Source organism: Dromiciops gliroides, chromosome 6, assembly GCF_019393635.1.
Source record: "Dromiciops gliroides isolate mDroGli1 chromosome 6, mDroGli1.pri, whole genome shotgun sequence".
NCBI lineage: Eukaryota > Metazoa > Chordata > Mammalia > Microbiotheria > Microbiotheriidae > Dromiciops > Dromiciops gliroides.
In genome coordinates, this window is record NC_057866.1 from 23,277,322 (window position 1) to 23,529,882 (window position 252,561).

General features: G+C 46.9%; 5 protein-coding genes across 6 annotated transcripts; 3 read left to right on the forward strand and 2 right to left on the reverse strand.

The window, feature by feature from the left end:
• The first annotated feature begins 7,634 nt into the window (after window positions 1–7,634).
• On the forward strand, window positions 7,635–13,203 carry ACP2 (acid phosphatase 2, lysosomal). The gene is made up of 11 exons (XM_043971050.1): window positions 7,635–7,819; window positions 8,497–8,592; window positions 9,230–9,316; window positions 9,797–9,949; window positions 10,044–10,142; window positions 10,226–10,315; window positions 10,757–10,889; window positions 11,706–11,788; window positions 11,949–12,055; window positions 12,162–12,337; window positions 12,418–13,203. Exons 1-11 carry the CDS (start codon window positions 7,673–7,675, stop codon window positions 12,549–12,551), a joined length of 1,305 nt encoding a protein of 434 aa, XP_043826985.1. The 5' UTR covers window positions 7,635–7,672; the 3' UTR covers window positions 12,552–13,203.
• A 129-nt stretch (window positions 13,204–13,332) lies between these two features.
• DDB2 (damage specific DNA binding protein 2) lies at window positions 13,333–26,776 on the reverse strand. Its single transcript, XM_043971049.1, has 10 exons — window positions 26,518–26,776; window positions 21,091–21,224; window positions 20,457–20,648; window positions 17,028–17,173; window positions 15,937–16,036; window positions 15,673–15,850; window positions 15,292–15,434; window positions 14,016–14,180; window positions 13,837–13,882; window positions 13,333–13,622 (listed from the first exon to the last, which is right to left on the reverse strand). Exons 1-10 carry the CDS (start codon window positions 26,633–26,635, stop codon window positions 13,501–13,503), a joined length of 1,344 nt encoding a protein of 447 aa, XP_043826984.1. The 5' UTR covers window positions 26,636–26,776; the 3' UTR covers window positions 13,333–13,500.
• Window positions 26,777–45,999: 19,223 nt separating this feature from the next.
• PACSIN3 (protein kinase C and casein kinase substrate in neurons 3) lies at window positions 46,000–56,446 on the forward strand. Its single transcript, XM_043972193.1, is given in 14 exon segments — window positions 46,000–46,159; window positions 50,971–51,044; window positions 51,347–51,477; window positions 51,766–51,913; window positions 51,916–51,972; window positions 52,088–52,323; window positions 52,457–52,612; window positions 53,264–53,439; window positions 53,913–54,033; window positions 54,353–54,489; window positions 55,322–55,443; window positions 55,948–55,977; window positions 55,980–56,005; window positions 56,008–56,446. Coding segments are annotated over 12 exon segments (1,620 nt in total). The 5' UTR covers window positions 46,000–46,159; window positions 50,971–51,044; window positions 51,347–51,387; the 3' UTR covers window positions 56,329–56,446.
• Window positions 56,447–60,682: 4,236 nt separating this feature from the next.
• ARFGAP2 (ADP ribosylation factor GTPase activating protein 2) lies at window positions 60,683–68,393 on the forward strand. 2 transcript variants are annotated; one of them, XM_043970901.1, is made up of 17 exons: window positions 60,683–60,840; window positions 61,040–61,158; window positions 61,610–61,682; window positions 61,833–61,964; window positions 62,053–62,133; window positions 62,954–63,038; window positions 63,513–63,569; window positions 64,284–64,325; window positions 64,681–64,733; window positions 64,867–65,003; window positions 65,106–65,237; window positions 65,785–65,913; window positions 65,993–66,127; window positions 66,404–66,530; window positions 66,619–66,712; window positions 66,801–66,919; window positions 67,244–68,393. In XM_043970901.1, exons 1-17 carry the CDS (start codon window positions 60,769–60,771, stop codon window positions 67,262–67,264), a joined length of 1,608 nt encoding a protein of 535 aa, XP_043826836.1. In that variant the 5' UTR covers window positions 60,683–60,768; the 3' UTR covers window positions 67,265–68,393. The 2 variants fall into 2 exon arrangements, with proteins under 2 accessions (XP_043826836.1, XP_043826838.1); XM_043970903.1 differs by lacking the exon at window positions 64,284–64,325.
• Window positions 68,394–69,336: 943 nt separating this feature from the next.
• On the reverse strand, window positions 69,337–238,287 carry C6H11orf49 (chromosome 6 C11orf49 homolog). Its single transcript, XM_043970904.1, is given in 10 exon segments — window positions 69,337–70,089; window positions 70,258–70,321; window positions 73,181–73,290; window positions 74,196–74,391; window positions 75,897–75,982; window positions 88,395–88,427; window positions 88,429–88,477; window positions 144,617–144,747; window positions 194,440–194,542; window positions 238,158–238,287. Coding segments are annotated over 10 exon segments (1,053 nt in total). The 5' UTR covers window positions 238,270–238,287; the 3' UTR covers window positions 69,337–69,920.
• Between the last annotated feature and the right edge of the window lie 14,274 nt (window positions 238,288–252,561).

A 252,561-nucleotide genomic window follows, 5' to 3' on the forward strand; every position in this document is an offset into this window, starting at 1 on the left:
GCCAGCTCTCTATCCATCTCTCCATTTATTGCCCCCTCCCCCATACCTCTCTCCAACCTCTCTCTCCAATCATTTAACATTCCTCCCCTTCACACCCTCTGTGGTAGTTGTTCCCTAACTTGGCTTTCCATCTCCCACCTCTTGGTCCTTGCCCAGTGCCTTCCCTACTCCCCTCCCCCTCTCAGAATCCTTAGCTTCCTCCCAGGCTCTAGGCACACTTCCCCCAAGAAGCCTTTCCCAGTTCCCCTAATTGTTATGTGTATTTGCTTATGGCCTTGGCTTCTGCTGCCCACGTTAGAATGTAAACCAATTCTCCATCGCTCACGTTCTCATCTTTGGATCCCCAATGTCTGCAGGGCAGCCTAAGGGTTAGGGTTACAGGGCTGGGCTGAGACTCCCAGGACCTAGGTTCCCATGTCAACTCTGACACTAGCTGTGGGACCCTGGACAAGTCACCTAACTTTGGTGTGCCTCTGGCAACTCCCTCCTTGTTGGATCTGCATAGTGGAAGGAATTCCCACACTCAGATGCTCCCATGAAATTACTGAATTGTCTGGTTGGGCAGGATAAAAATGAAGGCGCTGCTCTCCAGCTGTCCATGGATTTGGGCCAAAAGGTGACCCGAGAGGGCTTCTGCTTCTGGAACTCCTAGGTAAAGACCCCTGGGGGGGGGCATCTAGGTAGCGCAGTGGATAGAGCACCAGCCCTGGATTCAGGAGGACCTGAATTCAAATCCAGCCTCAGAAACTTAACACTTACTAGCTGTGTGACCCTGGGCAAGTCATATAACCCCAATTGCCCTGGGGGGGAAAAAAAGGGCAGCTAGGTCACACAGTAGATAGAGCACCAGCCCTGGAGTCAGGAGTACCTAAATTCAAATCTGGCCTCAGACACTTAACACTTACTAGCTGTGTGACCCTGGGCAAGTCACTTAACCCCAATTGCCTCACTAAACAAACAAACAAAAAAAGAAAAACCGTCCACCCCGGAGGGCAAACACTCGGTCTTAAAGGATGAGGTGCGCCTAAGGCATTGTGCATTAATAGGCGCTCAGCAAGAGATTTGCTGAATGAATGAATATGGATTAAGTCAGCTGGAAATGGCATTGGATGGAGAACCTAGAAGTCTGGCTCGACCAAGGAGCCTTACAAGCCACTCCCCTCCCTTGGTCTCAGTGTCTTCATCTGTAAAATGAGAGGGTTCCACCCTGTCATCAGTGATTAGAAGGTAATCTCCTGGAGGACAGGCACGTTCCCCTTGGGCCTTTCCATCCCCAAGGCTTAGCCCAGTGCCTGGCACAAGGTGAGCCTCTGCCCTCCTCCACCTCCTTCTTCCTAAGATTCTCAACCCCTTCAAGGCCAAAGGTTCCCTCACCTCCGGCAGGCTCCATTCTATCCTCCCTGCAATCCCAGGCCCAGGCCCACTCTGGAGCTCCATTCACTCATCAGAATGGCCTTATATTTGTGTAGGGCCTCTCACTTGGTTTGGGTTAGGTTTTGGTCCAGACTTATGGGGCTTCAACCATTTACCCAAGGTCATACAGGCAGTAAATGAGGGGGAGAGGAAGAGGGAGAGGGGATACACCAAACTCAGTTCTTCCTGACTCATTTTCCCCACTACATTAAACTGCTTTTCCCCTTTAACTTTCTGAAAGTTACAGACATCAGGGTTTCCCATCACACTTCCTGACCAATCAGCGCACATTTATTAAGGGCCTACTATGCGCCAAGCATTGTGCTAGGCACTGGAAATGCAAGATAGAGTGAAACAGTGCCTGATCTCAATGAGAGTACATTCTCTAAGAGAGAGAACGTGTGCAAATATAAACAAAACGAGCTACTTGCTATTTCCTTACCTTGGCTTTCCATCTCCTGCCTTGGCATGTATGTGAATATAATGTGTCTATACGCACACACCCCATATTTTCCCTTAGAATGTATATACATGTGCATATATACTTTTATTTATGTGTATATGCATATATTTTACATGTATGTACATTTGTGTATGCAATGATCACAAAGTATCATGTACTATGCAGTTTTAACAGATGAGATTAAGGCTCAGAAAAACTCATTTAGTAATAGCCAGAATTAAGATACATGTATGTGCATATATACATATATGTGTTTATATAATTGTCATGTGTACGCATGTGTATACAATGTATGTGCATGTATGAATAGGCGCACATAAATACATTTTGTATGAATGACACATTTATATATGTGTATATACACATATTTGTATATACACAGGCACATGTGTGCAATGTATTTTATGTAGTTGAAACTGTGCGTGTGTGATGCACACACATGCACATGTGCGTGTACACACGTGTGTTTATATCATTGACAAGTGTTTGTTTGATACATGTGTGTATAACTGGCATATACGTGTGTGTGTGCCAATTCCCTCCTCTTAGAGTGCCTGAGGCCCAACTCATGCATCAGCAGACAGGATTTGAACCCAGCCCCACGGGGCTACCAGTAAGGACAGGCCAGTTGAGGAGCAGCAGGGGAGGCTCAGAGGCAGGCAGGATGCTCCTGGACAGCTGTGGGAGAGAGAGCCGGAGGTTACTCATGGCCATTCACCCCTGCCTCCACCCCTCTGCTTACCGCCTTCTTCCTGTTTTGCTGTGAATTCAGTTCCCATGGGTCCCACGATTAAACATGAGCGGGCAGGGGACTGGACACTGGGGCAGAGGGACAGAAAGCAGAAGAGGGTGCCGGGAAGAGGCAAAATTCTGACACGGTGAAAGGGGAGATTTGAAGAAGGGTGGGCGGTTTGGGAAGAAAGAAGGGACAAATGAGGCATAAGGGAAAACAGAAAGGGAAGGGAGGAGGTAAATTGGGAGGGGGAGGGAGGGTGTGGATGGTGATGAGAACAGAGGGAGGAGAGACAGCCCAGAGAGAAGCTGGCCGATGTTACAAAATTTGCCCCCAAAGGAGTTTTCACATGACCAAAAGCCCTTGTGACCCCCTCCCCCCTCCCCAAGGTCCTGCCCACAGGCTTCCGTTCAGCCTTGTGACCAGGGCTCCCATCGGTAGGGGCTCCCCCAGCCTCCGGCTCCCCTGAATCATCAGCCCAAGGTTCCCAATCCTATTTGTCCTGGCCCCCTGATCCCACCACGCCCCAGCTGCTCTAGAAGAAAAAGAAACCAGAAAGACTGTGCTCTAAACCCTGCCGCCACCCCCCCCCCCACCCTTGGGCCCCATCTGGGGCCTCCACCCTTCCCCAAACTTTTCCGGATGCTCCCTGAAACACCCTGAGCCGATTCAGTTCAATTCACTAGACATTTAAATAATAATAATTTTTTAAAAAACCATTTTTATTTAAAGTTTTGAGTTCCAAATGTTATCCCTCTTTCCTTCCCTCCTCTCCCCCCCCCCAAGGTGGTAAGCAATCAGCTATAGGTTATATGTATGCAATTACATAAACCATTACCAAATTAGTCATTTTGTAGGAGAAAACTTGAATAAAAGGAAAAAAAATGAAAGTGAAAAATAGCATGCTCCAGTCTGCGTTCAGTCAATATCAGTTCTCTCTCTGGAGGCTTCATCATTAGTCCTTTGGGATTGTCTTGGATCCTTGTATTGCTGAGAATAGTAAGACCAAAAAAAAAAAAAAAAAAGAACAAAACGCCACGAAAGTCTTTGGGTTTTAACCCCATCCACTTATCTCCCAAGGAATCCTTCCCGCTCCCTCTCCCAGAGTGCCATTCCCCATAAAGAAGACTAAGAAAGAGGGAGAACTTTACTGAAACTGACCTACACCTCCCATCTCTGTAAGAAGAGGGGAAGGTGCCTTCTCGTGTTTCTTCTTTGGGGCCAAGTCAAGAAGGATTTTTAAAAGCATTGTCCTTGGGCATGAACTGTTCTGGGTGCTGGGGGAACAAAGACAAAAAGGAATCCGTCCCTGCCCTCAAGGAGTTTACATTCTACTAGTCTCTTCTCTTCATTTCTTCCTCTGCACGGGGAATTGGAATCTTCTTATTGGCCTAGGATTCTAGCAAGGACTTTCTGTTAGATTGGGGGAGGGGGAGGTCCTTAACCTGGTTTGTGTCAAGGACCCCTTTTACAGTTTAAGCAAAACCTTTTTTTTATTATAAAAGTATTTTATTATTTTCCAGTTACATGTAAAGATAGTTTTCAACATTTGTTTTCATTAGATTTTTATTTCCAAATTTTTCCCTCCCTCCCTCCCTTCCCTCCCCCCCCCCCGTTCCCAAGACAGAAAGCAACCTGACATAGGTTATATATGTACAATCACATTAAACATATTTCTGCATTAGTCATGTTGTGAAAGAAGAATCAGAACAAAAGGAGAAAACCTAAAACAAAAACAAAAAAGCAAAAGTAGAAACAGTATGGTTCAATCTGCATTCAGAATCCACAGTTCTTTTTTTTTGGATAAGGAGAACATTTTCCATCATGAGTTCTTTGGAATTGTCTTGGATCATTGCACTGCTGAGAAGAGCTAAGTCTATCACAGTTGATCATCACACAATGTTGCTGTTATTGTGTACAATGTTCTCCTGGTTCTGCTTATTTCACTCAACATCAGTCCATTTAAGTCTTTCCAGGTTTTTCTGAAATCTGCCTGCTCATCATTTCTTGCAGTACAACAGTATTCCATTACATTTATATACCACAACTTGTTCAGCCATTCCCCAATCGATGAGCATTCCCTTGATTTCCAATTCTTTGCCACCACAAAGAGAGCTGCTAGAAATATTTTTGTACATGTGGGTCCTTTTCTCTTTTCTATGATGTCTTTGGGATACAGACCTAGTAGTGGCATTACTGGGTCAAAGGGTATGCATAGTCCCATAGCCCTTTGAGCATAGTTCCAAATTGAAGCAAAACTTTTTTTAAAGTGTCAAATAAAGCACATGGGATTACAAAAGATATCAATTCGACTGAAATACAGTTATCAAAACAGTTTAAAAAAAGTTTACAGACCCCAGGTTGAACCCTGGGTTAGAGGTTTCAGACATCATCAAACATCTTCCTTTGCCCATTCTGGTCCCCCAGCCCTTTCCCTCACAAGCACTGTGGAACTCAGCAGGCTGGATCCTGTCTACACTGCTAGTGAATATACCACGTGTTCTCCCAGTGAGCAAGCCCCAACAACTTCCAGCCCAGGATCGAGGCCAGAGGCAGCTCTGTTGGGCGAACATCACAGGACAAAAATTTCTCAGTGCCTAGGGAGTCTGCTACAAGGAATTCGCAAACCATCTCAGGATTGTAGCAGAGATGGAGTTAAAGCTGGAAGGGACTTCAGACATCACCTAATCCATGCCCTGTGCCCCCCCCCACCCCATTTTACTGATGAAGAGGGGAAGTGACTTGTCCACAGCAAGTAAGTAGTAGAGCCAAGATGGAACTCCAAGATGGACCTCCTTTCACTGGGCCTCACTACTAGGTGAAAGTCAGCACCCCTAGGCAATGAGCTCTGGCACTCTGATTTCTCCCAGGAGGTGAGCCACAGCTGGAGCCACGAGTCCCAGCTTGCTAGCCCTGGCCCCATGACACACTCCCATCAACCTACAGGTGACACCCGTACACCTTGGGAGGTAATTTTTCTCTTCAACCCAAATAACTAAACATTCTGGAGTTCTTCAAAGTTCAGAAAGACATTTCCTAACATCGAATTTGAATGTCATAACAATCCTGGGAGGCAGTTATAATCCTTATTTTGAAAAAGAGGCGAATGTGCTTCAGAAAGGTTCTGTGATTTACCTAGGATCTCAAGCTACAAAGAGCGGGGCAGCTAGGCGGCTCAGTGGATAGAACACAGGCCCTGAAGTTGGAAGGACCTGAGTCCAAATCTTACCTCAGACAATTACTAGCTATGTGACCCTGGGCAAGTCACTTAACCCCAACTGCCTTAAATCTCTGTGGCCATCTCCAGTCATCCCGATGTACATCTTGCCACTGTACCCACAGGGCTCGGGAGGAGAGTGAGATGACTTTGTGCAGTCTTCCCTCATTTAAATCCAATTCCCTGTCAATCATGCCATCACCATGATGTCATGATCCTCTTCTAGAGCTATTGGAATCCAAGTGTGGTGATTCCACTGACACTGAGGGAGAGAAGACTCCTGTGATAATCTTTGAAAATTTTGCCCCTTTTCTAGTTTGTATTCCTTCTTCTGTTTCTATCCTTGAATTCCCTTGGGAAGACTATGATTAGTCGGTTATCTTGCCATGCTTACTCTTAGGGCAGTCAATCCTGCTTGAGGCTCAGCAGATCACCTCGATCCACTAACCAGTAAGTGGGTAGGAGTCACTAACCATTGGAGGACTGAGCCCCCATTTGCAAAGAAGAGATTCTGAGAAATCACCAGCTTGCAGTCCCCAGGAAGGCTGGTCAGTTTCCCAGAGTATGACCACAAGCAAGAGCAAGGAGGAAGCTTCAGAGGTTTGGGTATTGCTGCTTCCTCCCCTTCAGAACTCTGGAAAAGTCCAAAAAAGTCTGTCAACAGGAACTTATTGAACTTCTGTTTAGTGCTGTATGGAGACACCACAAAACACCAAGGAAAGACTAATTAGATTCAATAAGCATTTTAAGTTCGGGCTAGGAGTCAGATGCTGGTAGTAGACCAGGGAGATGCAAACACAAAGAGCAAACAGCACCTGCCCTGGGGATAAAGAGTAATAGAGACCTTTAAGGTTTTAAAGTGCTTTGCAAACATTAACTCCTTCAATCCTCACAACCTAGTGAGAACCCGGATATTGATCCCTATTTTACAAATGAAGAAACCGAGGCACAGAGAAACTACGAGTTTTGTGCAGTCATCAGCTACTAAGTGACAGTGGATTTTAATTCAGGCCCTCCAAATCAAACCCTGATATCCACTATGCCCCTTAGCTAGCTGCTGGATCAACTCCTCCAGCCTCCGGATTTTTTCCTACGGCCTGGCTCGAGCTCACTCACTCAAACCAGAAAGCAGCTTTTAAGCCACAATTGTGGGCACATCAGTCTCAAAGAGAATCCAAAAGGATCAAAGAACCAAGAGCCTGAAGAAACCACCAACTAGTCCAAGCCCTAGTCCTCTCCTCATATTTTAGAGGCCCAGAGAAGTGAAGTGATTCCCCCAAGGTAACAAAGGCAGGATTCGAACCAGGGATCGGAACTCCCAAAAAACGCCCAAGTGCCTTTTTTTTGTTTTGTTTTGTTTTTTGCAGGGCAATGGGGGTTAAGTGACTTGCCCAGGGTCACACAGCTAGTTAAGTATCAAGTGTCTGAGGCTGGATTTGAACTCAGGTCTTCCTGAATCCAAGGCCAATGCTTTATTCACTGCGCCACCTAGCTGCCCCCAAGCGCCTTTTAATAGACCACGTGGCCGCGGGCCGCGCCCCACCTCCAGAGGGCGCTATCTGCTTCTTCCCTTCCTCTTGAGTGGGTTCTGAGGGACCCGCCTCCTGGCTGGAGGAAGAGAGCAGGGTCTGGCGCCAGAGGCCTCGAGCTCTTTCCCACGCTCTTTCGCCCCGCCCCGATCAGCTCCTGGCCTACTTGCCAATTTCCCTCAAGCTTCCTTCTCCCTTAAGAAAGATGGAGGCGCAGGAGCTTCCTGTGGGTGCTCCGACACGCGCGTCCGGGTGGCTTCGGCGGTGCCATGGGGAGGGTTCCGGGTCCGATGGTCCCTCAGTAGGCGGCGGCGGCGATGGCGGGTGGACGGTCCGGCAGCCGCTGCTGCTGCTGCTGGCGAGCTCCCCTGCCGCTGCTTGTGGGCAGGGCCCTGGGCCTCCTGCTGCTGCTACTGCCGCCAGTGCCACCTGCGCAGGCCCGGAGCCTCCGCTTCGTGATTTTGGTGCTGAAGATGGGGGGAGCAGAGAGACAGGGGTCTACTCAGGGTCAAGGGGCGGGGGTTCGGGTGGGAGGCGGGGTGGGGTGTCAGGCTTCGGGCGGGAAGGGTCTCTGAATGGGAGAGAGGCTTCTAGGAATTGGGGGGTAGAGTCCGGCTTAAAGGGAGGGGTGCTAGGTTCGGGATCTCTGGGGAATCAGAGGTGTCAGGGGGAGGGGGAAGATTCTATGCTGGAGACGTGAGGGGCTGGGGGGGGGCGGGCGCGCAGGTTGTCACTGGGTCAGGGGAGGAGGATGGTCCTGTTTCGGGGGCAGGGGTCTCTGCATCAGGAAGAAGCAACTTTGGAAGAAAGGGAGAGCTCTGCATTCTCATGGGGGGAGGGTCCCTAATCAGGGTCAAGGGCAGAGGTTTTGGAGGGACCTCTTCTTTGAAGTCTGCCTGCAGCAGCTCAGGGTGGTCCCACCCACAACACAATGACCTTTTTCTTTTGGCACCCCCTCTCCTCCCCCTCCCCCCACACTGGGGGCCTCGCACCGACCCTCAGGGTCGGAGACCATTAGGCTCAAAGCTCGCTTAGGTTTTGACATGGGGTGTTAGGGGCTGGGCTTTCTCAAAAGGGGTTGGCGGTGAGGGGCGTATTTCTCATCAGAAACCTCTTGATGTGCCGGCGTTCCCTTCCTCAGCTGTATCGGCACGGAGATCGGTCCCCTGTGAAGGCCTATCCTAAGGACCCCTATCAGGAGGGAGAGTGGCCCCAAGGCTTTGGCCAGCTGACCAAGGTTTGTCCGGCTGCTCTCAGAGGTGGGGTGCGCTCCCTCTCTGATCCTCCGCGGGCTCCAGGCCTTAGAACTTGTTTTATTAATGTTTTGTTAACCATTTTAATGGAATTGATTCTTATGCGTCCAAAAACATTCAGAGAATGGGCCTCTAGGCTTCACCAGACTGCCCCAAGGGGGCATGTCCTTGGCACATAAAAGGTTAATAAGGGCAGCTGCCCCTAGAGCACACTTCTGGACCTGGGGTACCCCCCCCCTTCCAGCCCCAGGGGGCGGGGCACCCCATCCAGTTCTCTCATATCTTTGTTTTGTTTTGTTTTTTCGGGGCAATGAGGGTTAAGTGACTTGCCCAGGGTCACACAGCTAGTAAATGTCAAGTGTCTGAGGCTGGATTTGAACTCAGGTCCTCCTGAATCCAAGGCTGGTGCTTTAACCACTGTGCCACCTAGCTGCCCCCTGATCCAGTTCTCTTGACTATGGCTGTGTATTCCATATCTACCCGGCTAGTGCCACCTGTGGCTGGGCCACCCATTGATTAGGGGAGATGATCCACTCAGCACCAGTCTCTCCCCGGGAAGTATTAGAGGCCAGTGGTGCCTAAGGTTCCTGGGCCTTGCCAACACTTGGGTCTGCCCCACAGGAGGGGATGCTCCAGCACTGGGAGCTAGGCCAGGCTCTAAGGCAGCGCTACCGGGGCTTTCTCAACGCTTCCTACCACCGAGAAGAGGTGAGCCTGGGGATGGGGACAGGGAGGTTCTGGGAGGAGGGGGTGTGTCTCCCTATGCTTGGCATCCACACAGAGGCCCCAGCTCCAGACTGGGATCAGAAGCTGCCAAGCACCATTATCCTTGGAGAAGGAAACCCCTCAGGGCTCGGAAGGGAACCACATTTTCTTGGGTCATGTGCCCTGGGGGATTCCCTATCCCTCCCCGGCCACCGCTGGTGGTTGTGAGCCCACTGCTAGGTAAACCACAAGCCCTCAGGAAATGTGAGTTGTCCCCCCTGAAGTGACTGCAGCTGTTCTCTGGGCTTCTGCCCCAAGTTCTGCGGTGTTGCTCTGTCCTCCCAAGCTCTCCTGTCTTTGCCCTCTTGCTCCTCTCCGCACGCAAGCCCAAGGCCCTGAATGTCTACAGCAGCTGGGAGGCCGGCTGTCCCGCAGGTCAAAGGCCTTTCCCTGATGGAGGCTGCCCACTGCTCTCCCCGGCAGGTTTACGTTCGAAGCACAGACTTTGACCGAACCCTTATGAGTGCCGAGGCCAACCTGGCTGGACTCTTCCCAGTTGAGGGCAAGCAGTCTTTCCATCCAAACATCACATGGCAGCCCATCCCTGTGCACACAGTCCCTGAGGCCCAGGATAAGGTGAGCCCGGCTGACCCTTTTCCCTGGGGAGACTCCCTCCTCCCCTCTCTCCAATTACTGATCCTGGCTTTTCTTTGCTACTTTCTGGCTGCAGCTGCTGAAGTTCCCCCTGGGCCCCTGTCCCCGCTTTGAGCAGCTACAGAACGAGACTCGGCAGAGCCAGGAATACCAGAACGAGACGGCGCGCAATGCGGTGAGGGGGGGTGGGGCGAGCAGGCGGGATGCCGTCAGCTCACGGGCGAGGGGACTGTGACCGCCTCTGGCTTCCCTCCACAGCAATTTCTGGAGATGGTGGCCAACGAGACGGGCGTCACAGACCTGACGATAGAGACGACCTGGAACATCTACGACACGCTCTTCTGTGAGGTGTGCAGACCGCCGGCCACAGCCCTCCTCCCCTGCAGGGGCTTGGGTCACTAAGCACAGGTCTTAGGGCTGGGGAGGGCTGAGGCAGCTTAGGGGAGCAGGCACAGCTTCCCCTCCAGGGCGAAAGGGGAACCTCAGACCCCGAGATGGTTCCCTCCCCATCAGCACTTCCTTCATGACTTCATTTTGCTGAGTCAGGTTGTCTGCACGGAGGCTTCCTCTCCCTGTCCACCCCACCCCGGCCTGATCCCCAGACATGCTGGCCCCGACCGGGCTCCCTGGGCCTCCTCTCCCTCCTTTCCCCTCCTGTGCCTCCCCTCAAGCACGCGCACGCTAGCACACACACACACACACACACACACACACACACGCCCGCGCACCTTTGGGACCTCCGTCGTCCCCAGAGCCCAGCCTGCACTAACCTGCCCTTATGGTGTACAGCAAACCCACGGCCTGCCCTTGCCACCCTGGGCCTCACCCCCAACCATGCAGCGTCTTCGCCGGCTCAAGGATCTCAGCTTCCGGTTCCTTTTTGGGATGTACCAGCCAATGGAGAAGGCCCGGCTTCAGGGGGGTGAGTGACAAGAATGGCGCTCCCCCCCCCCAAAAAAAGGCTCCGTCCGGGGTCTCAGGCTTCAGGAACCAGACCCTATTTGCCAACCCTCAGACATTTTGGCTCCCACTTTGTCAGAGACCCGTGGAAGCGTCTTCCGCAGGAGCCTCCCAGGCCAGCTGCTCATCTCTGAGGAGCTATCTAGATTTGTTTCTGCCCTTTTGCAAACTGGCACACAAATGAACAAAGGAGTTTATGGCCTGTTGTTGCTGTTCAGTCGTTGTCAGTTGTGTCCGACTCTGTGACCCCACTGGGGACTTTCTTGGCAAAGGGACTGGAGAGGTTTGCCATTTTTGTCTCCAGCTCATTTTACAGATGAGGAAGCTGGGTTAAGTGACTTGCCTAGAGTCACCCAGCTAGAAAATGGCTGTGGCCATATTGAACTCAGGCAGATGAGACTGCAGGCCCAGCACCCTGTGCAGGGCACCACCAGTTGCCCTCAGAGAGCCTTAGGTTATCCCAAACAACCTCAGCGAGTTACTGTATTTTGCTACACTTTGGGGTGAGGATGATCCTTTGGCAGGGGTCCTTGGTCCTGATGCCCGTCAGAGGCATCTGAGCCGGTCCTCCTGGGGGGCCGCCTTCTCATGCCCTCCGTTGCTGTGTCAGGTGGTCCCACCTGGAGCCTCGTGCACGTGGGCACTGTGTGAAGGCAGGCACCCTCCTTCTAATAAGGATCGGTAGCTGGGCTCATGTGGTCGGCGTCCAGATGGAGGGACTCTAACGGAGGATGACGGTGCTGACAGCCACCCGACATTTCCCTGTGTCTTCCCTCAGGTGTCCTCCTAGCCGAGATCCGGAAGAACCTGACGTGGGCAGCCTCAGCCTCCCAGCACCCGAAGCTGTTGGTCTACTCCGCGGTGAGCGGGCTCCTACACTCACATGTTCCTGTCCCTAGTCTGCCATAGTCGATCCCTGTTTTCTAGCCCTTCTGCCCCTAGGCTGTTGGCAGGGAATGACCCTCCCTGCCAAGGGGTGAGAGGAAGGGCGAGCAGGGATGAAGCCGCCTTCTTCTTACAGCACGACACCACGCTGGTGGCACTGCAGATGGCTCTGGGCGTCTACAACGGGGAACAGGCTCCCTATGCCTCCTGCCACATGTTTGAACTTTACCAGGAAAACGATGGGTGAGCTGGCCTGGCTTCCTGGGGAATTCCCAGGAGTGGTGGCGGTGGTGGTGGGAAGAGGGGTGGGGGCCCCAGCTTACAGACTCAGCTTTCCTGCTGCCCTCAGGAATTTTTCTGTGGAGATGTACTTCCGGAACGACAGTACCCAGGCCCCGTGGCCCTTGGCGCTGTCCAGCTGCTCCCAGCGCTGCCCCCTCCCAGACTTCTTAGAGCGCACGCAGCCCCTGGTGCCAGAGGACTGGGCAAAGGAGTGCCAGGTGACGAGCAGCCTCGCAGACACAGGTGAGCCCAGGACCATTCTGCCATCTCAGCGTCTCAGGGTTCTCTCACCCTGATGTCGTCGCTTCTCTTTCTGCCCCCAGAGGTGGTCGTGGCCTTGGCCGTGTGCGGCTCTATCCTCTTCCTGCTCATCCTGTTGCTGCTCACGGTCCTCTTCCGTGTGCAGGCCCAGCCTCCGGGTTACCGCCACGTCGCTGATGGGGAAGACCACGCCTGACAACCGCTCGGCCCCCTCCCTCCAGCCTCTCCCCATTCCAGACGGGAGGCCTTTGGCTGGCCTGCCCTCTGATTGTGCCCAGGCTAGGGCAGTGGGGAGGCCAGTCTGATGCAGACCCAAGGCTCTGAGTCCAGGACCCTCCTCACCTGGCCTTTCTGAGCAACGGCGAAGCTTTGTTGTCATCTCCCTCCCAGCCCCGAGAAGCACAACAAAGCAGCACCAGTGATTTCTCACCTAGAGGAAGGGAGGCCTTTGGTCAACCCAAAGGAGTCCTGGCTACTACTTTCTGCCACCGCCTGGAAACGTTGGCAGGTGACTCACAGGGCATCCTCTCTCGTCTCCCACCACCCCCATGCCTAGTCTAGCCGGGCCTATCTTCCTACCCTCAAGGCAGGGGTCACAGGCCCAGTTCTTTGAGGTTGGAAGCCTCAGGGTTAGTTGCTGCTGTTTCCACTCCTCTGAATCCTGAGCTGGCTTGAAGAATGTATATAAAGTGATGGGGGGGGGAAAGGGGGAGGAGGGTAGAGCCACCGACAGGGCACAGAAGATAACCAAGCCCTGGGCTAACGCAGGTCGTGAGCTGGACAGCTCTGGGCTGTAGCCCAGAAGGGATGATGGCAGACCCCAAGGGGAATGAAAGCAGTGAACTCTCTCCTTTGTATCTTGTGTCTTTGTGGGGAGAAAAGGGGCCTGTTCTTTCACCAGGTCATGGCTAGAGAATCCAGAGAGCTTCCCAAGTGGATACAACTTTATTGACTGTTAACAGTGAGGACGACCCAAATTAAACTGGCAGCCTGCTCGTCAGACACAGCTGCCATCCCCCAGCCTTCCAGAGGATAGGCCTTGGCCCCCCGTGAGCCCCTGGATCCTTCCCTTGGGCCATGGTTCTTGCTCACCCTTCTAGGGTCCTTGTTTGTGCTACTCTTTGCTAATTTTGGCCAGGTCTGTTTCAAGGGGAGGGCTGCTGGGCTGACCAGCCCCTGCCCAGTCCTTGTTCACTCATCACCTTGATCAACCCCTCTTGTTTCCTTCTCACAGCCTCCTCTGGGTTCCAGATGAGAATGTTGTAACCTAGGAAAGGGAGAAAGACATCACTGATCTCAGCTTCTCCAGGCACTTTGGGACCGGCCCCTGAGACTCTTGGGTCTCCTGAGGCAAGATGAGGCTGGCTAGAAAGACTGGCTAGCAGTGCCTCCGGTCACTATTTCTGGGCTGACCAAGTGGGAGACCCCAAGTCAGCACCTCTACTCACTAAGCTAGGGCAGGACACCTTTTGTGTACTCACCCATTGCTGAGGCCAGTGTGTCTCCCATGGGATTAAACTTGTTTAGCTGCAAAGATGACAAGAACAGGTGAGTATGATAGAAGAGAAGGATGTCCCAGGGCCTTTTGGTCCAGGTAGGGCACCATATTTGGCCCCTGGGAAGTCTCCAGTCCCCATCCCCACCCTGACCCAGGCCTCACCGAGATGATGCCAGAGCAGTCGGGGTCATAGAGCTGACACATCATCTTCCCTGAGTTCCCATCAAATAAATCAATCGTCCGAAGCTCATGAGGGGTAAAATCTGTGAAATTGGGGTCTGGGTACCGGCCCACCACGATGAGGTCGTAACGAGGGTGCCATGTTGCCTGGGAGAGGAAGACAGGGTGGTCATCAGAGGGCACAGAACCCTGGGCCCTCAAAGGGCATGGCAGTCATGGTCTGTCAGACAGAGAGAAGACAGACAAGCAAGCCTAAGAAGGTGAACGAGAGAGGCAGAACAGAGCGAATTGCAGACACGGTGGATGAGTGTCTAGAATACCTGGGGCCCAGCCATCTCCCTCTTATGTGGGTTGGTGTGTAGTAAAGAGAGACAAATCACTAGGGGAGGGGGGTTGGGGGGGCTGGTAAGCAAACCTGTAGTAAAGGGAAATGTTTGGGATCAATTAGGACAGTGCTGAATCAAGAAGAACCTAGAATCCCAGTATAAGCAAAAACTTGTATACTAAACATGGAAATGCGAAGTCTAGAGTGACTGGAAGAGCAGCCACTAGGTATGGTTAAAGCTGGCTTCAGTCATAGATTTGACAGAGAAAGAAGAAGCGGGTATGCGTAATCCTGGGAGTGAATCACCTGCTCTTGGCAGGTTACTAGCTGAAGTGGTGAGCTCAAGCTGAGATGGAGAAGATCAAGAAAGGACCCAGAGGGTCTTGAGATCCGTCCAAGTAAATTTAGATTTGACCTGAATCGACCAAGACCCCCCCATGGGCTTGAGGGAAAGAGAACAAGACAACCCAAGCCTGCTCCAGGGAGGCTCTGGATGGTCTGAAGAAGTGCCAACCTTAAGTGCCGAGAGCCTGGACTAGGGCTGTGGTCGTGGCAAGCAAAGAGCCAAACAGGTTTCAGAGAAAGATTTGCCAAGGATCAGAGGTGGACCAAGAGGGGTTGCCCAGAACTTCCTTTCACATGGTGCAAAACAGCTGAGAGGAAGCAGGACTGGAGAGCAGAGTCCTCTGCGTCTAGCGCATAAGCCATAAATGAAATCAGGGGAGGGAGCACTTTGAGACAATCCTGAAAGATGCCCATGTTTGAGAAGAAGTTAAGAGGAATTAGCCAGGAGGAAATGAGAAAGTCCAAGATCATGGAAGTCGAGTCGTGGCTACCCAAGGAGAGGGTCCCAGAAGGTTGTCAGATGGCGGATCTGACCAGCTCCTTGGCACTCGATCGTTTCCTGGGCCAGACACCTCTCCCGCTACTCACCTTGATGGGTGTGAGGTGCTGGAAGTGGCGATGTGGGTGGGGAATAAGCTGCTGGGGACATGCCCAATGGGAGGCTGAGTACACCCGGATCTCGCTGTGCTGGTCTGTGGTCAGGAGCTTGGCCCCATCTGGACTGAAATAAGCTGGACAAGCGTAGGAGAAGCCTATCTTCGAGGAGCTCCCTCAGTGCTGGTCTGGACATCCACCCCCTCCCAAGAGCCAGCCCTAGGACCGGTGTGGAAACTTCCCAAGAGCTGATTGGGCCCGGTGCCAAGCTCCCAGAATGCAAGCTGATCTCACGGGCCTGACCCAAGAGCCCTCCAAGGGCTACTTTCCCTGCAGAAGGAGAGTGGGCTCCTGGCTCCCTCCCTCTCCTCACACCTGCATTAACAGCGCGCTCATGAGGCATCCAGTGGATGAAGGAAGACTTCCCTCGGACCTGGCGCAGGTCCCAGATTTTCACTGATTGATCCACTGAGGCTGTGGCCAGCAGCCAGTCACAGAGAGGATTCAGGGCCACATGGCTCACCTTCTTTTTGTGAAGCCTGAGATTCCAGATCTGTGGAGAAGGAGGGCTCGGCTCAGGGCGAGGACGCCACAGATGGAAAAGGGACGAGGCCGAGCTTCTGAGTTCTAGGAACAAACCTCTTTGCCGTCCATGCTCAGCAAGACCACATTGCCCAGACTGTCTCCTGTGACCACCACGTGGCTTTTGGCAGACACATCCACACTGGTGTACCAGTAGCTGGAGGGAGAAATGGGATCATGTTTCTCCCCACACGGCTGAAGTCAGAAACCAAGCCCTGAGCCCCTCCGGGTCACTGGGAGGTGGCAGCCTGGCCGGGACCAAGTCGGTGATGCTGCTGCTGCCGCTATTGCTGCAAGTGGTCAGCGTGGGCCTTAGAGGCAGCTCCCCAGTGCACCCACAGCCCCCTCCCCCCATGGGCAGAATGGAAACCAAGAGGAGGAGCCTCGAACTCAGGGCTAGACTAGGCTTGGTTACAAGTCCTCCCAGAGCTCTGGTGGTATGGGAAGACCGAGGCCCTGGAAGCCCAACCTGCCCCCTGGCTCCTCCACATACCTTGGCCAGGGGCAGGAAAGGAAAGGGGAGATCCTGTCGCCCCCCACAACCTCTGTGCTCAGGCTTCCCAGGAGAACTCGGGGTCTCCACCTCAGCCCTCAGACTCTTAAGGCCAAGCCCCCGATCTAACATAGGTGGGGACCGGGGACATTGGGCCTGTAGTCCTCTGATCTTAGCCCTGCCCCGCCCCTCCCATGACCTGAGAAGTCAGTGAAAGCTGGAAACTGAAGTCACAGACAAGACAGACGTTGTCTTTGTCTGGCTTCTCTGCCCTGGGGAGACTTAAGCGCTCTATGCCCATGACCATCCTCTGGATGGGCTATGACAGGTTAGGACTCCAGCCTCTGGCTCTAGCTCCTGCTCACTGTCTCTCTAGGGGGACAGGGAGTACAGCTAACCTCATCCCCGAATCTTGAGCTCCCCCCACATGGAGAGAAACAGTGATGTCTTCAGGAAGGAGAGAAGCGAGTCTCCAGCCATCTCCTCCAGAGCAACTCAACCTAGCAAGCAGACTGTTCCCTAAAGGAACCCAACACCCTGGAAGAACTAAAGGGAGCCAGAGTAGCTTTGTCTCTACCCCAGAAGAAGGGACAGGAGATCTGGGTGCTTCCTTTGAATCCCAGAAGCCCTTGGCCCGGACAGTTTGGCTGCTTACTCCCAGGTGTTTGTGGCAGCAAAAACTCGAATTGTGTTGCCCAGGAAGTCCTTCAGGCTTGTGGTACCCGCCACTGAGGAAACGAACAGCTGGTTGGTGTTGAGAGGGTTAAACTTCAGCCCTGTGATGCTCCCTCCAGCACCAATCTAAAAGACAAAAAGCTGGGTGACTGGCAGGAACTGCAGAGATCCCTGGGATCTAGCCAACATCAGCAGAGACCAGCAGTTCACGAACCAAGGAAGAACAGCGTCTGGCTTCAGGGGCGATGGGTGGACTAGAGAGATGGTGTAAGAAACACGGTGCCTCGCTTCTTCCACTGAGTATTTCTCCCCCTCTGACCTTCCCCAAGCCGCAAGCTCTATTTCCCTGCTGCTGCCCAGTGTTCCAGCCCAACTCGGCCGGCTCAGAGACGGCTTACCTGGCATGGGCCAGTGCTCCAGGAATCTGCTGCTCCTTTGGGACCAGACAGACTAGGATCCCTCTTGGGGCAGGAGAAGAGAGGCTGGGAGCAGAGCTTAGAGAAGTGGTCTCAAACTCAAATAGAAACAGATCTCAACCAGCAAGAAAACCACAAATTAACATTATCTATGTTGTATTTCTATTTTGTTAAACATTTCCCAAATCCAATGGAATCTGGTTCCGGACATACTTAGGAGTTTTGCTGGCTGGCTGCAAGTTTGATACCTCTTATGTGGACGGGGCATGGCAGGAGCAGAGAGACAGTCTATGCTCAGCCCAGCTACATTAGTCACTAGCGCAGCCTCAGGCTAGAGACAGCGTGAGCCGCTTTCCTCGTCTGTCTAGCCTGGCAGGATGGTTGTGCCAACCAAAGGAGTGAATGGACGTGATTGAAGACTGAAGTTTTACACAAACAAAAGGCATTGTTAGATCCTCGGCCTCTCCTAGTCAGTGACCTGGGTCGATGCGGCCAACTCCCACAGTTCCACACCGCTGAACTGACAGTCTGTTAGGATGGCAAACAACCCTGTGAGACGGGAGCTATTTTTATCTGTTAACTGAGGCAGAGGGAAGTCAGCTGCCATACCTAGTCAGGACGAGAAGTCACACTCAGGCCTACCTAAGTCCAAGCCCAGTACCCCGTCCGATCTGCCAGGCCGCCCCGATGGTACATGACCCCATCGGGGTCCATCCTATAAGCTCTGTTCATACCTGTCCCCTGCTCTGGGGCCTGAAGGATAAAAAGTCACAGGGGCATGGTCAAATCCCTAAACTCGTGATGAAATGGCACTGCTGCTGCTCCTGGGCTAGATTAAAAAAAAACAAAGGGGAGTGCCCCTCAGAAAAGGAGGTCCTTGGTGCTGAGACAAGCTGGGGAAGCCGTGTGCTCACAGGCAGGGAGACATGCTTGGGGCCCCGCACACTGAGTGTGGTGAGGCTTTGGAGAAAGGGAATGAGAAGCAGGGCCCAAGAGAGCAGAGAGAGAGAAGAAATGAAAACCTGGGAATGGTGAGGGAGAGCCCCGGGGTCTGGGATAGGGGAAGGTCCCTGGATGACCAGTGCCTGTGCCTCTAGAAATGGCTCAGAGCAGACTCCAGGGTGGGAAATGTCAGGTGAGACAGGAGATCATTTTCTTCTTGGCTGAGCTGAGATTTTATCTCACTCCCAAAGAGTTCATTTATTCTTGAGTAACTTCCCCTTGTCTGTTTACATAAATGTTTGCATAGATAGATTTACTCTTTGAGGTGTTTGTATACCAAGAATTTAGTGAGACTGAACTCAATTGTAAAGTAAGTTAATTCCCTGTCTCCAGTGTTCAGGGAAAGTGGCATTTATTCTGAACCCCTAAAAGGAGGGGTGGGGGTGGAGGGGTTCAAACTAAACTGAATGATATTTTTTTTTTTGGTAATTTTTTTTTTAAGTGAGGCAATTGGGGCTAAGTGACTTGCCCAGGGTCACACAGCTAGTAAGTGTCAAGTGTCTGAGGTCAGATTTGAACTCAGGTCCTCCTGACTCCAGGGCTGGTGCTCTATCCACTGCGCCACCTAGCTGCCCCTAAACTGAATGATATTTAATGTATGGTACACAGAGTCCTAGACCAATACCCCTCTTGGAGAGAAAAAGTCAAAGAAGTGGCCAACCGACCACCCAGGCTCAGGGTGGGTTGGCTGCATCCTGCCTGACCCACACCAGTTAAACTACTCACTGGCTCTCCTTGGTTGGCCAAGCCCCTTTCTACTTTTCACAAAGGTGGAAATCCTTCTTAGAAATGGGCCAGATCCTTTGTCACATGGAAGCCAAATGGTCCCCATTATCTATCATGTGGAAGCTTGCCTGCAAGAATATTTTCACCCTAATTCCTGGTTGTTTCTCTGTAAAGAATGTTTTCTTTTTCTGCTTTTCTACTAAGCATTGCAGTCTTAGTGGTGGTTTGGAGTTTTGTGGTATTTTTTGCCTTCAGCTTGTCTATCATCTTCTAAAACTCGGTGGTTTAGGAGTGATTTCAATGTGAACTGCCCCGGGCTCCAGTGTCCATCCCAAAGTAGAGGAGGGCTGCACCCTGTAGCCAGGGAGGGGAGGGGCAGACAGGATCCTTCAGTCCCATCTTGGGGCTAGGATTACAAGTGCCTACCATAAGACACTGGCAGTCTAGGGTACGGGTGTCCAACTCAGGCCCAAGCGCTGCCCAGAACTGTCGAGCACAAGTGGAGCAGGAACCAGATTCAAATGTTAGCTAGGTAACATTCAGCAGAATAAATACAAACACAACACAGATAATGTCAGTTTGTGGTTTTCTAAGTTTCATGTGGCCTGCAGGGGTTTGTTGCCATTGGAATTCAATCCCCAGGTTCTAGGGACATGGTGCTTGCTTTTAGGGGGTTCAGGGGGAAAAAAGCCACTTTCCTGATCACTAGGTTAAGTTAGCTTCCTCTCCAGCTTAGAACCCATGCACCTGACCTTGGTACACAAAACAGACATGGAACAGGGATATGGGCTCTTAGCACTCTCTAGGGCCGCAGGTGCTGGGAATCCAAGGACACATTGTGGGGTGAGCTTCTCCATGCTTCTGCTTGGGCAGCAGTGAGGTTACCCTCCTAGGCCCTGTCTTAACTCTCTTCTCCAGTGGCACCCTTCAGCTCGCCCTGTCCAATGCAGTCCTACAAATGCCCTTCCAAGGCCAGCTCCTGTTCCACTGCCTGCCCATCAGCCCCTGCCATGCAGTATCTCTCCTCTGACTCAAGGACCTTTGTCTGTTCCATCTAGTGGGCAGATGCCACAGGTCACCTTTCCCAATGTCATCTCTACCAAGTAAGACAAAGGCTCTCAAACATCTGAATCCTTCTTTGTGTTTCCAGTGCTTAGCAAAGTCTTACCCTGGCTGGAAGCCATCACAGATTTTTAAATACAAGGTCCCCAAGTTAATTATGTCACGCCTCCCCTGGTGCATTCAAAGCTGAGCCCACAACTCACCCCTTTAATGAAGAAGATTTTGTCCAGTACTTCGTAGTCCCAGAGGATGATGTCTCCCCCCTTGGAGCCCACAGCCAGAGTGCTGGGGTAAGTGGGGTGCCATTCCAGACACGTTGTTCTCCGGTCAAAGGGACTGGCCGTGCGGAAAAGTCGGTAAGATTCCAAAGAGTGCAGAAAGGCCTTCTGAAGAGACTGGGAGCAGAGAAGGGAAGCGCAGCTCAGACATTCCCATCTACAGCCACTTCTAAGCACACCCAGCCTGCTGACAACTGACTCTGTGGTGACTGTCCCCCAGCTGCTGAGCTCCCGAGGGTCAATCTCCCCTGCCTCTAGACAGTTAATTACCTGGGGTTGATGGTGACTAGGAAGATACTACCAACCAAGCCACCAGTTTGTCAATAAACCCCTGCTGGAGAGCACGGGACAGAATCCATTACAGGCGGCACAATGACTAAGGCCGCTTACTTGGATTACGGTATTTATCATCACTCACAGTCAGAAAAATCTGACCCTGCCCTCTCCACACAACCACCTCAACCAGTCCATCCCCTAATGTTGGAGGGAAATTTGTCACCACGATGGGAACCGAGGGCTTCCCTCCCTTAGTGCTCCTTATCAAGAGAGAAGGTCTCACCTGCTGGAAGGAGGCCCGAGGAGCTCTGCCCACCTTGTGTTGGCAGAGAGCCGAAACAATGCTACGAGGGCATTCCTGCTGACCAGCCAACCCAGGCTGATGCCAGCCTGAAGCTTCATCCCCTCTGCCCAAGCCTGCCAAGCAGAAGAGATAAGTGTTTTCCCTTCTACCCCAACCTATCACATCGCCCATAAGTAGGGAAAAGGGAGCTGACTTTGCTTCTGTTTTGTTGGGTTTTTGGTTTTTGGTTTTTTGCAGGGCAATGAGGGTTAAGTGACTTGCCCAGGGTCACACAGCTAGTAAGTGTCAAGTGTCTGAGGCCAGATTTGAACTCAGGTACTCCTGAATCCAGGGCCAGTGCTTTATCCACTGCACCATCTAGCTGCCCTGACTTTGCTTCTGAAAGCAGCAAAAAAAGAGGGAAAGGGGTAAGCCCAAGAGATAGGGCCCTGGTTGTAAGACCAGGCCAATATCATTTCTATCCACCTTGACCACACACCGCCAGAGCTCCTCCATATTCCTCTTAACCTTGACCACTAGGTCAATGAGAAATGGACACAGAATAGGAACTACCCTACCTAGGGCAGCAATTCTGAATTAAAACAGAACGATAGGGGGCAGCTAGGTGGCGCAGTGGATAGAGAACCGGCCCTGGATTCAGGAGGACCTGAGTTCAAATCCGGCCTCAGACACTTGACACTTACTAGCTGTGTGACCCTGGGAAAGTCACTTAACCCCAATTGCCTCACCAAACAAAACAAACCAAAACCAAAACAGAAAGATGACCTAATTATGCGGGGCATCTACCATTGTTTTAGGGAAATTCTCTGGGAGGGGATGGTGGGCTTCAGATGACAACCTTTTAATCCAAGAGAGTGCACAAAGTAAAAGCTAAAAAGAGCCACACATCACAAGCAAAGACACCTGGAAGTTGGACCCTGAGGTTCTTAGAATTTCCATTCCAAGAGATCAAGCAAACCCAGGGAGAGTGATCATGACACAAACCAAATTCAGGCAGCTATCAGCCTGGGGGCTACTCCAGTGAGCTGAGTCCACTGTAATCTGCCATTGGAATGGGTCCAAACCGGGCATTGTACCGTCCAGTGGACACAGGAGTGTCTTACGTGTACTAAATGCTTAACACTTGTCCGACTGGATGGAGCTCTAGAAGCAAATGGCTAGAATCTGCTAGTGTGTGCCAGGTCCGAGTCCCAGAAAATCATCTGAAAATGATAGGGAATGGTTCTGCTACTCAGGCACAAGAGAAGAACCTGTCATCCATCATCCCTCCTGGAGGTCCTAAGGAGCTGCAGCAAAATCCCCTTCTATCAAAGAGCTCCTAACGGAAGACTGCTAAGCCACGGCCGCTGACCCATTTGCTTCCAGCAACATTGGATAGGATGAAGATCCTGGCACAAGACATCAGTAAACGCCCTGGAGACTTTTGTAGAGGAAAGTAACCTGTCTCTTGCCTTCATCCAAGACCAAGCTTAGAAGGGGAGCTTGAAAAGAACCGTTCGGACGAGCAGCGGCCTAAGGAACGCGTGCTCTCAGGCTGGTTTTCCTCGTTAGGCCACAAGCCATTGCTGGGACTATGACAAGAGGTCCCCATTTGGAATTGGAGGCTCAGGGTTTGAATCCTACTTAATCCTTGAGACCTGAGAGAACACGAATGTCCCCTCCCCTTCTCCTGTGCAGAATGAGGGAGTTGGCCTAAGTGACCTCTAAATTATTTTCTGACTGATGTTCCAAGTTGTCTTCCACTTCTGATAGGCCATGTCCCTGAGAGTGATTCTGCTTGGTTACTTCCCATCTCCTGCTCTCCCACTGCCCACTTCCCTGTTCTCTCCCACCGTGACCTCAGTCCTATCCCCACACAGGTCCCTGGCTTGCTCTGCCTTGCCCTTCTGGCCATGCTTAATAGAGTTCCCCTCTCACCTCGAGTCCAGCTTGTGAAAACCCAGCTGCCCCCACAAGACCCAGCACCTGTCGGCCTCCTCAAGTCCTCCAAACTCCTGACACACAAGAAGAGGAGACTCGCACCTTGGTCCTTGCCTCCACTTGCAGACTCTGCCTTCCACATTCTCACTCAGCGACACCTCTTGTCCTTTAGGGCTTGTTGTAGCTTTGCTGTCAGCCCTCCCAGGCTCTGATAGAGGAGCTCAGGAATCTGGTCAGAGTCCTCCTCCTCTCCCCAACTCGTGCCCTCATACTTAGGACTTCAATACGTACCCTGCTCTTTCCCCAAGCACCCTGGTCTCTCACCCTCGTTGAATCTCAGCTACACACAGCATTCCTGTCATCACCCCAAACTACCTCCACCACGCACGATTCCAGAATTCACCCTAGATGGCAATTCCTCATCTTTCCATCTCTGCCTCAACTAAACTTACTATTCATCTTTACTGTGGCCCTCCACCCAGCTCTAGCCTTACTCGGGTCTTTAGTCTCAAGCCATAACCAGTTCAACTAGACACGCGCCTCGGATCTCATGTCCCTGTGTGCTCTTCTTGCTCCGAATCTCAGGCTCGTTGCCACCATTTGCCTTCTTTACTCTTGCTCATCTGCTGAACACCACTGGGAGTTGAACAACCATACTGACTGGGTTGGCTACAGACTTTTGGTCTAATCACAACAGGGCACTGGGTGCTGCAAAGCAGCCCCTTTGTTCTTCCCTGTACTAGATGTTACAAACTGGCTCCCTCAATACCACCCCCCCACCCCAGAGGACCTTGACTTCCTTCTTTACTTTAGGGGATGGCAGGGTTCAAGTGGGAGTTAAGTTAGAGGGGAGGATGTCAGAGGGAAAAAGAAGCACTGGGCAAGTCTGCATCCCTTGCAGGAAATGAGTAGGCCAATAAATAGGAAGAGATTGAAGATAGAAGAGGGGAATGATTGGGAAATGATGGGATCAAGTGCATTGGGAGAGGGGTTGGCCATGGCAAGAACGAGAAGACGGGATGATTTCCAAGAGTTATAAGGGAGTTCACAACAGAACTTTCAGCAGGTGTCCTACATTTTCATTTTAACCTGAGCACATCCAAAACTGAACTTCTTCCTCCTCCTGACCTCTAACAACACCCACTAACTTGGGGGGTTGGGGGGGGGGTTAAGGCTCTGTCCTAGGCCCTTCTCTTCTCCCTCTATGCTATCTCACTTGGTAATCTCATCAATTCCCATCCATTCGATTATCATTTCTATATAGATGTACTGCAGATTTATCCAGCCCCAACAACCTTCCTGACTTCCAGTCTCTTATCACCAATTACCTATTGGATAGCTTGATAATGGATGACCCATAGGAATCTCACTCATTATATCCAAAATAGAACGAATTCTCTTTCTTCCCAAACCCTCCCCCCTTCCCAATTATTGTCAGGGGCAACACCTCCAGACTCATATTCTTTGGTTGTTGTTTTGGGTTGGGTTTTTTTTTTTTTTTTGGCATAGAGCAATGAGGGTTAAGTGACTTGCCCAGGGTCACACAGCTAGTGTCAAGTGTCTGAGGCTGGATTTGAACTTAGGTCCTCCTGAATCCAGGACTGGTGCCTTATCCACTGTGCCACCTAGCTGCCCCTCCTTCTGTTATTCTTTGTTTTTTGGGGTTTTTTTGTTTGTTTTTTTGTGAGGCAATTGGGGTTAAGTGACTTGCCCAGGGTCACACAGCCAGTAAGTGTTAAGTGTCTGAGGCCGGATTTGAACTCAGGTACTCCTGACTCCAGGGCCAGTGCTCTATCCACTTCGCCATCTAGCTGCCCCGCCTTCTGTTATTCTTAACACCTCACTCCCACTCATCCGATATATCCAACCTTTGGCAAGTCTTGTTTCCAGCTTCAGGATGTCTCTCATCTATGTCCCCTTCTTTCCATTTCCCCCACTACAGGCCCCCTCCCTCATTGCCTCACACCTAGACAACTTCAGTAGCTTGTTGATTGGTTTCCCTGCCGCCCCCCCCTCCATTCTCCTCTCAGCTGCCAAAGTGATCTGACCACATCAGACCCCCCACTCAAAACCTCCAATAGCTTCCTATTACACCCAGGATCTAATATAAACTCCTATTTGGCTTCTAAAGTCCTTCCCGATCTTGCCCCTTCTTTCCTTATAAATCTTATACCTTCTTCCCCTCTACTTACTTTCCTCACACTAGCCTTTCTCACTATTTCTCTTCAAGGGACTTCTTGTCCCTTTCACTCTCGATATGTGTCTCGTCTCATGACAAATTTAATAACAAATGCTTGCTAACACTGATCTCCTCTAAACTTCCTGATTTCTGCAGAGGGGCCCACCATTCTCTCAACCACCAATGCCTGATTCACCCTCAGTCATCTGTGACTCTTCTGTCCCTCATCAGTTGCAAAGTTCACTTGATTCTCCTTACACATCATCTCTGGCACCTGTTTCCCTCCCCCACCCCCACCCCCCCACCTTACATAGCTATTACCACAGCAGCCGCCTAACTGAATTCTCTGCACCATCTCTCTTGTTCTACACACTTAACTAAAACAACCTTCCTCAAGTACGGCTCTGATCACCTCCTCACTCCTTTCTTCAGGATTCTCCAACGCTTCCCTACTGAATCTAGGACTTAAGACAACTTTTTCAGCTGGCCACTGAAAAGTCCTTCACAACCTGGCTCCAACCTGTTTCCTTTTTTCCCCAATTCCATCTAAAAACAATTTAACATTCTCTTTTAAAAACCGAGTTCTGAATTCTCTCGTTCACTTCCACTCTGCAATTTGATACAGGTTATCCATGTGCAGTCATTTAAAATACTTCTATATGACTCACTCCAACCTATCTTTCTAAAGTTCTTAGCCCACTGTGTTCTAGCCAAATGTGGTTTCACTAATAAGGCTCTCTCCCTCTTACAGGGTTTTGCGAGGCTGTCTTCTCATTCCTGACAACGTGTATTCTCTAGAAAAGGTTTTCAAGCTTTTTGGCCGCAGGACCCCTTTAAACTCGGAAAAAAAAATAAATACCCCCAGCTTCGGTTTTTGTGAATTACATTGATCGTATTAGGAAATAAGTATGATGACAGGACCTTCCCAGGTCCCCAGACCGGACACTCCCGTGACTGGGCAAACCCTTTGTCCTGTCTAGGCCTTGGCTCCTGCATCGCTAAAATGAAGGGGGGTGCACCAGGTTCCCCCCGGTGCTTCGCAGCCGATTCTGGGCCCCCTCGGCGGGCACGCGTAGGAGTCTCCCCTGAGGTCGGGGCTTCTCTCCCACGAGTTACTTTGTCTCCACGCCGGGGTCACGTGGTGCACCCCCCCTCCCCGACTGGAAGCGCGCCGAGGGCAGGGAGGCCTGCCTCGCTTTCAGTCCCGGTTTCTCGCAGGAGAGCCATGGGCTCCCCACGCAGACGCGCCCTTTCAGTTCCCATCCCCCCCGGGGGGTGGGGAGGGAAGGAGGGAGGGTCTGCGATACCCCGGGCTGGCGGCCGGCTCCTGCGGCCGGGAGTCCGCACACACCACCTCTTGGCCGGGGGAGGCTCCGGGGCCAGGGCGCTCCTCTTGCCGAGGCCCGCCGGTCGCTTTGGGGCCATCCTGCCTGAACCCTGAGAGCGAGCGAGGAGGGGAGCGGGGCCCTGGGTAGTGGGCACTGGCCGGGAGGCACCAAGCTACCAGGTCCGACCCTCAATCCCCTTCACTCGCCCACCACCCCGATTCACGCGCGCCGCGCTCAAACTAACTTCCGCCTCTGCTCCCGCCCCCTTCGTCCGGAGGCCCAGCCCCTTCCGGGGTGGGGGGAAGGGAAAGCCAGTGAACCGGAAGAGGCAAATGGCCGGGCGAGAGAGTGTGGATGGTGCCTGCGCACTGTGGAGCTCCGCTGCCAATCTAGACCAGGAATCAAGATGGCCGTCGGCGCGTTTCGTCTGCGAACCTGAAGCCACTTCAGGCACGCCCTTTGCCAGGCCTAAGGAAGACGACAAGATCAGCAACCAATCAGAATATCAATTCCTGTCCTGAGGCTTCTAATTGGTTAAAAAAACCTTCTTCTGCTTGAGGATTGGCTGATACGTCCAGGCGTTGCCGGGGAGGGTGGGTTTAAGGGAGAGCAGTCTCTTCGCTGCCATGGTAACAGCGACCGCGAGCCTCGGTCTCTAACGTTGGTCTGAGCTGGCGGAGCTAGGGGTACAGCATTTCTTCCGAGCTTATACAGCGGCTATCCCGGCTGCCTGTCCGAGCATCGGGGTCCTGGAGGTGGACCCAACAGCCTCAGGCTCCAGTCTAACAGCTAGGGGACCCAGCAGGCAGAGAGGGGGTGCCGCAGGTTCCCTCCATCCACGAACCTGGCCCAGCTTCTGCATCTGGGAGCCCTGGTGGGTTCGGCATCCCTGGGCGAGGTCGCTCCCCCCCCCAAAATTGTAACCTCCCTGAAAACAGGGTGCCTTCTTACCCTATTCACCTGTTCAATTCCTAGACCACCTTAAATTCCATCCAGAGACCCTACTCAACATTCTGGAAGTTTTCTTGTGGCGGCTGCCCCCATCCCAATGATTCTAACCATATGCTAGAGTTTTTATACAGGAGGTCCCCAAAAGATTGTTATAGAGCATATAAAATTTTAAGTAAGTAGGAGGGATTTCCAAACGGAGCCCTGCTCCCGAATACCCTGGCATTTATCACCTTGGTGGTCCTTTTGTACCCATCAGTAACAGGTTTGTTTGTTTAGCACCTCCTCTGTGCCCAGCACCGTGAAGAATATAAACATACACATTTAAAGAGCTACAATTTGGTTGGGAAGAACAAAATTTGATTCAACAAATTTTCGTTTTGTATGCCGAGCATTAGGCTGTGTGCTGAGGGGGACGGGTTCATGCTTCATATAGTTGATCCTGGAAGTAATAAGGAAGGTATTTCAGCTCTTTGTTGGTGGGGTGGTGGGATAGAGAAGGGGATTTGAAGGGGTGATATCTATACTTTAGAAAAATCACTTTAGCAATTGAACAGAAGATGGATTAAATCAGGAAGAGATTTGAGGCAGAAAGACCAACTAGAAGGTTATTGCCATAGTCCAAGCAAGATGTGAGCAAAGGTAAAAGTGACAAGATTTGGCAGTGGACTGGATGTGCTGTTAATTTAGAAATAGAGGAGAGTTTGAGGAGAAAGATAATAAGTTTTGTTTGGGATATTTTGCATTTGAGAAGTCTATGGGGGCAGCTGGTTGGCACGGTGGTAAAGCACCAGCCCTGGATTTAGGAAGACCTGAGTTCAAATCCAGCCTCAGACACTTGACACTTATTAGTTGTGTGACCCTGGACAAGTCACTTACCCCTCATTGCCTGGGGAGGGGGGAGTGATAAGTCTATGGAACAAGAGAGATACCCAAAAGTACAGAACTGTAGCTCTGGAAAAAGACTAGGAGAGCAGCTAGATGGCGCAGTGGTTAAAGCACTGGCCCTGGATTCAGGAGTACCTGAGTTCAAATCCAACCTCGGACACTTGACACTTACTAGCTGTGTGACCCTAGGCAAGTCACTTAACCCCCAGTGCCCCTCCAAAAAAAAAAAAAAAAGAAAGAAAGAAAAAAAAAAGGAAAAGACTAGGACTGGATATATAGATCTGGGAATTCCAGATTCTGGAGAGGAATGAATCAGGCAATGAAAGCAATGACTGAGGAAGGATTCCTGTATGCTGATTCAAAGTAACTCCACAAAGAATCAAAGAATCAAGCAATTGCTTGTCCCACCGAAGGCATTAGGGACACAAGTCACATTTTCATCCCTGTTGCTGTTAGAGGGCAAGAGGTTCAGGAGAGAAAGGCACATTTTGTCTGAAAACAGGATTTGGATTCTTGAATGATGTTTAAATACTGGGAGGATAGGCTTCTGAATAACAGTAAAACATACCTGACTATGGCTAGTAAGAATGTAAAGGCTCACAAATCTAATCTAAAGACTTTAAACTGAAAAAGCAGGGGTTGGGACAAAACTGTATTTGTATATGTACCAAGTTAGATTACAGAGTAGCTACTCTGTAGATAGAAGAATAGTAGCAGATATTCATAGGAGAAAAAAATCCCGGAAAGCAGTGAAACTTGTGGCCTTAGATGACTACATAGAAATGTACAAAGTACAGGTAATAAGGTGAATTACAGATACTAATGCTGGGGGGGGGGTGGGGAATCTGATCTCATGGATTTCACTGACACTTGGGGGGATGAGTCTCATGACTGACTCTGATATAGTGGTGGAAATATTTGTCTTATTCAAAAGAGAGATGCTAGGTAATGTGAGGGAGGGGGGAGAGGACTGGAGTAGCATTGTATATTAAGAATGTACATTGGGGCAGCTAGGTGGCGCAGTGGATAAAGCACCGGCCCTGGATTCAGGAGGACCTGAGTTCAAAGCTGACCTCAGACACTTGACACTTACTAGCTGTGTGACCTTGGGCAAGTCACTTAACCCTCATTGCCCTGCAAAAAACAAAAAACAAACAAAAAGAATGTATATTCATGGGGCAGCTAGGTGGCACAGTGGATGAAGCACCGGCCCTGGATTCAGGAGGACCTGAGTTCAGGTCCGGCCTCAGACACTTGACACTTACTAGTTGTGTGACCCTGGGCAAGTCACTTAACCCCCATTGCCCAGGGGGGGGGGGAAAGAATGTATATTTGTGGGGCAGCTAGGTGACACCAGCCCTGGATTCAGGAGGACCTGAGTTCAAATTCGGCTTCAGACACTTAAAACTTACTAGCTGTGTGACCCTGGGCAAGTCACTTCACTCCAGTTGCCTCACCAAAAAACAAAAACAAAAAAGAATGTATATTCGTGAGGAAATCTAGGAATCATTGTGGTCAATATTTGGATAAAGATCAACAGAAGCAAAGCCAAAATCAATAACTGTCATCAGGATTTATTTCAGACTACCTGGACAGAACAAGAAACTAAATGAGGAGTTTGGGATGGTGATCAGACATTTGTGATGTGATCACATAATAAAATAGTGATGGGGGGGACTTCAATTATCTGGATAGCTGGTAGAACTCTCTCTCTGCCCAAGACAGAGGCGCTCATAACTGATTCACCTCCCTTAATAATAATTCCCTCCTTCAGAAAGTGGAAGAATCAATGAGCAAAACCTCTAGATCTGATGAATCTCCCCAAAAGGAGAAATTGGTTTATGAGCTGGGACTACTGATCCTTGATGGGGAAGTTGGCCGCTCCATCTCAGAACTTGCAATGGAGGAGAAAAAGGCCTGAAGTAGTATGATATATATGCTAGATTTGGGGGAGAGCACATAGCTAATACTTGAGAGGAGGGACATCAGGGACTCCCGTTCTATTATTCTCTGGAAAAAGTCGGTACAGAAGAGGTGGCAAGCTCTTGAGAAGGGAGATTTTGAAGAGACAAAAAGAAACAATTCCGATGAGGAGAGAAAGGGGTGTATCTAAAGAGACATATGGTTGTACAGGGAATTTTTTAAAATCTGAGACCAAAGCAAGAACAGATGACAGGATAAATACCTAAGTATGGCACAATCCAGTAATGTTAAGAGTCAGGATGAGCTAAGGCTGCTGAGGCAAGAGAAACACAAAACAAGGGATTTTTCAATGTGCAATATTAAAGGGAAAAGAGGATACAAGAGATAGCACCACTATTCACTAACTGAACACCAAAGAAAGCAGAGCTGCACCTGTTCCTTGTTTTCTCTGCCAAGGGGAATGAACTTTGGCCTGGAAAAGACAGAATAAAAATAGCCAATGGGGAGTTGCTACCCTAGATAAGCAGGAGATAGCTGGAGAGAATACCTAGTTGTCTTCAGTGAGTTAGTGCAAATCACCCAGACTGGGTTAAGTACATTCTTGGTTACTGAAAGGACTGCAAATGTGATTTGGGGGCCACTGTTGGGGATCTTTGAAAGATCTTGAAGAACATGTCAGATACCACTGGACTGGAGGTCAACAAATGTCCCAATTTTCAAAAAAGGAAAGAAATTGGAATCTGAAAAGTATTGACTTCAATTCCTGGTAAAATTCTAGAACATATTACTAAAGGGATAGTCAATGGACTTGTTGTTTGTCCTTCCTCCCAGAAGAGGACCATGATGTCCTGACTTGCAGGACATTTGTTTTTAAGTGAGGGAGGGCTGTGCAAAGTCACCAACCTTACTCTCCTCCAGAGCCATCTGGGTCCAATGGCAAGGTCTATATGAGGATGACTGGAGATGGCCCTGGATGTTTTAAGGCAATTGAGGTTAAGTGACTTACCCAGGCTCACATAGCTAGTAATTGTTGGAGGTGAGATTTGAACTCAGGTCCTCCCAACTTCAGGGCCAGTGCTCTTCATTGTGTCACCTAGCTGCCCCCAGTGGACTTCTAGAGAAGGAAGAAAAGGGAAAGAATGAGAGTGACTTCATCAAGAATAGATCATTATCGGGGCAGCTAGGTGGATAGAGCACCGGCCCTGGAGTCAAGAGGACCTGAGTTCAAATATGGCCTCAGACACTTGACACTTACTAGCTGTATGACCCCGGGCAAGTCACTTAACCCCAAATGCCTCACCAAAAAAACAAACAAACAAATAAAAACTCTCCCTTTTTTTTTTTTTTGCAAGGCACCTAGCTGCCCCCTCACTGATTAATTTTCATGCTGATAATGATCTATTCTTTGTTTTTTGCTGAAAAAAAAAATGGGAGCAGCTAGGTGGTACAGTGGATAAAGTACCAGCCCTGGATTCAGGAGGACCTGAGTTCAAATTTGGCCTCAGACACTTAACACACTTACTAGCTGTATGACCCTGGGCAAGTCACTTAACCCTCATTACCCTGCTGAAAAGAAAAAGAGAGAAAATTTAATCAATGAGGTTAGCATTTCCTTTTTTTCAGGGTGAGTAGACTAATAGGTGAAGGAAAGGCTATTGATACAGTTGACCTAAATTTTAGCAAAGCATTTGGCTAGTGTTGTGGAAGACATGGAAATGGATGCTGAACTATAATACATTATGTGGTATCAGACCTGTTGAATGGTCAAACCCAAAGAGTGACCATTCAAGGTTCCGTGTCATCTTGGAAGGGGAATCTGTGCCTACTTGGCCCTCTTTTGGATGGAGGCTTCATTGACATGAGGAGGACAAAGCTGGAAGAGAGATGTAATCTTTTGATGTCCAAAGACCTGGAGAAGATCTTGATAGGGTAGAACACGGAGTGAAATCTGATAGGGATAAATGGAAAGTCTCATAGTTGGATTAAAAAGAATCAATTCCATAAGAAGAGAGAGCACATGGCTCTGAAAGATCAGAAGCCCTACACAGAGGAGAGAAAGAAAGACAGGGAGAGAGACACAGAGACAGAGAGAGAGAGACACAGAGACAGAGAGAGACACACACACACACACACAGAGACAGAGAGACACAGAGCGAGAACGAGAGAGACACAGAGACATAGACACAGAGAGACAGAGACAGAGAGAGACACACACACATACACACAGACAGAGAGAGAGAGAGACACAGAGAGAGAGACAGAGCAGCATGGGAGAGGGAAGAGCATGCCAAGAGAGGGAGAGACTCCTCTCCAGGGTTTTTCACCTGTCTCAGGTAGAGGTGGGTCACTCCACCTTGATCCAAGCTAATTGGCCGGTAACATTCAAGTCCATTGATTGACATGACTTGAGGGTGGTCTTAGGTTAGTTAACTTCCTTTAGTTAGTCAGGAAGGTCGATCTACATTTCCTTTGAAATTCTCCTGACTCTGGGCTTGTCCTGCTAAACCAGCCAGAGATCCTGTGTGTGTATATGGGGGGGGGATGTCTCTGAGTCCCCAAAACACCCCATTATTGATAATTTTCTCACACAGTATAGAAGGAGGAGAGAGTCCTGTGGGACACCCATAGTGAGTGTGACCTGGATAAAGACCCAGCAAAGGAGAAAAAGGAGTGGTCAGATAGCTAGGAGGAGAATCAGGAGAGAATGAGGGTGAGGGCAAAGGAATAAGAAGTTACATAGCAGCTTCATGTGCCAGGCACTGTGACAAGTGCTTTTACAAGTATTAGCTCATTCGATCCTCACAAAAACCGTGGGAGGTAGGTCCTATGATTGTCCCTATTTTATAGATGAGGAAACTGAGGTGAATAGAGGTGAAGTGACTTGCTCAGGGTCACACAGCTAGTACCTGTCTGAAGCTGGATTTGAACTCAGGTCTTCTTGACTCCAGGCCCAGCACTCTATCCACCGTACCACCAGCTGCCTCTGTTAATGTCTCAAAAACCCGGGGAGAAGAGAATATCAAGGAAAAGAGAGTCATTATTTCTAAAAGTAATAATCTATCACTTCATGTATTACCACACGTTTAAGCCATTTCCCAATTGATGAGTATGTATTTTGTTTCTAGTTTTTTACTACTTCTTGGCACTCTAAGCCTCGGACCTCAGTGCTAAGAGGGGTAGGGGTAAGGCACTACAGCTGGATGTGGGAAAGCAAGGGATCTGGGCCTTGGCTTTTGCTACTACCATGGATTATTCAGATGCAGTTGGTCTAATGAAGGAGAGGGTACCTCTCCAGTAGCCCCAAATGTGGCTGCCTTCTAGGGAGCTCTAGGCCCACGAGGCTGTATGTCTGAACAGGTGTCTGTAGTTTTGGGGTTCTTCACCATTTTTGTGTCATAGACAACTTGGGTAGTCAGTCTGGTAAAGCCTAAGGACCCCTTCTCAGAACAAATTTCTTAAATGCATAATAAAATAAAATACATGTGATTCTAAAGTAAACTAGTTACAATGAGATTTAGTGATCAAACTATATTTTTTAAAAGTTCACAAACCCCTGGTTAACACCTACTATAGGATGAAAGAGGGACTCACTGGAATGTCGGGTTCCTGGTTAACTAAACCCAAGTTTGTTTCTCTTCCAAGGGAGTCTATACCACAGGGTGGCACCATGAGTCTGGGGACTGACAATCTCTGGGGAAAGAGGAAGTCCCTGGAATGTCAGGGGTCGGCTCCACTGGCAATCTCCAGTTGAGTTACTGTCTGAGAAAGTCCAAATTACAGGGTGGCCATGAGTAGGAAGAACAGGATTTGAAAGAATTATAGTATTTGTTTATGAGCTGTTTTTTAAATGTGTTTTCTGTATTTAATGGGTTCTAGTAAGTCCTAGAAGTCCATGTATGTATGCATGCATATGCAATCACACATCAAGCTAGCAGGATCAGTAGAGAAGTCCAGCTCCCTTGCTTTCTCAGGCCCCAGCAGTAGTCCCTTGCTATTCTTAGCATTGAAATGTGTGTATATATGTATGCATGTATGCATGTGTGTATGTATATACACATGTATGTATATATTTTATATATCCTGAGTGCTTGTTTAGGATTTAGGAACCCCTGTGACCCCGAGGAAATCTAGTTCAAGCCCTTTACTGTATATATAACAAGAGGGAGGTTCAAAAAGCATAGATGACTTGTTCAAAGTCACACAGCCAGCATTAGAGCCAGAAATTGAACCCAAGTCTTCCTGGTTCCACATCTAATCTTTTATGCATGGTGCTAGGTACACTTCCTCTAGGAGTCAGATTGCTCAGAAGAAATATGGGGAAAATATGGGCAAAGAGCAAACCCTGGAATACCCAGGATCAAATCTGCTCCCTGTGAGCACAAAACTCTCTGGGTTACAAGTTAAATAAGCAAAAACCTAACAATTAGACTTATCCAAAAAACAGTCCCCTCACTGCAGGTCCTGGAGAAAAGCTTGGATGGTTCCATGTGGTGCTATCGATGGCATCCTCACACAGATGAGGGTTAGAATAGAATTCAGTGCTTCTTAAACTTGTTCCACCAGTGACCTCTTTTCATCCAAAAGTTTTTACATGACTTTGGGTATATAGGTACACGAAATAGGCATATGTAATGTTTTACTGTTGCCACATTTTTGCGACCCCTCACATTCAGTTACACGAACCCCATGTGGGGTCAAGACCCACAGTTTAAAAAGCTAGGAAATAGATGGCCTCTGAGGCCCCTCCCAACTCTCAGATTCCATGAAGATTCATCTGATAACAGCATTCCAGAGAGGAAAAAGAGTCCCAGGAAAATATAGTATACCAATGAAAATCAGGATCTGATTCAGAAAAACCTGAAAAGACTTATATGAGCTGATTTTGATTGAAGTGAGCAGAACCAGGAGAACACTGTACAAAGTAACAGCAACATTGTGCAATTATCAACTGTGATAGACTTAGCTCTTCACAGCAATACAATGATTCAAGACAATTCCAAAAGGCTCGTGATAGAAAATGTTCTCCACATCCAGAGAAAGAACTATGCAGTCTGAATGCAGATTGAAGCATACTAGTTTCACTGTTTATTTTTTTCTTGTGGTTTTTCCCTTTTTGTTCTGATTCTTCCTTCACAACATGACTAATGTGGACATTTGTTTAATGTGATTGTACATGTATAACCTATATCATCAGATTGCTTTCTGTATTGGGGAGGGAGGAAAAAAGGGAGAAAAGAAAAAAATTTGGAACTCAAAATCTTATAAAAATGTATATTGGGGGGCAGCTAGATGGCACAGTGGTTAAAGCACCGGCCCTGGATTCAGGAGTACCTGAGTTCAAATCCAGCCTCAGACACTTGACGCCTACTAGCTGTGTGACCTTGGGCAAGTCACTTAACCCCCATTGCCTGCAAAAAAAAAATGTGTATTGAAAACTATCTTTACATGTAGTTGAAAAAATACTTTTAAGTAAAAAAAATAAACAAACTCAAAATAAAAAGAAAGAAAGAGAATCAGGATCTGAATATCCAAGGAGTACTTCTCAGCTGATCCTGATAGCCTGACAGCACTATCTCCTGGACAAAGGTGGTTACGGGTTATTTGATGCCCTATGAACTGGGAATGAAGCTGACACTGCTTTGTCGCAACAGTCTAATGCCTGAGGTGTGACTGTACCTCATTATTGGTGTTTCGGTGCTGCCTTTGGGTACTACAAATAAAATGAATGTATCATAAAGACAATTCATTCAGAAGCTGCTGATAATAGCAAATGAGGCTCTCGTGCTCAGAGTCCAATGGGACATCGTGACCCAGGCTCTGTTAGTGTTTGAAAAGATAGGCTCGCTTTGTTGAGATGTTTGGTAGGGAAAGCGTGCCATAGTGACCCCCCCTCAAACAAACAAACCCCAAACCAGCAAACTCTAGCCCCATCTCTTCTATTGACCAGAGATGTTATCATGGGCAAATTACTTCTCTTAGCTGTAGTTTCCTCATCTGTGAAATGATGGGGTTAGCCTGCATGATCTCCAAGGTCCCTTCCAGCTGTAACTTTCGCTGGAATTCTGCAGACTCAGCAGAAGCCTGGCATTGCTTTCCGCCTCGAGCCTACTAGCAAGAGCTTTTGACTGGTGGAGATCTTTTTCCTGGTGCGTGCTGATACACGATTCCACTTTTTCTCAAGCTGACTGTTGACCCGAGGTGCTCTTTGCTGAGTTTGCAAAACCACCCATAAATCCATTTCCATCTTCAAGTGTGTGCTCACAAAGCCGTGGCATTCGGTGGTTTGCAAATGACTATCTGGAGCATTTCTGTGAGCCCTTGCAGGGCATCGAAGTCGAGCAGTCTCCGGCCTCAGGGTCTTTGTTTCCTGGTTCCTGGTTATCATCTGTAAATGATTAAATTTGGCTCTGCTGAGCACCAGAGAGTGTTCATCTCAAATAGACAGCGTCGGTTCCTGTTCTCAAGAAGTTGCTATTCTTGAATATATACATAGACATGGATCTGTAATTTTAGATAGCTTTGGAACCGTTAAACACACAGCTGAGTGTGGGAAATGAGCTTCCATATGCATTAAACCAGTTATCTATTCTTGAAATACCATAGGATACCAGAAACCCTCATTAGCAGAATCCTTGTTGCCTAGTGATATGGAATGTCCTGGTCAGGTTAATAAAAAAAAAGATGGTGAGAGATTCTCTGCCGTTTGAGTGATTTTCACATGTCAGGACAATAAAAATGGCAAGTATGCTAAGTGCTCGGGGGCAGAAATGATGCTGTTTAATCATATACCTAGTGGTGGGTGATTTGCATGCTACTGGGCTTGTGAGATCAGCTCCTCATTCCTTCCAATTCTTTCCTCCCACTCCCCTTTCCACTGCCTTGCTTTGGCTGGGGTCCACAGCATGACATGATGACTCTGGGATCAGGACACAAGATCCAAAGGATTCCTACCCCAGCCCCTGTCTGAAAAAAAAAAAGAAAGCCAGAAAATGTCTTGGCTCAGTAGTTGCAGAGTTCACTTAAAGATGGGCAAGCCAGAGGGGTTTGAGGGGCAGCGATATCTTGAGAAATAATGGAGATAAAGTCTGGATGCTCTGCACATTGAGAATCATTCCTACTGCATGGAACCTCTGCGGGCTTCTCCTAAGGTCCACTGGTCTGGTAACACTTAATAATTACAGGCTGTCAAGCCATGTCGAAAAGTTGGCTGATGCATTAGTCTGTAGGGAGCCATATCAGTGACACTGGATTAAGACTAACATTGAAATCCTGCCACCTCTGAAAAGTTCAGGGCACAATTATACTTTTTTACCAAGTTTTCTATAAATTTTCAGGCACAACAGATGTGGCCACCCACAGTCTTGACTGCAAATCTCTGAATATACTGAGCGTGATGAGAGCTCAGCTTAGTGGGGACATAAAATGGTTTGGGATCTGAAGTCACAGGGCCTTGTTCCCTTCTAAGTCTTGTTCTGTGCTGCCCCTTACTAGCCCCTCAACATTGGCCAAGTCGCTGCATTGCTTAGCCTCTCCTCAGTTTCCTTATATGTAGCATGGCCTACCTCATAATATGAAGATCAACCACTTGCCATCCCCGTATCCTTCTCTGGCCATTGCTCCCCTCTAAGTGTTGTCTCCCCCATAGGTCAATCAGACAAGAAGACAATTAAGCACCTACTATGTGCCAGGCACTGTGCTAAGTGCTGGCAGTACAAAAACGACAAAAACAACAAAACAAGGTCTCTGCCCTCAAAGAGCTCACATTCTAATGGGGGAAATAGCACACAAACAACCATGAACGTCTGAGATCTCTAAAAAGTAAGTGGAAGACACCAGAAGCTAGGGAGGGGGTGGGGGGAGACTGGGAAAGGGATTAGAACTGAGTCCCAAAAGAATCTAAGAATCAACGGTGAGAAGGGAGAGTATCCCAGGCCTGGGGAGGAGCCATTGCCCATTCTACAGAAGCAGGAGCTGGAATGTCTTTCGAGGGGAACAGAAACAGGCCAGGAGAGATGGAGCAAAGGAGACTGAAGCTAAGTGGACTGGAAAAGTAGAGTGGACTTTAAATTCCAGAGGATCATTGGGAACCACTGGAGTTTCTTTAATAGGGCGTATGGTGTGGTCATATTTGGGCTTGAGGAAAATAAGCTTTGGCAGCTGAGGGGATGAGGGAACAGATTTAGGAGGAGACTCGAGGAAGGGAGATTGACCAGAAGCCTATTACAATAGTCTACCAGAGAGTGAATGAGGGCTTTATCTGGGGTTGTGGTTCTGGGAGTGGAGAGGTGTCATAAAGGTGAAAAATGACAAGAGTTGACAAGAGATTGTGTATGGGGGGGTGAGTCTGAGTGAAGGAAGTGAGGATGACACTGAGGGTACCCTGGGTACCTAGGGAGATGATGGTGCCCTTGAAAGTATGAGAAAAGTTGGGAAAAGGGGAAGTTTGGGGGAGAAAGATAAGTTGTTTTGGACAGATTGACTTTAAACTGTCTACAGGACATTCACCTTGAAATGTCCAAGAGGCTGTTGGTGAAGAAGCATTGGAACTCAGGAGAAAGGCTGGGGCTGATCATATAGATGTGGGAGTCATGTGGATGGAGATGATAGTTGAATCTTTGGGAGCTGATGAAGTCACTAATCAAGATAGTGTTAAAGGGATTTTTTTTTTGTTTTGCTATATTTTTATTTATTTTGTTAAATACTTCCCAATTACATTTCTTTTTTAAAATAAAAGCATTTTATTATTTTCCAGTTACATGTAGAGATAGTTTTCAACATTTGTTTTTATAAAATTTCCAATTTCAAATTTTTCTCCCTCCCTCCCCGCCTCCCCTAGACAGCAGGTAATCTGATATAGGTATATATAACACATCAAACATAATGCTGCATTAGTCATGTTATAAGAGAAGAATCAGAGCAAAAAGGAAAAACCTAAAAAAAAAAGAAAAACACCAGCACCAAAAACCAAAAGAAATAGTATGGTTCAATCAGCATCCATACTCCACAGTTCTTTTTTTTTTTTTTTCTGGACTTGGAGTTCCCCTTCCATCATGAATGAGTCCCCTGGAACTCTCCTGTACCATTACATTGGTGAGAAGAATCTAGTTCATCACAGTTGATCAACACACAATGTTGATGATACTGTGTACAATGTTCTCCTGGTTCTGCTCATCTCACTCATCATCAGGTCATGCAAGTCCTTTCAGGTTTCTCTGAACTCCTCCTGCTCATTGTTTCTTACAGCACAATAGAATTCCATTACATTCATATACCACAACTTGTTCAGCCATTCCCCAATTGATGGGCAGCCTCTCAATTTCCAATTCCTTGCCACCACAAAAAAAGAAGCTATAAATATTTTTGTACATGTGGGTCCTTTTCCCTTTTTAATGATCTCTTTGGTAAAAAGACCCAAAAGTGGTATTGCTGGGTCAAAGGGTATGCATAGCTTTATAGCCCTTTGGGCATAATTCCAAATTGCTCTCCAGAATGGTTGGATCAGTTCACACCTCTACCAACAATGCATTAGTGTTCCAATTTTTCCATGGCTTCTTCAACATTTATTATTTTCTTTTTTTGTCATATTAGCCAATCTGATAGGTGTCAGGTGGTTAAAGGGATTTTTAATCTGAATTTGGATCACTGTATTTCAATATGTAGTAAGAAGGTTGCTGTGTGATCCTTGGATAATTCCTTTTTTTTCCCCCTTGGGCAATGGGGGTTAAGTGACTTGCCCAGGGTCACACAACTAGTAAGTGCCAAGTGTCTGAGGCCAGATTTGAACTCAGGTCTTCCTGAATCCAGGGCCGGTGCTCTATCCACTGTGCCACCGAGCTGCCCCCTGGATAATTCTTAAACTCTATTTTGTCATTTGGGGCTCATCTGGCCATTCTGGCTTGTGATGACATTTTAATTTGTTGTGAAACTTTATTAGCTGACTTGCTGAATTCCCCATGCCTTGGCCTCCCCTCTTTGTGTATTCTGATTAGTTGCCATCCTTTATCCTTTTCCTTGGCATGGGGCCATTATCACTGTCAGATGGTCCAAAGTTAGAACACTGGGTTAGTCCCTTGCCTACCCTGCATCTAGAGATAAAACCTACCACCATGTAGATGCTCAGGGGAAATGCCCCATCCTCACTCGAGGGTAGAGAAGGAACATCTCAGAGCCTTAGCCAATGGAGTAATCATTAATAGTCTCTAGACTGCTTGATTCTCTCCCACTCTTGGCTGATGCCCAGAGATCAATTCTTCAATCCCACAGGGTTCACTCAAACCCCTGTACAGGACTCCCCCCTGTGCCAATTTCCTCTGGACCATTGCAGCCTACCTGCTGACTCATATGTGACAATGTGCCGCTGATAAAGCTTCCAGTAAGGATTCTTGAAGTTGTCCCTTCCTGACAGAAGCTACATGAGCCCGCTGGATGGTTAACAAGCCACACCCATGAATATCTTACTTTAGTTCATGAGCCCATGGCCAGAGCTGTAACCAAGATGCCTTCCTGGCAGCTGCATTTCTGTAGACAGAATTGGTCAGGCAGCTCCATGGCCATCCCATCTTCTCCAGAGAAAGCAAGGGCCAGGTCTCTGAATTGCATGCGTCAACACGAGGGAATTCCTCACCTGTATTTCCTCTTAGCTTACAGACTGTTGCTCAGACTTGGGACCACAGAGCCAGGCGGCCACCCTGATATCCTGATGAGTATGGTACCATGATTTAGGATCCAAAGGCAAGGTCTTGACCGAGGAACCTCATGTTTCAATTCGAGAGTTTCCTCTATTCTCTTCCATCCATTAGTGCTGGTACCCACCCCTTCTCAGGAAGGATTTCCTGCCCTCACTGAGCCTCATGCCTCAGCAACAGGGAATCCCTCCTTCTGTTCTATCTCTTCCATTCCCAAACCACTGACCAAGGACAGGAGGGAACCTCAGGTACACAGTATCCCAGTGGGAGGGTACTCCTCTCTTCTTGTGGTCAAAATAAGGCCTCTGTCCTCTAGTGATTTGAGTGGCACAATTGTCAGGATTCTGGAAGTAATGGGAGCAAGAACAAGTTCAGGGTTGGATAGACTAAGGTTAGTGGGGGATTTCTGGGACATCCTCCCAACCATAGAGACAAGGAAAGGGTATTCCTTCTCTGCCTCTCAGGGTAGCATGCTCCCCCGGAACATCTAAATGGTGATAGGTCTTATCTCTGGATACAGGGTAAGTACAAGACTATCCAATGTTCTCACTTTGAACCATCTTGACAGGATGGTAGTTAATCAGAATACACAATGAGGGGAGGGCAAGGCATGGGGAATTCAGCAAGCCAGATAGTAAATTTCCACAGCAAATTAAAGATGCATCACTGGTCAGAGTTGCAAGATGGGCCCCAAAGGGCAAAATGGAGTTTAAGAATCATCAAAAGATCACACACAGCACAATATAATTTAGTTTCCTTTGAAATCCTTTGTCTTTTTGTTTTATGCATTTAAAAACATTATCTTTTTTAATCATAAAAGTATTTTATTATTTTCCAGTTACATGTAAAGATAGTTTTCAACATGTGTTTTTATAAGATTTCTAGTTCCAAATTTTTCTCCCTCCCTCCCTTCCCTTCCCTCCCCCCTCCCCAAGACAGCAAGCAATCTGATATAGGTTATATATGTACAATCATATTAGACATATTTCTGCACTAATCATATTGTGAAAGAAGAATCAGAACACAAAGGAAAAACCTCAAAAAACAAAAACAAAAGTAGAAACAGTAAAACACATTATCTTGAAATGGGGATTATCATTCCATCATCCGCGAGAAGGGGTTTGCTAGATTGTCAAAGGAGTCTAATGAACAAAACAAGTTAAGAACCTTTGGTATAGAAAGAAATGAGAAAAAGGGCCAGTCCAAACCTTGGGGACACCCACAGTGAGTGGGCCTGCCTCGCATGAAGATGAACAATCATTAGATTCTAAACTCCTTGAGGACAGAGACTGTCTATGACAGTATAAAGCTAGGTTCCCAGGAAAGCCAATAATGAATTTCCCTGAAGCAGCGGCCCTTATTCAATTTCACACTGCATATTTCTATTGGGATGGAACCAATTACTGTATTTTAAATAAGAGAGATTATGCGAGGGGGACTTATTATTTAAACTAACAGGGACCTAGCTGTGCTTATATTCCCAGTGTTTGGCACATACCAAGCACTTAATAAATACCTTTTCGTTCATTAATTCATCCATGGTATAATATGAATAAGAAACTTTTTTGAAAGCACTACACAGATGTAAGCTGTTATTTTTTTTTCACCAGTTCAGATGGTCTTTTTTTTTCTTTTCTTTTTGTGAGGCAATTGGTTTTTTTTTTTTTTGCAGGGCAATGAGGGTTAAGTGACTTGCCCAGGGTCACACAGCTAGTGTCAAGTGTCTGAGGCCTGATTTGAACTCAGGACCTCCTGAATCCAGGGCCAGTGTTCTATCCACTGTGCCACCTAGCTGCCCCTTTGTAAGCTGTTATTACGGTCACTGGCTGACCATCTGCGAACATCCCAAACCCCATTTCAGTTTCTAGAGCTCACATTCCCAGGTTTTGGAACATGGGCTGTGGGAAGGTGGCAGCAGGGTGGGCGTGGGCATGGAGAACCCCGGAGACCAGTGCTGACAAATGATTCCAGATGACCGCACTGTGCTTTCTCTGGGGAGCTAATGCACTTCCGGATCACCAAACACGATTTAGTATTCCCATCCCTTCCTAGCTAACAATTCTAAGGAGGCCAGTATTTAGATGTCTTAAATTTACAGGAAACAGCCAAAATGACCCAGAGGCAAGAATTCTGCATTTTATGACTTGCTATGGGTTGGAGCTTCTGCTTGTAACCAGGGAAGGCTTCCTGAACACTCCCTAGGTGCCCATGAAGCTAATACCTGGACTGAACCACAGGCATGTGATGTCGCCAGACTGCAGGGCTTTCTAAATCATTCTCCTTGGACGAATCCCAAACCAGAGACCACTGTCCCAGTAAGCTGGATTCTCAGAACCCTGTTTCACTTCTAATACCCTCCTAGAAATAGGTTCATTTTAATGATTTTCAGACCATTTTTCGTGTCGGGGTGCTTGTGATTTTGCTGAACACAAACACTTCGCTTAATGACCTGTTCTACATGCTGGGAGGGGGTGGGGAGAGGGGGAAGGGAGTCACAGTGAGAAATACTCCACCTTTCTCCCTCAGACAATTAAATCAGGACAGCTGGAGGTTAAGTGACTTGTCCAAAGGAAAGCTGAGTCTGTGGGTATTCTATAAGAGTGGAGGTTTTAACCAATCTGCTATTCAGTACATCAAACAGGCCACAGTTCTAAATAGCTTGAAAGCCTGTCCCCTCAGCACTCATCGCAGTCTGCACTGACCAGTTTGAATTATTAAGATGCATGGTCTCAAGGAACTAACATCCCCTTGTTATTGTTCAGTCATTTTCAGTCATGTCGGACTCTTCATGACCCCATTAGGGACTTCCTAGGCAAAGATACTGGAGTGGTTTGCCATTTCCTTCTCCAGCTCACTTTACACATAAGGAAACTGAGGCAAAGAGTTAAGTGACTTGCCCAGGGTCACATAGCTAGTAAGTGTCTGAGGCTGGATTTGAATTCGGAAAGATGACTCCAGGCCTGGCACTCTATCCACTGCATCACCCAGCTGTCCCAAAGTCTCCCCAGTTTCTGACATTTCCGGAAAGAATAGTGTGCCTGGGGTCACTGGCCTTTGGGAACACAGAACATCTGGGCTATCTAGTCAGCACTAGCTAGGGATTTGCTCTGAAGCAACCTTATTTGCTTTGAGCTCACAGCACCTCAAAGGCAATTAAAATAAGGTGGAATATGCCTCCTTCTAAATTGCCAGATTTGAACCCTAGGGAAATAAAATGTTTTCCACTCAGGAACCTGAGAAATACTTTCCTTTGTGGTCTTCCAGGTAACCCATTTGCTACATACATTTCAAGGGCCTATTTTTGGGTTTAGCATCTCTAAATCTGTAGCGTCCCAGTGGCTTTTTTTTTTAAATGAGGTTTTAATAGGCTACTCATGTAATTAATTTCATTCTTCCCTTTTTTACATTTCCTGTCCAGGTGCCAAAGGCCTCTAGACAACTGGTGAGTTGAGACCAAATTAAAAATACAAAACCAGGTATCCATATTGTGATTTCTACAACACCTCTCAGTGACAATTTGTAGTTGTTTTACAATGTAATTAGCCAAGGCAGATAACCCTCTGATAGGATGATCAGATTACTTATCAAGTTTTATTGGGGTGCAGGGAATGGCTTTACCAAGAGAAGGGATTTATCCAAGGTCCCACAATGAGTGGGTGTTGAAACTGGGATTATAACCCACATTCTGATGGGTACACGCCCTGTATATGAGAGATGAGCCTAGGAGTCATCCAGTCGAGGGATTATTTGCAAAACTCAGGGAGGGTATGAAAGCAGAAACTGGGGGTGGTAGTATGCTTCCTAGGCGTTCTCAGATTAGCACATAAATCATGCCTTAGAATCGCTGCTACTTAAAGTATCTCCCATCTGCCTTAGGTCCCTTTTTAATTTCATGTACACAATCATCGGCATAGCTTTTCATAAAGCATGAGCAGCTCTCTACTCATGCATTCAGAAGCAACATAACTTTGCTATTTTTAAATCTACACGCCCCCCCCCCTTTACTCCACCCCTCATACACGCCATGGGGAGAGAAGAAAAATAAATCGTGTACGTGCAAGAGAGAGAACATTTTGGCCCCTTCTCTCAGGGATCGGTGCTCTCATTCCCCTGGAGGCACACTCTTCTGCGGCGAGATAATAGGGTTCCTGAACTGCAGGTCGAGAATCTTCCCTGGATTCTGAATTTGGAAAGGATGACTAAGGTTGAGAGGTGGGGGATGGCAATGAAGAGTGGCAGGCCCTCACTTACCCATGCCCGTGCATCACACCAATATCGGCAGGACTAAAACCTAGCAGATTCAGGGTAGTCTGGGACTAAGCTCCCTCTCCACCTGGCAGCACGGTCAATGCCAACCAGTTCACTTACTGAAGAGACACACCTCGTCTCTGGAGGGAGCTCAGGAGGGAACAGCCTGGGTCCCGGTGGGGGTGGCTGGGTGTTGAGCAGGTGGGGAACAGCTCAGCGCCTGAACATTCCTGGATCAGTTCAGGGGCTATAAATAGCAGGCCGAGCTATGAAAAACCTCCCTAGGGACCAGAGGCAAGAAGGGGTGCCTGGGAAGGGGGAGATAGAATTGGAGAGGTGCAGGGCTTGAAACCTGCGGACAGGCAAGGGGGCAGCCGGGGCTCCAAAGAACTAATCCAGACACTTCAGCTCAGGGGCTGCCAGCGGCCCGAGCCTCCCGGCCTGACCCGTGCAGTTCGGCCAGGCAAGTAGCCCTGCCGCCCCCAGGCCCGCCTCCGCTGGCACCCCCACGCAGGGTTGTGCCAGGGTCACACCGACTTCCCACCTGACTCCTGTCGGCTATTGGCAATCTCAGCCGGGCAGCCTGGGGCTCTGCTGACTCTGCCCCTGCCCCCCCTCCCTCCCCGGCTCAGGGGCCCCCCAAGCCCTCCCTTCGGCCCTCCCCCTGTCTAGGGGCCGCTGCCCCGGCAGGAGCGACCTCCCGCTCCCCAGCCAAGGTGGGCCTGGCTGCGGGTCCCGCCGGCCCTCGCCGGGTCTGGCTGCGGCGGCGGCGGGGAGGGGGCGGGGCCGGTGGGCTGGGCTTCCCCGGGGGAGGGCCCCGCGCTCCGGGAGGCAGCGGCACCGGCCGGAGCAGGAGCAGGACTCGGGCCCGGCAGCCTCGGCGGACCCCCCCCCGGCCCCAGCCGCCACCCCCCGAGCGCAGGGACACGGTGAGTGGGGGGAGGGCAGCGCGGCGCGGCCGGGCTCGGGTCGGCTCCGGGCACGCTCTGGGTAGGGCTGGGCAGGGCCGGGCAGACTGCGGCGGGCCGGGCCGGGCCGGGCGGGCGGGCGGCGGGAGAAGCCGAGCGGGCCGGGCCGCCCTCCTCCTCTGCCTCCTCCTCCTCCGCCCCCCAGATCCGGCCTCAGAAGTTTGCAGCCCAGTCCAACTCCCGCCCCCGGGAGCCCCCGGCCACCCCGCCCGACGAGGGGGGGCAGGGGGCGGGAGCCGCGGCGGCCGGGCAGCCGAGGGGCGGGAGAGGGGGCCCGAGGCAGAGCGCAGCCCAGGCTGGGGGGAGGGGGCTGCGGTGCCCCCCACGCCCCACCCCGCCGGCGCGCAGGGAGTGGGGGGCCGGCGATCCCCTCTGGGCCTCCAGGTGGAGGAGCCCCCCGCCCCTCCCCCAGGAGCCCCCTCTCAGGTGGGAGCGCTCCTTCCAGGCCCTGCCCCTCCCATCCCCGTGGCCCCCCACCCCCCAACCAAGTTCAGCAAGTTTTGCCAGCGCGGTGGGAGCCTCTCAGCCAGGTCCCGTCCCCATTCCGCGTGGGCTCTGAGGCATGGACGGCGGCCGATGCCGGGGGAGGGGGTGGGCAGAGCAGGGGCCTGGGTATGGGCTGCCCCTCTGGCCTCTCGAGTGCGTCACCGAGCCAGCCTTGCTGGCAGCGGGCAGGTTGGCTTTCCTGAAGCGTCCCTTTGTTTTGCCCCTCCCTGGGCCCTTTCTCCTCCCCTTCCCTCACTCCCCAAAAGTCTTAACGGCCCCCCACCCCCATTCCGTACTGCCACCTCTCCGGGCTCTGTGCGTGCTGGGGCTTGCTCCGTCACCGCCTCACTGGCCTAGGAAGGCAAGCCTGGCTGCGCTGTGGGCCACGTACCCCCTCCCCCAAAGCCTAGAAGGGCAGGGGTGGGCGAGATACCCCTTGAAAGTTGAGAGAGCCTGATCCCAATCATGGACCCCCCCAGACTGGGCAAGCACAACCGCCCTCCCCCCCAACTTAGGAGGAGGAGCCCTCCAGGTCCCGTCTGTGACTCAAGACTGCAGAACGGGCCCAGCATTGCCAGACGGGCCAGGCAGCTGGGGCTGCTCAGGACCAGGGTCCTCAAAGGTCAGAGCCCGCTGGGCTCCAGCTCAGGATCCCTACTGGGCCTCCCATCTCACATAGGGTCCGGCCCTGCCAAGGACTCAAGCGATACCCTGAGCTTTCACGGCTGGGGGCGGGAGTCAGGGAGTTTCATGCCAGCTTCACCCATGCCCCTTGGCTTCCAGCCAGCTGAGTGGTGAGACACTGCCATGTCCTGCTGAGGTTTGTCCAACTGGGGAGCCAGATTGCTAGGGCCTCAGGTCTTTCCTGGCACCCACTGGGAAAGGGAAGAAATCCTTTACTTTCTGGGGCAGGGGGGATTCTTGTCCCCTCAGTTTGTTCAACAGGTGAGCGGGCGGGGCCATTTGCAGACCTGGGGGTCCAGAGGGCGTGTCCAGGGGCCAAAAGAAGCAGGGCCAGGGTGTTTTGGGGGGCAGCTCCCTAGATCAATTGTTTCTATTTTTTGACCATAGGGTAAAAGAGGGGCTTTGTGGCCCTGGCAGTGCCCTGGGCTTTGGGCTGAGTGTTTGTTCTGAGAGGCCAGAGGGAGCTGTGCCAGGTCTTCAGCACACAGCAGGCTCTGTTCTGGGGAGGGGGAGGGGAGCAGAGCCAGGGGTGGCCCCCTTCAGAGGCCTCCTCCTGCACCCTGTCCCAGCGGTAAAGAGCCAGGAACCAGGGCACAGGGGGCAGGGAGTGGGCTTGGGGCAGGATTGGAGCCTCTACCCGTAGCCGAGCAAAGAGATCCTTCCTGCCTCTTGGCTGGGCTGGTCAGAGGCATGAGCTGAGACTGTGGCTCTGCATTAATTTATTCCCACCGGAGAACGTTTATTGATTGTACACCAGGCACTGGGTGAGAAGACAAATTGTCCCTAAGGTATTTGTCCTCAAGGAATTTCTGTTCTATTAGGGGGAGACACCCTGTGCATATAAAAAGGGAGAGAAAAGTGGCCTTTGAGGGGCCTTGCAGGAGGTGATACTGAAGGCAGCTAAGTATTTTAAGATGCAGAGGTGATGCAAGGCAGAGAGGGTAAGTCAGGAGGCACACACAGAACGCCAGGCAAAGCTAACCAAGTGTGAAGGGAGGGCTCATAAAGCAGGAAAGGTAGGTTGAGGGCAGGCTGTGAAAGGCCTTACATGCCAAGCGGAGGAGTTTGTATTGAGACCTCACCGGAAGTCTTCACCTGGTGGCCGGCTGGCTCCTTGTAGACCCCAGCCCTGAGCAGCCCCAGCTGCCTGGCCTGTCTGGCAATGCTGGGCTCTTTCTGCAGTCTTGAGTCACAGACGGGACCTGGAGGGCTTCTCCTCCCTAGTTTGGGGGGAAGGAAGTTGTGCTTGCCCAGTCTGAGTTGGGGGTCCTATGATTGGGATCCCTTTTGGGTTTGGGTAAGACTACATGGCTGCTGAGGTCTCTTCTAAATAAAAACTTTTGTAATTCTATTTCAGCCCAAGGCATTGCATGGACTTAGAGAGAATCCAGTTCACTGCTCCTCTCTGGTTTCTCTTGGCCTGCAGAGTGGGCACTCCTCCCTGGAAATGCCCAGAGGGAGCAGGGGGTGACAGCCCAAGAGTGAGACTGAGGCCCCTCCCTGGGGTCTGCAGACCATCTCAGCCACCTTTGCCTTGTCTTGGGCAGGGTCTTGGCTCTCCCTGATGCCCAACCTGGGTTGGTTTGTAGGCAGAGAATGCTTCCCTCTCCTTTCATTTGGGTAGCCCTGGGCTTGGGGACCTGTGTGGCCAGCCACACTTAAGGAAATCTGTTCCTAGTTCTCCTAAGGCCCTCCCTCCCCTTCTGGCTCTTGGGAGGGTGTGTGCCTGCCCACTCAGGAACTGGGTTTCCCGAAGGCCATCGGCCTTTGCTAAAAGATAAAGAGATGTCACCTTGTCCTGACTCGGAGACAGACAGGTTTCTCTGGTTTTCTGTGACCTTGGTATAGGAAAGATTTTTGGCTCTAGGTCCAAAACCCAGCTCTGCCACTTACCATTGCAAGGTGCGTGACCTCGGGTGAGTCATTTAACCGCCCTCGAGCCTCAGTTTCTTCATCTGTAAAATTAGCAATTTGGACCAGATGGTTTCAGAGGGCCCTTCCAGGTCTAAGGCTCTATTAGTCCCGGATTCCATTCAATGTGAGGTTTCTCTGCAAGCCTCATTTGTTTGCTGGCCACATTCTTGCTGCTTTTGTGGTCTGTGAGTGCCCCAGACTGGAAAAGTTCACTTCCAGGCGGAGCTATGGCTGGGGGAGGCTCGGCATGAGCCGAACATCCCCTCATCCCCAGGCTCTTGCACAGAAAAGAAGCAGTGAACTTTGTCCTGGAGATGGAAGTGACTCAGCACCCTAAGATTTCTGTGGAGGAGCTCGATGAGACTTCAGGGTTTTGGTTGACTTTTTTTTTTTGTATAAAGAATGTTGCTTATCTGGCATGAGGAGTAGGGTACTCATCTTGGAGTGAGGAGGGCATGGGTTCAAATCCTACCTCTTAATAACTGTCTGAGGGGCAGCTAGCTGGCGCAGTGGATAGAGCACTGGCCCTGGATTCAGGAGTACCTGAGTTCAAATCCGGCCTTAGACACTTAACACTTACTAGCTGTGTGACCCTGGGCAAGTCACTTAACCCCAATTGCCCCTCGAAAAAAAAAATAACCGTCTGACCCTGGGCAAGTTACTTAATCTCTCTCGGCCTCAGTTTCCACATCTGCAAAATGGGGAAAACACCATCTACACCCACGGTATCTACCTGACAGACTTGTTGGGAGCCTCCAATGACAAATAGTAAAGAAAAGGTTTTGCAAACTTTGAATCACCCCACACACGTCAGTAGTTAGGGTTATGATTCACTCTATTTCAGACTTTCCCAAAGCATTTTTTTTTACATCCATTTTGTCATTTGATCATCATAATCCTGTGAGCCTCGGTATCCCATTTTACAGATGAAGAATTGAAGCACAGAAAAAAAAGAGCTTAAATGGGTTTAGCGGAGGTCATTAGGCAGGGAAATGCCATAGCGGGTGGGGCCCTGGACTTTGAGTGAAGACCTGAGTTCAAATCCTGCCTCCCACTGTTACTAGCAGTGTGACCCTGGGCAAATCATTCAGTTTCCTCTTTATCTAAATTGGTGATAACAGCACCTAGGTCCCTGGGCTGTTGTGAGGATCAAAAGAGATAACATATGTAAAGAGTAATGGAAACTCTGAATAGCCTTAAGGCTAATTGTTGCTGCTCTTGTTATCATTTTTGGTATTGTTGTTGTTTGTATTATTATCATCAAGCTAGTGATGTAGGCAGGCCTGGACCTCAGGTCTCTCTGCCCTTGGCCCCATCCTATGCCGCCCTATGCTACCGTCCTATTTCCCAGGGAACTTGTAGAGCTGCCATGGGGAAAGATGGTAGCTGTGCCCAGGAGAGTCCTTGGTTGGGCGACTTTGTCTCTCTGTGGGTGTTTGGAGAGGAGCAGGGGCCTCCCCAGGCTTGGGGCAGAGATCCCTCTGTCCAGAGCCCCTTGGCAATGGGGGCGTTGGGCCCGGCTGGTCACGCTCCACCCGGCCATCTAATCCCTGGCCATATCGTGTGACCTGGCTGGCAGTCCCCCCACCCCCCTGGAGTTGGCCACTTTAGACAGCAGCTGCTGTGTCAGGGGAGCCGGCCCCTCCCCTGCCTGACTGCCCCCTCTCTCTCTGACCTGCATTTTTCAGATTAGGAAGGAGAAGACACGGGAGCTTGGAGTGGCAGCCCCCCCAAGGCCCTTGGCTGCCATCTTGAGGCCTAGGTAGGCCAGGTGGTGATTGGGAGCAGGGTGGGGAGTGGGGGAGAAGCTGGAGGGTAGAAGAGTAGGGAAGGTGGTATGTGGAGGGATCCCTGATTTGGAATGGGGAGGTTCTGGGCAAGGAGAAGCCCTCCCCCCCTCCCTGTGCCCGACCATTCCGGTCACTCCCAGCTCCCTGAGCTCTGGGGTTGGGGGAGGGCTGGGGGCTTTTTATATCCCAGAATGTGTGTCTGTGGCCAAACTTGCCCCTCCCTCGGGCAAGGCAGGACCCAGGCTCCCGTGCTGACTGTCCCGGCCCTCTGCAGCTGCCTGGGAATCCGCCACCATTCCGTGCTGTGGTGACTCGATGGCTCCGGAGGACGATGCGGGTGGGGAGATCCCTGGCGGCAGTTTCTGGGAGGTGAGGGACCCCGTGGCCCTGCCAGCGGGGACTTTGGTGGGAGGGGGAGGAAGGTGGTCCAGGGCCCGTCTCCATTCTCACCCTTGGGAATCAGTATGGTAGAAGGAGCCCCCCAGGACCCAGGGCTGAATCTGACCTCTGCCTTTCCACCTCAAGTGACTCCCCTGAGTCTCAGTTTCCTTCACTGTGAAATGAGGGGGTTGGAGCAGCCGGCCACTGAGATCCTGCCCAGTCCTTGACCAGAGGCCTCTGGTTCTTCCCTCTAAACAGTTTCTGGGGCTGATGATGTCTTCAGAGGGTGCTCTTACACCTCGTGATGGCTAGAGAGGAGCGTTTGTGTCTAGTCAAAAAGAAAAGGTCTTTCCACTTTCTCTAGGCTGGGAATATAAACGGACCGTCCAGCGTGTGGAAGACGGCCACCGGCTCTGTGGGGACCTCGTCAACTGTTTTCAGGAGCGAGCCCGGATTGAGAAGCCTATGCCCAGCAGCTGGCTGACTGGGCCCGGAAGTGGAGAGGGGCTGTGGAGAAGGGTAGGCCTGGCTCACAGCAGGCCCCTAATGAATGCTTGTGGGTGGGTCCATGGGCATGGGAGAACATTGCAGGAGCAAGGCGCCTCCCCCTGAGCTGGCATGTCCCCTCCCCCAGGCCCCCAGTACGGTACTCTGGAGAAGGCCTGGCACGCCTTCCTAACCGCAGCGGAGCGACTGAGCGCCTTGCACCTGGAGGTACGGGATAAGCTACATGGGGAGGACAGTGAGCGGGTTCGAGCCTGGCAGCGGGAAGCCTTCCATCGGCCTGTCTTGGGAGGCTTCCGAGAGAGTCGAGCCGCAGAGGATGGCTTCCGAAAAGCCCAGAAGCCCTGGGTGAAGAGGCTGAAGGAGGTGAGGCCCAGGGAGGCCATTGGGAAGTATGGGTCAGACTGGCGGAGACCAGCGCCTTAGGAGAGCTGAGGGGAAGTGGGGGGCAGGTGCGGCGTGGCTGCCAGGCCTGGAGCCTCGTGCCCATCCAATGCAGGTAGAGGCTTCCAAGAAGAGTTACCACTCAGCGCGGAAGGAGGAGAAGACGGCGCAGACCCGGGAGAGCCACGCACGGGCCGATAACGCCGTGTCCCAGGACCAGCTGCGGAAGCTACAGGAGCGGGTGGAGCGCTGTGGCAAGGAGGCGGAGAAGGTACTGGCTGTCAGGGCCGACCCTGGGCCAGTGACCTCCCCAAGGTCATAGGTCTTTCGTTTAGAGCTAGAAGGGACTGCTCAGGGCCAGTGCCACCTTCCCATTTCACTGACAAAGGGGCTGGGCCACGGCCACAGAGCCAGGACGGGGCAAAGCCGGCCCGCCCACTGCCCCCTCTTCCCCTTCTCCCCAGACTCACTAATGGCCTTTACCCTGGGGCATCTGCGGACTTGCTTTGCTCACTAGTGTTTATGTCTTTAAAGAGAACCCTGGGGGCAGCTAGGTGGTGCAGTGGATAAAGCACCGGCCCTGGAATCAGGAGTACCTGAGTTCAAATCCGGCCTCAGACACTTAACACTTACTAGCTGTGTGACCTTGGGCAAGTCACTTAACCCCAATTGCCTCACTAAAAAAAAAAAAATACAAAAAAAGAGAACCCTGAAAAGGCCTGGGAGTTTGGGGGGGGGGAATGATGTTTGTCCACCCAAAGAAATGAAGCTCTAATGATGAAATTGCAGGCACTTGGGTGAAGGAGGGCTGTGGGGAACCTTCCCCCTTGCAGCCCCCCCACCCAAGGGCCCCAAGTGTGGGCTGGGCTGAGGAGGGCCCCGATCCGCTCCCTGACCCCTCCCACTTTCCCGGCCATCCCAGACAAAAGCCCAGTATGAGCAGACATTGGGAGAGCTTCACCGCTATACTCCTCGGTACATGGAGGACATGGAGCAGGTGTTTGAAGGCTGCCAGACGGCGGAACGGCAGCGTCTTCTCTTCTTCAAAGACATGCTGCTCACCTTCCACCAGCATCTCGACCTCTCTGGCAACGACAGGTGTGGCTGCCTGCTGCTCCCGGCTGGCTTTAGAGCAGGGACCCCACCCCCATTTTATAGCTGAGAAACTGAGGCCTAGACAGGGTAAAGAATGTATCTGGTAGGAGGAAGCTAGGTGGCACAGTAGATAAAGCACCGGTCCTGGATTCAGGAGGACCTGAGTTCAAATGCAGCCTCAGACACTTGACCCTACTGTGTGACCCTGGGCAAGTCACTTAACCCTCATTGCCCTGCAAAAAAAAAAAAATGTGTCTGGTACCACGCAGGCAGTGAGAGCACCCGTCTGCCCTTCCCTGCTGGGCCTTTGGCTCTGCTTGTCTCTTCATCCTCCCTCTATCTGCTCAGGGCCTTGCATAGAATAGGTTTGAATGTAATGGAATTGGTGGAGGGAGGGAAGGTGGGGAGACTTTGTGGGACCTGGGACTGGGTCTTGGCATCTTGGCTGTCCTGAGGACTGTGACTTGGCCCTTCAGGTTCCAGCAACTCCACAGCGACCTGCACCAGGGCATCATGGCTGCCAACGATGAGGAAGACCTGCGCTGGTGGCGGAGCACTCACGGGCCCGGCATGGCCATGAACTGGCCGCAGTTTGAGGTGGGCATTCCTCTGACCCCAGGGCCCCAGTATTTTCTTTTATTAAGTTGATTAAAGTGTAATATGGGCTCAAAGATCATCATAATTGGGGGTAGGGCATAGAGATGGAAGGAGAGAAACAGAGGAAGATTGGGAGGGAGAGCAGTGGGAGAGAGAAAGAGAAAGGAGAGAGAGAGATGGAGGGAGAGAGGAAAGAGGATAGTAGAGAGACAGAGATGGGGGGGAGTGAGAGCCGGCAGGGTCCCCAGACCCTCTTTCTCCCTGAGAGGGACCCTCCTTGGCCCAGGCTTAAGAGCCCTCTTCCTGTGCCACCCTGCAGGAGTGGTCTTTGGACACTCAGCGGACAATCAGCCGGAAGGAGAAGGGCAGTCGAAACCCGGATGAGGTGACATTGACCAGCATTGTGCCCACCAGGGATGGCTCTGTGCCCCCCCCACAGTCACCAGGAAGTGCAGGGTGAGAGGGCAGGGAGCCCCTGGGGGTTATTGGGGAGGCTGGTTGGCCTTCTTCACCAGTGCTGGGTCAGTTTCTACTGAGGTTTGATGACTGAACTGAAGGCATGTAGACAATGGCATCATTCCAGCTTTGTGCCAATGGTGAGAGTGGGAAAGACGAGGAGGCTGGGCATGTGTCTTCCTGCCCATGCTGAGATGGCAGAGGAGGCTCAGGGGCTGGGGCTTTTTTTTAAATTTTTTAAAATTTTGCCAACTCCCATAGGGGGTGTGTGTGTGCGCGCGCGTGTCTGTGTCCCTGTGTGTGTCTGTGTCTGTCTGAAGGACCATTTACCTAAAGAGATGAGTTTGTGGCTTCCTGCCTTCTCTCCATTCCCCGTCCTCTCTTTCTTCACACTCTTCCCCACGGCCCTGTCTCCTGGAGGGCAGAGGGAGGGAAATGGGAGCATTTCATACTGAGGAGAGTTTTGCACAAGGGGCATGGGAGAGGTGAGGGCACTTGGGAAGACTCCTGGGCTCCACTCGAGCCTCTGATACCTTCTGGCTTTCTGACCCAGGGCAGCTCGATTCCCTCTCTCAGCTTCTGGTGCCTCAAGGTGCTTGGGCTGAGTGGCCTCTCAGGGCCCCTCCCAATCTCGAGTCCTGTGGTCTCCTAAGTGGCTGCTTGTCCCTGGTCACCCCGACTCCATTCAAGGCTGTAATTCCCGGCCCTTTAGAGGATCTGGCCCAGGTGTAGGGATGACCCGACGTCCCCATCCCTTCATTCCCCCTGGCCCCCAAGCCCAGTATAGTCTAGGGTTTGCCTGATGTGCTCCCTCCGCGCCCCCTCCCCACAGGAATGGGCAGGACGAGGAGTGGTCAGATGACGAGAGTCCCCGGAAGGGGGCCATGGGGGTCCGGGTACGGGCGCTATATGATTACTCCGGCCAGGAAGCTGATGAGCTGAGTTTCAGAGCAGGTATGAGGCTGCCCTCCCGTTTCCCCTGCACCCCTGGGTACCGGCGGAAGGAGGGGAAAGGGAGACCATATTTCTGCATCTCATGGAGCTGTCGGAGGGAGAGTCTCATGTGTTCCTTGGCCCGCTCTGGCCTGTGTTCTTAGCAGACTCCCTTGCTCCCAGCGGGCTCGGCAGGACCCTGGGATGGAGAGGCCAGCAGGGTTCCCTGGCTTCTGGCCATGGTCTTGGGCTAGATCAGGGCTTCTTCCCCTGGAGTCTGTGACTTGTTTTTTTCAAAAGTACACGGATAGTTGTGTTAGTAGCCCTGGTGCCCTTTGTACTCCCTTGTCTTTTATTTGATGCATTTAAAATAATCTTTTGAGAAGGGTTCCGTGGGCTTTAACAGACTGTCCCAGGGTCTATGGCACCAGAAAGGTCAAGAAAGCCCTCTTCTCCAGGACAGTCTCCCTGTGAAACCCAGAGGGTGGGGTGGGGCTGCCCAGTGATGCCCTTACTTCCTTCCAGGTGAGGAGCTGCTGAAGATGAGTGAAGAAGATGACAGGGCTGGTGCCAGGGCCAGCTTACAGAGCCGGGCGCATTGGCCTTTACCCCGCCAACTATGTGGAGTGTGTGGGGCCTGACGGCACTGTGCCATCCTTACCCTCTGTCCACCCTGGGCCAGAGCTCAGCCACCCCCTCCTCTCCCACCATGGCCAACTCGCTCCAAGTAGTCATCTTTCTCCTGCATCAGGCAAGCTGCAAGTCCTGGTGGAAGGGAGGGTGTTCTTGGACTTGGGGCAGGGAAGCTGCCTGGGGAGTGGTGAGACTACTGGAGGGAAGGCAGGACACCTGCCAGGCCCAGCGAGAGCTTCTGTGCCTCCCCCCTGCCCCTTGCAGCTGAGCTGAGATGCCCCTGGACCCAGGGTTCTCTGTGCCAAGGGTGTGTAGGTAGTTCCGGTCTAGTGGCCTTCCTTCCCTTGAACTATGGTTTGTTCCTAATGTGCATTAAACCTGAGAAACCACAGTGGATGTGGCGTCAGTCCTAGGTCCGGTGGGACCCACGTCTTCCTGGACTGACCCTGAGGGGTAGATGGTACCCAGGCTGAGCTAGAGGGAATGGGGAGGGGAGGGAGGGACCGGACAGCCTCCCTGGAAACCTGGAGGAGGATAGAGACATAGAGCAATATGGAAGGGCCTCTGAAGTGTCCAAGTCACTGCAGCAGGACCATGCCTGCTGGGCCACAGACAGATGGAAATGTTGAACAGAATAAATAAAAACATGCAGTCCAACACAGAGGATGTCAACGGAGGGTTTGCTAAGTCAGTCTGCAGTAGCAAGAACCCCTTTCTTGTTGAGTCAGACACGATTGCTCTCAAGTACCCCCACACCCCCTCTTTTTAGGACATGAGAATACATGTCTGGGCTCAGCCTGGGATCTGAGCAGAGCCAGGAGCCAGGCCTCAATCCTTGTACCACATTGCCTCCTAGACACCAGAAGTGGGCCTCATTGGGCAGAGGAGCTCTCGGGTCTCTTCTGGCTTGAAAAGGGTTAATCTCTAATCCACGCCTACAATTAGAATTGGGACAGCCCAGAACACTTAAGGTACAGGAATGCCAAGAGTCAAGATTCGAACTCAGATCACATAGGGTATGGAATCCCAAGAGTCCAGGACTCGAACCCAGATTCTCTGACTATAAATCCAGAGTTCTTCCCACTTGCCCACACTGTTTCCTCATAGAATACTGGAAGCCAAGCAGAGGTTGGCGATCATCTATTCTAACTTGTCTCATCTCAAGGATGAGAACATGACACGTGGAGGAGCAACACATATGTTGGAAAGTGCCTGGGCTGAGGTTAGAGGACCTGGGTTCAGATCCCACACTCCCTTGGGGACCTTGGGAAAGGCACACGACCTTCTCCAGGGCCAGTTTTTCCACCTGTGACATGATGGGGTTGGACGAGACGACCTCTGGAGATGCTTTTGGCCCTAATGCTATGATGCTGTGATCTCTCTAAGAGGAATCTGCCCACAGTTACCCAGCTAGTTTGTGGAAGGTCCGGGGCAAGACACCGGGACTCCTGAAATTGGTCACTGCCTCTGGACTTGGAGAATGGAGCCAGCCTGGGCCTTTCGATTTCTCAGATTCCTAAGAATCCTGGCATTTGGAACAAGGCCCTGCAGATCAGCTAGTCTGATACCTCCCATTTTACAGATGAGAAGACTAAGGGAATCAGCCAGAGTTTTTTCTTTTTTCTTTTTTTTTTAGTGAGGCAATTGGGGTTAAGTGACTTGCCCAGGGTCACACAGCTAGTAAGTGTCAAGTGTCTGAGGCCGGATTTGAACTCAGGTCCTGCTGAATCCAGGGCCAGTGCTCTATCCACTGCGCCCCCTAGCGGCCCGACTAGAGTTTTGTGACCCCAGATCTTGGGCCTTCCCCAGCGTACCAAAGCTGCTTTTACCATAAATCAGGGGGTTGGATGACAAAGCCCCTTTTGGCTCTATAGGCTAGGGGTGAGAGCTGGAGAGCTGGGGATGGAACTCTCCCCTGAAGCCTGGATAGAACCTGGCCCAAAGTCCTGGTCCCTTTCTCTGGGAATCCTTGAGACTTTCGCATTCTCTGTGGAGTGACCCAACTGGAGGGAAGCAGCTAAGTCTCAGGAGAAGTGGGCCCTGGGGCAGCTAGGTGGCGCAGTGGGTAAAGCACCGGCCCCTGGATTCAGGAGTACCTGGGTTCAAATCCGGCCTCAGGACACTTGACACTTAGTAGCTGTGTGACCCTGGGCAAGTCACTTAACCCCCATTCCCCCCCCCCCCCAAAAAAAAGGAGAAGTGGGCCCTGTGTTTTCTCTGACGAAGGTGGATCCCAAGAAGACCACCCTATTCCGCAGACTGGAGGCTCACCTGGAGAATGTGGGGAATGTTTAGCCTGGAGAATGGAAGCTCTGGAGGGGATAAAAGCACCTGCCTCAAGTGTCTGAACAGCTTCAGTGTGAAAAGAATCTGCATTTGCAGTCCGATGACTTGGGTTCAAAAAGTGGCTTGGTGTGACCGGGCAAGTCCTGTAGGCTTGTTTCCTTATCCACCAGTCAATCAATAAACCTGTTTTTGGAGAGGACCATTTGGAATTGGATTTAAGTGAGGCAGAACTGTTCAAAGTCACCAGCCTCACTCTCTCCTCCAGAGGCAGTATCTGATCCAGTGGCAAGATATTCATCAGGACCACTGGAGATGGCCCCCATGTTTAAGGCAATTGGGGTTAAGTGACTTGCCCAGGGTCACACAGCTAGTGGCTGAGGTGAGATTTGAACTCAGGTCCTCCTGACTTCAGGGCTAGTGCTCTATCCACTGGGCCACCTAGCTGCCTGTCTTGTATATGAAGAACACCCAAGAAGCTGGGGTCACTTGATCAAAGAATATGTGTTGGGGAGTAAAGTGTAAGAAGGCTGGGAAGGTAGGAAAGGCCTGGTTATGAAGGACTTTGATGCCAAACAGAACATCTTGTATTTGATCCTAAAAGTGATAGGGAGCTACTGGAGTTGATTGAGTGGGAGAGTTACATGGTCCAACCTGTACTTTTGGAAAACCACTGGTGTCTTAAAGGAGGGTGGACTGGGAGAGGCTGGAGGCAGGCCGATCCATTAGCAGCTATTGCAATAGTCCAGGTGTGAGGTGAGGAGGGCCTTCGGCAGGGTGGGGACAGGGTTAGAGGAGAGAAGTGGGGTCTTCAAGAGGCGATGTAGAGGTGAAATGGATATGGGGGGTGGGGTGCGGAATTAGGAGTCCAGGATGACTCTTGGGTTTCAATCACGAGGACTGGGAAGCCAGGGTTGCCTTCTACAGTAATAGGGAGGGAATGGGGTTTAGGGGAAAAGTTCTGTTTTGGACATACCCAGTACTGGGCGTCCAGTTCAAGATGTCTGAGAGGCAGTTGCAGATGCAAGATTGGAAGCCATTTGGGGGCGGAAAAGGTAGATTTGGAAATTAAATCCTGGGGAACTGAGGAGATCACCAAGTGAAGTAGTGAAGAGGCCACGAAGAATACGTGGGCTCAGAGGATCCAGCAAAGGAGACAGAGGTCTGGTCAGAGAGGGAGGAGTGCCCTGAAACCTTAGGGGGAACAGCGAGGTTGGCAGTGTCGGGGACATTGGCAGAGAGGGCAGAGAGCATGAGGATTCAGAAAAGGTCCCTGGCTTTGGCAGCTGAGACATCTTTGGTAACCGCGGAGAGAGCAGCTTTGGGGGAAAGATGGCGATTCCAAAGCAGAATGTAAGGGGTTAAGAGGAGGAGCAGGGGTGGGCGGAGACGACCTCCGTGGTGCCGTGGGTGGCACACTGGACCTTAGTTGGAAAGAGTCTGGCCTTGTTCTGCTTGGCCTTGGGGGCGGGGGTGGGCAGGGAAGGGAATAAGCGTTTACAAAGCGCCGTGCCTGTGGAAGCTCATTCCGAAAGGAGCAAAGGATCACAGCCGGAGGGGCTGCCCAGGTGTGGGGCGGGGTGTAAAGCCAAGGCTTGCGGATTCACCTCTCACTTCCGATTGTTAAAATCCCTCCACAAGCATTTGCTCCTCGGAAATGTGCAAACACTACTAAAAGCTGGGCTTGATTGGCTGTGCAGATTATCTAGACTTCGGGACGGGTTAGAGAAAGCATCAATAATGCAGATTAAACTTCAACGCGTGTCGAGCATTAATTCCACACCTCGCCCCTCGCCCCCCACCCAACCCCCATTTACCCACACACCCTTGGTTGCAAGGTGGTAACTTTCCCGTTATTGGAGTTATTCAAGTAGCGATGCTAGGCTAGAAGCTGAACCCGAGGTTCCTTCCGGCCCTGGAGGTTGAGCTTCCAGAAGAGTTGGGGGACTGCGTCTCCTCTGGGCTCCGGGGCCTCAGTCCCAAGCTCCGGGGACACTGGCCCGTGGGGACACATTGTTGATCATCTCTGACAACCTGCCTGGCCCCGCCCACCGGCCGCAGAGGCCCCGCCTCCTGGGCGTGCCTTTAGGCTGCAAATCCCTTTTTTTCGTCCACTTCTCTCCGCGGTCGCGGTTTGGGACCAGCTAGGACCCGTCACGCCCGCCCCCATACAGGCCTCGGATTGGCCCGGGGCGAGAGACTCGTCATCCCTGCCATAGGCTGTAGGGTAGCCTCGGAGCCGGCTCGTCGCGGTTGTTGTTTCTTTCAGGCTGTTGATTGGTTCACGAAAACTACGTCATCCCACCCCATGCCTCCCAGCCGGCTGCCGATTGGGCTGGGCGTAACCCCTCCCATGGCCCCGCCTCCCTTTCCTCGGATTGGCTTTTGGTAGGACCCGTCTGTCGCGGTTGTATCTGGGAAGGAGAGAAAATGGCGGCGGAGCCGAGCAAGACCGAGATTCAGACTCTTTTCAAGAGGCTCCGCGCAGTGCCGACCAACAAGGTGCGGCCCCGGGGCAGTCGGGACGCGCGGGGAGGGGGCAGGAGGGCAGGGGGCGTCGGCGTGGCCCCGGGGCCCTCCCCCTGCGGCTCAGGCCCTGCCGGCGACCCCGACCCCGGGCCTCCGCTCCCCTTGTCCCCTGGCCCGTCCTGTCCGCCAACCGTCCCGGGGCCTCCGGCCCGCCTGCTCTCCCTCCCCCCAGGCGTGCTTCGACTGCGGCGCCAAGAACCCGAGCTGGGCCAGCATCACCTACGGCGTCTTCCTGTGCATCGACTGCTCTGGGGTGCACCGCTCCCTGGGCGTCCACCTGAGCTTCATCAGGTGGGCCCGCCCCGCCCCCCGGGCCGGCTTCGACCACCCTTTGGGGGGAGCCGGGCGGCGGGGAGGCGGGCTGGGCTGCGAGCTGCTCCGCCCCCCCCCTTCCGTCAGCCCCCGGGGCCTGGGGGGGATGGAGGGCGGAGGGATGGGGGGGAGGGGACAGGACCAGGGGGCCCGGCCTCCTCCGGCCCCCAGCCCAGGCGGGCAGCATCAGCTACTTCAGCTCCCTGTGGATGGCAGCCGGGGCCTCTTCCCTCCACACCGGGACACCCGGCCTGGCAGAGTCCGGCCTCCCGGCCGTGCCCCCGGACCTCAGCCACCCCAGGCTGCTCTTCAGGGGGCGGGAGGCAGCTGGTGCTGAACGAAGCGCCCAGACTCGGGGTCACTAGCCGGGGAGGGCGGGCAGGAGCCAGGGGGTCCTCGGGCACTCATGCTCCCCTGCTCCTCCGTGCAGGTCCACGGAGCTGGATTCCAACTGGAGCTGGTTCCAGCTGCGGTGTATGCAGGTCGGGGGCAACGCCAACGCGGTAAGGGTCCTGCCAGGAGCGGGGGCGGGACAGCAGGAGGAGGCCCTGCCACCTGCCCTCTCCGGCGGTAGCTGGGGTCTGGGGGGGCACGACCACTTGGATCGGTGAAGAGTGCCTTGACTTGGGGGTGTTTTTCTCCTCTGTCACCAGACGGCTTTTTTCCGCCAGCACGGCTGCACCACGAACGATGCCAACAGCAAGTATAACAGCCGGGCGGCCCAGACGTATCGGGAGAAGATCCGGCAGCTGGGGAGTGCTGCCCTCGCCAAGTACGGCACCGATGTGAGTGCTCCTGGGCAGCAGCCGGAAGGCCCGGGGAGAGGATGGAGCACAAAGGTCTGGGCTCTAACCAGGCTTGGGTTTCTTCTAGCTTTGGATCGAGAGCGTGAACAGTGCTCCTGGCCATTCCCCAGAAAAGAAAGACTCGGATTTCTTCACAGAACATACCCAGGTAAGTACTAGGATGGGGAGGGGAACATTTAAGGCCTTTCCTTTCCCAGACCTGGGGTCTTCACATAGCAGTTGTAACTGCGCCAGCTTCCTTTCCTGCAGGGTTAAGGACAGACTGGGACTTGAGCACTTTGCTTGCTCGGTACTCTTGGGTGCTTTCTCCCTTCTGTGACTGTAGCCTTCAGGATTATTTTCCTGTCCTCAGCCCCTGGAGGGAGACACCCTAAGTATATAGCGGGGTCCTTCCTGCAGCCTGGTCTCTTACAAGGAAGAAGCTGCGGAGAAGATCTGGAAACAGCCTTAGAAACTGTCTAGTCCTAGGCCCGGAGCCATCGAGCCATGGGGGGGCGTGGGGGGGTGGAAAAGGGATTTGAAACCTGGTCTTGTGACCCACGTCAGTGGTCTTTTCCAATGCATCTTCCTCTTGATACTTGCTAAAGTTGCTAAAGTCCTCTGGCCCTACTCTGACCCCACTCCTCACAGAGTCTTTTGGAGTCACCATATGAGTTCAAGTCCCAGCTCTGCCCCAGTGGGTGAGTCTGTTTTACTGCTTCTGGGCCTCAGTCTCCTCATCCATGAAACAAGTGGGTTAAGCTGGCAGGCCTCCAAGGTCTTTCCCAGGATCCTTTCAGGGAAGTGGGCTCTCTGCTCTCAGGAGCCATGAGGGTGGTTGCAAAACAGGTTTTCCTGCCTCCTTCCACAAACTATAATCCTTGGCCTCGTTTTCCTCAAAGACCTTCGATTGAGGCTTTGAAATGTAGAGGGCTTCAGAAGTTATTGCCAGGCCTTGCAGAGCTTGTGTGACTAGGCCTTCCTTTCAGCCTTCAGCCTGGGACGTGCCAGCCTCTGAGCCTCAAGTCCCTGAACAGCCACCATCCCAGCCTGTGGAGAGCAGTGTCCCCACACGTGAGTGTGTCACTGAGGCCCCCAGGGAATGCAGAGGTGCTCCCCCCCCCCAAGTAGGAAAAAGGAGCAGAGGTCAGCAAAGACTGAGGTTGAAGGGGATACTGAGTTAAGGAACGTCTGGTGGGGGGTAGTATCTCCTTGGGTTGGAAGCTCCAGGCCAGTGTTCTCTAGTGATGTGTCTTTAAAAGTCAGGGGGTCGGGGGCAGCTACATGGCGCAGTGGTTAAAGCGCTGGCCCTGGATTCAGGAGTACCTGAGTTCAAATCCGGCCTCAGACACTTGACACTTACTAGCTGTGTGATTCTGGGCAAGTCACTTAACCCCCATTGCCCCGCCAAAAAAACAAAAAAAAAAAGTCATGGGGTCCCTTTCCCTTTACCAGGAACCTCTGAAGTTTGGGACAGGCAGCAGCCCCTCTTTTGCAAGAGGCTGAATGTATGGGGTGGGTGCCTAATTTGTGCCTTTGTGTCCACAGAGCCTAAGGAGGGCCCCACGGCTGACCTGCTTAGCACTTCTCCTAAAACCTCCCTGGGTGAGTGAGCTACCTCCAGGGCCTGGGCACCCACAAGGCTAAGGCTCAGCTTCTCTCTGGTCACACATGGACTGTGGTAGATTGGGCATCTGGGCCCTTCTGAGGGCTGGCTAGAGTGTGACTCGGGCCAAGTGGCAGCCCCTTAGCTACTGTGGACAGAGAAGCACCGGATCCTCTGAGCTGGGCCCTCTTGGTGGGTGTGGGAGGTGGGCATCAGAGAACCATATTCAGAGCCACAACACCCAGGTTTTTTGACTTGAGAGTCTTGGCCACGCTGCCTCTTAACCATGTCTCCCCCACTCTGAGGCCCAGACGCCTGGGCTTTCCCTTCAGATCTCTGGGAATCCCCAGCCAGTTCCTATCGCTAGAGCGTGGTGGTGGATGATAAGTCTTATCTGCAAGGTCCCTTTTCCAGCCCACCCTCCCTTTTGAGGTGCAGGGTCTCCTTAGGGCGACCTGATTGGGGAGGACCCATCTCCTCTGGCACAGAGCTTTCACAAGTCCCAGCACATTGTGCTGACTCTTGGAAGGCCAGGACGCCACAAAGCCAAGCTGCCGGCTGCCGGAATAGCATTCCCACCCCATGTTCTCCACGCGAAGCTGGCCTTGCGGTCTGGCAGGGTCTGCTTGGGGGCACTCTAGTGTACGTCTCTCTTTCCAATTGGGAACAGTGGTGGGGGCCCTGTGCTAGCCTCCCCTCTGTCTCTCCCCTAGAGTCCATGTTTCTGTCCACCCAAGGGTCTGTTCCTGCCAGAGGTAATGGCTTCACGGAAAGCTGTCCCTCTTTCCCCTGCATTCTTAGCTTCCTGCTTCAGGGAGCTGAGGATGGTGTTGGCGCCTGCCCCAGCCCAGCTACTCTCAGCCTTGGTTCGGGGACTGGGACTGTTGTGGGCCGACGGGCTGGGAGTTGGCGCCCTTCTCATCTCCTTCCGCCTGGGCTGGCCTCAGGGCTGGTGTCCCGTGTCTGGGGGCAGCTTTTGCCTTTGTTCCCTAAGCTGCCATTTCCCAAAGCGGTTGCTGTGAAGTTGCATGCTCTGGTCTGAGCCTGTGCCAGTGCCAGCGTCAGCTTTGCCTTTGTGTTTGATCCCACCTTTCCAATTTCTCCTGACAGAATTGAAATCCTCAATCATTGGCAAGAAGAAGCCAGCAGCGGCTAAGAAAGGGGTAGGTTCTCCAATCTGAGCAAGTGACAGTCGGCTCCCTGTTGTGGGTATGGCCTGGGCACCCTGCGTGGAGGGGCAGCAGGCGGCTTCCTGCCCAGCAGGCCTTGGGTTGGTCACCTCAGACTCTCTTATAGTTGGGTGCCAAGAAGGGGCTGGGCGCCCAGAAGGTGAGCGGCCAGAGCTTCAGCGAGATTGAGCGACAAGCCCAGGTCGCCGAGAAGCTCCGGGAGCAGCAGGCGGCAGAGGCCAAGAAGCAGGCCGAGGAGTCAGTGTGAGTATCCCAGGGCGCATGGCGTGGTTCTGCTTGGGTGCCTTTCCCTTCTGAGAGCCTGGTGGGCAGAGGATGGTCACTGAACTGGCCTTCCTCTCCCAGGGTCACTTCCATGCGCCTGGCCTATCAGGAGCTGCAGATCGACCGCAAGAAAGAAGAGAAGAAGCTGCAGAGCCTGGAGGGGCAGAAGCGGGAGCAGGCGGAGCGCCTAGGCATGGGCTTGGTGTCCCGAAGGTGGGGCTCCCTCGGGAAAGGAGGGTTGTGGAAGCAGGGCTTACCCATGGAGGAATCAGCAGTTTAGCAAGGCACCAGAGTAGGGAAAGGAATACCACACACAGGCCCTGGGTGCAAATCCTAGAGGGTGACCTGGAAAAAGTCCCCTCTCTGACCTCAGTTTCCCCAGCTACCAGATGAAGGGAGCTGGACAAGAAGATCTCTCAGATTCCCTTCAGGCTCAGTGTTTGGGAGTGTGGGGTGCGTCAGTCTTCTGCTGCCTTTGGTGGGCAGCAGCATTTCCCTGCTGATTTGCACACTGGTCAGGGGATAGCGCTGCCCTCACCATTTGTAGGTTGAGGGACTGGGGATGTTTCAGCTTGGCAGAGAACACCCATACCGGTGGCTTGATGCAGTGGGTGACTTGGCACCATGAACACAGGAAGCTGAGGGCTGGGTTGGGGACTATGAGAGCAAGTCTGCCCTTGAGTTTATGGAGGCCACACCCCTTGTGGGCTGATCCTGGGGTCCATATGTCACGGCTCCCTCGTTCTGGCTTCCTTCCCAGCTCCATCTCTCACTCGGTGCTATCGGAGATGCAAGTGATTGAGCAGGAAACGCCAGCGAATGCCAAATCCTCCCGCTCACAGCTGGACCTCTTCGATGACACTGGTAGCTTTGCTTCTGGACCCCCAAAGTAAGAGCAGTTGTAGGGGGCTGCTGGGCCTCCTTGAGCCCTGCCCTAGGCTCCTCTGAGCCTCTCCTTCTCCCTTCAGGTATAAGGATAACCCCTTTTCTCTGGGGGATGGCTTTGCTTCCCGTTGGGATACAGATGCCTCCTGGAGTGTGGACAGGATGGAGGAGAAGGAGCCAGAGGTGACCATCTCCAGTATCCGGCCCATTGCAGAAAGGTAGAGCAGCCTCTAGGGCTTCGGGGACTTGGGAGGAAAATGCGGACTATCTCAAGGGACAGGGAGCGAGAGCCTCTTTCTGTCATCCAGGCTTCCAGGCCTGAGCCTGCCTCAGTGGAGGGCTTCCTGAGCTTATTGTTCTGGGTTCCCTGCCTGGCTGGATAAGGACCTTGGGTCTTTCCCTGACTTGTCCTCCCTCGGGGGCCCATATTCCAGTGCTTTCTCTAGAGAGGGTGCAGGAAGCCTCCAGTGTGTGTTCCTTCTGTCTCCCCTCAGACCCACAAACCGCAGAGAGGTGGAGAGCCGGCCGTCAGCCGTGGAATCCAATGAAGCTCGCCAGAAGTTTGCGGGAGCCAAAGCCATCTCCTCAGACATGTTCTTTGGGAGGGAAATCGACGCCGAGGTGCGTGAGTTGGCGCTGCAGGCGGTGTCCCAGCCCGGCCCTCTCCAGCTCTGCCCCTTGTGACTACTCGGCCTTTTCCTCCTTGCAGTATGAAGCCCGTGCTCGGCTGCAGCAGCTCTCGGGCAGCAGTGCCATCAGTTCTGCAGACCTCTTTGGGGAGGCGGATGGGGCCCACGGAGCAGGTGAGAGGCCACGTGGCGTCTGCTGCACGCGAGCAGAGCTGGGGGGCTTTGCGGGGCCCCGGGTCACCCCCTTGCTTTCTTCCCACAGCGGGGGTGTCTCTGGGGAACGTGCTCCCGGCAGCGGACATCGCCCAGTTCAAACAAGGAGTGAAGTCTGTAGCTGGGAAGATGGCCGTCCTGGCCAACGGGGTGATGAATTCTCTGCAGGTGAGCGAGCCCTCCCGAGGAGCCGATTGTCCCCAACTCCCCTGAGACATCCCCCAGGAGCCCTCTTTTGTTCATGGGGAGGAGCTAGGGCAGACTCAACACCCCACCACACCCCCAGGCTACCCACCCTGCCCCCGCCCTGCCAGGAAAGATGCCAATGGCAGCCTTGCTTTTTCCCTGCATTGCCCTCACACGCTCCCCTTGTCCTCCATGCTGGGAATCAGGAGGGCTTTCTCCTCAGAGTGAGACAGGGAGGTGTCTGGCCCGGCTTGGCTGCCCCCTTCCCCCCATGTCCACTCTGAGCCAATGTTTCTGTCTCGCCAGGATCGTTATGGCTCCTACTGACCGAGGGCCCAGGGTGGCTCCTGGCGGTGCCAGTGGCAGCAGCAGCAAAGAGAAAACCGTGTTCCCATGAGCAGGGATGCTAGCCCCATGGTAGTTGTGGGGACTTGTGTGTGTGGTGCGCGCGTGCGCGCGCGTGTCAGCGCCCAGCGGGGTGGCCTGGGGAATGCTGGGGGAAGGGCGTGGTCTATCACCAGCCCCCTTCTCCCCTCCCCCACCCCAGCCCCAGCCCTTTCCTTTCAAACCTCACCTCCTGGGTGCTAGGTCATAGTGTCCCCTTCCTTCCTTGTCCTCCCTCCCTCCAGCACAGCTGCTGCTCCCCATGACTCGCTGTGCTGGGGAGGGAGAGAATTCTTTTAGTTTCTCCCAGGGCCTCCCAGCCTCCCCTGCCTCAAGGAAGGGCCTTTTTAGTAAGACTGGGAGAGGGCTCCTTTTGGTCTGACTCGCTCTCCTTGAGGACTAGAGGGAACGTGCAGCCTCCGCAGGGAGGGAGGGAGGCCAGCCTCTAAGGAGATGGGCTGCACCCGGGGCACTGGTGAGGGGAGAGGCCGGCTGGGAATGAGATCCCATTATCTGGAAGTGCTCCGGGGAGCCTGCACGGAGGCCCTTGGGATGTCCTGGCACCCGCCCCTATTTGCACTAATCACTTCTGCCTTCACAGTGGAGGGAGGCCGTGCCCCTTGCTCTCCCCATCTTGGCTGGGCTGTGTCTGGGGCCGGGGCAGCGATTCCTCCTGCTTCCCCCGGTACCTCAGGCCCAGGGGCCTTGGCTGGGTGCTGTATTCCACGAGGCCCCACAGCACGGCCACTTCTGGGTTCCTTTCCACCGGGGTGCCCCCGAGCCTCCCCCACGCTGATGAGATGCTGCTGGGAGCAGTGAGAGAGCCGGGGAGGGGGAGCAGGCTCGGATGAGCTCGGCGTTCTCGTGGGTTGGGAGGCTGTGGTTCTCTACCCAGCTGGCACTCAATGGTGTGGACCCTGCCACTGCTCAGCATCACGGAACACTCCTCTTTCTTTCCCACCTTCCCCAAAGGGACATGACTTGCTTTATGGACTGTTTGTATTATTTGGAAAAAAGTGGTGTCAATAAAGCCCAAGCTGGGCCCTGGGCCCCTTTGGTCCGAGCTGAAACAGTGTGGCCGAGTCTCTGTCTCCCCTCCCTGTGCCCCCCCCCTCCCCTGCGGTGTGGCCCCGCCTCACTCTCTGGACTCCCACCGACAGGAGTAGGGCATCTGTGTAGAAGCAGAGGGTAAACTCTCTAGCGCTTCCAGCTTGTCGCTCCTCCGGAAGCCCAAAGCTGCTGCCTGGTGGGACCTGTGCTTCTGGGAGGTTCTGTGCAGTCTCGACCTCACCACCCTGTGGCGTGTAGAGGAGAGAGCCATTAGTGGGCCTCCCCGCCGAGCTACGCACGTGTGGGGCTGGCGCTGGCGCGGGCGCGGGCAGGCCCAAAGCCCAGAGCCGCACCAGAGTGGGGGGGGGGGGCTGCCGGACTTGAGGCTTCCACACCTATGAGGGGCAGAGGCGGGGGGCAGCCCGTGCCAGGATGTCTGCCCCTTATCTGTCTGGGTGCTTGATGGAGCCCCACGGGGCTGCCCCAGCTTCTGGGGGCAGGGAGGATTGAGGGGCTGCCAACAGGCCGTGGGCTTGGCTGGCAGGCCCACCCTTGGGCCTCTGGGCCATGGGGCTTGTTGGAGGTGGAGCTCTGCCCAGCTTCCTTCGCTCCCCTCCCCCCACGCACTCTAAGGAAATGGGTGGCCGCCTGCTGTCTCCACTACCTTTCTATGGATGGGGACGGCTTTGCCAGACTGTTCCCTGTGGCTGGAGGGGGAGAGACCCTGAGGTCTCCCCCTCTTATGGGAGTGGCCCCGAGGGCCTGGGCAGGGCTTGTGGACAGCTGGGGGAAGACAGGAGACAGCCGGGGTTTCCAGGAGGGCTGTGACCCCCCCACACACACACTGTGTAGACTGGATTCTTCAGGCCCCCCCTCCCCCCCAGCTCCCAGAAGCGGATGATGCTAAGAGCCTTCTTTCCCCCCTCCCTCCAGCCCAACGGCCTCAGAGTCGGCATCTACTGGACACAAGGGACTTTATTATAGTTTCACATCGTTGACGACATGTATTCAGACATAACAAGAGCTGAGACAGTTTTTTAAGGAAGGAAGGAAGTCATCTTCCCGCCCCTTCTGATTCTGGAAAGTGTCACCCCAGCATTGCTCATGTTCATTCTCTCCTCTGGCCGGGCCCCTCAAGGCCCCCAGGGTGGTGGGGCTGCTCGCCTGGCCTGGGGGAGGGGCCTCATCGGGTGACTCGGGCAATAGGGAGGGGACGGCGCTATTGTCCCCAAAGGGGGGGTGGTGAGCTCAGCGGGGGGCCCAGGACGCTGCTCCCCATCAGCAGACCGTACGGTCAGGTCAATCTGCCGCCAAGCCTGGGCCTGGAGGTGGTCAGCATGGGGCTGAGGGAGGTGGCTTGGGTGTATGCGCTGCTGTCATTCACCGTGCATTCAGCAGAGGGCAGTATATGACAGGTGTTGAGAGGAGGTAGGCGGGGGAAGGGCTGGCCCTAAGTGCCCAGCTGCTGAGTCGGGAGGGAGGGAAGGAGGGAGGGAGTGGGGAGCTCTAGCAGTGTCAGGATGGGGGGTGCCGGGCCCTCCGGGGCCTCTCAGGTCTCAGACTCCTCCGTCTCTTCAGTGGAGCCGTCACTCTCTGCATCCACTTTTCGGGGATGGTGGAGGGGTCTCCAGGGGGACCCCAGTCGGGGAGAGGTCCGTGGACCGCCACTCTCTGTGCCAGAGGTGGCAGTGGTGAGGAGGCCTGGTACCTGGGCCATCCTGGAGGAGGGAAGAAGGCCCAAGGGAAGCCCAGGGAAAGAAAGGGCCTGGAACGGATGCCCCGGAGCCTTGATGGCTGCCCACTGGGAGGGAGGCTGCTGTGATCGGGAGAGTGACTGAGCCCCTCCCCTGAGAACCCCCCCCCACCCCCCAGGCACTGACACTTACAATCTCTCCAGCTCCTCATCCATGGTCGGGTCATGCATCAGGTCCCCTTTGTCGGGTAGAGCCCCTGGAAGACAGCAGTGGGGAGGGCAGGGCTAGGCCGAGAGCTGGCAAAGCTGTGAGGGGGACCCTGAGGGCTGCTTGGGCACATCTGCCACTGCGGACAGCAGCTCTAGGGAGGGGGCAGCTTGTTGAGAGCCTTGCCCTGCACAGCAATCGAGTCCTGATCCAGGGGCAGTGGGTGGGGTCCTGAGAATCCGGGGTGCTGACAGCAGACCTGGGAAGAAGGGCTTCTCCAGCGCTAGCGGCCAGGCCTGGGGAGCTGGGGAGGGAGGCGGGACTCTGGCTCCCAGCCCCCGGAATACCGGGGTGCCCTGAAGAATGAGCGCACCTGTTGGAGCCAGACTGGGGGCTTTCCCTTAGTGACTCCATCTGAACTGCTTAAGGCCTCGTAGGGGCTGTAGCCTGGGCCTGCCCTCTATGACATCCTGTGGGGATGGAGGCCAGATTGGCAGCACAGAGACTGGGGAGAGATCAGAGGAAGGCTCTGGGAGTCTGAGGCTGGAGGGACCACCCATGGGGATGAGAAAGGCCAGGAGGCTCTGCTTCGAGGCCGGCCATTGGCTGGTGCACTGGCCACTTGTCCTCGGCCCTCGACTCCTTCCTAAGTCAGTGTCGGAAGGAAAGGGCAGCTTGGGTGGGGGGGGGCGCTTCTTGGGCTAGGACTGAGCTGGAGAGGGAGGGGAGCCACAGGATGTGGGCCGAGTCCATACCAGAGGTCAGTAATTACCCAGCTCTGTTCCAGGAAACGAGGGTGGCCAAAGCTTGGCCCAGCAGGAGCGGTCAGAGTGGCCTCAGCCACTAGGGCAGGCTGGACCAGGCAGCGCTAGCGCTTACCCACCTTGCATGCTGAGGGTGTGGGGGCACAGCAGGGGCACTAAGGACTGCTTGGGGCTTCCAGGCACTGGGGGAATTTCGAGTGACACTGAGGGAAGAGGAGCAAGTCTTAGTGAGCACCAGGAGCTGCACTCATTGAATCTAGGTCTGGTAACTCAGAGGAAAGGTGTGCCCGGGGGACATCTCGGGACCGCCCTGGCCCTGGATCTGCCTCCATGGGCGCCTGACACACACTCCGGGAGCCCTCTGGCCCATCGCACTGAAGCAGAGGGCTGAGGCCCGCCCTTCCTGCACCCATCTCAATTGGATGTTCCCCAGTTAGGGGGGCCTGTCCTTTGGAAGCAGCAGGGGTCAGCTCCTGGGTCATACAGGCACACCTTGTTTTACTGCGCTTTGCAGATACCGCATTGCTTTGGGGTTTTTTAGATACTGCTTTTTTTTTTTTTTTTTTTTGCAGGGCAATGAAGGTTAAGTGACTTGCCCAGGGTCACACAGCTAGTAAGTGTCAAGTGTCTGAGGTTGCATTTGAACTCAGGTCCTCCTGAATCCAGGGCTGGTGCTCTATCCTCTGCACCACCTAGCTGCCCCTAGATACTGCATTTTTTTTAGATTGTGGCATCCCTGCATCGAGCAGCACGTGCCTACCTCGTGCGAGTGTGTCACAGTTTGGTAATTCTCCCGATATCCCAGACGTCCCCAGCATTATTATACCTGCTATGTGGCCTGTGATCAGTGACCTTTGATGTTACTGTCGTGACTGGGGTGCCACAGGAGGCCCGTGTGAGACGGAGAGCTCAGTCGATAAATGTGATGTGTTCTGACCGCCTCCCCTGCCTGGCCTTTTCCCCCATCTCCCTCCCTCTGCTGGGGCCTCCCTACTCCCTGAGACACAAAGACACTAGAGAGGATCACATAAACTTAGTTGATAAGGCAGCGGCCGGGTTTGAGAGGACTGGACTCCAGTTCTTGAAAGAGGTTATGTCTGTGGGTCAAATGCCATCAAACAGCGTCACATGCTACAGAGAAGTCTTTTGTGACAGGCAGAGTCAGTGGATGAGGCAAATGTCATTGTCTTATTTTTAAAAAACTGCCACAGACGCCCCAGCCTTGCGCAGCCCCCACTCTGAGCAGTCAGCAGTCATCAGCATCAAGGCAAGATGCTCAGTTCAGAGGGTGGGTGGCACTTTTTTTTTAAGCGATAAAGTATTTTAAAATTACGTCCATTGTTTCTTTAACCATAGTAGGATCGCACACTTAGTAGACTTCAGTAGAGTTGTCAGCATTACTTTTATGTGCATTGGGAATCTAGAAATAATCGTGTGACTTGCTTTATTGCGATATTTGCACTAGTGCGGTGGTCTGGAACCAAACCTGCAGCATCTCTGAGGTAGGCCTGTATTCGGGGGGCCAGAGGCTCAGTCTAAACTCATGATTAACAGCCAGGGAAGAGCAGGGCAAGGACACTTGGGAACCAGCAGCTCTGGCCTATCGAGGCCAGCATGGAGAACTGGGTTTGGGGTCAGTACACAAGAAAAAAGAAGGAATCAAGAGAAAGGCTCCAAGCGTGAGGGGCCCCCACCCCACCCCCCAATCCTGCTGGGGCGCGTGTAGGCCAACTAGCAGTGGGGGGGGTTGGGGTTGGCAGAGGGCCAAGGCCAAGTAACCCTCCCGCTGAGCAGGGAACAAAAAGGAGGACTATGTCAGGGTCCCTGGTCCCATTTTCTTCGTTCCCTTAGAATATGTGGATTTTTTTTTCTTACTGAGAAGAAAGGCCTCCCTTGCCAGATCTGAGCACTGTTTACGGATGGGATTCTTGCCTTTGATATATAATCTCAAGAGCTGCCGGGTAAACAGCTCCTTCTGCCCAGCGGTGGGCCCCTCCCTCTCCTATGAGGGGCTGGGCACCAGGCTGTCATCAGGAAAGGCAGCTTCATGTCGGGGCAGGATGTGGGCTGGGGGAGGCCTGGGTCCTGGCTCTCAGGAAGGGCCAGTCCAGGTGGAGAACCAGACTGAGCTTGGTCCGCCTTACCCAGGGCTTGGTTGATGCCATGATGCTTGGAGAGAGCCACGAGGAATCCATAGAAGGTCAGTCTCTGAGCATTGCTCAGGACTTCTTTGACCAGAGCCGGAGGCGGGCAGCTGAAAGGGAAGCCAGGCAAGGCCAGAATTCAACTGTGAGCCGGGCTAACCCTCCACATTCAGTCTGGCCTGAAGGGTGGGGCAGCTTACAGGGTCAGAGCCGATGCCCAGCAGGCCCCCCCCCCCCAAGTGCGGGCATCCCAGCAGGTGCCAAAAGACCAGGCTTCTGTGCTCACAGGACGCTGCCCATGCAGGCAGCGGACACAGCACTGGACTCGGCAAGAAGGAAGCCCCGGGTCCTATCCCTTCACACACACTTCCCAGCTGTGCCACCCCAAGCAAATCACTGAACCTCGCTGTGCCTCAGTTTCCTCATCTGTAAAATGAGGGTGTTGTTCGCAGCGACCTTCAAGGTCCTTGTGGCTGTAAATCGATGATCTTGTGAGCCAGGAGTGAGGGGAATGGGAAGCAGCTGCTAGCCACTGTTTAGGCCAGAGTGAGCAGCTCTCTAAGCCTGGAGCCAACTGAGATGGCTGCCTTGTGCACACACGCAAGTGTGCGCACAACACACAAGTGTGCACACAATACACAAGTATCATGTGCGCACATCACACACACACACACACACACACACACACGCACATGCAACCTTAGCTGGGCCATTCTCATCAGGGCACTAACCTGGACAGGGTGGGCCTTGCCCACCTGGATGTGAGTCTTTGCAAACAAGCCAGGTGAACAGGTGAATGTTTTTTATCGGGTGCTCTGGTGTGGGGGTGAGTGGCACTACTTCCCCAGTGGCCCCTGGAGGGCTCAGAGGTGGAAGTGGGGAGAGAGAGAGAGTCCCAGCAGGACAGGGACCCCTTCCAGCACCTTCCCAGGGGCTGGCTGCGCATCCTGATGGGCGTCTGTCCTAAGCCCCAGGGAGAGTCTTCTTTGGGGGCAGGGTGGTGCCTTCTCCTCACCTGTACTTGTGACGATCACACAGGTTCTCCAGGTACTGATAGAAGAGAGAGGCTTCCACCCCCTCCAGAGTGCTGGTCTCATTCAGGGCCGGCCGCTGACGATGCTGCCCGCTTGATGATGTTGGCACAATTACGGTGTTGGGGTTTTTGCCTGTCAGCAGATCCTGATAAATGGCAGCCACGCTCTCCAAGAATTCTGGGGAACCAAGGGGAAACTTGGCTCAGGCTGCCTTGTCCTGGCTCTCTGACCGCTGTCCTCTTCCTGGGTTCTCTGGCCCAATCTAATGTCGGCCTCAGAGCCTGGTATTGCCCGATATTCTGCTGAGGCCTTAGGGTACGGTTTTATACAAGAGTCTCCAGACAGCTTGGGAATGGAGGTGGGGTGATGGGCACAAGTTGGTATGAGCACCCTGGGCTTTGTAACCTTCTCTCCTCTTCCACCGCCCCAACCCTGGTGTGGGGCCTGCTCCCCTCACGCCCCGACTCCTGCAATGGCCGCTGGGGGATCGGCCGGCCACCCCCCTCTCCCCCTCGACCCATCCTGCAGGCAGCCGCCAAAATGACTTTCCTAAAACTCAGGCCAACCATGTCAGCTCTCTCCTCACCAAACTGCCTTGGCTCCCTATCACCTCCAGGCCCTTCCCGACCAGGCCCCTCCCATCTCTACCCACCATGCCCTCCAAGGCAGCGGCCCCTTCGACTTCCTCAAATAAGACACTTCATCACCAATTGCCCCAGGCTTGGAGCCCTCTCCCTCCCCACCTCCGGCTTCCCTTCAGTCTCAGCTAAAGTCCTCCCTTTGACAAGAAGCCCTTCTTGGTCCTTCTCAGTGTTAGTGCCCTCCCCTCCAGTCCATCTCCATTGATCCTGAAGGGCTTGTGGGTGTGGTTGTGTACATGTCATCTCTCCTGCTTAACTGTGGACTGCTGGACAGCAGGGCTGGGTTCTTCCCTGTATCTCGAGCCTGGCACACAGTAAGTGCTTAATAAATGCTTATTGACTTGAGTACTGCTCCTATTCCAAGGTCTGACTGCTTTATAGAAACGGTCAAAAAACAAAAAGTCTCCTCATGGCTAAGAGGGCAGAGAAAGCAACTTCCCAAGTCCCTCTCCTGCTTTTGGGGCTGCTCTCAAGCAAAGAGAACCCTGGGGGGCGGGGCAGGGCAGGCTGGGGCTACAACCTTTCAGGAAGGCTGGCAGACTCAGAAGAGTCCCCTTTGTTGACTAAAGGAGGGTCATTTTCATCAAGTATGTTTAGGGACCTGACCAGCAGTTTATAAATTAGCTTCCACGCCAGTGTGTGTGTCTGTGTGTGTCTGTGTGTGTGTTTGGGCATGTTCTCTTATGTGCTCTTGTGTGTGGTGGGGAAGCAGGAGGCGAGGGGGAGACAGGGAGGAGTAATGGGCCTCAGCCCAGCCTCTCCTTGGGGCATGGATGCCTGCTTCATGAGGGGGTGCTGGGGAAAGTGGGGTTATCTGGGTGGGGCAGGGGTCAGTGAAGGTGCAGATGCTGGGGCTGTTGCCCTGGGGGTTTTATGGTTTCTGCTCAGCCCGTCTTAGGAGAGGAGGATCCTGGGAGGGGATACCACAGCGGACATCTTTTCATTACTGAAAGAATTGGCAAACCCTCCATGTCAGAGGGGAGGGGGTGCCAGGCCCAGAGACGTCGAGGAGGAAGGGAACCAGGAATGACCTCTACTCACCAGAGTAGTAGAACTGAATCTGGAAGGCAAAGAGGAAATCTGAAAAAGACATGAGGCAGTCCATGGCGTCATCCATGAGCACAATCCTAGGGGAGAAGGAGAAAGCTGCTCAGGGTTCAGCCACCAATCTCTTTTTTTTGTTTTGTATTTTGGTTTTTTTGCAGGGCAATGAGGGTTAAGTGACCTGCCCAAGGTCACACAGCTAGTAAGTGTCAAGTGTCTGAAGCTAGACCCGAACTCAGGTACTCCTGAATCCAGGGCCAGTGCTCTATCCACTGTGCCACCTAGCTGCCCCATATAGTACTTTAAAGGGAGATTTTCTTATAGAACACCCATGAGGCTGATTATTGCAACAACAATAATAGCTTACATTTATATAGTACCTTATACCTGACAAAGAATTTTCTTTACTATAGCCATCATCATTATCTTACATTGCTCTTGCCTCTGCTTCAACTTTTTCCCCGGTTACTATTACTGTGTTTCCCTCCATCCTATCTGCTCTCCATGATATGTACTCTATTTTCTATCTTCTTTTACCCTTTTCCTCCTCAAAAGTGACTGCACCTCCCCCAATGTGTTCTCCCTTCCTTCACCTCTCCCCCCTTATCCCCTTCCCTCCCACTTCCCCACAGGGCAAGATATATTACGATACCCACTTTTGCGTGTATATTATTCCCTCTTTGAGCCAATTCTGATGAGAGTAAGGCTCATTCACTTCCCCACTTCCCCCCATCTTCCCCTCCACTCCATAAGCTTTTTCTTGCTTCTTTTATGTGAGATACTTTACTCCATTCCACCTCTCCCTTTCCCTTTCTCCCAGTGCAATCTTCTCACCTCTTAATTTTATTTTAAAGATGTCATCATGGGGCAGCTAGGTAACACAGTAGACAAAGCACATGCCCTGGACCCAGGAGGACCGGAGCCCAAATCCAGCCTTAGACACAAGACACTCACCAGCTGCTTGACCCTGGGCATGCCACCCCACCCTGACTGCCCCGCAAAAGAACCCTGGGATATGTGTTGTCATTATCCCCATTTTACAGATGAATAAACTGAAGCAAACAGAAGTTAAATGACCTCCCCAAGGTTACACAACTCTCTGAGTCACAATTCAAACTCATATCTTCCTGACTCTATCCATTGGGACACTTAGAATCCATGATCCTTTAACTGTCTATAAAATGGAATAGTAAAGCTATCTATTTACTGTGCACCCTCCACAACCTATCTTCCAAGTGGTCACCCAGATTTTGCTTGGAGACCCCCCAGTGAGAGGGAACTCACTACCTGCCAAGGAATCCCATTGTTAGGAAGCTTTTCCTTATATGGATTAAGGCTAAATTTGCCTTTCTACAACTTTTTCCCTTATCTCTTGGTTGCCACCTCTGGGCTTAAGCACCTTATTAAGCCTGGCCTTCCACATAGCAGCTTTTAAATACTTGGAGATGGCTCCCCTGTCTTTTCCAGGCTAAAAATTCCTAGGGCCTTCAGCCAATCCTCCTGTGTGTGGACCACCTGGTCCCCCTCCACTAGACACCCTCCAGTTTATCAATCCACAACTGAGTCGACCTGGTCTGGCCAGGGCACAGGACTGGGGCACCCGTCATCTCCCTCACTCTTCCTGCATTGTGGTGCTTAATGAAGCATCACACTGAAGGAGCTTTTCCAGATCCTGATTCATACTGTCACTATATCCTCCTGTCTTCTTCAGATGAACTGTTGTCTAGCCTCTTTGCCTTCTTCTTGGATTTCTGGAGCTGCTTTTCTGAATCCACATGAAATATTTTCCAATCGTCTCTATTAAGTTTCTTTTTGTTTGGCTTGACCCAATCTTGTAGCCTTTCAAGGTCTTGAATTGTATCCTGACTTGGTCCAGAATAGCTAACAGCCATCACCCCCAGCTTTGTGTCACCTGTAAATCTGATGGGCAGGCCAGTGATGCCTTTGTCCAAGTTGGGGCCTTGGGTGTAGGCCTCCGAGGCCCGCCACTGGAGACCCCCTTCCAAGAATACATTGAGCCATTAATGACTCCTCTGTGACCACTCTGCCAGTTCTAAATCCAGCTAGTTGCATCACCATCCTGCCCACATCCTTCCATCTTTGCCACAAAAATACTCACCCAGCTGGCAGAGAGGGTATTGGGTGAGGGGAAAGATGTGGGGGTGAGAGGAGAGAGTTGGTCTGTAGTGCAGACAAGGATTCCTTTCAGATCCTTCAGCCACAAATGCCTTTATTCTGAAGAGAGGACCATTCAGCTCAGAGCAAACATGCTCATGAGGATGGGCAAAGGAAAGAGCCCAGGGGTTTCAAGGCAAGTGACTTTAGGATGGAACATGCTAACAGGGGTAAGGGGCAATGTTATCCTCCCAACCTGGATCTGGTGACATATGGAAGGGCATGGCAAGGCGTGGGGTAGCAGAATAGCCTGGGGTTTAGAACCACTTACTCTCTATTATCTAAATTCAGGATTTAACCTCAGAGGCCTCAATTTCCTTACGCTGGAAAGGATGGCTACCAAATCATGGTGGGGACAGCTCACTCTGAGTGAGGAAAGCCAATGGTAACAGAAGGAAGGGGTTAGGGCTTTTAGGCTGTGCTGGGGAAGACGGGGGTGGTGGGGTGTGAGATCAGAGAAAGGTCAGAAGCCTGATGCTCAGGGTGCATGAAATGAGTACAGATGATGGTGCACACACTTATTTTGCTTCTGTTTACTCTCCATGGGAAATGGTGTTTGGATTAGAAAGGACAGGACAAAAATGGCTACTAGAGAGGGGCTGGCCAGGGTCTGTGGGGAGATAACAGGAGAGCACCTCAATGCCAAGTCACCCAGGCCAAGTGAATGCCTGCCCAGGCTACTGGAAGAACAGGTCGCTGTGGTGACTGAACCCCTGTCTGTGACATCTCAAAGGCAAGGGCAAATGGGAGAGGCAGCACTGACTTGGGGAAGGGAAAAAACATCCCAATTGTTTAAAAAGGGGACAGAAGGGAATCTGCAGACTGCAGGCTGCAGCGCGAACTGTAGGTTTGGGTGTCCAGGGCATATGATTAAAGGGACAGTCAGAAAACGCCTAGAAAAAGGAAGCAGCGTCTGGCCAGACCAACTGGTTGGTCAGGGGAATGCTAGAGGATGCAGTCAGATGTTAGCAAAGCATCTGATAAAGGCTCTTGTGCTATTTCTGTTCTTTGTGAAGAAGACCCTGGCATTGGGGTGATGTCATAACTTGCACTGAATTGGATTTAAGTGAGGCAGGGCTGTGCAAGGTCACCAGTCTCATTCAATCCTCCAGAACCATCTGGGTCCAGTGCCAAGATATACATCAGGACAACTAGAGATGGCCCCGGATGTTTGAGGAAATTGGGGTTAAGTGACTTGCCCAGGGTTACACAGCTAGTGTCTGAGGTGAGATTTGAACTCAGGTCCTCCCAACTTCAGGGCAAGTGCTCCATGCACTGAGCCACTTAGCTGCCCTGTGCTATTCCTACAGAAAAGATGAAAGGACACGGGCAGGATGATAATGCAGAATGACCACAGAGGAATTCATTAATGGTTCAATGTACTCTTGGAAGGGCGTCTCCAGTGGAGGCCCCAGAGACCCACACCCAGGGCCCTGACTTGGGCAAAGGCATCACTGGTGTGCCCATCAGATTTACAGGTGACACAAAGCTGGGAGTGATGGCTAACAGGAGCAAGTCAGGATTCAATTCAAGGCCCTGACAGGCTCTAAGAATGATATCTAACACTTACATAGCACTTACTATGTGCTGGGTACTGTGCTAGGCAATTTATAATTATTGTCTCACTCGGTCCTCCAGCACCCCTGGGAGGCCAGCTCTTCTTGACTCCAGATCTAGCACTCTACCTACTGAGCTACTTAGCTTTCCCTAGGTCGGGGCCAACTACAAGGTTGGGCTAAGTGGCCAGAGAAAGGGACCTGAGAGGTGAAGAGCACTAAGTTGGTGACATATGAAGACTGGCTGAAGTGACTGGTAATGTTTCTTCTGGAGAGGGAAAGATGTGGTGGCACCTGGGGGCTGCCTCCAAGTATTTTAAGAGCTAGACTCGCTGTGCTTGAGCCCAGAGGTCAGAACCAGGAACAATGGGCAATAGTTACAGAGGCAAACTGAGCCTTGATGCGTGTGGGGAGACTCTGGTGTGGCAGGTAGGGAGTTCCCTGTCACTGGGGGTCTCTAAGTGGGAGCTCTGCTGGCCACCAGTTCAGCATGGGGTGCAAGGCTTTCTCTTGGAGGCTCCTTTAGAGCAGGGACCATGTTCCACCCTTTCCTATTTGTGTCCCAGCTTGGCACCTGTACTTCAGGGAGGATTTCTCATTCCTCTCGTCACCCAGCCTGCCTGGGTCTCTCCTAGCTTTGCGGCTCTGTCAGCGTCTGACCAGGTGATCCTGCAGTTCTTGGCTAGTTCCCAAGGCTTCACTGGAAGTCTCCTCTTCAGTCAGAGAGCCAAACCATTTCTCTCTGCACGGCCCTCCCCCACGCCTACACCCCAAAGTCTTTGATAAGGGGCTCAGGCCAGAAGAACTTCAGCAGGAGATGAGTTTGAGCTAGAAGCTGATGCCCCACCCCTCCTGCCACTTTCGGGTCACAGGGCCCCCTTCATCAAGCCAGTTCTGAAGGATGCTGCTCCTGACACTCTCCTTGGGCTCCCTTGGGCCCAACCCCTCAGTGCTAGGAAGGTTTTCCTCTGGTCTAACACTGGCTTCCATTTTCACTCTCTTCTTCCCCACTTTGGGCAGAAACCTCACATGGACCGCGCCACCCCCCCCCCCACCCTGACCTGTTAACAAGATGGATCCTGCAGAGACTCCAACCAGGGCCCAGGGAGCTCTAGCGAGCAGCAGCAGGATCAGCACAGTTTTCAAATCTAGTGTCTCTTCGCTATGCTGGGCCATCGTCCCTACTAGGTCCCTGGACACTAGTATCTGACTTCTCAGTGCCGTGATTAATCTTAAACCCTATCCCTCTTGGTTGCTGGGCCCGATACCTAGGACATTTGTTATTTCTCCCCAAAGGAAAAGGCTGACTTTATAATACGGAATCCACCGCATTCCAGTTCTCTCTCTGGGGGTCAGCTTCCTCACCTATGGAATGAAGGGTTTGGCCCAGGTGCCCTCTGAAGTCCCTTCCGCGTTCTAGGTCCTAGAATCCGAGGGAATCGCTGCAGCAGGGCCTTCTTCCATTTCCAAGGCAGGAAATGCGAAGGCCAGGGGCATGGAGGTGACGCTACTGCCCAGTGATGCCACAGGGAGGAGCCATTGAGCCCTGCTCCCCTCCACTGGGTCCTGAAGAGAGGCTGATAGCAGTAAGAGGTGGTGGCTGCTGCCGCTGCGGCTGCTGGCTTTGGCCTTCATGGCTGCAGCTCTTAGCACAGTCCCTGGGGTTAGCAAGTGCTTTGGAACTCCTCACTGGCCTAACCTGATAGATGCACTAGCCGCCTCTGTCCGGCTCTAAGCAGGGAGCACACAGCCCAGGCATAAGAGAAAGAACAGGGCAGATGGCCTGGCTTCTGATACCTGGGGAGGGGGCAGACAGGGGGCACCCGGGGCTCAGCAAGGTCACCTCCCAGCCACTGGCCCGCTCACAGGCTGCCTCGGGCTGGAGGAGCCATCCCTGCGATGTCAGCCAACACCTCAGCCCTTGCCTTCCCGGGCCGCCTGGGGAGGGTCAGGGGGAGCCAGCTGTGCAGCTTCTGGTGGCCTCCGGCCCAGCTCCTCCGCATGGGGCACAGGGCTGTGGGGCAAATCTCCAGCAAACTCTGCTTCCTGGAGCAAAGAGCCCTGGAAGATGCTGCGCTGCGTGAGTCTGGCTTATCCCCAGGGGCCTTCCTCCTCTCTTCCCACCTAGGACGATGGCCTCCACTTTTAGTTCTCTTCAAGAAGCGCGTTCTGTCGTCACACTAAGGCCCTGGCACTGATGTCAGGGGGCCACACGCCTCTCCCAGCCCACCAGCTCTCCTGGTCCGAGCACGTGGGTGACGCTGGCTCCCTGCGTGACCTTAGGCACTTAACTGTGCAGGGCCTTGCTTTCCTCATCTCTAAAGTGAAGGGGCTGGACTATTTGTCCTGAGTCCTCCGAGGGCGGGAAGGGACAGACCGCCAGGGGTGGCAGTGAGCCTCCCGGAGGCTCAGCTTCCTGGCCTGTATAATGGGGCAACAACATCAGGACTGTGGTAAGGATCAAATGAAATAAGGTGCATAAGATGCCAGAGAGCCTCAAGTGTCTGGCGTGTCCCCTCCCTTCCCCTGGCCTTCATTCAGGCACTCCCTGGGGCTGGGGGCTGGCAGAGGAACTGTGCCAGCGGGAATGTCCCAGTGAGGTCATGCTTTTTGGATGACCCAGGGTTCGAGTCACTCCTGGTCCTGGGGTTTCTAACACAAGTCACTGGAGACCAGAGGTTAAGCTAAGAACTAAGATTGGTCTGAAACAGAGCAGACAGGACAGGGGCTCCTTGAGGCGTCTCCCATGGACATTGTGACCACGCTTGGCTTCATCAGACTTTCCCACTTGGGCACCCTTTTTTTTTTTTTTTTGGTGAGGCAATTGAGGTTAAGTGATTTGCCCAGGGTCACATGTCTGAGGCCGGATTTGAACTCAGGTACTCCTGAATCCAGGGCCAGTGCTCTATCTACTGAGCCACCTAGCTGCCCCTTGGGCACCTTTTAATGAAAACTCTGGGGAGCTTCAGGAAGCTGAGAGCCTCAAGGTGCTGGTTACTGCTTCACTCCCTACCTTCCCAGGCATCCTGACTGTGCCCTCGCATTGCAGGCTTCTGGGCCCAGGCAGGGCTTTAGGGGGTGGTGTGAGGGGCTTTTGGCTCTATCCCACTGACCCCTAGTGAGCCCGCGCTTCTCTGTGGACAGTTCTTCCTCGGAGCTCCCCTGAGATCTCTTGGAGAAGAGGCGAGGCACACGGGTTGTTTTCCAATCCACAGAGGTTGGCTGAGCAGCCCTCCATCCCAGGGGCCCCTCTTGGACATGCCAGCTGCTCTTGACACCCGGAGGAACACAGGCAGCTCCCCCTCCTCCCCTCACCCCAGCTTTGATGTGGAGTCAATAGGGACCGTTGCTGCCAACAGGCATCAGCAGATCTATTGGCTCATGTTCTGTTCCGCCGGCACCCTTCTCTGTGGGAGGGATCAGGGTTTTGGGGGAGAATGAATGAACACACACGGTTCCCAGGGGGCCCAGCTTCACAGAGCACCACGCATGGGGTGGGGTGCTGCTGCTAAGCAGGATGGGAGGCTGAAGAGGCGGGTGGCATTCCATAGTATTGGGGCTACTGGGAGGGGCTGCCCTTACAGCCTTTTCTTTTGCCCTCACTGACTCCCTGTCACCGAGCTGGGCTGGGGCTGGGCCAAGGTGCCAAGGAAGCCAGGGCTCCCGGTCTGACTCCATTTCTCGCCAAGCTTCTCACCGCTCAGCGATCTGTGACACGGATCATGGTGTTACTGGGGCAGAGCTCAGCTCCACTTGTGATGGCTCTGACTCTAGGAGAGGGAGGAGACTCCTGGGAAGGTGTCTCCCACAAGCTCCTGTGGAGGACCCAGAGGAAGTGTGACTCAAGCCCACGTGTCAGGGCAGGGAGCCGGGGTGCTGGGACCCACAGTCACAAGGGTCAGAGTTAAAGGGTCTTTTCACAGAGGAGTAAATCAAAGCCTCCAGTGTGGAATTGCACACTGCCCATCACAAGCGTCTCCTTCCCAAGAGATCAAAGACAGAACTGTGACTTCCCACCCCACACCTGTGGCTTCTACTGGTCCGGAAGCTTCCCTCCAACCATGCCATTCTCTTTACTCATGGAGCCGCCATCTTGGTTTGGAGCCTCATTTTTCTCACTGTGATGATAGCAAGAGCATCCTCTCACCCTCCTGCCACCAGCCTTCCCATGCAGCTGCCAAGGTGCCAGCATTACCAGGCTACTCTCTACTTACTAAGCTCTTGTACCTCTCTAACACCCAGGATCAAACCCAACCCCATCTGTTTGACCTTGACAGCCCTTCACGGCCTGCTTCCAACCTTTCTGCTCTTACTATTACATGTCACTCTCCTTCATGCCCCCAACTCTGGCCCTCCTCACCACGGCCTTCATCCAGCCTGGAACTGCTCGCTAGCAGTTTCATCAGAGGTCAGATCTGAGCAATAGTGCCTACATAAAACCTTTTCTGACGGGCCCAGCTCCTGGTGTCTCTGCCCGCCCCATCCTCCCCTGAGTCATCTTGCATCTGTCTGTATATGCCGATAGATGTCTGTGACATCTCCCTGGGCTAGATTGTAAGTTCTTTCTGGGCAGGGACTGTTTCTCTTCTGTCTTTGTTTACAAATGCTTGTGGACTGATTGCACCCCCAATGCCTTTGCTGTTGTGATTACATTTCTCATGGGGTGTCACCACAGAACGTCTCTACAAAGAAGGGGGACACAGACAAAAGTGAGATAGGCCATAGCCTCAGGAAGCTTACTGAGAAAACCCTCCTAGCTCCAGGGCTGCTGAGTTCCTTCTCTCAGCATGTTTCAGGGCATCAGCTGATACAGTCAGAGCCATTAGCAAGAGACAGCACTGCACCTGCCCCCTGTCCCATCCTCAGAGAAGGAAGAGAAGGGGCCAGTGAGCTGGCATCATGGCTCCCCAGGAAAACTTCCCACTTGCACAGATTCAGCCTGCCCCAGGCTCCTCTGGGAACTCAAGTCTCTTGGGCTCTGCCAGTTCTAAGGGCATCAGAAAGGCCCGACTGGGTGAGCAAACATGGGGGGAGGAGGGTGGCCCATCTTGATTCCCTGTGGGAAGCAGCTCCAGATCCCGTCTGTTGGGGAAGAAGGGCCTGTCCAGCAGTCCTCCAGGACGCCTGGTCCCCAGGCCACCAAAGTAAGAATGACACCACCCCACACTCCAGCTGCACCTGGAGTTCCTTCATGCTCTGGATGTTAATAAAACCATGCTGCTGTTTGCCTCAGTCATTCTCCCGGACATTTGCTGCCCTCCCCTGCCCTCCTAGTATTTGTTATCGTTGCATAGCAACAGCTCCTAGAGACTCAGAGAGCTCTGGCCTGGAGATCTCTGGCCTTTGAAGTCTTCAGCTCCTGCCACCAAAGGGAAAACTTTCTTTGTCAAGCACCGAGTCGGAACGGAGAGCTCTGGGGCAGGGCAGGAGGACGAGCTCTCTCACCTCAGAGCCTGTAAGTGAGAGTTCGTGCAGAGGGCCAGTGTGGAGGGTAGGCAGCTTCACAAATGCCCCTTCCCCTGTCCCCAGCGTCACTGCAGCCATCACGTGGGCCCCTCAATCAACAATGCAGCAGACCCTGGTCCTCTGTGTGCTTGTTAAGTCCCAGTGAAGCGGGTAGCAGGGATTTCCCCAGACATTTCTGACTCAGGAGGGGAGCTAACATTCTGGTGGGCTCAGAGGTGAGTCCCGAGGAACCGCAGGCAGCTGGGTGTGGTTCATGCCACTGCATGGGGAATTCAGACTTTTAGGCGCTTCGTAAAGGCCAATGGGGTCAGCCTGGAGCAAGGGGAAGACTCCATCATGGGTCATGGAGGCCCTCAGGTGTAACCCCTTCACTTCATGGGTCAGAGGTTATATAAGGATCCTGGTTAGGACTTGAGCCCAGATCCCAGATCCCAGCTCTCTCTCCCCTGAGGCTGGGCCATGCTAACGTGGCCCAATGGAGCTAGTTCAGCTGTTCTAATCACTGTGTCTTCCGGAGCCCGGCGACCTCTCATTGCACCCTGGGGGGCTGAGGAGGCACAAGGGTTGTGAGCCCTGAAGGAGGGGGAAGGAGGTGCTCCAGTGACTTGGGCCATCTGAGTCTGAGATCGCTGTTAACTGACTGGATGAAGAGAAGAGGGGATCGCCCGGCTAAGCGAGGTCCTTCAATGTGCCTGAAGCTCCTTCCTCCACCTGCTGTCTCGACCTGGGTCTGTGCCGCTGGCTAACAGTACACGCAGCCTGCAGATGTGCAAAGCCTGTCCCCTGAATGGGGCCCTCCAGTTTATGAGCAGCTTTTGTGGATTAAATTCCTTGACACAAACATCATCCCAGACCAAAGCCTCCTTCTGCTGCCTGTCCCCGGGCCCCAGGGCCCTGTGGATGTAAGCCCACCAGGGCCACGGAGTCCTCGGTTCTTCTTCCAGCTGCGGCTCCTCCCAGGGCTAACATCCTCCATCGGCCCTGCTCCTGAGGCAGGAGCAGCATAACAACAGCCAAGTAGCTCTCAGGTAGGATGTCCCCAACCTTCTTATACTGACACCAACCTGAAATGGGGTGGGGAGAAGCCCGGCCTTGGAAGGGCATCGATGTACAGTTCTAGGGACTGCAGATGCTCATACAAGGAGAATGGGGGATCATGAACCTCTGCCTAAGTGTGATCCCCTCTTAGGAGGATCAGGGCCTGAATGTCACCCCCATCATCTCCCCGACGTTGGGACTGGACCGCCACAATATTCCTGTCAGAGGCTCCCTGGGCAAAGAATTTCAGCCGTGATGCTATGGACACAATTTGGCTGCAGGGGCTCCTTGTCAGAGACCAGGAGCTGGTGGTCCTTGACACATGCTGTGACTACCCCTGTCCATCCAGCAGCAAGTAATCCCAAGTCCTCAGGCCCAAGGGCTGGCTCTGTGACTGGGCAAGTCACTCCTAGTCTCCGGGCTTTCGTTTCCACGTCTGTGAGAGGGGCTTGGATAAAACGATCTTGTTCTATGTCCTGTGATCCGTTGGGTCGGAAGGTCTGGGAAGCAAACTAGCAGTAGCTGGTGCCATGGGAAGTTGCTGGGGAAGCCCATCATCCTCCCCTCCCATGGAGAAAGAGGACGAGGGCTCAGGCAGCAAGGGGAATAAGTGGGAAGTGAGGTTAGAATTGGGAGCAGCCTATAGGAGAGGAGGTGGCGGGAGTCCTGCTCCCAATACCAACTGGGATGCGTCAAAGGTCAGACTGGAGGATCTGGGCCCCCTTCTGTCTGCCAGCTGACCGTATTCAAACCTCCAGTCTGGACTTTTCCAGAGAATTCTTCTTTGGGGTTGGGTCTTCCTCAGCAGGTCGAAACCCCAAGGGAAACCCTGTTATGGTTCATTCGGGGCAGACCCATTCAGTTGGGATGCGAGGTGGGACACATTTTTTTCAGCTCAGAGCCATCCAGGGCTCTTCCGCTAGCACACAGATCTGAAACGGCAGGGCCCGAGACTTGGGCTTTGACCTGTGTGCTGCTCTTGGAGAAGTCTTTCCTTAGAAGTGTACTGGGTGTGTGTGGAGAGAGATGAAAAAAGACAAGGTGTCTAGAAATGATTCCAAAACAAGTCTTACACATGGCCGGTGAAATTCGCTTCAGAGTCATGAGCTGCCAAATGGCCTGCAGCAGTGGGAATTCCACTGGGGATCTGTCTCTGGCAGAGGGAGACTTCCCGATTTCCTGAGGAGTGAGTCTTTTGGGGTTTGTTTGTTCATGTTTGGGGAGGGCAGAACACTGGGAACCTGAACCTTGAAGAGCAGCTGCCAATGGGAGAAGGGCAGTCAACTGAAGTGGGGGTCAGAGCGTGGCCTTGTACTGATCTCATGACACCGGAAAGTGCCAGGAATAGACTCAAGGCCAAGGAAGGCTTCTTAATGGACGTGGTGCACGTGTGCCTGCATGTGTGCATGCATGCACGCAGGTCCTCTTCTGGACTACCGGGCAGGCTTCTGGGAGACAGACTCAAAACATGTCAGGATAGCAAGGAAGGGGGCATAGGGGAATGTTTTCAGGCTACATCTTCACTCCTGTTTGCCACCCTAATTCAAGTTTTCTACTTAGAAAATCAAGGTTCCCTGAGGCAGACCTCAACCACCTTCTGACTTGGTCAAAAGGGTTAGAGAGTGTACGACCAGTGACAGAGAGAGCTGGAGTTCCCAGACTTTTTGTTTTGTTTTGTTTTTGCAGGGCAATGAGGGTTAAGTGACTTGCCCAGGGTCACACAGCTAGTAAGTGTCAAGTGTGTGAGGCCAGATTTGAATTCAGGTCCTCCTGAATCCAGGGCTGGTGCTTTACCTACTGCGCCACCTAGCTGCCCCCATGTTCCCAGACTTTTTATGCCAAGTTTTTCTGGTAGCTAAGTCTCTTTGGGTTTAGTAGTAAACCAGTAAATGTTTCTTTCCCCTCAAACCTCAACCAATGCTTTACCGCCTCCATACCTGCATCCCACCCCCAAGTCCTCTTCTTATGAATCACTGACAGCTCTTGTGCCTTCATTCCTGGAGGCTGTGCCAGTCCTCGTCATCTTTTCATTCCCACTTTCAGACTCATCCAAACCCTGGGCTCTGCCACAGTTATCCCAGGAGAGCCGTAGGCCCCACTTTACGAAAGTGCGGATACTGAGCATTCCTGGGGGCCTCTCCTTCCATTGCCCCTTCTCTAGCATGGCTCTGCTCTGAGCCTAATTTCCACCCAATTTTCCCCATCCCAGGTTCAAAGATTCCCCCACGTACAGTTAGGGCCAAGGAGAAGGTCTGTCTACCTGGCTGCCTTCTGAGTGAGCTCAGTGGGAAGTTGGGCAGAGTAACTGCAGCAAACAGTGGTATTCCTTCATGGTCAGCAAATCTGCAGGGGAAACAGAAGGGACAACATTAGATCCCCCCCTTTTTGCGTCGCCTCCTTCCCATTCCCAGGCCCAGAATGACTTTCAGCAGAACTGCCCTTAAAGAAAGACCAGAAGATGAAGGGTCCACTCTTTGGTAAACTCTAGGGCTGGGCCTAGAAGCTACAGGCGCTTGCTGGAGGGGCCTGGCCACAAGGTCTTGGCCCGCACAGGGGCTGCAGGAGTTAGTGAAGTCTACTGGGTGGGAAGCAGTGGGGTGAACAGAGGTAACAGAGGGGTGCCTTGAATGTCAGCCTTTGGTTTGACTTGTATATAAATATTGGAAGAAGGAATCATTTCAAAGCTGGATAAATGTGCTGAAATCCACTGGCACCAGTAACAGTCACCACAACATGCTTGAGGACCATCCACCACAACATCTGGAAGGAGTCCTGAGGCCAACTGAGTCTTGCAATGGACGGGGGCGGGGCGCGGGGCAGCACAGAGAAGAACCCACAGAGTTTCTTACTTTGTCATCCAGCATGGCAGCGGGCTGGTCTCTTGGGAAGTCTGCAGAGACAATAGGGTCATCCTATTCTAGGGAAGAACAGAGCAGAGATCCAAAGTATACAAGAGAAGCAACCAAATGAATCACAAAGTAAAAAGGAAGTGCCTTGTGAGCGAGCAGTGAGGCTCGGTTCTGTGGTTCAGCAAGGAGACCCAGAGAGGCAAAACCCAGGGGAGGCTTATGGGATCCCAAGGGAAAGCGAAGAGACCGATGTTCAAAAGTTGCTTGTGATTGCATGTTCTCAATCCAAAGGCTGTAGATCAGCCCAACAGCAGCAATTTGCAAGAATTTCTCTCTACAAAAACATTTAAACTATGGAAGGAAGTGCCAGTGGTAAAGTGAGATGCAAGTGACACCAAGCAGTCCCAGCAGGGGAGGAGGGTAAGCAAGGGGATCCAGAGGGCACAGCCACACTCTGGAGGTGGAGCTGATGATCAGAGAAGGTTGGCTTCTTTGGCCAGGCACAAAAATCCAGATTCCCTTCCCCGGGACAGTTGAGCTGATGCTTTTCCAAGAAAAACCCATCGGTCCCTAGGGATAGGTTTGGGTTCCTACCACTGTTTCATCCAAGCTCAGTCCAAGGTGGGGCAGAGAATTAGACTAACCACATCAACAAGGCCCAAGATACCAAAGGAACAGTCTCGGCGTCAATGTCGGTCAAAGGATCATGGCGGGTTTTGTGGCCTTGGCCTTTCTCTTCAACTGTTTGACCTTGGACAGGGCCCAGGGGGTGTTCTGGGCTACCCAAGCTCAGTCGGCTCTTCTGCGTCTTTGGGCGGGGGGAACAGAGGAAAGCGAGGAAGGGACAAACACAGGTTTTCTTTCTGGGGTCCTATAGGCCTTTCCTCTGCTTCTCTTTCCAAAACACTGAGGAGAGGAGGTATCAACAATGAATATGAATCCAGGTGCCTTCAGAACACTTTCAGAAATATTAACAGAAACGGGGCAAACTTTATATTGCGGAATACTAGGAATACCACATATGTAGACACAGTAATGGCGACATGCGCAGAGGCAGTGTGGTTCAATGGGCAGAATGTTAGAGTTAAAAATACCTGGGTTCAAATCCCACCTCTGATACTTCCTAGCTATGTGAGTCTGGGCAAGTCGCTCAACCTTTGTGCCTCAGTTAATTTACTAGGACTTATCTTATAAGCTACCCATCTCATCAGATATTCCCTACATTAAAACAATCACAAATGATCTGGTTATTTGATCAACGAATGGGGCAATACGTACGACTGAGTTAAGTATTTCATGGTCCTGTGGCTTCACTGACCCATCTCCCTGCCCCCCTTACTGCCTCAGTAGATGAAAAGTTCATAACCTTGTGGGCAGCCTGGGATGAGTTGCTGAGTCCTATTGGCTTGGGTGTTCGGACAAGACTCCCTCCATCTGTGGTCAGGCCACACTCCATGCCTTTGTACCTCAGCATGACCAGCCAAAACCCATAATCCTATGAGGTATTCTGCGCCAGACCAGCACCCCCTCCATGCCACAATTAAGGTACAGGAGAAGAAATATGAAAATTTACCCCACTTAATGATTCCCTTTGGGGAGAGGAACTCTCCCTGGCAAGGAGGACCGTGTAGCATTAGTTCCTTCTCAGACAGCACAGAACAGTGGAAAGTGACCTGCACTTAAAGGCAGGTGACCTGGGTTCAAATCCTGGGAGACTCTGGACAAATTACTTAACCTCTCTGGGTCTCTGACACTTATCCGACACCAAATATCTTCTCAGATCTTTATGCCATCCTCATGAGGCTAAAACGGCTGTTAGTCATCAGTCATTGATGGAGAAAGCAAGACCGAAGCTCCCTAGAGCGTAAATGTCATAGAGACAGTGACAAAGACGGAGAGACAAAGACAGAGAGAAAGACAGAGACCAGACAGAGATGAGAGACAGAGAGACAGAGATGAGACAGAGAGAGAGAGAGAGACAGAGAGAGAGAAGGGAAGGGAGAAGAGAAAGGGAGGGTGTGCTGTTCACTTTCTGGATGCTTCTCTCAAACAGGTACTTCAGGTATCTGCTTCCTTGCTCCCAGAAGGAATCTCAGAAAGCCCCTGGAGTTCCTTTAACAAAGTTTTTCTCTCTGTCATGATAACCCATGACCCGCCACTTCACATCAGGCCCCATATCAACCACACTCAATCCGGGGGCTTCTCCCACAAGTGAATGACTCTTGGCTTGTGCTTCCGTCCAGGATTTTAACTGGTGACCCCAGAATTGGCTCATTCTGCCCCCCAGTAATGACAGACACAGCTCTTCCCTTAGAGCCCTCAATCCTTCTGTGAGCATTGAAGCTAACACCACACATGGCACACAAGATAGCCTTATATCACCTCACTGAAAGCCTGGAAAACCACAAAGGACTGAGTCACAGGAACCCATAAACAATCAACATCCTGCTCCCTCCCTCCCAGGAGCCCCAGGGCTTCTTCCCAGGGCCTTAGCACTAGCCTGGCTGAGATTCCCCCGGAAGATGAGCCCACGGTGAGTTCCCGCTTCCTGTCAGGGGCTTCTATAATCCTCCAGTCCCACTGAAGGCACCTGAAGGGACCAGCCATATCACTGAACTCCCATTCTGGGAGGACATTGGGGAAGAACCTACACAAAGAAAACCACACACAAGATACAGACAGAGAGCCTTCTAGGGGAAGGCATGTGTCTAAGATGAAAGGTAAAGGAATGTGTTAGTAATAAAAGAGGTTTCAGAGGGCAGAATGAGTTGGGAACGGATCGATTAGCAGCCAGGGACACTTTGGCCATTCAAAGTCCCAAGCAAAGGCTCCCAACTCCTAGACATACCCTCTAGACAAGCAAGGCACGCAAGAGAGGGGAATAACAACTTCCTGCCCATGAAGTTAACCATTTTCATTTAACGTTTACTGGAAAAGAGTGAGCAACAGGGAAGCAAGGAAACAGGCATTCATTAAGCACTTATGATGGTGCAGTGGATAGAGCACTGGCCCTGGGGTCAGGAGGACCTGAGTTCAAATATCACCTCAGACACTTACTAGCTGTTTGATCCTGGACAAGTCACTTAACCCCAATTGCTTTAAACATCCAGGGCCATCTCCAGTCGTCCTGATGCATATCTTGCCACTGGTTCCAGATGGCTCTGGAGGAGAGAGCCCTTGCACAGCCCTCCCTCACTTAAGTCCAATTCACTGCAAGTCATGAAGTCCCCTGGTGTCACGGTTCTCTTGGAGAACAAAGGACAAATGATAACAACTACTATGTTCCAGGCACTGTGCTAAATGGCTTTACAGTCTCTTATTTGATCCTTACAACAATCCTGGGAGGCAGGTGATATGAAGACCCTCATTTTATAGATAAGGAAACAGAAAGACCAAGGTTCAGAGACTTGCCCAGAGTCATACAGCTAGGAAGTGCCTGAGGCTGGATTTGAACTCAGGTTTTGCTGATTCCAGGCCCAGCTCTTATCCACCTCACCACCCAGATGCTTCCAAGAGGACAGCTCCATCTCTTCCAGAATGGCCGTTTGGGTTAAGGGGACCTGAAAGGCAGAAAGGCATTTGCCACTCAGTAGCACTTGCTCAGCTGGAGTCTGACATTATAAAAGTGAATATCCAGGAGTAGGTGAGTGATAGCATTTGTATTAAATTGGTTTTTTTTGGGTGAGGCAATTGGGGTTAAGTGACTTGCCCAGGGTCACACAGCTAGTAAGTGTTAAGTGTCTGAGGCCGGATTTGAACTCAGGTACTCCTGACTCCAGGGCCAGCACTCTATCCACTGCACCACCTAGCTGCCCCTTGCATTTAAATTTAAAATCTGTCCACCATCAAAGGCAAAAAAAAGCAGAAGCTTGGCTGATAAATGCCTTGAACCAAATGGTCAATGAAGAAGCATTTATTAAGTGCTTGTTGTGGGTCAGGCTTTGTGCTACGTGTTGGGGACCCAAGGACCAAGAATGAAGGGTTCTTCCTCACGGGGACAAGCATATATACACAGCCAGAGAATAAAGAGCCAATATAGAGAGAGCGGTTAACTATAGGACAACCTGGGTGGGAAGTTCCCAGATGCTGGGGGTGGGGTGGGGATCGGAGTGGCTTCATGCAGAAGACAGTGGCTGCATGAGTAGCCTCAGTGAGGGGAGGTAGCAGGGCCCCACCCCAGAGATTATCAGGAGGCTAAGACCACTGGTACCGTTCGAGCATTACCTGGCAGCAGTGTTTGGAGGTTTGGACCTTTCCAGACACATCTGCCCAGGTGTTCTGAGAGGCTGCTTCATGATCCCTGTGGAGATGGGAGGGGGGCCGAGGGTCTCCCAGGTGATGCTTCAGGATAGACTTCAGGGATCTGCACTTTTCCAGGTGTGGGTGGTTTCTCCACCAATGCAGATCACAGCCTCTCTACTATAGACTTCAAAATTCATCACCCCCGGGGCAGCTAGCTGGCACAGTGGATAAAGTACCGGCCCTAGATTCAGGAGGACCTGAGTTCAAATATGGCCTCAGACACTTGACACTAGCTGTGTGACCCTGGGCAAGTCACTTAACCCTCATTGGCCCACAAAAAAAAAAAAAACACTTCATCACCCCCCTGGCCAAGGGGGTCAGTTCGGCTCCTCTGGGACACCAGGCCTAGGAAGCCTTTCTAAGCCAGAGGGACATGCCAGTTCTGCAGGGCTTGTGTCTGCTGCCATGGCCTTTGAGGCCCCAGAGTCACTGCCCGAGGAGATGGGGGAGGCATCCCGTTGGGAGGAGGAAGCATGGCTTTAGTTTTAGGAAAAGCACTCCTTAATGGTCCTGGATCTTATCCGAGGCTGTGTGGGGGGCAGGAGGGCTTGTTCCCACCCTTAGCAAACGGCAGGAGCTAAATAGCCCCAGGTGCGCTGCATCAAGGAGACAATTCATGTGAATTGGACCTTTTTATGGAAGAAGTTTAGTCTGAAAGGTTCTAATTACAGTCAACAGGAAAGCCCTGCAAACAGATGCACCCAAGAAGCTGCAGGGGAAGGAAGGAACCAAGCCCTGTGCCCGAGGGACCCACCAACAGCGCTCCTCTGCCTCTGGAAGGAGCCGTGCTTTTGGCAGGTGCAGGGAAGCCCCTGCCTTCTCTTCTCCCGAGGAATCCCCCGCAATTAGGGAAGATTCCAGCAGCAGGTCCTGAAAGTTCAAAGGCAAAACCAAAGTGGAGTTTGGGACAAGATCAAGGTCAGAGCACACTTCTCTCCCAGGACTGTGGGTGGCCAGGGCTGTTGACTAATGGGCATTCTCATCCCCATCCCCAAAGCAACATGGCGGTCTGAAGGGAGCGGCTTTTCTTTTCATCATTTTCTGAACGCTGGGATGAGAATCAAAACAAGAAAACTCCATTCAGGCATCACGGTGGCCTGTAGAAGAGTGGGATTCTTGAGTCTCCAGTGGAGGGGCACGGGCCTGGTGGTGGACTCCAGATCTTGTTGGAGGAGCAGCCCAGTGAGCTAAGGACAGGGTAGCTACAGGGCATGTGTCCTTGGCTCCCAGGGGATTCTAATCTATACTAGTAGAGGAAGTAGGGTTACCATAACCGATGGAGTCACAGGTCCTAAAGAAGTGAAATTCATAAAATACAAATGCTTCTGGGTTGACATACATCTCCTCACAACAACCATGGGGGTAGATAATACATGACAGGATTCATAAAAATATTGTTATCTTGGTTTTTTGCAGGGCAGTGAGGGTTAAATGACTTGCCCAGGGTCACACTGCTAGTGTTAAATGTCTGGGGTTGGATTTGAACTCGGGTCCTCCTGACTCCAGGGCCAGTGCTTTATCCACTGCGCCACCTAGCTGCCCCCTAAATATTGTTATCATATAGATGAAACAACCAAGGCATAGAGAGGATAAGTGACTTGACTAGGGTGAGCCTCCTTGTAAGGGTCAGAAGTCGGGTCCCTTGACTCCAAAGCCACTGATCTTTCTATTACCTCATGCTAACTCTTCCCTCCTACCCCCTGCACCTGTGATTTTATCAGTGGGGAGAACTCCCAGTGTGGAGACTCCTTCTCTCCAATACACATTAGCAACTTCTTGGTAATTTGTGGTCCCAGGCCGTTGCCTGGGAGACGGAGAGTTTTAGTGGCTAGTATGTGTCTGAGGTGGGACTTGAACCCAGGTCTTCTGGGTGTCAAATATGGTTTCCTACTGCAATGATGATGGTGGTGATAACAACCAAAACAATAACAGCAATTGACATTTATGGTGCATGTTACTCTTTTCTTTTGTTTTGTTTTTTTTTCTGGTAAGGCAATTGGGGTTAAGTGACTTGCCCAGGGTCACACAGCTAGTAAGTGTTAAGTGTCTGAGGCCGGATTTGAACTCAGGTACTCCTGACTCCAGGGCCGGTGCTTTATCCACTGCGCCACCTAGCTGCCCCTACTCTTTTCTTTAAGGAGATGTGTTATTTTATTTTATTTTGGTGAGGCAATTGGGGTTAAGTGACTTGCCCAGGGTCACATAGCTAGTAAGTGTCTGAGGCTGGATTTGAACTCAGGTACTCCTGAATCCAGGGCTGGTGCTTAACCACTGTGCCATCTAGCTGCCCCACATGTTACTCTTTTCAAAGAGCTTTCCCACATCTCATCTCAGAACAACCCTGGAAGATTTTTCAGATACTGTTGTCCTCTTAGAGATGGGCAAACTGAGCCTTACAAGGTTAAGTGACTGGCCCCAGGTCACACAGCTCCCAAGTGGGATCCCTAGAACTGCAGAGTTTTGGGTCCGAGCCCAGGGCTCTGTCACCCTCTTCAGCTGCCTCTTCTCTCTCTCTCTCTTTAAAAAAAATAATAATAATTAGGGGCAGCTATGTGGCACAGTGGATAAAGCACCAGCCCTGGATTCAGGAGGACCTGAGTTCAAATTCAGCCTCAGACACTTGACAACTTACTAGTTGTGTGACCCTGGGCAAGTCACTTAACCCTCACTGCCCCACAAACAACAACAACAAAATCCCCCAAACAATTGGCATTTATCTAGTACTTTAAGGTTTCCAAAGTGCTTGACCATACATCATCTCAGTTGATCCTCAGGACAATTCTCTGAGGTCAGTGTTATAATTTGTATTATACCTCATTTTATAGTTAAGGAAAATGAGACTGTGAGAGGCTAGGTGACTTGCTCAGGGTCAAACAACTAAACACATCTCTAGCAAATGTTCAATCCCAGTTCTTCTTTACTGGATATAAAGACCAGCATCATGTCTATCACATGACTCATCTGTCATAGTCACGGTGATAGGAACCATGACTATAATGGTTAATTTCCTCTCAAGAATCAGACCTTCCACTATCTGCCTCTTCTTTTTTTTTTTAAAGTGAGGCAATTAGGGTTAAGTGACTTGCCCAGGGTCACACAGCTAGTAAGTGTTAAGTGTCTGAGGTCGAATTTGAACTCAGGTCCTCCTGAATCCAGGGCCGGTGCTCTATCCCCTGCTCCACCTAGCTGCCCCCCTGCCTCTTCTTTTGACACTACATAAGTAGCAACTTCACCTTTTACCTGTGGGTGGTTTGTGGAAAGGAAAAGTCCCCCCAGAAGTACAGAGGGGAAAAAGTTCAAGATCAAGATCTGAGTTGGCTTGAAGCCGCTCCAATGGCTTCTGCATATGGCCAAGCCAATTAGTTAGGAAGTGATTAGTGCCCAGCTGGCCTGTAGTTTGGTGTCTGTCTGTCTGACCATGTGATGTGGGGCTTTCTCCTCTCTTGAGTAAGAGATAGGGGGTTTTGGTTTTTGCTTCAGGAAACAGCAGTCAAAACTCTCTTGCATGTTCACACATTTACGTGAACACACATAATGAATACATGTTATACAAGGGTATGAACATAATCTGTCCTTGTGTTTGTGTGTGTGTGTGTGTGTGTGTGTGTTTGTATACCTATCAGGAAAGGCACGTGTGTCTGTGTTTTGCTCATGCCGTTTTCCTTTTACATCCCTGTCATTTCCCAGTACCCTTTCCCTACATAGGCTCCTCCCCCATCATAAAGACATGGAGTCAAGCACACCAAGTAAACTTCCCTTGGTTTCAGGCCTCAGAGTCCTCCCAAAGGTCTTAGAAACGGCTGTTGTCCATTGTGCATCACACCTTCTTCACTCGGTCAAAATTTTCAACTCAGTTTATTAGATTTTCCACCCATGGGAACCCAGCTCCAATTCTCTAAAATATCAGTGGGAAAATAAGGGTTTGCTTGGCAGAAGCTCAATTTATAACTAATGGGGTGTCCACTCCTAAAGGCAATCAATCCACTGACTCCAAAGATTTTTTTCTTCTGCTGTTCCCACCCCACATCATGCTTAGGAAGAGATGGATGATGCTTCTGGGTTGAGGCAATGACGCCAGCCCAGTCAGTAGGGATTGCCTCATATGCTCTCCCATGCTGGCCTGCAGGGGAAGGGTGGAAGAAAGATAATGATCTTACTCTGCCTTTTCCTCCATCTGGTCTTCTCACTGTGGCAAATTCTTGCCTCTGAAGCTGTGTGGGGCTGCTTAGTCACTGTCTCCTCATCACAGAGCCCTGGGTGGCTCCAAATGTCTGATTTCCTTAGAAGGGCAGCAGTGATGCCTGGCTGTCAGCCTCCATCTCTCCTCTCTGCCCAGGAAATGGGGCAGCTCCCAGGGTCAGGATGGTTTTTACCCAAGGAAAGCAGTGACAGAAGGCTAGCCTCAGGACTCAGAGCAGCTTCTTACCATCGTCTCTGGATCAAGGCTCAGCCTTAGATATTTCAGGGTTTAACAGTGGTCATTTTGGGGGGAAATGGTGCAATATAATTGCATCGTGGGGAGCTCCGGCTGGAAAGGCTACCCAATCTCAACGAGTACCTACTTGATAGAAGGGAGAACAAACACCACAGCTGAGAGGGAGTCTCCACAGTTTTCAGTGGGGACAGTTGTGAGAGCTCATCTCAAATAATGGCACTTGCCTTTACCCAGGATGGTCTGCCAAGAGCTGCTCGGAAAGATACGGGCAGTCCAGGGCACGACCACACTATTCCTTCCTGTCTCTGGGGCACTGAGGCTTTGTGCACAAGCCACAGCTGAGTAAATACTTCTCAGTTCTCTTCTGCAAGGAGGGAAAGTGGAAGAGAGAACTTCTGATAGCTGCACTCATCTTGATGCCCTTGGTACCTACCCCAAGGCCCCAAGAGGTCCAGAAACGTCTTCGGGCTAAGTTTCCATGCCCTATCTCAAAAGATAGGGCCCATGTGATTCAATTCAAATCTGACAAACATTCAGTAAGCACCTACAATATTCAAGGTATTGTGATAGGTGTAGGAGTAGATGCAATGATGAAAAAATGACACAAATCCTGCATCCAAGTGGCCTGTACTAGATATTATCTGGACCAATGATAATGTAGGCAAAATATACCAGATGAAAAGGAAATTGCCAGATAAGGGGTTCTAGGAAACTTCAAGGAGGGAGAGGTCCCTTTTACAGAGAAGGTGAGGTCTAAGCTGGGCCTTGAGGGAAAAGAATGATTCCAGCAGGTAGAATTGAGGAGGGAATCTGTCTCAAGCATGTGGAGGTTGGGGGGAGAGGTGGGGAATGGCCTGTACAGGTATACGTGGGCAGGAAAAGACAAAACAAGTTCAGAGAGAGATTGATTCGAAACTGAGCTTCTGAGGGAACATGATGCGATATGTCTGGGAAGAGAGGCTGGCATCAGGTAGGAGAAGGCCTTAAATGGGTGAGTTCTTCAACCTCTAGTCAAGAGATGGCCAGGTAAGGTTTTTGACAAAGGCAGTGAACGGCCTGCTCAGGCCTGTAGCTCCTGGGGTAGGGAGGATGGCTGGGTCCTCAAGGTCAGAAGTGGGAGGCCCCATCATGGTGAAGAAGGGAAGGTGAGAATTGTCGTGCAGGTAGGGTTGACAGGCCTTTGAAACTGCCTGGATGTGGCCGGGGGATGAGGGCGGGGAGACACAGCAGGAGATGCTGCCAAGCCTTCAGCCTGGGTGCCTGGGAAACTGGGAGGGGTGGCAGGTTTTAGAGGAGAGATGAAGTGTGTGAATTCAGTTCTGGACATGTTGAATGACAGGTACCAGCAGGACATTCTGCTACATGTATGGAATCATCTGTATACTGAGCAGGGACGAAGAGAAAAATCGTAGGGCTTTATTTCCTATCATGTTTCAGACCCAGACAGCATCACTCATTGGGAGAAATTCTTTGTACTACATTTTCCAGAAGGTTGTTATCTGTCTGGCTACAGAAGCTTCAAGCCTAAATAATATCCTTTCTTTGGGAAAGGAGTTGGGATACACTGTACATGGGAAGTATCAAATAAAATGACAGAAAATAAAACTGATTATATTTTGACAGATTAAACAGATTTTATCAGATTAAAAAAAGTTCTCACTGACATGGGTCAGTCATTTCTGAATCAGTTGTGTATAGTTAGAAAGACTGAACAATAAAAACTAATGCAAAACTAGAAGAAAAATGAGAAAACAATATGGTATACAATTAAAATTATAATCTGACTTTGTTTTGTTTTGTTTTAAATGTAGTGGTACTCAAAATTGGGAAATGAATGGAGGAACAGACATTGATACAGATTATAACCATTTCCTAAAGAAGGTTATGTAAGTAACTGTAAATAATTTCTTCCTGGCTATTATTTATTTTTTTAATATTCTTTTAAAAAAATTATAAACATTTTTATTTAAAGATTTGAGTTTCATATTCTATCTCTTCTTTCCTCCCTCTACTCTCCCCTCCCTGAGGCAGTAAACAATCAGATATAGTGCAATTATGTAAAACATTACCATATTAGTCACTTTGTATAAGAAAACTCAAATAAAAGAAAAACAAGGAAAGAAAGAAAGTGAAAAATAGCATGCTTCAGTCTGTGTTCAGTCAATATCAGTTCTTTCTTTGGAGATGGATAGTATGCTTCATCATTAGTCCTTTGGGATTATATAGGATCATTGTATTGATGAGAATTTTTAAGTCATTCACAGTTCTTCAATGTAGAATATTGCTGTCTCTGTGCATAACATTCTCCTAGTTCTGCTCACTTCATTATACATCAAGTCTTTCGAGGCTTTTCTGAATTCATCCTGCTTGTCATTTCTTATAGCACAACAATATTCCAACATGATCATATACCACAGCTTCTTCAGCCATTCCCCAAACGATGGGCATCCCCCCCATCCCCAATTCCTAACCACTACAAAAAGAGCTGCTATAAATATTTTTGTACAAATAGGTCTTTTCCCCCCTCTTTTTTGGGATGTCTTTGGGATCTAAACCTAGCAGTGGTATTGCTGTATCAAAGAGTATGCACAGTCCCATAGCCCTTTGAGAATAGTTCCAAATTGCTCTCCAGAACGGCTGGATCCATTTGCAACTCCACCAACAGTGGATTAGCATCCTAGTTTTCCCACATTACCTCCGACATCCAGTATTTTCCTTTTTTGTTGTATTAGCCGCTCTGATATGTGTGAGGTGGTACTGTTGGGGAGACTTGTCACCTAGATTGGGGTGCTAGCTCACCCAAAGAATTGGAAGTTCATCATGAATCTTGTAAGATAAAAAGGGATTTATTAGGAGAAAGGAAGAATGACCTGGCCATTATTTCTAAACCATGCTACCTACACCCCAGCCACCCATCTCACTTTTCCTTTTCCCCCCAACTGGGACTTTGGACTCTGTTTCTGGAACAACCCTGGGCTCTGTCAGGTGAGCTCTTACCTTAGGTCACTTCCCAGGTGCTGTGTGCATTCACAGCCCATCTTCCAGATTCTTTTTGTTTTCTTTCCTTATTAGAATGTAAGCTCCTTGAAGGCAAGGACTGTTTTACTTGTTTCCTTGCACTTGTAGCCTCAACACTTAGCACAAAACCTGGAACATAATGAAGTGCTTCATAAAAGCTCCACCCCTCTATCCATCCCTCATAGTCTCTGTCTCCTTCTCTCTCTGTCCACTGTCATCATTTCCTAACGAAGGTTAACTAATTTAAACAGCTTCCATACCAAGAACCAAAGAACCCAAAAACTGCCTCAGGGAACCAACCCTGATTTCCTGGAAGAGCAGAAAGATACGGAACCAAGAACGGCCCTGCTTTAGCACACACCATCATTTTGGGGGGGGCAGTGCAATGAGGGTTAAGTGACTTGCCCAAGGTCACACAGCTAGTGTATCTGAGGCTAGATTTGAACTCAGGTCCTCCTGAATCCAGGGCCAGTGCTCTATCCACTGTGCCACCTAGCTGCCCTCACACACAATCATTTATAAAGTTTATGGAAGATGGTGAAAAGTCATGGGCATCATGAAACAATGAAGGGAAAAGCGAGTCTGCACAAAAGTGAGTAAAGTCATCAAAGTATGAAACTGGAAAGATGACACAAGGAAGGATGTAGATGATCTGTTTACGATCTTTTCAGCACCAAGGAGGGTGGAGGAACCCTTTTTAGATTCTAGCATGGTGGTTCCCAATGGCTTATACAAGGAGGCAAATGGCAGGGAGGTCAAGTCAAGGTGGTAAAGCTGCAGGAAGCTGTACCTTGGCTCCTGTTCACAAACTTCTCCAGACAGGTCTAGACAGTGTACCATAATGAATTCTGAGGGGGGAAATCCAGAAAAAGTGACAGCGAATCATTTGTCCAACTTGTTTCAGCAAAGGGAGAAAGCAGGGAGGTCTATGGACACTGAGCGGTTAGGATAGGAATACTCTGCAAAGGGAGGACTCCAGCATCCAAGCTGTATACCAGAGTCAGAGGAGTTCTCGGACCCATATGGAGCATTGTGACAGGATGAAGTGTCAACTGGAAGCTTTGTCACCCTTCATCTGGTTTCAGGTCACAGGACCAGCACAGACTGAGAAGGGGAATTGCACACAGTGGTGGTGGTCCAGGTTTGGCAGACTCTGGGCTGTGTATGAGGAGGGGAGGAAGTTCAGCAGTAGACCCCAGCCACAAAACAGGGCCCTATTTTTTAGCATCTAGTTCAACCTGCAGATGAATTACCAAGGCAGGAATCTCAGATCCTAGGAGATTCTACAGTTCTGCCATGCTAAATCAACAGAGCTTTCCAGGAGGCTCATGGGGTGGAGTCCAATAGCAGTCTATTCTTGTACACACCAAAACCCAGGTGCAGAACTTAGACCATGGGGCCAGCAGTCAGATTTTTCTCTGGATCAGATTACTTTGGGAGCACTTACAGATCCCAATATCCTGGAAAACAGATCACTTGATACCCCAGGAAAGCAGCACTAGCACCAGCCCAGAACTTCTCTCCAGAAATGCAGCCCAGCCATAACACCAAGTCCAAAATCAAGAAGTAGGTTGAAAGAATGGGCAAACAAAAAAAAGGAACCCCACAAAATAAGCTATTGTGGTGGCAGGGATGTTCAAGACACGAAATCAGCAGAAGAGAATGACTCCAAGCCTCAGAGAAAAAAATAACTCGGGTACAAACTCAACTACAATTCCTGTAAGACACGAAGCAAGAGTTTAAAAAAGAGTTTAAAGTGTGTGTGTTTTTATAAATGGAATGAGAGAACTAGAGGAAAAAAATGGAAAAAGGAAGGATAAAGGAATAAGCATTTATCAAGCATCTACTATGTGCCAGGCATTATGCTAAGGGCTTTATAAATATTGTCTCATTTGATACTTTTTATAAATGAAATGAGAGTGCTGGAGAAAAAAACAACGGAAAAGGAATGAGAGCTCTTGAAGAAAGAATTGGAAAGGGAATTAACAGCTTGGCACAACAGATATAAAACCTGGACCAACCAACAAACTCCCTGAACATTAAAATGAGAGAAATAGAAGCCAATGACTCCACTGGCAACAAGGAATATTAAAACAAAGTCAAATGGCTGAGAAAATAGAAGAAAATATAAAATGTCTCAAAATAAAGCAAAAAACAAATGACCTGGAAAACAGATCGAGAAAAAGTTTAAGAATCACTGGACTCTGAACACCATGATCAAAAAGAGAGCCTAAATGTCATATTTCTTTTTTTCTTCAGATTTATGAAAAATAAATTTATTACATAACATCTTGTTTTTTAACGATGTTCAATTTTTTCCTCAGAATACTTGCATCATTCATGTAAAATAGTTTGATACAGTATATTGTATGTCATAGGGTTTTTTTTCCTCATAAATTCTAAGGCTCTCCTACTCCTTTCTCCTTTGTTGAAGTAAGGGCATCCTAAGTAACGTGTGAACAATTTTTTTTTTAACAAGTTTTAAGAAAGAAAAGGAAGTTATCACCTTGTGCTTTTTCATCTCAAAGCATGCTCACAATCAGCAACACCAACAGAAAAAATAAAACGCTGCTACATGTCATATTTCAAGAAATCTTTTTTTTTTTTTTAAGGCAATGGGGGTTAAGTGACTTTCCCAGGGTCACACAGCTAGTAAGTGTCAAGTGTCTGAGGCCAGATTTGAACTCAGGTACTCCTGAATCCAGGGCCGGTGCTTTAACCACTGCACCATCTAGCTGCCCCTAAGAAATCTTAAAAGAGATCTGCTCAGATCACCTAGAAGGAGAAGGCAAAGTGGAAACAGAAATTGCCAGTCACTTTCTGAAAGAAACCTCAAAATGAAACTTCCGAGGAACATTATAGAACTTCCAGGTAAAATAAAAAGATACTGTAGCAGTCAGAAAGAAAGAATTCAAGTACAAAGGAGCCATGTAATCACACATGACTTGGTAGGCACCACCATAAAGTAGTGGAGAACTTGGAATGTGGTATTTCAGAAGGCAAAGGATGGGCTTACCGCCAAGAAGAATTTACCCAGAAAAACCATGTGCATATGATGCTACAGGGAAAAAATGGGCCTTTCATGAAATAGGGGACTTTCCAAGCAATACTGATGAAAAGAAGATTTTAAGTTCAAATATAGGAATGAAGAGAAACATAAAAAGGTAGACATGATCAACAATGACAAGGACTAAACAAAGATAGACTGCCTATGTTCAAATTTGAAGAAATGATACATGTATTCCCTCTGACCCTGCATTCATCAGGGTTCACAGAAATTAGACAAAACCTGGGAGTGGTTTTGTTATATCTTGATGATCTTAAGAAAAAAAAAGGAAGAGGAAGAGAAATCAATTGGGGTGGGAGGAAAAAAGAAAGGAAGATGAAAGGAAATTATCTCACATAATTGGGTGCACAAGTAGATATCTATACAAAAAGAAAGAGGGGGTGGAGGGGAACTGCTGACATTTGAACCTCATTCTCATACAAACTGGTCAAAAGAAGGAAGAAAACGCACACAAATAGTTGGGTACAGAAATACATTTCACTTAATAGGGAACTAGGAGGGAGAGAAGAGAAGAGAAGAGGGGAATTAGAATGTGGAATTAGAATTAAGGCAAAGTTTAGACCTAAGCAAAATAAACTCTAAGGATGTACAAAAATATAACTTTTTGAGGTGGCAAAGAAGAATCTGAGGGGGGTGCCCATAGGTGGGGGAATTGCTGAACAAATTATGGTCTATTAAAGGGATAGAATACTATTGTGCTGAATTTTTATCAGCCTCATGAGCAACTGCAGAGGACTAATGATGAAACATATTCCTCACTTCCTGATAAGGGCATGAGGGACTCGGAATACAGAATGAGACAAATTGTTTTTGGACATAGCTAATGTAGAAGTTTGTTTTTCTTGCCTAAACATGTTTGTAATGGGTTTTGTTTTTCTCAATTAGGGATGTGGGGAGGGTTGAGGTAGGAGTTTAAAAAGGCAGATATTGACTGATTAAAACAAATAAAATGTTCTTAAAAAGTAAAATGACACTGAGAAAAATAAAGATGGAAAGATCAGAGAGACTAGTTGTAATTTGTCCTGTGTTTTCAAAGAGCAGGGACATCACAATGTTGGAGTCAGGTTGTGGTGTATTCCACTGTGGCTGATCAGTCCAATACAAGTTTGTAAGGCCCCACCACAGATTGGGCACCAGTGGTCTGTTAGAACATTGATAGTGGAAGTTGCTCGGGATTTTGTACGGCTCACATTTTCTTTGTGCTTCTACGATTATGCTTTGCTCGTGGAGTACAACACTTGCTTTGGTGCAGCCCCGCATAGACTATTGGAGTAGTACAAGTAGACATAAGATAAGTCCATGCTACTAGTGATGTAGTTTTTAAAATCTTAATAGTATTTTATTTTTTCTGCTTACATGTAAAGATAGTTTTCAACATTCGGGTTTTTTTTTAAATATTTTGAATTCTGAATTTTTCTCCTTGCCTTCCTTTCCTCCTTCCTGCCAGTCACTGGTGAGCAATCTGATATAGGTTATATATGTACAACAGTGAGGTAGTTTTGAGGACATGAAGGAAGTGAGTCTCATGTTATATGAAAGAGTGCAGGATACCAAAGGGCTAGAGAAAAATCTTGAATTTTATCATTTCCCAAAAAAGAGGACCAAGAAAATATCAGTAACTATTGATCCACATGCCTACTTTCCCATTTCTACAATTTTTTTTATAAGAATAATCTACATATAGATTAAGGGCATCCTTGATGAAAGCATGAGAAGGGAAGAAGCTGACCACATTTCTACAGTGACGTGATGCATGATCCCAGTAGAACAGAGTGAGGCACACGGACCGAGAGGTCTTCCAATATTCCTGTTTGCAAATGACAGTGAGAACTGCATTAAGCCCCAGAACACTACAGAGCCTCTTAAATGAAATCCACAATTATCTACACAAAAACCAAGCTGATGACACGTGTCCATTGTCCAGAATGTGCTTTTCAGTAGAATGAACATCCCAAATAGCTTGTCCACTAGGTGGAATTGTGGAGAGAGTGCTAGATTCAGGAAGACCTGAGTTCTAATCCTGGCTCGTAGGCAAGAGGACTAGATTATCTTTGGTAAATTGTGCAGTTCTTTTAATTATTCCAAGCTTTCCCCTGAAACAAAGTTCACTGAAACAGATCTTATTAGCAGAGAGAACTATTACAAAAGATGATCAGGTCAGGTAGTGAGAGGAAGAGAGAGCTGACAGGTAGTCTGCAAGCTCCCTTGCAATCCATATGCTATTGAGAGTGGGTGCCTTGGGGCAGCTAGGTGACGCAGTGGATAGAGCACCGGCCCTGGAGTCAGGAGGACCTGAGTTCAAATCCGACCTCAGACACTTAACACTTACTAGCTGTGTGACCTTGGGCAAGTCACTTAACCCCAATTGTCTCACTAAAAAAAAAGAAAGAAAGAGAGTGGGTGCCTCATTGCAAAGAGCACTGGCTTTGGAGTCTGAGGTCCTGTGTCACAATCCCTGTACTGCTAATTACTACCCTGTGTGGCCTTGAATGAGTGGGCCTCAGTCCCCCACGTCTGGGTTTGGGGTGTTACAGTATGAATAGACATCCAGTTCCTTTGGTTTTATATTTTAATGTGAATGAGCCCTAGAGCAATAACAAGTGAATTCAGGCTTATTTTCACTTAACCTGTATATACACTGAATTAAAGTGACGGCACCCCCAAAATGACTCTGAAAACTCCCTTCTAGGGACTCAGAATAATGATATTCAAGCTAAGCACCATCACATGCCACCATTCCATGACTGGACATCTGGCCAGCCTTCCTTTCATCAAATCTCCCCTTGTGTCAATTATGCTGTGATGGGTTAGGAGCTAGCAGACATCATGCAATCATTATTTTCTCTCTTTGTCTAACCAAGCTTTTGTGATGGGAAATGGAAGTAGCCATAATTTCCCAGTCCGGGGCATGCTACAACATGGCATTGTGAGAAGTGGACAGCAATGCCAGGAGAATATAAAGCCTTTCTCCAGCAGCAACATGAACAGCCACTCTGGCATGGAGAAAGCCTCCTACCCATTTATTGAGGAAATGGGAGGCTGCCTTGGGCACCGAGAAACAGAGCAGGATTTTGGCACCAGAAGGTCCCAATTGACCTAGCAACACATTGAGGAGTTTGTTCTGGGACCAATACTTGCACCAGCATTGACATTCCAATCCAGAGACCTACGTCTCCAATTCCACCAGATGTTGCTTTGTTTTTCTGCTCGGAAATTGCAGAATGAAATGCGCTCTTTTGCAATACAGGCCTCGGAACCAACGTATAGTTCTCACCTGGGGAGAAACAGGTGATGGCTTGAAACTCTGTTGCCATTGGATGGAATTGATTAACTATTCCCAGGTACTAAGGAGATGAAGTAATTTCTTATTGGTGACCAAATCTAAAGGGGAATAGACAAAATTTATTTTTGTGTGGAAATAGACAAAATTAATCAATCCACTCTCCTAACTGTGCCACAATAAGATCTAGAATAAAATCTTTGTCTTTATCCCTTAACGAATGTTTCCACTGTTGGATCTGTAGCGTACCTGGTCTGGGAAGAGAGAATGGATTTATTAATTCTGCCTGTTCCCCATCAAGGTTATCCTTCATAGGATCACAGCAAGTGCCTTGTACTCTGTTTCCACATTTAGGCTCAGGGTGGTTTGTGGTGAAGATGATGGCTGCCTGGGGGTATTACCTTCGTGTTGTGAGAAGACCTCTCTCCTATAACAAAGTAGCAGCACAATCCAATGGGAAGAGCCGGAGAGGAAGAGTAAAGAAACCTGGGTTCTGGTCTCAGCTTTACTAATGGCTGACCAGGTAACCTTAGGCAAACCCCCTTCGCTTCCTTGGACACTAGTTTCATTATCTGTGAAATGATATGCCTGGACCTGACCATTTATTTCTAAGGTCTTGTCCAGCTCCAAGATTCTCCCCTTCACACCAATGAGCCTCTGTGGATTGAGCTGGCACCAGAACAACTACAGGGTTTGGGGGTAGCAACAACCACCCAACCGTTCCGTAGGCCAGGAGGTGGCTCACTGATTCCGTACTTTCTGTATGTCCTCATGGAGATGAAGCAGGATTCTTTGAACTACTGCAGTCCTTCTGTATTTAACCCTCCTTCACGGGAACAAAAGCAGCCTTCGAGTTCTATCATTTCACTTGCTAGCAAATATTACCCTGCATCCCCAATACTAATAATGATAAACAGACCAATTTGTAAGAAAAAAGTCATGTAACTGGCAGAAAATGCTATGGAATGATTTTTGTTAAAAAAAATGTTCTAGTTAAGAGCTGTGTGGGACACAGTTTGTGACACAATTTTATCTCACATTGGAATTACTGCCTGATGAGGATTTGTTTAAAAAGCAAAAAAATCCATCAAAGCCCAAAGTAAGAAAGGTCCTGTTTCCAGGGCACTCCACTGCCCTGGAGAGCCATAAAATAAACAGAAAAGGGGGGCCAGAATATTCATTTGTCTTGCTTAGAAATGCACTTTCCTGCTTCCCCAAACAAAGGCAAACAGGAGCTGTGGCTGACATGGTCACTGGGACGGAATGAGTTGTACTGAGACACGCTAAAAATAAAAAGGCAACCATCTAGGTTCCTGCCTTCTCTATGAATATGTGAGCATGGGAAGACTTCGGCAATTGTGTGGGTGTGCATGCAGACCGCAGCCTGCTAGGCAGTCAGAATCCACTAACTTCCAACAATGCTGATGGATGTATGGTTACCCATCGACTGAAAAACAGACTGGAGAAACAGAAAACAGCAGGAAGAGCAAAGGAGGTCAAGATGTAGGCATGAAGATGGAGAAGTCCCTTTTTGTCTTTCCTGCTGTTCTCTGCCTTTTGAGGGTGTATATAAACACACGTATAATTATATGGATGTATGTGGGCAAGAGAATGGGATGACCAGAGATAGGGTTGGGGGGGGCTGGCTCTTTGGGGATTGGATGGGAAAAGGAAATGGATGGTAGCTGTCCCTGCTCCTCTAAGAGAAATATACTACACATCAGCTTTGTTTTTCAAAGTAGTTTTCTTGGTAAACGATCCTTTGCCTGTAATATGAGCGAATCACTTCTTTTAATAATAATGTGAACAAAATGACAATGTTGTCTATCCTGGGAACTGCAGGACTGTTGGATTTCCGAAGAACCCTGATCCTTATCCTTTACTAGGCCTGGAAAGCAAACAAAAAGAAAAAGAGGTGTGTGGGGGCGGGGAGAGGGGAGGATGAAAAATACCCCAGAACCAAAGAAATCATGATAATGGCATCAACGTGCTAAATGACCCCACCCCACTTCTCTCTTGATTTGCTTTTCTTTTCTGTAGAAGGTAGCCTGGCTGTGCCAGTTACCCCTGCAGACTGGCCCAGTAAGTTTGGAGAAGTTGCTCTCTATCATAAGATTTTGAGATAGAAGAGGCCTAATTTTATTTTTCAGGACAATGAGGGTGAAGTGACTTGCCCAGGGTCACACAGCTAGTAAGTGTCAAGTGTCTGAGGCTAGATTTGAACTCGGGTCCTCCTGAATCCAGGGCTGGTGTTTTATCCACTGCACCACCTAGCTGCCCCTCAGAAAGGCCTAATTTTACATAGAAGCAAACTGAGGCAGAGTTGGGAAGTGAATTGCCCAAGGTCACAAAGATTGATATTGAGTTGCCACGCCGTTGTCTGTGCCTCAGTTTTCTTCTCTGTCATACCTCAAAGAAATGTTATCAGAACCAGACTAAATACAATATATTTAAAGGGTGTAGACACCCTCTTCTGCTAAAGTCTTCCTCTAACTCCTCCAGCATGAGATGGAGGTGATCCTGGGTCCTCAAAGTCTGTGCCAGCAGAGTACAAGCCCTGGTGAGTCCTATCAACTTTGGAAGGCTTCAAGTACAAGTAACAGTAACAACAACAACAATAAGTGAGCATTTATGTGATGCTTTCAGGTTTAGCAAAGAATCTAACAAACACGATCTCATTTGACCCTCACAACGACCTGTTGTCTCCATTTTACAGATAAAGAAAAGGAGGCTGAGAAGTTAAAGGATTGCCCAGGGTGCCACAGCTGGGAAGGGAAGGGGTCAGGATTTGAACTTGGGTCTTCCTGACTCCATGTGAGCTCAGGGATGTGTCTTTTGGCTAAGGGTCAGTAACCCCCAAAAAGCATCCCTTGAGCTGGGGAGGAGCCATGAATAGCATGGGCCGAGGGAGCTCCCACTGCAGACACAATCTGGAGTCCTGGAAGTCCTCCCGCCCAGGGCCTCCACCGATTCCTCTCCTGGAGGCTCATCCAGAAGGTCTGGCTCCTTTTCGGGCTCAGTCCCCCCCCCTTCCTGCAAGCTTTGGTTTAAGCATCACCTTCTAGGGGAACCTTCCTGGGGCCCCCAAGGGCCAATGGCTTCCTTCCCTGTGTCTCTTCCATGTATACTCCCATGTGTACTTGTGTCTACCCACTGTGATGACATAAAGCCCTTGAGAGGGGGGATTTTTCATTCTTTGTGTTAATTCTCATAGCCTAGCACACAGGAGGACCTTCATTTTGGTCTAGCTTGGGGTATAATGGGTCTTCCCCAAATGAGTAAAAGGGCATGAGCAGGACTGGCATGGCGGTCACGATGAAATGAAACAGTAGTAATTAGCGTGACTTTTTGCCTGCACAGCTCCTAAATGAGTCCTGGGGGGCTACTGGGAAGGGGAGAACCTTCAGTCTGCCCCACAGTCAATGCAGTAGACCAAAGGAATCCCAGGCCCAGCCCACAGAACCTGAAAGCAGACACAACACTCCCAGTAACAAGAAGCCCCTATTAAGATCAAACCAAAAGAGCACCTCCTTCAGGGGCCTTGGGAGACAATAGTTCTCAAAGTAAATCCAAAGGAACTTCTATTTCTCAGGAAGGGGAGACCACCAACACCCAAGTGGGGGAGGGGACAGGAAGGATGGTTCAGGAAAGGTGAAGGAAGCGAGGAATTTATGAAGTGGATGTACATGCAAGGGTGGGGCGGGGAGAAAAGAGATACCCGAGGAAAATACCATCTTCTTGGTGGAAGCTGTTTAATAGCTTCCTCTTAACACTTTTCAAAGCTATGTTTCATTGACGCCTTTTGTGTACACATCAGGCATTTCCAGATAGAGTCTCTACCTCACAGGAACCTTTCCTGGCTGTACCCTGTGCCCATGCTATGTCCTCATTCTCTTAGCTCTGTCTTAACATTTTTTTTTTACCAATATCTTGTTTCTATATCCCCCTCATTTCCAAATCTACTCCCTACTCCCCAGAGCCATCCATTGTATGTAGAAAAGAAAGATGAGGGGCAGCTAGGTGGTGCAGTGGATAAAGCACCGGCTCTGGATTCAGGAGTTCCTGAGTTCAAATCCGGCCTCAGACACTTGACGCTTACTAGCTGTGTGACCTTGGGCAAGTCACTTAACCCCCACTGCCCTGCAAAAAAAAAAAAAAACCCCAAAACCCCCCAACAACAACAAAAAAAAAAAGGAAAGAAAAAAGAAAGATGAGAGCCGGGTAAAAACCAGTGCAGCAAAACTAACCAACACATCCAATATATATATATATATATACATATATTGGTGGGGGCCACACAGGCCAGTTTATTGCAGTTTAAAAATCTTTCTCTTCTCTTTTTTTTCATAAAGAAATTAAAACACACACACACACACACACACACACACACACACACACACACCCCCAAAGAAGGGGTAAGGGTGTCAGGAGGCTGGAGCCACAAGCCCAAGGAACCCTGAGCCGTGGGGTGGCCCCATTCAAGGCTTCCCTTCTTCCCAGCAGCTGTCTCTGAACCTCCAGGGAAAAAGAGGGGGGGCAATCCAATATTTTTGTCCACCATCTCTACAAAGAAGAGAGTGGGGTGCATTCCTTTTCTCGTGTTTGCTCAGTATAATTACAGCATTCAGTTTCATTTTTCCCCTCTTAGCTCTTTTGAAAGTGAGAAAGAAGGTGAGTAGGACTTTCAGGGATTGTACCCCATTAGAATGTAAGATCCTTGCATGTAGGAACTGTTTCACTGCTGGTACATGGATAGACAGAGCCTGACACATAGTAGGCACCTAATAAATGCCTGCTGACTGACAGAATGAGAAGCCAAGGACAACCAGGTGCCCAGATCTAGAGTTCCTTTTCTTTTCTTCCTGTTGTCCTTGAAAGAAACTTTCTCTCTTGCTAAGTGGGGCACAGAGAGCAGACAATCATGGTTTCGGAGTTCAGCCATTGACATTTGAGCAGTCTTAGCTGTCCTGTTGAAAATGGAGATTGGGGAGCCTCTCTGCTTGCTATATGCATGCGCAGTTGCTGAGTTTGGGATTGGGCATTAGTGGGAGGCAGTGGCAGAAGGCCAATAGGATTCAAGACACTGTATCTGATGCCTGGGACTGGAGTAGAAATAGCGGATGCTGTTGCTGTGAAGGAAACTAGATTCTGGAACAGATGTGGGGACTGGAACGTGAGCATGAGAGAAGGCCCCAAGTACCCCAGAGTCAGCTCCCACATGTCCAGTGGATTGGTGAGGCAAGTGAAGGAAGATGAATCTCCCTCCCAGCTCTTCCCCAGATACCCAAACCTCATCGTCTATTATCTTTCCATGATTTGTAGGCAAATGTGGTTTGGGAATTCCAGGCCACACTCTAAGAACTGAGAAGGTAAACAGGAAGTGTTTTGGAAGATAGATGGAGATGAAGGGCTCCATGTGGTATTTAATATTTTTCCTTTCTTTTTTTTCTGTAGGTAGTAAACTACATGACCCTAAGATGTTGAGTGCCTGTGTCCTATCAATGTGGTAGTCACTGACTGAGAAAGGAGATTCCAGATGTGGGCCGGGGGTTCAAAGAGTTGTGGATTTCAAGTTTTTTATATCCTTAGCAATATTCCCAGCTAAATTCTGAATCTGGCCATGCTGGACTTAAACTTCTTGGCATCACTGTTGGAGTTGCGTGCCACGTTGAGGTGGAGAAAGAGAGAGCAGGCTAGGTTTTTGCAGGTGTTTGGATAATTAACATAGTGACATACTGAGTTTCTATGTGTTTAAGGAAAATAGCACGTTAACTACTCTGGACTGCTTACAATGCAATGCCATTAATATGGTACCTCAAGTGTCACGTGGAATACACATCAAGTTTAATTCAAAGTCTCTAACTATCACACAGCAGCAACATACAGTTATATGCACTTACCCTATGCACACTTTGTCTCAGTACTACTCTTCTTAGCCAGTCTGAATTAGTTTTATTCACACAAAACTTCTAAATATCATATAATCAAAATATTTTGATTTGTCTTTTGTGATTTCCTCTATCCCTTGTTTGGTTAGGAATTTTAGACCAAGCCACAGTTGTAAAAGATACTTCCTTCTATTCTCTTCTGATTGCTTTAATGATACAATCATTTATATTAAGGTTACATATCCACTTGATAGTTATTGTGGTGTATGGTGTGAGACACTGGGCTAAACCTAATTTCTGCCAAACTGGGTTTGGCACCTATTATTCCACCTGACTATTCAACAAACATCCATTAAATGTCTACTATTAAATGTGCCAGGCACGATGCCAAACACTAGGGATACAAAGAAAGGCAAAATATAGTCCCTGGTCCCAAAGAGTCCCCAATCTAATGGGAAAAGGAAGTCCTTCCAATACTTTATGTTCTTAGATTAATTGACTGGGCTACTGTTTTTTTGTTGCTTCTGGATCGTGATTATCTTGTCTGTTCTACTGACCTACTTTATTATTTTTAAACCAGTATCAAACAATTTTGATACTTGGTGAATAGGTCTAGTAATCCCTGTGACTCTTACACCACTCCTTTTTTCCCCATTATTTTCCTTAAGATTCTAAACTTTTGTTCTTCTGAATGAATTGTTATTTTTCTAGTTCAACAGAGTACTCCCTGGGTAATTTGACTGCTTTATCATACTAAATCTATAAATTACTTTAGTAGTATCATCATTTACATTATATTGGCACAGTCCAATCATAAGCAATGAATCTCCTTTCAGTTATTTAAATCTGTCTTTATTTTTGTCTTGAAGGTATTTTGGTTAACAATAGATATTTTATGTACCTAATAGTAATTCTGAATGTTCTTACTATTGTTTCCTCATACTTTTTTTTAATAGGATATAAAAATGATGATTATGTTTGTGGATTTGGGTTTTTTGGGTTTTGTTTTTTTTTTTGTGAGGCAATTGGGGTTAAATGACTTGCCCAGGGTCACACAGCTAGTAAGTGTCAAATGTCTGAGGCTGGATTTGAACTCAGCTACTCCTGACTCCAGGGCCAGTGCTCTATCCACTGCGCCACCTAGCTGCCCCTGTGGATTTCTTTTATAGCCTCAAGTTGTGAAGAAACTATGAGATTTTCTAGGTAGACTATCATGTCATCCGTGCTTGTATTCTCAGGATTCAGCATAATGTCTGGAACATTACATGTTCTTTGTTGTTGCTTTTTGTTTGTTTGTTTTTTGTTTTGCGGGGCAATGAGGGTTAACTGACTTGCCCAGGATCATACAGCTAGTAAGTGTCAAGTGTCTGAGGTCAGATTTGAACTCAGGTCCTCCTGAATCCAGGACTGGCTCTTTATCCACTGCACCACCTAGCTGCCCCCCCCCCCCCACATTACAGGTTTTTAATAAATGCTTGTTGACTGTTCTGTAAATAGGGATAACTTTGTTTCCTTTGTCTTTAATTTTTAACAAGAGAGAGGTTCTTCTCTTTTAAGATGATAAATTGGGGCAGCTAGGTGGCACAGTGGATAAAAACCCTGCCCTGGATTCAGGAGGACCTGAGTTCAAATCTGACCTCAGACACTTGACACTTACTAGCTGTGTAACCCTGGGCAAGTCACTTAACCCTCATTTCCCTGGGGAAAAAAAAAGGATGATAAATCTCATTTGTGTGCAAAAAAGAACCAGAACTCTGTTATACAAAGGAATGGAATGTTAAAATAGGAAAAATCCCCCAATAAAGGAACTGTGGGGCCTTTAACTTCAGGAACAAAAGTTAGAAGGACTAGGGAAGATCCCAGCTGAGGTCTTCAACTTGACCTGTGGGTCCCATGGATCTTCCTGATTTTGTGTTTCCCAGTTTCTCCAGTCAGTTTCCCTAAGGAAAGCTAAGGCAACCATTAACAAACAGAACTCTGGAAATTGGTATTCCCTGTGGTCTTTACTGAGCCAGGGCTTGGCAGGGAACAGGGCTAACTACTTATAGGGGAAGGGTTTAACCTGAGTCAGGAGAATGAGAAAGACCTTAATTTAAATAATCTTATCCCTAACTACTCTAATTCATCATAAGAACTGATTTTATCTTTTTCTTTCCTTCTCTTTCCTTTTTTGGTTGTTTCTTTGTTTCTATTTGTTACTTTCTTTGTTTCTCTCTTTGCTTCTTTGTTTCTGTTCGTTTGTTCCTTCCTTCCTTCCTTCCTACCTGGTTGCCTTTTCTCTCTCTTTGCAGAGCAATGAGGGTTAAGTGACTTGCCCAGGGTCACACAGCTAGTAAGTGTCAAGTGTCTGAGTTCGGATTTGAACTCAGGTCCTCCTGAATCCAGGGCTGGTGCTTTATCCACTATGTCACCTAGCTGCCCCCTGGTTGCCTTTTCTTACTTCTTGATTGTAACTGTCTAAATTAGGAGTTGTTCTCACTGTAATTCCTACTCAATGGCAGAAGGATTTGCTCCCTGCTGCCCTTATTCTGCATGCAGATGCTAGTTCTCTGCTGTCTCTCAGATACTGCAAGCTGCTAAAAGAAGCTGACTTATGAGTCAGAGGAAAGGAGTCCAATCCCAGGGGTCAGGGGTGAGTAAGTGCTTATCACAGGCATGAGAGGAAAAGCAGGAGCAGGGGCAGGTGGTGGCCAAGCTGCTGCACTCTTGCCATACCTTCTGAAGCTGTCCCATTTTTGGAGGATGGTTAATTGGCTGGGCCAGCCCTGGGAAGGAAGGAGTGCAGGATGTCCAAAATGTAGCACTGCCTCACACTTCATCATCTCAAGGCACCGCTGTCTGGCAGCAACCAGCAATGGAACAGAGAGAATTCCGCTGGATTGTCCAATGCATCTGACCCACAAATGAGGAGTGAGGAAAACAGTTTTTAAAAACAACCCTTGAGTGGTTCAATCAGCCAGTCCGACACACAACAGAGACATCAATATCCAGCCACCTCTAAAAGCAAAAGGTCATTTTCTTCTGCTAGTCCCTGATCTTCAGGACAGACCCAAGTTCCTGGTCTAAGCTCTAGCCTTAGTTTCTTAAGTCAACAGGGTGGGCATGAAGCACAGACAGCAAGGCGGGGTCTCTAGGTGCAGTAACCCATGTTCTGAGGATGGGAGGGTGCAGGGAAGAATACGAGGCCTATCTTTCTGCTTCAGAAAGAAAGACTGGTCAGTGTACTAAAGCAGCTGATATTTGACGCTTGACCCATGGCAGGAATAGCAGAGATTTTAAATTTAGGTTGCAAATGAGAGACAGAGGGACATCACACAACATAGAGTAGACCTTGTCCCCTTGGATTTCCAACCATGGAGATTCTCCACGTCAGATACCAAGATCCATGCCTCCTCTAAGGCCTCCCTGCACAGCTGTTGGGAAAGCTCGGGACTATGGAATGAATGTGTTTGCAAAATCTTTTCTGTTTACTGGGACATGTTTATCAAGAGCGAGGAAAAAAACGTACCTTCCCACTATTTACTTCTGGGTGACTACTTTCTGGGATTTAGAACGGAATCAACAGATGGACTCCATGGAGGAAAACAGGCTGAACGCCAGCTCGTGGACATCCATCTCCATCATAGCTTGTGTATGGCAAATGGTAAATGTCCAAACAGCTGGGATGGTTTGGGATGGAAACAAGGGGACGGTATTTTCCGGATGATAGACCTCCTGCCGTTCCAGGTGTGCCTCCACCACTGAAGGAAGAAAGAGGAGTCTCGATTTCTCGATCTGCCACAGGCCAGATGCTTTTTAGTGTGCTGGGCCCAGCTCTGTGACCCCAGTTTCATTTCCTGGCCTCTGGCTGTGGCGATTCAAGGTTGTGCCAGACAAAAAAGTGTTGTTTAATATTTATATTGTGCTTATTTGATATGTGTGGGGTGCTCATAACATGCTGAGTGTTTGCATTGTCTAAGCAGCATCCACTATTGTTTCCCCATCTACACTGGGGGTTTGGATGCCCTGATATTAAAAGAATGCCCAGGAGGCTTGTGGGGAGCTTGCAGAAGTTGTGGAGGGCTTGCGCTGTTTTCCAGGACAGAAAGTGCATGCTTGAGTAGTGACAGGAGGGTGACTGAGCTGCCACTCAAATGAAATGGGACAGGGGTGTTTCAACAGCTTCTCTCCTGCCTTTCTGCTTCTCTGGGCTTCTACCCCAGGAAATCCACTGTGATCACCTATTTGGGCTGTAGCTGGGGGTGGGAAGGAAGGCACTCCCATATGTTTCAGTATGCCATTGTCCCAAGGCTTTTTTGAGAGGTTTGTTACATGTAAAGGGAATATTCTCTAAGGAAATCTTCATTGTTCCATGGATCATGGCTCTGGTAGATATTTCAAAGGCTCCCGGAATAATTCTTCTAAACGACTGTGGACAAAAAGTGACAATACTTACAAATCAAGTTAAAAAGAGCTATCATTTAGCCAAATGCACTCTCCCCGACTAAAACGCAGCCAAATGTTGTTTTGAGACAGATCAGCCTGGATACATCAGGCTCAGGTGACTCAAAGACAAGAACATTAAATAATTAGTCTCCAATAGACTGAGGTGCTGTATGTAACAGGACCTTCTAGAAAATGGGACAAAAGATCCTGTGTCTGACAAAGGCCCGCGGACCTTTCTACTACACTGGGCAAGGATCGAGGGATGCTGCTGGGGAGATGAAAAGGAATCGTTTCTCTCCAGTAAGCAGAGCCCAGGGAGGAGGGTTCCAGGCCAGGCTTACAAAACCTCTTTAATAATGCAATCCAGAGGCTTTGATTCCAGGAACATGCAGAAGAATAAACAGCCGATTAATCTGAGTTTTCTGGTTTGCCTGAATGTACAAAGCGGCAATGAACCATCCTCTTGGCTCCAGCAAATGCCCTGCCTGCACACAGTTGCCTCACGGCACGGCTTCTCTTCTCTGCTAGCGTGCACAATTCTTCACTGGAAAGACGACGAGGCCTCATGGGTGTTGATGGTTTCATCGTGGGCTGCCTACTCCAAACCTGGGGTGCAAATAATTTTGAACAGCACAGCCTTGTTTGGCCCCAAGAAGGCGTCATCATGTGACTTTGGCCTCCAGGGAGTGCCATGGCGCGGGGAGCCTCTGCTAAGAGGCAGAGTCATCTGTCTGCCCCTTTCTGAGCAGAGCTGACAGCCTCAAGCCTGGGAAAGTCAGGCCCAATTTCAATGACTTCCTATTCTCGGTTACCTTGGTGGCAGAGAGGGTTCCTACATGGGTGGGCTTTGGGTGCCACTCTGCGCAGATTGTCCTGGAAGCTTTTCCTAAGTAAGGATGACCAAGAAGGGCCCAAGAATCGCTGAGGAGGAAAGAAAGAACAAGAGGAACATCTGTTTCTCTGATCCTTCTGCTCTGTGGACTTATAAAATGGTGTGAGGTTATTGGTTTTAAGATAATGATAACATGAGTTTCATAACATGTCTGCTTCTCCTTCCAGGAAATCGTAAATGAAGTAACTGATAATCTCAGTCATAAATCAGTTCAGTTGGCTAGTTCATTGCTAATGAGGCCAAGGTCACAGGCACAAGTCTCATGTAACGATTTATCTATATTGTTTCCCCATGTTCCCTGGCCACAAACCACATCTTTCATCTTGTACATGTATGTAGGTGCACATACAGAGTGTGGATAAACCGCCACGGCTTGGATGCATCCTGTCACGATCCCCTTGGAGGGTCATCTTTCCAAATGGAGGCTAATGCTCTAGTCAAGGCTTCCTTCCTGCAGGGAGGTGGTGAGGAAGGGGCATTGTTCCAGGTCTGGCACCTGCCCTCAACCCCTCACTCTCACCAGGGCAGATCTACAAGTTCTCTGGAACTTCCTGTCTTATGAGTTAGCTGGGGCCCGGGGGGGGGGGGCGGGCACCAAGAGGTCCCATGGTGCACATGGGAAAGGGTACCACTTCAAGGCTCATAGTTCTGGACCGAGAAGAGACCTTAGAAGGCAGCCAATATAATCCCCTCATTTTCTTTTTTTCTTTCTTTGTTTTCTTTTTTCTTTTTTGGTGGGGCAATGAGGGTTAAGTGACTTGCCCAGGGTCACACAGCTAGTAAGTATCACATGTCTGAGGCCAGATTTGAACTCAGGTCCTCCTGAATCCAAGCCTGGCACTTTATCCACTGCGTGACCTAGCTGCCCCTAATCCCCTCATTTTCTATAAGAGGACACTGGTCCCACAATAAGTAAGGATCCAAAGCAAAATTTGATTCAGGTGCAAAGATTCAAGAATCAGGGCTCTTCCCACTGTACCATACTGCCTCTCTCCATGCTGGACATTAAAGGCTCTTAGCAAAGATTTGGATTTTAAAAAACTGACAGCTCTTTGATTCTGCCTCTAGGAGGAAGGGACATTTTCAGAAAGACACGGGGCTGGAACTCTCCCAACTGTGGAATGGCTATAAAGGATGCTGGGGCAACTTCTCATCTTCACTTCTTAAGCAGGTCAGGGGTCCACAGATCCTACCTAGCTAGCTCCAGAATCTTGCACCCATGGGCTCCATGGGAACCAGTGCTCTAGGCAGACTCTGGGGGGGGCATTCCTCTCTGCCAGAGGCAATGGCAATGCCAGGCAGTGCCACAGTGGTCCTTCTTCCCCCACATATCATGCACTGCCCTGGAGGCCTCACCTCTCATCTTTGCTTAGCAGATGCAGGCTTCTGCCTATTAGGCCAAAAACATGAGATCTGAAGACGATGAAGATCTGGTGTCAGACATGGTTTTGCTGCTACCTTCCGGGGGTCATGAAATGACACACATTCCAGGAGGCTCAGCAGCTCACCCCTTCTGCCCTATAACAGGGGGCATTGTCAATCTGTTCTCTCAGACTGCAACCCAGCAATACCTCAATCCATGGCTGTGAGGTGAACTCCATTAATATTGATGAGATGCAGCTCATTAACCTCATTTGATGTTTATTTACAACCATTCTTCTCATATGCTAATAAGTGACACTGGCTCTTCAAACTGAGGGGAAAGAACTGACCCCCCCCTTGCCAGCATCAACTTGGCAGACTCCTGTCCCTTGAAACAGACGTTTGCAGTGAGGGACTGAAGCCAAATGGAGAGAAAGCAGCAGAGGGGACGAAATGATGTGAAAAGAATGTCTGCAATGTAATGGGGGGAGAAGCCCAGCTGCAAAGCCCACTGGGTGGCGGGGAGCTTGGGTTACACACTCACTGAGTTCCACCAAGGGACAAAAAGAAGCCTGAAGGGGATGGAGAGGAAGCCCTGCCAATGGATCAAGTGACACTGGGCCTGGTGGGGGAGGGCAGCGTGGAAGACAAGCCACCCAAGGGTGTCCAGGGGACTTGGTGGCCCCTTTCCTCCCAGAGTATAAGATACCATAAGTGGAGGCTCACAACATGCCACTGGGTGCTTAGATTTGTCTGAGGGAAAACTCACAGGAGTTCCAACACTGGCAAAGTTAGGAAGGGGCCAGAGGCAGATTAACAACCGATCTACCTTTGTGGAAATGATTGGAACCAATCAACAAATGAAGAAACATTGGAGAGTCAATCCTTACTGACATGGGGCTTAGGCTAACTCAGAAGTTTCTCCTGTGAGAAACAAAACCAAGGAAGACCAGATAACAGGACAGACATATTGAAGAATCAAGAGACTATTAAAGTTTAGATTGACCAACTAGATATCAGGACAGGAAGGGGAGATCAAATTCTACAGCAGGTGTGGCTATGACTTGACCACAGCTAGGAGACAGAGATAAGCCCAAAGGTCAGGACTACCATTTCAAAAAAAAATCTCCTTGACTCAGGAATATGACAAGCATCCAAGCTTTCCCCACCCCACCCAACCCCAAAAGGAAACTTTCTAGTTTTCATGTGGACACTCCATCTATCCTCTAGAAAAGCATTTTCCTTCCTTCTGTTCTGGGAGGAGGATATTTCTAAGCCCCCCTCCCCAGGGGTGAAGTCTTTGACTTCCCACTGGGTCACTTTCTCTAGCGCCAAATAAAAGACCCTTTTAATTCTAACTGAACTGTGTGTGAGTGCATTTCTTTCTTTCTTTTTTTTTTTTTGAGGCAATTGAGGTTAAGTGACTTGCCCAGGGTCACACAGTTAGTAACTGTCAAGTGTCTGAGGCAGGATTTGAACTCAGGTCCTCCTCAATCCAGGGCCGGTGCTCTATCCACTGCGCAACCTAGCTGCCCCGAGTGTATTTCTTTATTGAGGAATACCTAAGAACCACCACCTCTTTCCCTGGGATAGAAACAGTTGCTAACAAAATGGAGGCAAAAGAATTTGGGGTATATAAATGATTATTGATACCAATAACAACAACAATCTTGAAAGTTCTTAAACCTTTAAAAGCCACTCCCAACCCCCTACTGTTTTCACTGTGGAGCACTTGTGATGACAACTTGGTCAGTAATTCCCTTCCTGCATACAGAGCCCACACCCTCTTTCCTTTTCCCCAAATTGGCTTCTGTTGGGAAGCTCTTTGAAGATTCTTCTCCACCTAAGGTGCACCTTTCCAAGTAAGACTAAAAAGGCAGGAGAAAAAAGGAATCTTTTGCCTTAAGAGATTTAACCACATTCTATTTAAGTACAAAGCAGTACTTCTAACTGGGGGATTTGATGTCTGAGTTGTTTGTCTTACTGAGATCATAAGCCCTCAGGGGTGGGTCTGCATCTTCTTTCAAGTTTTGTTGGAATTCAGTTCATTGTCAGTGTTCAATGAATAATCAATAACAGTCTGCATTCTACTTAGGCTCGGCAATAAATACTTTGAGTTTCGCCACAAATATAATGTCCCCCCCCCAAAAAAAAAACCCAAAAGAAACAAATATGTCGTTACCCTCTGAAAAAAGGTCTTGCTCCTTCCTTCCTTCTCCCCACATAAGGTTTAAGAGATAGAAGGTACAAGTGCTCCCAAATTTCAAAAGGCTTTTTGCATGGAAGAAGAGCATAACACAGAAAGGTCACCCTCTTTTCTTTCCTGGGCAGCCCGTTGGGTTGCAAAGTTTGGAAATGCCACTAGACCCTCCTGCTCTTCTCTCCTCTTGCTTTTCCATGGGGACAAAGAACTCCTTGGAGTCTCTGCAGTTGTGAGCAGCCCTGAGGTCATCTATCTATATAGGGAAAGCACAACCCCACTGCAGGATGAAATGTCAACTCTTTGGGGAGGGGGATTCTCCAGAGACTCCTTTCTACCATCCTACCTTCCCCCCTGTGGCTCTTCCAGAGATGGAGGAAGAATGGATGGGCTTTGCAGGAAGCTCCCGGTCCCTAGGGGTCTGGGGAAGGTGGAGAGAATTACTAGGAGTCTACAAGGAGCAGGGTTGACTGCTCAGGGTTCCTCAGGATTTGTTCAGACCGGGAGGGAGGCAGGTGCTTCTAATCCTGTTGGGAAGACCACAGAGGATCAAGCTGCATCTGTGGAACTAAGAGCAGAAGTATAGGGAGCACTCAGGTTTTGGATAAAGTAGATTTGGGGAGAAAATGTAACTGCTGCCATGAAATTCCACAACACTGTAAAAAAGCACTCTGTTCTTTGATTGAAGTTGATCCCAGTACTGAACTTGAAAATAAGATGAAGAACACAATTACATCTCTGTTCTCATGTGGTTCATATCCAGTAACTGTCTTCCTAAGATATTGTCACACTGGGCCTGATATCTACACCTACTGTGGACAAAACATGCAGTAGACACTGGAGTTTATAAAAATGACTAAAATTCTATTCTCTCTATATGTCTGAACATGTCACTCCCCCTGCCCCAATAAAATACCTTCCCAGATTGATTTCATTTGGTTCCCTATCCCATGTTCTCCATTCTAGCCAAACTGGCCCATTGGTAGGCTGTTTGTTCCCCAAACATGACATGCTGTCACCTGTCTCTCTGCCTCTGGCCACTCCCCAAACTTGAGAGCCATTCCTCTCCTTGCCTCTTTTCCTTTGAGAGTACTCGACTCCTTCCAAGGTTCGGTGCAGACACCACTTCCTGATCAGAAGACCTTCTTGTCCTCTCAGCTACTGGTGCTTTCTTTCTCCAAAAAATTACTTTGGGGGCGGCTAGGTGGCGCAGTGGATAGAGCACCGGCCCTGGAGTCAGGAGGACCTGAGTTCAAATCCAGCCTCAGACACTTAACACTTACTAGCTGTGTGACCCTGGGCAAGTCACTTAACCCCAATTGCCTCACAAAAAAAAAAAAAAATTACTTTGTATTTGGTTATCTGGGGATATGTGGTATTCTTCCAGTAGAACGTAAACGGCCTGAGGTCAGGGACTGTTCCGCTTTTATCTTTGTGCCTGAGCATGGTGCCCGTTGTGGTATTTGTGGAATCGACGTTTCTTGAACTGAAGAAAGAAAAGCAGTGGCCTGGGCATCCAGGACTTACTTCTGGGAGGGGAGATAGGTATGTTAGGTTCACAGAAATCCACAAGGAGACTGGCCCTCCTGGGGCTGGGGAGAGGGGTGGAGGCCGGCAGCTGCCTGGGCTATGCTAGCATTTTCCCAGGGGCATAAGCATGTAAGAGGGAGGCTGGAGTGAGGGGATGATGAAAAGGCTTGGAGGTCGTAGCATCTCCTCTCTCCTTGAGTCATGATGAGGATGGCGATTGCTCATGGGTGTCTGGGTCACTGGGGGGCATGTCCCACACACAGCTTATCCCAACCTGGGGAGGAAGCCACAATGAAGCAGAACTAGTCAGAGCTGCAGGCTGTCACCATACCGTCCTCCGGTGGCACTGGACATCATTCACTCAGGCTACCTAACAGTGAGTCATTTTACTTTTAGGCTCCCTACAAATGCCACACAAATCAGAATAAGACAGGTACATAAGGGAGCTACAGAAAAAAAAATGCCCAGACATCTGAGGAAGGAGAGAGGAATTCTGGTATGAGGGAATTAGGGGAGACTTCAGAGAGATAGCAAAACTGGGCCTTAGCCTTTGAAGGTTGGTCTTAAATTTCATGGAGGGGGTGGTAGGTGCTTATCGTTCCTCTCTTAAAAACAGGGAAATTAAGACACTAAGAGGTTAAATTATTTAATGGCCACGCGCTGACTGATGGAATTAGAAAGGGAATTCCTACAGATGACTCCCAGGCTAATGCTGTGAGTCACTGTCTCATAAGCAAACATTTAGGCAGAACAGAGACACAGTGAATGCCTTTGTACAGGAACCTCTGACAGATGCTCATTGTAGGGTTCTAGAAACTAAGTTCTGTATCAAATTCTGAGGGGAGTGGTTTCCAGTTGTCCTGTCAAACCATAAAGAAGCCCCTTCAGAAGAAGAACAAGCTTCCAATCCAGATTTTCCACAAACTGTTTCCAAGTAACCAAGAAAAATTCATGTTTCATTGAGCAGTCATGGAAACCAACCACATCTTAAACTACTCCTATGTGACACTCACCACCAAAGTGTGCAGGCATTAGAGGCTGACGATCCAAATAAGAGGCACGATCTCCGAGTTCTCTCCGACTAGCCCCTGGCTTTGTTCATCTAAGCCAAAAGAGTGTTCAAAAGATTTCACAGCACAATGCCGCTCAGGGGTGTTTCCTTCCCAGTGACTGGAATGGGAATTACTTCATCCATCTCCTGGTCTGCTGCAGGGGCCTTCCTTAAAGCACCCCCGCCTGGAAATCCAAAGACCTGCCTAGAAGAAGACCCAGTGGTCTTCCCTGGTCATTTATTTTGTTTGTCAAATGCCTGACAAACTCACAGCCAATGAATTCTTCTTTACTCTTTCCACCTAAGTCCCCGTTGGAATGCATCCTTGTGCCTTGTCTTTCACAGAGATGAAGACAAGTTAGGGATGAGGGTTGGGAAGTCACAAGTTCAGCCGCAATGTCAGGCTCTAGAAGGATAGTTTGGACTCAAGATGATACAGACTGCAAAGAAATTTTCAGTCCCTCATTTTCTTTTTTCTTTTTTAATTATTTTTTTGTGTGGGGCAATGAGAGTTAAGTGACTTGCCCAGGGTCAAACAGCTAGTAAGTGTCAAGTGTCTAAGGCCAGATTTGTTTTTGTTTTTAATTTTTATCTATCTATCTATCTATCTATCTATCTATCTATCTATCTATCTATCTATCTATCTATCTATCTATCTATCATCTATCATCTATCTATCTATCTATCTATCTATCTATCTATCTATCTATCTATCTATCTATCTATCTATCTATCTATTTATTTAGCAGGGCAATGTGACTTGCCCAGGGTCACACAGCTAGTAAGTGTCAATGAGTCTCTCTTTAAAATGTTAAGGAAAAGATCAAAACATAGATGTGTCTCATCTGGCTTTCAACACAGATGCTTCCCCACATGCTCACAGCTCCTCTAGGGTAAGAAGGTGAGAAGGGGAAAGGATGCCCCCAGAATGCTTTTCTCCAGCAGAGAAGAACAGATTATAAACCGGAATAGAAAGTAACAGACTAAGGGCCGGAACATTTATGGAAAGAAACATTCCCTATTCTGTGTTACACAGGAAGGAATGAAAACTGCCCGTAAGGTCTCTGACACAAGAGAAGGAGGCTGCCCAGGAGCCTACCAAGGTGAGACACTGCCCACCTTTGAGGGGAGGGAGGGGCTGAAGGCCACATCGTAGGTTTCAGCAGCTGGGGTGGCTGGGATCAGCCGGGAGGAGCCCTGTGTTTTCATCTTGATAAGTCAGCAGGGTTTGGCTCCCCGGTCCTACCAATATAATGAGTTAGTGCAGCAATCCAGATTCCGAAAAAGAACAGGTCTCTTTTTCCATTGGCAGGTACCCAAAGAAAATAGATTCTCCAAGGAGCAGTCTAATAATATAATAAAAATAAGACTATACTTATATCAAACTCCTTTCATCCGAAAAGCTCAAATTATCCTACCCACATTATTCTGAATTCCCAGTTTCCTGCCCGTCCTCCTCCCCAGCTGTGGGAGAGGAAGCAGGCTTCCTACAGGGAGGATGGGATCATGGGATCACAGACCTCAGAACCTATCTAATCCAACCCCCTTCTCTTACAGAAGAGACACCTGAGGCCCAGGACTGTTAAGTGGCTTGCCTGAGGTCCCATAGGTCAGAAGCATAAAAGGCAAAATTTGAACCCAGGTCCTTTGACCCCCAAAGTGAGTGCTCTTTCTCCTCAGCTGCCTCCCACATGGCTGGCTTCTCTGTGTATGGCCATCAGCCTGGGAAGAGCCCCCACAGGCGGCATGGGGGGTGGTAAACGAGGCCTCTCTGGGGTGTCAGTTCCTCTACACGTCCTGGCAAAGGCTTTGCTGAACCACTTCAAAAGCAGCCCAGAAAAGTTCCTCTGTCGGCAGCCTCACATGCTGCCAAAAGCGCCAGAGAACTCTCCCTTTGGGCCACAGGCCAAAGAGAAGGATTCGGGGGTTGGGGGGTTGGGGGGGGTAAGGAAGGTGTTTTCCTCCTGGATATGAAGCTGAGATTCAGGCAGGCTGAGTCATTAACCCTTTTCACCCACTCTTCTAGAGGTGGTCTTGTCAGCCCTGCTGTGGACTGGAGGACCCCCCCAACAGACAGACACACACATACACACGCACATGAACACACACACACACACACACACAAGCACATGCATGCACACACGCACACAGCCCATCCCCCATACATTCTGAAGTTAAATTGCCGGCCCTCAGAATCTCAGACTCTTAGCTTCCAATCAGGACGGAGCTGGGGTATCCCAAGAGCCCTCAGAAACCTAAGGATCAGAAGTTTGAAGCAGAGATGGGGGATGGGAGGGGACAGTGATAACAGTGTAACATCAAGCTCCAACAGACCCTCTCGGGACAAGAGTGCACTGTAGACACTGTGACTCTGGTTTTAAGTAGGGGTGGGGACATTAGGGAACAAGCATTTACTAAGCACTTACTATGTTCCAGGCACTGGGCTAAGCTTGAGAAATGACCTTGTCCTCTACTGTGATGGTGTGCTGCGGATTTCTACAACTGCAAGTTATTTGCAATCTGCTTGGATGTTGCTTATTCGGTGAGATTCAAATCAATTCAGTTCAACAAAGTTATTCAGTGCCTAAAACTGTGTAAGCCGGGCCTGGAGATACAAGGATAACCTACTTTTGAGGAGCTTGCAGCTTGGCATGGGAGATGAACTATTTGCAAATCATTATACTAAAAATTAAAAGATAAGCCCAAAGGAAGGGCTAAGGGAAGTTTAAGGGGGAGATGGTGAGTTAGATGTGTGTGTGTCTACCCCCCCCACATATACATATATACATGTATGTCTGTAATGGCTTCTATGGCATTCTGCACAAGAGAATACAAAGTAAAAAGGAAATTCTTCTTTTGCTGAACATTGCTGGAGCAAGTACTGCTCACGGATACCCACAAGTCATGCTCAAAGCAAGGAGAGGCAGATTTTCCAACAGGAGCCTTGTGGGTTTTTTTTTTTTTCTGTGTGTGGGTTTTTTTTTTCAGGGCAATGAGGGTTAAGTGACTTGCTCAGGGTCACACAGCTAGTAAGTGTCAAGTGTCTGAGGCTGAATTTGAACTCATGTACTCCTGAATCCAGGGCCCCTGGTATATTGTTTTAATGGAATATTATTATGCTATAAGAAATGACAAGCAGCGGGACAGCTAGGTGGCTCAGTGGATAAAACACTGACCCTGGATTCAGGAGGACCTAGTTCAAATCTGGCCTCAAAAAGACACTTGACACTTACTAGCTGTGTGACCTTGGGAAAGTCACTTAACCCGCATTGCCCGGAAAAACAATAACAACATCAAAAGAAATGACAAGCAGGTTGATTTCAGAAAAACTAGGACTTATATGAACTGATGCATAGTGAAATGAACAGAACCAGGAGAATGTTGTACATAGCAACAGCAATACTGTTCAATAAAAAAATGTGAATGACTTAGCTATTCTCAGCAATCCAATAATCTAAGACAAATCCAAAGGACTAATGATGAAGTATATTATCTGCCTTCAGAGAAAGAACTGCTATTGTTAGAATACAGACCAAAGCATGCTATTTTTTTCACTTGCTTTCTTTCATTTTTTCTTTTATTTGAGTCTTCTTGTACAAAATTACTAATATGGAAACGTTTTACATAATTGTACATGTGTAACTTATATCTGATTATTTATCATTGCAGGGAGGGGGAAGAGGAAGGAGGAAGGGAGGGACAGAATTTAGAACTCAAAACTAAATTAAAATGTGAAAAAATAAAGATTAATTATCTTTACATGTAACTGGGGAAAATAAAATCTTATTTTCTAAAAGAAAAGATGATTTAAGTATGATTCTTCAGAGTGTAAAGTATAAAGTTTCAGAAAAGAAAGGAAAAATCTCATAAAAATAGCCAACACTTCTTTTGGAGGTTTGGAACCATTTGATGGTAATCTCATCTTCAAGTCCCATTAGATATCAATTTGGGGGGGGGGAAGATCGAAACTGATAAGATTGAGAAATAATTTTCTTTTAGATGCACAGTAATCTTTTTAAGAAAATAAAATTTCATCTATCAAATTTTATCAATTGATCTTCTCTCTTTTTGGTGGGGCAATGAGGGTTAAGTGATGTGACATTTAAAAAATTTTTGTTTGTTTGTTTTTTGCAAGGCAATGGGGGTTAAGTGACTTGCCCAGGGTCACACAGCTAGTAAGTGTCAAGTGTCTGAGGCCAGATTTGAACTCAGGTACTCCTGAATTCAGGGCCGGTGCTTTATCCACTGTGCCACCTAGCTGCCCTGACATTTAAAATTAAATGTGTGGTCACCTTATTCCTGTCCCAAGTGTAGGGAAAACTAGCTAGAGTTTACTTATAAATTAGAAGCTTTAGCACCAAGTTTTGGGCATTAAGCATTTATTAGTGAAAAAGAGAATACCTGGGTCAGAAAGCCAAGAAAAAGCCTATCAACCCTAGAGGAGAGATAAGAGTTCAGTCTGGCCTGCTTCTTCTAAGAGTCCTCTGCCACCAAGACCCTGTTCAAGAGACAAACTACCCCAGGATCCTTCCTCCACATCCCAAGGAGAGGCGGTCCTTCCACCCTCCTTCAAGCTAATTGGCTAGCATCACCCAAACCATTGGTTCACTGGACTTGAGGGTGGTCCCATGATGAGATCAGAGCCCACAGCCTCTGAGAACACACCTTCTTCAAAGTCAGGCAGGTGTGGCTTCAATTGAATTAACTTTAAGTGAGTTAATCAGATAAGTCAGTCAATTTCAGTCAATCCAATCAGTCCAAATCAATCCCAGCTGGCACCTTTGGGCATCGGTAAAGCCCATTATTTTCTTATGGTGACTTGCCCAGGGTCACACAGCTAGTAAGTGTCAAGTGTCTGAGGCCAGATTTGAACTCAGGTCCTCCTGAATCCAGGGCTGGTGCTTTATACACTGAACCACCTAGCTGCCCCCCTTAAATTGAGTCTTGTTTTTTTTTGGGGTTTTTTTTTGGGGGGGGGGTCAGGCAATTGGGGTTAAGTGACTTGCCCAGGGTCACACAGCTAGTAAGTGTTAAGTGTCTGAGGCCGGATTTGTTGGTGTTTTGTTTTTTGTTTTTCCTTAAATTGAGTCTTGAAGGAAACTGGGAACTCTGAGAGGCAGAGGAGTGTTGAATGCAAAGAACAGCAAGACCGTCAGTTTGGCAGAAGTGCGTGAAGGGGAGTAATATGTGATAAAGCTGGGAAAGTAAGTCGGGGCTAGGTGGCAAAGAGCTTTCAGTTTCAGACAGTTTATACTTGATCCGTAAGGTGATGGAGAGTCACTGGAATTTATTGAGAAGGGAAGTGATGTGGCCAGATCTGCTCTTTAGGAAAAGCCTGTTGGAAGCTCTGCAGTGGAAGGCTGGTGTTGCTACTGGAAGACAGATTCTAGTGGGGAAAGATTTGAGGCAGGGAGACCAGTCATAAGGTGTTCAGGGGAGAGATGGTAAGGATGTGGTGGTTGTGTAAGTAGAGAAACAGGGTGAGATGTGGAGTTTTCATGGTCACTATTTCCTTTTTTAATCATAAAAGTATTTTATTATTTTCCAGTTACATGTAAAGAGAGTTTTCAACATTTGTTTTCATAGCATTTTTAGTTCCAAATTTTTCTCCCACCCTCCCTTCCCTCCCCCTTCCCCAAGACAGAAAGAAATTGGATCTAGGTTATGTGTGTCATGGTTACTATTTCTTACAGCATAATAATGTTCAGTTATGTTCATGTACCATGATGTCATTCGCCAAGTGAAGGGCATCTACTTTGTCTCTAGTGCTTTGCTATCACAAAAAGTTCTGCCAAGGATATTTTGGCAATTGCCACTTTAAACAACCAGGCTTAATAAAGCCATGTATCAGGATAAAAATCAAGAAGAAGCATTATCCCCCTGGCCATCAAACATGTGCCTCAGCTTATGATTAAATGCATAAAGCTTGTGGGACTGGCATAATGTTCATCCCCCGTGTATCCAGGTAAGAGGAGAACTCAACTATTCTAAGAAGACCGCTAACGACTTTGTACTTAGAAAGTGTCCAAAGGCGTTACCCCCTGTCTCCACGTGCTGTGGTTCAAGGTACTACCCCTCACAGCCTCTGTCAGAGGCACAGTCTGTTCAGTTATGGCTTTAGGGAGTGGAGCTGGCGTACTGGAGGCTTGACGGCTTACCCCACATGTCTAAGTCACCAGGTCAAGCCGATGCTGCCTCAGTTTCACCAGGACCTTCACTCCTCGGGGGCTCCTTAGCAACCAAATATCATTAGTTCATGTTGGAAAAAGTGTGAGCGACGTGAGTTCTAAGATCTGATATTAGGTTGGCTTTTGGCTCCAGTAAGAGAAGGGATCTTTGGGTACGGCAGGTGGTGAATGCTGGGGAATGTGCTGGAATGCCCCATAGCACTAAAATTAGAAAAGAAAAAAATCTGCCTGACTCGGGGGATTAGCTTAGTGTCGATTTTCTTTCAAATGGATGCCAACACACATATGACATCACCCTGGTCAGCCTGCAAACTTCAATGAAGCAAGTATCATCTGAAGCTTTGAAGGGAGATAAAAAGGGGGCATTTCAAGTCCTTAAAACAATTGACCTCTCCAGGACTTCTCACAACCATGTGTGTATTTTTCCTCTTGACGGAGAGTAAAAGAAAAAGGAAACTAGCAGCCACTGGAGTTAGAAATGAGACCCAGGTTCATGGCTGTGATTCTGTCTGGGAGGGGGAACTGCACCTCTCCTCCACCTCTCCTGGTTCTTTCAGCACCTCTCCTGCCCCAGTCATTTGAGTGGGCCACCCAAAGATCCTAGGAAACAGACCTGGGAGGGGCTGTGGCAGTCAGAGGTAGGTGAGGAAACTGAGGCCCACAGAGCTTAGGAGACTTGCCCAAGAGAGCAAGGCAGAGCCAGGGGGCAAGTTCAGGCCTTACTCTCCATCTGGAGCTCCTTTCACTTTACCTGGTCCTCAGGTCAAGCCAGACAACAATAGTGAAATCTCTTCTGGGAAAAGAAAGACTAGGTTCCATGCTTTGTCTTTTTCATGCCCATGGCAAGGCGATTTCCTTGAGAAACTTTTGCAGGGGAATTTCTTGCCAGAATGACTAGCTCAAAGGAAGCAATATTCCAACCAAATCGGTCACAGAAAAACATCTGAAACTAATACATGGGGAAGATCCTCACCCTTTTCTATGAGATGCTGGAAGACTCCACAACATGGTGGTCAAATCATCCTCTTGCCCATGTTCTCTGTGGCCTGACTCAGGGCCGAGACAAACCCAGACTTTGCCAGCTTTTCCCCAGAGGTAGGATCCAACTCTCTATCCATCTATCTAGTTCTTGACCAAGAAGCTTCCCGATACTGAGAGCCCTCCCTGCAGAGGAGGGTGAAGAAGTCCAGACCCATCGCAGAGAATTTACCGAAGAGCTCTTCCTGTGGAAAGGCAGTCCGCAGGTACGGCGCAGGACAGGAGGCCTGTTTCGACTGGACTATGTCCTTTTGTATTTGCCGGCTCAATCAGAACTTTTCAGGGAGGGAGTTGATTGACTAAAAGTGCTACACAGAGCTGAGGGGCACCAAGCCAAAACAGTCCTAATTCATGTTTATATGGTCTTTTATAACATGCTTTCTGAACAAGCATCATGGGAGGCAGATTGTGCTACATCTGATGCCCATTTTAGGGATGAAGAAATGGAAGCTGAAAGAAGACAGATGACAGAAGATCACGGGTTTAGCACGGGAAGGGGTCCCCCCCATTTTACAGATGAAGAAGTGGAGGCCCAGAGAGGTTAAGTGACTTGCCCGAGGCTACACAGTCAGTAGCTGGCAGGGCTCAAGTCCTGTGAGTGACCCCAGGAAGGGCTGGCGCTGGTCTTGGCCCTGACCTTGTGGCTCCTAGTTCAGTGCTGTAACCAGGCTGTGCTTCTCTGCGCCCCCTAACACATCCTACTCTTTCTCACATCTGCGCCTTTGCGAATACTGTTTCCAAGTCTAGGAATGGCCTCCCTGGCCCTCGTCAGCTGTTTAATTCCTAGCAGCCCTTCTTTAAAGCCCAACTCAAATGCCACTTCCTCTACCCGGCCTTTCCCAAGCCCTGTGACTTGGGACGACCTTCCCCGTGAGGTTTCACATACCACGGTGTTCTACACTCCTCTAAAGCACCTGTTGTTCATTATCGGATATCAGAGTTCTCTCTCTAGTTGTATTTCACTCTCTTACCAGACCATCAATTCCATGAAGTAAGGGCCCTGTCATCTAAATTTGGTACCTTGCTCACCCCGTGCTTCATCAATACGCCCTCAATTGGGCTGAACTGAGACGGTGTGGGCTTGGTAAGCCAGAGCACAAATCTTAGCCAGTCTGCTCTAATTGCAGAAGGGAGGAAACTGGTCTGCCCTGCGCCTGAACAGGAATCCATGTTCCAACCTTGCCCAAGATGATTGGTCAACTTGTGGGTAGTGCTGAATGTTGGGAACTTTCATCTTACATCAGGCTTGAATCTGCCTAACCAGGCTCGGCCTCCTTCCACTGACAGCTCTTCAAACACTCACAGGCAGGTATCCTGTCACTTCTCCAAGTTCTCTTTTCCAAGATAAACATTACGGAAAGCCTATAAAATTGGTCCTCTCCCTTGACCACCACCAGTATTATAGCAGGGCTCCGTTATATTTCCACAGAGCCCCAGTTCCCTTCACCGATTTTAGATGGCTCTACCCTAACAATCCTGTAATTAGTGTGTGGCATAGTCTCAAGGCCCTCCTAACCTGTCTAGAGGCCTAAGGAAGTGGGAGGATTGTGGGGCCTTTCACAGTAATAGGAAAGAGAGGAAGAGGGGGAGTTTGGAAAGAAAGATGAGGTCAGTTTGGGACCTCCCACATCCTCTTTTTAAGGAGGGGGTCCAGGGCAGCCACCTCAACATTTCCCATTCAGCTGCTCACCTGGACTTTATCATTGTCTCTAGAAACTCATCTGCCTGCAAGATCAGATTAACTAAGGAAACTCAGCACAGAGGCAGTAATAACAAGAACCTCTTCAGCAGGCCTACATCCTTTCTAAGTGGTGCCACTGAGAACTGAATACAATTCGGCACAAGTGGCCTTGCAAGGGCAGAGGCCGTGGGACTCGTCCCCTCTCGTGTCCTGGTCGTTGTGCTTCCCTTAACACAAACTGAGACGGTGTCAGCTTTTGGGGGCTGCTGTGTTGGTCTGAGCTCCAGCTATGACCCCTGCTTCTTGTTCACAAAAACTGGTTCCCAGGTCCCCTTTCACCAACTTGTATTTGGGAGGGTGATTTTCTGAACCCAAGTGCAGAATTTTACGTTGACCCCTGTTGGATTTCATCTTGGGAGATGGAGTCCAATGCTGGAGCTAGCCAAGGTGTTGCTGGATCGGGCTTTGTTCAATCCAGTCAGGAGCAAGAAGGATTTGGTCCCCCTGAGAACACAGACTGCTTGTTTTTTACTTCACTCGCTGGGCTCTGGCTTTTCAGAAGTATGTAAATCGCATTTTATTTTCAAATATCCATAAGAGAAAGGCTGAGCCTGACAACTGTATGCCTTATTTAAATAAATCATTCAGGTCAGATGCTTTTCTGGGAGAAAAGAAAAAAGTTCTTAACCCCCGGGGAGAAAGAGAGTCCCTAATTAAAGGGCTCTTTAGATAAAAGAATAAAGAGCTTACAAGTTATAACTTATAAGTAGCTTCTCTGTTCATTGAGTTTTTAATTCATGCTCAGGCCTCAATAAAGCAACATTTTAATCAATCTTTTTCACAGATTAAAGTGAGTTCATTTGAAGAGCAACAATATGGATTGGTCAGAAAAGAATATTTTCTCTTGCTAAGAAGCCTCCTGCTTAAGGCCACACCAGTGAGTCGGCTGCTTCTAGACTCCGGCTTTAACATTTATCTGTGCCTATAGGACTACACAAAGCCCTGTCCCACACACACCTGGCTTTTTTCTCTCAAAAGTAAAATACCTTCTCAAGGACACTGAAAGGAGGATGTGCTCCCCAGTTTAACAAAAAAACCTATTTAACGGCAACTGAACTCCATGGAGGGATTCTCTGAGGCCCAGATGAGGGAGCAATGCATTCCAGGCACAGGGGATGGACAATATACAGGCATGGTGATGGGGCACAGGCTGCTCTGGGTAAGCAACAGACAGAAGGCCATTTTGGTTGGAACACTGAGTATGGGAGAGGAAGCCTGGAAAGACAGCGTGAGGCCGGGGTATAAAGCTTTCTCTTTTTTTTCCTGGAAGTAAAAGGGAGCCATTGGAGTTTACTGGATATGAGAATAACACAGACAGATCCATGCTTCAGGAAAATTATCTTGGCAACAAAGAATCGGTCTTATTTGGCTTTAGCGCATGATCAAAACCAGAAGAAACATTATTTGATATAAGACATTTGGTCATTTTATGTTGCAGGGCTCAGGATAGCCTGAAAATAGCTACAGTTTATGCAGCTGAAGAGGATGAAGAAAGAAGTAAAGAAATCCTACAAGGAACTTCAGAAGACCCTCCAAGTGCAATCACAATACACTTTGATACCGTTAAACAGAAATCTGTCCCCGACAAAAACATAAGCAGAGTGAATCACCGTTATGAAGACAAGCACCCATTTTTATTCTCGGCAACTCGGTGACAGGAACTTGCATGGGAAATCTCAAGAGATTCCAATGAAACGTAGAAGAGAAGAGTATTTAAGCAGTTGGAAGGGGAGTCCCTGGATCAGCCAGGCCAGGACTGATGAACTCACAACAGAATGCTCTTTATTCCATTGGTACAATACCAATCAGTCTGATAGTTCACTCCCTGAAAGCAAAGAGGATGTGAAGCACGAAGCCTCTGGGGATTTTTTTGAGTTAAGAGAAATTCATGTTACCCCCAAATTGGCTCTGGGAAGTTGGGGAGCGTAGACAGCAAGCAATGACGTCTCCAGAAGATTCAAGAGAAACCTGCTTGCTTTGTCCTTCTGTTGTTCTCAGGAATGTCTGATAATTGGCATAACAGCCAGGTTCGACCACTGTTACCACAAGGGATCTTTGATTTTTCAGCTAGGTTTTCATACAGTTACTCTGGAAAAATAAGGGAATCGTAGTAAATAATTATCAATACTCAGTAACTTCAAAGCAAAGTTAGGACTAGGGGAGGATGGTGGAAAATCTATCAGAAAATAAGAGTTAGGAGAGAAGTATGAGGAAGGTCAAAGATACACAGATGCCTCCTGCCTCACACCATAAAAACTTTCTTCAGGAAAAGATTGGTAGATGTTGGACTTGAAGAGCACTGAATAACACCACAAAGAATGAAACTGATCATGTTTTAAGAGTCAGGAAAGATTCATTGTTGATGTGGAAGTCATCCCTGAGTCAGTCATCTATGTATATTACAGATACTGACTGTCAGAACAAAAATCAACAGAGGTAAAAAGCTAGAAGAAGAATGGGGGAAAAGATATGGCATATATTTGAAAGAATTTAATCATAAACTACTTATACAAAAATCGATCATGAAAAATGGGCAAGGAATAACAGAAATGACATAAACACCAACTTATAATAATTTATATAGAAGCTTTATGCATTTATATTTGTATTAAATCAATTCTAATAATTTTATAAATAAGTTTAGCCAATATAAATCAATTGCCACAACGAAGAAATCGAAAGAACTTAAAAAGCAGCTTAATTAACAGACACTTGACCATGTCAAGCAGGGACAGGTAACATCACTTTAGAATATAGTTGTTGGGACAGCTAGGTGGTACAGTGGATAAAGCACCGGACCTGGATTCGGGAGGACCTGAGTTCAAGTCCAGCCTCAGACACTTGACACTTACTGTGTGACTCCAGGCAAGTCACTTAACCCTCATTGCCCCACAAAAAAAAAAAAAAAGAATAGAATAGAATATAGTTGTTCGTTGTGTCCAACTCTTCATGACCCCATTTGGGTTTTCTTGGCAAAGATATTGGACTGGTTTGCCATTTCCTTCTCCAGCTCATTTTACAGATGAAGAAACAGAGGCAAAGAGGGTGAAGTGACTTGCCCAGGATCACAATATTATTAAGTATCTGAGGCTGGATTTAAACTCCTGAAGTTGAGTCTTCCTGATTCCTAGCCCAGTGCTCTAATCACCGCACCATCTAGCTTCCCTCAGAGGATTATAAGTAGAATCTTTGCCTAACGCAGAGAAGCAGAAAGAAGAGAGGGTATATAGACTCAGGGTACAGAATGAGATACATGGTTTTTGGCCATGGCTGACACTGGAATTTGTTTTGCTTGACTATGAGTATTTGTTATGAGGATTTTGTTTTTTCCTTTTTTTTTCAATTGCAGGGGAAGGTAGGGAGGAAAAATTGATTTTTGTTCATTAAAAATTTAATTAAAAAAAAAAAAGAAAAAATTTAATTTTAAAAATGAACATTAGCGTCTTCTTTTGTTTGTCTCATATTACACACAAAACTAGAGAATGATGCATGCATTTTAATTAAAGGCTACTTTATGGGTTATAAAAAAGAAAAATGAAAGATCGTTATCAGTTCAAGTAATAAAACAAGGCTTCATAGAATAGGTAGAATTTGAGCTGGTTCTTTAATGAATGTAGTATTTGTAGGGGCAGAGGGATATAAAGGAAGGAATACTGAGTTTGGAGGCAGAACTGATTTCAAATTCTAGCTTGATTTTTGACATCCCATGTGACTTTGGAAGAAGTCATTTATGCTATCTGGGTATCAGTTTCTTTATCTGAAAAATGTTGCAGATCAAATAATCTCTCAGGTTCACCTTGGCTCTATAGTTCTATGATTCTAGGGGCAGCTAGGTGGCACAGAAGATAGAATACTATCTTAAAATAGCTGAACTACAACATTTACAATATGCAAGGCTCTGTGTGATGCCTCACAGATTTAACCAGGGCAAAGGAATAAACACATCCCTAGGAAGTTGGGAATTACACTATGGCTCTGCTAGCACTAATCACAATGATTCAGTAAATCAACCCATATTACCATAGATTCAAGGGGAACCAAATGCTTGTTGCTGTTGTTCAGTTGTTTTAGTCATGTCTGACTCTTCATGACCCTATTTGGGCGTGTTGGGTTTTTTTGGCAAAGATACTGGAGTGGTTTGCCATTTCCTTCTCCAGCTAATTTTACAGTGAGGAAACTGAGGCAAACAAGGTTAAGTGACTTGCCCAGGGTCACACAACTGAGGTCAGATTTGAACTCAGGGAGATGAGTCTTCCTGACTCTAGGCCCAGCACTCTATCCACTGCACCATCTACCTGCCCTGAACTAAATGCTAAGCCATATTAAAGCTACTAGCCTCTTTGCTCCAATGTAAAGAATGGTTCTGACTCAGAAAGTCAAATGTCCTACTGAGACTCAATTAATAGAGATGACTTTTCTTCCCTGGGAGTTACTCCAGTTTGGCTTATCTCATTGCCCAAAAAAGAGCTTCCATCCTGCACCAGGTAAGACCATGACTTTCACTTTCTCTTTTTCATTTTGATCTAGGAAAAGATAACTAAAGATGTGGGTCAAGTCCAAAATACAACCCAATTGAACACAAAGTCGTCATCATTCGCCTGGCATCCATCGCTTGCTGCCTTACAATTATCTTACATATTTTTATACTCTAGATGGCAGGGGCCCTGTTTCACCTCTGGCTTTTGGGGATGATGTCTTAGAAACTTACAGTGGTGTGCTAGAAGCATATTAGACACAGACACCATCATAGACTAGAAGCATTCTGGCAAACACATAGTAGTTCCCTTCTTGTTAAGCCCTTTTCTATAAAAATGATCAGCATTTCTATAGCACCTTAAAGCTTGTAAACCACTTTCCATGTATCACCTCATCTGAGCCTTGCAACGACCTGTGAAGTAGCTGCCATCATTATTTTCACTTTACAGATGAGGACACTGAGGACAAGGGAGTTTAAGTGACTTGCCCAAGGTCACACAACTAGTACTGTTGGAGACAGGATTAGACCTCAGGCTTCCTAACTCTAGGTTCTTCCCTCTGGCTATCATATCACTCATACGTACAAGGGTTATATTATCAAAAACACATCCCTAATTCTTTCAATCCTTTTCAAACCATCTCACTGTTCACCAAGAATACCACACTTATTCCTACTTCTGCTTAGGCTCCTTCCCTGCCCAGTATGTCTCCAGCTTCCTTTCCCACCCACACAAATCTCGTCATCCAAGGCCCATATCCTTCTTGAAGCTGGACTCTGTGCCACACATCTGGGCATTACTACCCTGTGTATTATACTGCCTACTCATGGTTCCATCCCCTCAAAAACCTTCCAGGTTCCCTAACAGCTCGGCACCTTTATTTCTATTTAACCTGTAGTTCTTACTTAGCACAGTGTCAGGCACTAAGCGCAGACTGAGCAGACGTCTGCTGAATCAGGTGTGTGTTCTCGCAGAGACATTTCCCAATAAACAGCAGAACCGAGACTCTGAGCCCTGGTATAATGTTTTTTCCACATTGTCACCAGCTGTGTCACTGTCATCCACCAGTGGGAAGTGTAAGAAAAGCTGAAGGAGACAGTGCCATCTGGTAAACCCTTTGGTGGGCTACTCCTGAACCCTTGTTGTTTCAGTGACTCATCTTGTCCTAACGGTCAACCAGACTTGGAATCTTCTGAGAGGTGGCAATATCTTATGGTATCACTTTGATGTACTTTGGAGAGCATGGCAACCCGATGGAGAATCTGACCCCAGCACATGCTGACTGATCCAACCTGACCCTGGAGTGCAGTGAATGATCCAGACTCTGACCTAGGGATGCAGTGACTGGTTCAGAATCTCACAGTGTCTGCAGCCTTCTGCTCTCCTCACTTCCAGGCCTTCTCCCCAGAGGATGGTAGAGTGTTCTCTCATCTATGCACTCCAAGTGTGGGGACTTGGGAGTGATCCTTCCTTTCAATTTGTTGTCACTGTTGTGTATAGAGTTCTATTTTGCTTGACGGCAGTTCATGTAAGTTTACCCATATTCCTCTGAATTCCTCCTATTTGCTATTTCTTTATTTATTTTTTGCAGGGCAATGAGGGTTAAATGACTTGCCCAGGGTCACACAGCTAGTGTCAAGTGTCTGAGGTCAGATTTGAACTCAGGTCCTCCTGAATTCAGAGCTTGTGCTTTATCCACTGCACCACCTAGCTGCCCCCTATTTGCTATTTCTTACAACACAACGTTCGTATGAGAGAGCTTGGTAACCCTTCCTCCGCTGGCAGACACCTGCTTTGTTTCTGGTTCTTTGCTCCCACTGTTCCCACCTTCTCCAGAAGGCCTTTCCTGGTCTTGTGAAGTTCCCTGGACTCCGTGACCTTCCCTCTACATGGCATCCATGCCGTCTTAGGTCACTGTCTCCCCATTGGACGGAGGGCTCCTTGAGCTCAGGGACAGTGTTTCTGGTTTTACTTTTATGCCCAGGAGTTCGCACTGTGCTCCGCATGGTGTAAGTGCTTAACAAATGCTTAGTAGCTGCCTGACATATCCCAGGGAGGGCTACTGTGACTATCTTGGCATCTCGTGGCCCATAAATGCTTTCTGATAATGATGAGGAGCGGCCTGTGTCTCCCTAGGTCAATGGGGGCGGGTATCTGAGAAGAGTTAAATGGAATCTCCAAAGGTCCCTTCTGGCCCCATGCGTCTGTGAGTGTGGCCCACTCCCAGTGCTCAGATGCCTTGATGCTGGATGAGAACTTTCATGACTGTTTTTTAAGATCTGGGCAATTGGAGAAGGAAAAGGGCAGTGAAGCCGTGGGTTGCAGCAGCTGACTTCAAAGCATCCATGGGGCCAAGGCAGTAGCAGCCAACCGGGTACAACAGGCTGTGCCCTAGAACCACAGCCAATGAGAGGAGACGCCCGAGGGCAGGAAACCCCGGCAATTCTGGAAGGAGCTTCCCCAGAGGAACCTCAGCTGAAACACATCCAGTCCCCTCATCTCCACAAATTGTCTCATGGACCTACAAGTGGGCTCAGCTGGCCCTCCAGAGAGCTCCCTCCCGCTAAGCTGGGGGGCAGGGGCGGGGAGGTGGGGTCCTCACTCCGGCTCCGGGTGCTTCCCAGGTTCAGGTCTGTGGTGCCTCCAGGGGATGTCTGTGCTGTCCCCAGTGGTGGCTTGTTTACCCCAAGAGAAATAAACAATCCGGCAAACAGCTTCTGGAAAGCTTTCCCCTCTGTCCAGGCAACAGAGGGGGCAGCTGTCACCCAGGTAAGCAGGGGATTGCGGCCTCCAGGGGGTTGTTAAGAGTCTGTAGTGGGGACCTCACTTCCTGCCCAGAGTGAAGGTGGCCTTGACCTCTGAACTGCCCCCTCCCCAGTTGGAAGAAGTGTGGTCCTCCAACCAATCAACATTTGGTCCAATTACCCAGAAATGTCCAAGACACCAGGTGTTCTAGTGCCACAGTGAAGGGGTGTGTACAGAGGAGGGAGACACCACTCCTGCCCTACCAGGGCCGGCAGTTTGGGAGGAAAGGTCTGCCACGTGTTGTCTAATAACTATGATACAGCGCGTGTGGTAACATATAGTAAGAGGGGTACAAAGCGGAGCTCAGAGAGAGGACCGATCATTTCCAACTCACACACAAAACATATTGTGGCCACAAATAGATATGGTCATTTTAAGTGGAGGCTCCAAGTAGCAGAGGGCATCAGGAAAGGCTTGGGTTCAAATCCTTCCTCAGACATTTACTGGCAAGTGGCTTAACCTCTCTCAGCTTCAATTTCCTTAGGAGTAAGACAGAAAAATAGAAAAACTCGCCTCACCGAAGATGTCTGAGGCTCCAATGGGATCATGCATATGAAGCGCTCTACAAATGTTGTGATTACATCATCAGCTTCTTCTCTTGGGGCAAGAAGGACAGGGATATTTTGCTTGAGAGCAAGAAAACAGGGGGGAGGGCACCAGCTCTGTTTCCAGACTCTCTCTCCCTTCACCCACTCTGGCCTCAGTTGTCACCAAGGTTAGAAGGCAATTTTCTGGCCTGGATGCTAGTTGTCAGCAGGAATGACTGGAGTGAAAAGGGGAACTGAAGAATGGTGTAGGTCTTTATCCTCAGTCCCTACTAAGGCTCAAAGAAAACCATAGGGCATATAGCCTGAACTCTGGCTCTGACCTAACTAGGAATAAGAACTAGGGGCCTTCTATGCCACCGGTGATGAGGCCTCTTTAACAAAGAAGTTGGGGACAATGTGCTGATTATTCCCCCAGACTTGATGGTCCAGGGAAGTCTCACAAAAAAGTGATGAGCCTCCCCAAGAAAGATTCCCCAGGCCCCACTCCTAGCTAGGTGAGGGCAAGTGAATGCCTTTTACCCTCCCCCAGCCTACCAGAGGCCTGTAGTGTACGCAGGAGAAGGGCAGAGCCTCTAACCTCCTCTGAGTCTTTCTGGGTCAAGAGATAAAGACAAGTACCACTTTTTCACTTGCCATTTCAACTCTCACTAAAACCTCTAGAAACTAGGCAAATCACTGACTAGTTATACATCTCAAAGAGGCACTTGGCGACACGGAAGATGCTGGGAGGCTGGAGGGTGCAGGCTGAGTTGGTGCCCTTTGCCCTAAGTAGCCACAAAGGCCTCCGTCCACCCAACCTTTTCCACACCAAGCAGCTTCAAGCTCCCTCCTTGAAAAAGGTGTCCATGATACCCATTGTTCAGAATAAGCTACTAGCTTTTGATCCTTTCTTTTCTTTTCTTTTCTTTTTTTTTTTTTTTTTTTTGCAGGGCAATGGGGGTTAAGTGACTTGCCCAGGGTCACACAGCTAGTAAGTGTCAAGTGTCTGAGGCTGGATTTGAACTCAGGAACTCCTGAATCCAGGGCCGGTGCTTTATCCACTGCGCCACCTAGCTGCCCCCGATCCTTTATTTTCTTAATGCTGGGCCATATGTTTTTGGCTTGTGCCCGCCTCTGACTGAAATCACAAAGTATCAAAGATGTTGATCTGGCAGGGGCAAATCACAAATACAAAAAAAATTTTCAAACTTTAAATAAGCAGTGGCTAAGGTGTCATCTGAACAATGGCATGTAGCAGGGTTCAGTGCCATCTGGAGGCTTTCCTTGGGCAGGTCCCCCCTCCCACCCCATGTCCTCAGCTCCATTATTAGGTATATACTTATGTGGATACAGATATGACAGCACATGCGCTCCTTGAGGCTTGGAGTGGTTTTGTTTTTGTCTATATCCAGTGGGTGGCATAGTGTTTGGCAGCCAGGAGGCACTTAATGAATGCTAGATCCTATGACTGAGCAGAGGAGAGGGAGCCTGAAGATTCAATCAACGGTCATTTATTCAATGTGCATTTATTATGTACCTCCTGGGCTAAGTGCTTTGGAAAATGGAGCACTGGGTATGACATCATCTCCGCCTTCATAGACTTGAAAATCTTATATGGAGATATGACAGAAATGGAAAACAAATGTGATGTCTGGTCTCATAGAAGAGGGGAACCAAAAAAAGGTACATTTTCAGTGTATTTTGGCCTTTACCCATCTTAGAAAAGAAAGACAGCAAAATGCAAGGTCTGTTGCTACTGGTGCCCTTCATTTGCCCCATTAAATGTGAAAAGCTAGTGGCTTAGACTATGTCGAAATGACTCATGGACCCCTGTACATGTGAGACTGAATCAGAAACCCAGGGCCAGCCATTTCTGCCAATGCCAATGGGCCTCTTCCTTTATCCCACTTCCACGGGCAGCTTTATGCTGGAGAGTTCTGCTTTCCCTTGGGCTCTCCTACAAGTCAGTCAGTTTCTTCCTGAGAGCTAACACTTCCACTTCAGGTGCTCCTGGCAAAGACCAAATCCAGGAAAAGAGAGAAGCCCGGGATCCACAGGCCCAGCTGGGAACATGTTAAATTGGCGACTCCCTTCCCAGGACCCTGGCACTCACAAAGTGAGTTCAGAACTAAATATTTGTGATTGAAATAGGTTTGGAAAGCTTCTCAGAAGAGCTGAGAACGGAGTAAAAATGTCTTCACTGTGGAGGTCTGGCTCCCCTAGCTAAGAATGCTGCATCTGGTCCCGAGGAATGCCTGGGTTGTCTGATTAAGAAGGATCACAATAAATATTGAGCATATAACTCAGGACAGTTGACAGCATAGGGAAAACTAAGACCTCAGACTAAATCCCTCTCAGCAGCTGGATGGATCACTGGCAGCAGATCTTCTGTCTGGCTGGGGCTATTACATTAATGGTAAAGGAGCTCCCATCTGCGTAGAGTCCAAAAGCTACATGGGTCACGTGTGTCACGAGCTCAGGAAGAAATAGCAGGCACCTATGGAGCACTGTACACACATAAGCTTATTTGAGCCTCACGGTGACCTTCGGAGGAAGGTGCTATTCTTCCTGTTTTACAGATGGGGAAACTGAGGCAGGCAGAAGCAGACTTGTGTTCAAGCTTACAAAATTTGGGGGCTGAACCAAAGGAGGGGGCCTTGAAGGCCCTTTCCAGCTCGAAATCTATAATCTTATTTCTACAAAGTTGGGGAAACTGGGGTCTTTTTGTTTTATTTAAAGCTGGAGAACTTTGTGACTCACGTGCAGCAGAAGCTCCATAAATACCCATGAATAAGTGATGTGGGAAGAAGAAACCGATCCCGAGCAGCGGGTACACCAATGGGATCCGAAGCTGGCATATCCTGCCGTATGTTTCCCTTCTCCAGGGTCTTGTGATGAAATATCTGGCTCTATATCCAGCAAGGATATAGACTAGAGGAGATGGCTTCCCAAGCTCCCTCCAAATTAATTTTCAATGAAGACTCTCTCCTGATAAGTGTTTACCTCAGAATTTGCTCATGCGGTCAGCTCAAAAGAGACCGTCACGTGAGCACACAAAGGCACGCCTGTTTTCCCTGCTTTAAAGTGTATCCATGCATTTTTTGGCCCCCGCATCTTAAGGTGCTTTGCAAATCCTGATTTCATTCCCTTCACCCTACCTCTACAAGGTAGGCATTAATCCTATTTTATGGAGAGGGAAATCATGCCATTCAGCAGTTAGTGAATTAAGCTACAAGGAAATGAGTGGCTCAGTCTGGGAAGGGATCTGTTTGACACCCTCTATGAGCACATCTTGAAGGAGATGGGAAATATCCAGTGAAGTTCAATACACGTGCCATTCGTAGCTACACAAAAGCGCTCTCCGGGTTTTTGGCTTCAGATCTCTACAAAGTGGTTTGAGAAGACTTACCTCCATTCTTGCCCACAGTTCGGAAGCATCTCCAGAAAGCCCGTAAGAAGGATGCCCTGTTGTGGGGGGTGGCCTGGATGAAGCTAAACTCTCGGAAGAGAATATGCGTCCCCTGACACACGCTGTTAAAGCTGCAAAGACAAAAGCCAAGAGGTCACTGTTTGATGGCTCTTCCAGAAGGCGGGAACAAAATGGAAAACAGAGGCCCCTTAGAAGAGTCGCCAAGAAGCAGAAGTGGCCGCTAGCCTCCCATTTCTAAGATGCAGTCCCACTTGGGTCCATCCCCTGGCTCCCCAGGGGGAAATCTATGCACGTCGGCACATCCCTCCAACGATCTCTGGGATCCAGCTCCACCCCAGTCACTAGAGAGTTTGATAGAGAGAGAAAACTATCCATCCTTAACTGGACGGAACTGGCAGTTGTCTATTTTTAGAGAATCCCTCTCTCTCTACCTCATCAGGATTTACATTTCCTTAAAGATATTCCCTCTGGGTTCTTCTCCGATGGATACCAGGTTGCTTACAGGTGACATCTATAGATCTGTCCATTTCACTTTGGAGTGTGGAGAAACAGGGGATCTGTCAGATACCTCTGACAACAAGCCCAGGAAGAAAACCTCCCATCTGTCTAAAGGAGAGACAAATGGTTCCATGAGGAGACTGGTGGAGAGGAATGAGGATCCATGGTAAAGGAACAGGGGTAAAAAATGGCCCCTAAAATGAGAGGATGAGGCAAAGCCCAAGGGCTCGGGTGAGTCATTACTTAAGCTGGGCCCCAGGAAGGGAGGAAAATATGCTCTAGTCTTTGGGTTCTCTTGCCAAAGGGGGGAAGAAGGCTGGGAAGCACTGGAGCTATCTCAAAATGGAAATTCCACTAGAAAGCAGGCAATAATAACTCAGGAATGGACACGATCCAGAACAGGCTCCGGGTTCCAGAGAATCTTTAAACCCTCCATCCAGCAAAGTCCAGGTAGAGGACACGTTTATCTTTAGCGAGAAGCAGACATTAGGCTGAGGGGAGTCACCAAGGGAGCGACAGGGAGCGTGTGGGGTCAGGGGACTTAGAGCTGGAAGGAGCTGGTTTCCTGATCAGGAGACTGAGGCCCAGAGAAAGGAAGTGACCTAGCAGCAGCCACACAGAGAGTCAGGAGCAGTCAAAGCTGGCTCCTCTAACCTCAGATCCACTCTTGTCCAACTGCACCACAGCTGTCCCCAGTTTGGGATGTGAAGTCCAGAGGGCAGCTCTCGCTGGGATCCCATGTAGATTTAAAAACAAAACAAACTCGAGTTGGAGAGCCAGAAGAGACTTTGCAGGACATCTCTTCTTCCCTGGGACTGACCCACACGAAAGACCCCCGTGCTTTTATTTGAAAGGGAAGAGAACAGCCATCCTGACCGTGGATGAGAGGAACCCGGGCCAGGATTATGGCAGTAACTAGGCTCAGGTTTGGAATGATATTGGGAATACAAAGAGAACTCCACAAACACGCTCCCAATTCACGATGCTGCGTTCAAAAGCAGCTGCAAACTATTCTTCTCCCATGGAAAACTGGCAGAGAGCTAGAACTCTATGACAACTTGAAGAAAACGGGAGGGCACTAGGTGAAGACCAAGGAGGAGGTCAGGAAAAGGATTTCTCAAAAGCAATAGAAGCAAAGCTGCAGTTGCAGGCAGTGGGGATCAATACTTTTGGCTTAAGAAAAGGAGAATGTACTTGAGTTTTCTGGAGCCTCTTTTCGTTGGCCGTGGTGCCCTGTGGGCTTTGGGAGCCATTCTTCATTCCCTCCCTTTAAGGGCAGCTGCTGCCCATAGCGGCTTTTAGATGTTAAGTTCCCAATGCATCCCTACTGATCTCTTTTAGACAACTCTCTTTGGAATTATTTCTCCTTAGGTCTTCGGAATGACATTTGTGAAAGCTTCCCATCCCTTCTGTACAATTTGATTCCATGGGATCCTCCCTATCCTTTGTGAACTAAAAAGACTGGAGATGCAGAAAATAGCAAGTTTGTAACTTTCTTTCAATGCTAGGCAATACTGAATCATAGACCTGAAAAAGTACAAGATAGGATCTTCAGTTGACAGATACACATTCACACAGTCATACGGTTTGGATTGCATCAGTCAATCAATATATATTCAACTCTTTTTTGTTGTTGTTGTTTTTTGGTGGGGCAATGAGGATTAAGTGACTTGCCCAAGGTCACACAGCTAGTAAGTGTCAAGTGTCTGAGGTCACATTTGAACTCAGGTCCTCCTGACTCCAGAGCCGGTGTTTTATACACTGCACCACCTAGCGGCCACCCTATTTATTCAACTCTTGTATGTACAGCTGTGCCACACACTGTGCAGGCCCCTAACGCTGAAATCTCCCAGATTTTTGATAAGCTCTTCTCCCTAAATGACTGATCAATAATAATGGCAGCTCACATTAAAATCGCTCATCGCATACTGTTTTCCTCACAGGTTGTGGTGAGGCAAGTGGTGCCCATTTTACAGATGATGAAGCTGAGGTACAGGCACATCAGTGACTTGGCCACCACTATCCAGCCAAAGCGCCCACGTCTGGTGTACTCCACTTCTCTACCTCATATAGGAGCGGCTAGATGGTGCAGTGGATAGAACACTGGTCCTGCAGTCAAGAGGATCTGAGTTCAAATCTTACCTCAGACACTTACTAGTGGTGTGACTCTGGGCAAGTCACTTAACCCCAATTGCCTTAAACATTTGGAGCCATCTCTAGTCGTGCTGATCTCTATCTTGCCTCTAGGCCCAGATGGCTCTGGAGGAGAGAGTGAGGCTGGTGACCTCGCACAGTCCTACCTCACTTCAATCCAATTCAGTGCAAGTCATGACATCACTCTGATGTCAGGGTCCTCTTCGAGAACAAAGGACAAACAACAACAAACAACAACTCTCCTGCCTCAGACTGACAGTTGTTCACTGTGGGGAAACTGCTGCCACCCTGATGGGCCCCATTGGGCAGATTATTTTCCAAGTTTTGTAGTTAACAGTCAGACTCCACAAGCACTCTTAATTCTTCAGGCTCTTTTCTTCCTTTCTTTGTGGGTAAATTTCCAATCAGAATGCTGAATTACAGATTAACATCATATAAGAGAAATTCAACAAATCTCCCAAGGGATTCCCTGTCCACAAGAGAGCTAGAGACACCAAAACTTGGGCTTCTTTGTGATTCATATTTTCCTTTGTTACTTAATATATTAAATTAATTTTAAAATTCAGCTTTAAAGGTGACAAAGTCTTTTTTTTTTTTTTGGCGGGGCAATGGGGGTTAAGTGACTTGCCCAGGGTCACACAGCTAGTAAGTGTCAAGTGTCTGAGGCCGGATTTGAACTCAGGTCCTCCTGAATCCAGGGCCGGTGCTTTATCCACTGCGCCACCTAGCCGCCCCCGACAAAGTCTTTTAAAGTTAATTTTGAAAAGAAATGGAGATAAAAGCTCACTGATTCTTTGTTTTGTCATGTTGGCTAGTGAACAAACGTTTATTAAACGTGCCCTGTGTGCCAGCCATTGTTCTAAGCACTAGAGATATGAAAAGGGGCAAAAGACACTCTAGCAGAGGAGACAACAAGCAAATATATATGTACAAACAAGCTCTCGGTAGGAAAAATAGGAAATAATTGAAAGAGGAAAGGAACCATAATTAGGAGGGATTGGAAAAGGCTTCCTGTAGGAGATGGCATGTTAGCTGGGACTTGAAGGAAGCCAGTAGACAGAGACAGGAAGGCAGAGATTTCTAGACATGGACGACTGCCAGAGAAAATGCTCAGAGCCAAGAGACGGAGTGTCCTCCTGTGGGAGGAACAGCAAGGCAGCATGTCAGGGAGTGAGGCGGGACAAAGGGGTAGATTTTATAAACAGAGGGTTTTGTATTTGATCGTGGAGGCCATGGGGAGCCACTAGAGTTTGTGGAGTAGGGTAGTGACGTAATTAGGGTAGTGCTTTAGGAAAATCATTTGGACAGCAAATGGAGGACAGATTGGAGTGGAAAGAGACCAGAGACAGGCAGACCCACCAGTAAGCCATGACAATAGTCCAGGTGTGGGGCAGCTAGGTGGTGCACTGGATAAAGCACCAGCCCTGGAGTCAGGAGGACCTGAGTTCAAATCCGGCCCCAGACACTTGACACTTACTAGCCGTGTGACCCTGGGCAAGTCACTTAACCCTCATTGCCCTGGGGGGAAAACACAAAAACAATAGTCCAGGTGTGAGGTGACCGTGGCCTGCACTATAGAGTGGTGGCAGTGTCAGAGGAGAGAAAGGGGGTAAATGTGAGAGACGTCGCAAAGGCGAAATCTACAGGCTTTGGCAAGAGCTTGGACACTGGGGGTGACAGAGAGCGAACAGAGTTGGCGCAGAGGGTGAAAACAAGTCATGCTATGCAAGTCAAATTCAGCACAAAGAATGGTATGTTCCAATGGCCCAGGATCGCAGATCCAGAACAGGAAGGCACCTTGGGAGTCACCCAGAGCACTTGTGTACCTTCATTTTGTAGATGAGGAAACTGAGGCCCAGAGAGGTGAAGCGACTTGCTCAGAGTCACACAGTGTTCGAAGCCAATGGCTGTGAAACCCGGGCCTTTAGAAATGATATCAAGGGGCAGTTAGGTGGCATAGTAGATAAAGCACGGGCCCTGGAGTCAGGAGGACCTGAGTTCAAATCCAGGCTCAGACACCTGACACTTACTAGTTGTGTGACCTTGGGCAAGTCATTTAACCCTCACTGCCCTGCCCCCCATTCTACCAAGCTAAGGGACAAAGCTTCACTGGATTTTAAAGTAATCTTGTGAAATTGACCATATGCAGAACAAAAGGGCGCGTGTGTATGTGACAGAGAAAACATCCTATGGCTCAGAGACCTGTGCATTCAAACCTTAGGTGTGAAATGCCCTTACCTAATGTTTTTTAAAAAGCAAAGTGCCCCATTTGTGCCTTCTGTTGAAGAAAATACGTGACTGGAGAGGGCGATTCATAACAACTCTGTGGTCCTTGCTCCATGGTCCACAGCCCATGGACTGGAGCCTCTGGATGTGGAAAGGGTCCTGGATTTAGACACGGAGATCTTGGCCAAGTTCCTGGAGGACTCTGGGTGCCAGCTCTACCATGTATGCCCTCCATGACCTTGGGTGAGGTCTGGAACCTCTCTGGGCCTTAGTTTCCTTACCTATAAAACAAGACAGTTTCACTAGAGGATCTCTAAGGTTCGTTCCCATTCTCTACCACATCCCACATTTCTCAACTAACAGAGATGAGAGTGGGAACTCCCCCCTCTACCCTGGACGTCCAGTTCTAAAGACATTTTCCAGGTAGCAACATTTCCTTGAAGGAGTCATGATGGTGACTGTTATTTATTCCCTTATGTAATACATCTGAGACTTTGGATGTTTTTCATTATATTTTTTACTTGGTAGCCTAAATAAATCAGTGGGTCATAGCAGAACAATGATGGAGTAGTTTAAATAACTTACTTGAGATAAAGTAGCTTCAGACCAATCAGTAAATTATGTTCTACAAAAAGCTATGCAACTGGTATTCCAGAACCCCAAGGTCTGAGCTTAAATTGACCAGCTTTGATCTGGGAGACGTCCCACAAAGCACTCTTTAGCATGTGCTTCAACCCAGGGTTTTGTCTGGGGATCTCCAAATTTGGCTTGTTTTGCTCTCACCCAACTTCTTCCCCAGAAATATCATATTAGAGCTTGTTGTCTAGGTCCCATGAAAGCACTCAAGCTAACAATATATTTTGATACAGGTCAGCCTTTTAATTATGTTTCCACAGATGTGGCAAAAGGGCCCCGGCTTCCATGGAAGTATTTAAGCTGACATACATTTATCCTTTCTACATTACAACTTCCCTATTGTGGTTTTGATATATCTTGGGGTGGCATAAAAATTAAATGGGGATTTTGCAGAAGCAACAGACAACATATGAAAGTCAGAAGATGATATGGAAAAAGTTTAGAAACTCAGAAATGCATAAAATATATGTATGGTATTGCATAATAGTCCCATATTTTATCTTTTTTTTTTTTTTTTAGTGAGACAATTGGGGTTAAGTGACTTGCCCAGGGTCACACAGCTAGTAAGTGTTAAGTGTCTGGGGCTGGATTTGAACTCAGGTACTCCCGACTCCAAGGCCAGTGCTCTATCCACTGCCCCTATATTTTATTTTTTAATACTATAAATACACCCAAATTTTACAAAAAAAAGGTCTTGGGGGGGAAGGTAGGTGGCCTGGTGGATAAAGCACTGGCCCTGGATTCAGGAGGACCTGAGTTCAAATCCTGCCTCAGACACTTCACACTTACTAGCTGTGTGACCCTAGGCAAGTCACTTAACCCTCATTGCCCTGCCCCCCCCCAAAAAAGTCTTGGGTTTGTTTTTTTGTTTTGGTTTGGTTTGAGGGGCAATAAGGGTTAAGTGACTTGTCCAGGGTCACACAGCTAGTAAGTGTCAAGTGTCGGAGGTCAGATTTGAACTCAGGTCCTCCTGAATCCAGAGCTGGTGCTTCATCTACTGCGCCACCTAGCTGCCCCCCCCAAAGGTCTTGTAAACACTCCATAAAAGAAAAAGAAAAAATCCAGACTTCTCTGGTATGAAGGGTCAAAATGGTTTTTGTGAATTTTTTAGTTCAACCCACAGAAAGACTGCCATAGCTCAAAGAAGCCCACAAAGGCGCTGACTCCTGTCCCAAAGCCAACTGATATGGGGCTCTCTTCTTATTGGTGCAACTGAATGCCCTGCCCTGGGGGAGGGGTAACCTGGGAGAACTAGTCTTCTTTAGTTCTCTTGCAGACTCTTCAAGCTTCTAGTTGCTCCAGCTTTTTTTTTTTTTTTTTTGCAGGGCAATGGGGATTAAGTGACTTGCCCAGGGTCACACAGCTAGTAAGTGTCAAGTGTCTGAGGCCAGATTTGAACTCAGGTACTCCTGAATCCAGGGCCGGAGCTTTATCCACTGCGCCACCTAGCTGCCCCTGCTTCAGCTTTTGAGATGGAAAAGGCCAACCCCATTTCAGTTTGCTGAAAGCTGACTCTGGGAAGACATGAGAGGAGCAGGTGGTCTCTATCATGTCCTCATCCGCAGCTCGCTGCATTAGAAACTTTGGGGTCAGGGATTAGATCTACAATAACCCTGACCCAATCAAGTCATCCTCAGATTCTAGGACTCAAAGATCATTTTCGGTGAGGTGTGAATGGGTCAATAATCACCCAGGACAAAGTGGAGATCAAAGTCCCAAATGAGGAGCCAATGGGGATGCTTCTGCCCATGGAAGAGACGTAATCCCAGTCTCAAACAGAGGCTCGCTCCTCCTTTAATTTGGCTAAACTGCCTAAGTCCCACCTTCTCCAGCTAGCTGTAGCATTTCCAGGAATTTATCCTAATCCTGTGTTGTGCCCTAGGTTGAATTACATCATACACTGTCCTATTATTTGCTATGACAATAAACAGCTTTACAATGTATCAATTACAGGAAAAACTGGAAAGATAAATCCCTAAATCCAAGAAGAGATCTGAGAAAAGCTGATTTTAGGGTATATTTTAACAACGCATGCAGAGTCAGTTACAGTTGGTCTGTAGAGACGAAAGGCCATACCCTGTAGCTTAGTTGGTTTATGCAATTCCTTCTCATCTTCCATTTCTAGTTATTTTTTTCTCCATTTGGATAAAATATTCTTTATCAGATTGGTAGAGGACACCAAGCTGAGAGGGATGGTTACTACACTAGAAGACAGGGTTGGGATCCCAAAAGATCTTGACAGGCTAGAAGCTTGGGTTGAATCAAATGAGATGTCACCTAACAGGGAGAAATGAAGCATCTTACAGTTTTTTTGTTCCAAATTTTGACTTCCAAAATTGTTCCAAATTGTTCCCAAAATTGACTTCACAAGTACAATATGTGAAGGCAGCTTAAAGAGAACTCGATTAGAAAAAGATCAATGTCTGTTGGGTTGTCATGGGAAAGGGGGATTAGCCCCTGGGGGGCAGACCTGGGAGCTAGGAGCAGAAGCAGCAAAGTAGCAAACTTGGGTAGGATGTCGGGGGGAAAAAACGTCCCAGCAATTAGAGTTCTCAACCAGTGAAATGGGCACCTGAGGAAACGGCGGGGGTTCTGGCATTGATGGCACTCAGGCAAGGGCTGGTAGCTCACTTTCTGGCGGTCAAAGAAGAGAGTCTTGTTCACACGCAGCCTGCATTTGCTGCTATCTCAATACATGCTCTCACCCTCTCTGGAGTATTTATTACCCTGCTCCCATAAAGCCCAGAAGTGAGAGCTACAATGAATGATGCCCTTTGCCCCCACCCCATGGCCAAGACCACGGCCCCCCTCCCAATGCCATTTCCTGTACCCGTGCAGGGCTTGTCTCCTTGGATCCCCAGAACCCAGCAAAGCACTTGGCACATGGTAGTTACTAAATAAATGGTTACTGATTAATTGACCGCTGAGGTCCCTTCTAACACTGAAATTCTATGACTTGTGGTCATTTGGGGATGCAGTGGAATCACTCTGCCCCGGTCATACCTCATCTGTACGAAGGCTAGAAAGAATTAGGAGGAGGCTTTAGGGCTGCAAGATTATGTCACAGCAGTTTCGGGTGAAGGAAATGGGGAGGCTTAGCTTACAGAAGAGGAGTCTTAGGAAGGGCATGAGAGCTGTCTTTAGTCTTAGAGAGGCATCGTCTGGAAGAGTTTAGATTTACTCTGCTGGGTTCCAGAGGGCAGACATAGGAGCAATAGGTAGCAGGAAAAGCTTCCTGAAAATTAGTGCTCTCCCACAGAGAATGAATGGGCTGTTTCAGGAGGTGACAGGCTCCCATTGCTAGAGATCTCCCAGCAAAGACTGGATGGCCACTTGTCAAGGGGGTTGTAGAGGCCATTACAGTGCATGGCCTCCGAGTACCCTCCCAGTCCTGAGATTCTTAGTGACTCTGGGAAGATATCAAAGGCCTTCAGAATCACACCTTTGGCAAAGAACTCCAGGAAGCTTAGTTCTGGTCACTGTCTAGGGAGGTAAGCAGAGGTCTTCTAATTTAATAGTCTGTTTCTGTTTCCTAACTATGGTGACAGCAACAAAAAGAAAAAAGGCCTCGTTAGATCACTGCAATAATGCCTCAAGCATTTGGGGTTTCATGCTAAGATTTTGCTGCTTGACTGAGTAATGCTTAGTAGCAGGGCTGGTTTTCCGAACATGACATCAATGAGATCGAATTCTACTCCATGAAGGAAAGGAGAGGAAAAACCACTCGATGTCCTGGCAGGCCCCTGAAATTGGGGCAGGGTTGAAGAAACTTCTGTAATGGGAACACATCAGCAGATTTATTTTTGTTTCCTTCACCTTACTCTTAGCTATCCTTCCACAGCAAAACCCTGCAAAGGAATCTCATGATAAGACCAATGTTGTCCAGCATATGAGGATGTGCTAGTGTTGAGCCAACTATAGGGAAAGGAAGCTTGTATCCAGGGACGGTGCTAACAAGGCAGATGTTACATGAAAAGGTGTGCAGGGGACGTGGGTCTCAGGTGCTGCTTCTCTGAGAGCACCATGTTCTCTGAGTGGACCTTGGTCTGCTAATAATTCCACTGAGGACCCTCACCACAGGAAGGAAATGTTTCAAGCTCTCTTTGCAAACCCTTCCAGACCTTTTACTCAAGTGCTGGGATACCTCACTCCTTTTTTTTTTTTTTTTTGGGTGGGGCAATGAGGGTTAAGTGACTTGCCCAGGGTCACATAGCTAGTAAGTGTCAAGTGTCTGAGGCTGGATTTGAACTCAGGTCCTCCTGAATCCAGGGCTGGTGCTTTATACACTGTGCCACCTAGCTGCCCCCGAGGTGCTGGGATACTATGGCAACACCCCAATAGTAACTCCACTACACTCAGAGTAAGAGAGTAGAGTATCAAGAGGTTTAATTTCCATTGAAATAAGTAGCTCAAAAGAAATGTGAGATGCGCAAATTTAGAAGATCCAACCCAAATGTTCACATGGATTATTTGTGCCCAACCTGTGGTAGAGCATTCCAAGCTCATATTGGTCTAACCAGTCACAGTTAGACACACTGTAACTTGACGTTAACATTGTGATGTCATCTTGGTTCTCTTTGAGAACGAAGGACAACAAACAACCAAGAAGGAATTAGAGTAGGCGATGAGGAAACAAAAATATCACTCTTCGCAGATGACATGATAGCATACTTGGAGAATCCTAGAGAATCAACTAAAAAACTAGTTGAAATAATTAACAATTTTAGTAAAGTTTCAAGATATAAAACAAACTTATGTAAACAGTACCAACAAAGTCCACCAGAGCAAGAGATAGAAAGAGAAATTCAATTTTAAATAATTGTAGACAATGTAAAATACTTAAAAGTGAAGTCTACCTGCCAAGATAAATCCAGGATCTATATGAACACAATTATAAGACACTTTTCACACTAATAAAGCCAGATCTGAACAAATGGGAAAATATTAATTGCTCATGGATAGGCTGAGTCATTGTAACATAAAATGATAATTCTATATAAATTAATTTACTTATTCAATGTCATACAAATTAAACTACCAAAAAGTATTTTACAGAGATAGAAAAAATAATAACAAAATTCATCTGGAGGAGCAAAAGGTCAAGAATATCAAGGGAATTACTGAAAAAAATGTGAAAGTGGATTAGCTGTTTCATACCTTAAGCTATATTACAAAGTATTAATCATCAAAATAATCTAGTATAGGCTAAGAAATAGTGGTGGATCAGTGGAGTAGATTAGGTACACAATACAAAACAAGACCAAACAAGAGACAAACAGCATTATGGGATACAAAATGGATAATTTTGATTGCTTTAAATTAAAAAGGTTTTGCACAAACAAAAGCAATACAGCCATGCTCAGCAAGAAAGCAGAAAGCTGGAAAGGTTTTTTACAATAAATTTCTCTACTAACGGCCTTATTTCTCAAAAATATAGAGGACAGAGTCAAATTTATAAGGATATGAGTCATCTCCCAATTGATAAATGGTCAAAGGATATGAACAGCCAGTTTTCAGATGAAGAAATCAAAGCTATCTATAGTCATATGAAAAAATGTTCTAAATCACTACTGATAGAGAAATACAAATTAAAACAACTCTCAAGTACCACCTCATACCCATCAGATTGGTCAATATGATAAAAAAGGAAAATGACAAATGTTGGAGGGGATGTGGAAAAATTGGGGCACTAATGCACGGCTGGTGGAATTGTGAACTGATCCAACCATTCTGGAGAGCAATTTGGAACTATACCCAAAGGACTATGAAACTGTACATTCCCTCTGACCTAGCAATATCACTACTAGGTCTCTATTCCAAAGAGATAATAAGGAAAATGACCTATATGTACAAAAATGTTTATAGCAGGTCTTTTTGTAGTGGCAAAGAATTAGAAATTAAGGATATGCCCATCAATTGGGGAATGACTGAACAAGCTGTATTTATGATTGTGATTGTGTTATAAGAAATGATGAGCAGGATACTTTCAGAAAAATCTGGAAAGATTTAAATGAATTGATACAAAGTGAAGTGAGCAGAACCAGGAGAACATTGTACATGGTAACAGCAATATTATATAATGATCAACTCTAAATGACTTAACTATTTTTAGCCACACTAAGATCCAAGGCAATTCTGAAGGTCTTATGGTGAAAAATGTGATCCACTTCCAGAGAATTCTCTGTTGGGAGTCTGAGTGCAGATAGAACCATACTATTTTTTTTTTTTTGGTTTCTGGTTGTTTTTTTTTTTACAACATGACTAATATGGAAATATGGTTCACATGACTGAACACATATAATCTAAAACAAATTGCTTATTATCTTGGGGTTGGGTGGGAAGGAGAGAAAATTTGGAACTCAAAATTAAAAAAAAAACATGTTAAAATTGTTTTTACATGTAATTGGAAAAAATCAAATATAAAAAATTTTAAAAAACAGGGGGGGTTGTGAATAAAAAACAATTCGGTGAAACTAACCAACATATCGATCAGGTCCACTGGTCTAAGTAGTGCTCCCTGCTGATAGTCCTCCTTTGTAAAACAGGGCACATCAAAATAAAAACAAAAAAACAAACCAGGGCACATCAAGGGAAAAGTTTGCTAATTATTCAATCTATTGTTCATTTTTTTCCATTGACATTGTTGAAGTCATTGTGCATACTGTTATCCTGGTTCTGCTTGCTTCCCTTTTCATCAGTTCATATATTTTCCCATGCTTCCCTGTAGGCTTCTTATTTATAATTTCTTCAGCTCAGTAATGTTCCAATGGTGTGATTCTTTTCTGTCTTTATGTGTCATAACAGCTTTTATCTACTTTGCTGTCACATCATTTCACACTTCCTTCTATTTTCTTGTCAGTTTTCCAGCTTAGATTCTTTCAGTCACTGCTGATGATTACATTTCAGGTTTTTCCCATCCTCTGTATAACTGTGTTTTACATTATTTTTTCCCAGATGTGCTAGCTAACTTTTTTTTCAAGCTAAATTTTTCTTTCATTTTTTGCCCACTGACTGAGCTATGTCTTCTTCTGTCTTCCTTTGTCCTTATGGGGATCTCTAAACTTTCTTATTAGTGTCACCTGCAAATTTCATTAAAAATGCAACACTTCCCTTCCTGGCCCCCACAAAAGAGTATGACCCCACAGCCTGCTCATCCCATGGCAGGAAAAGGCAACTGGTTTTCCAACCCCAGGACTGTTCTCATTCCACCTGAGGAGTCCTATCTCTAACACTTTCATCAATAAAAGATAGAAAGAACAGATCAATGAACTGGTCATGCAATAACTACAACAACAGTGAAAAATAGAAAACCGAAAAAATTCAAAACTCCCAATTAAAGACCGAAATAGAAATCCTGAAAATCAAAAAAGAGATGAACAAAATCAAAAGCAAAAATCCAACTGAATTAATAAATAAAATTAGAAACAGGTTTTTAAATAAAGCAATAAAATACATAAACCATTAGCTGACAATTTTTTTAAAAGATTGGAAAACCAAATTATCAGTATACAAAATGAAAAATAATTCACAACCAATATGGAAGAAATTTAAAAAATACTATTAGGAGCTATTTTGCATAATTATATGCCAATAAAATTGAGAATCTAAATGAAATGGATGAATAGTTATAAAAAATATAAATTGTCCTGATGAAAAGAATAGGAAATAGAGGATTTGAATAGTCTAATCACAGAATATGAAATTAAACAAACCATAAATTAACTCCCAAAGAAAAAATATCCTAAACCCAGATGAATTTTAATCAGTATTATCAAACATTTAAAGAATAATTACTTCCAATACTACATAAAATATTTTGGAAAAATAGGAAAATAAGAAGTCCTACCAAGTTCCTGCTATGACACAAATATATTTTTGTTATATGAACCAGAGATAGTCAAAACAGAGAAAGAAAACTATAGTCTAACACCTCTGATGCATATCTGTGCAAAAATTATCAATAAATGTTAATAAGGAGAAGAGAGCAACATATTTCAAAGATTATATGCTATTATGAGGCTGGATTTATATTAGGAATACATAGGACTGGTACAATATTATGAAAACATATTATATACATAAAATTGCCATAATAACAACAAAAATCACATGATTATATTAACAGATGTAGAAAAAGCTTTTGACAAGATATAATACCCATTGTTGTTTAAAAACACACTAGAAAGCATAGGAATAAACTGATATTTAATTAATATAAGTGACATTTATCAAAACAATTTTTAAAGCTTTCTTTTTGCCTTTTTTCTCCCCCGCAGGGCAATGAGGGTTAAGTGATTTGCCCAGGGTCACACAGCTAGTAAGTGTCAAGTGTCTGAGGCTGGATTTGAACTCAGGTCCTCCTGAATCCCGGGCCAGTGCTTTATCCATCCACCAGGCCACCTAGCTGCCCTCAAAACAATTTTTAAAAAAGTATTATCGTAAAATTAAAATCCCAATATCTTTTCTTGGTGTGGGCAAGAAAGGGGGAGATTGAGATTGAAGTGTTATAAAGAAAGATTATTTTATCTGTGTTTGATGTGAGCAAGGGAAGGACTTGGCTGTGTATTAAAGCAGAGAGGAAGATCAGACTTTTTTTTGGGGGGGGGTTGTTTGTTTGTTTTGATGGGGCAATGAGGGTTAAGTGACTTGCCCAGGGTCACACAGCTAGTAAGTGTCAAGTGTCTGAGGCCATATTTGAACTCAGGTACTCCTGAATCCAGGGCCAGTGCTTTATCCACTGAGTCACCTAGTTGCCCCTGGAAGATCAGACTTTTAAAACAAAACTGATAGTGTTAAAAAAGAAAGTAATACAACAGAATCTGATGGAGAGAAAATTCCTTTTTCCAGCTCATTTTCCAGATAAGGAAACTGAGGCAAACAGGGTTAAATGACTTGCCTGGGATTGCTAGTAACTGTCTAAGGATGTATTTAAACTCAGTTCTTCCTGACTCTAAGCTGCTGAGTGCTCTATCCACTGCACCACCTAGCTACTCCATCTGAACTATAGGGAGTCAGTTAATTCAGTGTGAAGACTAAAAAAACTCTATTATACTTCAGTCAAATCCAAAAAGGCAGGCATTATAATAAACATTTTTTACAGATAAGACAAGAGAAAGTTTAGTACTATTAAGAGAGATGTCAAGAAACAATTTAATAATAATAATAAAAGAAATCATAAATACAGAAACATCAGTATTCAATATTTATGCACTGAATGACATAACTACCAAGTTCATAAAGGAAAAGGTAACTGAAATGGGAAAAGTCTACATGATGAAACATTAATTTTAGGTGACCTTAATATTCCTACTTCAGAGCCTGGCAAATACAACTGAAAGACAAACAGTTGAACAAATTGTTTGAAAAACTAGATCTGATAAACTTTTGAAAACTTTTTATTTTAACTATTTAATTTATGCACTTTTTGCCTTCATACAAAAATACACCCCAACAAGCACCTAAATAAAGTCCCTTACAAAATATATTATTTAAAGAATTATTAATTTATCAATTGGAAACAGAAAGGGGAAGGGGAAAAATGTATCTTTTAACTTTGATAGTATGGTACTAACACAAATCATTATTTTGACCATAATTTTATTGCCTTTTGGAGACCTCTAAATCTTAGACAAAACATGTATTCCTTAGGTACTCATGTGACTTATAAAAAACTTTAAGAACTCATAAACAAGGGGCAGCTATGTGGCACAGTGGATAAAGCACTGCCCTGAATTCAGGAGGACCTGAGGTCAAATCCAGTCTCAGACACTTGACACTTACTAGCTGTGTGACCCTGGGCAAGTCACTTAACCCTCATTGCCCCGCCAAAACAAACAAAAAAACAAACTAGAACTCATAAACAAGTGCAAAAGAGAAACCTAAAAATATTTTTAACAGACCATACTAATATAAAGATTTTAATTAATAAGAGAAATATGAACAGAAAATGCAAACCTGACTGGAGATTAAAAATGATTCCCTACATGAACAAATCAAAGAACAAATTATAGAAACAATAAAGAAAAGGGAAGGGAATAAGCATTATATAGTGCCTATTGTATGCCAGGCACTATGCTAAACTGTTTTACAGATCTTATCTCATTTGATCCTCATAACAACCCTGTGAGGTAGGTGCTATTATTATTCCTATTTTGTAGGTGAGGAAACTGAGACAAAAGTTAAATTGCTTGACTGGAGTCACAAAGTAAGGGTCTGAGGATGGATTTGAACTCAGTTCTTCCAGACTGCAGGCTCAGCATTCTGTCTACTGTGCCACCAGAGAATGATAGCAATGAGATAATATACCAACATTGAAAGACCCTGAATATTTATGTTAACAAAGAAGATGAACTGTGTGGACAATTAAAAAAACTAGAAAACCAAGATGTAAGCTGAAGTGGAGAAATTTGGAAAATTAAAGGTTAAAAAAATTGAAAACTTAAAAAATGAACTAATAAAAAATGACTTTGGGAAAAACACAACTTAATACAAATGATAAATCATTAGTTAATTTGACTTAAGGAGAGCAAAACCAAATGAACAGAATAAAAAATGAAATGGGAGAATTAATAACAAAGAAATACATAAGGAGAATTATCAGAAATTATTACACTGAATAATATCAACAAAGCTGAAAATATAAAATAACCAAAGTAATAGGATGTAACTGACTTAAATAATAATTTCAGAAGAATAATTGAGCAGGTAATAAATGAACTCTCAAGAGGGAAAAATACTTCATGTCCACACATCTTTTGAAATGACTTCTTTGAATTAAAAAACAAAGAATCCCTGTGGTAGATTGTTTTCAAAAACAAAGAAGGTCCTCTACCAAACTCTTTCTATCACTCAATCAATAAACATTTATTAAACACCTACTATGTGTCATGCATTGTGCTAAACACTAGGGATACAAAAGGAAGCAAAAGACAGCCTCTGCTCTCAAGGAGCTTACAATCTAACGAGGGAGACAACATGTAAATAAATATACAGAAAACAAACTATATCCAGGGTAAATAGGGAATAATTAACAGAAGGAAGGCACTAGAATTAAGAGAGGTTAGGGAAGCCTTCCAGTAAAAGATGAGAATTTAGTTGGGACTTAAAGGAATCCAGGAAGGTCAGTAGTGACATTTGGGCATCTTATTTTGCAGTGCTCATGTTCAATGTTTTCAAATGACTACCATGAAAATAAATGCAGCTTATATACCAACATCTATTACAGAGTGTGAATAAATTCTATAAAGAACTTGATAAGATCCTCCAAATTACATCAACATGTACTTTGATATTTTGTGACTCCAATGAAAAGGTCTTTATATGGGAGGACCGCAAAAATATGTATTAGAAAATATTATTGAGGAGTTATAAATGAGAAGTCAAATGCTTATGGACTACAAAGTTACTATCTTTGGCCTCTAACATCACAGTCCTAGATAAAGCAAGTGGAAATGGCAATGAACAAAACAGAATGGGAAACACAGATGGAGTACACCAAATATATACGGAGGAGATCTGTGTTGGAGGGCAGTTATTCAGTTTTATAGGTAACTGGAAGGGAGGAAGATGCCAAAAATGTGCAAAAAATCTTGGATATAGTTAGTACCAAAAAAGGTGACCAAAAGAATATCATTATTTACTAACCCATATACCTACTTTTGCATCTCTATAAAGTTATTTTTTAAAATATTTATTTAAAAAAATTTTTTTGCTGAGGCATTTGGGGTTAAGTGACTTGCCCAGGGTCACACAGCTAGTAAATTGTCAAGTGTCTGAGGCCGGATTTGAACTCAGGTCCTCCTGAATCCAGGCCCGGGGCTTTATCCACTGCGCCACCTAGCTGCCCCTAGACCACATCTTTAAAGTAAATATTTGGTTGAAAGGCATAAAGAATACAAAATCCTTGGGGCAGCTAGGTGGTGCAGTGGATAGAGCCCCGGCCCTGGAGTCAGGAGGACCTGAGTTCAAATCCGGCCTCAGACACTTAACGCTTACTAGCTGTGTGACCCTGGGTAAGTCACTTAACCCCAATTGCCTCACCGAAAAAAAAAAAAAAGAATACAAAATCCCATTGTTAATATTTTTTTATACATACATACATATGCATGTGTATGTATATGTATACACACATTTAGAAAAGAGCAAAATTGCCCTCAAAGGCCTTCTTCCAACAAAGTATTTTCAAGGCAAATTTCAAATGCATACAAGATTCACTGAAAAATGTAAAAAGGCAACTGTTCAGTGATGACTGATTACATCAAATGAGGCAGAAAACAGGGAGGCGCTGCTTTCCAAAGGTGTTTGCCATCAATAAGAAGGATGCCAGGGCAGAGTCCTCGTGGCGATAGGATGGATTCCCTAAAGATGGTGAGGTCCTCTAGGCCAGAGGCTCCTGTTTGCACATGGATTTGATTTTATCAAGCCCCGAGAGACCCTGGGTAGTCTTCTAAATAAGACAGATGATCACTTAAAAGAGATTATGTTCATCATCTACCCAGAAAAAACCAACAGCGTGAATGACTATTGTCTAGTCTTTGACAGGTGGTTGGATGGACAACTTATAAAGTATGTCTGTCCATGTATATGCATATATATGGGTGGGTGGGTATGCATACACATATACATATACACACGCACACGCACACGCACATAAATATGCACATTCACATGCACACACACATATGTTGGGTAAACACTGAAAATGGACAATGTGCTGGGTCCAGAATTGAACAAGGGAAAACAAGTAGACTAGGTTGCCTTTGAGGAATTGTCTGATGATTTTAATGATCCCAAGCTTCTCCTGGGAACGCAAATGAACATTCATGCAAAAATATTAAATAAAATTCTGGAGAAGAGATTTCATATATCCAAAATATTATTATTCATCGTGACTGAGCTGGATTTATACCAGTAATGGAAGGATGGTTCAGCTTCACTGAAAGAATTAGCATAATAAATCACATTAGTAACAAAAACAAACCCCACATTATTATATAAACAGATGGAGAAAATTTTCAGTAAAATATGGCACTCGTTTATCTGAAGCGCTTTTTAAATTTTTTTTTAATTTTTAAAATGCACATGACTGAGAACCTTCCCCATATGCTATCAAAAGTGCTTATCTAAAATCGAGAGCTCGCCCAGCATTATTTGTGATTGAGAAAAACAGAAGCTTTCCGGCAAGATCAGGAGCAAAGCAAAGGGCCCATTGTTCCCATCATCATTAGACTTCAATTATTTGCTATTTCACAGGATGCACCCCATCCATGTCTTTTCATCCTATATGGCATCTGTGTATGTCCTAACGTGAATCCTCTAAAGATCCCCTAGAACACTTGACATGGCACAGACACCAGGGAGGCACATATGTAGCTATGAATATGACAGATTATACCTCACCCCTCAAGCTTGCTCCCTGACCAGTAGTCCTACAATCTCTCTGATGCTATACTTTACACAGCTTCTTTGGAGCAGTTCTTTATTGGCCAATACCACGAGTCTCTCCATTGTCCATTTGGTGATCTGTAGTCCAATTCTTCAGAGACTATGATATTCCATGACTCACAGTCATGTAGCATCATCCGAAGGACGCTGATTTTAAAAAATGGGTGTCTTGGGGGCAGCTAGGTGGCGCAGTGGATAAAGCACAGGCCCTGGATTCAGGAGGAACCCAATTCAAATCCAGCCTCAGACACTTGACACTAGGTGTGTGACCCTGGGCAAGTCACTTAACCCTCACTGTCCCACAAAATAAATAAATAAATAAATAAATAAAAATGGGTCTCTGGATATGAGAATCTGCTTTGTTTGACTACACATGTTTCTAATGGGTTTTGTTTTTTCTTAGTTGCTCGGTAGTGAAGGAGGAGGTGAGAAGAAAAGAATTTGGACCTGAAAATGAAATAATATTGAGGTGTTGTTTTTTTAAATGGACCTATATTTCCAAGGGAAGTTTGGGATCACAGAAGCTGTGCAGTTTCCCAGAGGAAATCCAGCCCCACTTGTCCTCTCCTTCCATCCTGGATTCAGACCACTGTTTGTTCAGTGCCTACCTGGACCGGTTCCATGGCCCACTAGTTAGCTGTCTAGCCAAATGTATATCCTAATCTGAACAAGAGTATTTGTCCACTCATATTTTTCTTCTGTTTATACTTTAATCAAACTCTTTTGAGTGACTGCGGATCTCATTTAGGAAGCTCTACAGTGTTCTGGAGTACAATGTTCCCTGAAAACCAGGGCATTTGGATGCTTTATTATCTATGAAGCATCCCTTTTCTACTTGGACTCTGTGCTGGACATCCTTTATGATATTTCCAAATATCATTGAGGAACATGTCTCCCTGTGTTAGGCCTTACTTGATATTAATAATCAGAGCATCACTGAAAAAATGATCTGTTATTACACATTTCAAAGAATTGTCTATGATATTGCCACATAGGAGAGCCTTTAAGGAATTACATTTTTCAATAGTCAACAAATAATCAATCAGCATGTGTTGATTAAACTCCTGTGGGTGCCAGGCACTGTGCTAGGCACTGGGGGTACAAATACAAAGAGTAAAACCATCCCTGCCCTCAGGGAGCTGAAGTTCTATTGGGGAGACATGAACCTAAACAAGTATCTATAGAATAAATCTGAGGTTAGGTTTAGGAGGGAGGGAGGGAGGGCACTAGCTGTCAGGGCATTGGGAAAGCCTTTGGTTAGTACCTCTAGGCACTACATTTTGAGTAACTGAGGGATTCTACTGGGCAGAGATGAGGAGTGAATGCATTCTAGGCACAAAAGCACAAAGAGGGGAGAGAGAGGCCCTTAGGGGAGGAACAGCAAGGTTCTGAAAGGCTGGCTGGCTGCTGGGGATGGGGAGGAGGGGGAAGGAGAGGTAATGTGTAATGAAGCTAGAATGGTAGCCAGGGCTTTAAGAGCCAGAGGATTATGGATGGTCTAGAGATGACTTGACCCTCTCCCTCTCCTCAGCCACATCACTGCAGGACACAGCACACTACAGATCATTTTGGATTTGTTCCCATGGGTTAACAGAACCTAAGCATTCATGATTTAGTGAACCCTTGATGAGTCCTTCTGGGCTTGGTCAGGCTAATCCACAGACAACAGACACAGTCTATCTCCAGGGCCATACTCAAAGACTTTCCAGCTTAGCAGAGCTTCTTAGAGCTGAGTCCCCTAGCATAGGCATTGTGAATGCAGGGTCACCAGAATCTGTGACTGCACGGACCCAGAGTAGGACTTTTAGTGAGAACACACAAACTCATGTATGTGTATGCACATGCATACTCCCCTTCATGCACTCTACACTTCAGCCAAGCTGGCCTATCATCTCTTCCTGTAAACTGAAGGCACAGCACCTCCCATCCGCCTCTGTGGTCTTAGCCAGGCTGCCCACCATGATGCCCGGAATGCACACCTTCAGATCCCACTCTACCCTCCCTGGTGCAAGCACCTTCTTCCCTAGCTGGGCCATGTTGTCTGTCTTCCCCACTCCCTAGTGGAGTACCTGCTCCCTGAAACCAAGGCCTGTTTTGTGTCTGTTCTCTCTCCAGCTCGTCGAGCAAACACTTGCCGAATGTTTGAAGAACACGACTACCTGCACAGACAGCCGCCCTCCGCCAAGTCCTACTTGGCCTGACGCCTGCTTGGGATGAGGGTGACCTGGGTTCACAGGGGCCGGCCAGCAGAAAGCGAGCAGAGCTTGAAAGGCTTGGAAGATAGGCCCAATGACTAACTGTCTGGCAGCCAAGGCCAAGTCTACCTAAGTTCAAAAGCCCTGGGCACAAGGGGAAGAAGTGCTTCAGCCATAGGAACTCATACCAACTATGTATTCAGGGTGTGGAGATGATGCCCATACCCAGGACATGACAGATCCTTGAAGCCTATCTAGTAGCCTTCCACTATGGATTCACAGGTATCTGTGTGTGCGTGTCTATGTAGATAGTTTATCTGCATTTCTAGACACATATACTCACATGTATCTACAAATGGATATAAATTGAGGGGGTGGGACTGTTCTTTAGTAGCTGCAGTCCCTTTATCTTTCTTGAGAGCCCTTCAGAGTTCTTCCTTTATACTGGGTCAGTAATTGAACACCCTCAACTCTCAATTCAAAGCCAGTAATGACCTCACCATGCTGAATTATTAGCCGAGAGAGAGAGAGAGAGAGAGAGAGAGAGAGAGAGAGAGAGAAAGAGAGAGAGAGAGAGGAAACCCCCCCAAAACAACAGAAGTCTTTTGATCAGAGTACCGTACTGCAGCTTGCTGTAACTCAAGCTTCCCATTCTATATGGCAGGAATTAAGGACTCCCCCTGCCAGGCAGGACCCTATTAAAAGACAATAGCTGTTTGAAAAGGGTAAGCAAGTTGATATGGATATAATAGGCCACATATGGGGGCCCCTTTCTACTCTGAAATAAAGCTCCTTCTTAGAGTTGTGAGCTGGGAAATCCAGTATTCAGGAAGGCAGGAGGGGGAGGTAGAATAGAAAAGGGTGGGTAACCATGCAGAAATGCTTGGAGGTGCTTAGGAAGGAAGGAAGGAAGGAGGGGGCTGGAAAAAGCCTGCAGAGATGAACATCAATCCCTGAAGAGGGAAGCTTTCAGAATGACCAGGTGCCCTTCAGTCCATGTGGGATTTCACAGATAATAACTAGAGGGGTTTGGCTGGCACAGACAGAGCAGCTAGTTCCTATGGTGGGCCAACAAAGACCAGGAAGTCAGAGTGGTAAGCTGCTGCCAGGAATGGAGCAGCTGGCAAGAGGGCATCCTTCCTGTCTTGCCTTAAATAGCACAACATGCCCTGTCTCAAAACCCTGACAAATACCATCTATTCCTATTAATGACCAATACCATGCAATGAGTGCAAATCCTTTGTAAAGTTTAATTTATTCTCTCAGTAGCCCTACATAATATTAAGGGAACGAGATTTTTTTGTTCATTTTAGAGGTTATGGAAATCGGTGCCCAGAAAAGTACAATTGCTGGTTCAGTGTGGGTTGTTAGAGCTGGACAAAGCAGATGAAACTCTAGTCTTTTAACTTGGGATCATTAGATGACTTCTGTGAAGTTTTTTTTAAATTAAGGATCAGATTATGCAAAAATAATTACAGACAGAGGCACCAGATCTCCAAAAAAAAGGTACTTCCTGTTTCTTCCTCACCAACCAAAAAGTTATCACCACAGTGCACAGAGCTGCCTTCATCTATTGGCTAATCCAGTTCTCTTCACTTGCCCACCCATCGTTCTCACTGACACTCCCTTGTGCTTTTACAACCTCAACAGCCAACAGTGACATTTTTGACAAGTCTTTCAGTTATCTCACATACCTAATTGGTGCATGGAGGTAAGAGATTCATCTGACAGTAAACGAAGACAGTAACTTCAGCCTTTGCAGGTCACTATTGACTTAGAAAACCACAAAATTAACAGTATATATGCTGCATTGTATTTTTATTTACTTCCTTAAGCATCTCCCAATTAAATCTTTTGGGTTTTTTGTTTGTTTTTTGGTGAGGCAATTGGGGTTAAGTGACTTGCCTAGGGTCACATAGCTACTAAGTGTCAAGTGTCTGAGGCCAGATTTGAACTCAGGTCCTCCTGACTCCAGGACTGGTGCTTTATCCACTGCACCACCCAGCTGCCCCCCTCCCAATTAAATCTTAAATCTGGTTCCTGGACATTGGCACTGCCCACATCTGAAGGCCTGGAGCATTTTGCGGACAGGGGCCCAATGGCCCAATTGACATCTCTAATTTAAAGTGCTCAAATGCTTCATAACAGTATGAAGAAGGCCCTCCCAGCAAAATTAATTCTACCAGGTCCTCCCAAGTTGAATAGGCCTAGAGAATGGACCTGTTGATGAACTATATATGTTTTTACTTTTTACTTATTTATTTATCCATTCATTCATTCATTCATTCATTCATTCATTCATTCATTCATTCATTTCTCTATTTATTTTTGGTGAGGCAGTTGGGGTTAAGTGGCTTGCCCAGGGTCAGACAGCTAGTATCATGTGACTGAGGCCAGATTTGAACTCCTCCTGATTCCAGGGCCAGTGCTCTATCCACTATGCCACCTAGCTGCCCCTGATTATGTCTTTAAACTGTGTATGTATGTGTGCATGTGTGTGTGCATGTATGTAATTGGGGTTTTTTTGGTTTTGTTGTTGTTGTTGTTTTTTTTAGTGAGGCAATTGGGGTTAAGTGACTTGCCCAGGGTCACACAGGTAGTAAGTGTTAAGTGTCTGAGGCTGGATTTGAACTCAGGTACTCCTGACTCCGGGGCCAGTGCTCTATCCACTGCGCCACCTAGCTGCCCCGTAATTGGTTTTAATCAACTAAGATCCTTCCAACCTCAATTCTGTGCCTCCACTTCCCCCTTCCCTCCGAGAGCACAAGAGAAACAAAGGCCATTAAAAACACGTGCAAATGTCCACACTGGCCGTGTCCTAAAATATTTGTAGAGGGACTCGTTCTGCCTTGAAGTGGGGAGCATGTTTTCTCATTAGTCATCTGGAGTCCTAGTTGGTCATGATGCTGATGGGAGTTCAGCACAATAGGATTCTCTTCCCACTTAAATACCATAACTGACCATCCACGCCCAAATTTATGGGTACTCCCTCAGATTTCAACCCTTGCCACCTCAAAGAGTTGTTAATATTTCTGTACATCCTTAGAGTTTGTTTTGCTCAGGACTAATCCCTCCCTTAATCTAACCACCCTCTAATTTCCCCTCTTCCCTTCTCTCCTTTCCCTCCTTTTCCTGTTGAGTGAAATTTATTTCTGTATCTAATTTTTGGTGAGTGTGTTTTCTTGCTTCTTTTGACCAGTTCAGATGAGTGGGAGGTTCAAGTATCAGCCTCTCCCCTCCGCCCCTTCCTCCTTATTCTGTAAGCATTTGCTTGTGCACCTTGATTATGTGACAACATTTTTCCTAAGCTTTCTTTACCTTTCTCCCAGAGTATTCCTCTTCTCCTCTTTCCATTAGTTTCTTAAGATCATCAAGAGATAACAGAACCACTCCCAGGTCTTATCTAATTATGAGCCCTGATGCTGGTAAGTTCAAAGGGGATATATGTGTCACCTCCCCATGTTTGAATGTAAGTAGTTTATCTAATCCTTTTTCATTGCTCATTCATGTTCACTGTTTAATATTTCTCTCGACTCCTATGTTTGACTGCAAATATTCATAGTTTTTCTCCAGCTTTTGGTCTTTTTATCAAGATTGCTCGGACGTCTTCTATTTCATTAAAGGTTTTTCTCTCCACCCCTCCACCCGTGTAGCATTACCCACACATGGTTTTGTTGGGCAAGTTATTCTTGGCTGTAAGTAAGCCCACATCCTTTGCCTTCTGAAATACTGTGCTCCAAATGATCCACTCCTTTATAGTGGCGGCTCCCAAATAATGTGTGATCCTGACTGTGGTTCTTTCTGGAAGGCACGACACTTTTTATTTAATCTGGAAGTTCTATATTTTGGCTATGGTGTTCCCAGGAGTTTTCATTTGGGGGTTTCTTTCAGAAGGTGAATATTAGCTTCTGTCTCGTTCAACTTTGCCCTCTGTTTCTAGGAGATCTAGGCTCTTCTCTTTTAGGAATTCTTGAAATATGACGTCTCAGCTTTTTTTGGACATGGTGTTCTGAGAGTCCAATGGTTCTTAATTTTTCCCTCCGCAATCTGTTTTCCAGGTCACTTGTGTTTGCTCTGAAATGTTTCAACTTTTCTTCAGGAATGCCCTAGTACAGGAATGTGCACAGTGGTACACCTTGATTGGAAACCCAGGAATGTAAAGTCTGTGTGTGACACAGCTGCCAATTCACACTAGTCACCATGGTGGAGCCCCAGTGTAAGTCTGGAAAACATCGCCCTGGTACTAAGCTATTTACTCTGGGCCCTGAGAATACACCCCCTGTGTCTGCAGACCTCCCTGTCTGTTTCCCTATGTCAATCTGAGCTGGGCAAATGACTCACTGTGATCTTTTCTGGATTACCCTATCAGGATTCCACCTGGTACATTTTCTAGCTCTGTCTAGAGGAGTTGATGGATGGGACCTCAACATACTGCTTCCTATCATTGTGCCTTCTTGGTTCCACCTCCCCTATGTGTGTCTTCTGAACCTGAGTTTGACACTGAGAAAATATTCAGCATAAAGCTGACCGACAGGTGATGAATTACTGCTGTAACAACAACTAATTCAACTCAACATTTATTAAGGTCAACTCTGTGCAAAGAGGGCACCATGCAAGGCACTGAGAAGACAAAGACAAAAAATGGCAGTGTTCCTTCAAAGAGCTCAGAACCAAATGGAGTCAATAATAAAAGGAGAGTTCAATATCCACAATTTCGCTTTTTGGTCTGCTTTTCAGTAGAATGTTTATTCTATATATTGAGAGATATTTATATTTTCTTTCTTTTATTACAGCCTGCAAAAAATCTTAGTAAACAATTATGACTTCTGAGATCTGTCAACCTAAAGCTAATGGATCAGTAACCAGGGCTCTTGAAAAATAACGGGGCGGGGGGGGGGGAGGCCCAGGTAGGTGGTGCAGTGGTTAGAGCACAGGCCCTGGATTCAGGAGGACCTGGGTTCAAATCTGACCCCAGACACTTAACACTTTCTAGCTATGTGACCCTGGGCAAGTCACTTAACCCCAATTGCCTCACCAAAAAAAAAAAAGAAAAAAGAAAAAAAGAAAAAGAAAAAAAGAAAAAAGAAAAAGAACAGGGGTCAGAAGAGCAAGGGACTCATTGGCCTTGCCTTAATACATCCCAAACTGCTATTGTCTGCTAGGTCCAAGGCAAACCAGAAGGCTCTCCACCTTTCCCAGCCATAGGGAAGACCTGTGAAAACAGCTGAAATGATTAGAGCTTTCAGACTTTACACTAGAAACAGAGAGTTCTAAATGTCTTACTTAAATGCAGTTTCACCTGATTGTAAAGTTCTTTTAAAGGACAAAGCTTTTGTCACCTTATTTTCCAATTCTAGCTTTTTGGGGATTAAAAAAATGTATTGATCTTTTGTTTTTATATCACCTTCATTTCCAAATACATGACCTCCCCTTCCCAGAGAGGAGATTTTTTTTTAAAAGAGAAAAAAGCTCCAGTTCAGTAAAACTAATCAATTCATCATCAGGGTCTGAAAAGAAGGGAAGGTGCATTAATCTGTTTTTTTAACAGAGGGACCCTTCTCTTCTGTTGGGAAATAATAACAGTCTTTACGAAGACCATCTGCTAAGGCAGGGAAGGCACTCTTGGTTGGTAGAGGGAGTCCCCACTAATCTCTAAAGCTATTTTAGGATCCCCAAAGGTAAAATAAGACCAAAAAAAACCCCAACAACAAACCCATGAACAATTACTTAAAGCTTAAAACCTCAGTCTCCAGGTTCCCAAGTAAAAACTCCAGTTGGTGAGTGTACATACTCTTGGTTAGTTGCAAAATAATGGTATTTCAAATACAGAAGGGAAAACAAGCTTTTTTCTTTTGATACTCGCTTATTTCTACTTACCCTTCAATACACTGCATAACTTGATTTTGGCAAGTTAAAGGGCTTCCTTGTTTAAAGAGAGAGCAGATTCCTAGGAAAAGGGTTATAGAGTTGCTGCTAACACTATCAATCAATCAGTATTTATCAGTCACTCACTATGTACCAAGAACTGTGCTAGAAGCTGGGGATACGATAAATGTATTGCCCTAAAAATCAGCATAGATATCTAAGGATCCAGAAATGTTATCTATGTAAATATTACCCATACATCCTCCAGATCTCCCAGATCCAAGCACGCCACTCACTTCCATGCCTTAGTTTATATTGTTGCAGGTCCATGCAGTCCCCTTGCCCTTTCTAACCATTCAAATCTTGTTCAATGTTAAAGGTCCATTTCAAGGAAGTCCCACCCACTTCATGAAACCTATCATCCTTCTCCCCAATCCCCAAATCACACATACCAACAACTACACCAACACTAATCTGCTTTCACTTGACTGGCACAGCCACTTCTTATGTGTATAATGCATTCTGACACAGGAGTATGGTCTCTTTATTTTAGATTAATTCTTGGTTTTGTCCTATGAAATACCCACATGACGATACTTATGTAGTAAACTCTGGGAGGACAGAGGTTGTTTGGCAAAATTCTTTTGTGGCTTTCATAACACCAAATACAATATGGAACACTCCACTGTCATACTAGGCACTCAGTTAGTACTTAATGAACTGAGTTGAAATGAATTCACTATCCAATACCCTCCCTGCAAAAGAGTCCTGGGACTGTAAGGGGGCAACAGGTCTATTTATTTTTCAATTAGAAAAAGGTTAATGGTGTGCTTTCTGCTATTTTTGGTTGATACTACAGAATGTGGCTGCATGCTTTTGGTACTTAGCCATAGTAATCTTAGTATCAGTTAATGAATAAATGATTATTTCTTTTTTTAAATTAAAAATTCTTTTTTTGTAGGGCAGTGAGGGTTAAGTGACTTGCCCAGGGTCACACAGCTAGTATGTGCCAAGTGTCTGAGGCCAGATTTGAACCCAGGTCCTCCTGACTCCAGGGCCAGTGCTTTATCCACTGCTCCAGCTAGTTGCCCCATAAATGAGTATTTCTATGTGTCAGATACTGTACTAAGGGCTAAGGATGCAGACCGGCAAAAAGAGTTCCTATCCTTAAGCAGTTTACATTCTCATGGGGTCGACACTCTCTCTAAAAATAGTAACACTCCTCTTCCCCTTTTCTCCCTGTGTTTGAAAAGAGATTTGTGTTCCTTACCCTCATGTAATTGGAGTTTCCATCTATTCAGAGGTCTCCCTTGATACAACCTTGGCCGGGCCCCTTGTAACAATCACTTCTCCAGAAGCAAATCCAGAGCAAGCTACTTCCTAGGGACCCAATCACTTCTATAGATCACCTCCAACCTGACACCTCTGCAAATTCCTTTTTTTTTTTTTTTGGGTGAAGCAATTGGGGTTAAGTGACTTGCCCAGGGTCACACAGCTAGTAAGTGTCAAGTGTCTGAGGACAGATTTGAACTCAGGTTCTCCTGAATCCAGGGCCAGTGCTTTACCCACTGCGCCACCTAGCTGCCCCTGCAAATTCCATTTTAAAAGTGTTTATAAAGGCAAGAAAAATTCAGGATATGCCCATCCTCTTCATTTCCTTTCTTTTATCCTCCATTTCTGCATCTGTCTCTCCCCTTCCTTTCTCTCCTCTCCTCTTTCCCCCTTCTCTTCCCTTCTCTCGTCTTTCCCATCTTCACTTTTCTCCCCCTCTGTTCTATTCTCTTCATTATTTTATTTAGTCAAAGGCACACTTCAAAGAATTTCTCCCTTTCTCTCAGTTCAAGATGGTCTCAGAATGTTGGTCAAATTTTAAAAGATAATATAAATATTTACAAGTGTGTCAATGAAATGAAATTGACTGGGGAAAAAATACTAACCTTCACAGTGTTAAAAGGAAGTGTTCACAGGAAAAGCAAGGATTCTTTCTAGTAAAGTTAGATTCTGGAAAAGGGAGACAAGGCACAAACCCCAATTCTAATTTAGAATTTTATTTTTTCCCCAAATTTTAATATCGATTTTTAAAACTGTGTTCCAAATTCTTTTCCTCCCTCCCTCCCCACCGCCACTTAAGACCTCAAGCAATTCAATATAAGTTACAAACCCCAATTCTAAAAGGAAAAAAGTGTGTATGAGCCACTAGGCTTCATTTGATCTTTCTCCATTTGAGAATAGTTATTCTATATTTCTTCCTCACATCCCACTTAAGAAGCTTGACACCAAACTCACTCTTTGAAATGACGTCCCAAGACTAGAGGCTCTGCCTCTGTGGCCAGGCCACATTTCAAGGATGCTGAAGTGCGAAAGTTGGCCTCTTACCCACTGCCACAGCAGCAAGCATTGATCAGGTGACCCTCCCCAGGTAGGAGACACCTGGCTGTGCGTTCATGTAAGAGGAGCTGCCTACCAGGAGTAGGCTTCATCAGTCTCCTAAAAAGACCCCCAAAACTGAACTTGAAATTCACCGCACGTGAGTGATCCTCACACTCACCACCAGGGTCACAGAAATGGCTCAATCATGCAAACATGTGCTTGATACAATTGAAAATTCTTTAGACTGGTCCTACTTCACAGAGTCATAGTGCTTGGAGATCTGAGTGGTCACCTAACCTGACTCCCTTCCTGTGCAGAAGAGAAAATTCAGGGCTGAAGAGATTAAATGACTTGCCCAAGACCATATGGTCAGGTCCGGCTTCCTGCTTCTCTTTAATTGCCCTCAGATTTTCCAGCAACACATTAGAAAGTCCATTTCACGGAAGTTTACCAGCATACAATGATCTGTCCTCATGTCAACAGTGGTTATTGCCAAATTATGGCCAAAGGGATCCTGAATTGATAGAAATTAAGTGAGGGAACAACTAAGACCACCTGTTAGACCACCTGTAAACATCTAGCTCTAGGATGGCTCTCTACCGGTCCTTCCAAGGCATTCCCAGGAAGCTCACAGTAGTGGAAAAGAGAGAACATTCCTCCTCTCGGGCTGAGCTGCTCCTGCCTTCTCACGGCCTCCTTGGAGAAGCCCTGACTTTCTTCAGAGTACAGCGAGGGGGCCACTCCCTACATGAAGCCTTTCTTCATCCCCCAAGTTATTCACACCCTCTCCCTTAGGAAATTACTCTCTGCTACTTCATAGTTACTTACTGTGTGCCTGCTGTATACCCTGAGTGGGATCTAAGCTCCTGAAGGGCAAAGATGGCTTCTTTTTTTTCCTTTATGTCCCCAGCACCTAGCATAATGCCTAGCTCATAGTAGGTACTTAATAATACTTACTGAATTGAACTGGATTGCCAAAACTGAATCGTCAAAAACAAATTCAAAGCACATCAGAAAGAGAACAACAACCAAGTCAGCCCTTTTCCATTTTCCCTCCATAAGAGAAACCAGGTGCTTCTACAGGGCTGAATAGACTTGAAAAAGTTCTGTCGACATACCTAACACAGTAATAACTCAAATGACTATCTCAAAGATAAAGATTCAACGAACAAGGAGGAGCCCTCCCTTGGAGCAGGACCAGCTGCTTTCTAAACGATGGGAATGAAAGCAAATTTTGGGGCAATGTAAAATGATCAGGATAGCACAGACCCATCTGACACGTCCTTTCAAGCAACTTGATGAGATTATCATTTGTTGATCATTTATAAACTGTTGATAGACATTTGCTGGAGAGGCACCTCCTGTTAAGATAAACATGAGCCCTAGCATATCACTGGGAAGAGTAGGCACAAACTTTAAGTACACTGGTAGTAAGATAGTCACATAAGAAATAATGTGCCTCTGGTCTCTCAAGAGGTCCAGTGTCCTTTCTCTTTGCTTTTTAAAAAAAGATCTTTTAATATTTGATTTTTCTAATTACACGTAAAAACAATTTTTAACATTCATTTTTTTAAAAAGTTGAGTTCCAAATTCTCTCCTTCCCTCCCTTCTCCCCTCATTGAGAAGGCAAGCAATGTCCTTTGTCTTTTCAAAGTGTCCTCATCTTCCATCTTATGTAGGTCACTCAGCTGGGCTCTCTGGGTCTGCTCTGTTCTACAGCTCAACTCTCAATCGCCAGGGCTAAATCTCTCTTGAATCCACAGTAGGCTCTCTTCTCTACTGCCATAGGTCACTCTTCTTGAAGCTGCTTTAAGCCCTTTTACCTTCTCTGTCTGAGTGTCTCTCTAGATGTTTCTTGCTGGATTCATGGTTTCCTAGTGAACAAGTAGATTACTGCATGGTGCCACAGCCAATGGGAGGGGTGTCAGGGAAGAAGAGAGAAAGGTTTTCCCTTTTTGCTCTTCTCTGGAAGAAGCAGAGGAACAAGCTTCACAAAGATGCTTCCTGCCCTGACTGTATTTTTAATTAATCTCAAAACTGACAGGCTCTTTTAAGGGCCACCAGGCACAGTCCATCTTTCAGAAATTAAAGGAAACTACCCTTCTAATTCCATCAGGGAGAACTTCACACTTCTTAAAGGGATAACAATGTATAGATTCATCTTTGTATTTAGTTTTAGCATACTAACTCCTTGTTCTCTGCCCTTTACTTCCTGTGATTAATTAACAAGGTTGGGAGTAGAGGGATGATCAACTCTACCACTACACTGAATACAGAATTAAATTCTACCTTATCGGGGAAGCTAGGTGGTGCAGTGGGTAAAGCACCAGCCCTGGATTCAGGAGGACCTGAGTTCAAATCTAAGCTCAGACACTTGACAGTTACTAGCTGTGTGATGCTGGGCAAGTCACTTAACCCTCATTGCCCTGCCCCCCCCCCAAAAAAAGAAAGAAATTTTACCTTATATTATTTTCTTTCTCTAGAACTAGAATAACTCCATACTGATCAGCGCTGGATTTGGGTCCAAATCCCGAGCTGTGCAATCGTAAGCAAGTCTTCCCTGCCTAACCAATTCCTTCCTGCTCATCAAGGCAAACTCAAGTCACTTCTTCATGATTCCTTTCCCAACTATTCAGTTTGCAATGAGTCCAGGCAGTTCAAAACTACACATATTAGTATTTGATTAGAGATTGCCTTGTATTGTCCTTTCATTGCTTCCTGTGTATCAGTCTTGTCTCTTTAACTCTAAGGAACAAAAGCTCTGTCTTGCGTCCATCTTTATTCTTCTCTACAGAATTGAGCAAAGTGCTGGGCACATATAAAGCCCTCAACAAATACTTGTTGATTGCTTACTTAATACTAAATGGAGAATAATATAGTCCTTATAGAACAATACTGGGAAACTGCAATCTAAATTTCTGAAGGAGAAAAGCTAGAGAAACCCTGAAGGGAAAGGAAGCCTCATCTTCTCATGGTGTGCACAGTAGGGTTCTAAAACATTTCAGCAATAATGACTGAAAACCACTGGCTGAAAGGTAGTTAGTGTACCACATTTCCCCCAGTCCTATGAATGGATGGATGGATGGATGAATGAGGGAACTAGTGAGTGAATGAATGAGTAAATGAATGAATGGATGGATAGATGGATGGATGGATGGATGGATGGATGGATGAGTGAGTGAATGAATGAACAAATGAATGAATGAATGAATGCATGAATGCATGAATGCATGAATAAATGAATGGTCTGGGGCAATCTGGCCATATTCCAGTCTCTTAATTTTGGCTGAGGGTGCTTAAGAGACTCTTACACCAATAGAGAAGGTGAGGAATGATTCCTTCCAGTGTCTGGGAGAGCACACAGATGAACAATTCTCCCTCCATGTATAATCTGCAGCTTGTGTGGTGTAGATATCTCCTCCATGCCTGGAGCCGCCCAGCCAGCACTCCTTCATTGGACTCCACCGTTCCTCAGCATGTCCCAGTTGGAGAGAGGCTGAAGCCTGGCTCAACAGGCACAGATAAAGAGCTTCCGGGAGGAATGACCTCAGCAGGCAAGTCTGCTTTTCATTACACTGGGAGCATGGCCACAATGCTTCAGCAGAGAGGAGGGCGACAAGGCAAGTCCAGGCTTCACCATCTCATGGCTTCCATTACCTTCGACTAGAATGTTGGGAACCAGAGGAAAGTAGGGGTGGGCAGGAAAGACAGGGAGGAAGCTAAAGGTAGAAGATCCTTAAAAGGTGGAGAAGTCCCCAGGCACTTTCTGTTCCCAAGATTTACAGAGAAGCTAGAAGGGAAAACAGATGAGTTGAAAGGTAGCTGAACTAGATACTCAGTCATGTAAGAAATAACAAAATGGCATCAATCTCCAAATAGAACACAAACTATGGACAAGCTAGAGGTACTGCAGCAAGAGCAATAGACCAGAAGGTCCTTCAGTCTTTTACTTTACAAAGAAAGGAGAAGAGAATAGTCCCTCACTAAGAGGCCTATGGAATTAGAGAAGTGAAGACTCCCAGCAAATTGGTATTAAGGAACAGAAACTAAACCCATCAATGACCTTATGAGTCTGGAATAATGGACATTTGACAGAAAACTGTAACGCCAGGGAATTGGTAATCCCAAAGCTATTTTACGATATCTTATCTTATGGGGAATTTGGGTCATCCAACATCAAAACATCTGATAGGGGGGCAGCTAGGTGGTACAGTGGATAAAGCACTGGTCCCAGATTCAGGAGGACCTGGATTCAAATCTAGCCTCAGACACTTGACACTTACTAGCTGTGTGCTCCTGGGCAAGTCACTTAACCCTCATTGCCCTGCAAGAAAGAAAGAAGGAAAGAAGGAAAGGAAAGGAAAGGAAAGGAAAGGAAAGGAAAGGAAAGGAAAGGAAAGGAAAGGAAAGGAAAGGAAAGGAAAGGAAAGGAAAGGAAAGGAAAGGAAAGGAAAGGAAAGGAAAGGAAAGGAAAGGAAAGGAAGAAAGAAAGAAAGAAAGAAAGAAAGAAAGAAAGAAAGAAAGAAAGAAAGAAAGAAAGAAAGAAAGAAAGAAAGAAAGAAAGAAAGAAAGAAAGAAAGAAAGGAAGAAAGGAAGAAAGAAAGAAAAAGAAAACATCTTATAGGCTGGGCTCCAATTTACTGGTCAGAACTGTACCTGAGTTCTAAGGGGAGAGATTACAATTTTGATCTGGAATAATAGAATTTAAGCAGAAAATGAAAACATGAAGGGATTATCAAAAAAAATGTGTGTTGATTTTTCTTAATGATGAAGGGATGAATTCATTCATTCTTTCTTTTTTTTCTTTTTGTGTGTGAGGCAATTGGGGCTAAGTGACTTGCCTAGGGTCACACAGCTAGTAAGTGTTAAGTGTCTGAGGCCTCATTTGAACTCAGGTCCTCCTGAATCCAGGGCCGGTGCTCTATCCACTGCGCCACCTAGCTGCCCCTTCATTCATTCTTTCAATTCAACACTTATTAGCCATTGTTAACTTTTAAGTGGGAACACTGATGCCTTGGAAATTGGCAAAAGGGTTTTGCTTATTGTCTTGTTGATTATCTACACTTAAAATGATGGAGAAGAGGGGAATAATTCAGATTAAACTGAAAAGTATGTCCGGTCTATATTTCTATTTTTTTTCAGTCATTTGTTAAACATTTACCAGCATGCACTGCATCTGTGCCTCAGTTTCCTTATCTGTCAAATGAAAGGATTGGACTCCACAGCCTATAAGGTCCATTCCTTATGGGCCAAGTAAGGTCTCCAGTGAAATAGCTAGATACTTTATGGAGAATTTATGGATAAGTTGAGCATGAATTGCATGGAATAAGAAACTACAACTATACCAATGGAGAGTGTACTCACCCACTGAGGTACATAACACCCTCATATTGGATAAATCAGGAAAGGCCTAAACAAAATGTAAAGAGACCTTGGACACTCCAAGGTGTTGCCTACTTCTTAGTTTTTTCCTCCTCAAAACATTAGCTACTGTGACATTGCCTAGAACTTGGCCATCTTGGAATATCATGCCTTCGGGGGGCTTGGGATTGCTGTGTAAGCCATACTTATTGTCTAAGAAAGCTGAGATCTCCCTCATCTTGTTAGTCAGTGATGGCCCAGGACAAAACCCTGGTGGAACATGATGCTCATTAGAAAGGGCCTGGGGGGCGGTTTGTTTTTAACCAGGTTAGTGACTATAACTGTCTAACTGCCACACAGTGGAAATCTAACAAGAGAAAGAAGACAGGAACCTCAATAATCCACAACCGAGGGGGAACCCCTTTGGCTTGGACATCTCCCTCTCTAAGCTTCTGACCACATTGTAAAGACCCAGGATCTTTGCATCTCTCCCTGGTGCCTCCACAGAGTCTGCTCAATCCTTGTCAAGTGATGGAAAGAATTAAAAACATGGACGAGACAAAATTGTCCTGTTGCCTATGAAGCTTCCAAGAAGGGGACGACTTCTTTTCTTTTACTAATACTGCTGATGAGCTGTTACTCTGGACAGTAGTTCTGCCCAGCTGGCAATGGAGTACCCCAGGAATTTTCAGAGTGCAGATCTGGGGAAGACTGCCACATCGCAGACTGAAGGAGTACATGCTTTACTTTTCTTTACGGCTCCAAACATAACACGCTGCTCCTGCGAAGGAGGCTATTCTACTGGGGCCATGGATTGTGTCTAATCATCACACTCGATAGCAGAGTAGCCTTCTGGGGGAGGAATGAAATTGATAAGCTCTGAGAGAAGCCCTCTGGGCAAAGGATGCCCATCAGTTTCACCAGAGCAAGATTTATCTTAGCAACTTAAAAAAAAAGATGGGAATGGGGAAGGCCCTTCCTGACAGGATGAATCTGGACTCAATTATTAGTCCTATAACCTCTGACTCAACATTCTAAATGAGTAAGGGGACCAGTGGGCTGTGAAATCACTTCCTCTGTTAGCGGGTCAAGTGTCGTTGGATAGTTTCCTGTAATCACAGCCCACCACTTGAAGAAGAGAGACGAGGCCAGCTTATAAGCAAACAAGTTGCTTCTCTCACCCCCACGGAGCCTTATGCCCCTGGATGACTCTGGCCTGATCCCTTTCATATAGAGAGATTCCAACCCCACCCAAAGGGGCCAGAATCCTTGTCCTAATGGCCCAAAGGGCAGGACGGTGTTTTAGCTCCAGGCAAACCTGTTGTGAACATTACCAAAGTGAGTGAGAACACAGGTTCTCATGGCTGGGGGCGGGGAAGAGGGAATGAGCCATCTCGTGGATTGCAAACATAAAAGTTCTGACGCACCCCAAACAGCTCAGCCACAGTCAGAGTTGTGGCCTGACAGCTCAAGCATGCATCTTCTAGAGGGAAAGAGGGCGTCTGATTCCATTTTCTCTTGACCTTTGGCTCCACCAGAAGAGACAGGAAGAGTACAAACCAAGCTCACACAGCCTCCTTCCATGGTTCTCCCATTGCCCAAGACCCAGCCCATCCAGCCATTGTTCTGAGCCATGAAACATCAGAAACACAGTGCCTCCGTCAGCCAAATGTGCAGCACCCAGGTCCTGACAGTGCCCAACGCTACCTACACCACGCTCAGTCCAGAATCCTTCAAAAATCTCTCTATTCTTGGTATAACAGAGTCCAGACTCCGCCTAGTCCTCACTCAGTGACCTGTACACCCTGACCCTTCCCTACCATCCAGTACAGGACCTAGAGACAAACCGAACTGCTTGGCACACCCTACCTCAACCTGAACACTTTGCATTGTTCGTGTCTTCACTTGTGCTGTTCCCTCAGCAGGTTAGAGTCCTACCTATTCTTTTTTTTTTTTTTTTTTTGCAGGGCAATGGGGGTTAAATGACTTGCCCAGGGTCACTCAGCTAGTAGTGTCAAGTGTCTGAGGCCAGATTTGAACTCAGGTCCTCCTAAATCCAGTGCTGGTTCTTTATCCACTGTGCCACCTAGCTGCCCTGAGTCCTACCTTCTTTTTTTTTTTTTTTGAGGGGCAATGAGGGTTAAGTGACTTGCCCAGGGTCACTCAGCTAGTAGTGTCAAGTGTCTGAGACCAGATTTGAACTCAGGTGCTCCTGAATCCAGGGCCGGTGCTTTATCCACTGCACCACCTAGCCGCCCCGAGTCCTACCTATTCTTGAAAGCACTTCATCCACAACCTCCACCATAAAGTCTTCCCTGATCCCCCGAGGAATAATGACCTTTGTCCCACAAACCTTGTTTTTTGCATGCCCTTTTATGCACTAATCATGTATTGTTTTGCAAGACAGTAATCTGTGTATGTGTCTTATTTCCCTATTAGGCTATATGCTCCAGGAGGCTGGGAACCAAGCAGTCTTATCTTCCTGCTTGCCCTATCACAGTGCTCTGCACATATTAAGTATGATGTGTTTTGAATTTGTCTATTGAACTTTCAAAAGAAAATGAACGGGGCAGCTAGGTGGCGCAGTGGCTAAAGCACCGGCCCTGGATTCAGGAGGAACCGAGTTCAAATCCAGTCTCACACACTTGACACTAGCTGTGTGACCCTGGGTAAGTCACTTAACCCTCATTACCCCACACCTCCCAAAAAAACCACAACAACACACAAAACGAAACAGAAAAACAAACCAAAACAAAAAATCCCAAAAGAAAATGACCTCTCACCCTTTCTGATGGAGGTGATGGTAGGAATGTTCCCCAAGAATACCCTGTAGCGGGTTAGATCAGGAACCCCTGCTTTGCTGAGCCTGGAGTGGACACGGCTGCAGGCCCTTGCTGAGGGCAGGCGCCTTTTCTGGATGACCCTGCAGTTTCTGGTTGGGTCCTAGTGACCAGAAGCTTGATTCAAGATCGGTACCAGGATTCAGCAAGATGGAATCTTGTTGAAGACTCTGCCTGGCCAGTCTCTAAGTCTCTGACCTGTAGGCCCCCGGCTCCTTCTGTGTACACTTTCAGCAAGGGTGGGAGGGGAGACAAATGCCCTCTCCTCCATCACCGGGACGGTGACTTGAGCTCAAGCCCACAGCATCAGGAATGTGTCCAAGTCCCTGGCTGCCTCCTTCTTCTGCCTTTCTGTTTGACTTCACTGAGCACAGGGCAGTGACGAGCAGTCCTGAGAAGTGGCCAGTTCTAGCCTCGGTGGTCACTGTAGGTGCGGAGAGTTCCCGAATCCTGGCTGTGGGCGTCCGTCTGCCAGAGATCCGAGGAGAGCTTCTTGGAGGGAGATGCTGCCACAAAAGGGCCAAAGGGAACCAAGCCTCGGCCCCTCAGCAATCTGGGACTTGGGAGTCATTTGTACAGCGTGGCTCGGGGAGGGCAATGGGAAATGCCTGTGCAACACTCCCATAAAGCTGTCCTTACTTTTGTGGGAGCAGCACTGGAAATATAATGAGCTAATTGAGTGTTTTATGTTTCCTGTGTTTGTTCTTGGGGTCCTTTTGGTCTTCAGCATTTTCTGTGCTGGGGAAAATAAGCAGCTGTTCTCTACCTGATATCCACATTACACACTGAGTAGCTTTCCTAGAGAGGACATGTTACCTGCGTTTGGGGGAGATATGGAGGGGAGCTGCATTTAAGCTTTATTTTAAAGATTTCCCTGATGTGGGGGCAGAGCCAGAGAGAGGGTCATCCGACCCCCTTCTTTGGGGCCAGACGCATCCCCAGGATTGAATCCAGAGCGCCTTGTTGGGGCCTCCTGGGCCCTGAGGTGCAACTAAATTACCGTCCCAGTAATAAGCAGGGATGTCATAGCACAAGGATTGGCCAGTGTAGGCCTCCAGGTTATGCATTTTGCTCAGCCCTGGAAGTGAAAAATCCAAGGTACGCCCAGGTTTCTTACCTAACACCTTGGCAATCTGGTACCAAGGAAATAGAAATCAACATTATTAGCCCTATGCAAGAAAATGGGCTCTAGAATTGCTTATTTAAGGACTGATGCCTCAGCTCTAATGATTCTAATTGTCTTAGAAGTGGAGGTAGGGGGCAGCTAGTTATTTTATTGGACGAAGCACCGGCCCTGGATTCAGGAGGACCTGAGTTCAGGTCCAGCCTCAGACACTTGACACTTACTAGCTGTGTGACCCTGGGTAAGTCACTTAACCCTCATTGCCCCACCAAAACAAAAGTGGAGGTAAGCCATTTTTCCATAGTGGTTTAAGAAACACAGAACAGAAAATTTATCAGCTTGGACTACTTGATGAGAATGATCATTGAAGAGATCCTTTGGCATGCCACTGATATGATTTCCTTTCTTGTAACAACTCACTAATAAAGTTCAAATTTCATGGGTAAAAGCTTGTAAAGGGGAGACAGACAATCATGTCCAAGGAAGGGTATGTGGGCCAGTACTATTGTGTCACAGAGTGGGCAGAGAGAAATAAAAGGCAAGACAAATGGGCAGGTAGGAAGGAGGCAGGTTATTAAGAATGTTCAATGCCAGACAAAGGACTTATTATTTGAACCTGGGGGGAGCCCTGGAGCTCGCTGAGTAGGGGGTCAAATGGTAAGCCTTGCACATTAGAAAAATCCTCTTGGAAGCTGTGTGGAAGATGGATGGGAGAGGCAGAGGCTTGACCAGCTTACTGAAGTAGTCCAAGCAAAGCAATGAGGTCCTGAACCAGCTAAGCGAGTGGAAAGAAGGGGAGCGTACAAGAGATGTTGTAAAGAGAGGAATGACAAGAGATAGGGGGCAGGGAGTGAGAGGAAAGAGTTGAGGATACCATGAAGATTCCAAGGCCGGGTGACTGGGAGCATAGTGGTGTCCTCAGGAGAAATAGGTGGGTTTGAAAGGGTAGCATGTGTGGGGAAAAGACGATGAGATGTTTCCCATATGCTGCGTTTGAGATGCCCTGAGACATCCAGTTCAAGGTTTCTGAGAGACAGCTGAAGATGTGAGACTGGAGGATGGGGGAAAGGCTAGGGATGGACAGGCAGATCTAAGAGTTATTTTCATAGAGATGATAAGTGAACCCATGGAAGCTGATGAGATTACCCAGTGAGACAGTACGGAGGGGGACGAGTGCCCAGGGCCGAGCCTTGAGAGACACCCAGTTAGTGGGTGACCCGGATGAAGGACCAGAACATAAGACTGAGGAGTGTTCAGACAGAGAGTAGTGTCGTGCAAACCTCCAGAAGAGTGACCATGAGGAGACGGTGATCAGCAGTATCATGTGCAACTGAGAGAGGTAAAGGAGCATCAAGACTGAAAAAAGGCCATTAGATTTGGGAGCAAAAAGATCACTGGTGATGTGGAAGAGGGCAGTTTCAGCTGAGTGATAAGGAGAGAAGCTAGTTTTTCAAAGGGTAGAGAAGTGAGAGGAAAGGAAGTATAAGCAACAAGGAAATATAGTTGTTGGGTTTTTTTTCCTATGAGTTAGGCAGAGAAATGGAGCAAAAATATGGGACAACAGCTTGAGGGGATGGTTTTTTTAAAGGATAAAGGGCCGATAGTAAATTAACTATAAGAGGGAGAGAATAAAGATTAGGGAGGAGGGATGGGCTGCTAGAGATCATATGAGGGGATGGGAATCAAGTGAACTGCTAGAGGACTTAGCTTTATCAAGGAGAATAATAAGCATTTTATCAGATACTGGAGTAAAGGAGGAAAGAATGGGGAATGATATGGTGGGGTTCAGGAATAGAGAGAAAGTAAAAAGAAAGAGCTTGTGGAAACAGTCTCTATTTTTTCTGTAAAGTATGGGGTACAGTACTAAATAGAGAGGGTTGGGGAAGGTGGATGTGCGGGAAGTTTTAGGAGAAAAGAGAAGGTTTAGAAAAGTTACTGGAGAAAATGATACAGAAAATCGATTAAGGAAGAGCAAAAGGATTGCCTTGCTGAAGTAAGGGCCCAGTTGAGATTAGGTTACATAAATCTTTATTGGATCCAGTGAACAAGATTGCCTGACTTCGTCCAGCTCCAGTCAGAGCCAAGGATAGAGATGATAGAAACAAGCCAACACTTGAGCTATGACAGGACAAGGGACTCCAGAGTGGGTGACAGCATAGACCTCAGCAGGCAGCAACTGGGCAGGGACTGTGTCTTTCTCCACATTCTGTATATTACCTCTCAAACAACCAGAGGGTAGTGACTAGGAAGGAAGGAAAATGAAATGCACACAAACACAAAATGGGGGTCCCCAATATTATCATCATGGCCATTTAGTCACCCATGTCGTTTGGGGAGTAAGATCCAGATTTAGTTCCTGTTCTGCCAGCATACATATCTCATGATTCCAGGAATAATTACTGACATTTACATATGTGGTAGTCTATGATTTACAAACCACTTCACCTAAATTATTTAATTTGATCCCTACAACTCTGCAAGGTAGATAATGGAAATATTATTAACCTCACCCCACAGATAAAGAAATTAAGGCTTGGAGAGATTAAGTTATTTGCCCAAGATCACATAGCTATTAAATATAAGAACCAGGACTTGATCGCAGTTCTTTATAATAATAATAATTATAGATTTATAAAGTGCTTTAAGATTTATAAGTGCTTATACCACTGCTAGGTCTATATCCCAAAGACATCCCCCAAAAAGAAAAAAAAATACCTATTTGTACAAAAATATTTATAGCAGCTCTTTTTGTGGTGGCTAAGAATTGGAAATCAAAGGAATGCCCATCCATTGGGGAATGCCTGAACAAGCTGTGGCATATCATGGTGACGGAATATCACTGTGCTATAAGAAATGACAAGCAGGAAAGACTCATATGAACTGATGCATAGTGAAGTGAGCAGAACCAAGAAAATATTGTGCACAGAGACAGCAATACACACAGATGAAGATCTGTGAATGACTTAACTATTCTCAGCAATACAATGATATAAGAAAATCCCAAAGGACTAATGATAAAGCAGACTGTACACCTCCAAAGAAAGAGCTGATATTGACTGAACACAGACTGAAGCTGCTGTTTTTCACTTTCTTCCATTTTTCTTTTACTTGAGTTTTCTTGTGCAAAATGACTAATGTGGTACTGTTTTACATAATTGCACCTGTATAACCTGTATCTGATTGCTCACCACCTCAGGGAGGGTGGAGGGGATGGAGAAAAAGGAGGGATAAAATTTGGAACTCAAAACTTTAAATAAAGGAGTATTTACTGAGAAAAAAAGATTTATAAGTGCTTGATACATATTATCTCACTTGATCCTCATAACAACCCTGTGAGGTGGGTGCTATTATTGTTCCCATTTTATAGATGAAGAAACTGAGGCAAACAAAGGTTGTGACTTGTCCTGGATTATATAGCTAATAAGTGTTGGAGACTGGATTTGAAACCAGGTTCTGACTTCAAGTTTGGTACTCTATTCTAGATGTCTTTCTGACTCAGATCTAAACATCTTTCCAGGGGGCAGCTAGGTGGCGCAGTAGATAAAGCACCAGCCCTGGATTCAGGAGGACCTGAGTTCAAATCCAGCCTCAGACACTTGACACTAGCTGTGTGACCCTGGGCAAGTCACTTAACCCTCATTGCCCCACAAAACCAAAAAAAACCCAACAATAAATAAACATCTTTTCACTATCTCTTAGCTGTCTTCCCAGGAAGGATACAGACTGCAAAAATGATGATTTTTTTTCATCCACAATTATTAGTCAGTCATTCAGTCAACAAACATTAATTTAGTTGCCAGCTATGTGCTAGGGATACAAAGAAAAGGGGATATAATCTATTCTAAATTTCCCCAAAATAAGTGACGGTGATAGATCAGAAACAATTAATAACTCAATAATACTATGCCAGGCGGTATGTCACTGGATTAAATATCCATCAAGGGAGTGCAATATCTGATTGACCACTAGCTGATGCTTTTTTTGAACCACCAGCCCAGGTCTCTGACATAGAAACAAGATAGCCCTTTCCTAAGAGACTGCAGTATCCCTGTGGCCACAAGAGGGATCATAGCCTTAAAACGTCCAGGATGCTCCCTACCACTAAACCTAATCAATTTCATTAACCCCTTGCTAGCCAGGTCAGAAAATAAGCATCAGGATGAAATGGAATACTGGCTACATTTTAAAATATGAAATTTTCTATTTGCATTCAGCTCAGAGCCCCCACTCTATAATAGTTTTCCATTTTCTCAATTCATTTCCCATGAGATTTATAGATTCAGAAATTCAATATGCTGTGACCATGTAGTTTATTGTGAATCAAATAAAGTAAAAAGGAAAACTAAATCAAATACTCCCACGTGGAGACTTTTGCCTCCAACCATCTCTTAGTCTTCTCATACTTTCCTCTCAGCTCTTTGGGTGCAGCTTGGGGGAATCCTGACTGAATGCAACTGAGGCTTCTGGAAAAGGATAATAATCACAGACTAAAAGAGGAAAAACATGGGAGGTGGAAGGCTTTCACCCCCCATCTCAGATTCACAGGCTACAAGAGAAGTCAGTTCCTGCAGCTCACCAGCTGCATAAGATTTACAAGAATTGGCAATCTGGGCAATTCTGGGTTTGGACAGAGGAAGGAAGAGAGGAAGCCAAAAGAGACCGCCACCGTGTCCAGATCCTGCTTCAGCAGCCTATCTTCCGAGTTCTACCCCAGTGCAAACAAGAGGGTTCTCCGCGGTCATCAGAAAGGCCCCTGCCAGAATCCTCCTCCTCCTCAAGTCAGATTCTTCCAGGCTGTGATGAGAACAGCCATTTGTGCTGCTTCTTCACTCCACAAGATGGTTTCCCTTGATGGACCAATTCCTTGTGGAGCAAGCATGAAACACACAGAGACACACACAGACACATGCACACACAGAGTAGCCCCACAAACACGGGAAGAACACGGACTGAGAAACCTCGGACTTCCTTCTGGGGCTGGTGCACGGCTGACTAGTCTTCCCGACACCGGGAAGTGACCAGAAACTTCTCTTGGGCTCTCTCATTCCCTCCCTGTTTACCCTGGTCACTGCACTGCTTCACAAGTCACCCCTGGCAGAACGACTCCGGCCTCACCTACCTCAGCACCACCACGCCCATCTCTTTCTCCTTTTGCTTAATACTACGAACTAAGCAGTTATTTAGGTGTTTGTTAATTTAGGCATATTTGGGCGGGGGGGGGGGAAGAAAAGTTATTTTGAGGAAGTCCACGAATGTTCCCTCCTTTTCTCCATGAAAATGAATGGAGGCAGGGAATGGATTTTGTCGTTACAGAAAGGCCTGGGAGTCTTGTCCCCATTTCCTAGATGAGGGCACTGAGGCTTAGAGAAGTTGTAACTTGGTCCTGGTCACGTGGAGAGTCAATCTTTGGAGACTGGACATGAACCCAGGTCTTTCAGCCAGAGCATCCTGCATGTTAACATTTCCACAAGAAGCGGGTTCAGATCTGCGACTGACTCTACATTACCAACCCTCTCCCTTCCTCCCTTGGGGCAGGAGGTGCTGGACCGCTCCTGCTCTCTGCATTTCACTGGCATGCGCTGTCCACTCGGAGAGTGGCACCTCCACGCATTCCTTCCTTCTGCCTTGGACAGGTTATGGGGAAACATTCAAAGTGAGAGGCTGCAAACAGCACAAAAAGCAAATCCCCGTGGATTTCTGATTCCTCTTTCAAGAGTGTCCAGGGCAATATGATCTAAAGATCACATGGCTTTGCAGACATCCACACATCCCAGCTCGGTTACTCATGTTTAACAGCTTATCCAGATTTGCAGCAACAGTCATGCATTTGTTTGAAAACACCCAAACCAAAAGAGTGACAGCTCAGATGAGGAATGAGGCAGATCCAGGGCACAGCATTGCCCTTCCACAACTCTCTCAGAGGTGCTCTCCATCACTGCTTCAAGGTGCTATTTGCCCCCTGGGATATGCCTGAAGCAGGAGCTGGGATTGTGCTGTTGATATATTCAGGGTCACAGTCCGGTAGTTTAGAGCCAGCTCCAATTGCACAACCAAAAGAACCAACTGTTGCCCATATTCCTGGCAATGCATGAGCTTCCAGCACTCTAGGATGCAGTTCCAACAGAAAATCAGAGACTTCTGACCTGAAGGGCTCCTCAAGGGGCCGCCTGGCTCAGCTCTGGGTGTTACTGTGCCCAATGTCTGTGAGAGGTGAGGTTCCTGAGACCCCCCAAAGAGGGAACCCACCCATGTCCTAATCATGGCTCACAATGATCATAGCACTTCAAGGGTCATTACTCAATGCTTCTCTTAGAATGGCTTGGAGTGGAAGGTCATACAATTATTAAGATCCCTGTTTTTGCAGATGAAGAAAAAAACGCAGAGAGGTAAAGGGATGAAGCAAGGACACGAGGCAGCACAACACAGAACTGGGAACATTGGGCTTTGGAGCAGGGAAAATCAAGTTTCCAATCCCCCTGTACACACTGACCAGCTGGGTAACCCCGAGAAATAGCTTCCTCTCTCTTCTATGTCTGTGGAATGAGGAGCTGGACTCGATGAGCTTTAGAGTCCCCTCCAGCCCAGAATTCACTGATCCTAGGAAAAGGGCATTAATGAGGGCAGGGTCACTAAGTCTAAGATGTCAGCAGTACTTGTAGTTATTCAGCAGCACAGAAAAAAACCAACAGATATAAGCCTCTAGATAGTCAGTCAATCAGTCAACAAGCATTTATTAGGCACTTGCAGTATGCCAGGAACTGGGCTAAGGCTGAAGGAATAATGAGTTAACCAAGGCTGGAGGTTCCCGAGGGTGGATGAGGCAGAATGGCACATGCGCGGTCAGGGGCCGTCGTCACTGACCTGGGTGCTGGAACTTCACTGTGTTTCTTCATTACAAGGGAAGCTTATCTGGAGAAAAGATCCAGACTTGTCTAGATTTCGAGCTCTTGGTTGACCAGGGCTGTGTCACAACTTCTCTAAGCCTCAGTGTCATCATCTAGGAAATGGGGACAAGACTCCCAGGCCTTTCTATAATGACAAAATCCATTCTGTGAAAACGGAGGGCCCAAGTCCATATAAGGAAAACCCTGCCTCTATTCATTTTCATGGAGAAAGTTAGGGAACATTCACGAACCTCCTAAAAACAATGTCTTTTTTACCCAAATATGCTAAAGGAGAGGATTTTCCCTCAGAAATGACTGTGAGACAAATACAAATGGCATAAAGACTTTTAAGGGTTAAACTAAAAAAAGGGGGGAGAATAAGTTAAACCAGGAAGCCTTGGGTGCCTGATATCTCAAGGTCCATATCTCTACCCCTTCTCCCTGCCCCTCCTCCCAACCCCTTGGCCTGTTTCTCACCACTTTCTTCGAGGCACAGTCAGCGATGCTTGCTTAGCACCAGCGTTCCTAGTCATGGCTTTAGAGAAGAGCCCAGGCATCTCCAGCCTCCAAACCCAGCATCCCTCTCCACCAACCCAACAGGCCTTTCCTACATGTAGTAGAACACTCCTACAGCACTCACTTAATACAAATGGTGTCCAGAAAGAATGCTTAGGTAGATGCCATCAAAAATAAGAACCAAATTAAAATTAAGTAACAGCATCCACAATTCAAGTCAACCCTACATAATCTGACCCCCAGCTCCAATCCTGATTGATGTCAGCTTGACTACGGTGATCCTTTAGAAGGATCATGGGATCATCTCTAGGTCTCGATTTCCTTCTCTGTAAAATGAGGGGATTGACTTGGGTGATCTCTAAAGTATCTTCCAACTATCAATCACATGATCCCATGAACTTTGTACACTGAAGTCTTAAGTCTCGTTCACAAACAGGTTTTCGGAGCTTTGATGCTAGATCAGCCCCCAGGCAAATCGAGTTTCCTAGATCTGAGGAGGAGTAGGGCATGTATTCCCTCTACTACATTGTGCAATTTTTAATTTCCCGGACTCGGCAGCAGTTTCCATGACAACTGCAGAGAGCTGCAGTAGAACAAACACTAGATCTGTACTCAGGAGACCTGAGCTCTGCAGTCCCAGCCCTGATACTACCTGTACGACCTTCACTGGATCTCAGTTTTCAGATCTGTAGAAGAAGAAATGAGAACTAAGTATTCTCTGACGTCCCTTCCATCTCCAAAAACATTAGCACAAAGGAGGATCTTTAGTCCCTTCCCACACCCAAACTCCAATGACCCCAAAGACTATGCCAGGATCACTGGCATTATCACAAGTGATCATTACTGGCGATGATCCTCTTAATGTTATTACCCACTATTCTAGAAGTTCAAGTGGGGATTCATTCTCATGGACTTAATTCTGCCTCAGATCTAGCTCTAGGGCTCTACACAGTTGCATGAAATGCTTCTTGGACAGCAGAATGTGGAGCGTTACCAGAGAGTCCCACACAATGGACGAGAACAAGCCAATGATTAGAATTATGGTTACAAAGAAATGGGGGACCGTTTGGGAAGGTGACTAGGGAAGTGCCTGGAGTGTGGAGAAGAGACGGATGGAGAGAGCCAAAAAGAAGCATAGTCTTCATGGAGCAACACCTACAACAAACACGGAGCATGTTAAAAGGCCGACGAACCTGAAAACCCAACTTGTCAGATCTCCATTTCCTTGGCCCATTCACTTCAGACCACACCATGAGAACAGGCAAGACTCTTTTCTCCACCTTATCCCCCTTTAGAGAAATGAGAGAGAGACTTGGCTGTGTTCCCAGAAATCCCACTCCTCCCAGGAACATGGAATTCCAACCCACCATGGATTCTGATTTTATTTACAAGACCAGCAGCTTTGCTTAAGACCCAGGGAGAATCAGGAACCCCTAAGAACAACCCAACTGTAGGCCATGAAGTCAGCTGGCTGCTCTCCAAAGAGAGACACTGAGCGGCTTCAGAAGAAAATCTATTTCCAAGGAAGATGGCCTGTGCAAATGGAACTCATACTGAAGTTCAACACCAGCGTCACATGGTAGTCTCCAAGAGTCAGCTAGCTCTGTTTCCTCCAAAAGCTTCCTATAAACCAGAAAACAGGAAAGTGGAAAATAGAAACCAAATGACTGTTTAAAGACGCGTGGGCAAAGTTATATCAAAACATGTCAGCAATTTATCAGCTACATCTATAACCTATTTCAGCAACAACAACAATAATAATACTTTCTATTTGTTTAACATCCGCTGTTCCTGGAACTCACAATGCTTTAAAGACATTACTGCCATGATGGAAGGCAACATCTTATAGTGGAAAGAGCACTGAATTGGGAGTAAAAAAATCTGGGGCTGAATCTGTGCAACAGCAAGAGTACAAAAGTGACCTACATTTCTCAAAGGAAACGTAGCAATCGCTTTGACTCTCATACCGGCCTTGAATGGGAGGTAACATTTCTTGTTAAGGCAAACCCCTCAACATGTAGCTTTGCTCCCATTCCTTCCAGTGTTCTCCAACAGAACACCCCCTCTCTCATCCCAACTTGCTTACTAATCTTCAGACTCCCCATCTCCTGGCTCCTCTGCTGACTATCTCTATCTCTCAACCCCGTCTCTGTTAATCTCCTAGAGAAAGCCTTCTACATTTGGTGGCTCCGCTTCTCCCCTCACTAGATTCTAAGCCCTCTGCAACCTGGCTTCCAACCCCATCATTCAACTGAAACTGCTCTCTCCAAAGTCCCCAGTGGCATCTGCCTTGTCCTTCTGAATATTTAATCTTTTTTATTCTTTCCTACTTTCCTTCTCTTTATTCTTTCCTACCTGTCTGACTGTCTCAGTCTGCTTTGCTCTAGCGTCTCCTGGGCTGAGCCCACTAGCCAGGGTCCCTTCCCAGGCTCTGTTGTGGGATTCTTCTCTTCTTTCCCCTTCCCCCAACTACCCTTAGTGTGGAGGGAGTCCCCAGCCACCCAGTGTCATTCTGGACCCACTTTCGCACTCAGCCCACAGAGCACACTGGCTGCTGGATCTCACTGTTTCTAGCTTCACGGCATCTCTCCACACACACAGCTGCCACCCTGGGTACCAGCTTTCATCCCTCGAGGCCTCACTCAATGCCCATTCCTTATCGGCCAGCTGCCAAAATGATTCTCCTAAAAGGCATCTCTGACCATTTCATCCCACTGCTCAGCAAAGCCCAGGAACTCCCTATTCCTCCAGGGTCAAGTCTAACACTGTCTGTTTGGCATTTAATGACCTTCCCAACCCTCTATAATCCACTTGCTATCGGAGGAGGTGAGCCAGCACAGCGGATACCAAGCTGGAGTCAGAAAGAGCTGAGTTCCAATCTGGCTTAGATACTCATTAGCTATGTGACCCTGGACAAGTCCCTTAACCTGTTTGCCTCAGTTTCCTCCCCTGTAAAATGGGAATATTAAGAGCGTGGCGCTCCCAGACCAGTGGTGAGCACTGCATGTTACACATCACTCCTCCCACACAACCCCAGCTGCCAGTGCCAGGTCCTTCCTGCGGTTGTCCCTCATACCCGTCCCCTCGTCAGGAGGCCTCACGGCTTCTCCGGCTTCCTTCAAGGTTCAGCTCATCGCCCTGCCTTCTCCTCGCCAATGGGGACCTGGCATTTTCATAGCTGTTCACACGTTGTCTTCCCCATTGGCCTGGGAGCTCCCAGGGGGCAGAGCCCACGTCCTTTGCCTTTCTTTGCATCCCAGTGCTTTGCACAGCACCAGCGCTTAGCAAGGCCTTGGCAGGGGCCTGCTGACTGATTTCAAAAAGGGCTCAGCAGCCAATAAATGACGGATGGAGCAAAGGGGCTTCACTGAAAGAAAGGGCACTAAGAGGACCACTGGCTGACAGAAATAAGCCTGGAGCAGCAGCATCTCCGACACCTGGCCAAGAGCAGAAGAGGCTACTCAGGTGTATGGCTGGTATAACTAGCGGCCGGGGCACGGATCAGTCCTGGAGCACAAGCCACGGAATGGCCAGAAGCACAGCCTGGAAGCCCTTGGCTAACCCCCTACAACGGAGAATTCCCAGGCACTCGGGAATCAGAAGGCGTTCCCCTCCATTCTTCCTGTACCCTGGCTGCGTCCAAGCGCTGCCTCCTCCGAGCTGGCGCTGCGGGCAGAGCGCCTGTACTTACTATTCAGTGAAGAACCTGGCGATGCCGTATTGACTAATGTCCTCTCTGTTCTCCAGTAGCTGGCTCACTGCGTCCTCCATGTACGTGAGGACATGTCGCTGAGCTGCAAAGCAAGAGAAAGAGGGAGAGAGGGAGATTAAAGCACACAGTCTGGCACAAAAGCTCGGGAGCCGGTCCCAAGGGCTCCTCGGTCTCTGCAGGTGCACAGTGCCAGTCTGCCACCCGCAATGTGGGAGAAGCACCACAGAGTGGAACAGGGAAGGGAACTGTCTCCAAGAACCCCCTCCCTCTCTGCCTTCTCTTTGGCCTTTAAAGACAGACCAAGACAGCAACTGGAGCGATGTCGAAGTGTAGCAGAAAGGCCTGAGAGTTGTTCTCAAAGCCCCCAACTCCCTCACCCCCCACACCTCTATTCTTCGGCGTGTCAGAATAATTCACTCCAGGGAGTTACTCTTACAACTGATTCTATGCCTGGGAAGTAGATGCTTCAGGACAGTGCAGGAAAAAGGGAAATAAAGGCTTTTTTTTCTAATCACTGGAAGCATTTACTGGCCTTAAAAAGCATCTGAGGGAGGCAGGCGTTGGAATCAGAAAGTCCTGGTTTAAATCCTGCCTGTGTGACCATAGACAAATTGCTGAACACCTCAGTGCCCTAGGCAACAATATCGGATCTTCATTGGTGGAGAAAGTTTCCACACCAGGAAAGTATACCAATGAAAACACAAGTCTGGAGAGGGGAAAAAGCACCTGCACTGGTTATACATGCATGTGTCACTGACCCTGGTAAGTCACAATACCATTAAATCTCTGTGTCATTCAGCTTATGAAAAATCATATTTTTCACATTGGCTGTGACTGAGAAAGAAAAGGTTAGACGTAAGCTTGAGAGGTGAGAACTGTCCACTTCTACTATCCACAATTACAAAGGCTCCATACAGCAGGATGATGAAGAAAGGATGTTAGACATGGCATCGAAGGAATTAGGCTTGAATCTGGCTCAACCACTTATTACCTGCATGACCTTGGCTAGGTTGCTTGACCTCCCTGGGCCTCAATTTCATCCTCTGTAAAATGAGGGGGTGACAGTGCTTTTTCAGCTCTAATCCACGATCCTATTATCCCTTAGTAGTCTCTGTAAGGGGAGAGGGGAGGGCAGGAGAATTTGTCAGGACAGCCCTGATTAACTGATTTCTTCACCACGCCAGCTGACGAAATCACAGAAGAAGCAGGTAACAGAGATAAGCCAGGGATGAATGTGTTAAAGGAACCAGAAAGACACAGTCTGAACTCCAATGTTACCTCTTCACGAAGGGTAAAGTTCTTCGATGGACTTAGAGGAGCATTTTGCGGCTGGCTGGCAGAAGATTGGCCATGTCCCGTTGGCTTTGAAAAAGCTGGCTTGCTAGTTCTGGGGTCAGTTGAGTCAGGAGAGCTTTGTGGAGTGTGACCCCTGGTAGGTGAAAAGAAAGTCACCTACAGAGGAAGAATTCAGCTCTCAAGGCAGGGGGCGGGGGGGGGGGTCACACTTTGCTTTTCTCTCTGCACAACCAGAAGGTAGTGAAGTAGAGATTTCTCTCTTCTGTTCCCCAAATGACCAATCACCTCCCATGTGCTGCACATGGTAGAAGAAATCATACCGCACAAGGAGAGACCCAGAGAGCTAGTCAGTAGAGGCAGCTGTGAGGAGAAACCACAGCAGCAGAGACCCATCTATGGATTTAAGAGACAATTAGGACTCAGGAATCAAGTTTCAGAGAATGACAAGCCCAAGAAGACCAGCTGAGCAACCTGCCCACCATAGTGCTCTCCCCAAGGGAGAACAATGCGAGGATCCCCTTAGAAGGGAAAGGGCATGAGGGCCTTACAAAGCAAGAGGCATGAATCGTCTTGGTAACATGTGTTCCTTACGTTTGTGCCTCACTACCCCTGAACTCCCTATCCATTCCCATTCATCCTCCCAACCCTGTGTATTTGCGGGAGACCATTCTTAGGTTTATGGGGAGAATGTTTTTATCTATCCTTCCTATTCTGCTATCTTAGCTGAGCTAATTTGCTCTTTCTGGCTGACAACTTGGAGGCTTGTGAATTATAGTTTTAGGAATAAGGACCAATGGAGTACCTCTGAAACCCTTAGATAGTGGTCACCCCTTGGGGACCCAACATGAAAACTCGAGAGTGACAAGTTGGAGAAGTAGCTCAGAGGAGGTATGACACCTTATTTTTATTTTCTCCATTTCTATGACACCTTATGATTTACAAAGTGTTTTCCTTACCACAGGTGAGGAATACAAGCATTATTGATGCCCATTTCACAGATGAAGCATCTTGTTCAGAATCACAGATCTAGTAGGCAGGGAACAGGCATTCAAATTCAAGAATCTGGAGTCCAAGCTCTATGAGTAATTTTTCCACTATACCACCCCACCTTCACCTTAGGGTCTCAGTTTTTCGACCTATGAAACAGGGAAAGCACTTCTTTCTGGAGTAGTAAGAATAAAAAGCAATATACCAAAATGATGAGCATGCTGACAGCCCCAAACAATTAACCAAAATTCTTATTTGCCCTAACTCAAGAAAACATAGGGGCATCACCTGATATCCTGATGTAATGGATGGGCATCAAGAACCGTCCCCAACACCCTGATCACACACAGTGGATGCTTGATAAATTTTTGTTCATTTACTGATTGACTAGGAATGAAAATATTCTACTGAAGGTATATAAAATAAATGAGCTTAGCTATTAGAACCACAATCAAGTTTGTAGGTGACAGTACTGACTAGGGATTTCACAAGTTGGTACCTGGCTAAAGTCCAGTTGAATAATATGTTTACTTTTTGTGACTTGTTCTCCACGAGGGTTTTCCAAAGTTAACAATCAACCTTTGCAAACACACACAAAAAATGGATTTGAACAAATCAGATTTTGGGTTTATGTGTTTTAACCAACAATGTGTTTTTCTTCTTTGGAAGTCTTTTAAAGATCATCCATACTGAAAACGAAGCTTTGAGCCACTACTCCCTTGGATCTGTGATCTCAGACATAGGAGTTAGCCTTCCAACATTTTTGAGGACAATGTGTCATTGCCTTCTCATCCCATATGATTTTTGTCCATGTCCTCCTAAAAATCTGGCACAAAGAGGCCCACCCAACATGCTGTGGGATCTTGTGGAGCTCCTGACATTGCATCAGTACCAAGACAGCACAATGTCTGTTCACCAGCTATCCCTCACTCTTGCTACATGACTGGCCCACCTACATTTCTTTGATAATATCTTTACACTGCTTTTCCCGTGCAATTCTTTATTCTTTGAAGTAATACATGACATTAGTGGTTTGCAAGATAGCAATCACTAAAGGAAAAACAAATACTCAAATGGGAAGAAAAAAACAGCAAGATAATTTGACACTATAGTCATCTTTTACTTGGTATCTTCAATTAATGATATAATTTAATTGCATAGATGAATAGAAATGCCAATTGGTTTTCCAATGGTCAGCACTTTGTACTTTTAGATGAGGTGATTGACAGTGTTTTTGGAACTTACCCAAGTACTGCTGCCTGGAGCTATTTGAAAATTTCTGCTTTTTAGTCAAAGAGGGTTGGTATAAGACATCCCCCAAAAGAGAAATATACAAAGATAGTTATAGCAACTCTTTTTGTGGTGGCTAAGAATTGGAAATCAAAGGAATGCCCATAAATTGGGGAATGGCTAAACAAACTGTGGTATATGACGGTGATGGAATGTTATTGTGCTATAAGAAATGACAAGCAGGAAGATTTCAGAAAGGCCTGGAAAGACTTGTATCAACATCTGATGTATAGTGAAGTGAGCAGAACCAAGAGAACATTGTGCACAGAGACAGCAATATTGTTTGATGAAGATCTGCAAATGACTTAACTATTCTCAACAATACATTGACCCAAGACAATCCCAAAGGATGATTGATGAAACATCTAATCTACCTCCAAAGAAAAGAACTGATATTGATTGAACACAGACTGAAGCATGCTATTTTTTACTTTCATTTTTTTCTTTAATTCAAGTTTTCATATACAAAATGACTAATATTGTAATGTTTTACATAATTGTACATGTATAACCCATATCTGATTATTTACCACCTCAGGGAGAGGGGAGGGGAGAGATGGAAGGAGGGATAAAAATTGGAACCCAAAACTATAAATAAAAATGTTTATTACTTAAAAAAAACAAATAGGGGTGACATGACATTTTTTAAACTTTCAGTTGTAGAAGTGGAAGGTCTAGACTGTCTTCTGCTTATGTACCAAAGGTAAATCTTGAACCCAAGTCTTCCAAACTCCAAGGCCAGCTCTTAGTCAGCTCTCATTATACCATGATACCTCTTTTTTGTTTAACTTATAAACATTTAATCTTGATTAATAGCGAAAGTTTTTTTTTTTTTAAATAAGTAAGTAGGGACAGCTAGGTGGTGCAGTGGATAAAACACCAGCCCTGGATTCAGGAGGACCTGAGTTCAAATCTGACCTCAGACACTTGACACTTACTAGCTGTGTGACCCTGGGCAAGTCACTTAACCCCCACTGCCCCGCAAAAAAAACCCCAAAAAACAAAATAAGTAAGTAGACACTTCTGGGAAATGTGAGCAACATGATTGTAGACCAGACATTTTTTCTGATCCCCACAACCTCTCATACCTTTTCAAAACAGAAATTATACATCAAAGATAATGCAACTTCAACTGTCTTCATGGTCTAGGACAACTAGAATCCAAAAGAAGGGGGGAAAACCCAAGAGCTGAGGTTTTCTAACCTAGAACTCACTTAGTACCCACCTCTCATGCTACCAGCAACAGGCTGCACTAGTCGACCCAAGGTTACAACACAGGCTTACATCAAAACCCACCCCTATACCTTGGTTCCATCCCCTCTCTTTTCAGTGCCATGGAGATTCTAGTTGTAGATTATGGAGGTTTGCTTGGGTGACAGCCATGTTGGCTACAGCTTTTTAGGAACAAAAGTCTGTCTGGAGCTGCAACCCAGAAGCTTCAGTGCTGCAAAGCTCTGATCTGCTGTGCAAAGCTAGAGGACTAAGGAACAGGGGGAGTGGGATAGGTCACTAGGATGAGACCCCATCCATGGGGGAGGCTGTGCAGAACTCTATACCAAGCCTATGGAAAGAGTACAACACCCAACAGGGGCCAGTTCTGGCTACCCAAAAATCAGTTGGAGCAAAGTCCTGAGCTGTTAAACTGTGAATTAAATGCTCAGTGAAGGAGAAGGCTGAGAAGCTTTGAAATCCAACCCCTAAGGAAACCACAATCAGAAAGGGAGGAAGTCTGGAAGTGAAGAAAAAAGATTGAAAGTATCAAAGATTTCAGGAAGAAGAAAACTCAAAGACCGTGAACATAAACAGATGAATCAATGGGAAAACAGTAACAGTGTAAGGAAATATGGCCTCCAGACCTGGTCGGGCATCTTTGAATAAATACTGCAAAATAGGGCAGCTAGGTGGTATAGTGGATAGAGCACCGGCCCTGGATTCAGGAAGACCTGAGTTCAAATCCGACCTCAGACACTTGACACTTACTTGCTGTGTGACCTTGGACAAATCACTTAACCCTCACTGCCCCCGGGGGGGGGGGGGAAATGTGTTTATAGCGGAAGAGGGAAACCATAACTTTAAAAAAACAATTTTAGAAATAGGTGGAGGAAAATATAAAACTTTTATAATTTTAAATATAAATGGATTAAACAGGTTAATAAAATGAAAAAAAGACTAGAGAGATAGATCAATGGAACAGACTAGACAAAGGAGATTCAGAGACAATAAAATTCAATAACCTACTGGTTGATAAAGTGGAAAACATAACTCACCTAAGGAAAAACATCCTATTTGATAAAATCTACTGGGAAAACTAGTCTGGGAAAGTAGTCTGACAGAAATTAAACTTAGACCAACATCTTACACCACACTCCACAATATATTCCAAATGGATCTGTGACCTTAATATTAAAGATCATACTATTAAAAAATTAGAAGAAAAAGAAATCTTATACCTCTCAAAGCTATCAGTAAGAAATGTATTCTTAACCAAACAAGAGATAGAGGCAATTACAAAAAAAAAATAAGTTAAACAACTTTGATAACTTGAAACTGAAAAGCTTCTGTTCAGACAACATTGTCATTTGTCAATCTCAGGGTTGTTCTGATTTGCATTTCTTTTGTTATTACTGATTTGGAGCATTTTTTCATATGGCTGTGAATACTTTGCAGTTTTTCTTTTGAGAACAGTTTATTTATATCCTTTGAACATTTATCTATTGGGGAATGGCCATTAGTCAAATATGTTATTGTTTATATATCTTGGATATCAAATATTTATCAGAGAAATTTGATACAAAGTTATCCTATTCATTCTACCATTTCTCTTCTTATTTTAGATACAAATCAAAACAACCCTGAGGTCGACAAATGACAGAAAATGTCAGCAGTTTTGGAGAGGGTGTAGAAAGAGAGGCACAGTAATACATTGGTGAGCTGTGAAATATACAACCCTTTTGGAAAACAATTTGAAATTATGCAAATAAAGTGACTAAAACGATCATACCCTCTGAACCAGAGACTCCATTATTGGGCCTATACCTCAAGAAAGTCATTGATAAGAAAAAAGTCCCTTTAATCTCCAAAACCTTGTGGCCTGCTTTGGGCAGCTGAGACTCAATTACTGTTGCTGAGCTTTTCACTGAAGTCAGCAGAAAGGAAGCTATGTGGTATAGTAGACAGAGTACTGGTTCTTGAGTCACAGGACCCAAGTTCAATCCTGTTTCTGCCATTTACCACTTGTATGACTCTGGGTTCTCAGTTTCCTTATCTGTAAAATCAAAGTGCTGAATTAGGTGGCTTCTGAAATTTCTCCGAGTCAGTCGGTTAATAAACATTTATTAAGCACTTACTATGTGCCCAGTACTGCGCTAAGTGCTAGGCGTTACAAAAACAGGCTAAGACAGTCTCTGCTCTCAAGGGGTTTACAATCTACTGAGGAAGAGCAAACAAATATGTACAAGAAAGTTGCCTACAGCACAAGTAGGAAATAATGAAGAGAGAAAGAACCAGAACAGGAGGGATTGAGAAAGACTTCCTGTGGAAGGTGGGATTTGAGTTGGGACTGAGAGTGAGTCAGGAAGCTAGAAGGAGGGAGAGGGGACAGTCAGAGAAAACGCCTGGGGCTATGAACTGGAGTGTTTTGTTCAGGGAACAGCCAGGAGACCAGGGTCACTGCATCCAAGTGTACATGGCAGAGAGTCAGTTCTCAGAAGACTGGAAAGGCGGAAGGTAGCTAGGTTATGAAGGGCTTTGAATGCCCAACACAGGCGTTTGTATTTGATCCTTGAGGAAACAGAAAGCTGCTGGAATTTATCAAGTAGGGGGATGATGTGGTCAGACCCGTATTTTAGGAAAATCACTTGGGCAGCTGAATGGAAGCTGGATTGGAGTGGGAAGAGACTTGAAACAGACCAACCCATCCCATGAGCAGCGCTTGCAATAACTCAGGCATTCCTTGACAAGGGACTACATTACAGTGGTGATGATGTCTGAAGGGGGAGAGGGGGGCAAGTATTCAAGAGATGTCATTGAGATGAAATCTTATTATCCCTTCCTCCTGTGTAGTTCACTGTGAAAGACCACTCTGGAAAATGCTTTTAGAGTTGTAGAAATCAGAGTGCTCCTGTTATCCTGCATGAGAAGAGCAGTGATGGAGTGGAAAGAGTCCTTGAGTCCTTGAGTCCTGGTCCCACCCCTTCTGGGATGACCTGGGCTCTGGTGAACTCATCTGCACCATGAGAAGGTCAGACTCCACCGCCCTGGAAGGCCCTGCCAGCTCTAGATTGAGCATCCTGTGATCTTAAGTCGATTTAGGCTTTAATAGTTTAGAACAGTAGGGAGACTTTGGGGATGCCTTGTATTATCTTGCATGGGTTCAGGTATTTGCCTAAAAACAAACTAATGTCAGGGAGGGACAAAGCTAATGCAAGGACTGAAGAGCATTGGCCTACTCTGTACATATAAACGCACAGGCACCTGCCCGTGAGGCTATGTGAAGTTACAACTTGTCCCCACATTTCAAAGTCCTTTGTAAAGACCCATTTGCACCCCACCCACTCCTGGGATACATTGTGGAAGGAGGGCCCCATGCTGCTCAATCATCCCCTTCATGGGAGGGGGGAAATACGGGCTCCAGCTGAAGGCAGTGGGGAACCTTGGAGAGCAGAAGCCAAGGTCACTGCCGGAGCTCTCCCCATTGTTCTCCAGTGGTTTCCTCCACCTGTACCCCTTATCAGCCTCGTGTTCCCGCCGTGGTTAGGGGCACCACCCTAACCTGGAAAATCCTCTCGTTTATCACCCTTCAGTGAAGCAGACGTTCAAAGCCATTGCCTGGCAATAAAACATGTAGGGTGGAGCTGTGTGGTTTTTTTTTTTTTAATGCAAAGGAATAGGTTTTAATTTATGTGAATGATTAAAGAAAAATAACTGCACACCTGCATGCCCTGAGGGAGAAGATATCTGGGCACCTTAGCTGCCCTCTTAAAAGGCAGTAAACTGTCAGAGAGAGTAAGTCTTTTCCCCCTTTGCCTTCCTTCTAAGCCCACTAACCAGCAAAGGTCAGAGGCTCAAGTGGCACCAGTGGGGAAGGGCACATTTAACCCCAGAGCTGTCCCGCCTTGGGCGAGCTGCCCCCTGGTCTGAGAGCAGCATTTAGGCCTTGAGCAGCTGGGCTCGACACCTAGCAAACCTGCTCAGACCCTCCCAGCATTCTTGCCATGCAGCCATGCCCAGGGACACCCTCGGATACACTGTCAGTCTAGCAACCTAACAGGGACCACAGGTCAGAAACTTTGTAGCTTTGTCGATTCACCTCACACCCATCACTTAATCTCTTTATGTCATGGTTATGCCTGTATGATCATAAGGATGATAAAGCTAATAATACTCAGAAGTAGGATCAAAAGATCATCGGATTTAGACTTGAAAGGGTCTTGGAAATCGTCTGCTCCAATCTCCTCCCTTTAAAGAGGAGGAAACTGCAATCCAGAGAAGCTGATTTGCCCAAGATCACACAGGTCGTAAGTACATAACACAGCAGGTATGTTTGAGGATGAATTAGTGCTTTAGAAAGTCCTTGATGTGGATGAAAGTTAACACAACAACATTCGTATTCGCATTGCCTAATACTTGGCCTACAGGTTGGAAGAGCAGATGTAGCCATTACCATGGAGACACCCAAATGGCTCCGGTGAGGCTGTCCAGGCTTGGTCCCCAAGGTCCTACTAAGTTAACTCTCTACTAATTTCCAAGGGGATTGACAAAATGTTATCAAATAGGGTTCTCAACAATCTTCGGCCTCAGCCTTTGGGTCAGAGGGGGCAGCGGTAGGAGAAGAATCCCTCCATTAGAGGCTGAAGTCATCACACATTGAGCCTTAGTGCATGATAATATTAGGGGAGGGAGAAAGAACAGTTTTTTATGGGTACTTGGACACCAGAAGCTGAATGTTATTATTTTTTTTTTGGTCATGCATCAAAATCTAGTATTTCCTTAACTTTAAAAATAATTTGCTTGAAAAAAATAATTTGCTTGGAACACTAATGTACTGTTGGTGGAGCTGTGAACTGATCCAACCATTCTGGAGAGCAATTTGGAACCATCCCCAAAAGGTCATGAAACTGCATACCCTTTGACCCAGCAATACCACTATTAGGTCTAGATCCAAAAGCAATCATAAAAAAAGGAAAAAAGACTCACATGTACAAAAATATTTATAGCTGCTCTTTTTGTGGTGGCAAAGAATTGGAAATTGAGAGGATACCCATCAGCTGGGGAATGGCTAAACAAGTTGAGGTATATGAATGTAATGGAATACTATTGTGCAGTAAGACATGATAAGTAGATGGATTTCAGAAAAACCTGGAAAGACTTACATGAATTGATGCTGAGTGAAATGAGCAGAACCAGGAGAACATTGTACACAGTATCAACAACATTCTGTGATGATCAACTGTGATAGACTTTACTGTTCTCAGCAATACAATGACCCAAGACAATGCCAAAAGACTCATGGAGGAAAATGTTCTCCACATTCAGAAAAGGAACTATGCAGTCAGAATGCAGACTGAAGCATACTATTTTCACTTTTGTTGTGGCTTTTTTGTTATTGTGGTTTCTTCTTTTTTTGTGAGGCAATTGGGGTTAAGTGACTTGCCCAGGGTCACACAGCTAGTGTTAAGTGTCTGAGGGTGGATTTGAACTCAGGTCCTCCTGAACCCAGGGCCGGTGCTCTATCCACTGTGCCACCTAGCTGCCCCTATTGTTTTTTCTTTCTTGCATTTTCCCTTTTGTTCTGATCCTTCTCTTACAACATGACTAATGTGGAGATGTTTTTAAAAAAATCAAAATAATTTGCTTTGTCATCTCTGTAATTCAAAGTAAACATCTAGAAAGGTAAAAATCTCCCCTCCTCCACCTCTTCATGTTCTTATTTCGATCCTCCTCAACCCTACCCCTTTTCACTCTCTATCTTCCTTTGTCCTATTCCATCCTGTCCCCTGGAACAGTGTTTATAAGCTCTCCTTTATTCTAGGTCTCTTCATTTGATTTTCTATCTTCTCACACTGATGGAAAATGGCTCTTCCCAGGAAACAGTGCATCCCTGGTCACCCCACCCTTCCCATTTCTAAATTTGTCCTTGGGGGGCTATCATGCAACACCTCTCTTCCTTTAGGATTTAACACATACACCTTTATCCTGGGGTCCAATTTCTTGTCATCTACTGCTCTCCAGGTCATTCTCTCCTTTTTTAAAATAGCAAGTACTTGGTTTAGTCTGCCTCTCCACACCAACTTCTGTCCTTATTCTTGGGTAATTCAATATACACATCAATATACCCTCTAATATGCAGTTCATCAACTTCCCAACTGTGGGAATCCACAGTCCCCCCCTTCCCTCCATCTTGGTCATACATAGTGATGATAATACATTTAATCTGACCATTGCTTATAAATATTCACCTCCATTATCCAGAACTATGAAATCCTACAGCCTGCAACCTTCCACCCTTCCCTCTTTCTCTCGGCCTCACTCCTCCTAAACCTTCTTCCTCACAATGACTTTCAATCCCTCTTCCCTCCTAGTTTTTCTAGTCCATCTCTTCTCTCTAGGTTCACTTCCCTCTCTTCAAAGTCTTGACAGCATAGCTGACGATTCAGCCATATGCTATTAATTACACTTGAGTTCACTGTCCCCTTGTCCTGGCACCAATAAAGTCTTGCCAAATCCCAGTGGTGGATTATCCTCATCATCTACCTTCTTGATGCCTACTTACATGCTGTTGAATGCTCCAGGAGAAAGTCACACAACCTTGCTTACATTATCTCAACTAGACCTGACTGCTTCAGGGGCATCCTTTTCTTTGTTCCTGACTGACTGGGTTCCACTCTCCACAGCAGCAGCTCCAAACTTTCACCTCCCCTCCAACTTCTTACACCACCTCCTCTCCCCACCATCCCAACAGAAGACTTTGCTTCTTCACTGAGAAGCATTCATCTCACATGCCCTTCCCCCCTATTCTGTGCTTCAAAGTCCTTCTTTTCTTTCCCCATTGTCTCCAGGTTCTGGTGCAATGGTGACCATGGCTTTGCCCAGGTCAATCTCTCTACCCCTTGCTCTTGATCCCATCCTCACTCATCTCTACCAGAAGCTTCCCTCCTCAATCATTCCCTCTTTCTCTCATCCTCAATTTCTCCTTATTCACTGGCTTCTTACCAACCACCCCCAAATAATCTGAAGCCTCCCTCATTCCAAAAAAAAAAATAAAAATTCACTTGACTCAGTCATCTTCTCAACCTAGAATCCTAGATTCCATTCAAACTCCTAAAAAGGGTAATTTATTAATGTCACCTCCATTTCTCAACAGTCTTTTACAGCCTGACTTCTGATCTTGTCTTTCAACTCAAGCTGCTCTCTCCAAGGTTAACAAAAGTCTCTCTTTTTAAAAGTGTTTACAGATCTTTTTTATATCACCTTTATTTCTGAATATATTCTTCTTTCTTTATTTTTATTTTTTCTGAATATATTCTTCCCACTTCTACAAAGAGAGTCTTCCCTAGTAACAGCTTTTTCTATTTTTTTGTTCTATAAACCCATTTAGGGTTAGAGTCAGCTAGGTGGTATTGTGGATAGTGCTGAATTCAAATCTGACCTCAGGCATTTACTAGCTGTGTGACCCTGGGCAAGTCATTTAACCTCTGGCTAAATTTTCTCAACTGTAAAATGGGGGTCATAATAGCACCTACTTTCCAGGGTTGTTCAACTAAGATAATAGGGTTAGGGTTGACCACAGTGCCTGGCACATAGCAGGTGTGCAGCAAATACTTATTCTCTTCCCCTTTGACAAGGGAAAAAATGTGATTTAACATACTGCTCATAAACATTCTTTTAGATTTGTTAAGTGGTTATAATAATTGCAATGATAGCTTTTGCCCAAAAGAGCTCCAAATTAAATTTATATTATATAATTAGAAAACATAAAATTATATTCTGCCTACAATTATTAAAGCTAAATATTAAATTAAAATTCTATTATAAAACAATTATTATTTTAGGAAGTAATCCAGCAAGACCTCATATGCTTACTATTATCTACAAGACTTCATAAAATGTCTTTAATTTATAAATTTTGTTGAATATAAATATTTCATGAAATGAATAACTTGGAAGGTTCTTAAAATAATATAATGATATATTAACTTAATTTTAATGTTGGGGTTTTTTTATTTGAATGAAGGCTTACAGCATTTGTCTCAACTCCAGACATACACAGTCTTAAATCTGGTTCTACATGGACTTTCTGCCTCTATTTTGATTTAAAACAAGAAAAAAGTGAAAATACTCATTCACATGGATATGTTGGAAAATGGCAAGAGACTATTACAAGCTCTCTTGCTAGGAGATATAATTTTTAAAAAATTTTTAGCCACCAGATTAATCAACTGAAATGAATAGTTAGTACCAGTATAAATTTTGCTTTTCTACTGGCTAATGACATGTATTGTTAAATGATTATTGTTGTTTAATCATTTCAGTTGTGTCCACCTCTTTGTGACCCCATTTGGGATTTTCTTGACAAAGACACTGGAGTGATTTGCCATTTCCTTCTCTAGCTTATTTTACAGATGAGAAAACAGAGGCAAAGAGGGTTAAATGACTTGCCTAGGGTGACATAGCTAGTAAGTGTCTGAGGCCAGTTTTGAACTAAAGATGAGTCTTCCTGACTTCAGGCCCAGCACTCTATCCACTGTGCCACCTAGCTGCCCTTCTATTAAATGATAAATAGGCTTAAAGTTCAATTTCATATATTGCTTTGCTTTTAACAATGATTATTTATTATTTATTAATTTATTAATTATTTATTAATTATTATTTCATAAGGAAAAAATCTCTTCAACTGTAACTTACTTCTCTTCTACCAATGGCATATGGGATCTACTATCAAAGAAATTCTGCTGAAAGACTTACTGCCAGTGTTGCCAACCAGTTTATTTGAAAATTTGCCAGACCAAATAGTAACATAAAGAAGCAGAGTACAAGTTTAAATTGGAGAACAGTCTTAATACTCAATGAGAGGCCAGGGAATGTTCATTTCTATAGGACATTTGTGATGATCCAAGATGATTTCAAGACACATGATGAGTGATGATAGTTATCAAGCACTCTGATGTTTACACTGCTAACATCTGGATTATTCGCTTACACAGCTGACAAGAGAGTGAGGGGCCACTCTGGTTCCAAGCACAAAACACAAGTAGGGGTATGCGAATGTGTCTGACCATCCCCAGAGAATCAGTCTGGCTCTAATGCCAAAACCTTGTGGCAGTTTGGAAAAACAGTTTGATGATGGTTGAAAAACTGTAAGAAAAAACAACTGCAAGAACACATTGTACTTAGAAGCAATCAGTTTGGTCTAACTGCTGCATGAACACCAAAATGGTATGCACATGACCGTGAAGGTTTCAAACTGCTATAAAAACAAACCTAACGAAGCTTCCAAAACGCATGTGCCTGTTGTCACAAGGGAAAATATATTTGTACCATCATTGGTCAAGTGTTTAACGCTTACGGTGCTATTAAAGAATTTTTAATGAAAGCCCCTCAGACCATTGCTTGATATGAGAACCACTGTTTTGTAACAAAGAATAAGGAGGAAAAGGGGCAAAGTCAGTTCAACCAAACCCACTAAAAGGCCACCCATGCCTGACAATACTCGCGGTCATCCCCACTCCTACAGAGAACGTCTCAGCTCTTCCCTTTCACAATAATCTCTTAACTGATTAATATGATGTCCTTGTCTCAGTCTTCACCCTACCCGACCTTTCCAGCAAGTTTTCACACTGTTGGCCCCTCTTCTAAACAGTCTCTCCTAGTTTGATTCTCTCTGTCTCTGTCTTGGTCTCTCTCTCACCCTCCTACCTATTGACTGTTCTTAGTCTGCTCTACTGGATCTTGCTCCTTCTCTTGCCAACAAAACGTCAGTGGACACCCACCAGAACTCCAAGACTGTCATTCTTTCCATTGATCTTATCAACTCTAATGGGCTCAGTTATTATCTCCATTCAGATTAGCTCCTAAATCCTGCCCATCTTTTCCTTATTTTTATAAATATTCATCTATTTAATTTACATTATCAGCCTCAATGGCAAATAATTGGGTGAAAAAATTCCTAATCATTTTTTTAATTTCTTCTTTATTGGTTCTGAATTTACCTTTGATATTTTTAATACTGGTAATTTTTCTTCTTTTAAAAAAATAATTAAAAATTTCAATTTTATTAATTGAATTAATGAAACATTAATTTGTATTCATTGAAGTAATTACAAATTAGTTTTAAGCTCCTCGTTTTATTTATTAATTCGATGATTGTTTTGCTCTCAGTTTTGTTCATCTCTTTCAGTATTTTATTGGTGATTTTGGATTTGTTGGCTTTCTTGGCTTTTTTAGCTGCATGCCCGATTCGTTGATCTGCACTTTCTTTTACTAAGGAACAGTGCTTAGGGATATCATTTCCCCATTGGACTATTTTGGCTGCATCCTCAAAATCCTGGTAGGTTGTCTTACTGTTGTCATTACGTTCAATGAAATCATTGTTTCTATGATTTATTCTTTGACAAATCCATTCCTTAGGATTAATTTATTTAGTGTCTAATTTTTGATAGTTACTTTAGTGCCGATTTAACATAACTTTATTGTAATGTGTCCTGTAAGATATCTAACATTTCTGCATTTTTGGTATTTGTTGGTGAGATTTTTATGCCCTAATACATGGTCAACTTTAGTGAAGATGCCATGCACAAATGAGAAACAGGTACCACACTCCTTCCAATTTTCATTCAGACTCCATGGATAAAGTCCGAAATAGTTCTTTTTTCCCTCTTCAGAGGCCTAAGTACCACCAAAGCACATTTGTTTGTTTTGCAATTAACAAAGTTAAGGGAGAAGGGAGAACTCTGGGAATGTTTTTCTTAGGGGTCCAAACTTTCTCAGGACAGTATTGTATGTACCACATCTTTTTCATCTTCCTAATGAATGCAGTCTTAGCTTCATAGACTTGGAGCTGGCAGGCACCTTAAAGTCTGACTCCCTCATTTGACATATGAGGAAACAGAAGGCCAGAGAAGTCTGTGTGACTTGCTTGATGTCTGAAGGTAAGCAGCTGAGCATGGATCCAGCCCCAGGTCCCTAGTCTCTAAAACCAGAGTTCTTTTCACTACATCTTTACCTAAGTGAGTGTACAGGAGCACAGATTTAGAATGAGAAGATGCTTTACAGATCCTCTAGTCTCAGGATTCTTATCCTGCTTCCATGGATAGGTTTCAGGATATCCATTAAATTGGATAGGAAAAAATCACTTTTTAATTTTTATTTATTTAAAGTTCTGAGTTCCAAATTCTATCCCTCTCTCATTCCCTCCCTCCCTACCCCTCAGGTGGTGAGCAATCAGATACAGGTTATAGATGGGCAATTATGTAAAACATGACCATCTTAGTCATTTTATATAAAAAGACTCAAGTAAAAAAAAAAGAAGAAAATGCAAAGTAGCTTGCTTCAGTCTGTGTTCATTCAATATCAGGTCTTTCTCTGGAGGTGGATGGTATGCTTTATCATTAGTCCTTTGGGATTGTCTTGGATCGTTGTGTTGCCAAGAGTAGTTAAGTCATTCACAATTGCTCATAGAACACGAATGCTGTCACTATGCACAATGCTTTCCCGGTTCTGTTCACTTCACTAGACATCAGTTCATATAAGTCTTTCCAGGTTTTTCCGAAATCATCCTGCTCATCAGATGAGGAAAAAATTACGTTTGTGTTTTACTAACCTCTAACTTAATTTCAGCATTTCCTTAAATTATGAATTTTTTAAAAGTCCAGTATTATTTTGATGTGGATAATCTTTTTTTTTTTTTGGTGTGGGCAATGAGGGTTAAGTGACTTGCCCAGGGTCACACAGCTAGTAAGTTTCAAGTGTCTGAGGCTGGATTTGAACTCAGGTCTTCCTGAATCCAGGGCCGGTGCTTTAATCCACTGAGCCATCTAGCTGCGCCCCCCCCCCAACATTATTTTGAGAAGGGGTCCATAGGCTGCCCCAGCCTGCCAAGAGGGCCCATGACACAAAAAAGTTACTAATCCTATGGTTTTACAAATAAGAAAACTGATAGCCAGAGACCTAATTTGCCTGAGGTCACACAGAGAGAAAGAAGCGGAGGTGGAATCTGGAGCCAGGTTCTCTGGCTTCAAGTCCAGCACTGACAACCCTAGATCTCAGAGTCTGTAGGACCTCAGAGGCGACCCCATTCAATCCAGTCCAAAACTGAAATCCTTTCTACAACGCACACAACCTGTGTCAGCAGGGTTTTGCTTTCAGACCTCTAGTGAGGGGGAACCACTGAGGCAGCAGAATCTGCACTCGAGTCGAGCTATTATGAGCATCTGTTCTTTATAGCAAACCAGAATTTGTTTCTTTGAAGCTTTCCCCAACTGTTTGTAGTTCTGTCCCATGAGGACACGCAAAACAAGTCTGATCCTTCTTTCACAAGGGCTTGAAAAGACAGCGAATGTGTCCCCACCGAGTCTTCTCTTCTCCACACAAACACCCATAATTCCTTCACTGATATTCACGGCATGGCATGCACAACATTCATAGGCCCGGAGATCCTGGCTGTCCTGCCCTGGACACTCTCTAGGTCAACAGTGTCCTTCCCTTTTTTTTTTTTTAGGCAATGGGGGTTAAGTGACTTGCCCAGGGTCACACAGCTAGTAAGTGTCAAGTGTCTGAGGCCGGATTTGAACTCAGGTACTTCTGAATGCAGGGCTGGTGTTTTAACCACTGTACCATCTAGCTGCCCCCAACAGTGTCCTTCTTAAACTCAGAGCCTGGAACTGACCACAAAGCTCCAGATGCTGCATAACCAGGCCAGAGTGAGGAGGATTCTCACCTCCATGGTTCAGCAAACAGTGCGCCCTCCATTCTCATTCCACTACATCATACTGCCAGGCATAACTAACGTTTGTGTATTCATGTGTGTGAGTGCTTATGTGTGTTGTATTTGTACCATGAAGATAAAACGACAGTGCTATTAATAGAATCACTCCTATTTATACTGCACTCTCCTCCACTAAACTCCTACATCGAATACTTTGTGGTGGCATGAAGGAGACCTGGGGTGCTCACAGTCCATGCCAGGTAAATACGAGCTTTGGCAGGTCCCCACCAGAGTGTAGTCCCGGTGACAGATTGCATCTGCTGTCCAAGACCCAGTCTAGTGAAATGCGGAGCTCAGCACCAGGGTAGTTCCAGAGTGACGAATCTTTGGCCACAGAAATCCTTGAAAACCATCTCTCAAAGTACAGATGGGTTTCCATCTGCTTCAGTGAGATTATCCAAACCAATGAAAAGGCAGATCTTAAAGCATTCACGTCTGGAGCACGTTTTTGTTAATAGTGCACTTTTCTCCAACAACCTTATGAGAGAGGTAGTGCAAGAACCATTTTTTTGTTCATTTTACAGATGAAGAAACTGAGGAGTCTTAAGCTAATGAGTGGCAGAGACCAAGTCCAGAGGGCTAACTTCACTACATGTTGTACTTCCTCTCTGAGTATACACATTAGACTTCTAACTTATAGGAAAAGGGTTTTCTTGACTGTTTGAGCGCGTCCCTCCCTAGCTTTTGAGAACTCCATAGTTTAGGAAAACTTTCTCTGTGCTAACAGAAGAAACCTAACCCTCACAGGAATAAAGAGCCGTAAATTGTTTAGCCTGTGAGAGTTCAATAGCATCACTAAGCTAATACTAAATGGTAATTTGCTAACGCACAAGTAGGAAGTGGTCAGTGCGCCTCTGTGAGGGTACTTGATAAGGGAGCTCCCTTTCTCCAGTGTGGCCTGAGGTTACACCGTGCTTCCGCAGGGCTTCTTCTCCTCCACCCACCCAAACCGGCCTGGCTTTGGACTTCCCTGGACACTCCTTTGGTAGTTCCCGCGAAGCCAGGAAGCCAGCCTTCTCTGAGCCCCCAGGTTCTGCCCTCCTTCTCAAATAATCATGCATATATTGGTCTGTGCCCACCTCAGTAGAAGGCCGGTTCCCTGAGGGCCAGGATTTTTATTTTCTCTCTGTATCCCCAGTATCTATGACATTGCCTTAAAAAGAATGGGTGCTACAAGTCTTTTGGATTCAAAGTTATTGTACTGATGCTAACAAAATCCACAGTGATGAGTCCCTCACTTTTATTCATACTACTGTCCTAGAATGTCTATGTTTTCCTTTCCTCCTTCCCCAACTAAATGCACTTTTCTAGCCTTTTGCCCCAGGTGCAAAAATTCCTTGTTATGGCTCTGGCCAAATATTAAAATTTCTCTCCTCCCTTCTGTTTCCCAAATAATTTTGGCTTTAAGTATTTGCTTGAATGTTGACACGGTGATTGAAGACCATCACTTACGTATTTCCAGCCTGAGTTTTTTTGACATAGGTTAGAATCCTGCAGTATTAAGATCTTTTCTCTTAAAGAGGGATTTCACAGTGGCACAAATTTAAAACACTAAACTATCTGACCATAATAAAAGGTATTATGCCAACATCTGAAAATTCTAAAATGGTGCTTAAACTGTGTGATCTAAACAGTTGCTCAGATACATGAATTCAAAGCCAAAGTAACCATTAGCTTGACAAGAGCTATGTGTAAAAAGAGTTACATGGAGAACAAGACTTATTATAAAATAATTCTCTTGTTTTAATATTCACAACAATATCCTCTATGAAATATATAAACATAAAGAAGAATGCTATAGGAAAACAGGGAGTGAATCAAGTCTAAGTCACAATCTTGAGAATGAGTAAAGACTCATTCAGTGTAATTCAACAAATCTTTAAGCAGCGCCTGATATGTGTAAAGCACTGTTATGGGGAAATAACAGCACAGTGCTGGGGACAGAAAGATTGGCCCATGCCAAGAAGTCAGTGAAGGCCAAGGAGCTTACATCTGACTAGGACATACAAAATGCACACCTAAGTCAATAGAAAGGAAAGAACACCAACAAACCTTAGCTGAGATTCTACTTCTGATACTACCTATGTTTCCTTGGAAAACTTACTTAACCTCCAAGTGCCTCAGTTTACTCATCTGTAAAAAGAAGAGATTGGCTTACATGACCTTTGAGGTTATTTGAACTCAGGTCCTCCAGACTCTAGGGCTGGTGCTCTACCCACTATCTAGACACCTAGCTGCCCTTCTCTGAGGTCCCTTCAGGATCAAGAGCTATAATGTTTAACGTATGATCCACAGAGGTACTATAGAAGTAACATAGTCATAACTGTGTTGGGAAGATCATTTTAGCAGCCAAGTGGATGACAGATTGGAAAGGGGGTGATCATAGGCTAGGAGAATAATGACAAGACTCTTATAATGGTCTAGTTGAGTAATCATAAAACCTGAAGCAGCACAGTATCTATGTGCAGGGATCAAAGGGGATAAATATGGGAGATGCTGTGGATAGACCAAACATGGCATATAACTGGGGTGAGAGAGAGGGAAGTGTCAGCTATGAGTCTGAGTTCATGAGCCTCAGTGGCTGAAGAGCAGGGACGTATGGAGAGGGGCAGAGTGAAATGGAGAAGGCTTCTCTTTGGGACATGCTGCTTTGGCAAAGCACACATTCAGGAAGATGATCCAGAGAAGAATGTGCCAGGAGATTTACAATATGGGGACAGCATCTTCTGCATAATACTTTAGCCCATGAAAGCAGATGAGATCATTAAGAGAAAGGGTAGAGAAAGAACAGGGCTAAGGGAAAAAACCTGAAGAACAAGATTAACTGTCCCAGAGATGGATAATGATCCAGCTAGGGAGACTGACAAGGAACAGTCATGCAGGTAGGATGAGAATCAAGAGATAACAGTATCAGGGGCAGCTAGGTGGCACAGTGGATAGAGCACTGGCCCTGGATTCAGGAGGACCTGAGTTCAAATCCGGCCTCAGACACGTAACACTTACTAGCTATGTGACCTTGGGCAAGTCACTTAACCCCAATTGCCTCCCTAAAAACAAACAAAAAAAAAAGAGATAACAGTATCAGAAAAAACAAGAAGGAGAAAGAGTATCCAGAAGAGAGTTGTCATGAAAAAATATCAAGGTGAATGAGGACCAATTATTTAGGTGTCTATTTCTGTAAAGTATTTTGTAGTTGTGTCCATAATTCCTGTAGTCTTGTAGGCAAGCGTACAATTGGCATTCGAACAATGTGGCCAGTCCATCAGAGTTATGTTCCCTGCAGTAGAGTCTGAATGCTTGGCAATTCAGCTTGGGAAAGGACCTCAGTGCACAGCACCTTGTCCTGCCAGGTGATCTTCAGACTCTTCCTCAGACAATTCAAATGAAAGCAATTCAGTTTCCTGGCATGGTGCTGCTAGACTGTCCAGGTTTCATAGGCATACAATGAAGTCAGCACAACAGTTCTGTAGACCTTCAATTTGGTAGTCAATCTAATACCTCTCTTCTCCCTCAATTGCCTTTGGACCCTCCCAAACATTGAGCTAGCTCTGACAATGCATGTGTCAATCTGATTATCAACGTGTACATCTCTGAAGAGCATGCTGTCAAGGCAAGTGAACTTATATTCAAACTTATATTCAACTTATATTCAAAACTTCTCCATTTGCTGTAATGGTTTCATATATGGATGGTGTGGTGCTGGCTGACAATGGGACAGATAGGAAGAGACAGAAGATGAGAGAAAAAAAAATGACCATTGGGGAAACTCTTGGGAGGCAGGAAGGTATAAAATTAAGGCCATAAGTAAAGGACTTAGCCTTAGCAAGAAGGGCCATTTTTTTTCAAGGCTCTGAGGGTAAGTAAGAGAGAAAGAGAGGATGGGTGATGATAATGGAGAGAGAGTTGTTGATGCATGCAGAAGGGAAAAGGAAAGATTTCACAAGGGATGGCAAGGACACCCGGTAGGGGAGGAAGGAATGTCATTAAGAGCTTGAGGGGGGCAGCTAGGTGGTGCAGTGGATAGAGCACCGGCCCTGGAGTCAGGAGTACCTGAGTTCAAATCCGACCTCAGACACTTAACACTTACTAGCAAGTCACTTAACCCCAATTGCCTCACTAAAAAAAAAAAAAGAAAAAGAAAAAGCTTGAGGAAAGAAGAGAAGATTTGCAACAGCTGCTAAAGAGAGTGGGTCAAAGATTCAATCAAGGAAAAAATAAAAGGCTTGCCCATTGAAAAAATAACATGAATTTAGAATGGAAAGTCACCATGATTGAATGAATTCCTTCAGTTGGCATTAGCTGCTCAGAGTTAATGACTGGAAGCACAGCCATTCATGTTGGAATTAATCGTTCTCTTTTTGATAGAATTCACTTGTAGATCATTTAGTAACTTTGGATTTATAACAGGAATGCAGAGCGGATTCAATACTAGGAAAACTGTAAACATGACAAACAATGTTAACTTTCTAAAAACAGAGGTACACAGAAATAGGCATGTAGAGAACTGTCATGCCACCTACAGCCAGCGCCTCATTTATATACATGTGTCTCCTCTAAACTAATAGCCTAAGGTAAGCTATCAAATCTATTTTCAGAGTTCATTCCAGCAAACACAATTTATGGATCTTTGCTTTTAGGAATGTCCTCTTACACTGCACTTGATGCTGGTGCTGGCTTACAAAGGGTGGGGCTGTTCCACTTTATGGCTGCCACCTCTCAGGTGCAAATTAGGAGGTAATGCTATAGTATTTGGGCTGCTGGTGGAAAGTCACTCAAGTCCTCTTCCCAACCCCTCCAAGGCCGTTAGACTATCCCCTCTCCCCATTCCAGTGGGACTTATTCTTTCCATTGTTGGTGAGAGCCTCATTATGTTCAAGGTAAAGAGGACAAATGCATCGGATACGATGACCAGTTCTAAGCAAGTTTGGAAGCTATTTGTCATTTCAACATCCAGCACTTGAATAATAGAAAGTCCAAATTCTTTTCACTGGGAAGGACTATTTTCTTTTTTTTTTTTTTTTTTAGACAAAGTGGAAGCCTACAGCACAGGAAGCAGTCCTCAGGAAGCCACCGTTCATAAACAGCTTTGCTGAGAACATAACAAAGGTTCTGTTGTGCTCTGCCACGGCAGGGCCCGTGAGCAGCAGGAGGAGCAGATGAACCTTTTAGGAGACAAAGATTCAGTCTTCATGCAAATGTTTGCATTAATAAAAATGAAGAAAAAGATACAGAAAATGCAGGACCGCTGGACATAATGGCTCTCTAAACGGGAGGGGTGGATTTTTTCTTCACATTTTCCAGGCGGAGTCAGCAGGTCTTTAAAAAAACCCCACCAAAACTTTTCTCATTCTGAACACTTCACAGACATCACAAGAAAGACATGCAAATAACAGAAGCAAATCAAAGGACATCCCGCTGCTCTGCTGGCGCCTCTCTCGGCCATGCCTGGTTTGTCATTTTCTGTTAACCCCGGTGCTGGCTGCTGTTTTTGTTGAGGAATGAAGGCCCCAGCCCATGTGGCAGGACATGTCCAGCCAGCTGGCCCCAGCACTGAGAACATTACAATGCGTGGCATGTGCGACCACTTGGGGACACGTGCTGCCAGGCAACACAGTCCAGTGTGGGAGTTTTTACATACCCGCTCTGCAAATCTCGGTGAGGAAAAGGCTTTAAATTAAGTACTAAATACATGATTTCAAGTACAAATGGGAAGGCAGCACTGAATTTGGAGTCAGGGGACCCAGCTTTGCATCCCAATGGTCTGTGAGATGATGGGGGTATCATCCCTTAATCTTTCTGCACCTCAAGGTTCCTCAGCTGTACAACAAAGGGGCAGGGCCAGATGAGGGAGTCTTAACCTTTTTTGTGGTGGGCCCTTTAGTGGTCTAGTAAAAGCTTAGGGACCCCCTTCTCAGAATAACCATTTTAAATAACTCAAGGAAATTTTGGTGAGTTTAATGAAAATGAGCACGTATATATTTTTTCCTTTCCAAGTTCATGGACACCAGGTTAAGAATCTCTGGACTAAAACGAAGTCTCAGTCATCTCCCACACTCCTCCCAGCTCTAAACTGACACCCCTTAAACTGAACGGGGAGTTGATAATGGACTCAGCCAGTAAAGTTCATCTCAGACTATCAGACTATCAGTACTGTTATTTAAATAGGAATGTCCCTTTATTTTAGACTTTTCTCTCTTCTTTGCCCTAATAGAAACCTGTTTGCTTTGTATTTATGCTACAAAGCGGCTTCACTTGGTTAAACATATATTGGTCGTGTTGTAAAATAATCTGGCTCCTTAAAAAAAAAAAAAAATCAGGTTTCTAAGTCACGGTGAATCATTCACTCAGAGACAGCCTGAGTGGGTTAATTAGAAACAGCTGAGGCAAACACAATGCCATCACATGCCTCTGGTATATAAGGCAAAAGAGCGGTCTGTTCCAAAAGATCCCAGAAGGGGAAGTTCTTCCCCAGCATAGGACAAAGCTCTGAAGATACAAAGAGCAGACCAAAGGAATTTCGGAGATCTGCTCCCAGGTCCTAATGGGTAATGAGGTAATGACAACGCGGGGAGGGGTTATAACCAACCCCAGGCAAGGGTTTGGCAGGCCTGAGACTGATTGTCCATCAGCTGAGATGTGAAAGCAGCAGAGAGGCCACAAGAAATGTGTAGACAGCAGTAATGTTAGATAGCTAAGGTCTATAAAGCAACTTTCCCTCAGAACAACCCATGAGGTAAGTCAGTACAAGTCTCTTAATCCCCATTTTACAGATAAAGAAACTGATGTCTGAAGGGTGGAGAGATGTGTTCACAACTAGTAAGGTCTATCTGGTCATCCTTCGTTTTTGAAGACCAATTGACATTATGAGGTCATGTCTCGACTTGTGTGTGAACTGGACTGAAGGGAAGCGGACTTGCTTAAAGCCATCAGCCTCACTTCCTCTCCCAGAGTCACTGAAGTCCAGAGGCAGGACCACAAGTCAAGATTACTGGCGATGGCCTTAGTGCATGACCTTGGCCTCTTTGATGTCTAACCAGGCTCTAAGCATTGCACAGCGCCTGCTTCAGCCGTCTTCATGGCTGTTGGAATTGTTCTCATCTGCCCATTCAGCTGGGGGAAGTCTTCACATGCCTGGGGTAGATATGCCCCCTAAGTCACCTGCAGGCTTAAAGCCTGTCGGTTACCTTCAACCTGGGTCAGTCTATCTGCCAAGGCAGTTTACTGAGGTGTGGTCACTACATGTGCTCCAGCTTCTTGTGAGAGTTGGGTGAAGGGTAGACACCAAAGGTGGATGAGTAGAACTGAAAAGGGTTCAGCAAGCCTCACCCCAGAGGTGCTACTCCTCCCTGAACACCCCCATACACCCCAAGTTCTATTTAGTTATTATGTGGCTTGTCTATCTTCAATTAAAGCAGACTTACCTCTTTTCTGCTTTGCTCTATCTCCACTAGCATAAACACTAGCATGTAGAGGAATAGTCTATTCCTCAGTTTCCCATTTGGATGCTAACCAAGACTCACTACTCTCCACTCCCAAGTCCCCCCACACTCATGGTGTCACAATCAATGCCCCGGTGACTAAAGGTACAATCTCCTTCCCTTCCAGGGGCCAGCCCTCAAAAGGAAGGCCATCCTTCTTGTGGTCTGTTTTCTCCCTCTGCTATCCAGCTGCTGCGTGCCCTAAGAAACTCAAGCAATACAATCTCCAGACTTCACGGGGCATCCGATCCGAATTCGGCTGGGCTTCGGACGCTCCAGCCTGTCCTCCCCATTTCAGACTTGAGGTCCTCATGCTCCCCATAGGAGTGTCCTCCTCGTCTTAGATCTCCACCTTCCCTTCCACACTGATGGAGGTCTGTCCTCTCAAGGAATGCCCCTCCTTGGTCTTTCTCCCTCCCGCCCATAACCATACCCTCCTCAAGACGCTTCAATCTTTCTCTATGGCTTCCTTTTTTCCTATCATCAAACATACAAACGACCTTAAAAAAAGAAAAACCTCTGCCCCATCTACCTTGGCAAGATACCATCATACTCTTCTCTTCCTTGGCCCCTAAGAGAATCTTGATGCTATTTACAGGAATGAACAAAGCAAGAAGGCGGGGAACCAGTTTGGGAGGAGAAAGACCATAGACATAAAGCTTGAATGGACCCAAGCCACCTAGCCCAGCGTCCTTTACAGATGAGCAGCAAAGGCTCAGGAAGGTTAAATGAGTTGCCCTAGGTGAAACAGGCAGGGCTGGAATTCAAAGCCGCTGCTTCCTCCATCACCTCCCATGGTGCTTCACTTTGGCAATGCTGACTGTGAAGGGATGACAGACTGTCTAAATGGAGATGGCCTCCAGCCAGTCAGGGGCTTAGGCACAGGTAAAATACCCAAGGATCTAAATTCCTTCTCATGGATTCAGCTAGGAAAGGGCATGAGAGCAAGTGACCTCTTTGAGGGAGTGTGCTGTCTAGAAAGATGCCCAGAACTGGATCTCAGACTCTCTGTAAAGTGACTTGTGAAGTCGGTGGAGCCATTTAGGTACGTGACCCGATGTGATCTAGTTAAAGCATCGTTTCCAATTCACAGGAAACAAAGGCAGAAGGGGAGGGGACTGGCCCATCCAGCAAAGAGGGATCAGGCGTTTGGACTGTCCGGTGCAGTTTTATGCCATAAGGCCTCCTTGAGCTTCTTGTATTGTTACACATGGAACAGATGATCCACACTTGTTTGAGTGAAAGGAAACTACTGCCTTTGTCTTTTATTAGTGATCTCAATGGGTGTTTTCCCAAAGATAGCATCAATCACACAAATGGCCAGAGAAAAAATTCTCCAGCACAGGGTTGTAGAGGTAAGCCAATTAATTCATCCAGGAAACAGGAAGAGGAGGTAGTACTTGGTAAATTACCATCCATCTGTTTCCACAGGACCTGTCCAAATTCTTCCAGAGAGAAATAGGATGAGACTGAAACTGACAACCATTAACTGGCTGATCAATCTACTTAAGTCTTATTCACCCGTTGGACAAATTCAACATACATTCATTCACTAAGTGCCTACAATAGGCTAGGTTCTAGCAACTGGGGGGGGGCAGGGAGGATATTAAAGAAAGTGACATAGACAAAGAGAAGATAGCACCTGAGGTAAACCTGGGAGGAAAAGGATTCTTAAAGACAAATAAGGAGGGTTTGTGTTCCAGGGATGGGGGACGCGGGGGTGTCAGCCTGAAGGAAAACAAAAAGGCAGGACATAAGATGCCAGGTTGGAGGAGTTGGAACAGAGTAAGAGGAAATAATAGGAAATAGAGCCAAAAAAGTAGGTCAAGCCAAATTGTGGAAGTGCTTAAATGCCAGGCTAATGAGTTTGCATCTTAAGCTAAAAGTCACAGGAAGACATTAAAGGTTTCTGAACAGGGGGAGTGATATGGATTAGACTTGTCCTCAGCAAGATGATCCTGGCAGGACTGCGGCGAGGGGGAGAGACAGGAAGCAAGGAGACCAAGGAAGAGGTTGTCACAGGAGCCTAGGAGAGAAGGGACAAAGGCTTAAAGGGGCCAGGGGAGAGAGGAGGGAGGAAGGTGGGGGACTTCATTTCTTGTTCCCTAATCAAGGCCAGGATCTTTCTATCTAGGGAAATCCTGTAGCACTGTAGAGAATCCTCTCTAACCCTGTAGTTTTGAACACTACAAAGGAAATGAATGACTTCATCACAGATTGCAGGAGATTTGGGAATTAGACATTTGGAAATGATTCTACAGGTGACCACAGACCAAAAGGAATCACCCTCATTATGAACTACTACTACTAGGTTCCAGGGTCTTCCACAAGGATGAGGGGAAGTCCTGGGCTAGGCACCGGCCTTCCATTGGCATTGGGAGCTCTCAGGGCAGGATGTCTTATGTTAAGGCAACTTGGCCCCTCTTTGAAACCAGTAGTCTTAGAGCCATTCCTGGATCACAGGGGGCTTAGGTGACTTATCCGAGGTCACATGGCCAGCGTGAGAGGGGAGGGACTGGACCCCAAGTTCTGCTGGCTTTGAGGCCAGCTCTCCTTTTACAGAAGTTAACATAATTTTTCAATGAAAATACTCTCTAGTTGCTAAGCAGAAAAAAAGTATGCTTATTGTTTCACATGCAAAAAGGAGCCTTTTGATACTGATGTATCAAATGATACCACTTTTCAAATGCTCTGCTTCACTAAAACAAGGGAATAAGCACAAGCACATGAAGAGAAAGGGAAGCAGAGACAGCTCTTCTTTAACACGAGAAGTACACGTCCTCTTTCTCACAGGACTGGTGCAGTGAACAAGGGCTGGGTGTAGACTCAGAAGCCCTGGGTGCGGATTCCAGCTCTGCTCCCTGCATGTCCTCAGAAACGTCACTCAGTCCCTTCTAGCCGGAGAACGTGCCTTGAGGCCTTCAGAACTCCAGCCTGTGGCTCAGGGAAGGGAAGGCTGAGTTCTGTCTCCTATCTGTCCTCTTCTAGAAAAGGATGGGGTTGGTTTGGAAGACCACTAAGGTCCCCTCCAAAGCAAAATCTGTGTTCCAGCTTCATCAGTCAGTGGTACGAGACCTTCGTTCCCCTAGAAATCTCGGAAGAGACTCTACTCAGACAACGTACACTCCCTGAGTAGCCTTATACATTGTTTAATTACTGATCTCCTAGTTCCTGGAGGGGGCCAGGCATCCCTCAGCATTCCTGCTGCCCCTACCCCACACCACCCCCAGCAGTAGTTCCTCTCCTAAACTGAGAATTTGCTAGAACATGTTGGAGGAATCCCACAGAAAGGCAACTTCTTTCAGTAGCCTAAGCAGAAGGTTCTGGATACAAGAGGTCTAGTTTATAATCCCAGCTCTACTGACATGCTACAAGTCCCTTAACCCTACCACCACTCAACTTCTTCATGAATCCATCAACAACCATTAATTAAGCACCTACTCTATGCCAGGCACTGTGGAGTTCAGGAAGGAGAGCATTCCAAGCATGGGGCACAGCCAGGGAAATATTAAAGGGGTGATGGTGAATTGATGTTTTTTGGTGTTTGTCCCTCCTTCTTGAAGAGGACCAATGAGATCAGGAAGCTGATGTCACGACTTGCAAGTGAAGTGGATTTAAGTGAGGCAGGGCTGTGCAAAGTCACCAGCCTCACTCTCTCCTTCAGAGCCATCTGGTCCAGTGGCAAGATATACATCAGGATGACTAGAGATGGCCCTTGATGGTGGAGAAAAGAGGCGAGAAGAAAGAAAAGTGGAATGTGGAAGTAGCAGAGCCGAGCTCAGCAGGGGTGGAGCAATGGGGGCACCGGATACCAGATGGTCTGGCTGTGAAGAAGGACAGAGCCAGCTTCTAAAAGACAAGAAAGGTGGGAGCCTCTGCCATCTGGGGAGGTAAACTGCCACTGTATACCTCAGTTCTGTAGGGTCATCAGGCATGTGTGAGACAGAAGCTCATCCACACCTGAGCTCTGCGCCCAAGAGCTCCTGAAGGCTTCAGTGTGGGGAAGTCTTGGGGTCACCTCCACTGCATACATTGCAGCTGCATGTAAAGCCAGAGGTAACGCACATCACAGTATTTATTCAATTCAATCAGTGATTATTAAGCTGTGGACTCCATGCAAGACACTATGCCAGGAACGGGGTGGCGGGGGGGGGGGGGGAGATGCCAAGGGGAAAATGAAATGGTCTTTGCCCTCAAGAAGCTTACATTCTATGAGGGCATGGGGGGGGTCATGACATATAATACAAATCAATTTGATCCCAGATGACTCAAGAAGGCCACCAGTACTACCACCATCACTGTGACGCTCATCGGTGTGACTAGTCTTTCAATAGTTTTCCTTCCTGACGCCCTATCAGCTTGTCCTTCTATGAATGACAATGTCCACAGACAAACACTAGGAAAAAGAAACACATTCCAAATAAAGTACACAAGTCGATTTACAAATGTCATGGGGACAGTCAAAATGTTTTTTTAACAAACATTATTTATTCCTATAATTATAACCAGCACAGCTATATTTGAAACTTCTCTTCATTTCAATTTCCCCTAAGGAAAACATTTGCTTCCAAGGCTATTACATTAAATTTTTTAATCTGCTAAGTATCATCATATTATTAAGTTCCCGACACGGCATGTTTAACTTGGGCTTTTCTGTTCCTTTTTTTGAAAGTCTTCATTGAGTAAGGCCAAGCTATAAACTTCTTTTTTCATCTTTTTGCATGGTCAAAACAATGTCTTCAGGTGACCAAGAAAAGCTTAAGTTACGTGTGATAGACTCCATTTAAAAAGCAGGGATATCTAGAGTGGTTTTTAGAAATATTTCCATTTAAGAACAACTTTAAAAATTCCAACTGTTAAAAAGTGAATCCTCAGCTCTCTGGAGATGTTGTTCATCCAGACTGACTCATTCCGGGAGAGTTCCGTTTCTGCTGTGCTTCTATGGAGAAACCCTGAGGAGGTGTGGTATCAATAAACACAGTTTAACCAGGACTGGTCAGAACTATTGCTACAAGATAGGCAACCAAGAGTTTTCCTCCTCAGTTAACAACTCATTCAAACCACCTAGTAAGGCCCCGGAGGCTAAGCTGTCTTGGTGGAGAGATAGCCCATACCCATTAAACCACAGGTCCTGGAAGTATCTGAAGCCCAGTCTACTGTAGACAATACTCAGTCTAGAACTTGATGAAGAGGAGCTGAGGCCAACCAAATACAGAAAGTTATTTATTGTGTTTTTGTCTTTTAGTGTTGGGGGAAAGCAATACAGAATGTACCAAATTAAATGAATGATGAGAGATGAATCCAGTGACTCTGAGGACAAAAGTGCTCATTCACGGTCATCCAAGGACCCATAGCTGATGATTCCTCTCTTCCCCCACATGTCAGCTGCAATGTAAACATGATTCTTTTTTTTTTTTTTTAGTGAGGCAATTAAGGTTAAGTGACTTGCCCAGGGTCACATAGCTAGTAAGTGTTAAGTGTCTGAGGCCGGATTTGAACTCAGGTCCTCCTGAATCCAGGGCCAATGCTTTAACCACTGCGCCATCTAGCTGCCCCTAAACATGATTCTTTAAGCACCATGATTAGCCCATTTGGATCATGGAGAAGGGAAAAAAATAAAAAGTGAGTCCTGGGTTGTCCAGATCAAGAAGTTTCACTGAGATATACCAAAGGAAGAGAGAACCTCCCAATGGGGTCGCTGTGGAGCCAAGATACCAGAACAGAATAACTTGCAGGGATAACCACCAATTTCTGAAGTGGGTAGGAAAGAATAAGCAAATGACGGGTTGTAAAAGACCAGGCGATAAAGTCAGAGGTAAATCCCTAAATATCGATCTGATTTTTAGGTGAAAAGATACATAACTATGGACTTGAGAATCCCACTGACATCGGGGGACACAAGCAACATGCTAAGTACATGCGTGAAGATGACTGAGAAATGTCCCCTAAAGGCTATTAGATGAGACTGCTGGGCACGCCAAGTCCTCTAGACATCAATTTACTCTCATGTAAAATGAAGGGTTGGAAAACATCAGGGAGGCCTCTCTGCCTCATGACCCTTGGGCAGCCTGGTGAAGTCTTTGGACCACTTCTCTCAATGTCTTTAGATGCACGAAATAAGATACATCCAATTATAAAGGAAATCAATTATATTGAAATATTATCAAAATATTTCTAAAAATCAGTTTCACAGACTCTAGGTTAAGAACTGATGGATTACATGAACTCTGAAATTCTATTACTGCAACTCTGGCTCTAAGACACAAATGATCCTCAGAGATTATCTGTGGTGCACAGGCCAAAAATTCTATCTGTGCAGAATATGAGACATACAGAGTCTCTGAATAGGGCTTCATAGTCCAAATGTTCTAGAGCTTTCTACTTAAGGAAGAGGAAGCAAAAGAAACAAAGTTGGAAAAAGGAATGACTCATCCACTCCCCATTCTAATCAGTTACAAAAGATCAAATTCAGAATGTCTGAAGTGGTTCTGGAGGCTCCCTCTCAGGATTTGCCACCTATCAGACGGAAAGAAGCAACAACAGAGAGGAAAAACAAATGTTCATTTGTTATTATCTTCAAATCTAAATGAGCAACTGTTTCCTTATTAGAGGAGGTCTCCCCTTCTAACTCTCAAAACAAAGTGAATAGGTATTAAACCCATGATGAAGTGGGGCTTCCTGCCTAACGACTAGTCAGTGCTTTAATAGCACCTCCCTTCCAGGGTTGTTGTAAGGACCAAATGAGATAATATTTACCAGAGTGCTTTGCACTGTGTCTGGCGCATAGTAGGCACTTAATCAATGCTTGTTCTCTTTTTCTTCCCTTTATTAATTCCCTTTGTTGGTAATTATTTCCTAGTACCATACTGCACTAGGAAAGTTGCAAAAGTCTTTCCCAGTGTGAATGTTCTGGAAGGTTATAGCTACCAGAATAGCACAAGCTTTGGCCAAGTCCTACCCAGCTGAAAGGCTACAGGTGAGAGGCAGATGATGGTCTGTATGTCTGTCATCCAAGGACCAGGTGAGCTAAATGGAAGGTGAGCATCACCAGCCTGGCCACAAGGTGATGAATTTGGGGGCCAGAATGACCATCTCCTAAATTATTAAAGGACAGTAATCTATGCTGGTGGAGGGAGTCCCAGTATTGACCAAATCACAGGTCTTTAAAATACTGAAATAAGGCCTGGAAACATTGAAATTTAATTCAACAAAGATAAATAAGGTACAATCTGGAGACAAACCAACTACTTTTTTCTCTCTATGCTTCTTAGTTTCCCCCTTGGAAACATGAGATGAAAAATAAAATGTACTGACTGAGCAAAGAGCTAAACAGCTCCTAAACCTGGCCATGGTAACAGAGATTAGCGAGACTAAAAGCGCTGCTCCCAGGTGCAGTCTTGACAAGAACAAGGCCACTCTCCCCAGGAGGAATGAACTCCTACAATTCATCCCGGTCTTTTATTTTTCTCTATCATGCCATACCTGGGTGTATGTGGTGGTCAGGGAGGACTAGCACCGTTGGGGTGAAGTTGCTGAGCCCTTTACAGGGCTGCTCATCCACCTTTGGTGTCTACCTGTCACCCAACTCTCACCTGTGACGCCAAAAAGCTGTAGCATACACAGTGATCACACCCTAGTAAACTGTCTTGACCGATAAGCTAAACTAGGTGAGTTAGGGGATGTCTACTCCAAGCAAGTGAAGACTTCCCCTGGTGGAATGGGCAGATGAGAATAATTTGTTCCAACAGCCAAGAAGGCGGTTGAAGCAGGTGCTATGGAGCCCAGAGAGCTTAATCAGACTCCAAAGATGCCAAGGTCATCTACTGCATTCCAGGGTCATTGCAAGTCATCCTGATTTTTGTCTTCCACTGGACTTTGCCAGATGACTCTGGAAGAGAGAGTGAAGCTGATGACTTTGTGCAACTCAGCCTTATTTAGATACAATTCACACATAAGTCAAGACATCACCCTGTGATGTCACTGGTCTTCTTTGAAAATGAAGGATGAAGGGTGGCTAGGTGGCACAGTGGATAAAGCACCAGCCCTGGATTCAGGAGGACCTGGGTTCAAATCCGGCCTTAGACACTTGACACTTGCTAGCTGTGTGACCCTGGGCAAGTCACTTAACCCCCATTGCCCCGCAAAAAAAAAAAAAAAAACAACCCATAATGAAAATGAAGAATGAGCAACGACAATCATGCCAAGCCTTCAGAGACAACAAAACCAATCTTGGGGGCAGGGCACGGAGTGGCCTTCCACTACTCATCCTGGTCACTCACCCTCTTCTATAATGGAAGGCAAGGTAGAAGAGTAGGTGCACCATTAAATGGCGTGTTCACCGCCCTTGGGTTTGGAAGTTTATAGACTATAAAGGCTCACTTACATTTTTTTAGTTCTAAAAAAGCAAAACAAAACAAAAACAAAAACACATTTTTTTAGTTCTCATAAAGCATTTTTTGAAAAATACTTTAAAAAAAGAAAAGAAAAATACTTGACAGATGTTAACTAATTCGACTGCACAACTACCCCTCCCCCAAGATGCTTTTATCAATAGGGAAATCGAGGCAAGGGGAATAACATTTTGTGTTTACATAATACTTTCTCTATAAAGAACTTCCAACTGTGTTTGTTATCTCAATATTCCTCATAACATTCCTGTGACGTAGGTGGCAAATATTAATTTTTTTCACTTTATAGGTGCAATGAAGAATACCTATCAAACAAAGAAGTTTATACTTACCTGGCACAGAGGTCTAGGTCTATTTACTAACTAGAAAGAACTACTGGGGCAGCTGGGTGGTGCAGTGGATAAAGCACCATCCCTGGATTCAGGAAGACCTGAGTTCAAATCCAGCCTCAGACACTTAACACTTACTAGTTGTGTGACCCTGGGCAAGTCACTTAACCCTCACTGCCCCACAAAAAAAAAAAAAAAAGAAAAAAGAAAGAACTACCATTACCATTCTTGGGACCAGACCCCAGCCAGTGGATCTCAGGGTTTTGAATAGAGCAGAACAATTCACAAGTTCCTGTCTCAAGGTGTTCAACCTTCTCCCAGCACATCCCACTGAACAAATCGCTGGGGTCATGGCTGGTATTTATTAGAGTTGACTGTTATCATTTCTCTAAATTGGCTATTTAAGCTTTGTCAAGATGCCCAAACGTTAAATTATTATTTGTTTACTGTCTGTGCCCTAGCATTGTAAATGAGGTCATCAGGAATGTACAAAGCTGGCAAAAGCAATTCATGTTGGGGAAGAGGGAGCCTTTCTGAAAGCAGGCCCTGCACAAAAAAAGGATGACTCACGAAGCCCCAAGTGGAGCGGCTTGCCCTGGTGGTAGGCAGCACAAGGCCTTAGTCCTTAGTGCCTTTTCCTCCTGGCAGGGCATGCGTTTGTGTGGCTTCCTACACAATTAGAATCTCTCCTGAAAGGCAATTTCTTCCATATGACAGGCTGAACCACTCACAGCCTCAGCACTAGCTAGCCTCATGCTGTTTGCCCAGCTAACATACTGAATTACCAGCCTCCTTTTTGAAGACCAGGATGGGCCAGAAGATGTGAATCTGGTCAAACCTCCTCCAAAAAAGGCCCCAGCTCAAGCGCCAGAGCTCACTTCCTCATGTCTTTTTGTCTCTGCTTACATGTCAATTTGCAGCAGCGCAGGGCACGAGAACCATGGAGCCAAGCGGTTCTGGCAGCCTCTCTATGCGACGAGCGAGGCCAAAGACATGTGGCCGTCGGTACGTGTCTCCTCCAAAACTGTTATTGTCTTTAACGTGCTTATTTTAAAGGATATAATTTTCCCATTTGGTGCACGTTGTACGCAAGGAGGCCCCAGAAAGACCAGAACAGAGCTGTCAGCTCTCCTCTCCACATGCCTCTGTTTACTGGGCGCCGGGGAGGGGAGTGTGCTGTCCCAGGTGAGAGAAGTCTGAAGGAGGTGAACACCTGATACGATGGCCTAGGGCAGCAAGCAGATTTCTGCTGGAGATTACAGAAACTGAAGCTTGTGTTTTATCACAATCACCTGTAATCTCTGGGCCAGAGAAGAGTATTAACAAGACCTTGAGCTGCACAATGGGACAGCTGGAAAGAGGCTCTTATTCTGTGCAAAGAACAGCTTTTCAAAAGCCCAGTTCAATGAAGAAAAAGAAAAGGCCCAGAAAGTGCTCTCTCCAACAATATTTCCTCTTACTGGATTCCTGTTAATCAAACAAAACTTAGTCAACAGCTTTTATGAAAAGTACATTTGATGATTGCAGCAGTAATTGCTTTGTTGCATGAAAGGTGCTTAGGAGAAAACATAGCTAATGGGATCAGTAATTTGGTAAGTTCAGATGTGTTGGGGAAATCCCGACTCTCTTGGATAAATCATTAAAATTCTGCTCAGATAAATGTGTTTTGACTTGACATTCAACCCAGAGAGTAAGCTGCCTCCCAAGGCCCCGGGGGATGCACTGCTGGGGCTGTCCCCATTCTGGTCTGGAGCCCAAAGATCCCTCGACCTGGGGGGCTATTTCCCTCCAGATCACAACACGGCACTCTTCCCCGCTCCTGAGAGACTGGGGGGAGCACTCAAGGAAAATCCCCAAACTGAATACAACTTCTGGTTACTTCCTTTAAGTACAGTTTTTTCAAAATTGGTTGAATTTTGTACTTGTCTGAGCAAAGATAGAAACTTTAGTGTTTACCCAGGAAACCTGAGAATCAAGTATGATCATGGCTTAAAGACCAAAGGAGGTAGGACTTCACAGGAATTAAACAGCCATCACACAACTGGTTTATATAGCATTCCCTTCAACCAACCAACAAATAAGCACTGAATTTTGTTCTGAAACTACCCTAGCAGGCCAGCACTACAATTATTCACTTCCATTTAATTCAACAAATGTTGGGATATTCCAAGTCTGACCAGGGCTGGGTGCAAGGCCAGGTGCTAGAGAGAAAGTGATTAAAAAAACCCCAAAGCAGTCACTGGTCTCAAGGTACTTCCACAATTAGGCAACATAACAAAATGCCCACTTCCAGGTCAAGGGGCCTATTCTCTTAGATTCATTCATTAGAAATAAGGAGGGGGGTGGGGAGGGGGGGGGTTGCGGCTAGGTGGCACAGTGGATAAAGCACTGGCCCTGGATTCAGGAGTTCCTGAGTTCAAATCGGGCCTCAGACACTTGACACTTACTGGCTGTGTGACCCTGGGCAAGTCACTTAACCCCCATTGCCCCGCAAAAACAAACAAACAAAAAACCAAAAGAGATAAGGAGCGATTTCTTCTCTTGGAAACCTCAGCTATTCAGCCCAATTCACAGAATGAATGACATAACTGTGTTCTGTATCGTTGCAAATATAAACGATCCCTACCTTTGGGATAGCATTCTTAGTGGAAACACGAAAGTTTATTCTTCACATAAAACAAGAGGTGACGCCAACATTTTCCTTGGAGAAAGGCACAACAACCCTAGTTACATTCAGATCGTCATACATAGCATTCTGTCAACCTTCTGGAGCTAAGAAAGACTGGAAGCCAGAACTGGTTGACAGCAGGACTCGAAACAAGATGCTAAGCATCTTTAAACCTCAGTTTCCTTAGAGGTCAAACAGGATTCATACCTGTACTAATAAGCTTCCTGGGCTGTGGACTTCATTATTATTTTTTTTTGCAGGGCAATGAGGGTTAAGTGACTTGCCCAGGGTCACACAGCTAATACGTGTCAAGTGTCTGAGGCCAGATTTGAACTCAGGTCCTCCTGAATCCAAGGCCAGTACTTTATCCACTGCACCACCTAGCTGCCCCCTGGACTTTAAAAAGACAGTGTAAACCTTCAAGTGTTCTAGAAATGAGAGCTGCTACATCAGCTTACAACTGCCCCTCACATCGAACACAACCAATCCACGAACATTTATGAAGTGCTGACTGTATGCCCCAGCACTGTGCTGGGAGGGAGGAAGGAAGGAAGGGAATGGGATAAGAAGTGAGTAAGAAGTGATCCCTGCCCTCAAGAAAGACACACACAGACATACTTCTAATACAAAATTGTTGAAAGTTTTATAGTGCCTAAGGGAAAAGGAAAGGAAGGAAACAAGCATTCATTGAGCACTTACTGTATATGTGTCACACAAAGTTCTAAGCAATGGGGATTCGAATACGAGCAGAATGACTGCCCCAACCTTCAGGGAGTTTACATTTTAAAGGGGTGGAATGGGAAAGAAAACACAGATAGAAGCTGAAAAGCCAAAAAGGGGAAGGAGATGAAGGCCCACTTGGGTCCCTCCACAAAATGGAAGCCCCAGGAGGAATGGACCAATGGGACGAGGGGGTGGGTCTTACAGAGGGAAATTCCAGCTTGTGAAGGCTTCGGGGATGGCTGGATGCCCCAGAGTAAAGAAACAGGCACCAGAATAGTTCCAGAAAGTTCCGAGTGGGGAACTGGACCTTGTAGGCATGGTAGGATTTCGATAGGTAGATACGAGGAAAAGGGTTTCAAGGCGTAGGGATTATAACAGCTAACCTCTATATAGGGTTTAAAGGTTCACAGAGCCTCTACATGAGTTAAAGAAGCATCTCTGGGTGCTGTGAGTAGCCTCTAATAGATTATGGGTCCAATTTAAGAAGAAGGGTGTACCCCGACAGCAGTTTTATTGGGAAGGGCCTTAAATGTAAAGAAAAGCATTTGGGAACTTATCCAACAGTGATGAGAAGCCCCGTGAGCTTCTTGAACAGTTAACTGAGATGGTCAGAGCCAAGCAGTTAAGAAGGTTCTTGTCTATGCAATGATGTCCAAAAATGAATGGCAGGAAAAAGAAATGAGAGGTGGGGGAATTAAATGGGGGTTGCAAAAGCTCTGGGAGATTCCTGCACATGTCCAACCTTTTAAAGGGAAGAATTTCAGACACTGGAAATCACGTTTTCAAAGGATCAGAAAGAGTGAGCCGAAAATAGCTGATTTCATTTCCTTTCTGTAATAACACAAATATTTTAAAGTCCAAAAAAAACACTGCAACTAATTACTTCGAGCAGTACTGTTTCCAAGCAAGAAATTGACTGAAGAAGAACCAGTAAAAATTTTATAACCCAACAAAAATGTTAGTTCTAAGGATCAGAATTTTAGAACTGGAAGAAACCCTGAGGATCACCTCATCCAATCCCTGGTTTTCAGATCGAGGAAACCAAGGCCCAGAGAGAAGAAAGTTAAGCAGCAGCAGGATTCAAACCCTCCAGTTGCCAGATCGCTATACTTTTGACCACATGGCATCACCTAATTCTGTTTGATCCCAAAGCCATCACCACCCCCCACCCCCGCTTTTTTTCTGGTGGCCAGGACAGTAAACAGTAAGGGAAATGGCTGTCACAGTCCCCAACCCAAAACATCAGCCCAACAATCGAAGGGTTTTTTGTGCAGAGAGAGCCCTGGTTGGACCCTCTGCCTGAGGCTGCAGAAGCAGCCCATAGAGTCTTGGCCTTGGAGTTGCAAAGACGCATTTGGTTCTCCCCTTAGACACAAACTATGACCCTAGGTGAATCACTGGAACTCTCTAAACCTCAGTTTCCTCATCTGTAAAATAGGGGTAATAATATTCCCTCCCTGACAGGGTTGTTATAAAGATTAAATGAGATGACAAAATACTGTACAAGTTTTAAAACACTATAAACAAAAGCTATTAAATTATTAACTAAAATTATCACTGTGCTTAGAGGAACCTTAAAGAGGTCGTCCAGGAAGAGATGAATGTGGTGATTTGTTTTGTTTTAAAAAGTAAAGAGGGAGCATGTATAAACAAAAGTTGAGAACTATCTTTACATGTAATGGAAAAAATAAAATACCTCATACATTAAAAAAAAAAAAGTAAAGAGGGGCAGCTAGGCGGTGCAGTGAATAGAGCACCGGCCCTGGAGTCAGGAGTACCCGAGTTCAAATCCGGCCTCAGACACTTAACACTTACTAGCTGTGTGACCCTGGGCAAGTCACTTAACCCCAGCTGCCTCACTAAAAAAAAAAAAAAAGAAAGAAAGAAAAAAGAAAGAAAAATAATAAAAGTAGATAAAACATCATGAATAAATTAGGCCAAATGGCATGTGATTTTTAAGAAGAACACTTCTAACTGGCTGCTTCTGGCAGATGTATTGGGTGGCAGCTGGGATCAAGGATTGTGGCACTGCCCCAACTCCACAATGCTCACTCATAACAAAGTACCTAGAAGCGGTGGCTTGCTTGTAGATCAGGGTCACCGGGAGCTTCTCAATGGGCTAAAAGGTTCACTAACATTATAATACAGTAATAACTGGCATTTATGTAGTGACTGCTACACACCAAGTACTGTGCTAAGTGCTTAACCAATATTTTCTCATTAGATCCTCACAACAAGGTGAGGTAGGTGATCATTATCCCCATTTTATAATTGAAAAAAAAACTAAGGCAGATAGATGGTAAATCACTTCATTTGTGTGTGTGGGGGGGCATTTGGGGTTAAGTGACTTGCCCAGGGTCACACAGCTAGTAAGTGTCAAGTGTCTGAGGTCAAATTTGAACTCAGGTCCTCCTGAATCCAGGGCCAGTGCTCTATCCACTTAAATCACTTAATAATAGTCAAAACTTGTAGCTATTTGAGGTAGAAAAGGCCTGTTCACACCCAATGAATGGTAAAATGATAAGATACCTGCCCCCACCTATCTAGTTCCATTTCTAGAAAAGAAGCCAGTACCCTGGGAGATGTAGCAGTGGGAAGCTCCTTAAAGTCCATCCAGGTCAACCCCTCATTTTAAAGATGAGAAAGGGGGCAGTTAGGTGGTGCAGTAGATAAAGCACCGGCCCTGGATTCAGGAGGACCTGAGTCTTGACACTTGCTAGCTGTGTGACCCTGGGCAAGTCACTTAACCCTCATTGCTCCACCAAAAGAGAGAGAGAGAGAGAGAACGAGAACAATGGGCAAGAGGAGATTTGGCAAAGGTCTGGGGATGTTTTTTTTAGAATGGAGAGAACCCAACCACCCAATACAATCACTAAGTCATGTGGGATAATAACCCACTATTAAAAAAAAACATCACCTTTGGCCATTGCTCCAGCTAAACCATCTCTTCTTCTGCAGGAAGTTCAGACCCATATCAACCAAGAACATCAGTAGCTTTAGGGCGGACTCTTCTCATTCTCTTCAACTAACTCTTAAACGGGAAGAAGTGGCTGTCATGAAATCAGAACAGTTTGGAAGCCACAGTGGAAAAGGGAGTCCCCTCCCCAAATTAATGAAGCTGGGTCTCACGCTAGCTACTCTTCAGGCTGGCCTATCTATGAGTGGTGTGTTTTGTATACCTGGGAACAGAGCGAGCTCCCCTGGGGCTCCAGAGGAGCTATCCACACCCTACCAGATACAAACACACCCCAGCCGTGGGCAAAGGCTTTCAACAAGCAACTTTCACGAGGCTGGAAATCTTTTCTGTGCCTGACACCGAGGGTTCAAGTTGTTCTACTTCCCTAACAGGGTCTTTCTTCTCTTTTGAGATTTCATCAAGATCAAGAGCTAGAAGGGCCCTAGAAGGTCACCTCATCCAACTATTCCAACCCATTCCAACGAGTGGTCCTCAGATCTCCACTTGAACATTTTCGGGAACAAAGAACTCATTACTTCCACAGGGAGGCCAGTCCATTATCATACATCTCTAATTGTTAAGAAGTTCTCCTTATCTAGAGCCAAAATCTGCTTCCCTGATACAAGAATTCTATGAAATGATGCCTTTCTTGCTTACCATCCACCTGGCCAGTAAATGTGAGCTGGAAAGGCCAATTAATTTCTAAAAATCACAAATGGGGATATGACAAAACTTTTCCAAATGGTATCATTATGGGGGTGAATCACGAATTGTTCATAAAAGGCTGCAGGTAATGAGAACAACTCACCATTTATAGGGAGACGAGTTTCCTACTTGGGTTGGGTTGTTTTTTTTCTAGTTGCTTTTCCTATATCAGTTTCTGAAATGTTCACATCTCAAAGTTAAAGAAAACCTGCTTACTTATTTCCCAGGCCCTGATTCAATGTTCTGACGTAAATGAAGCTATCTGAGCCTTTGGATACCCACAACGAATGGGGGGAGGGAGAGACAGCAGTAACCCAGAGAATATTCTAGACTGTTCACTGTTCACACCATGAAGAAAGGGTTGTCTTTTATGAATCTGGAGAATGATCTATGCATCCGGTTGAATTATCTAGACTTATTCTGAGGGAATGGGAACACTGTACCTATTTTATATTTTCCTGTTTTCCCCCAGTGGAAGAAAAGGGGAAATTAGCCAGTGCTTGGGCAGAAATGTGGACTTAAGGCATGCTCAGGAAGGTCAGGCAGCTTCCTGATGAGCTAAAAGTGAGCTGGGCAGAAGAGTCCTAGCCTGGGACAGGGATGCCTAGTAGATAAATTCCAATGGAGGGCCATAAACTGGAGATGCTGAAAACCAGGAGACAACCATATTGGACCAATTTAGGGCAGGGGAGATATCACAGGAAGGTATCCTGAAGGTTGTTTAATCCAACTCCATCATTTTATAGGTACAGTGAGGCTCAGAAAGACTGACCTGCATAAAGCCATCTACTTTCTAAGGCAGCCAGGGCATGAACTCACAATCGCTGGCTCCAGCCTAGGCCTCCTTCCACTCTGCCAGGCTACACCTGGGCAGAATAGCCCAGAAATGAAGTATCATCTACCCTGTGTACCCTATGTACATAATCTCACCCTGTCACTACATTCTGGCTCAGTAGAACACTGGGTGCCAATGAGCTGATGTCTCCATCGATGAGATTCCTAGACTTTAAAAAATAAACTAATGTGACCACAGTTGGCTTCACTGTACACAGAAGGAGGGATGATAGAGTCCTCCTCTCTGCAAGCCTGGTTAGACCACATCGGTGCCTTTCTGTTCTGTTCCAGGCACATCTCAGGAAGGACTGGCTCCTGAGAAAAGTAACCAAAAGGTCTGCAGGACTCAGAACCATGCTGTTTGAGGAGCAGGTGAAAAAACTGAGGAAGTATAAAGCCTGGTGAAGAGAAGATTACAGGGGAACATGACAGCGGGTGTCAAGTATCTGAAGAGCTGTCACATGGAAGAAGGATTAGTCGGGTGATGCTTGGCCCTAGAGGGCAGAACTAAATGTAACTGGGAGAAGGCTGAAGAAAGTTTTCAGCTGGATCTAAGGAAAGACTTCCTAATAATTAGAACTGAGTGTTCAGCCTCCAGAGAGAGTGGGTTGCCCATCACATGGGAAGTCATCCAAGGAATGCCTAAGGGATATTGAAGAGATTCCTGTGGAAGTATAGATGAGACCAGATGACCTGGGCAATACTTAGGGGTCAGGCCATGACTACGAGTCCCAAATCATCATTGTTTCAGTGGGAAAAGGATTCATTTCCAGACCTTGATATGAAACGTTGTTGGGGGAAAAAGGCAAATGGTTACCTGGTTACCTGCTAATGTAACGAAAGCTGCAAATTTCCTAAAGGGCATTCATGTCCTTTACATAGGAATACTAAATCTGGCCTCAGACACTAGGCAAGTCACTTCACCCCGTCTGCCTCAGTTTCCTCATTTGTAAAATGTGCTGGAGAAAGAGATAGCAAACCACTCCAGGATCTCTGCCCAGAAAACCCCAAAAGGGGTCAAGGGGAGTAGGACACTACTGAATGACTGAAGAACAAAAAAGAACCATAAGGACCAGCTATTATATAAGGGGCCTTTCCTTGTTATCAGAGGATCTAGACTATCCATATCTACGAAATGTATCCCCTTGTTTCTAGACTACAAATCGGAGCCACTTTGTAATTCGAAAAGACCATACGATCATAGGTTATAGGGTACAAATCCCTCATTTTACAGAGGAAGAAACGTTAAGTGACTTGACCAGGGTCGAACTAAGTGTCTGAAGCTGGATTTGAACTTGGTCCCATCACACCGCCTAACTATCCTTCAAAAAGCTTCCGGCCATTTAAGGAAAGATTTCCCCACTCCTAAGAGAAGGGACAAGCTCCGAAAAGAGGAGACAAGGGAAGAGTGGGATTTCTGCCCAGCGAGTGGGGCCCGGAGTTTGAATCTCCCTCCCGTCCAGGATCGAGGAAGCTGCGGACCCCAGGACCCCCGGGGCTCGCCCTCGGTCCTCGCGTGGGCTTGAGCGGCATTGTGGACTGCGGAGGGCGTGGGCTGGCCAGTGACAGAGGAGGAAACTGAGGCAGCGAGGGAGAAGTTCCCTGGCTCCAAGTCTAGCAGGCAGCGGGTGCCTTAGTGGACTAGAATTTGAATCCAGGGCCTCCAACTCCAACCCCAGGGCTCCACGGAGCCTTTGATGGCCTCGGCCGGGGACACAAGGGTAGGGGGTGGGGATGGGGGAAGGGGGACCTTCCCCTCCTCGGGCCCTCGGACCCCCAAAGAACGCGGAGGCTGACGTCCGGGGAGTGAGATTCAAACCCGGGCCCGCGGGGGCCTCGCTTCCTGTGGGGTCCCTCCTTCTCTAGGCCTCAGTTTCCTCCTCTGTCAAAGGCCGGGGTCCGGTTCGGTGGTCCCTCCAGGCCCCGCCCAAGCTCGACGCCCGTCAGGGGGCCGCGGTTTCCCCATCGGTCCCCGCGCCCGTCCCGGGGCCGGCCCCGCTCTCGCCCCCGCCCCCGTCCCCGCCGACGGCCGCAGCTCCTACCCAGATACTCGTAGTCGGGCAGCGCTAAGCGATCCGGGCTCAGCATCCTCCTGCTGGCTGAGGCTGCGGCCCCCCGCCTTCTCGGCTTCCGTAGCGCGGTCTCCGTTGCCATGGCAACCACAGAGCCGGCGCGGAGGTGAGAGGGGGAAGGGAAAAGGGGGAGGCTCACGCAAAGGGGCTCCGGGTGGCAACTCAGAGCGGGCCCAATGAGTTCCGGAGGGCTTCGGGACCGCCCCCGGGAGAAGGCCGAGCTCATTTGGGGCGTGCGCCATATACGAGTATGGAGCTGTCAGGGAACCTTTTAGGGCAGGCGGCCCCGGGAGAGCGACGGTCGTCCGGGCCCGAGCATTTATTAAGCACCGACTGTATACCCCAAACTGGGCTAGGAGTCTGGGAGCGGAAGACAGAAACCAAGCGGCCCTGCCTTCAAAGAGCCGACGGTCTATTGGAGGAGACATCGTGCACACTTATGAACAAATGAATGAACATTTATTAAATACCTACTACGGCCCTTAACATGTGGGAAATATACACACACAGGCTCACGTGCTTATTCACGTGCGTGTATGTGTGCGCGTGGGTACGTGTGTGCACACAGGTAGACATTCGAGCGCCCGACCTCAGGAAGCTGACATTCTTTTGGTATTCCAAGTCCATGACTGTGAATAGATGGACGAACATTTAGTAAGCGCTCACCTAGTACAAGCCTGGCTCTGTGTAGGTGCTGGGCACACAAAGACAAGCTTGAACGGCCCTTGCCCTCTAGGGGGGAGGGAAGCATCCTATACACCCAAAAGTCAATGCAAAGTAAAAACAGGAGAGACCCAAGCCGCTGAGGGGCATTAGGACGCGACCCAATCCAGCTGAACTTTGAAGATGCTTGTGGACTCCAAAGACCCAGGGATGAAGGGCGTTCCATGCATGGAAGACCGTTTGGCTCTAACGTTTGCTCGTCCTTCCAAAGAAGACCCATGGCACGATGGGGTGATGGCTTGACTTGGATGTGAACTGGATTTAAGTGAGGCAGAGTTGAACAAAGTTATCAGAGCCCGGTGGCAAGACAACAACCAGAACGACTAGCTATGGCCCCGGATGCAGTAGATGACCCGGGCTTCTTGGGTATCTGATCCAGCTCTAAGGCCTCTACAACACGTGCTTTGACTGCCTTCCTGGCCGCATGGGGTAGACCCCCCCACACACACTCACCATGGGTTTGAAACCTCTTACCCTCACCCTGGTTCAGCCTCTCTGCCAAGATGGTTTGCCCACTACAGCTTCTTGGAGCCACAGGTGAGAGTAATACAGAATATATGTGTAATGAACTTTGAAGGGGAGCCTAGGGCCAGATTATGAAGGTATTTGAATGCCAGCATGAGAAGTTCGTTTTGTATGCTAGAGGAAACAGGGAACCCTTGGAGCTTTTTAAGCTAAGGAGTGGCAAGGTTGGACAGCTAGTAAGTGTCAAGTGTCTAAGGCTGGATTTGAACTCAGGTCCTCCTGACTCCAGGGCCGGTGCTCTATCTACTGCACCACTTAGCTGCCCCTCATTCCTTCTTCAACAAGCCCCATCTCTCTTAGGGACAACCCTCTCAATGGGTAGGACCCCCTAGCCTAGGGCTATTGGAGCATCACTCCCTCCCCTCAGAGCTGCACACTCCATATAGCTCACATTAGTAGTGGAGGGCAAGGTCTCTTGTTACTCTTCCACTGTGGCTACCAGTTGGTCTTGGAAGTCTTCCACTCGGTCAAAGAACTTAGCCTTGTCCAGGAAATCCAGGTTTCTCCAGGAGACAGTGTAGAATTTCCATCTTGTCTTCAGGAGACCTCTGTTAATAAAATAATAGGAGGGGCAGCTAGGTGGTATAGTGGATAGAGCACCGGCCCTGGAGTCAGGAGGACCTGAGTTCAAATCCAGCCTTAGACACGTGACACTTACTAGCTGTGTGACCCTGGGCAAGTCACTTAACCCCAATTGCCTCACTAAAAAAAATAATAATAAAATAATAGGAGAAGAATAGGAAGGCAGTGTAGTATAGTGGATTTGCATTTATAGGATGTGGATTCAGATCCTGACCCTGCTTCTAAATACTTGTGACTTGAGAATTCTCCAGGTCTCAGTTTTCTCAACTCATAAAATGAGAGGTTTGGACTAGATAATTTCTAGAAAGTCCCTTCCAGCTATCAATCTATTATTATCCTTTAAATGCTGGATTTATCGTTTGTTGTTATTCAGTCTTGTCCCCACTTGGGTTTTTCTTGGCAAAGATACTGGACTGGTTTGCCATTTCTTTCTCCAGCTTATTTTACAGATGAGGAAACTGAGGCAAACAGGGTGAAGTGATTTGCCCAGGGTCACACAACTAGTACGTGTCTGCAGTTAGATTTGAATTCAGGTCTTCCTGACTCCAGGCCTGGCACTCTATCCACTGTACCACCTAGCTACTGTACATGTGACCTGGATTCTAATCCTGTCCCCACTAATTCCCACCTGTCTAGCCTTGAACAATAATTTAATCTCTCTCAGCCTCAATTTCATTATCTGTAAAATGAGCTGGTTGAGCTGGATGACCTCTGAGGTTCCTCTTCCATCCTCAATCTGTGATCTCATAATAATGGTTTATGAATCATAATGATTTCACGGAATCTCAGAGTCTGTCTAGTTCGAGTCATACTTAACTCATAATCTTTCCCTCTACAGCATCATGGAGAAGCAACCATGCTGTAAAATGAAATTAGTGGTAATGAAATGAATGAATGGTAATGCTTGTAAGGAGGTAGAATATAATTTTATTTATCCTCATAAAACCTCTGCGAAGTGGATCAGGGCAGGTCAGAAGATCACAGATTTAGAACCAGAAGGCACCTTAATGGTCATCCCATCTGTCCCCCTCTCATTTTACAGGTGGAGAAATTGAGGTTTACAGAATCAAAATGTCTTGCATACAGTCACATGGGTAGGAAATAAAAGAGCCTGGATTTGAACCCTGGATCACTAACTGTAGACCCAGCACCCTTTTTACTACAAGAGGCAGCAAAGAGGCAGTTAGATGGTGCAGCGGATACAGTGCCAGTCTAGGGTCCAGAAGACCTGAGTTTGAATCCTGCCTCACCCACTTAGTAGCTTTTGTGGCCCTGTCAAGTCATTTAACTGCTGCCTGCCTCCATTTCCTCATCTGTAAAATAGGAATACCTTACAGGGTTGTTGTGAAGATCAAATATTAGAAAATTTGTAAAGCACTCTTCAAACCCTAAAGCGCTATGTAAATGATCATGCTGGAAAGAAAGCAAGGAAGTGAATCGTCCAGGGACATCCACTGAGTCAGTGAGAGAGCTAAACCTAGAACCCACATCTCCCCGCTCCAAGACTAGTGGTCTGGTCACTGAGCCAGACAGCCTCCCTTTTTTAGAGTTTGCTGGGTGGTATTTTGTTGTTGTTTTTTAAACCATGGCCCCTGCCCAGCCAGCAACTGGATCCTCCCAGACAAGAGAAGGGGATTCGGTGTTAAGACCTAGCCTTCAACACCCTGGTATTTGCTAGGCACTGGCCCTGGGGCCCAGGAGTTGCTGCCGCTGGGACTGTGTGGTGGGGCTCAGAACCCGTTGCTCCAGGAAGACAGCTTTGTTTGGACATTAACCCATCTGTGGTTATAATAATGATAACTTTCAGCACCAGTGGCGCCCGGCTGTTAATGACTCAAAGAATGCTAAATAGAACAAGATGTCATCTCTGCAGCCCTTGGTCGGTTTTTCCTGCAACTCTGTCCCTCCCATTATAATCCTCAGGACCCCTGTCTAGCAAGCCTGTCTGTCTAGCTCTGAAGGCATTTGGCAGTCCAACAGGGCTGTGGGCGAGCTTTGCAGTCCTGCCCCGATATCAAAGAGAAGTTGAGGGAGCCCTGCATAGCCCAGCAGTAACCTGATTTTAGTGTGGGTTGAACAACCCTAGAGTCTTTTTTTAGGCAGGAGTGGTGGGTGACCTCCCAAAACGCTGTTTGTTTATTCTTGAGGACTAACTACTTTTAGATTCCTCTTCTATCATTGGTCTAATGGGCAGGGGCGGAGGAATGAAAACACAGGTGTTTGTTGTCCCGCTGGACGCTCAGGGCAAGAGAAAATGATGGCTTTGAGTTTAGGTGGACTCCTTGGGGCTTTCTGAATATCATCATCACAATATCGTATTTCTGGAAACAGCCAAACCCTCAGCCAGGGGAGCCAAGGCATCAGCAAAAGATAAGCTCACAGAAGTGAGGAGGGAAAAATTATGACAATGATCAAGGGAGGGAAACATCACGAAACAAATGAAAACAATAGATTTGTCAGGGACATCTCTGGCTCCTTAACAAAAGGAATGGGAAGGACTCAAGATGAACAGCAGGGAAGGGGACTCCAGAAACAGGAGCTTTTGATCGACTGTTTATTAATTGTTACATGTTTTGGTTTTTCGTTTTATCTTCTCCAATTGGGGAAGAGAAGTAGGACAGAATGAAAAGAGATTTGCGTTAGTGAAAATCGTCAGATTTTTTAAAACTATGTCAAATGTCCACCATGGACAGGCAACCATTCTAGGTAGGCACTAAAGATGGTACAAATACTCAATCCTTTCCCTTAAGGAGTTAGGGTCCTAGTCGGGGCTATAGGAAAAGGATACGGAGATGTAGAATACGAAATCACACACAAGTGCATACACACTAGAGACAAAGTGGGCACCTCTTGACTGGGGAATGTTTGAACAGGTTTGGGGCACATGAATGTAAAGGAATGTTACTGTGCCATTAAAATGATGACCACGAGGAACTTGGAGGGGTGGGGGATGGGAAGATGTGTTTGTCTTGATTAACAAGGAAGTAGCTTTTGAAATTGAAATTTAGCTCCCTGGATGAAATGGAACCTTGCTTTATTTCAACTCTGAGACACCTCCCCCATCCTGATATTTTGTTTCCATCATAGGAAACAAAGAAAGAAGAGAAGAGAACAACCGTCCATCTAACAGGGGTCTGGCACAGGCGCACAGACCCCATCAGCTTGCTTAGCTGATGTCATCTCCCCAAGTGGCTGAGAAACTGGCTTCCGGGAGAGTTGTGATGACATGAAATGGAGGTACCTTACAGAGACTGGGGAACATGTGTAGACTTTATATAACCGGTTCCCTTCTGCTAACCATGTGGTGGGGGAGGAGCCTTTTTTCAAGTGGCTGAGTAGCTGGGATCAGGGGCATCTTTGAAAAGGCCGGGTCAGCTTCAGTTTAACCCCTTTGGGCCATTTCCTCAGTCACAATCCGTCCTTTGGCTGCTTTTCTCATGGCCAGACTCCTTTGCTCTCAGCATCCGGTAAAAGACAATATTGTAACAGGAACCTTTTTCCTTTGGAGGCTTTTTGGCCCCAAAAAGTGGGCCTTGGTCCTTGGCCCCTGTCCTTGCTCTTTTCTGATTTAGCTGAAGAGACTGAAGCCCCTAGTCTTGGGAATTTCAAAGTTCAAGAGACAGAAGCATCTGGGATTTCCCATCTTTGAATTCATAACCCAGCCCAGTGGTGGTGGAGACAAGGACTCAGCCAGCACTGATGCCATGTTTAGATATGAACTTGTTGGGGCCAATACTATGTAGGAACCATATAGGAAATTAGAGTCTACTTGTCTCAAAGGTGGAGGAGGTATAAGAGAAAGTGTGCCCCAAGGGACTGGAGAAAATGTACTTCAATTTTTGCTCTTTCTTTGTAGTATATGTCTCTTTATAAATGTTGGTTGCTATTAAGAGGTTAATGGAACTGGAGCCCTAGTCACTAGGGCATAACAGTGAGAGGAGGTACAGAGCTAGTGGGGGTTTGAGTCAATAGCAGAAGAAAAAAGATGCCCCCAAACTTCCTAAGGTACCCTAGAGGGCCCAATGGAGCCTGGCTGGCTTTAGAAGAATGGAGCCAGAGCGAGTTGCTGCCCTACATACACAATGACTATAATAATATAAGGGAAAACACTAGAAGACAGCAAATTTCAGATTAGACACAAAGTCTCAGTAGAGAACTGGTAGACTTTAGGGACCTATTTTACATAAACTGTCAATCCCAGTCACTGTGTGGGCTTGGCACTTAAAGCCTTCCATAACCTGGCCGCAACCTACCTTTCCAGCCTAATTCCACATCACTCCATGGTAGCCAGCCTGGACAAACAGCCCTCCTGTCTTTCACGCACAGCGAACTACTTATTGTCCATGGGAGCCTTAGGGCATGCCTGGGATGCTCCCCCTCCTCATCTCCACCTCCCAGAAACTCAGTCCCCTTCCAGACTTGGCTCCATGAGGACCTTTCCAACCAGCTGCCATTATCTTCTCCCGCCAAATCCCTGTGTATCCGTTTTGTATCTATTTTTTTCTCCTCTGAGGGCAGCTAGGTGGCGCACTGGATAGAGCACCAGCCTTGGATTCAGGAGGACCTGAGTTCAAATTCCGCCTCAGACACTTAACACTTACTAGCTGTGTGACCCTGGGCAAGTCACTTAACCCCAATTGCCTCACCAAAAAAAAAAAAAGTGATTTTTTTTTTCTCCTCTGATTGAATGTAATCTGTCAGAGGACAAGAATTGTCTCATTTCTATCTTTGGAGCCCCAATTCCTAGCACATGCCTCAAACTTGGTAGACACTTAGTAAATGCTTTTGAGTGCTCAATTTTGTTTAACCCTCAAATGAGAGTTAAAATATCTATGATGTTATATAATTATATAATATAATGATAATTATCATATATTGTATAATAATATAATATCTGTAAGTCCTTTACAAACCACAAAGTGTTAAGTAAATATTAATTATTGTTGTTATTAACAGCTTTTATCTGTTATAAGAGAGGATTTAGGGGGGCCCAGCAGTTCAAGGGTCTTTGCAGGTGATAGTGATGCAAACAAAAATCAATAAAATATATATATTTTGAAAAGAATGGGGAGGGGCAGCTAGGTGAAGCAGTGGATAAAGCACCAGCCCTGGATTCAGGAGGACCTGAGTTCAAATCCAGCCTCAGACATTTGACACTTATTACCTATGTGACCCTGGGCAAGTCACTTAACCCTCATTGCCCAGCCCCCCAACCCAAAAAAGAATATAAGTGCATAGGTGAGGTATAAAGAATGATGGGAGTTTAGAGGAAGGAGAAATAATTTCTAGCTATGTGTAATCAGGGAAGGCTTCATAGAGGAGGAGACATTCAAATGTAACCTGAATTGTAAAGACTTTAGTAATTGAAGATATGGAAACAAGGGCATTCCCAGGCATAGGATGGCAGAGGTTGGAAAGTGTGGGATATGTTCAGGGATAGCAAGTAACTCCAGTTTGGCTGGAGTGCAGAGTATATAAAAGGCAATTAATACGATTATAATTGCTCCTCAAAGAGAGAGAGAGGAAGAGAGGAAAAGGGGGAGAGAGAGGGGGAGGGAGGAGAGAGAGAGAGAGAGAATGAGAACTTGTTAGCAATTACAATGGTTTCATCTGGTGGCACCATAGTAGATGGAGCCCTGGGCCTGGAGTCGGGAAGACCTGAGTTAAAATCAAGTCACAGATAATTACTAGCTATGTGACCCTGGGCAAGTCACTTAAAAAAATCTCTTTTTGCCTTAGTTTCCTCAACTGCAAAATGGGAATCATAATAGCATCTCTCCCACAGGATCATTGTTAGGATCAGATCAAATGAGATAATAATCGTGAAGTACTTGGCCTAGTGCCTGGCACATAGTAGGCGCTATATAACATGTGTATTCCTTTCCTTGCCTCTCTTTCCTTCACAGAACTTTGCTGATATTTATCCATAGAGAAGAGAAGTCAGACAAGGATAGACTGAAGATCAGAAAGGGCCCTGGAAGGCTTGGTCCCGTGGAAAGAATACTGGATTTGGGATCCAAGCTTTGCTCCCTCCACCTGTGTGACCATAGGCCACTTACTTTACTCAGTTTCCTGATGTGTAAATGAAGAGGAAGGACTTTCAGACCTAAGATGGGTGGCATAGTAGAAAGCCACTAGATTTGGAACATGGAAGTGTAAGAGAACAGTGACAGATAAGATCCCTTCCAACTCTTAAGTTGATTATCCTGAGACCTAGCCCAATCCACAACATTGACAAGTGGAGAAACTAAGGCACAGAGATCTAAAGGACTTGGACAAAGTCATACAGGTAGCAATGAGCATGTCCAGGATTTGAACCCAGATCCTCTGACATCAAATCAGGGTGATTTATTTCCATTATATCCTTCCCCTTTCTATGGGAATGAAGAAGGGAGGGAGAGTAACCGGAATCCCTTTTAATGGTTAAAAAGAAAAACAACTCAAAGAAAAGATAAAGGGAGGGAAAATACAGCGTGGATTATTGCTAGCAAAACAGGTTGGTGAAAGTAGGACAAGCTTTTATCAACTCATCAAGCAGAAAAGATGCTGAAGGCAAAGCAGCTACTAAGAAATGCAGGCCACGAAACTCATGCTGAGCTCAGAAACTCTTTAAAAGTCTGTCTCTCTAGCAGGGAGGGGAGTGAAGAAACAAAATTTGGAGGAGTTGGAAGTAATTAAAAACTTAGAAATAAAATTGCTATTAACAGACAAAGCATTTGAGCTTCCACGAGGCAGCAGACCTTGGGGTCCTGGAGCTTTATGGAAATTTTCTAAGAAAAGAGACATTCTAAGCTTCTGAGAAGGTAAAAATGAGTGGTGAATAGCAGACGAGGAGTGAAAAGGGCAGGTCTTCTGCTGGCCTGGAGCTCACACACAATCATGGCCTTTGGTTTGGGTTTTTAAGGGCCTGCTACCACTGTCCCTCCACATAGGATGAAAAGCCAAGGTGATGATGAAGAAGGCATTTGACTCAGATGAGCATATGCAGCTGAATCGGGCAACTAAAAGTGAGTTAGTACATCCCCATCTGAGTTAAGATCCTGACCTGGATGACTTGAGCAAACGCTTCCTGTCTCTGGAGCCTCAGTTTCCTCATCTGTAAACTAGATTGAACTAGATGACCTCAAAGGTCCCTTTTGGCTCTAAAGCGATGATCTGATTCTCTCTCTTGGCTAAGCACTGCAGAGAGCAGCCTGGTCCCAGAATGGGAGAGCTGGGCTTAGATAGGGCTTGGGCCCTTGTGTGGTACTTTCAGGGATCCCAGACTTCCCCCTGCTTCCCCAGTCCCTCTTTTGTAACACCAATATTCTCCCAATGAAACTCTAAGAAAGTAAATCATGGTATTACCCTGGATGAAAATGCATACAATGGGGGCAACTAGGTAGCACAGTGGATAGAGCACAGGCCCTGGAGTCAGGAGGACCTGAGTTCAAATCCAGCCTCAGACACTTGACACTAGCTGTGTGACTCTGGGCAAGTCACTTAACCCCAATTGCCTCACCAAAAAAAAAAAAAATGCATACAATGGAGTGGTGGAAGAGAAGCCACACTGAAGAGACCACAGTAGAATTGAAGTACCTGAGGTAGGCTCCCAAAACCCCAATGTATCTGTAGCCTCAGCATCCCTCATTCCAATTGCAGTCCATTCATGCCTGTCCATCCCATGGGCCTCTTGTCTATGCTGACCCCAGGTTCAACATAAGGGGTACACCCTATGTGCTGGATGCCTCCCTTGATTCATCTTAGCTCACAGGGACACCAGTGATACTTCTGGGCATATCTGGAGCCCACTGACACTCTTTTGGTATTGAGAGGACTGTGGAAACCCAAACTCCTATGATTTGAGGCATCACGGGACAGTAAGTAGAGCACTGGCCTTGGATCACGAAAGACCTGGGTTCAAATCCTTCTTCAGAAAATTACTAACTACATTACCCTGGGCAAGACACTTAATTTCTATTGGCCTCAGTTTCTTCATTTGTAAAAATGAGGAGGGTGGAGGGCAGCTAGGTGGCGCAGTGGATAGAGCACCGGCCCTGCAGTCAGGAGGACCTGAGTTCAAATCTGAGCTCAGACACTTGACACTAACTGTGTGACCCTGGGCAAGTCACTTAACCCCAATTGCCTCACCAAAAAAAAAAAAAAAATGAGGAGGGTAGACTCCATGACTTTCAAAGTCCCTTCCTACTCTAATTCTTTGTTGCTGTAATTGGAGGGATATTTGTCATCTTTTACTCAGGGCAATTAAAAACCAGGGAGTTCAGAGACTAGTGAGAACAAATCAGTCCTGTTCTTAAACAAAACTGCCAACAAAGTCAGAAATCAGTAGGATAAAAGCAGAAAAGAAACATCATACCCTTCTTCAAAACCTTTGTGCTCCCGCACCTAGAAAATGGGTGTAGTTCAGACTGCCACACCTCAAGAAAGCTACAGTGGACCTGGAGAATGTCCAGAGAAAGATGCCTTGATGAAGTTTGAAAGGATGCTATATGAGAATAGATTAAGACGATTAGTCCAGAAAGCCGCCAGGGACAAATGCTAAGCAGGGAGACGGTTGATGTCTTTAAATTCATGAAGTGGGTAGAACACATTGGGTTCATTCACCAAATCCCAAGACCCTAGGTGAGGGGGCGCCATTCAAAGACGCAGATTTAGGGGGAAAAACCAAAAGGGTGTGTGACTTTCTAGAGCTGCAATATCCATAAGAAGCTTATTACTCCAACAGGTCTTTCAGGAAGAAAATATAAATAACTTCAAACAAGCGTTAGATAGTCATGGGTGGCAGGTCCATGCAAGTTATTAAGGAGAACTGGGATGGGTGTCATAATGGGAGCCACTGTGTTTGGAGGCAGAGGACCTCAGTTCAAAACCCTTGCTCTTCTACTTTGTCATTGTGACCTTGGGCAAGTGGCTTCGCCTCTCCTGGGACTCAATTTCTTCATCTGTAAAATGAGAGAGTTGAGCTGGATGACTTTAAAGGTTCCTCTCAGCTTTAACTCTGTGATCCTATAACCAGGTTCTAAAGGACATTGGAAGACCCTGTGGCCTAGTAGAGAAATGGTGTCAGTATACCTGAATTCTCCGCTTTCCATGTATGAGCTGTGTAACCCTGGGAGAGTCCATTAATCTGATTCTTGGTTTCCTCCATGGTAAAATGGAAATAAGCATCCTTATGTCTCCCACCTCACAGAGTTGTTTCAAGGAAAGTGCTTGGAAGACATGGAAATGCTATAGGAATGTCGTTATGCTTAGTCTTTTCAGGTCAACATCAGCAAGGACCACCCAGTCTTCTACAGAATGGCCCTTGAAGTCATGATCAGAGAGACAACACTGGGATGGGGATGATCTAGAGTTGAATATTTCGTTTCATACAACCAGGTAAGAATTAATTAAACCAATCTGCACTCAATAGATTCTTTTAAAATGTTTGTCAAATTGAACCCATTGTAGAATCTTTAATCTCTTTTTTAAAAGTATACTAGGATTGTAGATGGGACTGGTTAGAATGGAGAAAAATGCTAACGTAGGGACCTTGACTCACATATCCAAAGTCCCTACATTCTTCGCTTTTGTAGTAACAAAGGACTGGAAATAAAATGGGTGCCCAGTGATGGCAGAGTGGCTGAACAAACTCTGGCATATAGGGATACAATGGCATACTATTGTAGACATGACGGATATGAGGACTTCAGTGAATCATGGGAAGACTTGCAGTTACAGATGCAGGGCAAAACAAAAAGAAGCAGGAAACCAGTGTACACAGTGACAATAACATAAAAGAAACCAGAACAGAGGAAGCTACGCATGGGCCATGGTATTGGCCAGTTTTGGTCCTAGATAACAGATCATCGGCTTATAGAGCTGGAAGGGACCTTACAGGCCACCTAGTCCAGGAAGTGTTTGCTCTCATGTATAGGCCCCAGAGCAAAATATGTACTGCATTTGAGATCAGAGGACCCAGGTTCGAATTACAGCTGGACAAATTACTAACTTTGTGACCTTGGTCATGTCACTTTTTTCTTCTCTAGGCTTCAATTTCATCATTTGTAAAAGGACCAAGTTGGACTAGATGACTCTTCCAGGTCTATAAACATCAGCCTATAAACTTCCCCTTTCTCTCAGCAAAGAATATTCCTGGGGGCAGCTAGGTGGCACACTGGATAAAGCACCATCCCTGGATTCAGGAGGACCTGAGTTTAAATATGGCCTTAGAAAATTGACACTTACTAGCTGTGTGACCCTGGGCAGTCACTTAACCCTCACTGCCCCACCAAAAAAAAAAAGTCTCCTCACCCTGTAACTTACCTTGGAATCTATTATCAGTGGTGATAAATAATAAAAAAAAAATAGAATGTCTAAATTTAGCCCAGTTAAATTAGGAACAATGAGATGCATCTGATAGTTAGAAGGATTGTACCATGAATATTTATTTGTTGGTGTACTTTTCACTCTATTTTTCCAGTTTTACTGTGTGCTGCCAAAGCAAATGCAATCTATTTATCTCTAGGCTTCAGAGGCCTAGATTTTAGAGGGTGGGTGTACAAACACCAGGCACCTGGGAGATAAGGACATACTAAAGGTCCCCACATTTCCAAGGTGTGCCCGGAGCAAAGTTCCAGGAGCTCAGCAGTTTACAGAGAGGCCCAAAGTATAGACAGACTGGGATATAGGTTTGAATCCTGCCTCTGGGAACTTATTACCCATGTAGTCTTGGGAATGGATGAAAAAAATCACTTTGCTATTCCAGGCCTCAATTTCCTTCTCTGTAAAATAAGGGGGACTGGGTGAATTAATCTCTAAGGTTCCATCCACCGAGCTATGAAAGGTTCACAAACTTTTGTTACAAATAATACCATTAATATAGTGCTTTAAACTTTGCAAAGCACCTTATAAATATTATCTCATTAGATCTGTACAACAACCCTTTGTGCTGGGAGGTAGGTGCTATTATGATCCTGTTTTACAGATGAGAACTGATGCTGAGAGAGAAGTGACTTACCTAGAGTCCTACAATGAAGAAATATTTGAGGCTAGATTTGAACTCAGATCTTCCTGACTCCAAGTCCACAGGGGGATATTGTGCTAAAAATAATGACATGGGGGGAGCTGGGTGGTGCAGTGGATAAAGCACTGGCCCTGGATTCAGGAGGACCTGAGTTCAAGTCCAACTTCAGACACTTGACACTAGCTGTGTGACCCTGGGCAAGTCACTTAACCCCCATTGCCCTGCCCCCCCCAATAATAATAATCATAATAACACTGAGAATTGAATGTGGATGCGTACAGAGAAATATGAGTTGGACTAAGTTTTCAAATGAGACCATGTTTATAAAGTGCTTAACAAAGTGCCTGGCACATATTAAGCACTCAATAAATGCTTGTTCCTTCCCGTCTTTTGTTGATTATGTTTACAATCCCCATTGGTATCTATGTTTCTACAAATGGCCCCTTCCCACACCAAGGAGAAACTGGAGGTGATGCTGTCATCCCTTGTCCCAGAAGGCCCTAGGACAATTTCAGGGGACATCTCTAAAGCAAGGCTTCTTAAGCTTTTTCCACTCGAGACCCCTTTTGAAATTTTTATGCTACCCTAGGTATATAGGTATATAAAATAGGCCTACATAACCTTTTACTGTTGTCCCATTTTTCACAACCCCCACATTTAATTACTGGACCCCATATGGGGTCTCAACCTAAAGTTTAAGAAGCAAGGATCTATATCTAGAGAGCTGGGGAAGAGAGCAGAGGAAATGCAACAAGGGGAGCCTGAGGTTCTTTCTTCTGGTTAATTCTCTTTCTTCCTATAAAGGAGCCTCACGATAGACCTTCCTCCATAGGCATTGCTCTTCCCAAGGTCTGGGAGTTCATCCATAAAGTCAGTACTGTATCTAATGGAAAGAACACTGAGTTCGAATTCTGATTCTAGATGGAGGAGGAATTGGACTCGTAGCACGACAAGGACTAGGAACAATGGGAAGATGTTTAAAAGATACTCATTTAGGTTTGATGTCATAGGTGGCACAGTGGTCAGAGCCCAGGACTTAGGGTCAGGAAGACTGAAATCTGGATCCTGATTAGACACTCACCAGCTATTTCTGGGGCAATGCCTCATTTCCTTAGCCTGTAAAAAAGAGGGAGAAAAAAAGTTGGACTTCATGGTGTCTAGAGCCTCTTCCCACCCTGTTTCTTTGATCCTATAACTAACTTGGCCAACAGAGTTGTGTCAAAATGGGCTGCCTTGGGAGGATCATGAGTTCATAAATGTAGAGTGAGGGATAAGGTACCATGGAGGGCATCTCATCCAACCCTACCCCCACCTTAGAGATGAAGAAACAGTCTCAGAAAAGCTAAGCAACTTAATTAAGCTCACACAGGCAGGAACAGCAGAGGCAGGATTAGAACCCAGATCCTTTGACTTCTGACCCATGGTTCTTTTCTCCTATCTCTTAGCAAAGCCTGGAAGGATGATCACCTGTTGCATGAGATTAAGTGGGTTTCTTCATCAAGGATGAGCTGGGGGGCAGCTAGATGGCACAGTGGATAG

What these genes read in the sequence shown, in the direction of transcription:
- ACP2 (XM_043971050.1), top strand. Translation starts at nt 7,673, where the DNA reads ATGGCGGGTGGACGGTCCGGCAGCCGCTGCTGCTGCTGCTGGCGAGCT. An exon ending in GCTTTGGCCAGCTGACCAAG is followed by an intron (nt 8,593 to 9,229) that starts GTTTGTCCGGCT and finishes TCTGCCCCACAG; the next exon opens with GAGGGGATGCTCCAGCACTG. An exon ending in CTTTACCAGGAAAACGATGG is followed by an intron (nt 12,056 to 12,161) that starts GTGAGCTGGCCT and finishes TGCTGCCCTCAG; the next exon opens with GAATTTTTCTGTGGAGATGT.
- DDB2 (XM_043971049.1), bottom strand. Translation starts at nt 26,635, where the DNA reads ATGGCCCCAAAGCGACCGGCGGGCCTCGGCAAGAGGAGCGCCCTGGCC. An exon ending in GCTGCCACAAACACCTGGGA is followed by an intron (nt 16,037 to 17,027) that starts GTAAGCAGCCAA and finishes TTCTCCCTCCAG; the next exon opens with CTACTGGTACACCAGTGTGG. An exon ending in ACTGCTCTGGCATCATCTCG is followed by an intron (nt 13,883 to 14,015) that starts GTGAGGCCTGGG and finishes TCATCTTTGCAG; the next exon opens with CTAAACAAGTTTAATCCCAT.
- ARFGAP2 (XM_043970901.1), top strand. Translation starts at nt 60,769, where the DNA reads ATGGCGGCGGAGCCGAGCAAGACCGAGATTCAGACTCTTTTCAAGAGG. An exon ending in TCGCCAAGTACGGCACCGAT is followed by an intron (nt 61,965 to 62,052) that starts GTGAGTGCTCCT and finishes GGTTTCTTCTAG; the next exon opens with CTTTGGATCGAGAGCGTGAA. An exon ending in TTTGCTTCTGGACCCCCAAA is followed by an intron (nt 65,914 to 65,992) that starts GTAAGAGCAGTT and finishes TTCTCCCTTCAG; the next exon opens with GTATAAGGATAACCCCTTTT.